The sequence below is a fragment of the Haliaeetus leucocephalus genome, unplaced genomic scaffold (genome assembly GCF_000737465.1).
Source record: "Haliaeetus leucocephalus isolate CR32 unplaced genomic scaffold, Haliaeetus_leucocephalus-4.0 Scaffold751, whole genome shotgun sequence".
Classification (NCBI taxonomy): Eukaryota; Metazoa; Chordata; class Aves; order Accipitriformes; family Accipitridae; genus Haliaeetus; species Haliaeetus leucocephalus.
Genome location: NW_010973187.1, coordinates 13,517,505 through 13,752,691, shown reverse-complemented (window position 1 = coordinate 13,752,691; position 235,187 = coordinate 13,517,505). Strand labels below are relative to the sequence as shown.

At 44.2% G+C, this 235,187-nt stretch overlaps 1 protein-coding gene across 1 annotated transcript; it reads left to right on the top strand.

The window, feature by feature from the left end:
- The first annotated feature begins 80,739 nt into the window (after positions 1–80,739).
- Positions 80,740–227,051, top strand: CAMK1D (calcium/calmodulin-dependent protein kinase ID). The gene is made up of 11 exons (XM_010581108.1): positions 80,740–80,819; positions 97,560–97,691; positions 139,195–139,269; positions 181,933–182,071; positions 186,484–186,610; positions 195,725–195,800; positions 205,786–205,898; positions 207,632–207,710; positions 218,246–218,333; positions 218,857–218,995; positions 226,636–227,051. Exons 1-11 carry the CDS (start codon positions 80,740–80,742, stop codon positions 226,680–226,682), a joined length of 1,095 nt encoding a protein of 364 aa, XP_010579410.1. The 3' UTR covers positions 226,683–227,051.
- Positions 227,052–235,187: the final 8,136 nt, after the last annotated feature.

Below are 235,187 nucleotides of genomic sequence, written 5' to 3'. Positions count from 1 at the left end.
GTGCTGGTCCTCGCCCCGCTCATCCATCGGAGCAAGAAGTCGGGGCGATCTGGAAACACGGAGGAAAATAGAACTGTGGGGCAGTTCTGCACCCTCCCCCACCCCCCCCCAAAAAGAGGAAAAAAAAAGAGAAAAAAGAGAAAAGGGAAAAAAAAGAGGGGGGAGTCTTTTAAAATATTCATAGAATGAGGAGACGGGGAAAGGCTTTTTCTTGATAGTGCAACTGTAAATAAATGCGGTCTGACTTGCACGCTTTCCCCTAAAGCCGAAGGCTGCGTCTATTCGTGGACAGACGAGCAGAAATAATCGGAGTGGATTGGATGTGTTTTAGCTACGATGCTTAACTGTTGTTGGGGTTTATTTCTGTTATTTATAGTGGCGGGGCATAAAGATTAGTAAAACGTTAGAGGTTTTTTTTTTTTTCAGAAGGCTGAGAATAAACATGCGCAGATGGTGCAAGGGAGCGGGGTGCAGGCTGATGCTTTTTTGGCTGCGCAGAGAGTTTTATTTTTGTTAAAACAAATTTTCACTTATAGGGTATTGTAGAGGTAAAGAGCCGGGAGTGCTGAAGGAAGTCAGCACAGGGGCTGCTGTATGTACGTACGTTGTAATTAAAGTTCGGCTGTATTGGGAGTGCTCTTCGTTGCTCTGTCCCCCCTGCTTTAATTGCAACTTTAAGCATGTCTCCAAATGAAGCGTCGTTAATCCCAAGTAGTGCTTTTCATACTTTGCGTGCCACTTCCAAAATACAGTTGAACAAGTTTTGACTGTGATATTTCAGTTTCTTTCTGCTTCCAAGGGAGGGCTCTCTATAAACAGAGTATTTCTGGTTCACGGGCTCACTGATTTCCTATAAAGCAAACTGCGAGTAAGAATCAGGCCGGTCATTTAATATGGAGGTGGGTCACGCAACTCCGTTGTGATGAGCAGATAGCATAGCCCTCAGAAAAACACTGACTTAGCAAATCAAATTAATGTCTGTCCAGGTCTTTGAAGAAGCAAAGTGCAGCGTAAGAGCTAAGTGTTACGAAGTATTCTCGCCACCTTCATGGAGTTTTTGCTGTCAGAATTTCATGCCGGGAGAGACGTGTCCCTGCTTGTCACCTTAGGCGTGCAGTTCCCTTCCTGAGCGAAGAGGTGTTGGGGAAGAAAGTCTTAATGTGAAGAAGAGATTCCTTAGAGCAGCAGGACAGTTTGCTGTGGTTTCCATTATACAGCTCTCTGTGACATTCCTGGTTGTTGTGTATGAAGCCATCTGCGAGGGTTATTTGTGCCACTGAAGAGGTCCAGAAAGAATTAATGTCGTGGCCTTGATCTGTATCCCACTGAAATTAATGGGAGCAGGTGCAGGTCCTAAGGAAGGTAAAGTTGGTCAGAGTTAATAGGTATGCATATTAGTATGGCTGTTGCAAATTAAATTCATTAAATATGGCAAATTAGTGTCTCAAACTGTTAACCATTGCCTTAGCCTCACAGTTTGGTTAGCGAGTCCTTTCTGATGAGAATGGAAGCTGTGGAGTTTTTAACCTTGACTTAACAGTCAATCTAGAAAGTTTTAGAAAATTACAGTAACTGCATTACAAACCCGGGCCTGTATAAAGAAAATAGAGCTGTTTTCTTTTCCAGACATAGCCATATTAATTATGAATGTATGTGCATTTAGCAGCCTACACATCGGTTGCCTTCTGGTTGTGCATTCCTTAGTTTCAGAGAGGAGGCTGATAATTAGAAGATTTGAATCCGAGTTTGGGTTCTGTGCTTGGCCGCCCCCCGGCACAGCACCTGCAGTTCCTACCAGCTCTGGTGTGACTTGCCAGGGTGTGAAACTTCTAAAAAATTTAGGCCATCACTGTGCAAATCATTAAAGTATTTGTTCCATTCCCACTGAAGTCAATGAAGCTCACTGACTGGAGCAGCAGATAGACAGGGTGCAGGAGTCCAAATCATGGGACATATTCTTAGTTATTGATAGGAAAGTACCTAAAAAGGAATTAGGCGAAAGTCTAAATACCTTTAAAGCATTTGGGCCAAAGTGTTTTCCTCTGGCCTTATTTAGGAGCAGGGATAAAATCTGCTTTGATCCCTCCTGCGCTGTAATGCTGAACCATGTTGGACATCCATCGGTTGATCTCGCCATCTAATCGATTTTTCTCTAGCATGGATGGGCTTGGAGTAAAAAACTTGGCATGTCAGATGAGATGCACTGGATTAGTGTAGTAGCTGTATTTTGCATTTCTCTGTCACCTTCTGTTTCAGGATGCCAAAGTGCTAAAAGCACTTTTAACAGAAAGCAGCCCTTTTTCATGCAGCAGTCTTAACTGCCTGTGGTAAAATTGGTTAGAGAAAGAAAAGCACTAAACCCCCAAATCAGAGAAGAAAGTGAAAGAGAAACTTTAAAAACATATTTTATTTCAAGTGCATTGATTTGTGAATGTTAAATCTATGTGTATACTCTATTAATGATTTGTTCTCTGAAAGGAGTCTTTCATCTGAATAAAAGCTTTTCAGCAGATCTTTAACATGGGAGAGTTGAAATTGCTGGAATTATTAAAAAGATCCTAACTCGGTTAATCATTATATCATTTGGGCTTCAAGGAATCTCTAATGAGTACCCAGCTCTCTCTTCCAGAGCTGGAATTAATTATTTACATGCCCCTGTAAATCATGTCCAGCTACACTGATACTGAAATAGGCATCCTGAACTGGACGTCATCTCCAGATGTATGAAAGTAGCTTTTTCCACCCAAAGAATTGTTTCCTTTAGTAGGTGAGGTCTGTGTTGTTTGCTCTGCTCTGTGCTGTTGGGCAATAGTGTTTTCCTGAAGAAGTTACCAGCAATGCAGTGGCTGGCTCAGAAGGTACCCAAACCTGCATTTACCCTGTTCTGTAGTTACGCAGTCCCTAAGCGTGCGCAATCTTAGTTTACGGCTGCAACCTCTAGGGTACCAGAGCATCAGCAAAATATTTTAGTAATATTAATCAAGAAAATATAATATATTATAAATAAAATAGAAAGATATAAAATATATTTTATATATTATTACATATAAAATATATATAACGGTTCTGATCCATTCTTGGGCTGCTTGAGTTTAGCGGTGCTGGTCCATGTTGGACTGCAGTAACACGGCAGTGAACCACGCTCTGTATGTGCATGTTCAGTGGGTGCCTCTTCTTGAAACCGTTCACTGCTGAGCCATTGGAAGTGAAATTACAGATCCTGAAAAAGTAGCTAGGAAGAAATACACAAAGTAGATCAAGGATAAAATACAATCATAGCAGCAGGCCAGATCCTCAGCTGATGGAATTTAGAGTCCCTGCCAAGTCAAGACAGGTAGGCTTGAGGAAAGTAGGGGATCTGACCAACGGCTTGTCTTTTTAAATTTCCACAAATTCACCTATTGTAGCTCTACTCAGTTCGCTGGCCTGCCTGGAGAGGGGGATTTCTGCCCCAGCCCTTGAGAGATGTGAAGTTTTACAATAGCGGGAGTTCTGATAAGAACATGAATGATCACTGAAATATCATTTTTTATCCATACTTAAATGATATTATGTCTAAGGCATTTTAAAACTCAGATTTTGACATTCCAAGAAGTAATAAGATACACCATGTCATACACCAGCCAAAGAGGAAATCCTCCAATCATTTGGTCTGCCTAAGCGGATCAGCCCTGCATTTCTAAGGTATCTGTCATTAGGCCTTACTGACATTAGAGTTATGATGAAGTTATAATATTTAGAAAGGCTCAAGCTTTGTAACTATGGAAATATTGGTGCTGTCCTTAAAAATGATGCAGTAGATTCCTTAAAGCTTAGTAACGATAACACAGGGCGTTGCGTGGATATAGGCATAACATCGTAAGAGCCAGGTGGGAAGACAAATACACTTCAATGGTGTGTCCAGTACTTTCCTAAAATACAGTATAGAGAAAACTTATAGGCGGTTCTGTTTTTATCAGGGGCTCTACTGTAGTTTTTGGTTCATCTGTCCCCTGTGTCTCTTCCATACTCTTACGCCATTTGAAGGGCTCCTGGCACTCTTCATGACGCTTCTACGCACCCATACGTGCTGGTTCATGCTGCGAAATGAAGTGACTCCACGTCCTGCTCTCACATCTACTTTCTTTCTCACACATACACACAGACGTTGTCACAAACCCCTACGTGCTCTCTCCTGTGTTTTTGTCCTCTCGCGTCCTTCATGGTATCTTCTCCTGCATGCCATCTCACGCTGACGCTCAGGCTTTTTATGAGCTGGTCCACCTCATGCTCACAATCTGTTCTTGGTTGCTCAGACCTTCATGGGGGACAAGGCTAATGGAGGTGACGTGCCTCAGGCCAGGCACTCAGCCTCGACTTCCACCAGCAAGAAGACGCTGGTGGGAAGGACAGGTCCTGCCAGAGGTGTCCCATGCATTTGAGTTGCCATGTAGGGAAGAGGTGCTGGGAGGTACCAGTAGGCTCAAGATCTGTTTGTCTCTGGCCAAAGATCCTCCCTTCTCATCAGCTGGGTGCCAAAAGCACTTGTGTTGGATTCAACGCAACAAATCATCACTGTTTAGCCAATTAACTTGAGGCATCCTGCAAGTTACTCAATTGTTTTTCCCTTCTGATTTTGGAAATTCTTAAGACTTAAAGAAACATGTTGATATTTCTGCTTCCTCTGGCTCCATACCCCCTGTGAATATTGAAGAGTTTGTCTGATTTTCATGTTTCTGCTGACATTACCAGCAATTTCTGCCTCTCTCTTACGACACCCCAGTGAGGCAGCAGTGGCTCTGTTAGACTGTTTCATCTTTTTCTCAGTTCAGTATTTTCCTTTTTTGAAAATTACATTAAAGAAACATTTCACATTTAAAAAATATCTTCAAGGGAGAAAAATACAGTGTCCCAAAGGGCTGAAGTTAAGGCACGTGTTTTCAGGGGGAAGGTTGATGAACCACTGGGGCAAACTATGAAGGCAAGTGGTTCCCATCTCCTCTGGGATGATTTGCTGGAAGAAATCCTTTTGCCATCTGAAAGCTCTCAGGCTTCATGCAAGAGTCACCAGGAAAGAGCCTCTTGTCCATGTTTACAGAGGAGGATGTTTCATGGTCATTTCTGACCTTAATATCTGTAACTCTGGGAAGCTTCCCAATCAAAACCACATGGGGTTAGGGATAATTCGTGCTAAGAGGTGCATGATACCTACAGCCCCTCTCCAGCATCTCTGGGAGGAGGAGTGAAAGCTGGGGTCCAGGTATTAAAGTTTAACTTAATGCTGTGAAACAGCTCACGTGTTTTAGTTTGTGCACTTTATATAGGGCAAGCAGAAAAATACTATTAAGGCTCCTTTAAGGTGACACATTTGTTTTAAACTAAGCAATCCTGTTTGCTATCATGTGGTGGAGTTTACTATCCCGTGTGTTCTTGGAGGCTTAAAAATAATGAGTCCCTACTATTTGCAATGTGAATTGTAGTATCTTGTAATGTAGATTGTTGGTCTCCCTTGAACAGTTAGAGAAAATAACAGGTTTGAGCATTCAGCTGGAATTGAAATGGGGAAAACAGAAAAGCAAGATGGCCAATGGATTTAAAGGCTGGTGGAGAGATCTGGGAAAAAAAATCTGCAGCCATTGGCGAGAAGGAATTTTTGACAGCTCTCCAAGCATGGTTCATGGGTGTCTTTTGGACAGTGCTTGTTTGGGGCAACAGTGTAGCATAAAGGTCAGTTTTCTTTCATTCTCTAAAAATAAGATTCCAAAATACTTAATAATCAAAGGCTTTCAGGTAAATACATCGTTTTGGAGACACCCAGTTCGCTGCATTGTCAGCTTACGTATGTGCTCTTGCTTCCTTCATGAGCCTTATTTTCTACTAGTTTTGATGCCTTACCTCTTTTTGTCCCGCCTTGTCTCTTTTTCCATGGCTATTCTCTTTCACGTACATCCTTCTACTGTCTGAGCTCCCTGCTGCCGGAGGATACCTGCTCGCCTGCATGCCTGTGCAACCAAGAAGTGTGCTTGACCAGCAAGGTGACAGTAAGATGTTGGGGTAGGGTTGGAATAGGCTATTTGGGCTTTTTTCCCCCTATTTTTTGCACAGGGCTTAGGAAAATGTGATCCTTGCCTAGGCCAAAACTCAATATTACTACTCAGGACCTCAGTATAACTCCTACCGAGTCCACAACTGCTCTTTGTGTGAGCTGAGGACAAAGCACGCATAAACATATTGGTATTTTTTGTCAGGCGCAGAGGTGGCTGACACCCCAAAGCTCACAACAAGCAAAACTCAGAAGGTCTGGAGACCTGGTGGGGGGGTGGTGGATGGAGCTGAACCCAACTTTTTGGAGTCCTATAGTAATCCTTTAACCAAAAGTCTATTCTTCCCATCACAGCCACAACACAGTGGGTGTGAGAGCCTTCTTCGCCGCCGCTCCCGCCATCTGGAGCAGCCTGTCTGCTTCCTTCACCCTCCATCTGCTTTCACATAGGAGCTGAAATATCTCTTCATGTATTTTTTCCTTCCTTTTGTCTCTTTTTCTCTCTTCCTTGGTGACTGACCTCAATTATTTTTGTTGCCCTTCACACGCAATTTTCCTGACTATGTGCAGGATATTGGTTGGAGTTATTTAATCCTTTCAAGCATCCAAGGATACAATTAATATTGAATAAAGTTGTATTGTTTTGGTTTGCTTGACAGTAACAAGCATTTATAATAGGATTCTGAATTTATTGCCAGTAATGGTGTTCACTTAACCAGTGAGTCACAGTTTATATTCATGATTACTTAACAGGACCTAATTTTCTAGTCATTTTAGGTAGCATGAGAGCAAGTTGGAACTGAACAGGTACTGTTAGTAAACAGGTAATGAGTGAAAGGAGGGATAAAAAGTTCCTTGGGGCAATGATCTGTCATTTTCGTTGGAATTCAAACCACCTCACATTTCAGTGCTTTTCTGTAAATAATAATTAACAACAATAACAATAATTTGCAAACATGCATGTGTGATTGGGCTGCTCTTGAATGACAAATGGCTTAGGAGTCTATAATTTCTAGAAAAGAGAAATATTCTCTGTTCCTTAAAACCTTTCTATCAAATCTTAACACTGATATGTTTTTTTGTTATCTGACTTGGCAGTTCCTATAATGTTCCTCTGAATGTTGTGCCAATCATTTTTAAAAAAGAAAACTATAAATAACAGATTGTTAATAAACTTTTCAAGGCCTTTCACTGGTGTTTTCATGTTGAAAGCTGTGTATTGAGTTTTATGCCAGAATTACTCACCAAACAGATTGTATGAGGTTAAATTAAAATAATACTCTCTAGCAGAATTTTTTGGCTGAGTTAAGAAGCTTTTTTTTTTTTTTTTAACACTGGATGTGCTAAGAAAAAGCTACTGGGAAACTCTCTTTTGGATCTGATCTGTGTGTAGAACAGCAGAGCACAGGGCTGGAGATCCTCTGTAACAATAGATCACTGATTTTGCTTGCTCTTTTCCTGGGCAATATCATATGTCACATTTAAAACATCAACAGTTTTGGACAAGTGGACTACATAACCATGAAGATAGTTCTTAATATACCTTTTTCAAGACTCAAAAGGGGAAGAAGCGCTTGAGAGAAAACATGCTAGCTTAGATGTTTTGAGGATTTATTTTGATTTTTGTTTTGATTTTGTTATACTCCCAACTGGAGATAAAGTAAACGGTTTCAGTCTACTTACAGTTTCCAGGAGAAATGAAAGGGAGGTGCTTTTAATGATGCAAATGAACACGAGCATTTACCATCAGCAGCAACAGGGTGCAGCAGCACCGTGGCATCTCTCCCCTAGACCCTTTGCCTTTGCCCTTTTTCTGCTCGCCGTGGATTCTTCTCGTTGTCCTGCTCTTAGTACTCTCCCTAATCTAGGTTGAGTATTTGAAGGTATGTTCTTTCAAGCCTGAGCACCCAAAATTTGGGAATTACATCCTAGGAGCTCCAGAGGAAGGGTTCCTCAGACGTGGCAGGTGTCTGCCTTAAGACAGTACCACCCAGTGCTGCAGAGTCGTTCTGTAACGTTGGCATGTTTTAGCTGAGCAGCGTGTTTAAAACCTGCCTGCTGACCTGATGGCACGTGCACTTGAGAAACGTGGCCGCCCTTCTCCCACCAGCTCTGTTACTGGTCGCAGAAATGGTTGGGCTTTTGAGGGTAGTACGAAATAAAACAGCATAGCTGCTCGTGCTTAAATGTTAAGATTTGCAAAGTCCAAAAAGCTGGTGTGTATTTGAGGATTGGACACTAGCAAGTGAAATATGAAGGGTCTAAAATATTTGGCGGTTTTATTACTATGCCTTTTATTGGCCTCAAATGAGATCAGGCACTGTTGAGCTAGGAATATTACAAACACCAGAGTAAAAGACTGTTCGTACCTAGAAGAACTTCTAATCTAAATAAATAAGAAAAATTGCTAACTCTGTTTCTTAAAGATGAGAAAGTGTGTCACTTGTAAACGCAGAGCTGAGCCTGAATCTTAACTCCAGCCTTATGCAGTGGACCGTCCTGCCGCTTTTAATAGCGGGCACTGTGTCAGCACCAATGTCTTCAAAATGTATTTATTTATATGTGATTCACCCAGGGTCATCACATATAATTAGTTTTTACTAGTTAAGGTTTGAAGATGCAAAGTGCTGTCTGTATGCTGTTGGTAACAGCGTGGGCGCTTTATTGCTGTGTTATTTCACAGATGCTCAGAGGAATCGAGGTCTTCCCAGAGCTATAAAAAGCTGGAGCAGACCAGGTGGTTCTTGGGGCAATTTGGGATCGCTCCCAGCGGGATCCCATCCTCCCATCCCAGCTTAAATAATTCAAGGGACCAGGCTTCAACCAGGCTTCAGCTTTCCAACCAAACTCCTTAGCTGTGACCCTGCCGTCCCCCCTGTGATGGGCAAGGGCTGAAATGAGAGAAGCTGTTGGATGAAAAACTGTGGAAAAACCAAAATGACGTAGAAAAACCCAAACAACATAGAAGGGAGCTGGGTGGGGAGAGAAGAGCACTTAGAGGATTTGCAGCCACGTGGAAAACTCCTCTGGGGAAGGCACAGGTTGCTAATCAAATTCAGCCGTAGTTGAGAGAGACTGCCGGAGCATGCCTGAATAATCCTTCACTGTTATATTGAGTTGGCTTGGAGATTTCCTCCCACTGCTCACTCCTGTCTTCTCCTGCCTCTCAGCATAAGTAAGTCAGTACAATATGCCCAGCCATGAAGCCTGCAGCGTTTTGGAAATTTCAGGCACAGCAGAGTGCTTGGTGTGCGCCGTCAACGGCAGAAGATACTGTGAACATATTAAACTTGTTTTGTGCTCCCTACCCTGTTTTCTTGCAGAGTACCTGAAGAAATTCAAAGGCTTTGTCTTTTACTTCGGGACATTTTGTAGCTGGGGCCTGAGATATCTTAAAGACTATCTAAAGCTCTGGGATCATCGTCAGCCTCACACCTCTGCATTAATGGGATTTCTTGCCATAGGGGTGTAATTAATTTGTTCAAGAGACGCAACGTTTTTTGAGGGGAAAATCTGACACTGTCGAGCTGCTCCATGGGCTGATGATGATCATCATAAAAACACCACCTCCTTCTCTAAGTCCAAGCCACAGTGTTTTGAGACACCTTCTCTAGCATAATTACATAGCAACCTGAATATTGCAAAGCAAACAAGCTCTCCTTCCTGACGTGAAATGCTCCCAAACTTAAAAAAAACTCAACCACAAACAACACGAAAACCCCTACTACAAGACTTCTGCACCTGTGTGCCCTTCTTTAGGGAGAGAAGGGGGAGCCAAACAACATGTGGCTTGTTAGCCAAGTTGCTTGATGCACCACGAGAAGATGCTTAGATAAAAACATTTACGGAGCAGAATAATGGTGTGACTCCTGTTGGCCGAATGACCCAGGCATTGGGGCACAAGAGGAATAACTTAGAAGTGAAATGTCTCATGTCACAGATTTGACTTATGGCTTATGCTTTTTAGGAAACAGGAGGCTATATATTTAGACGTTGGGGGAAAACGTACCAAGAAATCAGCTGAAAAAAACAGGGTTCTCAAAAGCACATAGGCACAGGACATACAGGTACTGCAGGCTGCAGGGAGGCTTCTGCTCTTGGGTACGTTAAGGTGTATCTGGAGTAATTTCACTGACTAATATTCCTGGCCATAGCCATGTAATTTATGCCACGGACATAAGTCCTATGCTCTTAAGAGAGAGACCCTGAAAAAAAATCTCACAGAGCTTTGTAGGGAAATCCATTGAATGAGTTGCTCAGATGAATCTTGTATTTTTAGTGGAAAGAAAATAAAGTGTTTCTAGGATTCCTGAGTGACAGCTGAGATGATTTGTGTCCAGAAAGCAAATGTATGCCCTTCTGGCACTGCTGAAAGAGAACGTAACGAGTACTAAAGGCTGAGAGCATGCTCGTTCTGCAGGTGAGTGGAGCTGCGCTGGGGGAAAGCCAAAAGGGAGAGGTCTGGGGCAAAGCAGAGCAAGGGGATTCAGCTACAGGTAAAAATGCCAAGCAAGACTTGTCTAAATGTGCTTTTAGCTTAATTGACTCTAGAGACAGCTAGGTCCCCCTGCTTGTTCATGAGATATACAGCTGCAAAAATTCATAGACATGGGTCCTTTGGACAGGATAGCTTGTACAATGCACCAGGCAACACTTAACCATTTTCAATCAAGGGCTGCTAAAATGACCGGCAGTTTCAGTGCCACTGTTTGCTCTGGAGATGGTGTGATGCTGTGTGATGATCTTTGTCTTGCATTACCATGTGGTTATGGGGAAGGTGTAGGAACCCTTTATATACATGTAAGTAGATATAGTGTCTATGTGCATATATACATATATATAAAATGTATATATACCCACACATTAAAAATACTATTTATATAGTGATATATAGTGATATATAGTGATATATAGTGCTGGTTTCTAGCCACACAACGTGTTATTTGGCTTCATTAATAAATGCGTAGAGAATGACCTGTGCCATTTGGTAAAAACTGTTTAAGAGCATTGTGAACATTGTTAATTTATTCTGTAGTTTGAATTTCTCTTCATATTTGGGTTACATTTAGGTGAAGGCAGGAGAGTCATGCCTGCTTAAATTATGTAAGCTTCATTATCCCTAATAAAGAGTCTAACCCAAAATTCATTATGAGGATATCCCCAGTGATGAGGAGGTATTTGTCCTTGGATGCAAACTGGCTTTAGCTGATTTTTAAATGCCTTTGTCTATGCAGTGACTTTTTGACAGATGTTTTTCTGATGCCTCGTTGTGTCCTTCCATGTACTGAGATAAGACTTGGGTCCATCCAAGGGCTCCGTTGTTTCTACTCTTGTTCACCAGCCAGTTGCTTTCATGGATGGAAGGGGGATAGTAGCTTTTTCCCAACCTGTCATCTTTAACAGGGATGACTTTGGTAGTGCTCCACAGCTGCTGAAATAAGTGGTATTTGACATTGCTCATTTTGTGACCAGAGACCATGGAAAGCTCTCAGACGCAGTCTTGGCCCTGTGATGCCCCAGTTCCCCCACGGCCGTCTAACTCCATTTCTGAGACACTTCTGGTAGGTCCTGTTAAATATCAGAAGGAAAATACTCACTTTGCCTAAGATTTAAACAGGAACTGCGTGGTGGCCCCTCATTCAATTAGCTAATGGGTGTGAACCCAGTGAAATAAGAAGTAAGAGCATGATGGTCCTTCCCTCTCCTCTTCTCCTCCATTTACACATTATCTCTGCTACACTGAATCACCGCGTTCCATCTCCTGCCTAAATCCCGCACAAACCCCCTGGTGGGGTGCAGTGCCGTAGTCACATCTTGCCGGTGTGCACAGCTGGGAAGCACAGCTGGAAGACAGCAAAGCATTTCCCTTTGGGTCAGTTAAGGGCTTTGTTTGTTTAGACAAAGCACCCTTCACACGGGGAAATGAAAGGTGATGCGAGTCTGTTAGAGCTTTTTAGGTGCAAACTTGACCACAGCAAAAGTGGAGGGTGAATTAACTAATTAACGTTGAGCTTGATGTTAGGAGGTCAGTCTCAGATAGCCTGTGAGGGACTCCCCTGCGTAGATGGGGTGGTTGGAGTATCTTCACTGACCACATTTAACTCCAGTCTGCACCCCTGCCTGCAGGGTGATGGCAACTGCTTGTTGCCCTCTGCTGCTGTACGGTTATGGCTTGCAAAGTCGTGTCGATTAAAAACCCACCCTGCTAATGTCTTTGTGGTGGTGGGTACATTAGTTTCTGTAATCAATTCCTTTTTCTGCTATTATTTAAGCAATACCCCATGGGAGGTAACAGTGGCTTAGATATTCTGGTATTTTAACACTAAGGCAAAATACGGAAGATAGGGAGATTGGTAGTAAAAATATGAAAAAAAAACAGTTTTGGCTTCAGGAGGTGCCTGTACGATGTCTTCCTAGAGGTCTCCTCGTGTGTTGGCTTCACACTCTGAATAGATCTTCCTGAAGTCAGAGGGTAACACACAAAAGCACACCAGGCCTGTTTCTCTTCTGATTTTCTCTTAAATCATTTGTAGCAGCGCAAAGTGACTGTGAAATTCTGCCTTTGATGTGCACAGCTTGGAGGTTTTCCTCTGGGAGTCAAGAAAAGCCTATACTACTCAGCAGCTCACTGGAATAGCAGCATTTTATGCTCCTTATGCTCAGGTTTCAAACATCAATATAAAGTTACAAGGCTGTGGAGGAACAGGTTGCAATTCCAGGACAGAAGAGGAAGGGGCTGAGCACGTCCCACAGGGCGGTTCGCATCTTCTGCCAGCCCAGTTGTTTGCAGGGATGTGTTGTGAATTGATTTAATGAAATGATACAGGTTAAAAATAGCCCTCTAAAAAGGGGGTGGGGGAAGGGGAGAAATACAAAGTGCAAGAAGTGTTATTTCTTTTCATTCCATAGATGCTATAAATCAGCAGGGAAGTCAGTTGCGTTTTTTTTTCCTTCTGTCTTGCATCGTTAAAAAATCATCAGCCACTCCACTAAAATGTTTTGCAAAAGCCACTACGCCAGGGACAATTTCTGACTGAGAACAATAAAAAATTCGTAGATACCAGGTTGGATTCATGTGTCAGCAGTTACTGAATTCAACTTAAGAGCTGTAAATGGAACCAATCATCATTTCTTAATGAGATATATGAGAACAAGGAATCACAATGCTTGAATAATCTGTCACATCTCTATCAATGCTGCTTAAGCAATTATTCAGTTTGTTCAATGGTTTGACAAGGTAACATGACAAAATCAATTTACAAAGCAAATTAAATATAAATATGCAGTGCTTTTTTCCCAGGAATGTAATTCTTAAAGCTTTATGTTTTTTATCCTTACGAACCCTACCCAGTCACCTGTTTTCAGTGGTACTGCTTGGATGAAGTCCTACGTGGCCCACAGTGACATTATTCACCAGATCATTTGTCATTTATCCATCTCTGGTCTAATGAGACTGTCGTCTGGGCCTTGGTAAAAATGAATGATGCATTGCTCTGATATACAGTGTAAGCATGTTTTTCACTTAGTGCTAAGGCTCTGTTTTCTCCAGAGTTCTTAAGGAAGCCTGGCCCTCAGCCCTTATTAACACTTAATGTAAATCTTTCTGAATATTTTATTCATTTGGCAGCGAATGTAGGAGAAACTTGGTATGAGTTCCCTAGGAGCTAAATAACAAGCATTGTACATGGAGGAGGTATGATCATCTATTTTAATACCACACCTTTCATCATATTGCAGCAGACTGACTGGGACTGTTTGTAGCGACAGGTATCAGCAAACCACCGATAACAACAAGTTACAGGGACCGTTGCAGTGGACACTAAATGCCATCTTCAGCAGCAGGTGTTCACTGGTCTTACCCTTTTCTTCCATAAAGGAGTCCCCATACTTCGAATGTGCTCAAGTAGCATGGTGTAATGAAGCTGTGGCACAGAAGAGATTATTTTTCCCCCCTATGAAATGTTTGCACCTCTCATCTTCTCCATGGGAAACTCAAGGATGTAAGATTTTTGTTCCCTGTACAAACAAATCTGGGATTCCCTCAGTCCGTTTGTGTTTTATATAGTCTACAAGATGCTATTGGTGTGCCTGGCTGCATATCTCATTATGCCTCTAACGTTGTATGTCGCCTCTCAACGGAGCTGTCGTAAACAGCTTTTACGGAATTGTGAGCATTTTTCTTTTTATTTCAGACAAGGTGACAGGGTTCCCAGCAGCCTTTTAAACATACCAGAGGATTGTGCCATGGAAGAGAATAGTATTTCTTAACTTATCATTGCCATATGACTCCCATTACTATAATTTCTGAGCAAATCACAGTCCTTACAAAATCTGTGATAGTGAAAACTCGTATGCTTATATTTTTGCTACATTTATGCATGACATATGGACTTCCAGTATCTGGTTACTCAGTTTCTGCTCAACATCTTGTATTTTCTGGGGACTGTTGAAGAATCTGAATACCTACGGTATTTCCTTATCTATTATTGGTGTTGCTGCAGCCTTTATCTTGTGGTTTGCTGGCTAACTGTCAAATACTCGTGGCTTCATTAAGAAACAGATGTACAAGTCTACACTTTGTTTTTGTCGCTGCACTTTTGACATATTGTAAATGTCCTTAATTGATTTTGTTCAGGATAATACCATCTGCTGGCATCTGTTTCTTCTGTGGCTTTTGCTGAATACTTGTGTGTATCATGGTCTATAAGGACAAATTACAGAGTTTCAGCAAGGTATTATGTCAATTTTTTTTCTGAAATAAATGAGAGCAGAGTTTGAACATTGGATGACCTTCTATCTAAATAATTTAATATCTAGATTAATACAGTTTATTCCAAAAAGCGTGTTTCAGGCAAGAGGCAGGCCCTGTGTCCATGTTAGTCTCTCTTAATTTATTGTTGGTGTGTCTGCAAATGTATCAGAGCTGCCATACTGGGAGAAAAGCAGCCTTTGGGTTTATATTTGGCTGTCCTTGGTCACGGAGGGATGCAGAATAAACTTTTATATCTGCCTGAAGCCTTGACATGAAACTCTGTCTAACAAACAGTCAAGATAAGTCATCTTTAAACATCACTTACTGTATCTGTAAGGTTGATGGGCTTCTTGTCAGCTTTTAACATAGCCAAGCGTGTTCTGATATGAAGCTTTTGGTAGCAAAAGCAGCACTGGATGAGATATCTGCTGAGGATGCAAGTAGGAAAATATGTGCTGTTTCTTGAGAGTCCAGAACAAAATCCTCCTTTTTGTGTAGCCCAGTGTCGTGTTGGGTTTAGCTCTCCATCCTCAGCTCAGTCCTTTTTATTAGATGGCATTTATGGTAGATTTTACTGCAGTTGCCATGTCTGTGTCTGAACTGTGAAATGCAATAGAAATTCCATTTCCTGGCACTCTTGGTCTCTGGTCATGACAAGTGCAGGCAAGTGTCAAAAAGTATCTAGGTCAGGATTTATCTGTAGTGGCCTAACTCTGCTCCCAGTAAAAATAGTGAGAGGTGGCCTTTGATGTCAATGAGACAGCATTAAACCAATTTTGAGATGCTTATGAAGCCTTTACCTCTCTCTGCACCGCTCACATGCGGCGGCAACAGGGAGGAGAAGTGGGGTCGTGCAGGGAAATGCGAGTCCTCCAAATACCATTGAAGGCAGGGAGATGGGCGTACTTAGTATTTTAATAGAAATGGGTCATTGGTCTGAAATACCTGGTGTCCCAGCCGGCACGGATTGTCCCTGAGCTGGAGTGGTCTTTGTGGTACTTCATATGGGGAGGATTCAGTAGAAGACTTAAATACAGAGACTCTTCCTAGCCATGCATGTGTATTAGAGCTCACATGAAGGTGATTGCAAAAGCACAGGTTCTCCTTTTACTTTGCCAACCAGTTTCTTTGGCCCAGTGTCCTTGCTGTTGCTGTTCTCCCACTACTGATATCCCCAGTCTTGGTACCCCTGTATCGGTACCCGCTCAGGAGTCGGACTTTGTAAAGTCATGAGCTTTGGAGATGAAGTAGACTAGTGGTAGAGGCATTTATTGGGTGGAAGAGCACTAGATAACGATTGGGGAGACTTGGGTTTTGTTTTTGACTGTGCCACTGGCTTTTTTTATGACCTTGGAAAAGTTGCAGCACCTCGCTGGCCTGGTTTCCCCATCTGTCAAACAGTCACCGACCTACTTTGTAACTCACTTTGAGATCTAACTAATCAAAGCTTGCTATGCGAGATGTTCAAAATGTACTATGTAAGGTGTTGTTTTCGTCATGGTAATATGGGAAGAATCTCCCCTGTTTTATCTAAGTATGTTGGGAACTCAGCTGCAATGCTTGTGTTTTGCAGATGATGCTTTGTGTGGGACATGCTTCTGCAAGAACCTGCTCCCTTTCCTAAAAATACCACTGACTCCAAAAAGAGGTGGACAGCCCCACCTCAAAAACACTAGAAAGGGGATAAGGGAGTAAACTCAACTGAAATACATTTTGTTTTCTGAAACTGTTGTTATCTTTCCATGTGCTGGGAATCCCAGCAGGGCAGAAGGACCTTCCAGAAATGTCTCTGAGCTCTCAACTCCAGCCAGCTGATGGGTTTTCCAGTATTGGTTTGCCAGTGGATGGACATTAGGGAGACAACTGGAAGGAACTGTAAAGCTGTGAGGCAGTTTTCCGCTCCTGTGCAATCCAGGTTATAAGTGGGTGTCAGAAAATAACAGCGGTTTTAGCATCATGCTGCCAACAGAGTGGGATTTGCAGAGCAGTGGATAAGGATTTGTGCTGCCCTGAAGAGCCCCCTGGTGATAAGACAATGTGGTCTTGCCTCAAAGATACATCCGTAGCATTAGTGATGTGTTAGTAATCTCTTAAGTATAATTTTTTAATGTCTAACTATGTTCATGCCTCTTGAAAATCAGTTAACTGAAGTCAGTGTGGCGAGGAGCTACGGTGACCCTGAAGTGATAAGCTTTTTGAAACACCTTCAAAAAACAATTAAAGTAATTGGAGGAATGTCTTCATTTCCATGTCTTCATGGTGAAAAAAGTGGTATCTGTGAGATGCAACAGGAGTAGAGTTGTGTTCCCAGTCACTGCAGTGTTGCTGTTTTAAAAAGCCATTTTGTAGGCAGAGTGCATTCAGTTTTTTCCTCTGATTCTGGAAAAAAAGTAAAGTTAGCGCATAAATTGGAAAGCAGGCTTTCATTTAAGCTCCATGATTTAGATCTGGTGAAGGCTGCTGCTTTAGAGCATTTGGCATTCATCAGAAAAATCTCCAAGTCTAAACAGTTTTATTATGCAAAGTTATATAGTTGGAAGGTAAAAACACTCTGTCTTTTTCCACTTTGAAGAACAGTGCCAGCTGATGGATGTCCTGTCAGATTTCTCATAAGCTTGCAGGAAAGGTGAATAGCTGTAGGTCTCACTCTTCAACCTATGGCTGCTATAAATGAGGAGTCCTGGGGGAAAAGGATGCTTAGCCGGGCCGCGGGTAGGAGAGCAAGCACGCTCAAGAAACCATGTGGTTATTCTCAAATAATGTGTTGCGCAAAACGAGAGTTAGCAAAGCATTGACATCTTCATGAATTAGGGTCCCAATATTTGGATCTTTCCATTCAGATTTTATTAGCACAGCTTTATACTTCTTACAAGACACTTCCACCACTCCACTAACAAAGTGTACAATGACTGCACTTTTACATGAGTGTAGAGATTTTCCTGAAGTGAATTTTCCTTAGTGATTTAGGGAAAATAACAGTTCAATAAAACATTTATTAAAGCTTCACCCTGTTTAGTGCATGATTAATTTGCTTATGCATACTGCTATGTGTGGTTATTCCCAAGCACATGCTAAAGTTGTGTTAGAGATGTGAAGTCAAAGTGACTTCAGCAGGAGCTGAAATATTAAGCACTTAATTGCTTTTTTGTTAGGTATGAACTGCAGAAAGGTGACCAAGAACAGTCCTCCTGAGTGATTGTCCTCTCTATTTCTGTACATTTCTACATAATGCAAGGGACCAGGTTTGCAATCCCACCCAGAGTTCACCGCAGCAGCCCTAAAAGCCCATGGGTTTTTTGGGTGAGAGACCTCTCTAGCCACTCCAGCTGAGTAGGATGGGAGCTGCGGGTCAGACCTCAGCCTTGCCGGGACACTGATGCCGACAGGGAATCACCACTGGTTTGCCCAAACGGGGCAGCCTGAGCCATGGGGACGGTGTTGCAGAAGCCGCCGCAGCGGGTGGGGATGCCTGGCCCTGGGTGTCCTGCACCACCCAGCGCTGGGAGCCGCAACAACCATGAATCAGAGCCCTGTTAAGCCATTTTGTAAGACATCACTGCAGAAGTATCTTGGCAGGGTGAGAAGGAAAAAACTATTTAGCTTAGCATGCTGTTGATGCACCATAAATGTTTTTCTCAATTCCATAAAAACTGCGATAAGGAAACACCAGCCTTCGTGCAATGCCCTTTAAAATGCAGTAAGAAAACTCAGTATATTGATAGGTTCCTATTTAATCAAGCAGTCCTTTAAAAATAAAATAAACCCTGAATGCTCAGAAAAATAACTTTCCTCCATCACAGGCAAAGGAAATGTGTTGGTTTTTTATTTTTGGATAGCTTTAGCTTTTCTGGGAAAAGGACTGTAACAGAAAGAATAACCCAAGGCAATAAATTGAGCCTTGAACAAAAACAATTTCTTGCATGTAATTGGTTTTATTCTCATCTGAGGCTGTGCTTTAGGTGGACTGTATAAAACTTGGCGGTCTTTCAAAATCTTGAGAAAATACAAGAAAGGACACATTATCTCTTCACCTTCTGCGTTGCAGGATCTGCAGAGATTGTGAGAGGTACTGCTTTTTCAGACAAATTTGCTGTTTCCCAGGAATTACTGGTTTTTTTAAAGGCAGTAAAGAGCCTGGTGGGATTCACTGCACCTGCAAGGATTGCGTGCATTTGCCTAAATTTAGGCATTCGGTGTCATTTGGGATGTCCCAGGATATCTGAAACAGCCACATGAAGCTGGCAGGGGTGACACTGGATGTGCTGGAGATGGGCACCCTGCGGGAGCTGAAAGTTGGGTGGAATAGCAGACAGGGTCTTAAATGGCATTAAATGGCATATAGGTACAGTGTATACCTACAGGCAGCTCAGTAGTGTCCCAGGACACTGACATTTAGGTCCTGAGATGAATGGAAGAGCAGAGTCCTGCGTGACTGAGGGGACTGGTGGAAACACCTCCTCATCTGAAACCAGTCCAAGGTTGACATAGACCAAGAGTCGTTGCATCAGGGTGGGGGAGCTGATCTACTGGTTTGAGGCGGACTGAGCTGGGCGAACGCTGTTCATGATATAAACACTGCCGTGAGGGTTTTTTCCTGCCGGTTCATGGTTTTAGAGGTGAGAGTAAACATTTAATAGCTCTGGTGCTCAGTTCCAGTTCATTAATTCATCTGAAATTAGGCCAAATTTACCTCTAACTGGGCCACCTTGATCAACAGCTAACTTGAAAATGTAGGTATGTGACTTGTCTGTATTCACCCATGAGAAAACTGGTTGTGTTTCATGTTTCTGATCTTGCAGCACGTTGCTGGGACTATTGCTAGGCAATTAAATTCATCGCAGTTTAGCTTGTGCAGGATTGGGTCCCAGGGATGGGATGGGTATAGCAGCTTTTTCATTCTCAATTGGATCCAGTCGTTTTACTGCATGTAAATCTTCCATTAAATAACACGGGCAAAAGTCAAAATTATTTTGATTGGGTCTAATTTTATGCTCTTCACTTTTTTTTGCTTCACTTGCCAGATTTCCAATTATCTCTGGAAACTTAAGATGACCTTTTTCAGTCCACCAAGGGTGGCAGTAGCACTGTTCTTTCTCCCTGGATTTGGCACAAATAAGACATTCCTTTAATGTTGGTCATTTACAAATAAGCTCTTGCAAGGAAAAAGTAAAACCACATGCATCCCCACTTGTACCACTTGGGCTGTTTTCCTGAAAAACCTCTGTTGTGAGAATTTCATACTGGGTTTGTAGCCCAGCGGGGAACCTGTGTGATCCACCACTTCTGCTCTGCAAAAGCAGCATCCACAGTAATTAAACATTAACTCTACCTATGCTTGAAAATAGCTGTCATCATTACTCTTTGCAGTTGTGAGATTATTTTTGTGTGTGTGCATACTGATTTTAAGCTTTTAAAGCACACGCTTACTCTTTATCTCAGTTGGTATTTACACTGAAAGGTGATTTGGATCCTGCGATTTCATGTCAATGTGGCCAATCTGCTTGAAATTACTTCTGGGTCATTATGCAGAAAAACAGGAATTTTTTGCTCCTGGTTTTAGCCGGTGATGGAAGAGCCTGTTTTCTGCCTTCACATGGTAAAATCGGCAAGAGCGGAGACTCAGCCAGCTGAGCACAGCTTCGGCCAGGTGTTTCTTTAGGGAAATGTGGGTTATTGGCGGAGGTGCAGGCGGGTAGGAAATGGAAACTCCAGCTCTGTAGCGGGGCTTTCTTCAGCCCCATTTTCTCTGATCCATCCTCCAGCTGGCAAAATCTCCCTCCCTCTGTGGTGAGGGGATGGTCAAGCACGGGAGCGATGGCTGGTTTTGGTCGCCTGGTGCCCCGTTGGCTTTGAAGTTGTGTTACTGCTGTCCCTCTCTTGCATGAAGCCTTGCTGCACTGGTATTATGGTGCCTGGGGTTTGTGGATGGTTGGGGGCCACAGGGCGAGAGCACACAAGAACTGGAAAAACAAAGTAGGAGACTGGGGGAAATATGAGTCATAGCTGGATGTGCTGAGTTTAAGTTGCTTCTTAGGTGGCTTTAAAGGAAAATCACAGCACAAAATGGTTTTGTGGCCTGAGGAAAAAAAAAAAGGAAAAATAAAAAAAAAGGGGGGGGGAAAAAAAAGGAAAAAAAGAAAAAAAGGAAAAAAAAGGCAAAAAGAAGTTTGATCATTCTTGGATTACAGAAAAGTGAGAAGCACTGATCAGCATCCTCATTTCCAGGGCTGTGTGAGCTCTGACCATGTCATTAGATGGTTTCCAGTTCAGGGCTGGCTGATGTCCAGCTGGCGGCGAGCGTGGCCGAAAGATTTCCCGTCTGTCTACGAAACACCGCGTAGATGCACCGCACGCCAGTTGAGCACAAACTCCTTGCTTTACAGCACAGCCTGCTCTTCGAAGGAGAAAAAAAAAAATAATCCCGAAAGACTAGAGGAAAAGCTCTGCCAAAACACAGCGTTTGAACCCTGTAGCAGAGGTTGTGGTTGTGGACCCATGGGTCCTTCTCTCCATAGCCCAAGCTTGGCCCCCCCCGAGGCATTTTTGGGGAAAGTTTAATTCCCATAACATGGGGCTGGGGGGCAGGGACAGCTCAGACACAGGCGTCTTTTAAGCAGTAGCAGCTGAAACAAAGAAATGAAGTTATTTTCCAGATTCAGCAGCAACCGCTGAGCACTTTCCATACCTTCTGCTCCCCTGTCTGAGTAGGAAGATTTCCTTCAAGTCTGGGAAACTTGTGTAGTGCAAGTGTCAGGCTGCGTACCCTGGAGAATTTGTGATGATTAAGTCCAAAGAAGAGGCTGTTGGTGGCGTGAAGCTGCTGAAGGCTTCTGTAATGCTTAACGAGACAGATGTGAAGAGATGAACTGTTTTTGCAGGCATGATGGCATTAGAGGCTGCAAAATCCAGCCTGCTCCTGATTCCCCTGACGTTAGTGAGCAACATGGGAAGACAATGGGATCTACGGGTATCTCCTGTGCGGCAGTCTTTAAAAAATACCGAGTAATTTTCACCATCCATCAGTGCTTGCCTCTTGCCATATTTTGTATTTCTTTCCTGGGCCGAGACCAATTGTATGAGGTTCAATGAGGCCAAGTGCCGGGTCCTGCACTTGGGTCGCAACAATCCCATGCAACGCTACAGGTTTGGGGAAGAGTGGCTGGAAAGCTGCCCAATGGAAAAGGACCTGGGGCTGTTGGTTGACAGCCAGCTGAATATGAGCCAGCAGTGTGCCCAGGTGGCCAAGAAGGCCAACGGCATCCTGGCCTGTATCAGAACTAGTGTGGCCAGCAGGACCAGGGCAGTGGTCATCCCCCGTACTCGGCACTGGTGAGACTGCACCTCGAGTCCTGTGTTCAGTTTTGGGCCCCTCACTACAGGAAAGACATGGAGGTGCTGGAGTGTGTCCAGAGAAGGGCAACGAAGTGGTGAGGGGTCTGGAGAGCAAGTCCTGTGAGGAGCAGCTGAGGGAATGGGGGTATCTTAGCCTGGAGAAGAGGAGGCTCAAGGGAGACCTTATCACTCTCTAGAACTGAAAGGGGGTTGTAGTGAGGTGAGGGTTGGTCTCTTCTCCCAAGTAACAAGTGATAGGATGAGAAGAAATGGCCTCAAGTTGCACCAGGGGAGGTTTAGATTGGATATTAGGAAAAACTTCTTACTTGACAGGGTTATCAAGCCCTGGAACAGGCTGCCCAGGGAAGTGTTTGAGTCACCATCCCTGGAGATATTTAAAAGACGTGTAGATGCGGCGCTTAGGGACATGGTTTAGTGGTGGACTTGGCAGTGCTAGGTTTGTGGTTGGGCTCGATCTGAAATGACTTTCCCAACCTAAACGATTCTATGGTCCTATGTTTCTATGATTCCTGCACGGGCGTGCTGAGCTGTCGCGGGTCGGGGGCCGGCGCTTCGGTGGTGATTTGCTGTGCGTCTCCCCTTGACCGGCAGGCAGCCCTCGGGAGGGCGATCGCCTCGCTCAGCTGCACGAGAGCCAGAAACATGCTGGTTTTCTGAGGTTTTGATTTTTAACCTGACCGGCAACAGCAGGGATTGAATTATCTTCTCGGGGAGAAGGCGGCTTCGTGCACCAGCCGCGGCGCTGCGAGCAGCTGTGACTGCCTGACCCCGAGACAACTTAGCTCCGGTGCCTCTGCTGAGAAGTCAGATCTGGTTCATCTGGATCTGGTTGTAGGCTCAGTTTAATTCATCTTTTCTTCAAAGCAGATTAAATTGATTGCTTTGCAAAAAAAAAAAAAAAAAAAAAAAAATTAAAATTCCCCTTTGCATTTTTTTTTTTGGTAGCCAGCTGGTCAAAAAGAGAAATTAGGTGGATTCAGATGGTTTTTACTTTTAAATCTTTATTCAAAAAACTCCAGTCTATCGGGTATGAATGAAGAGGCTGTAGCATAGACTGTCCCCTTTTTTTAATGATCCTAGCATGACATGTCCTGCAAAAGGAGAAGCAATAATGGAAATAAAAATTTGCTTTGCAACCCAGTAAATGAAGAGGGATGACTACAGCTCAGAACCACTCCATCCTCTCCATGGAAGGCCCTAAACAGACCAAATATAATGAGTTAAATTTCCATTTGGGACGTGTGTGCGTGCACTCTGTCTGCTGTGCTGAGAATATCCTCTGCACCTGGGATGTGACGGATTTACTACACTTGTCTGGAGTCAGGGTTTCACGTGCTGGATGAAATTGTACATTTATTTTTTTTAATGGATGCATGTGAGCTGCATGTGTGGAGTTCATACTGACCAGCACTTCTGAGATTCTGGATGTCCTGAAAGTCCTGCACAAATTACCAGCTCTCTTTTCTTGCACCTAGACAAAATTTCCAGACAGAAAAGAAGATCTTTGTGGGGAAACTCAGGGTGGAAATAACCTAAACCTGGAGTGGTGATCAGTGAATTTGGGCAGGGTGAATATTTTTGTTAAGTTTTGGCCTGGGTAAAAATTGGTTTTGAGGTGCATTATTTTATCTCGTTTGTTAAATCTTTTTTTGTAAACCTTCATACGTGCTGCAAAATTAGAATGTTGTTTTGAAAAGGGAGAATTTGGGGTTTTTTTTGAAAAAACAGTGATTTTTTCCCCCAACTGAAACTAGTTCTGATGGCCTCTAAGCTGTATGGTCTAATGAATGTAATAGTCATTTTTTTTACCCTGCAACTGTTCTGAATTTTTTTTCCGTCTGATAACTGAAGATAAAGAACAGAATAGTCCTTTTTTCAAACTGCTTTGAAATCCACATTAAAAAGTCCTGGGCAAGTGCTGTCTGCTGTTGTTCACTGCAAGGAGGGATTCTGCAGGAGACCTCCTTGCTATGAAAACTTGATGGCAATTTATGTTAAGTTTCCATTTCCAGGTAACTTGCAAAGGGTTGATAGACGATTAGGAGATCTTTTGAATAATAAATAAAATAGCCAGGTGGAAATTATGTCAACATCGCGCTAGCAGCAGCCAGCTGTAACCACCTGTAATCCATTCTATAGATGCATGCATTACCATTAGTAATATGCATTGGCCAAGCAGCAGTGGGAATATGGACATGCTACGGGGGGTGATCTCCCACCACGAGAAGCTGGCAAAGACCAGTTTTCCCTGCATGGCCGCTTGATCTCTTGCAGCATATGTGAGTGTAGCAGAGTGGATTCTCTGTCCTCTGCGATTTGTGCCACCCTCAGCTAACAGGAATGGCCCAGGGAGTTACCAGGTGTTTCCATATTGACAGGGATATACATGGCTAGGCATAAAGGGATGAATTTATTCTCTTGTCTATACCTAGAGGGTCTACACCCGTGCTACGCAGGGGTAAGGTCGAAATCCAGACTGCAGGTTATGGCTGACCACCTCCTTTTGCGGCAGCGCTGGTGCCCCATCTCCCTGTCGAGCACCCATCGAGCCACATCTGCTCTCCGTGCGAATCCTCTGTTACAGCCTGAGAGGAGGCATCACGGAGCCGTCGGACAGGGCTGCCTTCACGGTTCCCTTCTGAAGGCTGGGCCGGGCTGGCTTTTTGGTGGAAGATGAAGCAAAGAGTCGCGAAGGACTTTGGGGTGCTGCAGAGAGCTTTTATTCCCCATTTGGTGATGTTTCCTTCACACAGCGCACCCAGGCTTTGCACAAGCATCCCCCGAGCAAGCACATAGCTCTTCCCCCAAGCACTGAGACCTCCGACGTGAGGGTTAATCCTTCCCTGCCAGAGGTCAGCAGCAGCTGGTTGTACTTGGGACCCTCCGGGGTACCCGAATGCAAACCTCCCCTGGGAAGAAAACACGCCTGGGAGTCAGCCTGAGGCTTATGAGAGCTAAAGATAAAAGAGCAAAAGTTCACAGTGGAAAAAGGACTTCTTGCATGACTAAGGGCTGTCTGCTGCCCATAGTTTCCTACCGTGATAACTGGAGGGTGGGCTAATCCGGGGCAGAGATGGAGGAGGACACGAGGGGGAACGCAGGAACCGGAGCCGGGACATGACATCATTGTGTTTTCTTTCCTTGTGTTGCTTAGAGCATGTGGCTATGTTTATCTGAAAACCTCATCACAGCCTATGTAATTTGAGCTCAGTTTTAGGGATTTAGCATGTTTTGGAAGCCACATATTAAGAATACAATTTATCCATGTAATGTTTTCCTGTTTTTGTGGGACACAGACAAAAGTGTGAGTGCGGGAGCTTTATGTTGAGGAAATAATTCAAATTAGTATAACTATCTGTAAATCTGGGTGGAAAGTCCTTTTTGTCAGCAATGCAAAAGTACCAGCTAAAAGGGTTCACCCTGGCACTTTTTAAGTTCCAGACCCGCATGGGTTCCAAGGAATTTTAGTCTCCTGTTTGATTTGGAAGGGATTTTATAAGCCTAAAAGCCTGTGCTTGCTATTTGGGGTGCACATTGGTGTCTCAGCTGCTCCCCGTGCCGGAGTGTGGCTGCATTTCAGATTGGGTAGAAATGACCGAGGAGATGGTAATGGGGTGTTGAGTTTAGAGTTGGCTACGAAACATTTGTGAGGAGCGGTGTGAGCTGTGTGCCACTGGGCTTGCTGCTGCATGAGGGACAAATTCCGCTCTCGGTTGCACAGGCATAACTTTGGCTAGTTTCTGAAACATGAGCATCTAATCTCACTGCGGCTTATTGACTTTAATGGAGTTTATTCTTTTAATTTTTACAGCGGTGTAAGTGAAAGCAGAATTTGGCCAGAAGCCACGATAGTGCTGCATTGGCAAACAGAGTGAGTGAAATGTGCAGAAGCAAACCCATCGCAGGGTGGTTTCAAGTTTTGCAATACCCAAAAACACAGTTACGGGTCCAGGTTTCTCGTTCTCCAGGATCACTAGAAGGGAGCCATCCCTCCCCAGTGCGGACTCAGCCTGCAGGACCATGTGTAGAAATGAAGAGTCTGGGGCCTTATTCCCAATTTCATACCAACTCTTTCTCTGTCCTGAGCTATGCACATTGAGTTGATAAGATAGGCTGCATTGTCAAGCGCTTCTTGACGAGACACATGCTTATTCTATCGAGGGTGATAAAGACCAAACGAGAAGGAATGGGCAAAGCCGTCGTTCCTGTGCAGAAAGGCAGCGTGTGACCGCTGGCTCGTGGTGACACGTTCTGACTCCAGCAGCGGAGGCAGCCGCCTGGGCTTTCCGAAGAGCGGTAGCTGTGGTCTTTGGCAAGAAAAGATTTTCTCCCTCATGCCATCCTCCTAAATGTCCCCTTTTTAACGCAGATCAAAGAGGTTAAAAGATGTGATGAAGCATGAAGCTGTGCTTGTAGCTGTAACGGGAAGGAAGTTGTCTATGTATGCATGAGCAAGTGAGAGGGGAGGGGAAGGTGAGGACCTGACCATGCACATAATTTCCTAGCTATTTCTGTTGCTATTTCTGTATTAATTCCATCGCCACTGCAGTCTCAGTAGCATTGTCTCTCCCCTTTCCTTGTTCCTGGCAGCGGCCTCCACCACGTGCTGTGGAGGGAGGCACAGAAAGCAGACGTGTGGGGTGTGATCCCTCCCCACCATACCTTACTGCAGGTCCTTTCTGATTTCTTATGCTTCAAAGACTGGCTTAAGCCCTTAATGTGACCTTTAATATGCATTCAAAAGATGTTCAATCATTAGCTGTAACTCCGCTTAGTCTTGTTATCTGTATAAATGCCCAGTAGTATCATACAGTACTATCAAGTTGGACATGTATTTAATTAGCTCATGCTTTATATTTGATCTGCTGGGTTTTAATCCAGCAGATGCTGTTAGCTGAGCAGCGTTTTTGACTTGGATGTGGTCTCCCTCTCTTACTGCAAATACAGTGTGCTTATACTCATTGACCATATTGTAAACCATGCATACACGTACAACGTGGATGTGCTTTTTGGGTGCACGGCATGCAGAGAACAAGGGGAGGCACCTGTAAGAGTGGGCCTTGGCTGCTCTCTGGGCTTTGTTTAACTGGTAGTCTTGCACTTGGAAGAGATTTCCTTTATTTGGCAGTCTCTGCTCTTTCGTACTGTTCCAATTTGTTTTCAACACAGCCTGAATGCAACTGAATGGCCTCTTTTATTTCTATGTAAAAAAAATGTTTGGTTTACATGCCTCCTGAGGATTAGGCAGTGAATTAAAAGCAAGTGGTTTTAGAGAATCGCAAATAATGCTTTAACCTCCCTCCCTACTGAAACCAATGAATGACTCTCTAAATAAACAGATTTTCCCCTGTATACGTTGGGCTGGAACAAGACGAGAGTCTTTCCCCAAGCTGCCCCCCTCCAGATGTGGCTGGACCCTGGTGGCACGTGAGAGTTATTATGTGTTCACCAGCGGCAGAGTTCATCCTCCCTAGTGATGGGGAGCTGCCGAATTACTTCACGCACGGGTCGCCTGGTCATCTGGGTAGGTTTTATCTTAAGTTGCATAAAGAGTTTAGAACAAGACTGTTCCTCTGTGGCTCCTTGACTATTTTTAGCTAATCTCTGTGACTTCCCTACAGCTCTGTTCCCCCTAATGCAGCTTATACTAATAGGCAGAGACAGTCACTGGGGACGTTAATGACTTGTCTGTTGAGGTCTGTCACTTGCTGGCGACTTATGGAGTCAGGTTGTTGTGTTTCTCCCCAGAGCGCTTCAAGATCCTTTATCTGAGCCTCTCTCTCTCTTGTCTCACTGGGATTGCTATAGAGATTTTAGTTGCAGGTGCACTCCTGAAACATGGAGTGTTCTGCATGGTTTGATAAAGTTGTTTCTTTACCTCCTCACACGTGCTTTGTAGAGCCACTTGTTGAGCAGAATTTAAAAAACTGGCTCCTCTGATATCCAAGGACTCTGTTAGGAGAGAACCAAGCATGTCTTGTATCGTGAGGGTTTAAGTCCGTATGGATTATATGATGGGTGACAAAAATATTGTGAGGAGAGGTGGTGACAGTTTGGATGATGTAAGTCTTGTAGTTCCTGTGTTACTGCATTTCTCTTAAAGGGTCTGTCAACAATGCCCAGACTTTTGGACAATTTCCCTTCAGTCAGGTTTTCCTTTTACATTAGCCATCGCAACATGCTGTTTGGGAGAGCCTCTTGGGAAGAGCTCAGGGATGCTGAACTCAGTCACTCTTAAACACGCTGGATTTTCTGAATGAATAATGCTGATTTTTTTTTTTTTAATGAAGAAGTCATGGGTGCCTGTCAGAGAGGTTTCCTTCATGTTAGGAGGAACTCAGGCACCTGGCGGATGCAGCACAAAATTGTCATGGGTGAGCAGACGACTACCTAGAGTCTCTGTTTTCGGTCTCTGTTGCCACAGTAACTTGTGGTCCTGCTGCCCGCTTAACACTGCTTAATTTGATTGCAAAGACCAGGCCTTCAAAGGGAGACTGTGCTTATGGGTTGAAACTGGGAGACCGTTGACGAGAGCTTCCCCTACCATGCGACTCAGTGAGCAGACAGTCAGCCTGTGGTCTGTAACTATGCCATATTTGACAACTTTATAAACCTATGGCAAAGCCAGGTTTCTGCCCTCCGGCTATGATACCCAGATTAAGTGGTTCACCTTTTCTGTATATTCTACGTAGTCTGTTCAAGTTGTAGTTGGATGTATCCTAGTAGTTAATTTCTGTCATGTGAGGCCCATTTTTCCTCTCCTCCTGGAAAGACAGTAGAAAACCAAGTTGAACTGATATAGAATTGATAAAAATCGAGTACAGAGCTATTGTCTTATACTGCATTTGGTGGCTGTAGATATTCAGAAAATGTAGAATAATATACCCACTCTAAATTGTCTTCCTTCTTGGATAAGTATGTTAAGTAGCAATAACCATTTTAAATCTGCCTGACTTTTAGGGAAATTTGAATATGAATCCAGAAAGTGGCTTTGAATTAGACAGTATAGCTCTTCTGTTGGGTCTAAATGTGAATCCAGATCTAAGCCTTGGGACTTTAGTCCTGTGTCTAACCATAATGGTTGCTAAATAGATGAAAGAACATAATAATAGAAGAAATAACTGCATGAGAAACCCAGATTGTTGCAACTACAGGGCCAGTAAGGTGAAAAGGGGATGTTGGTATGGCGTTTTGCCTTGCTGCAGGAGCCTTCAGGAGAGCAGGATGCTCTGCTGGTGTGGGGGGACCTCACCTCTCAGGTGTCACCTCCCCTCCACGTGAGCGTCTTCTTGTACCAACAATGTTCCAATAGCAGAGGGGATCTCCCGGGGCTGGAAGAAGCAAGTGGTGGCAGTGGTAGATGCTGCTATCAGATGTGGAGGGAACTGGGTTTGACACACCTGAGAAGATTGCCATGGGGATGTGCCTGTGGGGCACAAGGGTGGGTATCATGGGTGTCGAGGTGAGTTCCTGCTGGATGCAGGGGAGGAGGAGATAGTGTGTGCTGGTCCTGGGGAGACGGGGGAGCGTGGGAGGGATGTTCTGCAGGATACATTCAGGTTGCTACATGGGAAACCGAAGTCCAGGATCTCCATGGTAGTACTGTCTGAGATAGTGCCAATGCCACAGGTGGGTTTGGAGAGGTGGGCAAAGATCTACAGTCTTAGTGCCTGGATGAGATGGTGCAGAGAATCAGAGGTATTCTTTGGGCCTTCAGGAACTGGAGGACTTCTGGGGACAGAAAGAAGCTGTAGATGGGCCATATCTTTGTCAAAACAGAGTAAGATTTGGAGCAAGGCTGCTGACACTGAAAAATAAAAGGGTCATAGAAGAGCATTCAAACTGGGAGCTGGAAGAAGGTGCAGAGAAGTGCCTGGCTGGGGACTGGTGCAACCTGTGAGCTGGATGTGGTTGATGCTCAGTGCACATTCGGAAAGTCCAGGAGGGCTGCACAGAGCAAATTAACATTAGAGTTAATGGGAAAGGCAGATCAGACTGCCTGCAAAAGCAGTTGAGTGACATGTACAGTATTATGTGCTGGAGTGAAGACAGAACATACAAGTGCTCATACCCAAGTGCTGGAAGCCTGAAAAAATAAGTTAGGGGAACCAGAACGCTTGGTGTCAATTGAGAACCATGGTATAGCAGGTACCCCAGGGACCTGGTGGAAAGGAGATAATTGGAGGGATGCAGTGTTGCCAAGCTACCAGCTTTATAGGAGTGCTGGAGTAGGATGTATAGGCGGAGGAGTGACAGTGCAAGCGAAGGATAATGCAAAGTGCAGCAGCATAGACGTGTAACAGGAAAAGAGAAGCACTATAGTATTCTCGTGGGTGGAAATCCTGACTCTAATAATAAGTGTAGTATTAGGATTGTACTACTGACACACTCCCCCTCCCCTCCAACCAGGAAATATTAAGTGAGATTAAAGAAGCTGCAAATTTAGGACAGGTGTTAATAGCAGGAGATTTCAACTATCCGTACATAGACTGGGTCAATGCCTCATCAGGATGAGATGTAGCGAGAAAGTTTTGGGTGGAGTAAATAGTTACTTCCTAGAACAGTTAATCCTAGATCCTGTAAGAAAAGATGCTATTCTGGATTTGCCCTGGCGTGGTGCGCAGGACCTGGTCCAAGAGGCATTAGCAGGAGAGCTCACTGGTATTGAGTACAATACAATTAGATTTAACATTGCAACAGGAAAAAGCAGGGCACATAAATTCCGTATGTGGATGTTTGGTTTCAAGAGAGGGACAAGGTAAATATGAGGGAGACTTTAAAAGGAGCAGTTCAAAAAAGCAAGAAACCTGCTTGCAGCCTGGAGGCTGTTAATAATAGTGTATTAGAAGCTAAGATAAAATGTGTGCTGCAATTCGAAAAGAAAAAAATTGTCCCCAAATTCCCTGCACACTCAGTAGGAAAGTTAAACAGCATATAACAGGAGATGGTTGGCCTCTGAGAAATGGAAAGCTTGCTCAAATTAAAGGAATGGGAAAGGCTGTAAAATATTGCAGGTCAAGTGTAAACAGAAAATTGAGTTCGCAGATGAAGCCAGGCTCCTTTGGGTAGTCAGACGCCACAGGGATGGTGAGGAACTGCAGAAAGACCTCATAAAAATGGCTGAGTGTCAAAAAGGGGGCACACGAGCTTCAGTGTAGATAAATGTAAGGTAATCCATCAAGGGAAGATTAAACCATGCCTTCATGATGCTGAACTCAGGAACTGGGAGTTACAGCTTGGGGGAGAGATCTTGGAGTCCCGGTTGGCAGTCGTTTGGAATTGCCTGCTCCATGTGCAGTGACATCCAAAAAAGCAAACCAACCCCTGCACATGGTCAGGGAGGGTGCCAAGTACAAGATGTAGGTGTCATATTGCCGCTGTAGGAAGCCTTGGTGTACCCGTGCTGGGGCAATGCTGTGTGCAGTTCAGGATGGAGGTAGAGAAGGTCCAGAGAAGAGCAGCTAAAATGACTAAAGGGATGGAGCAGCTCCTTATGAGGAGAGACTGCATGGGCTGGGTCTTCAGCCATAAAGCAAAGGGAGAGGGCAGGTAGGGGGTATGTTGAAAGTAGCAGGTGGTTGGATTAATATCCAGCGATTTTAATCCAACTGAAAAGGACGTATCCAGTTGAAAGTAAGAAAGAAAAGAAAGTGATACAGCTGAAAGAAGGTATTTTTTGTACTTGGCAGGTAGTGAGCTTCTGGAGTATGTTGCCTCAGGGGGTGGTGAACCTGCTAATATCAGATAGTTCAAAAGGGAATTCATTGACAACAGGTCTATGATCCAAGGAGTACAGGGATATTCCTGGAAATGTCCCTTAACCAAAAAATATGGGTACTACAAGAGTAAGAGTGGAAGAGACTGAAGGTAGAGGCCAGGCTCACCTGCTCTCCCTGAAGAGCACCTCTGCTGGGGACAGTCCTGGGCTGGATGAACCACTGATCTCACCCAATATGACATTTTTTTATTTTCCTAATGTGAAACCCTCACCTTGATGGCGTTTCTGGATCTGTGTGCTATCTTCTGCTCTGATAATTTCTGAAGCTGTATCATTCCAAGCGAAGGGCATCTTTTAAGAATGCAGAAATCTACTGATTATAAAGGAAAACAGTCAAAAGGGGTACATGGGGAGGTGCACGAAGCTTCTGTAATCTGTGACTAGCCAGCAGCCAGTCTTTATCTGAAAATCAAACTACTAGATGATGGCAGCTGTTGAGGCCTTGCAGCATAATTTGCCTTCGCATCAGCTTTACTTTACACAACGCTCCCATGCAAATTAAAATATTGCTGCTCTTATTTCCCTAAAGGACAGAAAGGAAATGACGATGGAGGTGGTTGGAGAAATGCTGTGAAAAGAGCCCTATTTATTGATATGAGAAGGACAGAGCATCTAGGATAGTGTGGAGGTAAATGCAACGCCCCAGGTACAGTGGATATAGTGTGTGGAAAGGGTAGAGTGAGAAAGAAGTTCATGGGGAGGGACTCACAGAGCCCTGGTGTGGGGCTGATGGGAGGAAAGCAAGAGGTACGTATGATGGGGGTAATGCTACAACATTTGTAGAAGCCAGTATGGTGTCCATTTAGGTCCATTTACTCCCACACTAGACTATAGTGCATACATACTGTATATGTGGTTATGTAGTAAAGGGGCATTAACTGATTCCTTAATAAATCAGGATTTTGGTACCATGCTGACTTGGTGCTCTAGAGACTCCTAAAACAAACTGTTTTGATGCTCAGTCAAATCTGAAAAGCAAACATATGAATCTTGCCTAATGCCAAAGCCATTAGAAATCCACCCACCCCAAAACTAATTTTAATACAGATAGGAAAGCAATTTACTGATGAGAAAGCTCTTAATAGAGAGTGCTAATAGCGAACAGCAAGGAGAGGATCATGGGCTCTGGTGCAGTTTAGCAACCATGCTGGGAAGCGAAAGGTGACCAGTGTTATGAAGGGTTGTCCACAGTGGCTAGGGTGGGGATAGCATTTCAGGATGACCAAGACCAAGCTATGGAAGAGACCCCTTTGCTTTGTGGCTGTGGAGATGGTGGATGGCCTCAGTGTTGCTTGTCACGTAGAGCAGGAGAGTAGCAGCACTCCCGGCCATTGCTGGTGTGATGCTAGGGTCAGTTTGGAGGTCCTTGGCCAACCAGTGCAAGGGAGAAAGAGTAGGTGTGGGCATGGGTGCATTTTTATCAGTGTTGCAAAGTTCTGAAATGCCTTTCCAGGCAAGAAGCATCTCATTTCCCACTTGTCTGTCCCTGGCCTGGATCAGAGGACTTGGAGCCCACCAGGCCAAGCAGCTGGGGATGGAAAGCCTCCAGGAAACTCAGCATTTTCCCTTGGCTTCCCCTGTTGTTTTTACTTTCCTCCTCTCAGTTTGCAGCCATTTGTATTGGCAACCCTCACTCCCTGCGAGGGCTGAGGTGCTGAGGTTGGGAATATCCTTAGAGCCTGCAGGAGTCCAAATTTGATGCTCCCATCTCCATTGAGGAGGCAAGAAGCCTCCTAACTCCCTGTAACCTGCGTGGTGTGGCTGACGTCAAGCTCCAGGTCTGTGGTATCTGGCTGCCTGTAGACCTTTGTCAGCTGTCTGGTTTTCAGTGGAAGCCCTCCTGTAAGAGTCAGCTCGCTTATAATGAACTAATGAGTCATGCAAGTGTGGAATTTCTTTCTGCTTTACCTTAGGATGGGGTTGTCGCATAAGCAGACTCCACAACTTTGGCCCGATGAGACCCTGGTTTGCTCTGGCATCAGTTCTTCTCCCACGGGGACCTTCATTTTTGTGTGCTTTCCTGAGCTGCCCTGAGAAATGCACACAAAAATACAGCTCCCATGGGAGCAGAGAGGATTCCCTGTCTGCTGCTGCTGGCTCCCGCATGGCCGTGCCCGGACCCATCTTCTCCACACACCACAGGGCAGCGATGCTCCGTTGTAGCTTGCCCCCACGTAGCCTCTGTGGGTCAATCTGTGTGTTGTGGGTGGATGAACCCTGTGGTGGGTGCCTCTCATCCCATGATGGAAATAACACCAGGGCCCTGCTCTCAAGAACGTGTCATGGTGTCTCTATTGCTGGAAACAGCTGTATGAATGAGAGTTTGAAGAGCACAGCGTGCATCAAATCTAGGACCCGTGTTCGGCTCCGGTAGGGAGGGGGAGGCTGGTTTGCTTTTCACCGTGGGGATGGGGTCCTCTACTCACCCCAGGAGCCATTCCTGTGCAAATCTTCCCATGTCTGCAGAGGTCACCCCACCGTGCCTCCGTGGAGAGCTGCAGGCTCTGTCTCAAAAGCAGGGGATGCAGCGAATGATGTAAGCCCCCATCTTCTAACCATGTCCTAACCACGGAGAAGGATTATCATCCTCCAGAAAGCAATGTGTCACAGTATCTACTTATATAGAGCCTTCCACCTGTGGATGCTCCTTACTCATCTAACTTCACTTTTGGAGCCGGTTCTGTCATTACTTCTCAGGGCCAGGTTTTGGCTGACTTGGAAGTTGGTAATGGCTCCACCATGTATTCAGCTGGACACACTGAGAAAAGGCCTCGTGGGACTGAAGATTTCATCTGAGCTAGGAGCACCAACAGGAATCCATAGGACTTGTACTCTGAAATCCTGTGGGGAATACAGCAAATCTCAGTTTCTTTATGCCTTGGTACCCAGACTGTAAAATGAAATGGTACCTCTGGCCCAGGCGCAGTGGGTAGGGATAGAGTGGCAGGGACTGTTTAATTAATTGGTAGTCGCTTAAGACTACAGAGGAACCACATGTAGCGACACCGAGTTGGAAACATGATTGTAGGACCTGGAATTGAATCTGATGGCTACACCAGTCCCAGACTATCTACAGGACTTGCTTTGTCCAGCATGTAAATTCAGCCCAGTGTACTGGAGGCAGATGTTTAACACTGCCCTGCTTATCTCTGGGTTGTGACAGGAGATGAAAAACTTCATCTCCCAATGGAAGAACAAGGAAAGTTTAATTAGGCAAATGATAATGACCCACACTTGGTTTCCCCAAGACAGGAGAGGCTGGTGCCAGCCAGCGTACCCCTTCCATTCCCCGTGGAGCTGAGCGGATTTACACAAAGCCAGAAGCTTGAAACGGGCATTCAGTAGAGGAAGCGTTACATAGGATCTTGGAAGAAAAGTATTTTCTGCCCTTTTTAGAAAAAGAAACTCAACGGTGCTGTTTTGTGCAACCCAAGTTGTGCCATACCAAGCCTGAGCTTTGCTCAGCCCTGGGGCTTGTGGTGGGAGATAGGCACACAGAAAAGTCCTGGAGTCTCCATCACTCACTGTGTGGCTTTGCTGAGCGTTTCCCCTGCTGAACTGCAACCACAGGTCTGGCAGACCTTCACCTGAACGGTGGTTGATAAGCTTAGGTCCCCAAGGATGGATGTATTTCATAAACGAGAAGACAGCGGTATCTCCAAAGGCAGGAGGATCTCCAGGGATCCCTCTGTCCATCCCTATAAGGTGGGTTTAAATTCCCCCTCCAGCTTGGCCTTGGCCCCCCCAGATAGATTTCTTTGCCGAACCTATTAAAAGCCAGATTAAGATCTCTTGCAGAGGTCATTTAGCAAACAGCGAGACAAATTGGCCGTTCTCTAAGGAATACTTGTTTTCCTCTCAATCCTCAAAACAATCTGGAGAATGTGTTTGGAGTCAGCCCGTTTCTGAACTTAACCCTCTCGTCCCCAGCAACAGTAGTCGGTGCGCTGCCCTCGTGCCTGGGATGGGGTGAGCTGGACCCCAGCCCTGAATTCCCGAGCTGAGTTGATTTTCTGGAGCACATAGAAGGGTTTGTGTTGTGTGTGGGGGGTATGCCGTGACGAGAGGGTGACTAAACCCGACGAGTGTGCGCTTACGTAAACTTGCATCAGCCTGTACGTTGTGTGTAAAGCACAGGGATGACTCAAAGGCAGGAGCTGCAGCGGCACGTAAAGTCTGCTGGCTGTCGGTGATCGACAGCCCGGGGCAAAGCTGCCGGATCGGCCTTGGGTCTCGTTGGGTGTTCCCATCGTCTGCCGTGGATGCTGGGGGGTGCCGGCTTCTCCCGCATGGAGGCATTAGGGAGCAGGGGGGTTTAGTACTGATCCTCTGGGGCTGCAAACAAGTCAACCAGGGAGTCAGCATTAGGTGGAAATCCAGTATTGTATATGTGGGCTGTTGAAATGCAAAACAGCTGATAGGAAGGTGAGTCCTGTATCTCTGTGGTGGTGAGTCCGACACTAGCCATAGGAGGTGAGATCATGTTTAGATGTGGACTGCAAGCAGAACTCAGCTGCGAACCCTGTTGAACTTAGAATGCAGCCCAAAAGCCTAGACCAAAACACTTTGGACCACTGAGAAAGATGTTGCTGGTAAGACTACTCTCTATCAAAAAAAAAAAAAAAAAAGAAAAAGAAAAGAAGAGGATTTTTTATTTGGGACTCAGTGCATGCTTTATGGCAATCCTCAATATTCAGACTCATGGCTTCAAAATTGCAAGATGTAAAAAAAAAATTAAATTTTTAATACTCAAATTAACTTTCTAGGTTATGGAACTTGGAATTCTGTGCTTTACATTTTTTGCAGTGGAGATCAGATGCTTATTTGAAAAAAAGAAAAGAAAGCAGCACCCCTTCCCACTTTCCCCCACCCCATTCAGAAAGCCTCGCTGGATGGCTGGCTCTGGGAGCCAGGACATTCAGAAAAGGACTGGGAATCACAGGAGCGGGCAGTGCTGGTGCTGCCTCAAATCCCCTGGTAATAAACACACCGACTAAAACCAGATGGTAAAAGTGCATTTTTATAATGTTTTATGTGGACTAATGATTTCGATAAACATTTTTCTCATTTGTATATGTTCGGGGCAGCATTTGCACGATGTCTAAGAAAACTCACTGAGCTTTCTCTGGCTTTCTAGGTGGCTGCGCTCGAAGGTTCAGTTTGTTTGATCTGCCTCAATCCCTTCTAATTTTTGTCATTTGTATTATCCACAAGACTGCAGTGAGACAGTGGTTGCTGATCCCTGAGGGGTCTGGTTTTCCCTTCATCTGTCTGTAACTCCTTTCATAATAATAATAAGAGTTATTTGTACATACGGAGGGGATTAATTAATGACCTGCGATGCAGAATCCACCGGGGCAGGGCTCTCCAGTGACTACCATTATGTGATGTGCTGCGGGGATTTCTCGAGTGCTTTGGAGACGTGCCTTCATTAAGTTTCAGTGTGTGGTAAAAACAAGTATCACTGCCCTCGTTTCAAGATGGGAAAACTGAATCGTTCCCCGTTTGGTGGGTAAATAACGTGAGGTGCTGCAAAGTAAAGCAATTTATTGTACCTACAGTCAGGGTGCTGTGGTTCAGGTAGTCACCTTTCCTCAGCTGTGTGCTCTTGTAGGGGCCATGGGTGTCCTCTTAACGGGGGGGGGCAATTGCTGGGAAATGAGCTTAGCCTGAGAGGAGAGGTGATTACGCTGACATAGGTGAGGTTACGTGCGCACACGTTTCCCGTGACTTTGCTTATGAGGTTATTTGTAACACGCGTGTTTCTAAGCCTCCGGTGTGGGATGCGGGAACTGGGCTGGTGGCACGCTCAGGTCCATGAGGTTAGGGCTCAAGCCCATGCACATGGCCGTGCTTTCCCAAAACTGTCAGGAAATGATAGGAGCAGTTACCGAGGGAGAGCATGGCAGCATGAAGGCTTTGCTAAGCCCTCATTACGTCAAGGCGTTCTCCCACTTATTGTGCAGTGTCTGTGCTGGTATTTATACCTATGGTCACCACATTGCACGCCCCGGCTTCCCATCAGCCCGACGTAAAGCCCTCGTGCCAGGGCTTACTCTGAGGGTGCTATATAGCATCTGGGAATGACTCATGCAACTGCTGTATAGCACATCTACTCCTGGCCAGATGTAAAATTAAACACACGCTTTTAGTGTTATCTTGACCTAGACTAATGTTGCTATTTTGGGGTTTTATGTCAGAGGCACAAAAATCCTGGAAATCACTGATGGAAAAGACCTATGAGATCATCCCTTCCACCCACAGGATTGTTCCCTGCAAAATATTCTCCATCGTTTTGTCCAAAGCAGTCAAAATTTGCTCAAGTGAGGAGGATCCTACTGCTTCCCCAGGGGGACTCTTACATCTTCCAGTGTGCCAGGGAGGACTCATTCATCCCCCATCCACAGTCCAAAGTTAATTTTACTCACTTTAAACCTGCCTGTCCAGTTCAAATCCCCAAGACTGTTCCTGCTCTTCCTGCTGTTCATACCCAGCACAGCACAAGAACGAGGTGACACCCTGTGAGTTGAGCGCTGGCTGCTCAGCTGTAATGGGATGAGTTTGCAATCAGCCCTCAAATAATTGTCCAGGGGCTCCCTGGCTGTATCGCTGTCACAAGGGTGCTGTAGGATAGCAAGCTTCATATCCCAGGGCTGCATCTCCTCCTTCCCTCTGAGGCACAAACCTCCCACAGGGCATTTTTTATTTCGTTGAAATATCTCACTTGCTGCTTCATGGGACGTACAAACCCAGACTGATAGCCCAGTTGTGTTTCCTATCAGAGAAAAAGGCAAAATTCCCACTGAATGGGAGCCGGCTGCAGTAAGTGGGTAGTAGCTACCTGATGGACAAGAGCTGGATCAGACCATCTCAAGGTGTCCATGTGCTCAGGCTCCTGGGCAGGGGTGCTGGGGACACCAACCCTTTCATCAAACCTTGTCATGTCTGAGATGCTGCAAGCCATTAACAGCCTCTGCTAACAAGTACTGTCAGATCATCGAGAGGTCTGTTTGTAACATGAAATGCAATTGCAAGAAAAAAAAAAAAGTCCCCACATAACAGATTTTATAGATACGTTGGAAAAGAAAATAATCTCTGTCTGCAGGGTGGGGACTTTGTGTGCCAGCTCCCTGCTTCAGCCCGGCTGTATGCCCCATCTCTCCCTCGTGTCCCCCCGGGAGTGGAAATGGAAACCTGCGCTGAGCTCTGGCAGTACAAGTGGATACCAGTGAAAGTTTCTTGCCAGTACTTAGCAGGAGCCAGCTCTTGCTTCACTGCAGCAGTTAAAAACGTCAGTGCACTGAGCCTGTACAGCCCTCCTGGCACCGACTGAATAGGTATTTGTGGTTTGGGTTTTTTTGCACAGGGGTCATTTTCTTCCTGGGCTTCTGAGCACTCGTCTGTGAGACATGAAATTGCCTGACCCCAAAGCTCATCCCTGGGTTGGTGAGATCCATAAGCTTGCAGTGAACAATATTTTCCTCCTTTATACATGGAGGAGTCTTCAGACTGCAATCGCTCAGCAGCCAGCAATTTTCAGCTGTCTTTCCTTTATGTTTTCAGTGGGATTTGAACATCTTTGGAAAGTGTAAATTTACAGCCAGGCATCACAAAATGAGGCCTCGCTCTGTGATCTTCTTTGGGCAAGCTTTATGTAGACACCACAGTTGCCGTGTCTGAGGAGCTACGACGGTTAACGGGATGCTCTGCGGGACCCATCCAAGATGCCCGGGATGGCTCCAGGCTGCGCACAAGGGATGTGCCAGGTTGTTCAGTGCCGTAGCCTGTGTGCAGACCGAGGGGATCTTTTGCCTGCTAGCAGATCCTAGGTAAACTGAAATCCCGGAGCTTTGTGCGGGGCTGGTGCAGCCCCTCTCAACCCTTACAGGATGCTGATGGACAAGTGCTAGGAGGAAGGAGAAGGTCCTCATGTCCGTGGACAAGTCTGGGGCGAAGAGGTTTAGAGTAAAAAGTGTCTTTCAGAAAACCAGCTCTTGCTCCTCCTCTGGATCCAGTATTTTAACTGAAATCTGCTTGTCCTACCTGCAATCCCCAGGACTTAGCTCTACCTTCCTCCCATACAGCTGCCTCCTACTAGCAATATTCCCCCATCTCACTCCCATTAATCTTCCCATATTCATCTGACTTTCTCTTGTCTTATTTCTTTTGCTCTGTTTGCATTTATTTGCTGTGCATGTTCTTCAGGCCAGTGGCTGTCTCTGTAAAGCATGTAGTGAACGTCCAGTAGAATTTCATGGTGTAGTTTTTTTCAGAGTACGCAAAAAATGGCAATTCCAACCCTATAGGCTGCTTTTACAAGTTGTTCCCCATTTGACTCGAACCAACTTTTAAAAATAAAATTAATTCCTGTAACAAAAGAATATAAACCTCAGTTCTCATCAGAGTTTGGCTCTATAATAACTGGAAAATATGGGAAAAATATGCAAAAATTCTGTCCTTCTCCATATCAAGAAAAAACAGTTGGAGCTTATTGGGTTATTTTTCGTCATTGCCAGGCTCTATGGTGCCTACATCCATTTCTTACCACCCACAAAAGCTGCTTTCAGAGTAACCAGGCTGAGTCATTAGTGTCCTTAGCCGCAAATTTTGCTCTTTGAGCTTCAAGCTGCTTCTTTGCGTAGCGCATTTGTGCCGATTCACTGAAGCGTGGATCGTTTGTTTTATCGATACCTCTATGGGACAAAAGACCGAGTCAAAGGGAGCCTGGGGTTGGGGTATCGAACCTTTTGTCTCTTAAATCATTGCAGCGTGCCCTGGGCTGGCAGGGGACAGCAGCCGTCCCAAGCTGATGGCCTTTTGTGCAACAACGATTTGGAGGTCACAACTGTGCTCGTAGCAGTCAGACGTTTGTGCTGCAAAAAACTCACCGCCGGAGCTGTTAGCGGAAGGCCATATGGAAGATGCTTTCCTGCTGCCAGCCATGCAGTAGGTCAGCACGGGGCCTTGCTTTCCAGGCTAGAAGCAGCATGCATCTGTGGGAAAAATGGGGCTGGTTCTCTCTCCTGTGCCCGGCGGACAGGCTCGCTGCCTGTAGTACCGTGCAGACAGTCTTTTGCAATGGCATTATAAATTCTGGACCAATTATTCTTGCTTCACTCATGCAAAATTCAGAGAAATCGACTGTCAGAGCAAAGCTCTTCCTCATTTCCTGCCTTGCATTCATTTCCAACTAACAGTGAAACCACGAAATCTCTTGAGTTTTATTATAAAATTACTAAACAACCAAGAGGCTGAGCCCTTGCCTTAAGTGGAAGCCTCAGTGCAGCCTCAGCTCCAAAGCCGCTCTCCACTTTTGCAATTATCCATTTACAGTAAATGAGAGAATATGATATAATGGACTCACAGATATATTGCTGTTAATTATTGTCGGTACTGTAGAGTCAGCTGATATTTTGCTCTCTTGTTGGAGGTGCTCTACAACAGTGCAAACCAGAGTGCTTACAGCTTGAACAAGGTCAGCTGATTACCTGGGGAAGACCTTGATGTTCTCCCAAGGCCATTAATTACATCCATTTGAGTATAACGGAGGAATGAGTCAACCACAAACCCACCGAAGCCCGAGGACAACAGGCTGTTCATTATGCACAGCTCTTCACTGGGGTGCATGCACCAGAATTCCTCCTTTTATTCGCTTTCTGAGTTTCCATGAGCTGCTTTCTATCAGCAAAAGTCCCTTTTGGCATAACATAACTGTACTGAAAGAGAACCAAATCCTCTTGTTGTGAGTCTGGACTGCAAATGCAGGGTTTGCTTTGGAGGCTGACCAGGAACATTTCTTGTCTGCACAGACAATTTCCCCTTGCTAAGGGTTTCACACTTTTGGGAATGCTGATGCCCCTGGGGGCTCTGGTGCTGTGGAGACAACGCCAGCATTTGTGGGGACGCAAAGGGAGCAGGGTCTTGATTGTAAACCATCGCTTCAAGCCCTGATAATTCGCAGGCTTTAAGGACTTGTCCATGCCACAGACCCAAGTGTTGCAGAACTACCAGTCTCACCAGTGCCCCAGACTGGTTGGCTTATGGCCCCCAGAAGGGTTTGCAAGGTCGGGCACCCACACAAGGTGACGTAGCTAAACTGCATCTGGAGCAAACTAATTTGGGGTACCTTTGTGTCCTGCTTGGCTGGATCCCACGCCAGCCCTGGCTCAGACCTTCCTCAGGTCTTCTGCAGAACAGGTCGTATCCTGTAGCTCACTTGAGCAAAAGCAGTCAAAATTTGGCCTTTAACCTCAGAGCAGGTGGGTGTTTTTTCACAGCAGTGATGTGGCTGAGGCATTGGGGTAAGGAAGGATTGGTTGACCCCGGGGATTTGTAGTAGCAAATAAAAAATAAACCTGTGCAGTTCTTTACCATTTGAGCTAAACAGCTAAGATCTCCGAACAGCATTCCCATATCCCGTTGTCTGAGCGCACATAAGGGCCATAAGACATGATCTCAGCAGTGGATTGCTTTGCTGTACAATCCCTCCTTGCTGTTTCACAACCTGGTCTTTGTTGTACAGACTCTGTAATAGAAGCATTTGTTTGCAGAAGCAAGAAACTGCTGTCTCTCTGCCACATACTTCTAATGAATAGGGGAATGAGAGGTATAATCTGATTGTTTAATGGAAAAAAATAGAGTATAAGTGTAGGCAGAAGAGATGGTCAGCCACAGAGAAAAGGGATCATTTGCAGTGTGATGCTTTGTATAAATGAAATACTCAGATAGTTCCTGCGAACCAGCAGCATATATGGATGATTAATAACAATAACATGCCAGTTCCAGTTGGCAGGAGATGCTCTTCAGCGTTGGCACATAAGTGCCGAGAGCTGAGCAATCGCGAATTTTGCGTATTGTGTGGGTACAAAATCAAGATGTGGTTCTGCAGCTCCAGCATGTGAAAGAGGCACAAGGGTTATCAGAACGAAACCCATCTTCTTTCTTTTGGCTACATTGTTTAAAGGGGATAGACTTTATTAAGGTTGAAGGCATTGATTAGGTGCTAGAAGGTGTTAGCTTTATTGCTGTTTCTCGCAATGATTCCTTGCATTCCCGTGTCCTAAAAATATGACTGTTCGTTGCCTCTATTTCCATGCCAATAAAATGTGGATCACAACATCACTTATCTCACAGGAGTATTATGAGCTTGAATGAATTAATATTTCTGAAGCACTCTGATAGTAGGTGCAAAATCTTTTCATAAGAGCTCATGATTCCAGCTAGAAAACAGTTTTGTGCTGTGAATGCTGAGGTTAGGCAGGTGTGAAGCCAATTTAGCATCCAAATGCTCTGGGCCTTGATGCAACACCAGATAATCTGTGAATTCAGGTCCTTGATGCTGAGTGGTTAATCAGGATCAGACTCTGCCACGCGCTTGCTGAAACCAATAGGACTATGTGCATAGTAATACAATGCTGATCAAAAATCATGGTAGATGCACGTTCTGTGAATGATTTTTTATGCACTTCCTAGATGTCTTGAAAGACACAACTAATTCTTCAGGCTTTATCAACAGGAACTTTTTTTTCTGGGAGAATCTCTTATTTGCTGATTGGAAGCTTTTTACCCCCCAAAAAATAGCAATCGCGTCATGAGTTGTGGATGTGGAATTCATCACAGTGTTAGCACTGCAGCAAAAGCTATTTTGCTGTTTGAAAGTTGGAGTTCTTCACAAGGCCCACGTGTTTATGATGACTAATTTCCCACTCTTATCTAACAGTTACTTAATCTAAGAGTTCCCAGTGGGATAAATGGAACAGGAATGAGGGCGATGGTTTGCAGCTGTCAAGGTGAAAAGAGAGAAAATACCTACATATTGCACTAGGCGGGCTCTTAAAAAATGTACTAGCTTTGCCAGGAAAGATAAGGGTCTCTCTAGCTGCAAAGTTTCCGTGAAAGATACTGTAAATGCTGCAAAAAAACGGAAAAATAGTCATCCAGACTGTGTCTTGGGAATGGTCCCCAGTCTGTGCCACTGCTACTTCATGCCACTGGTACTCACAGTCTTACTGACACAGGCATAGCTCGTCAGCCTCAGTTCCCTCTGAAGAACAACGGTAAAAGCGCATCCCTGTATCCTTTGGGATGCTTTGGTGCTGGGCTGGTGGCAGTCATGAAGATGTGCACAGAAACACTGGGGTTATGTGACTGTGGATATTCAGGGATCTAAGGCAACAAGTGCGTTTCTGGATATTGCTCTTTTCCCCTAAACCCATTGCATCCCACTTGGGAAGAGCAGGGAACCAGAGTATAAATGCAACCTACTTGTACAATAACTCTGATTGCAGCTCTGAGGGGTGTGAAGCTGCAAAAGGGAATGTTACAGCTCCCTAATCGGACAGTTTTGTGTTAGCTCTGGCCCTACTATGGTGGTCTGGGAACCTCTAGAGACTTAAGATTAGATTCATCTGCCCAAGCATGGGCAGATTCCTATGTGAGACCTTGGGTTCCCTTTGGGGAGGGTCAGAGGCAACAAGTCCCTCATGGGTCCAATTTTCCACCCTAACAGGGGCAGTTGGGATGGGTCAGGTAGGTGCCTTTTTCTCTGTTGAATAATACAACGTGAGCTCAGGGGACGAGGTGTGCCATAGGTTTGCACACAGTTGATGTGTCTTGCAGCTGCCATGGGGTCAACACGCTCAGGGCTCATTATCTTGAGGGCATGATGGTTGTCCTTAAAACCCAGTGCTCAACTACTGCTTAATCCCATGGACACTCAAGCTTCTCTTGGTGGATATAAATGAATTACCCCAAGTTCTGCTGTCAGCTAATGAGTTGCCCTCACTCCAGCTGAATCCTCAGGGGTTCCTGAATTAACTTTTAAATTAAGCAGAGGAGTAGGGTGTGATATTGTGCCTATCATTGATCATGTTAGGTGCTGTCTTTCCTTCACTCCTAGCTCTTTAAAATGGATTGGGATTGTAAAACCTATGTTCCTGGAGCGAGGCACATCGATAACCGGTGTTTGTGTGGGTATGTAGGGCTAAATGTGGGTTTCTCATTAAACAAAGTTGAAAATCTTAGCTCAAGAGTCACAGTCAAAGTGTGGCAGCCTCAAGAATAGCATTTGAATCTGCAAAGACCCAGCATGAGCTACAAGACTGCTTGGTGTTACACTGTGTCTCTGGATGTACTTTTATAGAATACCTCACGCTGAAAATTTAATTAATCAGAGAAGGGTTATCACATTTCCAGGCTGACTGAATTATTTTTTAGTGAAAAAATGTGTGTTTAAAAGTCTAAATGCTTCTGTTACAATGACTAATTATCTCCAGAAAATTGAAAGCACACAAGAAATTATCAAGAAAGTACATTTAGACATCATCTGTCTTCCTAAAAACACTTGTCTGGATGTATTAAGAAGAATATTATTGCAGCATAGATGTTGGCCATTTGGAATATATTTTTCTGCCTCCTCTTTAAGTGCATTCTCGCTACAGTTTTTTTTGATACAGTGTCTGAATGGATTAAAGATTTATTGAATTTTTTAACTGGAATGATTCTCTGGAGAAGATCGATTTCCTTGCTGCCTCAGATTCAGTTTAATTTTTGTGTTACTTATGAAATAATGAGAAATATACATCAAAGTAATGGGGAGAAGCAATGGCACGGAGCACTGGCAGCATGTCACAACGCGTGGGTCAACAAGGAGTCTCACCTCTTGTATTTATGAACTGTGACGGTATCGCAGGGATCGCAGCTTGCAGAAGCGAACTGATTGCCAAAGCCAGAACTAGTGGAGCATACACCCAGCCACTTATAAATCTGTGTACTCTTATTCTTTATTAACTGAGGATCAGGGTTTATTAACTATATAGGACTTGATGATGACATACCTTGTAAAAAAGAAAGAAGCATATGGTGAAACTCAATAGCTTTACATTAGGCAAAATGTAGATGGGACTTTTACAATCCAGCATGGGTTTAGAAAAGTAACATTTACCGCTGCTCAGAGCATCCTTAGGTTTTTAAATGGGAATTTAGCAATGGATTAGCCCTGTGTCAGTCATTTCCAACAGACTGAAAATTACAGAAAGGAAATAAAGAGCATCCGGTTGTTCTTTCTTAGGAAACGATGCAAAACCAAGACAAGAAATGGACCAAAGGAATCCCAGGCAAAGAAAAAAAGATCAATTATGTAGATTACACAGGATGCACAGAGAAATCAGCAAACATGTATTTGATGACCACTTTCCTGGCTGACACAAGGCAGAGCTAACACTGTAAACACTACTTCCTGAGAAAGAACCAAATCTTTGTAGCAGAGAGCAATAGAAGTTTACACCATCGCTGGACCAGCGTGGAAGAGAGAGCAAGGGGATAGAAACAAGTGCTTGAGAATAGCACGTTTTTAAGCCAGCCTTACTCTAGGAGCCAGTGTGCCATTGAACTAAATCCTCTAAGCTTTGTAAAACTTCTGTCCACTAAAATCTTTGGCTCATTATGCAGGGCTCCATCTCACGGGCTGAATTAAATCCATTTATAGTAGCTTTGGAGGAGATCTGGATTGGGTGGAATGCCTTTAGCAAGCAAACTGAATGTTAATAACCAGCCCAATGAAGCCTGTCCAAACAGTTAGCCAAAGAAAAAAACAGCAAAATGAAAAATAAAGTACCTATTCCTCCTGCCTTTGCACGTGCAAGAAGTCCTAGGTTCAGCCCTGCATCGATCCTTATATATGCTCTCAGAGTCAAGGACCTGAGTCACATGTCTGAGTATAGCAAGACCAAGTGAAATTTATTCTAAGAATGAAAATTATCTTTTGTTTTCTAAACATTTCCAAGACTAAGAAAAGAACTTTTGTTGCCCTGGTATAACTTTCGAGCCAGGTACTCCCCTAGTGTTCTCAGTGCCTCCATCCAGCATGTTCAGATATGCTTATATATAAAAAAATGGAGAGAAGGGAAAAGAAATCACTGTTCAGACACATTAATGGTCACACATAAAAGAGTAAGTGGATGTTGTGAATTATTCTCACATTTTTTTTCTAATCGTTAAGAAAGTCTGCACTGATGCCAGTAATAAATAAAACCCAACTGAGCACATTTTGGAATTACTGTGGAGCTTTTCATCAACAGAAGAAGCCTAGCCCTGCTACTGTAATTACATGATGCATAACACGGTTGTCTTACCCTTCTTTCTCCTTATATGAACAACGACGACTCTGTCACGCTCACTGTATTAAAACAACTAATATCTCCAAATAATTACTTGGTGCTAATCATGCTCTTAAAAAATATTTATTCCAAATAATGGCATCTCTTTATCATCGGTGCTGCAAATGAAGATGCATTAGTTTCTGGAGAGCAGCACCATCAACTTTCATCATGTCCTCCCAACATAGCGAGTCCTGACATCCCTAATGCGCTGCGTGAACTTTCATTGAAAGCCTAAACAGGCTTTAAAGAGATGCTGCAGCTGTTCTGAATTGCAGTGAGTGAAGAGGGCTCCACAGCCACTGGTTACTCTCTTCAAAACCTTCCTTTCTGAGCAGAGGAGATCTTTTATCTGATTGTGTATTTACAGTTGCCTGGCACACAGTCACTGTTTCTTGGTGTTAGTTTTCAACATTCACCGCCCAAACGTAGACCCTAGAGAAGGGGCAGAAAAATGATTCACTTCGATAGCTGGTAGATCGAAGGTTGCAGGAAAGAACAAAAGGCTTTTGGGGGAAGATTTGCCCAGACTGGTCCTTGTTTAAGATGTCTAGTGCTGTGTTTGGTTTAGGATAAAAAAAATGGTGCAGCTTCTGGCTTGTGACCAGAAGTTGCTATGTTACCATAGTTTAGCAACTCACCAATATCAGCTATATGGTGGCTTCAGGATTTATCTGGCTGGTTTCAGTTCCCATTTTGGGAGGAGAAGTGAGCACGCACAGCTGGTTACTGCAGCTCAGCCATGTCTCCCCAGGCAGTAAGTCCCTCACTTCTGGGTGTACATCTGTGCCCTAGGATTGCCATAGGGAAAACACCCATTTTGGGCTCCCCAAACATCTGTGTCCCCCTAAAACATTGATTAACTCAGAGACCACTAAGGTGGTGTGGGACTGGAGCACATGGTGCACCAGGAGACGTTGAGAAGACTGGTTTTGTTCAGCCTGGAGAAGAGATGACTCAAGGAAGACCTTTTTGCTGTCTATAAGCACCTAATGGGAGGGTGGAGAGAAGATGGGGCTTGACTCTCCTCAGAGGTGTGTGGTGACAGGACTAGAGGCAACAGGCACAAGTTGCGACATGGGAAATTCCAGTTAGATGGAGGAAAAACTTTTTTACCGTGAATGTGATAAAATGCTGGTGGGGGTTGCCCAGAGTGTCTGGGGGATCTCCACCTTGGCAATGTTCAAAATTTGGCTGGACATGGCCCTGAGCTGCATGATCTAGTTGGATGGGCTTTGCGTGGTGGGGTAGACTAGAGACCTCTAGGTGTTCCTCCCGACTAAAACTACTCCGTGATTAGTAACAAATCCCACTGAAGACTCAAAACCCAGGAGGTGAATAAACTATTATCTCTTGTCGGTTCCCTCACCTTGTGTGGTGGGGCTGGGCTCGTGATGTGGACAGTGCTGTCTAGGTTAGGGTAGATGTGGGTGTCTCGGAGGCAGATGGGAGCCGCAGATGGGGTGAGGAACGAGTGACTCACAACCTGGCACCATACCTGCTACGGGGCAGGACCTTCGGGTCAGAGGCTGGATGGGCTGGGAAGAGGTCGATGAGCCCTACTGTGAGCTGAGGGGGACACTGACTCCACTGAAGCCACAGATGATGGGTTTTTATCGGCTATTCAACCAGCCCAGACCTGGCATTTTTTGCTTCCTTGGAAACTTCACGTAGCCGAAGGATGCTGTGCTTTCTGGCTTCTTTTGATCACCGCTTCTCGAACCCCAGCCCTCGAGCTGGCCTCCAGCTGCCACCCTGCACACCAGCATGCTGCTTAATGTCACAGCGTTTTAATGACACCCCACCAGTGGAGCCACACGGGCTTTCCGGCCCCCACCGCCGAGCCTGACAGGACCTGTCAGCTGCTTCCCCAACACTCCTGCCCGTTTCAGCCGCTCCCAGGCTCCTGCCTCTTATGGATGTGGTTCGGTGCAGAGACCTCAGAGCTTGGCATGGAGAGACATGAGCTAAATTTACCCCATTTTTTTTAGTAAGTTCAGAGCTTTCTATACCAAAGGTGAAACTTCTCTCCTTGCTGGAAGTGCCACCTTCTGTGTCCTGCGATGGGCTTGTGAAAATGTGCCCAGGAAAGCAATACTGGAGGCAAAATGGGGGAGGCTCTCAATGAAGCCTGGAGCATCTCTTTGGAGTCAGCGTGTTGCTCATTTGCTCTCAGACTAAAGAAAGAACCTGTGGTTAAAACGGCACTGAAGTAAGCAGATGGTTTCTGGACAGGCTCTTAAAGACCTTCAAAAGCAGCTAAGCATTAGGGAATTTTCACATTTTGGAAATGCGATCAGTTCATTTGGGTGCTTAACCATCCACTCACCCTCAGCTAAGTGCTCCAAAATGTTCAGCATGTATGCTCTTGTCTACTTGCTTTCTGTCTACTTTTATTATCTCCTTTTGCTGCTTCATAGCAGGTGTGAAGAGATATACAGCTAGTGTTTTCAAAAGCAAAAGTACTTACCATGATACTTTATTTCTGGAGTTTTGAAGCTAGCTTTATTTTAAAATCTCAAAACACAATGTGGGCACAAAACAGTTAAACCTCAAAAAAATTTATTTGGGATCAGAAAGACATGTAGCTTTAGATCGAGGTCGTGCATTTACTTACCATCAAGATCAGTGGGGAAAATGGTGGGCAAAAAAAATATTTTTAAATTTTTCCTCCCTTTCCATTGCACCTGTATTTTTTGCCTCTCCCTTTTGAATCCCAAACCCAGTCTTACCTTGCTCTCCCAAAGCGTATGTGTCCTGTCCTCCCGCCTGGGCTGTCCTGTGCTTGTGGTGGCTGCCTGGCCTCACATCAGCATAGTGAAGCTCCAGCACAGCAAGGAGCAGAGTGTCCTGACTTTGGGCAGATTTCTTCCTATCCCCAGGGGAAGTTTTTTCACATTTCCCAACTAATTCTCTGGAGCCCTGAAGAGGAGCACCCATTGCTCCTATTGAGAGGAAAAAAAAATCAATATTCAGCTTACTAGTAAAAATGCTACTCAGCAAAACAGCCCTGATTTGAAGTCATCTGTCAAGAAGCTATTGGTTTTCACCTAACCCTCATTTCTTCAAAGATGCTTTCCTCCACTTACCGGACCCACTTGTTCTTCAGACAGGTCAGCTGAAAATGTGCTGGGTCTCCCCAAAATGCAAGAGCTTTTTCCGGGCCTGACAGTGGGCAGTTCATTATCCTTCCCAAAAACAAAAGGGCAGGGGGGTTATTTGAGCTGTATAGCACCGAAGGGAGCGGAGGCTGTGGGCATTAAGTAGAAGTTGTAAGAGCAATTTGGGCGAGAGATGGGGCTGGCTAGCAAAGATCTGGTACAAAACCACTCAGGCTTTCTGTTAGACATTAAAGATTCCCAATTTTATGAACTTTGCTGGAGTCATGCTAGCAAAGTGAAATGCATTTCCCGGCATAACCCAGGAGATTTCAGTTTAATGGCTGCAGCAGATCTCTGCCTGCAGAGTTGAACATTGGAGCCTGGGACTGGAGCTGGGCACAGCAAGTGTCTGTCTTTTAGAGGTTTTCTGCTCTCTTAAAGGCTACCTGGAAAAGAAGACAAATGCTGGTTGTACTTCACTATTGCTATAACAGGAGGATAAAGAAGGAAAGTGGAGGAGAAGGAGCCAAAAGCAGAGGGGAGTAGGATCAGGGAATAGGGTGGTGTTAATCGTTCTCCTTCATGTCTGGGATGGAGTGACCCCATTGCCCATAAATCTCAGGGTGCCACAGCATTCTAGTAATAAACTCTGTCTCAGGCAGTAAGACAAATGGATTTGAGGAATGCTTTAACACTTCCTTGGCTTCAGACCAATGTTTCACGTAGTTCTGTATTTTCCAGTGTTTCACTGATGGGGCTGGAGGATGTGGCTTCTGGGTAGGCTAAGGCCAAATCCCCATCTGCCCTGAGTTAATGAGTGACATGGGATAGGAAGGGTTGGCAGGGAGAGGTGGACTGGAGCCAATTTCTCCTGTTGTTGATTTTGAAGTGGTGGGAGGGTAGTGTGGGCGCTTGGCAGAAGTTGGATTTAAGTAACATGGCCTGTGATGTGACTCTAGTTGACTAGCCAAGATCATCCTCCTAAGACTGTTATCTGGAGGGATTGGTAGCCAGTATAACACCAGCTAGACCAGGTGGCACTTGGCCCTGGGCAAGCATTTTCCAAGGTCTTCACCTTGGATTCACCCTATGGCTTCAATCAACCTCAGACAGATAGATGGCAAACAGGAACGCTGAACAGGTAGGAGACATATGGAGCATGGCTGAAGACCCCATCAGTCACCCATAAACTTGCTTGTGTGGCACCATGATGGTTGATCACAGTCTTCACGCCCCAACAGTGCCATATCCATACTCATTTGGGGTGAAATGGGATCGTTCCTGCGCAGCATGAAGGTTGGTTGGCCTCGGCTGTTATTCAGAAGATTTTGCTGTTTATGTGCTTGTTGTTGGTGATAATCCTGGCACTGTGGAAGGCACAGGGAGATGTAGGGTTTGCCAGTAGTATTCTACATTGCTGTGCTTTGAATAGGGAGGAAAACTACCAGACACATAATTAATTCCTAATATTACGCTATGAAGCTTTTTGCTGCTTGCCGCCCTGTGGATGTAATTAGTCATGGGATCTCTTTTTTGGATGTAATTACACCATTAAGCATACTTTCACTTCAACCGCAAAAATGCATGGTTGGACTCCATAATTACACCACTTAATGATATTACATAATTCTACGTAAGAGTATAGGAAGCAAACAATGTATGGCTCAGACTCCCTCTGACTCGCTGCTGCTTTGATCTTCAAAACGGCCTCTGGGAGTGCAAACTCCGCGTCCTGCGACTGGGTGAGTCAAGCTTGGAGAAGCCTTTTTCTGCCCAAAAGCACTTCCACTGAGTGTGGTAAGGCCACTCGTGTTCATAACTAATTGAAGGATCAGGGCTTAAGTCACTGGATGTGACGTTTTCAAGTTTGTGGAGGTTGTTAGTGGTTTGGTGACTCGTCATAGCCCAGTAGCTGTTGGGGTTGGTGTCCCCAAAGAAGGGAGGACTTCAGGGTCAGCCTGGTGAGGGACCAGAAATGTAAATAGACAGTGTGGAGGGGGAGACCAGGAGTATAACTGCAATGTGAGAGCATGGCCTTGGCAGGTTGGTGGACCTTTTCATGGGGACTGGACTGGCTGGAGACAAGTGCCTGTCCTTGGCTGTCCTTGACCCTGTAACTACAGGTCTTGAAGTGGGTGGCACATCAGTTTAGAAGGGATGGCAACCTCCAAGCATGTCTAAAAGATGTTTCCTGCATGGCCTCAGTGCCCTACTCATTAGACGGTGTCACCCACCCATAGATGGCACCATCCCTGGTGGCCCCAGCGAGAGCACCAAGGATGGATGAGGGAGATGTGCCCACAACAGGAGCTGGGTGCCATCAGTAAATAGTGGTGGCTGCTGCTCACCCAACGAAGAGTGCTTCCCCAGCGTTGCTCGTCTGGCTTAGGGACGTGGAGCGATAAGGTTGGGATACAGCCTGTTCAGTGTGGCTTTCACCCATAGCCATCTCCTCCTGGACTAAAATCTCTTTGCTTGCATTTTCAATGTTTTATAGTTTTGCAATTTGTTTTTACTGCTTGCTTGAAAAAACAAAGAAAGCGAAATTGTGTTTATTGTGTTTTTTTAGTTGAAAGAATGAAATGATGAGTCCAGTCTTAAAAATCCAAAACAATCAAAACCAAACAACACAAGCTTGGGAGCTGCACAAGTGGCTCACTTCCTCTGGGTTTCTAAATAAGTACACATCCATGAGACATGTTTTTGTTCCCATTTCTTCTATACACAACATTGCGGAAGCTTTAAGTAAAATCTATCCCTAAATAGGCACCCCTGGGACGTGCAGCTGCCAAAACAAAAATCAGGCAACAAAACTGGGCTCGTGTCCTGCAAACAATTTATCCTGTTATCCTTCTTCTTTCTCTTTAATCCCCTCCATTTAGTTTTCTTGACACTTTTTTTAAGCAATAATGTGCCTGGCTAGTGTTTCATACTCACTCTTTAGGAGACTGCAGTCACGTCTGTACCAGATCAGGGTTTCTGGGAACGCCTGGGTGAGCTGCCCCATGCCCTGCTCTGGGTAAATGCTCCAGCTGTAGGGATGGCTGGAGGGTTGGACCTCCATGGGACTGTCAGCCAAGGTGTAAGTTAGTTTTGTGTTTGCTGGTGGCTTATCCTGGTTCTCTCTCACAATTACTCTGATACCTTTTGGGGAAATGGTGTAATGAAGGATGTATTTGGGCTCGTACGATTAAATTGCATATAGTTTTGTGAAAAAGCAAAGCTGGAAGTAAAACTTTGCAATGACAGCATCAACATACTGCATTTCCAGTATCTGTCTGCGTGGTTACTAGAAGGACAGTTGAGGAACTTCTAAATTAGTCAACTCCATCTCCTTGTAAAACCACATGATTCCCTTTTCTAAGTTACAATACTCTGCATTTAGGCATCATGTAATCATCTGCCCTTCTCACACATGAGCAAAATAAATGTCTGCTTATACAGGATCACCCTTTTTATTTGAAAGAAAACTTTATCTACTGCTACTATTTAAAGGCCTACATAACTTGTCTGTAACGGGCTATAGATGTCTTAAAAGCATAAGAATACTCTTATTCACCTTTCAAGAAAATATACTTTGTAGAAATGCTTGAATTTAAAGCAGATGTTTTCTGAAGCCTATTGCTTTCTTTATCTTGTCATGGAAAGGGTTACACTGCAGGCCTCACATCTCAGAAAGCAACACATGGTAATGGACTTTTTATAGGCTGAGGAGACACTAATTCTGAATTTAGGGCCAATCTAATATTATTCATTATAATGTTTTCTCCATCTGCATTTTTATTGTTGGTTCGGTAACCTCTCTGTTCTCTATTTGATTCTCTGAAATTGCCCGCAGAATAGTAGTTTGTTAAAGACCAGAGCTCCAAGTCTGGCAGCAGTCAAGGAGTTTGGAGACAGGAGCTGATCTCTGCCATCAAATAAAGCATAGACAAGAAGTTTCTTCTGTTCGGAGGAGAAGATGAAGGGCACAGAAGAGGCTGTGCTACCCCAGCTGGTGCCCTCTGAAGTACTGGTGTGGCAACTGGAACCCATCTTGGTGCAGCTCCACTTCAGTTGCTGAAAAAAAATAGTCTGATGGTTCTTTCCTGCTCCCTGGCAGCAGTGCCAGGACGGAGGTGTGTAGTTCATGGTTGTGTACTTGGTTGTGCTTATGGTGAACTGAGAGTCACGTGCGCTCAGTAGTGTCAGAGGTGGAAAACGTAGTACAAAACATGCTACTTACTCTCTGCTGTAGACGATGGCTGCGGGCTGGGAGCTTCTGTCAAAATTCACAATGGAAAATCATTTAGCAGCTTTAGGAGTCCTCTTTGCATGATTTTCACTGAAAAAGTACCTAATTTTGTGTGCACTAGCAATACTGACTGGCAGGTTTCCAACTTAGCAATGTGAGCCTGTGAACATTTTGCCTCTGCTTCTGCTCTTTGCGCTGGCTTCCCATTGAATACACCATCCAGTTCATGCCCTGTGTCTGCTGCAAAAAGTCTTTTCTGGAGTCATGACCATTGCATATAGGATTTTCCCAGGATGTGTATTAAAAGCATGGAATTTGTTGCTGCAATTTATCAGATCTCATCTCTTTCCAAATTAAATGAAAAACTTCATGCTTTGGCTTGGCTCTCTTTGGCAATGTCATCATGCTGCCATAGAAGTGTATACAAAGCTGGGCAAAGAAGCAGGTCTGGAAGCAATAAACCTCCTTCATACCCTGCAGTCTGGAGGGGAAGAAGGTGACTGCTGTTTGCCAGAGGGATCATGAGATGAATTCTGTTCTGTGTGTTTGTATGTACCAAAAGTGCGTGGATGAGCATCGCGTATGACAATCTATGGAAACATCAACAGTAGCTGTTCTGCTCTGTTGGAGATATATGGCCACAAACCCAAAAGAACAGCACTTTACTGTGGCACTAGTGAAGTTGTGAATGTGTGGCACAATTCTGGGGTGTCTAAACTCTCAGCTTGCAAATATTTTGCAAAACTGAGAATAGTGATAGTAGGTGGTGTTAAAAAATCTAGATTTTCTCCTGTAATAGCATATATGCAGGTTCCTCTCTAAAACACCAAAGCCCCTCGGTGGAACCACTGGTTATGTAAAATAAAGCAAAAGGAAACTTTAAGCAGGTCTCAGAGCAAGAAGCATTAGTGATATTTAGAACTTTTTTCTTGCAGTAATTTGCATCCATGTTGGCTTTTCTTGAGAATTGGGTTCCCCTCTCTAGTGTCCTAGATACCATTTGTAGATGAGTGTGCAGATGTGAGCCAAGGGCATGGCATGTAGCCCATAGTTTCAGCATGGACAATTATGTCTCTCAGTTATTAAACTGGATACTGATCTAAGCATAGCTTATTTTCCAATAGATGAAAAAAACTTAAGTGCGATCTCTTCCACGTGAGTTACCTTTACAGTATCTCTTTCCACCCTTCCCCCCCTCTCTGCTTATAAATGTGTAATTTCCTGAAAAAATTTCCCCTACACATTTATTTTTAGGCTTGTGTTTGTTTACCAGAATCTGTCTGAAGCCTGGCTAGATAGCAATTCAATATCCATTCATTGATTTCCTAGCTCTCATTAGCTTAAATACTTACTCAAAGCAGAGGGTAAGGAGGTCTTCATCTTTTATTTTAAGAGCATTTGGTTTTAAGATGGCCTTTTGTGATCTGTTATATCTGAATCAATTTAAAAAGGGACCATTTATATTATCATACTTTTTAATGTTTACTTTTTGGCGTGAGCATCTGGTTGTTTCTGTTTTATAGTACTTTGAAACGGAAACTAAGTTAGATACAGAAATTAATGAGCTCACTGATCATTTGCCAAAGAAAACATGACATAGAAGATCCATGTAACAAATTAACCCCAACATTTCCCTGAGAAATGCCCTTTCCTTTATCAGAAATAACAGAAGTGGAACAACCTAATGATTAAGCTTATTATTTTGTTTTTGAGGAGGTCACTGTGCTTTTTGGAAGGCAGCATGATCTAAGGCATCATTAGTAAACCCTGAATGCTGTTCCCAGAATTGATCTTAAATGTCCTCTATTAAGTTATTTCAGTTTTCTAAGCCTCTGGTTGGCATCTATTGCATCTAAAACTCATCTTTTTGTTATAAAATGCTTTGAGACTCATAGGAAAGTGCTCTAGAAGAGCCCAAATGAGAACATTTGTGTTGGTAGCATGACTTGAGCCATGCTTCAGCGTTTTGTCTCTTCTCAGGCAGGGAACACATTCCCTATACGGTCCATATAGCTAAGCAATACATTTTATCCTGATCGGTTGTCATAGCATACTAGCATCTGGCTTTTCTTACTGCCAAGGCAAGATTTCAGGGACAAAGTCAATTAGCAATACATTTCTCTAGAGGCAGAGACCACTCCTATGTAGAAAGGTCCAAGAACAAGAATTGGACACCGAAAGTGGAGAAAATAAGTAGTACTAGAAAGGCTTGTTTCTTTTTTTCTTTTTTTAAAGTTGGCTGTTATTTAAATTTGAGACAGAAATGAGGAAAACTTTGAAGGAAAGAAATTAGAAAGAGGATATAAAAGTGTTGCAGTCACCACTTTGCATGGTTTTAACACAGACCTTTCTAATTGTCTTAAACTTTGCAATGAAGAAAAAGCATTTTTCATGGGGGCACACCCAGACAGCAAAAGTGTCTTGATCTGCTCTGTAATTTCAGTGGGTCTGACTGAAAGCCCAGTGGTCAGCAAACACGGTTCATTTCCCAACTCCAATCAGCTGGCTAAAAGAAAATGCTTTCTCTGGGGGGTACACAAATAAATGATTACACAGTTATAGAAAGTATTTGTTATTATTATACAGTTAAATAAATTATTAAAGTTTTGCAAACTTAGCTTCACAGGACAGATTTAAAATCATGTCTCCACCTCCAGTTTGCAAGAGACCCAGCGGAATTACCGAGGCCGGGGCAGACGGTGCCTTGTGGTTACCCTCCATTTGCCCACCTATAGCTCTTGGTGGTGCAAATGCAATACTTATTGATGCCTAGACAAATGCTTTTAGAAGTGGACTCTGAGTGTAAATCTAGGGGCATGTGCACATACTATCAGTATATTTGATCTTCGGGTCCCAAAATGCAAATATCTTTACTGCTAGAGCTCCCGGCTCTCTGTCCTTCCCTCCTCTCCCCTTCTGCTCTGCCCGTTTCTGTCTGGAAATGATTGGAAAGGGGTTGCTTCGTGTCTCCCAGCCTGGGCATTACATGGGGTGGTACGCAGAGCCTCAGTGACTGTTGGGCTATAAAAAGCATCTTAAATATCCTGTGAGTTACACCTTGTAGCGAGGCCAAAGCTTTAATATGGACCTAATGGTAGATCAGGAGGCATCTTTGGATCGAGGCTTGCAGTGTAGCTATCTTGTTGGTGTTCAGTCCAAAAGAAGTGTGTTTTCTGTAAAGAAGTATAAAAGATTGCCCTCAGACCCGAGGCTCAGGTTGTCGTCATTCAAGGTGCTACGTCAGCGTATTGGGGAGCTTGTACGGCAGCTGTCCTCCCTGACATTTGTTTGCTGCAAAGTACAAAGGAAAGGAAAGGTGAGCAGATTGTGAAGGTACTTCTGCAGAAAGAGTATACATTATTTTTTGGTATTATGAAAATTACAAAGGTCAGGCTGCAAGTGAGAATAATTTATCACAAAAATTCTGCAGTAAACAGCTAGCCAGAATACATAAAATTTCACTGGAGGAAGATTTATTGAAGCAGCATGTTTTTTACTGGGAGAATATAATTGCAAATAAATGCAGTACTCTATAAAATATTAGAAGGGCAGCATGGCATGCTTCCAGCTTTCAGTGCTGAAGTCTGATGAACAAATATTTGAACAGGGAAGGGGGAGGGAAGGGAGAAGAAAAGATCCATAGCATTTGCATGGGCAGATGATTTTCAGCTTGCAGTTGTTATGTTTCAGTGGGGAATTGGTAGTGTCAGTTGTTTAGAAAATACTGTTGACACAGAAATGTGGGACTTTAAAGAGTAAAACTTGAGTTCTTATCGTACCAGCTCATCCTGTGATGCTGTCAGTCATCAGCAGCTGAGCAGAGCTTTGCTGAGGATATTGTTTGCTTTGTTTTTATTTTTCATCCTGGAATCCTACTTTATTTATCTTTATGTCTTTCTTCAGCTTCATAGTAAGAAACAGTCATTGAATAGCAAAAGCAAATGGAGAAGCCGGGTGTCCCAGCCTCCTCTCCACCGCTCCATGTCCCAGCAGCTGCCACATATTATAATTATTCATTTCTTTCTGTAGCTCTTGTGGTACTTCATGAAACACCTGAGCAGGGACTGCCTCTGGGCTGGCAGATGGGTTATTTAGGCTCCTGGCCCTGCTAGGCTGATTCTCATGTAAATCTTTCCTTCAAAGGAGCTGCTTGTGTGAATGGCAGTTATTGATGTGAGGAAAGGCAAAGTCCGCCCATAAATAATGAGTCAAGTATAATGCAGCAAGAACAAATCTATTTATGTATTTTGCATGAGATAGTCACTGGATTCAAGTCAAACCGAACAAAAAAGATAATCTGTGGATCAGGGACTGGGACCAGCATTGATTCCTCCCAAGTTGCCAGGTAGGCTTTGTCTCCAATGCTCAGCATCTGAGTTTTCAGAAGAGGGATGAAGAATTCTGCTGCCATAGCACTGCCTTCGTGGTGATTAGGAAGCTCCCCAGAGAGGTTTGGGTGTGAATCCCTCAAGCTGGGGGAATTGGTCTTCCACTGGTGGTGTGAGTGGTCTGGTGGCATTCACTCGCCTGCTGCTGACATCTTGGTTACTTGTCGAAGTCTAAGCAGATTGTGTTTATGTGGTCAATGGGGAAAGGGAGGTACCCGCTGTGGTTAATTCCTCAGTCCTTCCTTAAAATAGGAAGGACTTTTTCCATGGCATAGACTAGGTGCCCAACTTTAGACATCTGCCCTTGAGAACTGAATCCCAACCTCCATATTAGTATCAAGGGTAAAATGGGTAGGAAGGGACCTCAGGAGGTCTCTCATCCAACCTCCTGCTCAAACGAGGATCAATTCTGAGATCAGACCAGCTTGCTCAAGCCTTGATCCTGTAAGGTCTTAACAGCTGGAGACTGCCCAGCCTCTCTGGGCAGCCTGCTTCATCTGAACCTGTACTTCATCTGAGTATTTCCAATGGTCTGCAGCCCCTCATAAGACTTATCTTGAGGCCACCTCTTATGTGAATCCCACAGATTTATATGCACAGGTCAGGGGACTCGGTTTTGGTGGTGGCTCCTCTGGGCATGCCCAGTGGCAGAACCAAGGTGACATAGTTTTTGCCAGGATGTGTAGGTTCACGTGGCGTTTCAGGTGGTAAAAGAGGTTAGACTGTGTTTCTTGGATCTCTGCTACTCTGCTGCTTAGTCATCACTGTTCTGTTTGGTTTGCACTTTAAGCATTAAAGTTCAGGAAGTGTTTTGGGGTGAACGGAGATTTTTAAGTGCAGCATGGACTGCTTCGAGAGAGTGTATTTTTTCATGCTGATGCCAGAAGAATTGGGTCTTGTCCAGGGAAGTGTTCCAGAAAAGAGTCCTTTTGGGTTCTTTTAAAAAGTGATTTCAGTGCTTGGTAAGAATCACCTCTAAAGGCCTCTTCTCATGCATATTCTGTGTGTGCAGCTTCACTGCGAAGTGTCAACGAGTGCAAACTTTAGAGCTCTCCCTTCCTCCTTTAGGAATTATCTGTACAGGAAGAAAAAAGGAAAGAAATAACGAATTTTAGTTCACAGAGAACTCATCAGGAAACTTAAAAGCAAGAGTTTGGGCAAAGAAATACTCTTTGGATTCTTTCTGTTCACTGCTTGACTTCTGAGATTTTAAGGTTCAGGATTTCAAAGCTTTTTCCATATTCAATTGAGTAATTGAGAATTTCTGCTTTCTTTCCTTCCTTTCTGAAGCAACAGCGCAGCAGGATGGTGTGAAGAAAAATCCGTCTCTCCTGAGCCTTAACCTAAGCCCCAGTCCTGCTATTTCATAATGATGAGACATCCCTCATAGCCTCATTTGCAGCTTCTACAGAGGGCAAAACCTACCCCTGAGTATTAGCAGTTGTAAACTGTCCACTTGCATCTATCTGTTCCTTCTGTGTCTCCCAGTAAGATATTATAATTTAGGAGTGATGTGGGAGGCTACGGGTGTTATTCTTGAGATTGACTTGCTCCTGTGGTGGCATTTTGATCTTGTTGCCCAGAGAAAGCTCCATGGCTGCAGAGATTTATTGCTGTGCCAAATCTCGGCTGGATGTAGAGTAATCTGCAGCAGTCCCAGCTTTACCTTCTTCAAGGAGAGAGAACAAAGGAGAGATGCTGCTTGGCCTGGGATTGTTCAAGGAACCACTTTGAACCTGCAAATCTTCTTTGAGAAATAAGCTTTGGAGTTGACTGTGTGGGAGGTGAGTCTGGAGTAGCCAAAAAGCCCCACATAACAAAGCAGTGCGTGTATCAGGACAGAGAGCAGAGCAATTGCTGGAGGTTTTGGTACTATGCAGAGGACCTGGTTCATCTCCAATGAAGATCTCTTGCCATCTACCTGTCCATTAGGCCACAGATGGGGCCATCCACAAGGGCTGAAGTGGTAACAGGCTAAATGTATCTACGGTGGTTTTGTATGCTTTTGAAATGACTTAAATTATCTTCCATATATACATTTTATATCATTGCTTTGCTGTTAATGAGTATTTTGAAATACAGCATGCTATTATACAAGTCTATAAATCCATGTATCTATATAGTCTATATATATATAATCTGGTACTGGAAAATATAAGACAATGTTAGCTGTTGGAGTGTACTGTCACACCAGATTGTCTTCCCTTTCTTGCCCTGTATGTTTTATTTCACTGGCCTTGCAATGGGGAGTGCCTGGGCTCTGGGAGCATGGCTGTTCCTGGCTGAGACAGCTGAGACCTGACCAGGACCTAGGGGTGCCCTGTGCTCTGGGTCCCAATTTCGGCTGTTCTTTGAAAGTCCCATATCTCCAGGTGCATTTGGAGGTGTTGCCCGATAGCTGGGACCTGGAAAAATGTTTGGCTTCAGACCTAAACTTTCTGTGTCTCCAGTTGTGCCTCTTAAGTCTGCATTTGGTGAATGAAGTTCCGTGGAGTGTCCTCTGGTTCAGCTACTGACACATTTTGAGCCTGATTTTGAGCTTCCACTATCTTTGGAGACAGGCTTGTGCTTTCTGGAAGGAGTAGTCAGGAGCAGAGATGGATCTGCAGTACTCAACTACCAGACACCCATCATCAGAGCCATCGCAAGCTCTCCTCGCAGGCCACCCTTCAGTCACAGGGGTAGGATCAGGGCTAGTTTGGATGGTCCTGAACTGGCTTTGTAGCGACTAGCTTGGTCCCACTTGTGCTGTAGGTGAGGCAGACCAGGTCTGATCACCGGGTTTGCAAGCCCTCCTGTAACCTGGCTCCTCACAAAGCCCGTATCTACCTCGCTAAAGTGCTGCAGACGTGCCGCTTTTTGCAGTAATTGCCTCAAAGCAAGACTCAGTTCCCCTTTGGCTTACCTGAATGTCTGCATTGGGTCTGAATAGCTGCCGTCGTGTGGAGTCCATGGAAAAGCTTCTCTTTTGACCGTCACATCCTCTGCTGGATGCAGCTCTGAAGTTACCCTGGGTGTTTTCACTGTGTGGCTTAGTGGCGTGTGAGGGTTTTGCTTGGGACCGTGCTTTTGGCTCCAACCGAACTTCCTTCCTCAGGGGGAGGATTGAAGACACCAGCCCATGCGTGCACCTTTATATGAGGGTTGTTGGAATTTTGTTTCAGGTCTGAGATAGCGCAGTGATGGGAAATGATGCCTTTGAAGGGGAAGACTGACGGGAGCTAAAAACGCCACTAAAACCACAGCGAGCGCTTTGCCACGGCAGGCAGATACGAGAGCCCCAAATGGAAGGTGGGGATCAACAGCCCTGAGATGCGGCTTTCAAGAAGGAAGCAAAGCCCCAGCCTGCCCTAGCCACAAGTTTTTGTGATAAATGGCCGGCAGTGGTCTCGGTGTACTTTTAATAGCAAGTCTTGTCTCCTTTGCATGGATGTAGCAAGCCCGGGGATGTCTGGAATTGCTGCAGTTTGGCTGTGTGATAATAAGGAGCAGCTCTGCCCTCGGGAGCCCTGTGCTCCGGCATTTCTCTGCGCTGAGCTTTTGGTCCCCCTTGAACCGACGCGTTTGCAGAGGTGGGTGTCACCGAAGTGGCATTTTCTGCAAAGAGCAGGAGGCTGCAAGCTGCTGTCTAATAACCGCAGCTGTATCAAACCTGCACGGCCACGCACAATAAAACGGGAGCTCGTTTTTGCCTGCCGTGGGGTGCTGACGGGACTTGGGTGCACTGCTCTCGGAGCAGCCACCCCCCCAGGGTCAAGGAGCGGAGCCCGTGCCCGTGTCCCAGCGTGGCTCCCAGTGGGAAATCTACTTACTTGGGCTTGTGCAGCGGCAAGAATTTAGCACTATGTGTTTCTCCAGAGTTTGGTTTCTTATCGGGCTTGGTGTAGCATCCCGGGTGGAAAATGATGTGGGGAGGCCGCTGGGGACTAGCAGTGGCAGCCAGTGTGTCGGGCCACATGAGGGGAAGAAGTGTCATGCAAAGAGGGAGAAATGGGCATTTGTGACTGTGATAAGCAAAAATAGTGCAGTCCCAGGGGAGAAGCTGTTCAGCAACCTTTAGGGAAACCAGACTTCTTTGGCAAGCAGAAGCATTGTAGGAAGGTGAAGACAAATTTATCTGTGAATCTGGTGATTTTATTGGGGTTATATGAAGGATAATTTTCTCCCTGTGGCATAAGCCCTTTAGGATGGAAAATTCTTTCAACTGCTTGGTACTAAGAACAGTGAATGTTTTCTAAACCTCAGTTTTTAGCTGGGTTTTTGTTAGAAATGAAAACTAATACAAATTTTTCTCAGAAAAGTTTGTTAAAAGTCTAGTGAGTTTTTCTTCTCTATATATAGTCAAAATGTTTAGAATAAAAAATGTTATCAAGAACTATCCATTTTTTCATATAAAGGTTTGTGAAAGGTACTCCTAAGCCTGCTTCAATGCTGTTCTGCAATAACCTATCCATTTACTTCAGAAGCTTCACTGATTAATTTCATAGTTACACTCATTTCCCTTCTTGGCTAGCCCCATATTTAATTATTTTTAATAACATATTATTCAATATCTTATTATTACTCTTCATCTTTCCAGGGATGACAGAAGCAGAGAAATTTGTGCTGGGCATTTTGACGTACATGATGGAAACATAGTAGATATAGATATTTTTCTTCAAGAATATTACTGCTTACATATGTCTGTGTGTATTGCTTGCAAATTTAACTCAAATTAAAGTAGTGCATGGAGAGCCACATGAAATGAAAGCCGATTGCTGTAAATACCTGTGAAGGGAGAATCTGTGTCCCAAAGAGCTTTCAGCGCCAGACCAAGGGTAAACTGCTGAGGTCCTGCCAACAACCTGTAACCTAATGGAATTTGGAGCCAGGTCTCCTGAGTTCAGTCTTCCAACCACAAGACCATCCTTCACTTCCCAACATGGTGATTTAAAACTTTAGGCCAGTTTTTCCTAAGTAAGTGCTGAGCATCCAGCAGTTCCCAATAAGAAGAGGCACTGCACGGTCATTCATTTTTTAAAAGGGACAAAAAAACGGTCCATGCTGAATATAACCTTCCTGGTGCTATTGTGATCATTTCCAGCAGACTTTCTTAGCTACAAGTCAGTGGGTTTTTGTTAATGAAGTACATCTCTCTGTTGTACTTATATCCCCTTAGAATCTGCTTTTTCTTTTACAAGCTCATCTCTGATATTGTGCCTTGGGGCTATATCCTGCAGACAGGCTCAGACAGTGCTCCCCTCCAAATCATATCACATAATGACTTGTGAATGAAAGATATTTCAGATCAAGGAAAACAGGAAAGTTCAGTGCAAAAAAAAAATAATAGCACAGCTCTTACTCAATTCTTTTCATTCCCTGAACTCCAAGGGATTTTGGAAGGCAACTGTTCATTTATGCATATTCTGCAGATGGGGAAACACCCAGAAGGTCCAGAATCTCTCAGCAAAACAAGAGTGAATCAGAACTAGGTTGTGGGTCTCAAATCTCCTGGTCAGTCTCTTACCATGCCATTTTCCAAAATTATTATTATCTAACAGAAGTTTACATGGTTATTTTTGGTGGGATTTTTTTTCCTGAGTGAACACTATACATTTTGATCATTTAGTTTTCCCAGTGAGTTTACCAAAGAGATGTGTTGGAAGATGGGACTTTTTTTAACCAGGGCAACTAGACAAATATCTGTCATTGAGAGGATGTTATTGGTGGAGTGTCAGAGGTAGGGAGAATATTTTACACCTTGGGACAGAGTGAAGTATCAGTGTCCCACAGCATACTTCAGCCCAAACACGTGTCCCAAGTATATCAAACGGTTGTGCGAAACTGATAAGGCCTGAAAGTTGGCCAGGAAAGCTATTTCATACTACGGATATTGCATAAGGACACATTGGCTTCTTATTTATTTACATGAGGATGTATATAAAATCTGAATTCTGTTCTCTGGTCCGTGGTTGTTTAAAGGAACTAAGAGAAAGAGGGTGTAAGGCATCCTTTTTTTTTTCTTTTGTACTCATTTATCTGCAGAAGAGAAGGCATTGCCCCGTGTGTCCCTTGTATCTGGTTTGCTCGGTATTTCTGGGGGCTTGGCTGCATGCAGCCCTGAGTGCTTTGCTAATTCTGACAGAGCACAATCTGTTTAAGATAACGAGTTAAAGAAGCTGGATGTTCATACTTGCACTTGTTTGCTGTGTAGGACTGTAGAAAATAAAAAGGGTCGTCAGCTGCCAGGTTAACTTTGGGTTCTCTTGCTTCTCCATGGCCAAGACATGCTTACTGATACACAGACTGTGTACCTGCAGATGCTGCTTTCAAAACAGGTCTTAACTTTTTTCCAGGCTCTAGATCATTGCTTATCTCCTTGTAAACCCTGTTCAGTCCCATACAAGCTAGTGCTTGGTAGGAAGGCAAGGAAAAGGAGACACCTTTGTGTCAGCTTCTGCAGCCATTCTTCATGTTTTTGTCATGTTTGTATCATTGGTAACTGAGAAACATTGGTGTCTTCCTCAGCCATGAATAGTCACTGATTGACGGGGTTTCTCCTCATTTGTGCTTCTGTTTGTCCATGTGTGTGAAAGGAAGACCAGGATTAAATTGACCACCTGAATTTTCTGAGGCAATTGGTAGTATTGGGTGATTCCAGTTTGGGGCACCGAGGTCTTTAATGGGGCCTTACTTGGGAGGACGGATGGTTGGGGCTGTGGTGGCTCAGGGCTTTGTGCTTATCTCATGTAGCAAGTGAGCATTCAGAATTGTGCTGTTATCTTTCTTCCTGTTTTTATCTTCCCTCCACCAACTTTCACTATTGCATGCTTTGAAATAGTTGTTCTTACACCATCCAAAGAAAAGAGAGAAAAATAAAAATAAAACCTGACCTCTACTATCCTTAAGACATTTTGCAGCTTCTGAAACTGGCTGATCACTGCCAGGGGTCACAACATGCCTGATGGAGAGAGGAAGGAAGTGAAGTTAATAACATAATAGGTAAAAACTCATTTTCGTGCTCAACAGATGATTTACAGGAGTCATGGCCCTGGAGAGTCTGACATACCCACTCAGCTCATCAGAAAGTTATGGTAAATTGGAAAAAATAGTGTTAGTAACATGGTGAACATGGTCTAAGGCTTGCAGTGGGACTTCAGATTTTCCTTCCAGATTTTTCAGTACATGGCATTGTACAAGCTAACTCAAATTAATTTCAAAAGCAGACCGATGCAGAATCTGATGCAAAAATTGGTGTTATGGCAGGGTTGGAGGGAGTTCTGTGAGTATGGTTTGCTTTGCTATTAGTCCGTTTACTAATCTTGAGTAAAATGATCAAATTTGGGTTTATGTTGATTTGGCAGCATCTACCCAGCAATGAAAATTGGTCGAACAGCTAAAACAACTCGAGATAGGCAGACCAGGGCATCTTTTCTATGTAATCAAACCACGTGTTATGAGGAATTTGACCCAGGAGAGTTTATTTTACGTCTGTCTTTGGTAGGCTCCTGAGGTTGCATTCTCTGAGCTGGGAGTTGTGTGGAAGTGTCACAGGGAATGATAGCTTGCTTCAAAATTAATTATGGTGAGATAAGGGTTGTGAAATAGAGCTGTTCCTCTTGGAGCTGTCAGCGCCTCCCTCATGCTTGTTTGATGGTCGTGTTGCTTTTTGTGGATGCCAGCGGCATCCCCCGTTATTAAAGCCACTTTGTGATTTGTACCATCTACACAAGGTATAGAGAAATCTTGGTCTACTTGATGACATTGAGATCCGGTATTTCTGTGCCATACTGTGAGTATTTTCTCCATTTGCACTTTTGTTAGAAATGGTTGAGGTCTGATATGTTCTGAATATTATCTGTGAATTTCTCTGAACGAGGACTGAGAAGACCTCACGAGTTTGTGGCTTCCATAGGATAAATCCAGCCAGGATCTCACAAATCGACAAAAAATGGTCACCCAATAGGTCTTGCTGACTTAGTCTTTCTGAAGGAGTGTGTTGGAAAAGTTGTTTAACTGAAGTGACTCCTTGATTGCTCCCACATAAGCAGCTGGTTTCGAATTAGTTACTAAAAGTAATGGGGTGGTGGGAAGAACAATACTTCAATCTGACAGATTTGGAAGTTACGTGATTTTAATGGTTTGAAGAGTGTCACCTATTAACAGTTATTGAATAGCTTACAGAGATAATGTGGTGAGAAAGCTAGAGGCTAAAAAGGTGAAATTGGTGTCTATAATTATTTTTATTGTGCAGCCCCATCACCTCAGGCGTGAACCTATTTTCCTTCCTCATGGGGCTCACTGTCCCTGCAGTATTTGGGATTTAATGTAGGCTCTGGTAGTAATATGGGATGTTTGGTCTGTCTGTGCCATCAGTTAAACTAAATAATATTTGCCTTCTTTTGCAAAGCGCATTGAGATATAAGAAGAAAAAAATCTGAGAGAAAATCAAAGTACTATCAATTATAGTTGTTTTATTTAGTGTTTTATTGATTTAATGCCACCTTATTGTTAGCTTCAAAGATTCCCAGGGTGAGTTCCTAGAAATTCAGTATCTTCAAGAGGAAGAAAATTCACAGAGGACTAAGTGGTAGAAAAAGAAAAGAGACTCTGAGATTGGATCTTATTAGAGGAGATGATAGAAAAGAGTCTTATACATCTTTCAAAGTGTAAATCATACTTAGGGTACACATCTGAAGCTAATGCAATTAGGCACAATGTGAGATTAATATACTTGTTTCAAATTATCTTATAATCAACCCTTAATGAAAGCACTTGGTCCAAAACCAGATAAATGCTAAAGATGAGTGATGAGAAGGAGAAAGTGCTTGAAGTGAGTGAAGTAATAATAGTCTCCATTTCTACTTGACTCCAGATGAGACAGTCTTCATTGGGTGTCCCATTTTACAGATGGAAGAACTGAGGCAAGGGTGAAAGAGATTTTGCTTTTCATCTGTATCCGCACTGGTGTCTGCATAGGATGAGCATGACTTGGGCTCTTTTCTAGGGTTTAGAAGAGAGGAGGTGCCGAGGTATGAATCATGCAACCATCCCTCACCAACTGTTGGTATCATGTATATTGTCAAATGGGTGAAGAACAACGCTATTTGATGACAGCCTTTAGGTTTATCCTTTTGAGATTCAGATGTGATTGAGTTTCACTTATTAAAGTAAACATAATTTTGACAAATCTAGGCAGTTGCAACTCTGCTGTGAGATAAGATGCATTAAAATTTTCATTGTTACCAAATGCAGGAGATGTGAGTATGACTGAATTTTACAAACACTAGTCCCACTGTTATATATGCATGTATCAATATATGTGTGTACACACACACATTTGCAAAAAAACAATAAATTTGCAAAATGCCTTTCTGCTCTTGTGGCCAAGCAACAGCCTCATTTTCTGACATTTCAAGTTACATTAAGAGAACACTGGCTTCTGAAATTAGACTTCCATGGATTTTGCCACAAGAAATCTTTCTCACTAGGAGTATTGGTCTCACTGTCCTTTAAAAAATGTTTTTTTGAAAGTAAATGTCCTGTGCAAATATTTCTCTATTTTGCTGATTTGATGAGCCATTAATTCAGTGACCTGCTGAAATCATCTTATTATAGTGATGGCTTTAGGGTTTTTCTGGACTGTCAGTTGATAGTTTGATTGCACTGATTCTGTATGCAGGATCGGAGAACAACAGAATCAATTTTATTCCAAATCTGGCTGCTTCTAGTAGCTTTTTTTCAATTTTAAGATTGTGTAATACTGGAGGTAAAGATAGACTGCATAAATTGGTCTTCAGCTCGGCCAAATACTTAGACACATTGTTTTCCCTTTGACTTTAATATATGGCTTTGAAATGGTCTAAATTCCTGGTCTCCTTGGCTGTCTTGTTGTAGGACATCAATATACATTTAGTATTGTGTGACTAGAGAAGTTCTCACCATGTCACAGTTGTTAACCAAGTTTGTTTCAGGATGGGAATGTCCACAGGGCAAAGCTACCACCTCCAGGAGGACAAGTTGCCATCTCTGTCCGAGGTGTCTGCAGAGGGACTAAGTATTAAGCAGGCAGAGAAAACTGACTTTTACGGTTGCCAAAAGGGGTTTGAGACTCACCCCAGGGGCGGCAGAAAGCTGTTGCTGCCTCTCACCACTGCTGTGACGGGCTCACAGACCTTGTCCGAGTACTTGATCTAGTCCTGAGACCTTGTCAGTCTTAAGGCAGGAAGAAATAAGAGCAGGGATGGGAGGATGATGTTAACTGTGCCTTTGTGCCCTGTTTGGAGGGTCTAGCATACAAGACCTATGTGGGTAGATTGGAAATGATTCCAGTAAAGAATTCAAAAATATGCTTTAATAGTTAATTGAGCTCTTTGTTCATCTAACCGAAGGCTAGACCTGGAGGGCTTGCTGTGAGTTTTTCAGAGGCATGCAAGGAATAATAGAGGAGTGTTCGGTCCATCAGATACGTCTCCAAGACAATTTCTTGTGATGCTGAAGTTAGACATATCCAGAAGCAAAATACAGATTTTGACATGGTCATTCATCACTCGACACAAAATAAATAAATTATGTGTTGGATCAGACATGCCCAGTGTGAGATTAATTCAAGGAGGAGGTCTGATGTCCAGCTGTACAGACTATCTTCATGGTCTTTATACCTATGTTCATTAATGAATGTTTAGCTCTACTGAGATGGTCCTGCATGTTGGAAGATCAAGTGTTTTGTGATTTTTCTTTCTGGCTTTCTGGTTTATAGCCTGTTCATTCACCTAGATGGTGTTCCCGAGAGTGAGTCCCCCTTTCTGGGTGGGTTTGCCCCATCTGGGGTTCCTCGCCTGCAGCTCCTTTCTTCTTCCTTCATTCTGACCCTTGCAAATGCACTCATGCTCATGTTTCTTCCTTTCTAATCACCTCGATACAGGTGAATTCTGGACCTTATGGTATCTTTCATATGAAGGATGGGCTTTTGTTATTCTGGAGAAATCATCCATGTGATTTTTCACTAGGATGGAAAAACTCAAATACAGCTATCTCTTCTTTAAATAACTGTTTATGAAATGAGGTGCATGGAAAACAGCAGGGTTGATTGATAACTTCAATTCCTTGTCTGTTGCTTTTGGGCTTTTCATACATATTGCTTGCTTATTTAGTGGTTACTTCCTAGTTGGTCCAGTCAGCCTGAGGGTCTGGCAATTTAATTCTTGAAATCCTGTTCCTATAGCACATGTGCATCACCATGTTGCGGAAGCCTTGCAAACATGGAATGTTTGCCTGTCTCTTTTCTTCAGCCTGTCACTTAGAGTCACTGCCTTTCTCGTCAGTTTTGTTCCCATAAACGAGAATGTATCTCGAGGTACACCGTGTGCACTCTCACATATGGATTTGGCTTTTGGATGTCATGGGCATCCTAAAATCAAAGCAGACATGGCCTGCAGAGAACACCTGTAGTTCCTTATTCTGCTCCTATTTGATGTTATTTCTAATTCTGGTTAATTATTTAATCTGTCTATTTGAATCAAGGCAAATGGGTTTAGGAAGCTGTGCTAGCTGCTGTAATTTTTCGGAGATGTAAAAGGAAGCAGTAGTTTCCATCTGCCAACTGAACAAACCAATGTGATTCTTCTAATCTTTTGACATTTACCGAGAAGTAACTAATTATATCGCTCAGTACAAATTAATATTACATCATCACGTTTATCCATCTGTATTTCAGAGAAATGCATCTTTACAGAAAGAAGGGAATAATGTAATTAAGAATAACCAAGTACACTGACGTGAATTTGCCTTTGGTTGAACGCTTCTTGCTTGAGGTTTAATGAAACTTGCTTAGTCTAAAAATGGCTTATAAAATTAACTGGGGCCAAATTCATCCCTCGGCTGTACGGCTAATTGATCCGGCAGGTTAGACTTCAGCGTATAGCTGCTAGCACATGGGCTTGTACCTACCAGTGAGCTTCAGATGGAGTCCTGTAGAGTAAAAGACACTCCTGAAATCATCAGTTTATGATTTTTTCTGAAACAAATATTGCAGCTCTCCCCATCCATCCAGAGTGGGGCAAATAGACCTAAATGCCAATGCTCAAACTTGATCACAGCCCCTTCAGCAGAACACAGAACTGGAGGCTGTCAGACAATTTGGCTGAGAACTAATTGTGCTCGTTGAATGAGTGATTCCCAGAACTGGGTTTTCCTCTGTCTCTCTGTGATGTGCTCATCTTTCAGATATGCATCACTATGGGAAAAGTTCATGTTTCTGCAGCTGCAAATGGCTGGTAGCCTAGCTAGGGTAGACAGCCCCAGGTTGCTGGATGATGCTGTGCGAAGTCTTCATCAGCATCCCGGGGCTTGCCCCGCTGAGCGGTGCAGGCAGGGGGACCTCGGGAGAGTTGCAGTGGCTCCACGCTCAGATCTGGGTCTAAGTGATTGCCAGCCCTGCAGGAGGACCCATATTTTTGAGAATACTAGCCAGCATTAACTCCCTTTTCCATATGGGTTTGCTTTTTTTGCTTCCAAAGTGCAAGCTCTGTGGCGAGGAAGGATGGGTCAGCAGCTGAACAAGGCTAATCTTCTTTAGCACCAGCCCTGGACAAGGACGTGCCCTGTACCTGGCCTGGGTTTGCAGCCGCTGTGGTCTTGGTGTGCATGTTCACAGCTGGGGCTGCTCCTAAGAAGGGTGGGGAGTGAGACTTTGTTTCTGTATTTCAGGGAGATTCTCCAAGGGGAGAAATGCAAACATCTGAAAAGAAGGAAATACTGTTCACTCGTAAATACAGCAAAGAGAATCAGCCTCGTCTAAATGCTGCCTGAAGTCCTCTGCACTGCCAGTGGCTCAGGCGGTGCCTATTTCATATGCATTTATTTATTGTTATTGTTTTCTGTTATTATGTGCTGCGTTATTTCTGCTGCCATAGCACCTAGAAAACATGGCTCTTTCTCCTCCAGAGTAAATGCATTAAAGCAGATGCGATTTATACCCCAAGTGTGATGAGGCAGGACCACGCACCAGCTGCCATCACCTGGATGAGCAGCATTTGTGCCATCTCTTTGCAGCCTTAGCATACACTGAGGGCCTTCTCTGCTCAGATGGGGCCACCATTTAAGATGGACCAGGAAGCATGTAAAAAGTCACATATATTATCTCAGCTTCTAGTGTATGTGCCTTTTTCCTTTTATAGAGTTTTCTTGGAATTGGAGGCTTTTTTCTAGTTGTGAACATCAATTATCCCACCAGCTTCAGTTAGCAGCTTTGATTTAGACCTATGAGCCTGTTCTCATAACTAATCAAAGCTTTTAATAACACTAGCTATAGTGACGCCTTTGTAACTTTGCTAAAAATTACCTAACACCTGACAAGAGTTTTGTTGTATTAACTTGAATAGTGACAGGATTTATCCAGTCAGTAGCCAGCCATTCTCTAAAGAATCATTTTACTTTGGATGCCTACCTGTTTTTCAAATGCCTAATGTTTCCATGTTTTCCTCTGTCACTTGTGAGTAACTTTATTGCACGTTCTGCACTACAGAAAAATCAAATTGGAGGTCTTTATCATACAGTGCTTGCAATTAAAATGAAAGGACCAGACATAATGAGAGCTGGCAACAGTCTGTGGAGGGTTATGTAGAGAGACAGCACAAGAAGAGACAGATATTCGTTCTTGAGAGAGGATTTTTTTACAAATAGTACAATTTGTGTTATGCCAAAGTCTGAATTAGGAGCATGTAGCTGCAACTAGTGATGGGATCAAGTGGGCCAAGTGCATATTAACATGTATATTAACAAGACATATGAACGAGGTGAACGTCTTGGTCCTTCAAATTCAATAGATGTTTTGTCCCTGACTTCAGTGCAGTCTTTATTTACTCTACTACTTTTAAGGAGAGGATGATTTTGTCCGTGCCAGTCTAGTCCGTGCGGCCAGGAGGATAGGTGTGTATTCTGGGGCTCTTCTGGAAGGCTGCTACCTCCTGATTTAGAGAGGCAAACATCTCCCATGCCCAGCGATTGCATCGCATTCATTCCGGGGATTAATTGCCTTAATTCAGTAACAATCACATCTGGAGTTTACTCTGTGAACCACCCCTTGGGAGAAATAACCTCACTGTATCTTCCTCCTTGTCATCATACTGTTGAGATTTTAAACGTCTCATGGAGGGACTGTGTGTTTGTACGAGCCCTGAAGTGCCTGAGCTCTGGGTTTGGTTGAGCCCTCCAAGTATGATCGTACAGTGATTAATCCCCACTGCAGGTGTGTTGTCATGCCATGACGTGCACCGAGCTTCACAGGAGAGCCTTGGGGAGCTGTGTCTGCTGCTTGCGGAGGTGAACACAGCAAAGCCAGCGTCAGGTTTTCACTGATGATTTCAGTGAGTTTCCAATTCACTTTTTGTCTCAATTTGAAATGAAAATTTTTAAGAAGATAAATTTTTTTTTTTGCCTTTTTTCCTCTGAACCCCCTACTATTCATAGGTAAAACAAGATCTTGAAAGTTTTCTTCCATTTCTGAATACTCCCCAAAACATGCGGCATGTACCGCTGCCCAGGGAAGCACAGCCCTCAACCCACACCTGCTGGAAAACGTAAGGGGCTTTAAGACCCAGTCTGGCCCAAAGTTTCTCAAATCAGGGTAAACTGAGCCTGGGTGAAGGATTTTTTGTTTGCTTCGAATGTTCTCTCCTGCATCAGTTTTGCAGCAGACATGAAGAAATTAATTCCTGTCCTGTGTGCTTGAAATTTTAGCCCTGCTTACACAGCCAGGGTCATGTTTGGCACAAGCAGTAATTGGATGTCTTCATGGGCACTGCCCAAGATACACCACGGAGCTCTTCTGGAATAAACTGCAGTGCAATGTATATTTAATACCTTTACCTTTCAGTTAGGTATTGAAAACAATATGTCAAGTTGAAAGGCAAATAAAAAACTTTGTGTAAATATGCCCTAGAGGTAGGTTGATTGAACTGTATATTTTTTTTTATTCCTGGTGTCTTGTGAGAAAAGTCTTTGTTGGAGAGTTGATGCACTGCTAGATTTTATAACAAGGTTCCAACAGAAATTGTAACGCAGAAGTAAGTGTGGACTGGGGTTTTCTTTTTGGTTTATTTCAGTTCAGCTCAGGTTCTGTCTTTTAACTACACACTTTCTTATAAGAGTTTTATATAAAGGTTCCTGACCAATTCACGTTAGCTTTTAGGAATCTCTCTCTGCTAATGCCCAGCATCTTTCTTACTGTTGTCACCAGTGGGTTAAGTGTTGGTGGCAAACTCCCACCTTCTTCCACAGACCCTGAATTTCAGTACGCTCTTCAAATATTGATTATGGATTGGATACCAGCACTGTGGTTTTGCTCATTTTATACCACTAGAATTGCTGAGAAATTATGGCTGTACATGCAATATTAGATTTTGCCTATTTTTGCAGATGGTCTCCCATCAACCAGGGAGATGTTGTGCCCCCTGAGTGAAAAGGGAAAGAAAAGGAAACAGATCGTGAGCTGTTGACGTTTTGTACTTACATGTTGATTATAAGGAGCTGCAGCATAAAAGAAATTCAGATGCTAAATCTAACACTGTAGACAAGTCAAGTCTCAGAGTTAAAAAAAATGTCATCCAGTCTTACCAGAATCACAAAAATCTCCCTAAAAATAGCAACATTATGTAAAAATTTGGTTCTTGGTTTTGAGCCTTTAGGGTGTACTTGAGCCATGCAATCAAACTGTTCCCTGTAACCCTGAAGGCTAACAGATACCAAAATAAAACAAAATAAAAATGAAAACTGAGCCACAGCATTACTCATGTCTTTATAAGCTCAGACCTTACAAAAAAAGCCCACAAATACCCAAAGACTGAGGACAGGCTTACGATACTTGGCAATATCATTACTGTGAGTACAGGAAAAGCAGAGAGTGAAGCTGTCTAGAAATTGATGGTGAACTTCGGTTGTCTGGACTGAAATGTGCAAAAAGAAAACCAAGAGCATTATTAATGATAAGAAAATGAGTCTCTTACAAATTCTTTCTTTTTTTTTCTTTAAATATATAGTTTAAGGTGCCATTTGGAACTTAGGATAGAAAACTTATTTTATTTTTGAAGATATATTCTTTCCAACTTGACAGTGCCCTTTTCAATAATTCAATGAGATCGGTGAGCAGAAAAAAGGAGCTGGAGTGAGTCAACTTTGCAGCTCTGCGATGAGTGAGTGGCACTGCAGCCTCAACATGGATAATAGAAGGGAGAACGGAAGAGCGGGGAAGAGAGCCTGAAAATGAATAAACTTACTGAAACATTCCTTAGTGACAGACCTACGCAGCAAAGAGACATATTATCTCTCTTTCTCCTTTTGCATGAGGAAATTATGCCTTGAAAATAGCCAGAAAAAATTTCATCATGTAGAGTGTTATATTTGCCTCTTGGATTTACTTTAATATTTCTTTGGCCAATTTTCCTGTGGGAAACACAGACACCAAACTTCATTTGACCTATGTTCTACTTGGGTTTTTTTCTGTTCTACAAGTGTCCTTTCTGCTTTCTTCTTCAGAAAATAAGGGAAGGAAGAGCAGCACGTGACCTCAGTTGTTGGTATGAAATATGACAGGGTAAGCAATGGTACTAAAACAAGAAAGTCCCCCTTTTCTCCTTCTAGGCACCAAAAAAGCTCACATTTTCATGCAAACCATATATTTTAGGATTATCTCTAATTGGGATGTACTGGACTGCGAGGTTTTAACCACAGACTCTTAGAATTCACTAAATTGATCAAAGGGGAGGTTTTCACCAGCAAATCCGTGTCTCCTGGGCCCATCTCTAATTGCACACAGAAAGAGGGTGGAAAAAATAAGCTGCTTCTCTCCTCTTGCCCAGCATGGATCAGTGTGGGAACTTGAACTCAGGTCCCCAGCAGCTGACAGAAGTAGGAACTTTGCCCCGAATCGTCGGTTTGTGAAAAACCCTTTGGTTCGCTGTCGTGTCCCGCTCCGGGGCAGGTTTATAGGGCTGTCAGATATTGGCTGATCCCATAAGTCCTGCCAAGGTGGAAGTATTTTTGGTTAATGCCAGAGCTTTTCATTCTAAGTATTTAATAGCTCTCCTGCTGATGTTACATATCAGAGCTGGGGACTGCAACTGGCTTCCCTGATCATGAAGTGACATAAATGAGAAAACTGCTTTTATGTGACAGAGAGTGTGTTTCTCTGGCTTACTGTGTGGTGGTGGACACGCTTTCCAGTGAGCACATTAGCATTGCTTGCACACAAACAGAACCTGGAAGGACTTGAAACGAGAGACTCAGCCAAGGCAATGGTTTGCCACGCAAGTGATTGCACTGCTGAAATCCGCCTGCCAGTTTGGGATTCAGCGTTTCATTTCGAGGAAGGCCCTCGCACGCTTCGCACCCAGTGCTGACTCTAGGATACGGCAATATGGGCAGGAGGCACATGGGGGCTAAAGTCATCTAGAGTGATGAACCCATGGAAGCAGAAATTTGGAGTAATGTCTCCGAATGAGTTCAGATTTTCCCTTCACCTCTCACTGAGGTCAGTGATTTGTTAAAAAGGGTGGCTGGAACAGAGCATGCTGGCACTATCGGAGATGTGAAATGAATTTTTCTTTTTCTGAGAATAATCGCAGGTGTTTTCTTTAAAGCAGGACGGAGAAGCACAGTGTCAAGAGTGTTGCTGGCAGCGTGCTCATGGGGATGAAGGGCTATAGCGTGTCCCACCCTATTTCCCCTGCCATAACTTAAAGCATTACATCAGCAGGGATTAGAACAAGCCAAGGGATTTCAAAGGATAGAAAGACCCATCCTGAAGGAATAAGCCAATATTTAAGTAATGAGGGTGAGTACAAAGCATTGCCAGGGCCAGGGCACTCTGTTACAGCCCTATAGCAATGCTCTTACGCCTTCCTCTGAGAGTGGATGTAAACCAGTGTCACAGGCATCGCACAGCACTTGCTGGACTAGATCTACCTTCTCAATGGATATCTTGTATAGTGGGCATCAGAAAATCTGTTGAGAGGGAGAAGAGGGAGATCATCAGCTGGTGTGAAGCTGACCAGATCCATTAACATCAATGGCATGCAGCTGGTGCCAGCTGAGGCACTTGCTCATATGGCTTTTCTCTGCAGAGCTGCAGTGGGTTGCTTGGCTGAGAGCTGGCAGGGGATGGAAATAGCCATCATGTCGTGTGTGAGACAGGGTCTTGCCTATGTGCAGTGGGTCACTGCACGGGTGGGCACACAACGGTCCCACTGTACCCTTGTACCCAGGATGCCCCTGAATTGCTGATCCTGGGAGGTCAGGAGAGTGAATCAGGTGAAGGATCTCTCCATATTTTCTCTCTTTCTTATGCTTTTTACGCAAATGTTTGTTACAAGCCAGGGGGACGTTTTGCTAGACTGCCCTTCGGTCTGACCCAGCGTGGTGCATCTTCTCTTCTTCCACGCAGGCAGGTTGTTAAGCAGGTCTGTAATTTCCACGGTAGATGGACAAAAGGGAAGACACTGAACTTGCTTTGTCTGTCTTGCTCTGCTTCATTTAACGTCTCTGGCTGTGTGTGTAAGCGGCGCAGTGCTCCCCTTGCAGGGCGAATGCACATCGAGGTGGTCTCCATTAGCGCAGGGTACGGGCAAGAGGGCAAACCCTTTGCAGAGTAACTCCTTGTGTGTAGCATTTAGAGATAAACTTGAAAAACGAAGGGCTTGAAATCCGCAGAGTATTAGTTTCCTGATGATTGCGTTTGTGCAGCTAAATGATTAGAAATGCAGGCTGAGATTTTTCTGGCTGACAAGCGGTGACATCTCATGGGGCTGGTTCCAAGCCTGGCTGTGGTCGCCTGGTGCGTGGCGTGGGATCAGGAGCCCTGTGCTAGGCACGCAGAGCTGGGCCGCCAGCCACCGGCATATTTGATGGGATGCTATTGAGAATTAGACAGCAGGGAAGTTCAAACGTGGGGTTGTTTGTTAATGCCCGCTTGGAGCAGAGGTTCTTGTGTCCATCCCTGGTTTGTAGCTTGGAAGCCCTTGCTGAAATGTGGGTGGGTCCGTGCGGATAGCGTGGGGTGCACCAGCATGACTGTGTGGAAGTGAAAGGATGTCCATGCTGCGGTAATACCCATAGTGTTGGGGCCATAGAGAAAATGTTGGTACCTCAAGCAATCTGCCTCTTTTTTCGTCAGTACTTTTCCCATTCTTCCCCACATTGCTTGCAGGGTTGACATGGGATGAGTATTGTCAAACCAGGAAAAGACGACTCCCTGATCCAGCTGTGGCTGCAACCAGTGCTGCGATTTTTGCCTGCAGCAGATCAGGATGGCTGACGGGCAGCTCTTGTTGATTTGTGTCTATCGCCTGAACCCAGGATGCTCCACGCAGCTCCACCTTCCCCATTTCCCTGACCGGTGCTCTGGGCGCCTGACCTCTTTTCACATTTTATGGCAACTGGGATCAGCTGTATAAAAGGACAAGATAGTTTGAAAGCAGCAGCTTTGGCAATTCAGAGCTTGGTACGAGCTGATTTTTCCTCCCGCAAAACAAAATTTTTTCTAGTTCAGAACTAGCTCAGATATCTCTGCAGTTGCTCTGCTGGTGATATACAAGAGGGACAGAATTCAGCCCACTCTTGCTTAGTTGGACTGACTATGCGAAGAGAATGGGGGGAAAAATGAACAAATCCTGATTTTTTTTTTTATTCCTCCCCCCACCCTGGAGGTGTTTTACAGAATGCAAAGAATGAGCAGGTTCATGGAATAAGGAGGTGCTTTTACAGATGCTTTTCTAAAGAGCTACACTTGAAGTGTTTTGTTTAGATTTTTAAATGTCAAGTCAGTCCTACTGGTTAATTGAGATTTAAATATTAAATAGGTTCCCAAACAGGCACAGACGGTGCAATGTCCTGTCCGATATTAAACCTGCTACTCAGCTACCTATACCCTTCCATTTAAATGGCCCAAAATCAAGCACATGTAAAATTTGGAAGGGTTGCATTAAAGGATTGCCTGCATTCCCTCATCCTCTCTGTTAAGTACTTAATTATTTTTGTTACCTTCTTAGCTATTGGTAAGTGGGAACTGCTCTGTGTCTGATCTGAGTAATTTTTCATTATATTGTGCTTCCAAATTGACATTTATAAATTAAACAGCAGTGTACCATCCCAGAGAGAGCACCATTGTGGTACAATTAGAAATGTAATTGCACGGAGTCACCTGGGAGGCAGCTGGGATGGGGAAGGCATCGCAGATATTAGAGACAGGGATGACACAGGTAACACCGATGTGCAGAAAACTCGCCCAGACAATCCCATTAGGATCGCACTCACCAGTTTGCTCTGGGGAGGGAGGGTGGAAAAGGCATTGGGGAGCCGAGTGCAGGGCCTGCTTTTGTTGAACTTGAACGAGATTTTTTCTCTTTGACTTCACCCCGAGCAACATATCGATTCTTAATGTAGAAATCTTAGATGCCTTATGCTAGGTATGGAGAAAACACTGGAAAGAGCAATTAATTTCTCTCCTCCTGCATGCTGAGACCTATTACTTGGGCAAGTCCTCAGAGGGGACAGGTTTTTGGGTCCCTGAAGACCCACACTTCGACCTCGTCCCCTCCCAGGTGGGACGCTCTCCCAGATACCGTCGCAAAGGACTGAGCTTTCTGGGTTGAATTGAGTCAGATCCGAGCTTGGAGAACTTGGCAGGGGAAACCGTATGCTCCCTAAGCTCACCGGAGTTGTGTTTACTTCTGCTTTTGTCACCCAGGTTGGCTTGCAGCCTCCTTTCAGATGTGATTATCATCCTAATTGGCCCTAATGAGAACTACACATGCAGAGGAAAGGGGATAATGTGTGTTCCTCCCCACAGTCTTGTTCTATTTCCAAATTCCAAGTAACAGGAAAAAAGGATGTCTCTTCATATATATATATATATATATACTCTGCATCGCTGTTGCTCTCATCATAACCTTCAGCCCCTGAATGTGTTTCAGATGGGATTTTTTAGCTTCTTTAGGCACGTGAGGCTGAAAAAAATAATTATGGGGGATATTGGGGGTTATTTTTCCCTTCCTGAATCGGAGTGAAGAGTAAACAGGCAACTCTGGAGGCATAAAGCTTCCTGCTGGTGACTGCTCCAGGTCTCTCCCTGGTGCTGCCAGCGCTCATCAGCCCTGCCCTGGGAAAGGCAAACTCCCGTGTGAAGCCACCCGGGTGTTTGCGGCTCCCCGGCAGCCCTGCTGTTGCAAGGGACTGCTCTCCATCCGCGCTCGTGGGTTTTGCAGCGTGTGACTGGGTCGAATCTATCCAATTTGTTTCTCGCTGGGTAAACACTGCTGGGTAACGTGCCAGGGGCTGCTGACACTGGCTGCGTTTGAACGAGTGACCTTCTGGGGAAAGGGGCCCTCAGCGGTTTTATGATTAACATTTTAATGGCGTGCTATCAGGGAACTTTTTTTTTTTTCCCAGGAACAAATACCCGGAAAAACGCACGTCTTAACTGCTTCTCCGGTTGGAGTTGTCACTGCACATTTGTTAGGTGTGCTGGAGGCTGTCCAGGCTCGGGTGAGGAAGAAGAGGTTTCCCTGAAGCTTGCTGAGGTCCTCCCTTATTGCTGGGAAGGGAAAAAACTGCTTGCGTGATTATACCTCCTGTGCTTTCTGCTTAACTAGATAAATGACACTCTGGACCACTTATTAGTTCAGGCTGTTGCGATTTACTGGATGATGCGTGGAGGGATGCCTGTAGTTTATTGGGGCTGCATCCTATTTTGGGGCTGGGATTGACAGGGCGATGCACAGCCTGGGTGTTGCTTGAGCTGTCAGAACAGACCTTGAGCTGCCTTGCTAAGCTGGGGGGAAATTAGGTGCCATCCTTCATATTTACATGCCATCTTGGGAGCAGGGGTCTGCTCTGGGCATAGGTGACATGTGGAGCAGCAGCCAGAGACCATCCCTGGCCCCACCACTTACCCTGGGTGTGTGCCGAGACTGAGAAGCGTGAAAATGGACGTGGTGGAGCTCATCCTGGGGGACAGGAGTGGACCTCCAAAAGGTAGCAGATACCTCCCTAAACCACCTTCTAGGTAACAGCAGGAGCAGCAAATGGGTAGCTTTCTAAGGGTTCCTGCCCCTCCTCAGGGCAGCGAAATTCAGTCTGGCTTATATTGCCAAGAAGCTTTGGATTGACTCTGTCCTTAGCTGATGTGACTCAGCGTACCATAAATCAGTATAGCTCCATCAGCGCAGTACCTCAGGTAAGTACCAGGAAAGGACCTGGCCCACAGATAACACAGAAATGATATAGAAAGCTGGGGATGAATAATTTCAGAATATAAATGTAGTCACAGTAGTAGTAATAATAATAATATTTTCCCTAGTGAGAGAAAAATAGACCTTTCATGGTTGTTGTGCCTGGAGCTATTAAATATGGATGAGACAGATGAAATGCTGCTTCTCCTATTACACAGAAATGAATAAACAGTAATTCTCAATCACTATATGCATCTCAGGCTTAAAAAATCCACAAAAACAAGTTAAATATGAACACCTGCTAACATTCGTGTATGATAAATGCTACTCTGAGGCTTTTGTCAACAAAGAGAAAAGATTTGCTTCCTTATAAAGACTCTGATGGCAGTGCAACCACAGTGTATTTACACTGCTGAAGTTAGGAAAATAGGTTCACTGTCAAACATGGGGGTCCAATAAACAAGTTTACTAAACTGTCAGACTCACTGGGTTGACGATACTGCTGGTTTACTGCAGATTTAGTAGCGTGTGACGTAGAAAGCAAGAAACACTTCTGAAATTTTAAATTGTCGTGGCAAGGTGGGAGGGAATGATGCCAGCTTTTAGTAATCTCTTTTCCAGGAAAGAACTAAGCTTTAGCCCTTATCGTGGATGATATGCATGTGGGGACAGCAGTCTGTGATACTGGAGGAGGGGGTGGTTAAAGCAAAACGTCTAGGATGAAAACAGGCTGTGTCTGCAGTGTGATCTGGCAGCACATGAAGACGGTGTTCCAGTTCAGTAATGGGTGTTAGACTGGGAGGACTGCTTTACGCCCTCCCTGTCCTAATTCCCACATATTTCATACGTGTGATGGCACTGCCTCATCCCATAAGGATGTTGTAAGGATAAATGTATGAGAAATTTTGAGGGTTTGGGCTATTCTAGCTCAAGCGATGCGAAAGAAATTGTTACATGCCATTTAAGATGTTAGAACTAAGTCTTGGGATGTAAGCTTTAGTTTAATTAGCAGTAGCTACCTTCTAATCCTGCAAGAAAGAGACTGTTATCTGCAGTGGCAATAAAGGGCCTATCATAAGATTCACTTAAAGCAAGAATAAAGGAGGACAGGGATTATATTTATTCCAGAGAGATCAGTCCAAGAAGATTACAAAGGCTGTTTTCTCCATGGGTATGTGATGCACCTTTCAAAGCTGTGTTTTCCCTGGACATCTCGTGATAATTCTCTGCTGGTTTAATTCCTGTGAAGTCAGAGGTTGTCTTTACTACTAGATGTCCTGGCTGGGTTACTTAGGTGAAAATACTCTTGGAATTAGACAGTATTTTACATGCACTTCTCCTTGCTTTTTGCCATGGGTTAACCCTAAAGAAGTTCCCGTTTGTCTCAGTGATGGGCTTAACTCTCCATGCATTTTGCGTGCCCATTTTTTCCCATGAGCTGCTGTCGGCTGCTGCTGGCTCCACCACATTAACTGACCGTAAGAACCGCTGTACTGGGTCAGACCAAAAATGCAGTTCATCCAGTGCCCCATCCCTGCAGCTGATGCCAGATGCCTGGGGAGGAAAGTATAGGTCAGCATTTAACAGTAAAGTAATTATTGTAATGCTGTGAGTACTCCCCTAGCCTTCAGTGAGATGTGTGCAGGCATTTTTTGAGACACAAATGGGGTCTTTAGTGGTCTGGGATGAATTTTATCAGCAGTATTTTTCCAGTTGTTTCCTGAATCCTTGTTAATATCCATTGTGTCCTATGGAAAGAAGCTGCATGAAGTGTTTTGAAGTGGGTCCTTGCTACCCTCATGTGCTGTCACCTCACCCTTGTGTTGGAAGGGACAGCGATCACCTTCCCTGCTCCACTCGGAGCTTTATTCTGACCCCTCAGTTGTCCCTTCCAGGCTGAAAAGTCCCAATTGATTCAGTAATTCCTCATAATGGGGCTGTTTCACAGTTTTGATCATCCCTGTTGCCCTCCGTGGTTCTGCCATGTCCTGCAGGCAAGGGAGAAGGATCTCAACAGCACAAAGCAGTCAGGGTGTGGCAAACGGCTTGCTTAGTAATCCCTAACACTGGATATTAAATGGATTTACTATTTATTCCTTGCTGTTTTCTGTCTTTTAACCAGTTCTTTATCCATGCAAGAAGCTTCTCCTATCCCCTAATGGCTCATCTGCTCAGAGATCCTGTGTTGAGGCACCCCGCTGAAATCTAAGTAAACTACATCAACAGGGTTTTCTCATCTGCACACATGTTGACCCTTCCAGAGTACTCCAGTACATTTATGAGGCCTGGCTTTCCTTCTCAAAAGCCATATTAGCTTTTCCTCAATCTGTCATATTCTTCCAGGTGTTCAGTAATTCTGTGTTTTGCCAGAGGGATATTCTTCATTATAGTTTTTACTGACCTGCTGATGTCAGATTTACTAATCTGGAGTTCCCTGTAATTCCTGAATTGTTCCTTTGAATCCTTTTTTAAAAATCGTGTCACGTAAGCTGCCTTCTAATTTTTGGGTACCCACAAAATTTTAAGGGAGAGACTTTAGCCCATGTTTAGAGCTCCAGTAGTTTCATGCCGAAGTTCCCCTAGAATGGTTGGGTCAGTCCAGCCCAGCCCTTCTACCAACTTTGTAAATAAGGTTTCCAGTGTAAGAACCTCCCTGAACCTCTCTGCAGTAGGCATGAGTGCCAAAAAAGTAATTTTTTTTGCTATAGCCGTGTGGGTTTATTCATGCTGCTTCTCTACTTGATTGCTTCCTGGTCCATCAGCTATCTGGCACACTTCTGGCTTCTGATATGTGCAAAATAGCCTTTATTGAATTTCCTGCCTGGTGCAACCTGTTCTTCAGATGCTTTTTCCTGCCTTTTGAAGTTTTTATATTTTACCCACTTGAACTTAAGATCCATTTTTGTTTCCTCATTTGAACACACAACTTCTGATTTTGAGGATGCTGTCTTACTTCTCACAGTTTCTCTTGCCCAGCTGCTTGCCCTGCCAGACTTCTCTGTTTCTAGAGTTTCTTTGGATGGGGTATATATTTGTTCTGAGTTTCAAGCACTGATGTTTTTAAACAGTCCTTATGCCTTCTGCAAGTTTTAACTTTCCTGGTTCTGTCTCCTAGGACCTTCTCACTTCTTGTTTAACAAGTTTCCTCCTTTTTATAATTCTTCTTTCAAAATTAAACATGACACTGACAACTTAGCATAGTATAAGAGGTTACACCTCCTTTCCTAAGAATTTTGGTTTTGTGTCATGTGTATCCTACTACAGGTCAAGAGTTTCTTGCCATAGAAAGTGAAGGGGAATCCAGTTCTTGTGGACTCATTTTCCTGATCATTTCTAGCACCACTCTCTAGTCCTGGTTTAAAAACCATTCAGTATATTTGTGATTAAAACCCATTATGTGACATGGGAAAGCAGTTGGTTACTTAGCATATTTAAAATGAGTTTTACTAGAGTTATGGAAAGAAATTATCGAGCAGCAAATGTAAAATAAACAAACAAAAACTGCTTTCTCATATAATTTGTACTCAGTGGAGCTGAATTCTACAGGAGACTGTGAAATTCAAAGTCTAAATGGGTTGAAGAAAATGGATTCTACAGATTAGTAGAGGATAGGTGGCTAAGACATGATGGGTCAATGCAACTGCCACTTGAATAGAGATCCCTTTTCTGGATCACTGACTGTTGGAGGCCAGGGAGATAAACGGGGTGGGGGGAAGTCTTGTGCTGCATAAGCTCCATTTCTTACACTCTTTCTTTAAATAACTGTTAATCGCTGTTACTAAAGAAAGGACCCCGGGCTGGGGAGACCCTGTTGCTTAACCCTGTTGAGCATTTTTTGCCTTCTTCATGTCCTCCTTCAACCAGGTAGAAAGGATACGTTTCACGAGCAAGCCATGTGAGTTTACATTTCAGGATCCTCAAGTATCCATTCCCTTGGAGTGAGTTCTCATTCACTTAGAAATGGAAATATTTTAATGGGGAAAGGACTTTGTTTCAAAGAGAGCATAAACTTTCTAATCAAAAAAGGCTCTTGCTCATAGCAGAAGGCAAAACTTTTTTGCAAGGAAGTATCATGCTTTTTCTGCTATTCCAACAGTTTCACATCCATCTTTTTGACCTGTCATGTTTTAAAGGACTCAAAGCTTATTTCTTCATAGTGAACCTCCCCATCTGATTATGGTGGGGAGACACTGTCTCATTTTGATCTATTCCTGAAATGACCCCAGGGATTGTCTTGTGCGCTTGCTGTCAGGATTAAGTGTCCAACCCTTCCTCCCCTCCAAGCCTTTTCAATGACAATAAACAGAAGCTCCCCAGGAGGCCAAATTTCTGGAATCTTTCTAGCTTTTTTTTTTTCTTTAATCAACTTTTAACCTGTTTTGAATACTCTGCAGCCCATCTCTTCTGTGGGCTGGTGTACCAACCACAGAACATCTGTACCACACGCAACTTGTAGCAGTTTTTACCAGCTGGACCAGGCTCAGCTTAGTTCCTCAACTCTCTGCCGGTGGCCTGCTGCTTGCAGTATTTCTGGGAATTGTCTCTCAGATAACCTTCACAGTGCATTGGAAGAGAGATTCCTGCAATCCTGCCCGTTCCTTGTCACTCTGCCAGTGTTCTCGTGCAATCCTTCTGGGGGACTTTGATCTTCCGCGGTGCATGTCACCTGGGAGGATAATATGATGCTTCCTTTTTATTCATGTTTGAAATTATGCAACAGATTCCAAAGAAACACAGAAATTATTGCTGTCAGGTTTGAAGAGCTGTGTTCCCTTCTCCCCACCCTCATCCAGCTCATCGAGCATGTTGCGGTACTGCTCAGACCTGCCGTCCAAGGTCTGGGCTGGGTTATCGGGACCCGCATAAAGGCGGAGAAGCGCGGTGGTGGCAATTGTCAATGTGTGTGTAGCGTGTCAACCTGAGATGGAAATGAGTTCTGAGAAATTTCATTTTTAAAAATAGGTAGGGCGTATGGCAGTCATCTCCTAGGAAACTCGTCATTGTGTTATGAGACTATAATGTGCTATGATTACATTTCAGATAAAGGGTATCAGTGTCGCTGTCAGATCGTTTCTGCTGAAGTTTTCCAACACAGAAGGTCATCCCTATGCAGCAGTTGACGTTGGTTGGTGTTTGTGAGCTGGTTGGGGCACTGAGGTGATTTCTCCTGTGCTGTTGCTCACCGGAGAATGGAAGGTGAAGACTCAGGCACAAGTAGCCCGGCACCGGCATGTGTCTGTACTATGTGCTGAAGCTGCGGGCAGTTGGAGTCTATCACTGTTCTGCTGAGTCAGGTGAAGTTCAGTAGCAGCAGCTTGCCTACGCAGATCTGGAGGTCTTCAGTCTTCATCTCCTTACCAGCAGGGTTGGTAAATAGATTGGTGATTGTCTTCTACGAAGACTAAACCAGTCGCTATTAAACCAGACATTTTTTTTTAAAGCCTTTTTGTGGATGATATGACAGAGATATCAATGCCTGTCTCACTGCCGATGGCTTCCATCGACCAGTCCCAACTCTTTGGGTGGGGAGGTCTGTCCTCCTTTCAGATGAAACGCAGGAAACACCAGCACCTTTTCTCTGCTGTGATTCTCTAATGGGCTCAGCTGCTTTGGTGCAGGTCTGCCATGCTGGAGGGACTCCTTCCCTCACGATGCTCTCTTCTACCATCACATGGACAAGGCAGCAGAAGGCAAGGATGGCTCCCATCCTCAGGGGACGGGATTGCTGCATGTGTCACTGTCCTGCTCTGCTGTTAAAAGCATGGGATAAATCCAGAGGGCCTCTTTTGCCAGGCCTCGTATGCTCCCTCCTTCATCCGGGTCAATGCTTAGGCTGGACATGGTTCGGATGGAAGCTGGTGCAGCTTCTGGTTCCTTACATCTCCTGGGGAATTTCCTTTTGGCCAATCCCAGTATAACTCTGTGACATCAAAAAATGTTCCTTCAGAGCACTGTAGAGGCTCATGACAATAAGTTTATGGGGGGAAAGTTGTGCTGGTGCTGCATCTATTTTGTGAGTAACACCAGTAGTCTCAACACAGCACCTTAAACACGGAGCTACGGAGAAATTCCTCATCAACAGAAGCTGAAAGGAAAACGCTTTTTGCCCTGAGATTTGAGTGAGAATGACTGAGGCTTGCACACGTGGAAAGTGTGTGGCAATTCTTTTTGCAGAAGTATCTGTGAGTTTCAGAAGTGCCTGGTAACTTCTGTATGCAGTTACACTGAAATAATCTTTGCCAAAATGTTTATTTTCAAGCTTGCCGGTTACTAGGCAAACCAGTTTGCTAAGATTTCTTAGTGTACCTAAGCTCAGACATGAAACTGCATGTGGATACATGAGTGAAGAGGCTGGGGAGCAGGAAAGCAAATACTCTTCTAGTGTTTTAAGAGGTGGCCATTGGAAGTAAGGCTGCAGATGGAGCTCTGGATATCCTGCAGTGTCTTTTCCTATCAGAGCTCAGTTCTGAGCTACAAAACAATTTGTATTCCATTATACTGAATTGTGTGTCTCTATCTTTCTTTTTTTTTTTTTAATTCTAAGCTACGACTTGGAGTGGGCGAGGATACAAAATACACATAATTTTTATTCCAAATATTTAAAACAGATATGCAGGACTGGCTGGCTGGCTAACAACAGGATGAGAACAAGCCAATTAGAGTTTCATAGTGGCACAGAAGGGCTCTTACACAATGGGAATTGTTCAGCTGTGCTTGTTACAGCTCTGAACCCTGTGGCCTCCTCTTTTGGTGGCTGCTCATCATGTTCATGGGGAGTGCTTCCTGACTGGGGCTGTAGATTGGGTCTAAAAGATTAAACTAGAAAAGGCAGATCCTAGGAGATGTGCCTTGGTTTCATGGTCTGATTTAACTCATCTAAGTTTGTCCTTACAATAGGCAGGAACTGTGCTGTGATCATGGGCATAGAAGACTTACAAGTCCTAATCCTACTTTTGTTTTGAATATGTTGTTATTCTGCATACTGAGGTCCTATGAGTTGGGGAGGAGATTTGTCTGCCTTAGCCTTCAAAGTGTCCACACTGTGGACATCTCCATCTCTCCCCCTAGGCTCCCTTTGCTCTCAATGAAGATCAAGAGATGCGTTTAGGGTGCGATTCATCTGACCAGTGTTGGATAGTTACCCCAGTACTGCTGTACTGGTTATCTCTTGGCTGTAACAGGAGCCTTGGGGGAATAGCTTAGATGTCAACAATACCCATGTAGATGTGTTCTGAGGACTTTCATTCTGGGTGGTCAGACTCTGGTTTCTCTTGAAGCAAGACCAGATCCTAAGGCTGGAAGTCATCTAACATAATTGCAGCTGCCTGACGGGCATCTCGGTATTAATGTCTGGGCGTCTCAGATGATCTCTGTGACCAGAGTCAGGCAGCAAATGGAGCAGGGGATTTTGGGTTGACAGGGTTTAAGGATTCCTACAGAGTCATAGCGTGCTGCCCTCAGTGTATTTTTGGATGGGATGTAATCATCTGTTGGAGATGCTTCTCTGAGTACAAAAGGAGTGTGCACTTTTAGATTATGCAAAGTGCCCAGCTTTTAAAAAATTAAGGTTAAATAACTTTTAAGATCCATGTGGTTCCTGTTCCTCAGGTCCCTCATCTGTAGAATGGGCCATACAGTTCATGAGACAGGGTTGGTGTTTGAAAATCACAGGTCAAGTAGTACAATTGTTTGCTTATGATCACTGAGGAAGACCACCAGAACTGATACTTTGGCTTTGTTTTGTAAAGAGATAAATGCCACTGGAAGGAATGAGGTGCTGTGCAGACTTTTGCAACTTGTATTTGTGAAGGTCCAGACACCTTTAGGCAAAAGTGCTGACTAAAGGGGAATTTCCCATGGTTTAGACACAACTGCAAAGTTATTTGATCTTTAGGTAGTTGCTAGTTTCATTTTAACTAAAGATCTTCCCTGTAGAAGGAACATAGGAATTGTTGCAAGCAAAACTATAGTGTCTGCACTACCTTTGCTTTGCTTTGAAAGATGCAATGTTGTCTAGTTGTTCCTTAATTGATCCAGCCTCTTGGAGAGTGCCATGGTGTGCCAGATCTTTTCTTAAGTTGCCATGTGGAGGAAGAAGAAACGTGCTTCTTCAAATTGGTACAATCTGCTTTATATGGACACATAAGATCTCCAGCAATCAGATGTGTTGTAATAGACCCTGCATATATCAGTGTCAGAACAGGGAAACTCATTGAAAAAAATTATGGAGATCACTTATGCCTCAAGAAAGGTTTGAGGTCATTATTAGAAGAAGAAAGGTTATTACCTTTTGAGGATGCTGCCATCAGATAAACCCTGGAATACAATGAGCTCCTTTTGTCTTGTAAGATAAAAGTGGAAGAAAGGTAGTTAAATATTCACTTTGGAAAGAAAGTGATCATCAGTCGAGAAAATAAACTGCTTAGCAGCTCATTTGTGAAGTGTATAATGGAAGGAAGAGCTCAATACAGAAAGCTGTATGTTTTGCTCTTGATTCTGGATAGCTTTTCTGTGATTGCCACGGAGGATGTAATGTAAATGTAATAGGCCTTTAAAGACAATACTTCCCTTTCTAATAGGGGTCAGGATTAATCAGAAAGGAGAAAACAGTTCAGGAAAGAAGAGGACTGTAATAATGAACATGACTGGGGATCTGCGCCGGGCTAGTTTCCCTTTTTAGCATCCATGCATCACTGTCTCAGAACAGACTGCATAGCATCCTATTAAATTAGCATACACCAGGCAGCTAAAACAAATTAGTTCATCTCAGAAACGGAAGAGATTCTGCAGAAACTTTTCCTTTTTGGCTTAATTTCTGTGCTTTATGTGGTTTATTCATCTGTGAACCTCAGTTTTATGACACTGAAGCCCGTATGCCTCGCCCTGCTCTGCACGTAATGGCTTTTCTTGCCTGGGAGTCTCCTTGGCCGTGTGTTTCGGTGCCTTCACCCTGCTGGTGTATGAGTTGGAGTGCCCCAAGCACTGCGGGATTTCCCATCTGCATGGCTGGAAGCCATCCGAGCAGCGCTCTGCTCTTCTGCCTGCGTTGTAACACAGGTCTCAAACTTGGTGTTTCCCTCCTGGCCCTCAAAATGGGAGCTGAGCTGGCTCGGTGGTGGTGGTGGGCAGGGAGAAGTGCTCGGGGCGCAAGGGAGCCATGCTGATGCCTCACAACATCATGTTTGAAGGAAGGGAAGGGAGTTTCTCGGTGACAAGGGGTCCTGGTGGTGTGTACTATGCCCTGCTGTGAACTTGAAATTCATCCTGGAGTGAAGAAGTGATTCCAACTACAGAATGGTTTAAATGGTTTCCAGCGATTTTTTTTCCTTGGGTGAAAATGATTGTTGCCCACTAAAGAGGTGGTTGTGTTCTGGTGAAGGTGGTCCAGGGGAAGAGGCAGGGGTGTGAAGGAAACCACCTTGACTATATTGTCATAATTTCATGCTTTATAATGCACAACTTTAAATTGGTGTTTTCTGGCTTCACAGAAGTCTCTCTCCTCTAAGTAGCTTTCCTTTAAGTAGCTGACATGGGTTTTCAGTCTTAATTCTAGGTTTTTGTTTGTGTGGGTTTTGGTTTTTTTTTTTCCTGAGAGTATAAAATATTGAGTAGCTAAAAGAAGAAATGATAAGCCTCAAATTGGCATTAAAATTCTTGCAGCTGACTTTGGTGACAAAAACTGTCAAAACACTAAGCTGTTGTTGTAATTGTAGATAATAGTATCCCCAAAAATGGAAGTTAAATCCAAACAAATTCAAACACTTTTGGTGACTACAGAAGATGAAAGCTTTGTGCTGCTCATTCTATTGCAGCAAGTCGCCCTGTAATGGTGGGAGAAAACCAAACTGGTTTATAAGGAGGGGAAAGAAGAAGCTCTACCTGCAGTATGATATTGTCAGGTGTCTCTGTTACGGTTGTGGCTGTAAGTCCCAGCAGAGATCTGTGTATTGATGGGGTTCCTCTCTCCCAGAAATTATGTTAGATGGGGAGCAACAAGGTGGCTGGAGAGATGAAGTCTGGAGCTGGGGATGTGCTGCCCATCCCTGGGCGTCGTGACTCCTGGGCTCCTCTTGTGCTGTGGGGAAGCGGCTGCTCGTCAGAAGACCCCAATGGTCTCAATGTACCTTCTAGCTTGGATGAAATGCTGAGGGTATTGGCAGGGGGAAATGGCTCAGGGCACAGAGAAACATGTCAGTGGTCCAGATAGGAGCTCCTTGCTACAGGAACTGCCAGCAAAGAGTGTCTTTGCCCCTTGCCATTGTTGTTTGAGTGTCCGTCAGGCTATAGCGACACTATTTTGGCACAGTTGGAAGTGTCGTTCATCATCTGTAATGGGTAAGAGCAGCCCCAGCCCCAGGGATCGGGCATCTCTGTGGGGATGGGGGACATTACTGCAGGTCAGGATCAGGATCACCCCTGGGAAGGGGAACCAGGGTCAGACACAGCCCAGGACAGGGCCATGTCTGGTGTTACAGCAGACACTCACCAGGCCCCAAGGCAGAAAACAGCATTTTCAGTTGTGGCTGGGTGGCTTAGTAGAAGTTAAATGAGTAGTGAGGCTAAAAATACTGGTGTTGATACAGCAATCCTGGTTGTTCTGCCCTTGCTCAGGCGGAGGAAGCATTGCCATAGAAGGGGCTGCAGGGCTGGGACTGTGTGTTTGATGAATGAAAACAGCGAGAAAAAGCATTTGTCCTCCAAAGAATAGATGGCTGCAACTGGATTAGGAAGTGTGTTTCTTTCCCCGTGAATTTCTGTTCAGCTCTTGGGAATGTGTAGGGATATTTGACTTCTGTACCACATGTAACCGTCCCCAAAGCCTTCTCCTTTGCCTGTGACTGGGTAAAAACACCCTCTGCACTTTAGCGTTGTTAACGTTGCATTCATATGTCACTGAGCTATGGCAAATTTCATTGTAAATTCATTTTCACACAGACTTCAGGACATTCAGGGACATGACTTTGGAGTGAAAAACTTTATTTCCAGCCTTAGTTTGGGTTTATGTTGGGATGGGTCTGGAATTTGGGAGAGTGAGCACGTGCGTGCAGAAATGACTGAGGAGAAAATTTAATAAAAAGAAAAAGAACGTGACTTGTGCAGAAAAATGGCTTAGTAGAAAAATATTTTGCAGAACCAGAATCTCCCTGGTATGTGCTGGCTACATAGAGCTCTACCTCATCCCACAGTTAACTCATTGAGGTCCATGCGAAAAGCTGTGAAAATGCCAAAGATTTTTTTTCTTACATACTTGCCTTTGCAGTTCAAACTCACATTTCTTTGGGGAGTCAAGGAGCAGAATTGGTGTGTGGTTGCCAAAGCCACGCTACAGAAATGACCTTCTTTGATTTGGTTGGTCTCACTTTGATTCAGTCAGTCTCCCATCTCAGGGTGATCTTCACTGTGAACATGGTATATTTTTCAAATGATGAGTGTTCGCTTTTTTTCCCCCCCCCATGGTTTGGCTGGGGCAAAGTACACACAGAAAGCCAACTGTATCATAATTAAGATCATTAGCTATACATAGCCCGAAGATGTGAAATCTGTTTCCTGACTATGTCTGTTGATTTAGTATGACAGAGCACCTGCTAATGCAGCGGAAAACTGCTCAACATGGAGGTCTCTGCAAATGGAAAAATTAACTTTTATCCCTCCATCAATTCTTTGTCTTCATTTTGTCAGTATTTTCGTGACAGCAATTTTTTCAATGAATGAGAACAGATTTGCTGTCACAGTGTATGTTGTTCATTGTATTTCAGAAATTAAGTGTTCCTATTAAATCATAGTTCAAACAGATGAAGGAAAAAGTTATTTGTCCTTTATTTTTCTTTGATCTGCAAGATAGCCTAGCCTTGCAGCTATTGTTTTCTAATAGAAAATCCAGTCTGTTTGGGTACGAATGCCATTCATATTCCAATGTTAACCTTGAAATCCTAATCTTCAAGTCTAGATTAAAGAAAATAGCTGGATGAGAAATAATTCAAATGAATTAAAACTATAAAAGATTAGCATCTCATAGGATGCTGCTTGGTCCAGACATGTGCAAAGGGGTGAGGAGTCAGATCATCTCAACCACCCTCTAGAATTCGCCATTATCTCAATGTCACTCATCAAGTCATTTAACCTCTCTTTTTTTCTCTTACGTTGTTCTTAATTCATATAAAAATTATCTAGATCATAAAATTATTCCATGCCTTAATTAGAAGTTAGAAAGAGTCAGTCCTCTAGGGTAAAAGATAACATGGTCAAAACTTTCAAAAATAGGTTGTTGCAACACACGTATTTCAGCAGCTAAAGTTGGTTTAATTTTACAGCAGTTTCTTGCTTACCCATTTCCACTGCTGCCCTACTTCCTCAAAACCGTGATGCTTTTTTTATTTGTTTGCTATAATTTCCAGGCAGGATGAGGAAATCTCCTGAAGGGTTTTGAAGCCCCTCTTCAGAGAGGCGAAGGCTGGATCCCCAAGCATGTTGGAAAGGTTGGAGTTGCCCCTTTCCCAGCTGAAGGGACTGGGACATCCCAACCATTGCAGACACTGTTAAAACCATAACTTTTAATCAGTTAACCTCTTCTCCCTATTTTTTTTTTTAAATCTGTATCAGAGTGCAAAAATACTTTTTGGATTGTATTTTCAGGGGTGGGGAGGAGAATAAAACCCACTCAAATTTTTTCACAAACACCTTCCTCAGTATTTTACAGAATAAAAAATATCCTTGTTTATGTGTGTCCTTCGCAGAAATTGTGTTTTTCCATGCATGAAATTGCAGATAAAGCCTCATAATTCAGAATACTATATTGACCAAGAAGTTTCTGAATCTCTTTCTGGCTTGGTGCAATGACCATAGAGATACTGGCATATGGGTTGCAAATGAGAGGTCTTGGGAACACCATGTCATTACAGAGATTGTGCAGTACCTCCTAGGAGAGGTGGGGTTTTAATCCAGAGCCCTGTCTGAGCTGCAGACATGTAGCATTCTGGTTGTTCAACATCTCCTGTATTGTTTTTTTTTTTCCTTTTTTTATCATGTGACACTTCTTGATGATGCTTAATGGAAGCCATGTCCTTTTCACAAAAAGTCCTGCCACTTTGATGGTGTAAAATGCAACATTTTCCAAACCCAAACATCATAATAGACCTTTGTGTACAATTAATTTTTAACCCTCAGTAAAGAATCGTAATAAATTCTTAGAGATAAATTTCTTCTTTCATCAATGTCTTGGTTTTAAAGGCCACATTAATTATTTTGGGGAAAAAAATCTTCTTTAGCAAGCCTGCCAAGTCGGTAGTTCTGGAGAACTTTTTTGAGGGGGCAGAGAATTTGCTGTAGGTTATATTGCTGTTAGCAAGAAAACAAGCAGCCTTGTCTTTCTGACTTTCTCTCTGGTATTTGTCTTTTCATGCATGAGTCAAGAGGGGTTTAGTGGGGGCTGGACTGGATCGTTAAGGGTAGATAAATTCAACTGTGTGTTTGAAATGATGATAATTGCTTGCCCATCTATTCACTATTATTTCTGATTCTCCGCCGACTCCAGCAGACCCCAGGAGTGTCTTTGCTGCCTTTTCCTTGCTGATGCTCCCTGCTACCCTTTCTTTCTTCTTGCCCTATACCATTCATTCCTCTCAGTCTGTGTTTAACTCTTTGATCCTTATCTGTAGCTGCTCCCTCCCTTCTCTTTCCTTCCAGCACTTCTCTTTTTTTTTGTCCCTTGACTTGTTGCTTTCCTCCCCAGCCCCCTTGCCCTGTGAACACAGGAGCATATATAATGCACAGGACAGCGTAGGCTGCCTTGCGTCTCCCTCCTGCCTTCCCAGCAGATCCACCCCAGTGCTCCCCCCTCGTTGCCCGGGGGCTCTTCCCAGCACCAGCAATTTCATGCCATGGCCTCATATAAAACTCAGTGTAAAAAAAAAAAAAAATAGGCGCTCTGTCAGTGCTCAGGGTTGACAAGTGAGCGAATGCTTTAGCTGAGGTTCAGCTTATTTCATGCTTTAATGAGAAAGGTCATTAAGGAGATATGGAATTGGGTTTTATGAGTATCTCGGAGCTCCCCCCAAAATTTCATTTCAATTCACAGAGGCTGTTTCCAACCATTGAACCCCATGGCTGTCCTGGTAAGTGGAGAAAGAAATCCAGAAAATGGTGAAGCCAACTGAAATAGAGGCGTTTCCCAAAGCTGGCTTTATGGTGTAGAGGGATATAAAGGGATTTCCTTTATTTTGCTGTCTGAGAACAGCAATGAAATCCAGATTGGGATGGGAGCTCTCTGTGTTTTTATAATATCGTAAACACTGGGAAACCTATGTGATCAGTAAACGACCGGTATGAATATGCTGCTTTTAACAGCATTTAACTGAAGGCAAAAAGCTTGTTCAAGACACAGCCGGAGTGAAGTGCGGTGTTGAAAGCTTAAGCAGATGGGGCTTAAGGGGTTCATGAAATGTAGCTGGGAGCAGTCCTGTGAGTTTCTGAGCTCCCTGGTCTGCAACCAAAGCTGATAAGCACTGAGAGGTCTTGGGGCTTTCCAGTAAAAGGATTTTATTGGAGTTCTGGTCTGGCTGTCCCAAGCATGAGGTTCAGGATGAAAACCCTATTTGGTGAATCGAATGACTAGGACTGTTGATAATAGGAAAGCAAAGAATAGGTCTTTAAAAACACTTTGGGTGGCTCGATTGCGCAAGCCATTAGGATCAGTTGTGTGGACTCTTAAGTTGCAGCCTGTGATGCTCTGACATGCCGTGGGAGATTATACACAAAGCAGAAAACAGTGAATTGTTCCTGTACTTAGAGTGGCGTAAATGTGGTCAGAGTCTGTCCTTTTTGGGAAAAATGAGACAAAACATTCTTGGTTCAGAGGGTCACTGCCACATGTAGACAAGCTGTCAAACATCTGCTGTAACAGTTTGCAAAAGTCTCTTTTCATCCGTTCCTAAACTTCCCGTCGCTATTTCCCTATCGCTGCTGGCTACAAAAGCATTCCTGGGTAAACAGGCACTTTCTTTCCAAAGCAGCAGCCTCTTCCTTTTGTTTATCCGCTTATCCACAGGTTTAATGATTCACTCGGTCATTTTGCAACTCGGGAACCGTTGGTGAGGTCACAGCTGCTTGGTTGTGTCATCAAAGTGCGTGACTTCAAAAGGAAGAGCCTGGCCAGGAAAGGAAAGGCTTCTGTTTATCCGCAAACATCTAGATAAGCAGCAGTTGTGTGGAATGAAAGTCAGAGAAAGTTGGTGGTAGCCAAATGAAGTTGTGGTCAAACATTAATGTTTTAAGAGCAGACTGGAGCACGGTTGGGTTTGCTCAGCCTGCTCCTGAGCTCTTTTCATGGAGAGCTATGTAGAAGAGCAGAATATCTACTGATGGGGGGGGGGGAATGAAAGAAAGTGTCCTGCCTGTTTTTATTTTGTATAAATAAAATATGATCCTTCAGCTGGTGGATCTTCCAGCTGTGATCCGGTTAGACAAGTCCTTGGCTCTGATGTCTGTCGGACAAAGCAGGTGCTTCAGGAGGAGGTTTTGGTGAATAGGAGCAAAGATTTGCTGTTCCTCATCAGGCCAATGCTGTCTTGCCCAGTACCTCACTGCTAAACCAGTAACGAGCCCTGGAACATGAGAGTGGCCCCAATATGCCAGAGCAAAGGTCTGTTCAGGCCAGCGTTGTCTGTCTGAATGTTGCTCAAATACTCAGAAAACTGTGTGAGAACAGAAAAAAAGTTTATGTAGCACGGACTGTAACATTTTCCTGGCTTCTCCCCAGTAAGGTCCAGATGCTTTGGAGGAAGTGATGAGAGTGCAAGAAATAATACGCTGTTGTGGAATAACCTAATGAAGGAGAGGCACTGCCCACTCTTGGCAATTAGTGACTGGCTGCTGTGATGAAGTTTCTTTATTTGTGTAATCCTCTCTGGGGTAACTGTAGGGAGGCTGCCGTTAAGGCTGACGTTTGGACTTGTGATTTAATCCGATTCTTTGGCTTTAGCGATTACACACAGAGCGGTTTGTGTTGTGGAACAACTCGGTGTACATAGAGAAATTCTGACGCCGCTTCCCTGTCTGAGTCAGGGTTGAGCCAACGGTGAGGAGATGCTCTGGGCTGCCAGGGAGGACCAAAGTGAAGGCCCTGACCTCTTGTGGTCACTGAGGAACTGGGAGCACTCTTGGCACTGGTGCGGCACTTAGTCCTAGGGACTTTGTGCTGCTGTGTGATTTAAACCTCCAAAAACCTCGGGAAGGGGAGAAGTACGTTGTCCATCAAATCCGCAGCCGGACTATGTGGTCCATGCCCCGGTGTGCAGAAATAGTACTTTTTGATTTTCGAGCTTTGCTCATACCTCTGCTGGACTATGGTTCTTTATTAAAATTGTTATATTTGGTAAGCCTTTAACGTTTTGCCTGAGTGTGAATGTCTGCATATGCTTGTAAAGGCAAAGAAAGATGCTCGTAATGCCATTGCTGTGATTAGCAAGAGCAGCTTTCAAAAGGCACCAGAAGAACTATATTCAGTGGTTATGTTTCAGTTAACAGCTTCCAAAGAAAAGGCACCAGTTAAAACCAGGGTTTTTCTTTTCTTCTTTCAGGGGTGCATTCTCCGAAGTTGTTTTGGCTGAAGAGAGAGCGAGTGGGAAACTCTTTGCGGTCAAGTGCATTCCCAAGAAGGCACTGAAGGGAAAGGAAAGCAGCATAGAGAATGAAATTGCAGTCCTGAGAAAGTAAGTATCAGACCTTCATTTCTGCTTCTTCACTTCAGTTAGACTCTTGCATTTAAGGAGCAGGAACAGTGATTGACAAGCGTGACTGACAGGTTGTTCAGCCCATCACAGACAGACAACATCACCTGAGTTTAAATGATGCTGAAAATGTTTTGAGAAATGCTCTGGTTTTCTTTTGTGTTAATACAGCCAGATGACTGCAAAGTGGGAAAGAAGAGGAGCTAGGCTGGAGTAAAGCCTATGATGCCATAAAAAGACCTTATCCACTAATAACATCAGCAGTAGGGTCACTGGCTTTGAGGAGAGCAAGAGCAGGGTTATAATTTCCAAGTGCTTAAAACAGTCTGTATACTAATTGCTCTAAAACTGTGGCATGCTATTAATTGTCGTAGGAGATGGTGGTAACTTGTACCATGGAGAAGTACCTCTGCCACTTCTGGAAGTGATTTTCCAGGGCAACTTCTATTTTATCAGGGTTGTCCATGGTGTGTATTTTTCCTCACCATGGCGGGAATACAAGGATAAGAAAAAGTCAGCTCACAACTGCTGTGAATTCAGTGTAGTCATTAGAGACTTGATTCTTACCTCTTCCTTGTCTTATGCCCTGGAGGTGGGATTCAGAGACACTTGGGGCTGAACTCGTCACCCTTGACTGACTTTCTAGGAAATGGAAAGAGATTGGTCACTTTAGGATTCATCCATGTAACTTGTTTTAAACTTCTAAAAGTACCTTCTCATTGAATTAAAAGTAGTACAATTATATAGAAGTCTACATTGGGCTAAGGCACTCTGATTCCTACTCCACTGCTGTGCCTAGTGGGACTTCTTGCCGCAGCTCTTGGTCATGTAGAAGCTGATGGTTGATCATCTGGGCACCATGTGACAAAACTGACCTTAAATCTTTAAAACTAACTAGATGCTTCTAAACTAAATGCTCAGACAGCCTAAGCCAAAGGAGCAGGTTCAAGGGCAAACTCAGCCATCTCAGTAAGCAGAGGGGATCCTTTTCAGTGGAGGGCCATAAGTGGGGCTCCAAACAGCTACAAGCATTTGTTGCCGTTGCCTTCCCATTGCTGGACCCGTATCAGGTCAGTACAATGTAAAGCCAGTGATAAACGCAGCGTGTTGTCTTGCTGTGTAGTGTTATTGAGAACCTGTCATAAAGCTCAACCGTTGCCGTCTCCATAACCAGGTAATAATGGCCAACAACTGGCAGCTTTGAAACAGTCTTTGTCTATATGGGTTTGTCTGCTGATACTCGTGTGTGGGTATAAGAGCAGCAATACTGGCGTGCAGTAAGGATTGCCTTGCATCAGCCTTGAACCTAAGCTATTAGAGCAGAGAAATCATTTAGGTTATTTCTTGCTTCTGTGTTGTGAAATGCTTCTGTTCCCTGCAAACAATTTCCTGAGAAACCAGGAGGCAGCACCCAGGCCGTGCTATTCCAGCTGCAAGGGCAGGAGAGTGAGTGGGCAGAAAATTCCTTAATTTCATACAATTAGATCTACTCGGTCTCTTGTCCTATGCACATTAGGACCTTAAGAGAGATTTTTCCTTTTTTATCTCCTGATGTCTTCTACTTAGCTGTTGCCGATACAAACTTTGCATGTCATTGTATCTATTCTGAAAATAGACATCTTTGCTAGCAGACACAGTATTGAATTTGTATGTGCCACCAAGGAAACGCTTAGAAAATAACAAACTGGATCTGCCTACAGTTGAGGAGAGGGGATATCAACCTGTTTCCCTGTTCAATGAATTCTCTGCTTCAAAAGCTGTCAGTAAAAAGAGATTTGAGATGGGTGGAGTGGATCCTGAGCAGCTGTTGCTAAGCTCCAAAGGTATCTCAGTGTCCTTGCTTTTGTTTCTGGTAGCTTAATACTGAGTGGGGATGGCTAGTTTGTGTGTTGTCTAATTAGTGGGTAGGATGCCGGGGCCCTGGGCTGCCCTGCATGGCTGTGAGGTGCCGCAGCCTTAACGTGCCGTGTACCGAACTGCCACTTCTGAAGGGGATGTGACCAGAGGATGCCTGGCAGGAGGAATTGGTCCCTGTTCCCTGAGAGGAAGGTGTAGAGCCGCAGAGGACGGATGCAAAGCAAATATAAGTACGCACGTGTGTTGATCCTGGTCTCCCTTTCTGGTTTTGCATTATGCCTTTGGGGGTGCTTAAATTCCGACGGGATACAAGTCCCAGAGGATGCTCTGCCTAGCTGAAATGCAAGCAAACTCTCTGTGATCCTTTAGAGAAAGATCTCTTGTCTGACAGGGGACTTTCTCCTCCTATATTCAATCACTAGATTTTTGTCTTCCTCCTGATGAGGTATTTGCTTTCTGGCAGACGTCTGCTGAGTGCTGTGAAACGCAACTCTTCTTGAGTTCCCCTGGTTGTACGTCAAATGGGGATCTACGGGGAATCCTGAATATACTCCCTGCAGCCTCTGCCAGCTCTCACGTGAACTGTTCATGCCCCTGTGTGTGGTGAGCAGGTTTTTAGGGACAGTCAGAGATTGTGCTGGCCGTGTCCAGGACTGGTACACACAAGTATCACATATACTTTGTACCCTCAGGCTGCCCTGGTGGAGGTTTGTCCCAGTGGCAGTCCTGCCAAATCATCTGGATCTGGCAGAATCAATATGGAAAAGGGTTTGAATTATGTCATGTGTTGAAGTCACATTTTAAATAGCGTTTTTTAAATTCAGGATTAAATATCTGTGCATGGAGTACTATAGGAAGTAGAACCTGGTGATGAGAGCATGAATCCAATGACCAAAACCCTTGGGTCCCCTCTCACCTCTGCTGCTGACTTCCCATGTGACCTTCTGTCACAATATTTATTTATTATCTGTCTCAGTATTTATTGTCTGTGCAATAGCCTTTATTCAGAACGCTTTCAAATCAAAAGCTTTACCTGCAGTTCATTTTGCGGTCCTTTCTCGTGTCAGCAGACCCAAGAGGGTGGGTGGAAGAAAGGAGGTTTCTGGGCTGGGCTTTTAGCATGAAACTATTGCAGCGTCCCGTCAGTCCTTCTGTGTGTCTCAGCTAAAAAGCTGTTGGAAGTATTAATCAAATGTTCTGTGTTGGGGAAGGTCAGCGGTCCCCATGTGAAGTACATGGAAGGTAGGAGATTTTATCTCTCTGTCTGCGGGCTTGGACGCTCTTGCTGCCAAAACAAAATGACACATTTTAGAAGCGATGTTCTGCTAACAGAGGAGCGAGCTGCCAGCCAACTGATCTGCATGTTTGTGTGAGTGCCAGAGTGAATCATGCATACTCCATCATTTTATTTTTCCAGCCATGGCCAACAAATCTGTTCTTAAAAAAGAAAAAAGGCGGAAGAGCCGTTAAGTCAATATTTACGCCTAGCAACCTTAACAGGGTTCTTCCAATATGGACTCTTTTGTGTCCCGTGGAAATCCATGGCAACATTCCCCGAAAACTCGGATGGGTGGGGACGGAGTGGGAAGGAGCTCGCTGTCGAGTGCAGTGCTGGGAAAGACTAAGTCTGCAGTTAATCCAGGAGCCTAAGCCTGACAAAGTGTTTAAGCATGTGCCTAATTTTAGATGGTTATTTGTTCCAGTGAAATTGGTGAGTAGGTTGAGCTCACTTTGCTGAGCTCAGGCCTAAAGGGATGCTTCAGAGCAGGGTGAAATTCTGATAGGCACCTGTGTTCGGTACTGCATCAGGAGGGGGGTTTTCTTAATGGCTTTGATTAGTGCCCAGATGATGCACTGGTGCACAAGGATTGCTGTTTCTTCTAATTGTGTGCTGACTGCCTGTAGCTGGACACAGGGCAAAGTCTTAGAATCACAGAATGGTTTGGGTTGGAAGAGGCCTTAAAGACCATCTAGTTCCCCCCCCCCTGCCATGGGCAGGGACACCTTCCACCAGACCAGGTTGCTCAAAGCCCCGTCCAACCTGGCCTTGAACACTGCCAGGGATGGGGCATCCACAGCTTCTCTGGGCAACCTGTGCCAGTGCCTCAGCACCCTCACAGTGAAGAACTTCTGCCTTACATCTAATCTAAATCTCCCCTCTTTCAGTTTAAAGCCATTGCCTCTTGTCCTGTTACCACATGCTCGTGTAAAAAGTCCCTCTCTGGCTTTCCTGTAGCCCCCCTTTAGGTACTGGCAGGCTGCTATAAGGTTTCCCCAGTGCCTTCTCTTCTCCAGGCTGAATGACCCCAACTCTCTCAGCCTGTCCTCATAGGAGAGGTGCTCCAGCCCCCTGATCATCTTCATGTCCCTCCTCTGGACCCGCTCCAACAGGTCCATGTCCTTCTTATGTTGGGGGCCCCAGAGCTGGACGCAGTACTGCAGGTGGGGTCTCATAAGAGCAGAGCAGAGGGGCAGAATCCCCTCCCTCAACCTGCTGGCCACGCTTCTTTTGATGCAGCCCAGGGTACAGTTGGCTTTCTGGGCTGCAAGCACATCTCATCTCATCACAAAATCAGGTGAGAAGCTGACCTGCATAATTTTTAGGCTTTAAACTTTATTTCTTTTGCAGAAACATGCTATGGTTTAGAATCTGTTTGAGGAAGAAAACTGGATCTCTAGGACAGGACTATCACAGCTCTAGTAACTAACTGGCTGTGGAGAACGACAGCACATGGTCGCCTTCATGTGACACAAACTTTTCCTGACCTGAGATGTAGGGTATTTCATAACCTGCTCTGAAAGCAACCGTTTTCTGGTTTTGAGCACAAAGGTAAATGCAATCCTTTCCACTGTCTGCTGTAGAACAGAGGAAATTTCTTCCACTTATGGTAATTATGCAGGTGTGAACATGCTGAAAGATGAGTCGTCTGTCAGACGGGTTCCTGAAGGCAGTAGGTGGTGCGAAGAGTTGGACTGCAGAAAAGCACCAGCCTGAGGTTCTAGTTAAACAGAAAAAACCCCAACCTTGTAAGAGTCAGAGAGAGAAAAATGTCTGATTTGTTTTCTTTTTTTTCTTGGCTACACCACTATTTATCACAAGAAACTTTCTAGCTGCCTGGGTAATACCTGCACAATCATACAGATTCAGCGCTGAGTCAGAGCAAAGCAAGGGGAGGAACAATAAACTGTGTGTAGCCCTGCACCCAGGTGTATTGATTACTTATTTGTGCACATTACTGCTATTAAGTGTCTTGTTAAGCAAATACTGTTTAGCTAGCAAATCATACTCTGCTTTAGCTAGTTTCTGCTGAACAGGGATTTTAAAAATCATTTCTAAACTATTTAGGTATCTCCTACTCTCACCCCCTCCTCTTTACTCCTCTGGGAGAGGCACCGTTAAATTCCTTATTACAAATCAGAGCCATGCCTGATTGCGGACTGAAGCCATTTTTCCTGTTAAACAACGCGATCGAACTGTTTCTAGCAGGTCAGCTAAAATTCTGCCGGTGCTTTCCATTCCCATTTCCTCGGAAGACGGAGAGGGATGACTGGTTGTTCAGACAGTGATTCATGCCCAGGCGGCTGCCTTGCTCCTTATATGCCTGCACCTACAGCCAGGAGTTGCTGCTATAATAAGGAGCAAGGAGAGGTGGGGGGAGGCATCCTTCTGCAAAGTTGGGGAGGTCAGGGCTGTACCCATCTCAAAACTAAACAGAAAACAGCAATGAAAAGTTTTCCTAAAGTGGGTGAAAGTGTGCATGTTCCTGCTCTCCCGTAAATCAGATGATGGTCAAAGGGGCCCCTTGCTCCATCCCAGGAGGTAGCACCATTCCTGACATTGAAGAGGATACCCTTGATAACAAATGTGGAAAATCACCCCTTCTGAAGATTTACAGGAAGACTAAAAGGGTAATTTAAAAAATGGTACCTTTTTGCTCCTTTTCAGTAGCCCACTGACAAACTCCCCCTAAAACCTCTCTGTCCCAGATTCTTGTCTCTGTAAGGACTCATCCCTTGGGGGCTAACCCGATAGCCTCTAAGAAGATTAATCCAAATTTAGTTTTGAAACCCATTAGTTACCTGTTACTAAACTCTTCTCTGCAATTTAACTTGGAATCAAAGGCTACATTAATTCTGAATAAAATTGGCTATGCAGAAGTTTGATGTGCCCCAACATAAATTTGGACATTTAATTAATTCAGATGAACATTCCTGAGTGACTTTGTGGGACAGACCCATCTATTCAAGCCATGGCTGTCTCTGGGTCAAAAAACCAGCCCTTGCTGGCCTGAATGGTCCCATACTCAGTTTTCCCAGTCTGAAGGCTCTGCTGGTGCCCACTAATACTCTCCTATGGTAATTATTTTTCTGTGCAAGGTCATGCAGCTGGAGTACAGGGACAGCTGAATTGAAGAGGAGATACTCTGATCCTGTGTTGATAAGTGCTAACGTAAAAGTGATGGTAATTAGATCATGTAGCTGATGTACAAAAAGCTGTGGGCTTGGGGTTTAAGGGGTTAATGACTAATTACCTCTTTACACCCCAGCATTAAGAGCTCTTTTTCCTGTAAAGAAATGAGTGGGATGGTTAGGAAAGGAAAAAAATTAAAAAAGCACTCCGTGTCTCTGTCTGTCAGGTAACATTATTTCTCTGAAGCTTTGCTTACCCTACAGACAAAACAGGCTTGCGGCTTTTTTTTTTCCCCTTCTGTAAATAATGGTGAGAAGATAGGCTGCCTCAGCAAGAATTGAAGAGACAGCTGGTTGTTATATTAAGTAATCACTTTCAGAGAAAGCTTTTATGTAGATTTACTTGTTAAAACCTGGCTTGCTCATGCCATTGCAGTTGCACTGGGGTGACAGAAGGCTGACTCTGCCCTCCCCGCACGACCGTGCTCCAAGCCTTGCCAACTGCAAAATCCAGGGCACCCCAAAAGCTGGCTCCCCAGCGGGGTCCCGCAGCCCCAAGGGTGGCTCGGGGTGCCTGGGCGCGCGGCTACCAGTTAGGGGGTGATACTCAGTGGTACCAGGAATGGCGTTGATGTCAGTAGTGGAAGAGTAGGGCCCTTCCAAGAATATATCTGTTGGCATCCCGCATGGATACACTTCGTCATTGCCCCTATGGATCTGCTGGGCTGACCTGGGTGCCCGGTGCGACCTTGGTGCCTTTGGAGCCACCCTCGCTGCTGGGCACTACCGCAGGCAGGAGGCAGGTTAGGGATGGGAAGGAGCCAGGAGCTACAAAACCCTTCAGGGTAGGGGGACAGTTGGGCATGCCTGGAGGCTGACATCAGCTTTAGACCATGAGATCATCTCCTGAATCGAGGAGATGCAGACTAGATGAATTGCCCTTCTCAGGTTTCAGGCAAAAGTGAATCTGACCCTGCATATGTGGGTATGGCACAGGACAGCTCTGCCTTGGCTCTAGCAGTTGACTTCTTGTTAAGCAAATTATTTTGCCGCAAAGAATTCATGCGGGTGAAAAAAATGTGAAACCCGAAACAAAGCTGACACCGTTTTTGATCACTGAGATGCTAGAAACTTTGCAGGGGAAGACTTTGCAGCCAGGACTGCCTGGATTGTGTTTCATGCTAGATTAGATGTAAGCAGATGTAGGGAAGCAGATCAAGGCGTCTTAAAAATCCTAAAATACATTAAATGAGAGAGAAAAATCCCCTCTGAAATAAGTAAACACAAACAAAATCCTTTGTATCTTCTCTGGTCTTATACAGTTTCATTTACATGCAGTGTGTTCTGTAATAGCTTTAGTGATGGTATGCGGCATTTCTGTGTTTCCGTCTGCCTTCGCGCTGCGCATATGCAGACAGTTGTGTTCCTTCAAGTAGGTTATAGTGTGATAAGTCATTTCGCTGTAATTACTGGGTGACAATGCAGCTGTCCTCTCTTCTGGGCAGCAATGGTTTACCAAAACTCCTTTCCGTAACTGTTGTTCTTCAAGGTCACCCCATACCCTGACTCGACTCAAAAAATGGCATATCCATGCTGGGAGGAGAACGCAGGTTAGAGGGGATGAAAGCACATCCTCACTCAGAGCTCCAGCTTGGAAAATAATTCGATGTGTTGTGGAAGAAACAGCTGCTTTCTGAAATAGTTGCTCTAAGATGCTTTCAAATTAGCAGAATGGGTTTTTCAGCCTTGGCTGGAGTCTGCTTCTGTGCCAGATGTGTGTTTTATGTGGACCCCATCCTGTGCATAGCTGGAATAACAAAGCTGGGGTCCTTTCAGAGCTCCTAGCTAAAGAACAAGAATATATACTCTATTTTCCAGTATTTATTACTCATGAAGATGGTTACAATTGTGTTTCATTGGCACAAGTATCTGATTATATGCGCCGTTGTCTGTTACCTAAAATGAAAGAATTGTTAAGATGCATAAAGACTCTTTAATAAGATCTAACAGTTTGATACGTGACTCAGCTTTATATCTGGATGCATAAGGTCTGTCTTTGTTACACCCACGTGTTTAAAGCTGAGAGTTACCTAATTTGCAAGCACATGCCTTTGTTTTGGGATTACGGAGCTCACAGAAGCTAAAGTGGGTTAGTTTTTGCATGGGAGGACATGCAGCTGCGAGACTATCCCAAACCACAGTAGATGTGAGCAGTTACAGGTTGCAATGGCTCTTTCAAAGCAGTGCTACAACATAGTGTGTAGAAGATGCAGCGTTTTGTGGGTGGTGCAGTAGTAGTACGGAAAGCATTTTCACAAGTGCTTGCAGCCCAGACCTTCAAGGATGTGTTGGTGCCGAAAAGCTGCTGAAGATGTAGTCCTAAGTGGCTTCGTTAGGCAAAATACTTCCTTTTCTGTTTGTGTTTTTTTTTTTTTCTCACAAATAAGGTAATAGGTAATCTGGAATATTTTGTCCAAAACTAAGGTTTTTTTCCATTAAAGTCCTTTCTTCATTTGGAAAAAGTATAAAAGGCTGCTTAAAGGTTTCATGGCATTAGGAAAGTGAAGATGTCCTTGTCAAAATATCAACATATTGTATTTTGCCTGTCTTCTCTAACTTAATCTTGAAATATTAACTGGAGAAATTAAGTGTTTTGTATTAAGCTGTTGTGATGCACTGTTGGGAGCCAGTTAGTTTTTAACACAAGACGACCACATTTTGATGATGGGCAAGTTATTTACATGCACAGTCCAAGCACCTCAGTGGATATTCCTTTATCTTACTTTCATGCTATTAAAATCCATTGCATTAACTCATAAAACACTGGAGTATCTGAGTGGTGAATTAGAATTATAATTTGTGAAGCACTGCATAAAGGAAAACGAGTAAATGCAAGGTAGGGTTCATCTGGCCAGCTGGAAGCATCCTCAAGGTACGCAGCTGCATCCGAGCTCAAATCTGACTTGCTGTGGAAATCATCAAATATACATTTCTAAGTGGATCAGAATGTACAGGGAGGAAAAACAAGTATTCCAAAAATGTCAGTTCAAGAAGGTAGAAACAGAAATCTTATCTGAAATGTCAGTTTTCATGAGCACTCCTTGTCCAAAGCAGTTGCTTGCTCTTAGCTGCATGCTAAAATGCTTTATGAATACAAGTTGCTGTATTTTTGGCCTCTGTTATATGACATTAGACCAGTAATGTTATCAGTGGGCAAGTTTTTGTGATGTGTGACTCCAGCGTGAATTTAAAACAGCTCCGTTGGCAACTTCTACCTCCTGTTTTCATTTATAGAAGATGAATCACAATTACATTTTGTGTCTCATTAAGGTCATGATTCTAGGTGTCTTGAACCAGAGGGGGGCTGGCTCTGACCATAATAAAATGGAAAAATATTTGCACTCCATCCCACTTTCAACTGCGCCAGCTTAAACCTAACAGCAACGTCTGTGTCTGGAATATATCCAATATATCCTGAACTGACAGCTGCATAAATTAATTGGTATTTGGCCAACTAAGTCTGCAGTTGTCATCTGTAATACCTATTGATTCACTCTGATAATGCTTACTCATACAACACTTTGTTTGTGTTCAGTAGAAGGTTTGAAGAAAAAGTTAAAAAAAAAGTTAAATCTGTCGGTATGGACTTTGTCTTTTAACAAAGACAGACATACAAGATGCTCATTTAGTCTGTGGTCTGCCCTAGTGCTCAGTTTGACCAAGGAAATGGTGATGATAATTTTGTTCCAAATTAAGCATTGATTTCTTTTTTTTTAAATCAGAAATTCTAATTTTTTAATATTGCCTTATGTTCATAAGTCATTGGCTTAATCAGAATAGATTGTTTTTATTCTGAATTAAAAGTGGCCATACTAGGGGATTGTGCTTCTGCAACTATAGGACTTTAAACCTATTAATAAAATCAGTTTTCAAAGTAAAGCCTAATACCATGTTTCTATGTGTCTGGCTATCAGAGACATCTGGCTATATTGCCCAGTTCTGAAATCTCTGTAAGTGCAGAAACCTGTGGTTTAGTTTTAATATTGACAATTTGTATTAGTAAGTGGACTATGAAATCATTTCCCTAAGGATATGTGAAAGCTAGATTTTACTTTGCCAGATATTTTATCAAATTAAAATTATGGAACATTATATTAAACAGGAATGCCATTACCTCCTTTACTTCCCCGTTAATTTTTTTATCAGGGAGAGTAGACATGGGTGAATTCAAGCTTTCTTAGAGACAGTACACTCTTTTTTGAAGGCATTGAAAAATATAAATAGCAGAATTGATTTCTTTTTCTTAAAAGTTTGTTCAATAACTTTGAGAAGGGATATTAGCAGGAAGCTTTAGCAAATAATCTAATATCTATTATAGCTCTATACTGAATCCAAAACAACTGACAAATGCATAGCAGTGAAGTGTGCCAGATACGTTTTTGCACACCAGCACTGGCTCCTTCTGAGATGAGTCCAAAATTTCTATATATAATCTGTTTGGTTCCCACCAAATAGAATAACAGCCTGCTTCAAATATCTTCATACCTTTGTGATTGATATCTCTTGTCTTGACTGACACGCCAGGGATTAAACTGGGACCTTTTTGGACTTACACATATATATCTTTACAGCTTCAGCTAAGCAGCCATTCCCTGCAGGCAACTGGAACAGATTCAGACGTCGGTGGACTGGGCACCGAGTGCAACAGTTAACTCATGCCAAAATACTTGTTTGAAAAACACACATCAGTGTGGGGTTGTTTTTCAGCTGTTTAAGACTTTTTTTTCCCCTCCACCAAAAGCAGAAGAGTCCATGTGCAGCAGCAGTAGTTGGTGTAATACATTTTGTCAAGAAGCATCTCTCCAGAGCAAAGCAATCTGGTCACTCCCATGTCTGCTCTAAGCTTGGTAATTAGAACAGAAAAAAGTGGCTGTTCACAACTTTGCTCTTAAAAGGGATAATAGGGGATTTCTAACTGAAACCAAAGAGGAAAGGGCTTTTGCATTATTTTTTAAATGCTCCCTTATGTGAGTCACAACAAGTATGTGGATATGGCAGGATCCACAAAGATGTAGCTTTTATTGGCATTTATATAGGAATGCCAGTTCTTCCCTTTCTATGTTACTGTAATAGCGATGGCTGTCTGCTTTTATATTTACTACAAGTGGGTTGGTGGGAGGGAAGTTGAAAACTTTGGTGAAGTTTGAAACTTTTCCTTCTGTGTTTTTTGGGCACGTGAGAAAATTGCCGTTGAGTGGAGCTGCTGCTTGTCCCGCAGTGTTTATGTCTTGAAGGCATCGTCCTTGCCATTTATGGTGTACAAAACACGCATCCAAGCCATGTGGCATCAGCATGGGTAAACCAGCGCTCGTCGTTAACAAATAGACATGGGTAATATGATCTAATGCTATTCTGGTCAATAGGAAAATTCAAAGTCGTTGAACTTGGTTACATGACTCTTCGAGGCTCCCTTGAGAATCTCAGCCCAAAGTAAAAGTGGAAAGAAAGCCTAAGCTGAGGTCGCCCATGAGGGTTACAGGACTTTGTCTTGTGCAGTCATGTAATGTGGTCTCAGGGCTTTATACATAGCAGGCGTGCTGCACAGCCTCCTTTCCTGGTTTCCAGTGCCTCCTGAATTGCTGTATCCAAAAAAAAAGGGCCATAGCCCATGTGTGTAGCTCTACTCTTCCAAAGGTAGTTACTCCATCTCCATGCCCTCGTAACTCAGGCACAGCTAAACCAACACGGGATCCTGGCTTTCCTGTAGGGACACTCTCTGCCGTCTCTGGATGATGGGTGGGAACAGTGGGTGTTTCATGGTGTTACTGGTGATTTAGGCTGCCCTGGCTGAGGCCAGACTTTCACCCTGCCGAGGGGGAATCTGCCAGGGACTGGCCATGTCTCCTCTTCTCCCTCAATATAGCCCTTGTAGGAACAAGGGAATCCAAAAGGCCACTTCTGTGAGAGGATGGGGAACATAGTCTGCATCTTACAAAGTGGGGGTTTCTCCTGCTGGGTTTGCTGCTGGGATTAAGTTGGTTTTCCTTCTAGAAACTGAAAGACCAGGCACAGAGTTCACCACCAAATTTCACCCCAAAAGGATGGGGTTGGCATGGAGACATTTTCTCCCCTCTTGGCTCTGATTTACTATTAGGGCCTTGAATTAGTGACTTTGTTTAAAATTCCTTCTTTCATTAGAAGCATATGTTTCTGATTTTCTTTCTTATGATGACATAGTTTGCACTCTTACCCGAGAGCTGTTTTCTTAATAGGACCAACTATATTTGGAATCACTCTGAATTGCTCTTGAAATGGAAGATTGATGTCAGTATTTCTGGTAATTTTTCACTGTTTTTCTTTCCCTGTCGTTGAGTATTAAATAACTTCAAGTTGGGAACACCCATACCACTTTATTTTAACATAATTTGATTTGTTTTATTTTAGTGCTGTATATGCTCCTAGGGTAGCTGATATAGGTAAACATATTAGCAGGATGATTTGTGGAGGATTTAGTAAATAACAGAAAGGGTATGTCAGTGAGTGCAGAGGGTTGTGCTTTGCATCAATTTACACACAGGGAAATCTTCTAAGCTTTAGACACCTGCTCCTGTGTTGACTGTCACATCCATGTCTCAGGTAGACTCGAGTGGCATTTTTAAAAGCCTCCGCACAGGAGAGGTATCTGGATCTGATTGAAATCCCCTGTCCAGGAGACATTAGAAGACCTCATGGGTTTTGTTAGTCAGCTATATAATTTCCTGTGTCATGATTATGCTTACAGCATCCATGTGGGAGATGACTGCTTTCTGCTCTTAGGGGCTGGTCATATGTAGTGCATCACTGTCCTTCCAGACCTTCTCTGTCTTGGACTGCAAACCAAGAAATGTCAGTCCTATCACCCAGGACCCAGTTGCTGGGTCTGCCTTCGTTAGCACTTCGATCCCTCTCAGCATCAGCCCCAGCTTTCTGCTCACCTGAAGGCAGCAGGTTAGAAGTAATGCATACCCTGGAGCATCTCAAAATACAGGGTTTACACTCTCTTTAGTACAGATTGCATTTTTAATCCAATTTACATGTCAGGACATGTAAATGGTATGTGGCACCTAAGGGTAAACTGAAAAATAATGGTAGCAAATTCAGCTTAGTTAACAGCACTCACAGGTGCTTTAGTCAGCACGTGGCCATACGCATCTCAGAAGCCTCCCTGTGTTGGGTCTTCTTCACCCAATGGAGCAGTTTATCTCTAGTAGGCAAGGTGAAGGGAGTCTCTTCAGCGCGAGGGTAGCTAGCCTGCCCTCCATCATGCCTCTCCCATCCTTTCGAGAGAGACAGGTCTGGTGTGAGAGGGAGCACTCAACTCAATATGATGCTGGTCTTGGTCTTGCACCATCTTGGAAACTTCTTTAAGACTCTCTTGTAAAAAAACAATACACATTTTTCAAGAAAAAAACCAGGACTCGAACTGTCCAGAAGTCTGGGCTCATTTTGGACTAGACTTTGGGTTTAGGCAAGCCCTCTCTTTAAACTCTGTGTTTAATTCTGGAAGGAGAAAGTCACTCACCTGATCTGACCTTCTGCATCAAGTGGGCTGTGTTATTTCATCTGTTTATGCTATGTGGATCTTGATAACTGGATTTGACTAATGCTTAGTGGTTAGAAAGGTAGCCAGGCTTTGTGGGAGTCTCCTGCTTATTCACTAGAACTGCAAAAGCATCCCCTATACTCCTTCCAAAAAAATACTCTGTTATTCCCATTTGTCTGGGAATTTGTCTGGGTTTAACTTCTACTTACTTGTGGGTGTGTTTCTCGATGTATTAAAAAATCTGGTGTTTCTTTCATTTTCTGCCTATATAGGGACTTGTTTTGTGTAATCTGTCTGTTTTTACTAAGCAGAATTGAGTAAGGTTCTTCTTTATAGACACCCTTTGGCACTTGGACAATCATTTGGTCATTCCTCATGTGTACTCTATAGCTAGAAGTGTTTTCATGGTACATAGTGATTTATGGGGGGGGAGCATGGCGGGAGAAAAAAAAAAATGCATTTTCAGAGTGGAGTAATCCTGAAAAGAGTATGTGATTTGGTAATAATCCTGGTGATAATCCAGATTTTATCTTCATTTATTAAGTAATTGCCCTTGTGACGTTTGGTTAACTGAGAGGTAGGAAGAGCTCATTTTAGGAGTACACTGACGCCGTGGGGGTGAGACACGGCAGGGACCCATAGCCAAGGACATGAAATCTCTGGAAATAGGGCAAAAGGAGGGGTTTTGGTGGGGAAATCAGCTCCCTGACTGCTGTGGGTGATTTGTTTCTTGTTTTTAGGAAAATGAAAGAGCATAAGCCCAAGAGCTTATTCTGGAAATGGCTTTATAATAATGGTTTTCAGCCATTGGAATAGGCAGGTACTTTAATTTTTTCCAGTGGCAGGGCCAGCTCCTGCACAGCTATTTAATTTGAAACTCATGGATGATGGATTTACTTTTTTAGTTATCCTTTACAGACCCTTTGAACCCCACAGATCCCCAAGGGTCTGCACTCTCCAGGATGGAAACTACCCCTCTGAAGCACGGAGGAATGAAAAGAAACTAAGAAAACCCACAGGAGAAAGCAGAAGCTGACTGTGGCAGGTTAAAACTAATACAGGGGAGCCATGCTGGATGCCTCCAGTAGCAGTACAGTTGTGAAGGAGTTAGTATTGGATACGGTTTTCAGGAAATCCCTGTATATTAACTTTTTTTTTTTTCCTAGTAAGTACTTGAGCTCACAGCATTTTTAATCGGCTTCGCAGGAATCTCAGTCAGTCCTTGCCCATTCCTGTGCTGTGGCCACTCTACGAGGGAGAGGATGGCGTTAAGGGATGTTGGTGTCACTGAGAGTGTTGGTGTCTGTGGTTTTGTTCTTGGTCTTGGCCACCGTTTCCCTTCTCCAACGTGGAGGAACAAGCTCAGAAAAGAGGATAATTCTGAGCCTGTTCAAGACTAAACTTTTCATTTGAGGGTTCTAAAAGAGCATCTCTTCCCCGAACCTCCTCCTGCAGCCACATGTGCCCCAGGGTTTGTTCGGTGGTAGCAGAGTCCCGCTGAAATAACATTTTTGAAGCAAAATCATAACCGTTGCTGAGTTATATAAATATCACTACTTGGCACTGTTATACAGAGCCAAAAGTATTGCTGGGAGAAAGCAGTTAATTAAAAACTGCTTTGCAGTGCTATGCTTTTCCTTGTATTAAAAATAAAGCAGAGCATCGTGAGCAGTTGGTCTTGCTGTTTACAAAACAGTTTTCCCCACACTTTCTCCTCTTTACTTTTGATAATGTTGAGGAATGATACTGCTGATCAACAAAGGTGCTGAGAGTCTGCTATGGTGGGACCAGAAGCTTTTCCATAGCTCTGCCAATAGGACTTATTTGTCCTATAGCACAGAAAAAATGCTTCTCACTTGGGATCATTACACTTGTAGTAATCCACCCTTCCCTAGGAGGCATAACACACGCACATTACTCTAAATAGAAACTATTTAGAGTGTCATATTTAAACATGACACATGGCCACATGGATGCTTTTATGATTGAGTAATCCAGGAGAAAGGGGGAACAGAGGAGGTATGGGAACAAGACGAAAAGATTCAAGAAAAAATTTTCACCAACTTGGATGCTGAAAGAGGTTTCCAAACAGTTAATTCCTGCTGCATTTTTTGTGCTCCTCACTTAAAACAGAAAAAAACCTGAAGGTGTTCTCAAATGCTAGGAATGTGAATGAGAACTGTGAACCCCTTCGCAAACTTGCAGCTTGTTTGAGTTCGCCTTTAGTATTTCATAGATAGTGGAATTTTACAGGTAAGCTCTAAAAGCTATAAAAAGCCAAGTGAAATTATGTGCCAGATCATTCTTGCACTCGAGGAAGTGGTTTCCAAATGCCATCAGAGGTGCATCCCTACAGTTGAGACTCAAGGCCAGATGCTGGCCATAGTCATGGCTGGAAAAAGATTTGAAAATACATGGACAAGGGCTCTAACCTTGCCAGTGTTTATTGCCTGAGTCCAAACAAAATCAAACAGGGATCAATAAGTACTCAGGGCTGCAGAGGAATGGGCGTTCAGGCGCTCGTACCACGGGCTAACCCAGGTCCATTTTGCCCAACGTGTGTGACGCAGGTATGGCAATCTGCTGCTTGAACCAGCGCTTCCCCCTCCTCTTTGTTCTGCGGCGAGATGCCCACGAGGATTTGTGTCGATCTGAGAAAGCTAGTTTTGTGTGTAAGTTGTCTCGTACAGAGCACAGTGTGTACCATGTATTACAAAATAAATTTCTCTGTAAACGATGCTGACCTTTACCATGGTGCAGTCTGCTTGAAAAGAATGCCCTGAGGAGACATACTCCACCGAGTAGACAACACTGTGATTTCTGTAATTTGCGTGTGGTATTTCTGACTGAGGAAAGGCTAAGCCATTTCAGTGCTGTCATTCCCCACCAGATACCTTAACACCTTCTTGTCCAGGCTCTGGCTGGTAATTCTGCTCTAAGCCAAATTATTTCGGTAGGGATGGATGTGTAGAGCGTAGTTGTCCCACGAAGAACTCCACTATTTTTGCTCTTTCTTTTGGTTGGAGTTAATGGGGTTCCTCACAAAACTGACTTCTCTGCTATGAGCAGAAAGGCCCAATGCAAGCTGTGATGTGACGTGCACTGTGGTATGGACCATGTTATAAACCCATTTGTGTGTGCATCTCTTAGCCGCAAAGGAATATCTTTAACCATCATGGTTCATAGCTGTCTCTCATCATGGTATTTTGGCACTGTGTTTGCAACACTGCAAACAATGAAGTACAAAAAAATCCTTCTCTGCCTGTGAAGAGGTGGAAGCGTTTTCTGAAGGTCTGTGGGAAAACCGTTCGTGAAGAAACAGGTCTTTCAGCAGATCTGATGGTGGCAAGGACATGGGTATTGGTTGAAATCATTTGGATTGTGGTGGTGCTTGAGGGCCCATCCTGGACTAAAATCCTTTAAGAGTAATTCCTGTAGAAAAACAAAACATTACTTTGCCTGGACACGTACTGTGTCCCCTCCTGCTCTCCTTCAAGAAGTTCTTCCAGAATGTTGGGTCAGCCTTTGAGATGTCTTTTCTCCTTCCCCCTTGGACCTGTTAAACCTGTTGTGTCTGAGTTCCATTGCTGAAATAACCAAGTCTGGTAGAAAGGTGGATCTTCCTTGGGATAACATAAGCTTAACTTAGTGTAAGAGATTTTTAGATTAGTACTAAAACCTGTTCTTGGATGCCCTGCAGAGCAGGGGACCAGCACAGGATGAAATACTGTGGTGTGATGCAGCACACGGATGTTTGATCGACCCATGGTGAGAAAGAAACTAGGCAGTGAGCCCAGTTTCTTTGTGAACTCTTTGGTCAGAGACAGGCAAGGTAAATATCCTCAGCAAGAGTCAAGATGGTGATCAAGTCTTTTTGCTTCCTTTCTGGAAACTGGAAACGGTCCCACCTCGCTCAAGACATCATTGCAGTAGGATGCTTGCCCTCAAATGGTTAAGTGCTGATTCTTGTCTGAGGTATTTCCCTCTTCTGGGGAATGTGTTAAGCACTAAATGATGCATGAGCCCCGCTGGAGGGAAGTGTTACAGTCTTTATGAAACTGTACACAGACTATTTATTTTTCACTGATGATTTTATTTTGGTAGCCAGGTGTGGTTCCAGGCTAACTTGACATGCTAAGCAGGTCCTGAAGCAAAGCAGTAATTTGCGTTCCTCTAAACAAACACATCCTCTAATTACTGTTTTAAAGGTGATCTCACATAGGAAGAAGCAATAGCAAATAATTATATAGGGTGGGACACTTGTCAAACTGGCACTGGAGTGAACAAAATATCTTGAAGTTGTAACGACTTGTCTTTATACTTGGCATGCTGCTTTGCTTGCCCCAGATTTAGTAAGATCTTAAGTGTGATATTTCCCAGGAGAGATTGTTATCTTAGGGATCAGTCTGTCCAAATTGCAAAAAAGGTCTTTTTCTCATAAGTTGGCCTCTGCTTTATGTTTTTTGCTTTTCTTCTTTGCTTTTTCCCATGCATATTTTAACAGGTGAGCGCTTGTAATGTCAGCTGGGGAATGAACGGGGTTCTCCTTTGGTAAAGACGCAAGATGCTATAGCTTAAGTTAGGAGAGTGGGTCTCTGCAGGAAGGGTTGTCATAGGCTCTTAACAACCACACATGGGGTACAGAGGGGGATCCAGAACACGCAGTCATCAAAGAGTTGTATCTTGAGGAATGCGCAATCAAGACAAGCCAAAATCTCTTAGTAATTAAGATTGCAGTCAACTTTCATTATGAAGCCCAACTTTTGATCCTCTCTTCTCCCCCTGGTCATGGCTTGCAAAGTTTAATTGGCCTCAAAGATGACATATTTATTTTGAAATAGGCTGTTTCGATTTATGCAGAGTGAAAAGGAAATTAATCTAATTTGGGTTTAGTGAGAGACCACTAGACGAGTTGGCATTTGTTGAACACGTCTGTGTGTTTTTCTGAAGTTGCCATCCCCTAACTTTACCGTGCCACCAGCAGCAATGCTGGGTGATTTATGGGCCCTGGGCAACGTCATTCTCTGTTCTCCTCCATGAGGGATAATAATGACAGGAGCTTCAATTTCAACTTACTTTTTTCTTCCATGCGTTGCCTAGCAGAGTTAGAAGATCTCCCATACAGTATGTTGGAGCTGATGGCTGTATAATTACTCTACATTATTTATTAAGTGTCTCTAAGAATTCCCCAAATGCTCTTTATGCTTTCACTTTTTAAAAAACCCCTGAAATTATTTAATAAAAAATCAGTTACATTATTAAATGAAATTGCCTTCTAGTTATCTAGGTTGAGGTTGTTTCCCTCTTATTTGTATGAACCATTTCTGTCATTTCTGTTACGCATTTTGTGTATTATAAAGCCCTCTTCCTCAGACTCTGAGAGGAAACAATGTGCCTGGAAAAAGCAGCCTGTTAGAAAACATCCCAGCATTCAAGATCTCTGCAGTCCATGTTAGTAACAGAGAAAGAATAAAGATTTCATCAAAAGTCCCTGTCATGTGATTGCCATTCCACGTTTCAACAAAACACATGTAATATTGCCACTGACTGCAGCCACAACATGTCATGGCAATGTGTCCGGGAATGGGCCACATGTACCGACACTTGAGATACCGACCCAGACAGGTACTCAGCAAAGAGCACAGGGATATAAAGAACAGAGGAGGGGAAAAAAGACTTTTTTTATCTCTACTGCACTGTATGGATCAGCACAGTTCACCACCAGAAACCTGTTTAAATTTCAGAAAACAAACACTTGTTTAAACAATTTCCTTCCATTAGAATTCAGTCAGAGGCTTCTTTGTTCAGACTCTTCCGAGTTGGTTATTTATTCTTCATCCAAAAATATTTTAGTTTCATCAGAGTGAACTGTAGCACGCGTTAGCTAGCAATAACTTGAGTTTGCACAGTAAAACACTGAGGCCTCTGTAATGGCAGTAAACGGTGACTTTAACAAATGCACATTTCCTTTTCTAAGTGGGATTGCTTGTGTTATGGCAAGAATTATATGCAGACTGAGGGATGTAGCTGTTGTTTGTATGAATATCATGCACAGCTGAGTTTACATATTTGATATGATCCTGTCTGACTCCAAGGAGATAAATGAAATTAAGTTCTCAGAAGGGAAGTAATTAGACCATGAAACAATGGCAAAGATAAGGCACTATGGGAGAAAATGTCCTTGAATAAACAGGGAGTGGAGGGAGCTTTTCGTGCAGAAATACAGGTTTCTTTAGCTCTCAATAGATTAGCAAAGCTAAGACTTCTCAAAATTAAAATAAGAACCAAAGAGTCTGCTACAGATCTGACAATCCTGGCTTTGGGAAGAGAAGGGACAGATTGGTTGGGGAACAGTGTTGTCGAGAAATCTCTGTCAGAGGGAGATGCTGGAAGGAAGGTCTTCAAGGTGGGTTAGGTCCAGGCTTCAGCCTTTTCTCTTGCTTGCCACAGACCTTTTGGGAAATAAATAGTGAGGTTGTTTCCAACAATCAGTGGCCACAGAAAAAAACCTGAGAGGTGCCAAAAGTAGAGGGACCATCTGTGTGAAGGTGCCAGGAAAACAAAGACTCTGCACACTAAAGTCGTGGGGCAAGAGGCCAACAGCCTTCAACCCGGAGAGAGGTGGGAGAAGTGAAAGAAGTGCTTGGCAAAGTGTGCTGGCTGTTGACATGAATTTATTTCTTCTAAAACTGAGCAAATTCCCAGCCCTGAAACCTGCCTTTGTACTGACTGAGACAACAGATTTTTTATTGTTTCGCCTGACCTTTAGTTAAACAAATAATAAATGCTACCACAAGGAAATACTGGCTCACCTTTCTTTCAAATTATCTAATAGCATAACTTGTTTGTTTGGAGAATCAGGCTCTAAATCTCTTCCTAGTTACATTAGTTTTACATTTGTTTAATATTTTTTACTTCAACAAGGTGGTTTCTGAATTAAAATCTAACTGGATGTAATCAGCTATTAGCATGAGCAGCTTGCAAACAGTGCCAGTGGGATGCTGAAGGTTTTTTATGTGGATCAGCCAGAGCATCTGGAGACTCACGATTGTGAGAAGCAATGGCATACTTTCTGTACAAATGCCTGAAAGTAGCTGTTGTACCATCTTAGGTTCACGTGAGCCATGGATCCCTAAAGAGATGGATATTGCTTGGTTTTCCATTGGATGAAAGACGGCATCACGGTTGGCACTATGCATGGGAGGGATCCTCTTTATCAGTGTATTTAATCATACTGAAGCCTTAGAAGTTATTTAAGTTAAAAATATGTCTTAGTCTTAAAAAATGAACTGATACTTGTTGTGGACAGGACAATACTGTAAATGTGTAACAGTCCCCATTTCAAGGGCAATCACCTGGAAATCATGGGTCTCTGCATTAGAAATCCATAAGTATTTGACTAAAAAAATCAGGCTGTGGGTGAGATTTCTCAAAATCTTTGGGAGTGGCTGGTTGTGCCGAGGGACTGAGAAACAGGCACTTCTGCATCAATTCTGGACCATGATTTGAAGCTCAGTAAAGAAAATGGCCTCTTGATTTCAGCTGCTGGCCTCACTCCCTGCTATGGATGGACACTTCATCCACAACACCACTTAGCCTGTTTATAAAATGGTGAAAAGTGAATCCTGTTGGAAATGGAGGATTAATGTAGTCAAGGGGCTGCAGTGAGCAGAGAGAGTGTACACACATCTGTCCTCTTGTTTTATGCTGCAAACCATCACCACGACGTCTGAGTAATGCATCAGCTAGATTAGGTCTAGATTAGTTTGCCAGGTCTCTGGCAAACTTAATGGAGGTGTTACCTTGCTTTTGGGGTTATAAAATACAGTTGACACACATGCCAGTTTGATGTTTGGCAGCTAATTTTAGATTTCGATGTTTGAAAGTTCTTTTTAATATTTTTTGTGGGTGACCTGGGTAAGCAAGAAAGCAAGATGTTTTAGTCTTGGAAGAGGTTAGCAGCATTTGCTAGAGTGTCATGTTCTAGTTTTTTCTAACCACCTTTAGAAACACTTTTCAGAGCTAATATCCCCAGCAGACACATACACAGTAAACTCTGGAACTAGGAAGCGTTTTACGCAGTGGGTGGATTCATCCTGGGAGGCAGCTGACAGAGTTATTTTCAGAAGGCAAACTCCTTCCTTGGGGTTTCTGCAAGGGAGAGGAAGTTTTCAAAAGGAGCTGTGCTCACAGTCTGCTGAGTCAGCATATCCTCGGGCTGCTCTGCCTAGGCCCTGTTCCCAGCTGGCCTATCCCTCTCGATGGGTGCTGAGAGAGGTGTCAGTTCATTTCCAGGCCTGCAGTCCCGTCCCTTAGTGAATTTTTCCACTTTCAAGGCGCCATTTCTACTTTAATCAACTGAAAGTTGAGTTCCTTTGGACCATTAGACATCTGCGTTCTTCCTCCCAGGAGGACTGTTACTCTGGCAAAAAAAGAGATGGAGGTTGTTTATCTGCAGAGCTCTTTGGCCAAGTCCCACCTTCAAACTGTAGCATTGTTATTTGGAAGGAAAAGGAAACCCCGAGAGCCAGGGTAGGATACAGATTGCCTTAATGTGGTCCAAGGCCTGCGGAAATGATCCGCAGAGAGAGCTAGGAGCCTGGGAGCAGCCCTCCAGAAAGTCAAAATGTTGCACGGAGATTTGCCTAGAAGTAGGCAAAGGCAGTGCCTGAGCTCCTGTCCTTCTCTGGAGCTCGGAGACCTACCTCCAGGCAGTACCTTAGCAGCCTCTGTTCATCCTGGAGCCAGACCCTACAGCCCTTTCTGGAGGTGGGTATCTAGCTGAGAGGGGCTTACTGCTTGTGGTTGTGCGCTCCCTGCCTGGTGGGGATGCATGGCCAGGTGATGAGACACCTGACAATTCAGAAGTCCCATCTCCTGGGTGGCTTTGCCACTTGCTACCAGGCTAAGGAACCTCCTGGGTTTAGGTGTTTTCATAGAATCATAGAACAGTTTGGGCTGGAAGAGACCTTAAAGACCATCTAGTTCCAACCTTGCTGCCATGGGCAGGGACACCTTCCACCAGACCAGGTTGCTCAAAGCCCCATCCAACCTGGCCTTGAACACTTCCAGGGATGGGGCATCCACAGCTTCTCTGGGCAACCTGTGCCAGTGCCTCACCACCCTCACAGTAAAGAACTTCCTTGCATCTAATCTAAATCTTCCCTCTTTCAGTTTAAAAACATTACCCCTCATCCTAGCACTACATGGGCCTGTTAAAGTGTCCCTCCCCATCTCTCCTGTAGGCCCCCTTTAGGTGCTGGAAGGCCTCTGTAAGGTCTCCCCGGAGCTTTCTCTTCTCCAGGCTGAACAACCCCAACTCTCTCAGCCTGTCCTCATAGGAGAGGTGCTCCAGCCCTCTGATCATCTTCGTGGCCCTCCTCTGGACCCACTCGAGCAGGTCCATGTATTCCTTATGTTGGGGGCCCCAGAGCTGAACACAGTACTGCAGGTGGGATCTCACAAGAGCAGAGTAGAGGGGCAGAATCCCCTCCCTCGACCTGCTGGCCATGCTTCTTTTGATGCAGCCCAGGGTACAGTTGGCTTTCTGGGCTGCAAACACGCCTTGCCAGGTCATGTTTCATTTTTCATCCACTAATACCCCGAAGTACTTCTCCACAAGGCTGCTCTCAATCCACTCATCACCCAGACTGCCTTTGTGCTTGGGATTCCCCTGACCCACGTTCAAGACCTTGCACTTGGCCTTGTTGAACTTCATGAGGTTTGCACAGTCCCACCTATCAAGCCTGTCAGGGTCCCTCTGGATGGCATCCCTTCCCTTCTGTGTGTCAACCACAGCACACAGCTTGGCGTCATCGGCAAACTTGCTGAGGGTGCACTCAATCCCACTGTCCATGTCGCCAACAAAGATGTTAAACAGCACCGGTCCCAATACCAACTGCTGAGGAATGCCACTCATCACTGGTCTCCACTCAGACATTGAGCCATTGGCCGCAACTCTTTGAGTGCGACCATCCAGCCAATTCCTTACCCACCGAGTGGTCCGTCCATCAAATCTGTGTCTCTCCAATTTAGAGACAAGGATGTCGTGCAGGACAGTGTCAAACGCTTTGCACAAGTCCAGGTAGATGATGTCTGTTGCTCTTCCCTTATCCACCAATGCTGTAACTCCTTTGTAGAAGGCCACCAAATTTGTCAGGCACAATTTACCTTAGTGGAGCCATGTTAGCCGTCACCAATCACCTCCTTATTTTCCATGTGCCCTAGCAGAGCTTCCAGGAGGATCTGCTCCATGATCTTGCCAGGCACAGAGGTGAGACTGACTGTCCTGTAGTTCCCTGGGTATTCCTTTTTTCCCTTTTTAAAAACGGGGGTTATGTTTCCCCTTTCCCAGTCAGTGGGAACTTCCCCAGGCTGCCATGACTTCTCAAATATGATGGCTAGTGGCTTAGCCGCTTCATTCACCAGTTCCCTCGGGACCCACAGATGCATCTCATCAGGTCCCATGAACTTGTGCACCTCCAGGTTCCTTAGCTGGTCTCAAACCTGATCTTCTTCTACAGTGGGTGGTTCTTCGTTCTCCCATTCTGCCATCGGCTTCTGTGACTTGGGTGGTGTGGCTGGAGCGCTTGCTGGTGAAGGCTGAGGCAAAAAAGTCATTGAGTACCTCAGCTTTCTTCATATCCCCAGGTCTCCTGTTTCCTTTCAGAGAGGGCCTGCATTTTGTCTAGTCTTCCTTTTACCACCAACATACCTATAGAAGCTTTTCTTGTTGCCCTTGACGTCCCTGGCCAGATTTAGTTCTATCAGGGTTTTGGCTTTCCTACCCTGATCCCTGGCTGCTCAGACGATTTCTCTGTATTCCTCCCAGGCTACCTGTCCTTGCTTCCACCCTCTGTAGGCTTCCTTTTTGTGTTTGAGTTTGAGGAGCTCCTTGTTAATCCATGCAGGCCTCCTGGCATTTTTGCCTGCCTTCCTCTTTGTTGGGATGCATCGCTCCTGAGCTTGGAGGAGGTGAGCCTTGAATATTAACCAGCTTTCTTGGGCCCCTCTTCCCTCCAGGGCTTTATCCCATGGTGCTCTACCAAGCAGATCACTGAAGAAGCCAAAGTCTGCTCTCCTCAAGTCCAGGGTAGCGAGCTTGCTGTGTGCCCTCCTTGCTGCCCTAATTCCACCCCTTCCTAATGAAAGCGGCACCGGGAGTGCAGGATTCAAGGGTCAGAAGGAGACCATGCCATAGTGTGATCACCTAGTTGGGACCTGAAGCAGGGAGATCTTTGTTCTGCTCTGCTCCATGGCTGTCCTCTGCCTTATAGGCATTGGATTAGCAGCAGAAAGATTCCTCATAGCTGTTCAAACGTGGTGCAAAAAGAGTTCATGCCACATGGGAACATGTGGTATGAGAGACAGATGCAGGCAGATGAGAGAGCACAAGGAATCAGGAAGATCATTAGAGTCATAGCATGGTTTGTGTTGGAAGGGACCTTTTAGATCATCTAGTCCACCCTCCCTGCCATGGGCAGGGACATACAAGACTCACCAATACATCTCGTCATCTTTAGGAAAGGCTTTTAGGAGCCTAGAAGAGTTGAGAGGAGGGCTTTGGTGATGGTCACCCCAAAGATAAGGAGCAGCTCCAAAATGTGTGGGCATCCAGTGCCTGTAACAGGCAGCACAAAGGTACTCGGCTGAAAATCTAGTTCTTTTCTTGATGAGCATCACCACCTTGTTAGAGGTGAGAAATGAGTATTCAGTGCGATAGGTAAGATGGGGATAGGCTAAGAAGGTCCTTAAAGATGGAGATGAATGTGTTATGTTTCAGGGAATAGATAGCGTAAAACCAATAGATAGTGCATAGATGCGCACAGTTGAAAACATGGACTAGGAAATGTGCTTTGCTGCAGTATGAGTGAATGAAATAGGCCAGAGAGGAGGAGATTGCAGTAACTGAAAAGTGCACATTTGGGACTCTTCCCTTCCCTTTCTCTTACTCCTGATTGCTCCCCTGAGCAGGGTCTCACAGACAGCACAAATGGAAGCACAAGCCTTTGGAACATGTATGTCACCCGTTGTCATTACACAGCATGGCTGGCACAAATAGCAGCTGCAGAGATGACTTGTATATGCGAGACAGCCTGCCACGGAGAAGAAAAGAGCTTTCCACCTTCAGGTGGGCTTCTGACAAAGAGTAAATGGATGGGGAGGAGGCAGGTGAAACCAGAGGAGAAAATAAGACATAAAAACAAAAGCAAAAATGCAAACAAAACAGGAGGCGCTGAGTAACAATTAGACTACTGCAAGATTAACGGTAAGTGTTTTAACCATTCATGCTGAGTGATTAAGTGCTGTGAGATTTGACGACTGATTATCTACTCAGAAGTGTATTTATGCTTGTCAAAAGCAAAATGACACGTTAGAAACAGAGCCTCACCTTCCCCACCTCTATCTGGTGTTTGTAAAGCATAATTCAACAGTCTGTATTAATCAAAATTGTAACAGTGAATTGTGTCTGAATTAAGTACACACATGAGTGATGCAATACCAATTAATTGCTCAGCAGATTTTGTACATGAGATTATGACTATGTGACTTTACCGGTATTATAGACCTGATTTCAGGTCACTGAAACCTGTCTACCCCTTGGGGAGTCTGCTTCTCCCTTGCCTTGTACGTTATGGTGTCATCACAACCAGCTCAGGGGTACCACACCAGCATGGTGTGGACCAGCTCAGGTGTGAAAAAGGACACAAGGTTTGGTCATCCTGTCATCTAACTTTAGATATCTACAGGTATATGTCCTTAGAGTAAGAACTGCCATTCTTCTGCCCATTCAAACCGACTGGTTCCACTCGGTTCTATCCTTCAGAACGATATATAAGGTGACAGATATTCCTTGGTGTCTGGTGTCTCTGGAGGTTTCTGGCTGGTTTCTTGACAGTAAGTTCGTGCCTCTTGATGCTCCTATTAGTTGGCGTGAAGTCACACAATGAAGCCCAAACATATTTTGGAAATGTGGATTCATGATTTTTTTTCCCCTAAATAGTTCCAAAGTATTTTTCGTAATGTTTGCTGGTAGCTTGTGCCAGCCTGAAGTCTGAGCATGTTTCCATGCTAACTCTTTGAAATCCTCATAACCTCTTCAACAAATTCCATTGGCTTTGCGAGCTTTCGTTTTTGCTCCTAGCTCAAAGGTGGATTCTTTTAAAGTGTGAGAACAGTGTTTCCAGTCACACTTCAGAGATATGTGAGTGGGGAGAAATGTACTTTTTTCCGTATGCTTGGTTTGAAGGTAATGATTTCATAATGGAAAATGGTTGAAGTTAGGAAGTTAATGGAAACTCAGAGCTGAAGCATTAACTCAGCAGGTAGCTTCCTCTCTCTTATGGTCCTATTGAGAACGCGCAAATGTCCTCCTGACTGGAGGAAATAATTATAAGCATCAAATATGTTGTTATTTTAAAATCCCACCAGAACACAGAGTAGCATGGTAATGCAGTAATATACAAGTTGAAGTATAACTAGGTAGATATAGCAGTAAAACAGGGTAAAAGACTAGAACGGGATGCCTGTCAGGATGCAACTCCGATGCAATTTGGAGTTAAACTTCAAGGGGCATTGCGCAGGACAGTGTGAAACATGAGGAGACACATAATTGATATGGACCTGTGCAATTCTAGGTTTTAAGCTTAGGCACAAATTAGGAATTGTATAGGAACATCTGTGCCTGTATTTGTGTTGCATTTGGAATTGAGATGTTCTGCAAATTTTGTTCCAAATCCAGCTCTTGAGAGATCACCAGATCGCAGATGATAAGACCCGTGAGAATGTGTACATTCATCTGGAAGTGAACTTCTAACCTCTTAAGTTTGTGATGCTAATCACATCACCGATTACTTTCCCAGCAGTTTTTACTTGTTGTGCTCAGCATTTATGAAGCGCTAATATACTTGCAATTTGTGACAAGACATTGAATTTATTGATGCCGCATAAAGCTGAGATAATGATAAAAAAGAGGTAGGTTTGATGACTGTTTCATGATGTGTCATAAATGAATGCATTGTTCCAGTTAAGCAGACAATAGGCAGGAGTGAATGCTATAAAATCACACCCCTTGCTTTGTAGCTCCTTTTTTCATGTGGGAGAAGCCAAGCATTGAGTAGCCTCAGAGGCTGAGCCGGAGAACACCTTCTTCCCAAACACATGCTCCACCCAGGTCAAAACTGATGCACCCCTTGTGAAGCAAGATTTGTTGTATTAGGGGTCCTCTAGCATCATCCTGACAAGCTCTATTGGCAGATGTGCTTTAAAACGGATACAGCTTAAATGTATTAATTCAGTATTATTTGCAGTGAGCAACACAGCTTTTAGCACAGCAGAGGAGAGGGTGATGTTACCAGAATGCCCTGTGTCCATCTGCATTTAGTACCATTTATTTTAGACTTCATCTAATAGCTACCTTTCATTCTAAATACCTTGAATTAATTAGATGTATTGCTTAGGAAAAAATGAGTCACTGTGTGTGACTTGTATGTGTGACTTGGCTGCATAAAATATTAGAAATCTATATCACAGTAGTTTGTAAGTCAGTTGGTTAGAAAACATTCTCTTGAATGCCATGAAACAACCCACTTTTTCATACTGATTTCTTCTTAGCTGAGTGAACAAAACCAAGGAATTGACAAAGATAAATCTGCTGTCATTGTCCTTTGAAATACTTTTATAAACTTTTATTTTCAAAGTATTTTCATTCCCATTTTTGCTTCATCGTGACATGCAAAAAGTCAATGGGCTGTGGTAAAACCTAGAATAATGGAAAAATAACCCACATGCCATTGCGATATTGCTCTTTAGCCCTACTGTTCCTACAGTTAGACATGCAGTTATTTTACATGAAGGATTTGCTGTCTTTTAACATTAATTACTGCTTATGACATTAATATTCTGCTTGTTACTGTCTGAAGTATTGGCAGTGTTAACCTCCATGCTCTGGAGCAGGACAGTGCCGCAGTGACATATTTAAAAAACATAAATTCCATCTGCAGTGGTTATTAGGGGTTTAAAACTATGGAAAGATTCCAGTCTTCCGGCCCATTAGTGCCTATATCACCTTTAGAAATCATTTAGAGATATATTTTTAACATATTTAGCTATCTGAAGATACCCGGGAGGATGTTTGAAAGTGCTTTGCTGCTTAGTTACTGTAGGAAGTTACTTGCATCATAAGGCACCTAATAATCTTTAGAAGTCTGGTCCTTGGCTACTAAGTGGGTGTTTTTAAAAAATTATACTTCCACGCCATGGGAAAAGAGGGAACTGCAATTTAGAGTACTCTTTACTGGGCAAGTGGCTGCAAGTGTAGACCTGGCTTCTGGTTTAATCTCCTCTGTTACCTTCCCAAAGGCACTCTGGGGACATTTGTGAATCCAGGTTTCTCTCTCCTAAAAATAGAAACCTATACATAGGGTCCCTGTGCTCCACAGTAATACAAGTAGCAGGAATAAATGAACTGCAACACTATTTAATTTTTAATTAGGCCCCCTTTATCATATCCTTTGTAAAACTGGGGAGATTAACTTTCTCAAACTTATTCTCACCTGGTTAAAAACCAATTAGCTGTTATACACAGGCCAAATGTATCCTTATTAGTAAGAATTCCTGCTAATTATATTGTTCTGGTTAAGTGACTTTTCTGCCACTTGGTGTGTCAAGTTCAGGTCTACTTTGGACTCTACAGAGATGCTGCCAAGCTTTGAATCCAGCCAAGTGAGAACCCCAGCAGTCTTGCCTGATTAAAGATTTCGAGATTAGACCCAGCTGAATTATGCCACAATTAGTTCTGCCCATTGCTGGGAGTTTTCTTTCTCTCCCAGCCCTTTGCTTCTTTCCTGAAGACCACGTGCGAAGCAAGCCCAATAGCAGTGGAAGTATTTTTGTCTCCAGTATCTGGGAAGATTGAAAATAAAACAAGCTTGAACATCAATAGCCTTCACTTAAGCTTTAAAATGGCAGGTTCAGTTACGGAGGACTGAAGCTGTATTTTCCTCTGTCATTACTAGCCGTGCAGAGGAGTGGCTCCAGGACATTCAGTAGTCTCACTCCTTTCGCACAGGTGTCAGGAGAAGGGAATCTGCCTTTGAATTTGGCTTTCTCTACGCTGCGATTGAGGACAGTAACTCATAATGAACACGGAGAGGTGCGGCTGTCCTCCGAGATCAATCCCCCGCTGTGCAGAGCTTTCCCACTTACTCTCTTATGGTATAGGGTGTATATGACTCACCCGAGGGCTATTGGCACTTCCCACAGGCAACTGGGGGAGCAGTCTTCTGTGTAGGAGTGTCCTAATACAGTCATGATGAAACGTGGAAACCTGCCTAGCCTCTTACTTATCCTTCTGTCTTTCTCAATAAATAAAATAAATTGGCTGGATGGGAAGGAGGGGGTTTTCTGGCAGGTTGCTGCTGCTGAGTTTGTCATGCGGCTCGTCCCTGCAGACCAAGTGTTTGAGTCAGGCTGCCGCCGAGGTGACAGCTAAGGATTGCCCAGGAGCCCCGAGGGAGCTGTGCTCCAGCATCCTCATCTGCGGGGCTTCACTGGTCCCTGGGCACGTGGCCCTGGGGCCAGCCAGGTGGGCTGCAGGCAGGCACAGCTGGTGCACAGTGGTCCTAATGCCACAAACACATCGAGACTTGATCAAGACTCAAAACCACGCATGCTAGGAGAAGCGAAGTGATTATTATCGTACCCCCTGCGCCCATAGGATCGATCTCTCCCACCACTTTTGGTGAGCATTTGCTGTTCCTCGCTGTAGGAGACAACTGCAGCTGGGAAAATCTGACGCTGTTGGCCTCTAACATGGCACCGAGGAAGTGTAGTGGGCTTTAATTATCACGTGCACACTCAAGCTGATGGGACTAAATCAAGGCTTGTGATTTTCTATGCTGCCCAGCAACAATATGCGGTAGCCCAATCTGCAGAGCTGAGTATGTGAAGGACTCATCAACTTCATTGGGGGGCAAAAAGTTTATGCTCAGGATGGCATTTGTGTTTAGTTGCCCATTTGCTTTTCCACTTCTCTTGTGGAGAAAATGCAGTTTTGAGGCATAAACCTCTTTGTAGATGACTGTAGAGCATAGCCCTGCTTCATGCTGTGAGCCAAAGTGTCCTTTTGGTTACATTGCTGTTCTCTGAGTACGTAAACGATCCCCATCTTTGTACTGTCACTTGTCCTTATCATGGGCAGCATGGGTCCACCTCATCCATAGCTAGGGTAACCCAATAGCTAAAGATCCTGTACAAGCCACAGCTGGGAGTCCCAGCTTGGTCACATCTCCTGGGCGATAGCTATGTTTATTTCCCATATGGTGGAATGAAATAGTTTTGTTACATCTTTCAGTCCTGTGCTTGTCCAAACAGCCAGTTATCCGTGTTTTTGTGTAACTTAGCTATACAGGTGTGTGGGTGGTATAACATTCACCCTTCATTAGTATGCATTCAAACCAATGTAGGAGATAATGGTAGACAACAACATCCCTGTGTCTGTGTCAAATGGGTATTTCACGGATGGCAGAGCTTTCTTTTCAGAAGTGTGGTATCTGCTGCCAGGTTTCAGATATAACTGAATGTATGTGTACATACTGCACTCATCTGAGAACTAGGAGGCTACAAAAAGAGCATTATACCAGTTATTAATCTCTTCATTCACGGTAAACTAATAAGAGCTGCTCATTTTGTGGGGCAAGGTACAGGGATAGTGTAGCAGCCAGATCACCCTTCCAAGAGTGTTGGTATTGCTCTTTAGGGAAATGTTTTTCAAGGGTTTTGCAAATAGAGCCTCCTTTTTTGTTCATCTGTCATTGCATGAAACCCCTTTAGAGCAACCCACCTCAGGTGCTCACCACCTTTAACTGCACGTAGCTCCTCACGTCTCCCAGGCAAGGGAGTGGGAATCAGCTATAATTACTGGCTGCACATGTAAATCCACACTCCTCCACACTGGAAAAACAGGGCTGCTGCCAACAACTAAAAGATGGTTCACTGTTTTTGGCTGAGATAAATCCTTGCAGCCACTACTTTTATCTTTTTCACCTTTAATGATTAATTAATCATTAATATTTGTTTTGATGTGTTTCAAATTAAACAGTCTGGAGGTTTTTGCTCAAGCTTTGCAAGGCTTTTTGAACGCTGCCAGTTGGGATCCACTACTTGGAAACTGGTTCTGATGGCTTGGTCTGCTTCTTGTGGAAATCAGGGATACTCCTGAAATCAGGGATGGCACTGACAGGGGGATATTCCTGTTGCCTTGAGGGCTGCAGGTCCTACTGTAGGAATCCAAGCATTTCAGAAGGCTATTTGGTCCTAGTCTTCCTGCTGGAGCTGTGAGTTATTGTAATAGAAGACCCAGAACTTGAATTCCTTTTTCTTTAAAGGATACTGAGCAGCCTTGACATGAAAATGCTTGAGACAAGCGGACACAAGCTCAGCACCTAACTCCTGGTGTGCAGTCTAGGGATCCCTCATTTTTATTCTCAAAGTGCCTATATTAATTCGTTACATTTGTGGGGGATTATAAAGTTCCACCGGTGCCTAGCAAAAACCCATGCATCTGTGCTGGAGATCTTCAGTCATTGTCTGAGCTCTGTTGTGACCTGGTTACAAGGCAGAACAGAGCATAACCTCAGCCTGTGTCCTGGGGAAGCAACGAGGCTGTGGGCTCACTTTTATGGACCCAGCAGTACGCCCGGAACAACAGCTGGAGTTAGCTATTTTTTCAGTAATGGTGAGGATGCTGCATCCAGCATCCCTTTTGCCCCATGCCTGATGGCTAGAAAGTACCTCCAGGAGGAAAATACATGTGCTCTGGGCCTGAGGAGGTTCATACATCTCTCTACCCTTCCCAGGAGGGAACCAAGCTATTTTTTAAGATGAGCAAACGGTCCCCTCTTCTTCAAGCTGCATTGCTGTGCAGAGTGGTGCAGGAAGGCATGCAACCACACAGACTGCTAAGGTCTCTGGCAGTGAAGGGGCCAGACCAGTTTCTGCTCATAGGATCTGGAGAAATTAGAAATGAAGAGAAGGATTATACTGCTAGGGAGTATAACACAAGGTAGGGCGTGGATCAGAAATTGCGAGGTGTACGTGGGTAGGTTTTGTCACAACCAGTTAGTGTTACAGCTGCTTAACTACGCAGCTCAGGTTTCCAGCTGCGAAATGTCTCCAACTTGACATTATCACCGTGAAATCTCATGAGAATATTTTATGAACGTGGTATGTAAGGCTGGCATTTGCAATAGAAGACATGCAGTGCTGGGCAAGAAAGGCCATTGAAATTGTTGGAACGATATCTGGGTCTTCCCCCTTGAGTAACCGGAGATCACAGAGGTGATGGGTAGGATCTGAAAGATGAAATGGAGAGAAGTCAAGTTGTATAAGCATGAGACAAGGTCTCCTGACACCTCCCCATCCTTTCTCCTCCGTGTGGTGGGTTATACACCCACGTAAGCCCCAGAGGAGGCAGCTGCATTGATAGCAGAATCACTCAGCAATGTGCTAGGACAGCAGCAGAGGACAAATCCCATCCTGGCTCATTTCTTTGCCTAGAGAAAATTACATGCCAAATTGAAGTGTTAAGTCCTGAAATAACTAAACTGGCAAAAAAATGTTAATTTTAAAATCGTCACCATCTTCTAAGGCTAATAGAAGCGGGTCTTTTGGTGGGCATCTGTCTCTCTCCCGAATTTTGGCTGCCCCTGCTTCCTTTGAATGCCTGCTCTGAGCCACTTGCTACCAGCACTGGGGCTTTTTATCACAGTCTCCTCTTCAGTCACAGCTGAGGGAAGGTGTATGAAATGATTCATTCCTCCACATTTGCCTCTGTGTCCCATCTTCTAGGACATCCAGGGTCTTTCTCTTCTAGCCGGTTTTTCAAAGCAGGCAGGACTGTATGACGATGTTTCCTACCCGCTCCAATTAACCTGACAGGAGTATAGAGATCTTAAAGATATTAGTAAAGACGCTAATTTCCTTCATGTGTGTGAGCAGTCTGTGGTTTGGAGACCACATGTGACCCCAAAGTTCAACTCCTTGGCCTTCCAGCCACAGAGATTTAGCTAATCTGGCCAGGCAATCAACATATGGGCACTGAACCATCTGGCTTTGAGCTGGAATTAGCTCTCCCTTACCCAGTCGTTAGATCTGGCCAGGCAATCAACATATGGGCACTGAACCATCTGGTTTTGAGCTGGAATTAGCTCTCCCTTGCCCAGTCGTTAGATCAAGCAAGGTGTGATGGGCAACGTGGGTGGGAACAAAAGGTATCGCGGTGGTAGGAGGTCAGGGGTCAAAAACACCGTCTGGCCATGAGACATAGCACCGTTTCTATCTTTCTGCTCATAAATACGCGTTCTCTTTCATTTTTAATGCAAGGGAATATTCAATACTGAATCCAGTAAACCTCCTCCAGCTCTTTGCAATAAGCAAATTATGGATATAACTTCAAAAAAACCCCAGCAATCTAAATGCAGTAAGAGAGAAAAAGCAGATGTTTTGGCTTTGTAATCTCTATAGATCCACCTTTGCTGAGAACAACTGACATCTGCCTGGTTTTGTCCACATCTCTGCTCAGTGTCTAGTTGAGGTTTCGCTAACTTTCACATTATTTGCATGTGTGTTTGTGAGTGAGAGAGAGCGAGACTGCTGATCTGAGGTGGTGGAGACCAAAGCTCTTTCTGTAGCCACAGAAGCTGTCACCACTGCAGTACCACGTAACTTGTTGGCTGCGGCGCGGAGGAACGGTGCATGGGATATGAAGTAGTAGAAATTAATCTCAGTGCCATTGAACTTTCCACCTTTCTTCTAAAGCTGTCTCCAAAGATGTCCATTTCAGGGGAGGGTGGTTGACGTGGTGACATGAATCTGGTAGTCTTTTATTTACCATGGGCTGCCGAACCCTCAGATGATACTAATCCAAGGGTACTATCCCCATGTTGGCACGGGCATTTTTAAATGTATGATCTTCCAACCTGGAACTTGACTATTGTGTGCAAAAGAAAATAAAATCAACCAATCTCCTTTTTTCCTCTCTGCAAACTTTACTGCAAGCAGCCCCAACCTATGCAGTTCCTGCTTGCTTCTTGTGAACTGCCTGGGGCCACCTCTCATGGCTGCTCGGAGTCATCGTACAGTGCTGTAGTAGACTATTTGCTGACTATGCAATGGTGGTATAAAAGACATTCCTGTTGAGTGGCCTGAAATCATCAAGGAGACAAAAGGTTTCAGTCTGAGACATAAAATCCCACAAAATAGTTTGTGCCCTGTTTGAGGGGGAAAGGTCTGCTATAAAGTCACCTTTTACAAAATACAAGATATCAGAGAGTTGATGGATGAGAAAGAATGGATAAATACCAACCGTGCAAAAAAAAAAAGCTTACATTTCTTCTTTTCACACCAGAAAGTCCATGTGGGAGGGAAACCTGGACGATGGGAAAAGTGTCATGCTGAACTCTGCTCACGCAAATTATCAGTGAAGCTATATGGGGAACATCCATCTGTAAAATACCTGTCCTGGAGGATGTTTGGGGGCTACGGGATAAGAAAGGGAGGGGGTAGAGTTAGAGATGTGGTACCTCACATCATTCATGTCTGGTTGATTTTCAAAGGTCCAAATTATAAGAGGCCTTGCATCAAGGTAAGGCACTGCAAGTCCCATGGACAGCATCAGTATTTGAAAGTTTTTCCAGACCAGGAGCCATGGGCAGAGCTCTGCTGCAGTCAGCCAGGCATTTCCAGGACAGCCATGGGTTTCTTTCCCTCTACCAACCCTTGCCACCTTGTTTACCCTGTTCACCTCTTAGCAGACTTGTCATCTTTTCTCCCTGGGAGCAGGCTGCTTTGTTCCCATGAGTTCTCACATCATTACGGAGCCATCCTGAAGATTTTTTGGTAGTTTTCTTTCATGTGGAAAGCAATCTGATATGGTCACTCTGTGTGAATATGTGTGAGACTATTCTAATATCTGTTGAAATTATTGACTTGTTTCAACTGCATAAGACAGCTGAGCAGAGGTAAGTTTCTAGTGTCCTCCAGACCAGAAGCTGTGATTTAAACAATTCCCTTGGCCAACTAGTAAATTCATCAAGCCCAGTAACCCCCATGCTGCTGGCAAAACCTCTGCAGGGTATATGTTGAAATAATGGAACATTTATTCTCAAAGACATTTGGTTACTCAAAGCTACAAATCCTTAAAGGCTCGGGCTTTGTTAGTTCTGGCTTTCACAAAATTATTTATGCTTTCTTGTGGCATTTAACCATGACATGTGCTGTTCATGAAGGTGCAGCATTAAATGTCATGTCTTGCAAATTTAACACTCTGACTCAGAAAGAGTTGTTACGGAGGGAACCTGCCCTACTTAAATGGCTCTCATGTTTGCCCAAGGTTTTTGTACAGTGTTCTTCTAACGGATCTGCGTTTTCAGTGTTAGATATGATAGATGTTAATATAAGTGATTCAATCATAGTTTACAGCATGCCTTTGCAGCTGGGGTATTTCACATGCTCTCCTGGCAGCTCGGCAGCTAAAGCAACAGCAAAATCTGATTCCTCTGCTTTTATCTGTGCAGAGTGCTACCCCTCTAATTAATGATCCGTGGCAATATGTAATGAGTTTACTTTCCGCTCTTTGGCCTCTGGGATGGTCAGAAGCTGGCAGAGATGTACAGGAAGCTCAGTCATTAAAGGATTTAGTTTCCCTTATTGTACATCAACTTCTGTATTTTAATCCTTTGCTTCTTAAAAGCAATCTCCAGCCAAAGCCCATGGAATATATTGGTGGCAGTTTGTTTTTTGGTTTTGGTTGGGTTTTTTTTTGGGGGGGGGGTGAATGTTGAAGTGAGTTTTGCCCATTAGGGCTAGTTTTGGACCTATGGGGCTTGTGCCCTTCTGGTGACAGCAAGTAGGACGTGGCGGCCCTGTGCCGGCCAGTGGCGTGCGTGGATTTTAGCATCGCTGGAGTGCCATGCCATGTACTCATCACTACTCCGACGCTGCAGCACACCCAGTTTGGCCTGATGGACACTGTCGTGCAGGGCCAAATGCCACTCCTGGTCAAGTCAGGTCTTGTTTCGGGGATGGGTTTGAGCTCCTTCAGAGGCAGATGTTTCTGTGTTTCAGCAGCACTGAATGCTGTAGCAGTCAGGGAAAAATGACAATTCCCCTATCAACGCTCTTGTGCAACAACTCCACAGCAAGCAAAGGGGAGCAGCCTGTGCTTGGGGCTCTGCAGCAGATCAAACGCTCTCCCGTCAGCCCTTGTTTGCACAGCTGCTGCGCTCGGAAAAGTCACCCAAAGCCATCGGTTGCCCAGTTCAGTTTGCTGCTCTAAGTCTTGGCTAGCGATTTGCTCATATGTTAAAATATTGCGCAGGTGCGACGTTGCCTCCGTTCATTTGTGTTGTTGACACCTTTGTAACAGCACATGGGCAGAATCACAGACCTGAAAGGCTGGAGGGGAAACTTGATAATTTGCATGGTTGCATTGAGCCTTGTAGCTCGTGTCTGCCTGTGGCACGGCATTCAAGCCAGTACTGCTCTGAAAATGGTGAATCCATCCTTTCTTTTCTGAGTTTCTTACCAGGATTAGTTACTCTTCATGGTCTTCCGTATGCTTAAATTTGCCTGTTTCTCACTTCTAGATTTATTTTCCTCTTTGTCCCCTGGATTGCAGCACCTCATGGGCCTTGTAGGGTGAAGAGTCCTGAGTGAATTGGTTAAAGCATTAGCCTCCCTTTATTTGTATTTTTATTTCTAGACATCTTCTTTCTATCAAATGGCCTCAGAATATTCCTGAAAATGAACAAAGCAACAGCGGCCGGAGGTGGCACCTGCCTGTCGTGTCACAGATGGGGGGATTTGCAGGGACACATCAGGGTGTTGGAGATGCGAGCAGTACCTGAGGTTTGCCAGGAAGGAGGGAGAGCATTAGGGAAAACAGCAAGCGTGATGAAGGAGAGGTTAAAAGGGTGGTAAGGCAGATTTCCTCAGCTGGGTCTTCCCTTGTTCATAACAATTTCTGTAATCTGATCTAATATGCTTTAACCAAGCCCATGTTTTGATGTTCGCTTTGGGGGCTTTTTTTCTTTATTCGGAAACAATTAATGGGAACTGCTGTCACCCCAGTCCATGTCCCGTCTGCTATAGCCAGAATGTTGCGCCATCACGTACTGCAACAATATTGATGCGTTGCTTTGCGCTGAGTTAATCCAGGGCAGTGTGGGAACCACAGTTTGGGAAGGGGGGAGGCCGGAGAGGGAGGACAGAGGGAAGAAAAAGGCTGTGGAGAAGTGGGGTTAGGATCCTCTCACCGAGATGGGAAGGAGAAGGGATTGGAATAATATGGCCCATTGGTTAAGATAATACTCTGGGGTTGGGGGATCTGGTTTCTTGGCCCCCTCTGCTGCCTCCTCTCATGTGATTACAGAAGCACTTCTAACTTTTCTGCACGCTGCTTCCCCTTTTGCAAAATGAGAGCAGCACCTTTTAAAAAAATAAATCCTGGCAGGTCTTGAGATCAGATGGTCCGGTGAGTATTTCTGCTAAGCGAGATCGCCGGTGGGGCTGCGTGGAGGCTTTTGGAGGCTTAGCAGAATGAATCCTCTGAACCTTTGAGATTCACTTGGCGCTTCTAGAGGGGGATAAAAGAGGAGTTAATTAAGTCATTCCCAAATCCCTCCTGATCCATGACCATCAAGTAGCTGCCGTTGCACAGTGCTTTCCTCAACTCTCCATGTACCCGAGCATCCGTGCATGCCAAAAGTGTCTGGCTGTTACCAGCACGTCTGGCACCGCTGACCTGCTCGCAGGGGAGTGGGACAAACTTGTCCCAATCCCCGTTGGCCCTTCTGGTATCGACAAAATGCTGTGACGATACCGTAACTGATTTCCCGATTAGTAAGGAACAGTATTCAGCCCTGAAGGGTTAATTATTGTGTATCAGGGCTATAGGCGATTGCTCGCCCATGCTTTATAGTAAGGAGCGTGCTAATTTCTAATTTCTGCAGAGGAGCGGGTGGCTGCTGCTGGCTGCAGTGACCTCTGCTGGGAAGCCCACGGCTGCTCTGGTCCAGCTTCAGCAACACAACCTGCAACTTGATCTAAACCGCAGGTTTCTCTCCAAGTGATTTCCATCGATTTTTATTATTTTTTTTTTAAATTTTGAATTCCATTTTCCTTTAAATAGCTTGTCATTTGGGAGTCCATCTGAGTAGAGAAATGCTGTGCGGGACAAGCTGCTTCATTTGCAGGTGTGCGATGTGCACTTTACCAGGAATATTATGCACTGCGTAACTGCATGATTAAGGCTGCACTGGTCTTGCAGAGGCTGAGAGAAAGTGGAAAAAAGTGCCTCCTTCCCATCTAAGCAAGCCCCTCAAGTGCAGCAGCCGCCAGCGGTTGGGGTGGCTGGTGTGCACAGGCGTCACTTCCCAAAGGGACGACATCTTCCGAATACCCTCATCCCTATGGAAGTGGCTCCCTTTGTACTTTGCGGATGATTCAGCTTCTGCCGCCGCCTTCCAGATTACACTTTAATTTTGCTGTCTCCCTGAATCCCACGTGCTCACGTCCTGCATCTGATTTCAAAGAGGGGCAGATTGGCCCGATGCAGAGGACCCCACAGTAGTAGGACTAAACCCTTTCTGCCCCCTTCACTTTAGAACTGAGCAAGTTCATCTGCCTGCAGAGAGCCCAGCGGCACGGTGCCCATTTGCTTTGCAAATCAGAAAGGGGAGAGGGTCTTGCAGCAACCCTCAGCGTGCAGCGTTGCATGTCTGATGAGCTCTTTGCTGGCTTCTGCCTCCCTGGCTGCTCATCTTCGTGGGTAACCCACCCGTTTTAGCCACGTGTGTGACAGTTAGATGTTGCTGGCAGCTGTCTCAGAGAGGGTTAGGTTGGTTTGGAGAACCTCTGAGGTTCTTAAAAATAGAAATGCAAAGCATTAATATGTGCATGGTAAAAAACGTACTGCAGACTAAATTGGAGGCTTTAAACAGATAACACTATGGTGGATTATTTGTTTTAAAACTGCCTTGACCACGAAGGTAGGAGGTACACAAATGATCATGTGAATGTGCATGTGCATAAAGGAAAATGGAAAATACATATAATAATTTTCATTAAAAGTGACTAATTGCTTGAACTGTCATTTGTAGTGTACCTTCAGCTCAATTAAACAAGGCAAAACCACCCTTGTCCTAACTGTAACCCTTAAGGGACCAAGCACTAGACTTGCACAACAAAATAAATGCTTCCAAACATGTGCTGTGCAAAGCCAAGGGGCTGGTGTATTGGTTTCCTGTTGTCAATATTAAGTACTTGATTTGTGATGCAGTCTACCTGGAAATTTTGCTAAAATATCATGGGATTTTCCAGATACTTACGTAGAGCGAGGAGCCTACTCATGTATTTGTTGCTCTGACATGCTGCAGTGCATTATATTTGAGTTTGTTAAATTTCCTGTGTGTGAAGGTCCTTATATGAATGCAGCTTTTGATGATTGATTATGGGCGTAAATTCAGGTCAATCATAATCTTTCCAGTGAATTCAAAAGAAACTGGATTAGTCTGCGTTCTTACAGGAAAGATCCTGCCGGGTGCAGGGGACCTTCTGCTCTCAGCACCTCCACACAGACGTTAGGGCACTTGGGACCACTGAGGATGAGGTTCTGACACGTGATTAAGCATCTTAATTAAGCTACTTGAACCTTGAAACATGTAGAGAGTTTTGCATTTGATGACAAAGCACTTTTACTTTCTTTCTGAATGTGTCCATCTGTTTTAAGAGTGGTCTCTGCTTATCATTTCCCAGCTTTCTCTTGCTCTTAAAATGATTGTCTGCAATTGGTGTAATTAATATTCTGCCCCTGGAGTTGTACTGGTAGTCTCTTCAGGGTTTGCACAGGTTAAATGTATCCTTTGGAAATTATTTGTAAGCATTTAAGGAGCAAACCCAGAGGGGCATTGCTCTAGTAGTTAATTAGATGTACGCTTGTAGAGATGATTTTTCTCTTTAAAGCTAGCATTTTTGACAAGAGGCTTAGTGGGCATGATCATTGGGAATGGTGAGGATGTAGAAAACCCATGAAGACGCTTGGAGCCGTTGCACAGAAAGCGCACGGTGCTTAATAACGCTGCGGGGAAATTTGGGCGTCCAGACCAGGTGTAACATCGAAGCAGGGCGAATTTGGTGGGAAGGAGCATGGGGCTGTCGTACGGCTGCTGCCTACCTGTGCTAGCTTCTGTGCGGGGGCTAATCCTTGCCTTCTCCCTGCCAGCCCACAGCCTGCCTCCATCGCTCCCTCGCACCCTGCTTTGCTGCTGTCCCGAGACTTCAACCTCCAACCAACCATCTTCATTCATCTGACACGGGAACTGTAAACCTCTAATGCCCCACATACCTAACCCTTAAACATTTTGGCTTCAGAGAGGATTGAAGGAATTTTCTGTGAGTCATAACAGTATCCTGGGCTGTGAAGCACTCCTGACTGTTTACTTTGGTCAAAATTGTATTTTATGATGTTGAATAAAGCACTGACAAGTAGTGTCTAACTAAAAATAGCTTTATGTTTTGCAGCCACTTAAAAAAAATAAAAATCACTATTTCATCTTATTTTATCTTGTGGTTTTTCAGGATCAAGCATGAAAATATAGTTGCCCTGGAAGACATCTATGAGAGTCCAAACCATTTATATCTGGTCATGCAATTGTAAGTACTGAACTAATGAAGTCTTTGTGTCAAAATTGCCAGCTCTTCTTGTTCTGGTTTTGTTCTTTAACACAAAAGATCGGATACTTGAGAGGTGTTTGTCTTGTGTGCTACAGTCTGCAAAATCCCCAGCAGGTGGTTAAAAATGATTCTTCAGGTGTGGTGGGCTGGGTTGTTGTGAAATCGGGAACTAAGGTGTTTTGTGAATAGTCTCACCCAAATCAAACCAGAGTGAAGAGATGTTAAAGGGATCAGAACTGGCTCCGTACATATGGAGTTGCCACTGTTTAGTTCTCTGTGACTCAACAGATACCTGCTCTGTACTGAGCAAGAGGTGACCCGAGATGCCACCACGTGCATGGATACACGGGTGCTGGATTTGCAAGAAAGCATCATCCTTGTCTCAGCGGAAGCGGTAGCTCATACTGTTGTTCCTTGACACGTCTCTCTCACCAGAGCCCCTCTTCTTCCCCTTTTCCCCCCTCAGAGCCTGAGAAGATCAGGATCCCATCAGGTACATGGTACACTGTGACCTGGTCGCATCCACCTGGCAAGGAGGAGGGAAGTGACAGGCAGATGCTCATACTGCTCCCCCCCCCCCTTTCTGAAATCAATTAAAAAACATGATTTGAAGGTAAAATTTCCTCTTACCAGCTCTAGTCTCTCTCTTCTCAATTATGAGGTCACCTCAAACAAGAACACAGCAGACAGACAGGGCGGAGGGATAAATCACAGCTGGGAAGAGCCAGATGTGCCATAGAGAAACCTGGAGCATCTGATAGGGGCAGCTCTGGGGTGAAATACCCCATGGGAAACCCTTGGGGACTATGCCGGTCTCTTGTCTGTTGGTAACATCCAGGCATGGAGATGTCGTTAGAAGCTGTTCTGATGGCGGTGTGGGAAGAATAGTGCCCTGTACATTTTTAATCTGTTTTTGTAGCCCTACATTTCAGCGCAGAGTGCTGCAAGAGGACTTGCACAGGAACACTAATGTCGTACCAATTCCAACAAACCAGCTGGGTTGTGGGAAGTACTAATTTTGTGATCAGTTCATTTACAAATCCTTATTTTTGTTTAATCTCTTTAGAAAAAAATTAATCAATATTACTTCTTCTTATTGTTAGCTTGTTTAATGTAGCGTAACCCTCACTTTTCTAAATTTCTTACATCCAGATCACTGAGTTATCTGAAATGTAGATCTGTAAGCATAGGTGACACTGAATATATATTAGTATAAATTTCTACTCGCTCACAATTCAACACTTGCTAGGAATTATCCTTTCTGTTACCGCTGTATTTGTAAACCCAGCCAACTAATTTTCCAGGGGCCAAGCATTTAGCTATTCCAGAGGGACACAGCATCACTGATGCCCACCGGAGTGGGATGCCCGGCTGAAGTCAGCAGCCGGGAATCCATCCGCAGTGTTCGGGGTGGCAGCTCTGAGCACTCCCCAGCCCCGAGGAAGAGCTGTGCCTTGTGTTACGAGGTAGACCGAGACACCCTGCGTACAAAGGCATTGAACTGAATCTGCAAGGCAGTGGGATTGATGCTTTTTATCATTCCTCTTAAGAAAAAGCAGGAAAAAAATCCTCCAAAACTACAGGGTTGTTTTATTTGAATATGGGCACACACTTGAATGCAATCAAGTGACAGCACTGTAACAAACACCCACTCACACAGAGAGCCCGTGTGACAAACCTCGTGTGTGTGCATGCTCTTAATCTGCCTCAGCTATGGGGTACAGCACGTTAGCTTAAGCTTATTTTATTAAAGTCATTTGATGTTGTGCCAAGCTGTTGCTCTTAGCGCTCCTTGCTGCTGTGAATCAGACAAGGCCATGTTGTCCTCTGCTCTGCACAGAGTATTTCCAGGGAATAACCTTTCTGTGCTTTCTTGGAAAAGAGTTGTGTTATCCCAAGGTGGAGAGGACAAGATGGTCAGGTACTCCCCCTCATTGCTGCCGATGTTGCATTAAGGATGGTGCAACCTCCGCGCTGCCTCTGAATTTCCATCAATAATTGGGATTGGGATCAATTGGCACCAACAGTTGGGCAGCAACTCTGCGAAGTCCAGAAGACTCAAAATCAATTCCGCATGCCTCCTCTCCTGGTTTCCGTCTGGGAGAAGGCATGTACAGATAATCTCTTGTTTCCAAGGTAACTCCAACTTGTTGATACAATAGCTGTGAACCATTGCACGGCATGAGGTATCTATTTGTTTACATCTCTGCCCTATTTATTATTAGATTCCTTGTGGGTTTTTTAGCTTCTCATTTTTCTGTTTTTCTCCCAAACAAGGCAACAGTTGCCTACACTTAAAACTGGGATTTGATGTGAAGTGGAAGGGGTTCTGATCAAGCAGCTTTCAGGAAGCAGCATTTAGATTAAAAAAAGGGGGGGGGAGGGTAAAATTAGGGCCACTCCAAGATCAGTATCATAGGCACAACAAATCTCAAATCCATATGCCCTTCTCCCTGGCTCATTGCTTGCTAAGTGGGCACTAACTAATGTTTCCCAAGGGAGAGTTTTTTGTTGCCTGGATGGCATTTTCATTACCAGCCTTTAAAGCACTTCTTGCAATGTTGAGGAAAATCCACATTATAGCCCCTGAGCACCTCGCAGCACCTCTGTGGCAGAAGGCTTTTGGAGGTAGACCGAGCTTCTCTGTTTATGTTTGCTCTCTGGTACATCTACTTTTATTTGAAAGCCATGCTTGTTAGCAGGCCAGCTTGAAAGATAAATATTGCACCTCATTTATTCTGTCAAAGATATGGGCAAGCACAGGTGTCAATGTCTGTGCTGGAGTTGGCAGGGAGGGAGGTGAAGAGGTGGCTGTCCGTGTCTACTTGACACTTAATTTATTCCTGCCGGTCCCTCTGGGAGCTCTTCCCAGGGTTACATAGCTGTTGGTGAATCTGTCCTGTGTGTTCCCTGGCACATTCATGGGGAAATCTAATCTCTGGCTTTGGTTTCACCACCTTGTTTTCACATACATTGTATACAAGCCATCGTAAAACTGTTCAAACTGGCACAGTCCTCTTAGTGCAAGGCAGACCAGAAGTCCAGCTTGGAGATCCCCAGATTTGACAACTCGGAATTTCACCTGCTGTTTCAAAGAATTAACCTGTTCCGTAGAAATGGCTGGGCCATTTTTTCTTTATTTATTTTCCCCAAATACAGGATATTCAAACTCAGCGACTCTAAGTTTGGCAACGTTATGGACAACTCCGTGCTGTCTTTTGCTCCAAGCAGTATTGCTCAGCTTTGGTATGAGGCGGAATTACCGGTGCAGCTGCAAAGCAGAATACAGATGTAGGATAATCACTGACTCTCCTATGATGATTCTGCTAAAATTCTGCAGGCACTCTAGAAAAGTATTGTAGAGCATTTAGATTTTGTCATATTTCCATTAGGATGATGTGCTTTCAAACCAAGAAAACACCTGCCCCTTTCCAAACTTGGATTTCCTATAGTACTGTTAGGACCTACACAGACAACGAAGACAAACACCAAAATACTCTGAAAGTTTCATTCCTTCTGGATGCTGGGTGAAATTTCCCCAGAGGATATTGTAGAAGACGGGCAAATAAAGTGCTTTCGGAAATAGTTTTTTTGAATTATGTCTCTGTATGACAGTAAGCGTTGTTAATGAGCATTTACAGGATTTTTGGTTGCTATTGGTGCCACTTGGTAAGAATTACCCTACTGTATCTTCTAAGCTATCTGCCTTGCTTCACTTTATCAGTATAAGGAAATATCCTGATAACCTATTGTGGTTAGCATTGTCAGATACTAATATTTCATTGGCATAATTGGCCTCTTTGAGTATTGGTGATTCATTATCTGCATGCTGGAAAATCATACATAAATATGGATTTACATGAACACATCTTTTCCATCTGAGTGTTACGGGATCTTCTGCAAATGCTGTTTCTGAACGTGCTACCTGGGCAGGTTGGAGCAGAATTCCAAAGCTCGACTCTAATTTCATCCGTATTGTTCGCCTGCATCCAAGTTTGGTTTCCCGCAGATTTGTGTACACCCTGCGCTAGTCAAAGCCACAGGAGCTGGAGCTGTTGCCTCTCCAAAAGGGTATGGGGCCACGTTAAAAACAGATGAAGACGTTAATTTCCTTGTTCTTCTTTATTCATCCGTATTTGCTTAAAATATGTAGGAACTTAATATTTTTGCTATCTATCTCTACTCTTCTGTCAAAGTTGGTTGAAGTTCACCCAGTGGGGAAGAAGTTTCTAAGGGCTGGCAAACTGGGATGGAGAGACATTGCCTCACCACCTTTGGAAAACAGGCTAAAAATAGGTCTAAAAGGCACCTCCAGAACTGACGGAATTAATCTGCCTGTCCCAGGGCAGTATATGCTGCCTGTACTGGCCGATCAGCCTTAGCAGATATTTTTCTAACCTGTTGTTAAAAATCACCAGTTGCATGCTCCCCAGGGAATCAACACCATTGCTTAACGTCCTTATGGGTCCAGAGCATTTCCTAATAACTGAGTCTTCCAGGCTGCAGTTTTAACCTGCTATGCTGGAAGTCTTATTTCTGTAATTCCTCCTGAAGGTAACGAGACTGTTCAAATGGGGAAAGGTTACAGGAGCAGGCCCTGGAAAGCTACGTAAATAATGATTGAACTTGAACACCCACCTCTGAGTTTCTCTGGACTTTTTTTCACAACGAAGAATAGTGCCAAATCCAGAGGAATTCCTATTAATACCAGGATCTAGTTAAAGAAAGTGAAAACCCTACTGCCAGTCTGGTATAGCTTTCCACCTCTTTGGGGGGGCTGTTCTCCTGAAGCGTGGGTCTGATCCTCTTGGTAGGAGGGCTGCTTTACCCGGCTCCTGTCAGCTTGTGCTTCTGATTCTCCAAGGAAACCAGAGTATCTCCCCTGCATGAGGTCCTTTGAGGCTTTGATGTCTCTGCTGAGAACAAGCTTTTAGGGTGAGCAGCCCGGTTCAGCCAACCCTGAAATGCTTCCTTCTACCTTTGCAAAAAAACCCAGCCCAAACTGTGCCTAAACCCCTGACCTTGGGGTTTTTCCAGCTTGGCATCTTAACTCTGCTGAATTATTCAGATGATTTCTATCACAGAAAAGCCAAGATGACGAGGGCTCTTTCCTGCCAGGTGCAAGTCGCGCACCGAGGAGAACCCTGCCCAGAAGTTTGCAGGCTGAGGGTCCCAGTGTCCCATTCCTGCCGTTTATCAGCTCTCCCCCACCGCACGGAAGCTCCTCACAACCCTCTAATGGCTTGGGATGCAGCTCAAACAGGCAGGTACCTACCTGCAGTGAAATCTGCAGAAGTTTTTATTACGACTGAAACTACGCTGCTTGTGATTTAGCCTTTCACCTGTATGTTTTGCAAATAAGTAAGCGGAGCGCTAAGCCGTGATTAAGTGCTGAATTCCCTTTGTTTCCCGAAAGCCCAATGCCTGAGCGCACTCCGAGAGCAGCCGAGCATGGACAGGGTGTGCAAGTGACATTTCAATGAAAATATTCAGCCTCTGAGAAAAACAACAGACAATGGAGGAAAGTGCCGTGTTTGCCAGGTTCCTGAAGGAGTCTAGCAAGGATGCACTGTGTTACAAAACAGCGATACACACGCCAAACCTCTATCGCATCAGGATGCTAATTAAAGCAAAACATGGATCTGGCGCACCGCATTCTTTAGGTGAGGTTTATTCCCATACTCGGGTTTTTTGTGCTTGTAAAGCATTATGCAAAAGAGAGAAGGAAGCATCTCTGCATTCACAATGGGATTTATATGAATGATAAAAGCAAGCTGGATTCTTTAGCAGCAGCAAATACTTGTGTCCAAGCATCTGAGAGAAGCCCCTCAGCATCACCTTTTTCTGCGGATGGTATGTTTATTAACATTATTAGTAAGAACAGTAATAGTAACAGAATAAACACCACCAGTAATGAAGAACCCTGGAGTTGATGACCGTGGGCCAGAGAATTCCGTTTGTTTCGTGGTACAGGATGGGAGATCAGCTGTACACCCACAGACTCTGCTCTTCGTTATTTCCAATACTCCTGGCTTGGATGAGGTGTCTCAAAAGGGCCAGCCCAAGTTAGTGTCTGGCACCCATTGAAAATACACTGGGTCTATGTCAAAAGCCTTGGATCCCATGCTTCCTCCACCTCCTCGCACTGCACAGGAATAAGATGTGTGGTAGCTGGATGGATCTCATGGGGTTAATTGGCTAGGACACTTAATGGATGGGCCAAGGAAAGACCTGTTCCTAATTCCTGGTCAAGCAAATATACATGAATTTTGTATTAATCAGTTGCTGGATAAATTGTTCACTTGGTTTTATTTTGGTTTGGGGTTTTTTTTGAGCAAATGCTACTTAAGAACTATGACAGTGGGAAGGCTGGTGCACATCTGGGCATGCCAGGAAGGAGCCTGCGAGGTGCCAAGGGAGCTTTGCTTGGACTTTGGCGCAGCTGAGCAGGGACTTAGGGGCTCTAGTTAGGCAAGACTTCATTTCCTCACAGCTTGTGGAGTGAAAAATCAGTGCTTTGGGCAAAGCAACCTTGAGTCTGCAGTGGAACAAGAAATGGCACTAACTACACCCTGTGGTTGAAAACAGTCTTTTGCTGTTCTTCTGTGGACAAGAGTTTTTCGAACTGGGGGGAGGGTGCTATAGCAGGCACAGCTCTCCAGGGATGGATCCAGCTGGTGAACGTGGAAAGTGAAGTGGGACAGCAGCAACAAGGTTGAGCATGTGTGACACGACTGGGAGCGTCAGACCATGATCGTGGGAGAAGTGCTCAGGAAAATGAATCCTGGGCCCATCACAGCCCCCAGTGTGGACATATTGCAGACGTGGGCCCAAACTGCAGAGCTGGGATGTTAAAATTTTAAAATTGCTCTTATTATTTGGGCACGTGCAATACAGGTTTTGGTTCCAGCCTGTTTCTAGTGCTTAATGCAGTCAGAGCATGGCCTACCAGTATAGCTCAAAAAAAAAGATTTTAAAAAATCATGCTTTATCAAAGTCTTTGAAGGCATATTGACTGAACAACACAGGCCACCCTGTTAAAAAAGGCTGAAGGAGTTAATCTCACTGTACCTCAGTATTTTCCCACTAGAGCTTTGCAAGCTGTTGACCACAAAATAAACTGACCCCTGGCATCACGCCCCTGGGAACTGGGTAGCAGCTATTAATCCAGCATCAATTTCACATCTTTTTCTTTGGGGAAAAAGATTACCTTACCTTACCTTACATTATTACATCAGTTGGGTTACGCTGGTGAGTGTTTGATACAAAGGAGTACCTCCTCTTTTCCAGTGGCTGAGAGGTTATAAGCAGACTAGGAGAGGTTAATGTCGGGGTGGAGATCACAGCATGGGCAGATTTGTTGGTAACAGATTAATAGACCATGGATTGATCACCAAGATGATTTTTAGACACCTGTAATTGTGTGGATTGTGTATGATCCTGAAAGTCTGAACGGGCTCATTGGATGGTTCTAGCTGCCCTCAGCACTTTGGGTTTTCTTCTTTTTTCTGGCTATGGCAGGACTTTTGGTAGCTCCTACTCCCCGTGTCCTCTCCAAACACAGCACCATCTCCTGAGAACAGCACTGAACAGCAGCCCTGTTGCTTCCTTGTGCTGTTTTATGTGTAAGGGCTTCAGCTGTGGCTAGGAGCAGGCTTTTTAGAGTCCATGGGCATCAGTCCAGCCTTCCTACAGCAACACAGGAATGGCAAGGATCTTCTTCATCTTGGGGACCATAAAAGACTTTCTCGTGATGATTTCCAAAACCACTTATAGGCAGTCACCTTCAGCAGGTGTAGATGACTGTCAACATCCTTGCCCCAAAGCCTGCATTCGTTATCAGTAGCTTACTCTTGAAGTGTCCCAGTATGGACTCATTAGCAAGGCAACACTGAGGGGGGGTTTCAATCAAAGTGCAATGCTACATCTGATGGAGAGTGATATTTTTTTTTCCCTGTAGCCTTGGGAATATAGAGATAATGGAGAAACATTTCCACATTTTCATTGAAGAGACAGCATTACCATGTTGTTTGCTTTTACAGAAATGTGAACAGTTGAGATGAGAATAGATTTTTTTTCTTTAAGATATCTATTGTTGCGAAGCTGCTGTTGTCAATAAGGAAAACGAGGTTTGGCCAAAATTCCAAATAAAACTTGTTCTAAGATATTATTCTTTAAAGTTACAGAAAGATTTGAAGGTCTCATAAATGAGGCAAGCATATCTGATTATTTTCCTATTCTGGTGAGTACAGTAAACAAGTACTTTCTGAAGGTTATTTGATGCAATGGCCGTTCCCCAGCCAGGGCTGGTACCAAATCCTTAGGGTAAGAGTACGTGCCTTGATTGTTTTTTTACAGCAATAAATTTTGGCAGCCTCTACTTGAGTTTCTTCCTTGAGCCCACCAGCAGTTCCCTTGCTAATTCCCCAATTAGGGCTCCCTGTTGCAGCTGGGTACAAGGGCATATATGCCTGTATTATATAGCTTGGTCTGGTGTAGGCAATTTGTGGGGCAGCAATGTATATCTACCAGTAATCCTGTATAATATCACTGCTTCCCTGAGAGCAGCAGTGAGTCCTTTCTTTCCGAACAACAGGCAGGTGGCTATTTACAGCCCTAGCAATTTTCTCTCCATTTTGTTGGCTTTGGATAACCATCTCCTTCCTTTCATGCCTTGCCCAGAAGTTTCATTGCTGGTTACTTGATGTTCGTGTAGTCACTGAATGAGTCTTTTACATTTAGTTCTGCATCTCTCAGTATCTGGTAATTTACGCTGTGGTGCACTGAAATCAATTAAATAGCTGGTGTTTAATTCAGGAGGAAGGGGCTTTGCAGCAAGGCAGATAATAAATGTTAAATCCATATATGCCACAGTATGAGAATTCATTATGATACGGTAGGATCCCTCTCAGGCATGATGTGGAGGCATTCTGATTAAATGGTTACACTCATTTAAACAGAAAAGGACTTTCATAACAACTTGGAAAGCTTCGAAGTGAAATAACACAGCATTGAAGCAAGATGCAAAATGAACATTGATGTTCACAAGTCCGTTCTTTTAGATGGTGAAACCATTAGTAAAAGCTGGTTTTCCCTCTTGAGTTTTCTTCTGGAGGAAAGTTGTACAGACTGTGGTGAAGGGGACAGTAACAGGCTCACAAGTGTTACATGTCAGCGTGTACCAGAAGACAGTTAATGAATTTGTGGCAAAAAAATAGGCTCAATTTCCCAAGTATGCTCGTATCTCAGCTCCAACCTCTGTTCTAGGTACTGCAGTCAGGTAGATTACTCTGGTCAAGAGTCTGTAAGCGACTCCAGAGTCAGTGTTGGGCTAACTTGCAGTTATATTTGTATTGTATTATCCGGATGCTCTGTGTACAACTTCTAGAAGAACCCATTAAGCAAGGTGTTGATGAAGCATTATTGTCCCATTCACATTCATGCTGAAAGAAAAGATCTCTTGCTTTGCATTTTGTCTGGTACTTGCCCCCAAAACTCTACATAGGGCATATTTTTAAAGCCAGGGAGATTCATATAGTTTTCTATGGCTGAGCTGGGGGTCAGGGCCCTAAACAGGATTGTGTAAAACCTAGAATTTTTAATGGAAATAGAGGTTGCTGTTTGAAATCCTGTTTTGACTTCCTTTTGTAGTGCTGTGGTTACCTCTTCTTACAGAAACTATTTTCAGAGGACTGCAGAAGTTCTTGCCATAGTTTTCTGCTTTAAACATTCTCCCTGGAAAATTATTCAATGGAAAATAAATGTGGAGGGTTTTGTTTTTTTCTTTTTTTTCTGAAACAGTGGTTAGGTCTGCTGTAGCCAAACTTTTACTTTTTTAAGCATTTTATAGAAAAAGAAAATACTGCTGCTGGTGAAGCCTTTCTTTGATGCATTTATAGAACATGTGCTCATTTTATTCTGATTCATGCCATGTGGTTATATCTTAGCCTGTAAAGGCCATTTTTTTCCCTTAAATTGGAGGAAAAGTGTGTTCAGAGACCCAAATACTTATGTCGTGCTTTCCCTTCTTCTCCAAGACAAAATTCCCATTTGGAGTTGTGTGTTCCTGGCTTAGCTATAAAAGAATTTCTCTATTAGAGTACTGAAGATGGTTTGGAGGAGTTTGGTGTTTATTCTGTCTGATTATTCTGTTGGTTAGTAGCATTTAACCACGCTGTAATTCTATTTTCTTCATCCCTAATTGATGATACTCTAAGGAGCACTGACATCCTTGGATGAGACATAGTGGAGCCTTTAAATGTCCGTATGTCCCTGAGGAAAGAAGATACCCCTCTCCAAAATGCATTGTAATGAAAAAGAAGTCAGAAATACAATTTGAAATCCACTGAAAGAGAGCTGAGATTTTAAGACCTACGTAAGCATACAAAGAGGCAGCATTACTAAAAACTGGGGTTGGTGTTCTTAATATTAAAAGCCAGTTAGAAAAATAAAATCCATGCAAATATTTATCTCTGCCTTAGGGTTTTTGCCATTGAAACTCTGCTGTGAGTCTCTTACAGCTCCAGAAAAGGGGTTATTCCTTTAGGAGCAAACAGAGCCAAGCATCCATCCTGCCATCATTATGAAGCTCCTTCTCATGACACTAGTGTTAGATATACTCAGTCCTAAAGTTCATGGTCACCCTGTTGCATACCGTTACCCAGTGCCACTGGACAGAAGTGTAAACATAATTAAATGACACTGAGCAGAGAAGAGGGAAATTGCCTTGCTCTGACTGCTCACCAGGCTTATCTGCGGGAATATTTATCTCACTGCAGCCCAGGGTCTTTTCCATCGATTAATGCTTGTTTCCCTGTAAGCATGGGGCTGAAAGTGCTTCTGACGTTTTGCTTCTTGGGGCTGGAAACTCTCTGCCAGAAGCTTTTAAATCTGTTCTTTTCAGACAGTTTTGCAGCTGGATTTGCTATATAGAGGTTTTGCTTCACATTGGTGCTGTCTTGCCTAGCTTGAAGGGTGGCGAGGGAAATGTAGGTTAGCTTTCTGTCACTGAAGACTGGGTCATACTTTACACCAGATGAAATCTATTTTGAAAAGCAAATTTCCTGGGGAAAGGCATTTTATCTTGCATCCTCTTCCCCCAGGAGCTTAACGTGATTGTAGTTGGAGTCCCTTTCCTCGCTATTGAGATGTGGCCACTCTCAGGGGAGTCACAGCAGCTCCTAGAAACAGCATATGGGACCATTTGGGGGAGAGAGCATTCCTCTGCTGTGTATGGGCATTCACTTCATAACAGTGGGAGTGAGGAGAGCTGCCTGCAGGCAGGAGCAGGCAGGACTGCTGCCGGCGGCACTTCCCACTGAGCTGGAGAGAGGTGCTTTTGAACAGTCTCTCCTTTAATCCTGGCTCCACCTGAGCTGAATTAACTCAGGAAATTTGCTCATGCATTCATGGCTGCGTATGCTCAAAAGTTTAGTGCAAAAAGGCAACTGTTTGCACAGCAGCACAGGCAAAAAACAAAGGGGGAGGAAAAGAAAAAAAAAACCAAAAACCTGACGTAGCTGCTGTCTGTGCATTTAGCTGAAGGTCTAGAGCTGCTGTCTGGCCTGAATACCCTTTTCCTTGGAGTATGCTGTTAAATGTGACCAGGTGATAGTCACCTGTGTCTGAGCTTCTTTTCTGACCGCATGTCTGCTCTCAGCCCGCTCCACTTGCGTGTATCTTCATCCGAGGTGTTCTGCCTGCACAAGGTGTTTCGCTACAGGTTTCCCTTGTCACACAGGTGGATGCACCGCTCTCCAAAACTGCAGCAGCATAATGTGCCAGAGACATCCTAGAGGGGACTGTACTTGATATGCATCTCATATTCTGCTATAGGTCACCTAACGCCAGTCTGTACGTTACAACCCCTCGGATGCTGGTGGGAGGCACGGGTATATTTTATTGCTCGGTTGCTTTTCCTGGTGTGTGACAGCCTCTGGCAAGGCAAATGACATAACGGTGTGCCTTTAACATCATGAAGGACCACTGCAGATACCCATCGGCTGTTAATGAGTCAGGAAGGATTGTCTGGCTCCAAATTTCGGTACGCTGCTGTGTGCGCTGCCGGCACAGCCCCCGGAGCAGGGGCTCCCGCTGCCACCGCAGGGACAGCGGCAGAGGAGACAGCTCACGGCTTGGAAGAGGAGGAGGGAGAAGCAGAAGCTGAGCCATATGGTAGGAAAAGTAGAAGCAGACACAGTAGCTCAGTGGTAGGTGCTCATTAGACTGCCTCTGATGTGCTGGGAAGACTGAATGTATTCCGCTAGAGGAACTGCAATGTTCTTCTGTAAGCTAAAAAATGTAGCAGTGCAGAGTGGGTAAGGGACAGGTGTCTTTATCTATGGAAAAATATTCTGGCCTGTTTATCAGCAATGTGTAACAGGAACCAGAGGCTGAGGCTCTCCAGAGTCTTGCAAGGATGTTTTTTGTGGTTAGAGCACACAGGTTGGAAAATCTTGAGCTCTTGTCTTACTCTGCCATTGATTTACATTGTGGTCTCAGATCATTTTGTCTTGTAATTTCTGTGCCCACAGAAAAGGAATACTTTCCTAATTAATTCTGGGTAAGATTAATTGGTTTGGGGTGTTGTTTTTTTCTTCAAGTCAATGCTACTCTTCAGGCAGTAAGTTGTTAAAAAAAATAAGAGTACTGGAAATCTGGCCTCTGGCATTGTCCATCAAGGAACACTGTGGTCTATCTGGGAATGAGTAAAAGCGAATTGGCTTGTTTGCTGGGACGTATTGACTATTTTGAAAAACATATTCAGGTATGCCTTGATCCCTTCTGGTGTTTCCCTCGGTACCCCATGTTGTACAGTATCTGTGCAGTGGCTTTATCCCTCCATCCCATCCACCTCTGTGCAGTAACCTATAGAGAACATAACCCAGGCTGCCTCGTGACCCTCATCACTGCATGGATTTATTTAACCTTTTGGCACAGATATGTGGAAGTCTAAAGCAGCAGAAGTATGACATCCAAAGTTAAAAATCCACTTACGTAGAGCCAGGATTTCACCTACTGTGCACAGATGTGGATGCAGCAAAATGCAACATACCAGCTATGGAGGGGAACAAAAAGAGGCATCAATTAAAACCTTGGTAAGGGAGAGCTATAAAACAGCAGTTTAAACCCAGGCTGGATAGAAACTGAAAGCAGTATCCAGAATTTGAATATCCATTTCTTTATGCTTCGGATAGATGGAAATGGTTATTGCAAATAAGGGGATGAAGGAGTGCTGCGTGCCTCGATCTCCACGGGGTCGAGGTGGGGTGGGTGATTCAAAAATCCTCGGCGTGACCAGGTTCCTTCCAGGTCAGAAAGAAAGGCATGCTGGGTCTTTCTCTTGTTCACATGCAAAGAAGTGAGCTCAAAGCGATGGATGCCCCAGGACACATTGCAGTAACGAGTAAGATAACTAGTAATCAGCTCTACGTTTGAAATACTTATTGGCCTCAATAACAAACACCCAAAAGGGCCTTTGGAGGACTCTTGGGGGCATGAGAGCCTTAGACTTGATATATAAGCCTTCAAACCCACCGACCCTGCTGGGAAGGTTGTGTGGGTGTGCTCGGGCATCTTCTTCCCACTCTAGGGAGGTGGATATGAATGACTTTTTTGACTACATCTATACCAGTAAATACAAAAAGTCTGTATCGGTGCTACCCACTGGGCTATGTCCAGGCACTGGCCAGGAGGATGGCTGGCTAAAGGTGGACCAGCCTGGGCAGCGTGCCGGCAGCCCTGACAACATGGGCGATTGTGGGGCAGTGCCCTGTTGCGGTTCAGGGACAGGCAGGGCACTGCCTCCGTGCCTCTTCTCCTCCTTTGGGAAGTGGAAATAACAGCCCTTTCTGCCATGTGTGAATGCTGTGAGGATAAATGTGTTAAACCGTATGAAGTTTTGAGACAATAATATCAGTTTAGGCATGTAAGTGCCTCAGACAAATATATTGTGCAAACACCAAGTGATTTAAAGTACAACTTTTGGCACAGTGATGTTGCTTAAAGGCTAGTTTAGTTCGATTTCAAAGGGTTTCTTAAAATAACTAGTCTGAATCCTGCTCCCTCTCTGCAAAAATATGGAAATTGTCACCAAAAAAAAAATTAAAAAAGAAAAGCAAAGCAGCTAAAAGATTTCTCCTGGTTTGACTTTCTAGATTTTAGAACATGGACTTTCTAGATTTTAGAACATGGATCTTCTAGATTTCAGAACATGGATGAACATCAGTTCATCCATTAAGCGTTGTTGGTCTGGTACTGGTACCGCTCGCTGTCCATCACCCTGCAGCACAAATCACTGCAGCAAGACCTTCTTCATGGAACACTTTTTTCAGAATTTTCTGACTCAATTCAAACTTCAGCCTGTCTACAGTCTCACCACTGGCATGAACACAACAGTTTTAGAAGTACTTTGCAGAATTATATTCTGCAACTTAATTCCCACCTGGGGATGTCAGTCCTTATTTCGCCACAGGTACCTCTGCATGGTGATTAGGTCTCTCCCAAATACAGGACAAGGAGAAGAAGAAATGGGAGAGGGAACCTGAAGTGCCAGCAGGGGAATTAACTCTATGGCAGGAGAATTGACTCTGTCTTCAAGACACTCTCGTGTACCCTCAGTCATGCGTACACCACGTCATGTGGCTGTTAAGGCAAAATTTACTTTCTGGCTGTTTACTTAATCTATAGCCTCTTGGTAGTAAATTATATTCATGGCCTCCGGGTCCTGGTCCTGTTGAATAGTTATTTGCAAGGCAAAGGAAATACGTACTGTTTTTCTTCTGTTTGGACTTTGAATGCATAAAATAGTCTTTTTTTTCAGTCTGAACATACAAGTGCCCTTGAGAATGTGAATATCAACACGGCTTTCAGAAAACATATATTCTTTCTAATGCATTACTTCTCATGTAATGACCCATTTTAGAGAATCCAGCATTATTTATGTCTTTCAGAGAAATTCCTAAAACAAAAGGTATCCTACCTTCCTTCATATTGAATTCTCACTCAGTAGATAGCATCATATTCCAGTGCAACTCTGTCTTGTACAATTAAGCTGTGAAGCCTTTGCCTTGTAAAACTCATTGGTACAAAGAGATGGAAATCAAACACAATTGCTTGTAAGGTTTTACATCTGGCGGTATGTTCAGAATTTCTTTTGAAAATTCTAAAACTTTATTTTCTGATAAATCATTGAATCACAGAAGGGTTTGGGTCAAAAGGGACCTTTTAAAGATCATCTAGTCCACCCCCTGCCACCATTGGGCAGGTATGTATTTCCCTAGACCAGGTTGCTCAAAGCCCCATCCAACCTGGCCTTGAACACTGCCAGGGATGGGGCAACCACAGCTTCTCTGGGCAACCTGTGCCAGTGCCTCCCCACCCTCACAGCGAAGAACTTCTTCCTTCTATCTAGTCTAAATCTACCCTCTTTCAGTTTAAAATTGTTGCCCCTTGTCCTGTCACTACAGGCCCTGGTAAAAAGTCTCTCTCCATCTTTCTTATAAGCCCTCTTTATATCTTGAAAGGCCTCAATAAGTTGTCCCTGGAGCCTTCTCTTCTCCAGACTGAACAACCCCACCTCTCTCAGCCTGTCCTCATAGCAGAGGTGCTCCAGCCCTCTGATCATCTTCGTGGCCTCCTCTGGACCCGCTCCAACAGGTCCATGTCTTTCCTGTACTGAAGACCCCAGAGCTGGACGCAGTACTGCAGGGGGGGGGTCTCACCAGAGGGGAGTAGAGGGGCAGAATCATCTCCCTCGACCTGCTGGTCACGATTCTTTTGATGCAACCGAGGACACGGTTGGTTTTCTGGGCTGTGAGCGTACATTGCCGGCTCATGTCCAGCTTTTCATCCAGCAGTAACCCCCAAGTCCTTCTGTGTTGGTGAGCAACAGGTCCAGTAACACTCCACTGGTTGAACTATCACCTGGATTAAAAAATTATCCTCAATGCACTCTAAAGGTCTCCTAGACTGCTTACAGCTTTCTGCTGCTTTTGCAGCAGATGTCAGAGTGGTTGAAGTCCCCCAGCAGGATCAGAGCCTGTGACTGTGGTGCATCCTGTAGTTGAAGTAAGGTCGCTTCCTCAACATCCTCCTCTTGGTCGCGCAGTCTGTAGTAAACACCAGCCATGAGGTTTCCTTTTTTGGCTTGGCCTGTTCATCACTGGTTTTCAAAGACAGATCTGTGCAATCACTTCATTTTTATTTTTTTTTATATATGAGGGCAACGCCACTTCCCCTCCTTCCTTGCCTATCTATATAGATAAATAATGGATGACAAAATCTGTAATAGAAATGTCCTATTTTAGATACAAAGAACCAAAGTTTAACCAGCACCAGCAGCTAAATTTGACATAATGAGACTTGTCCAAAGCTCCTTCACTGGTTATTTCCTTTACTGGATCAAAGCCTTTGCACCCTGGCTGGGCCATAGGATCTGCCTCTTCTTGGAGTTCCTCTGACATACATGACATATGCAAGATTTCCATTTTAAGCCCAGTCTCTTAATTACTTGTCCGGGTGTGCGGTGGGGACTTTGCCTTGGCTCCCACAGAGTCAATGTGATGGTGTCAGGCCACGCAGGGCATCCAGCCAGGCTTCTGCAAATGAATCATCTGAAGGACTGTTTTTGAAAGATTGAGCTCTTGCATTTGATTCACTCTCCTTGGCGAGCTGAAAATAGTGTGTATTGTTCTCATAATCCTTAGCAACTTGAAAACTGCCATAAATTGAATACTTTTTAATCTTTACCTACAGCAAGAAAATAAGCTAATTCAGTTATTCCTGCAGTTACTTAGCTAATGCTAATTAACTGAGATTTTAATGGCTTTCTTTTTTTCAGCAGTTTTCTAAACATTTCACTGTTTCAATGAGTCCTTTACAACTCTGAGGCATAGTGAATAGACTTGTTTCTACTGTGTGCCTTAAGTCAAAGCAACATGTAAAAATATAACTGTCCAGGAAAAAAAGACCCACTCCCATGATCTGATTAATCATGGATTAACAAGATTTGTAATACCCTGGATATGTTTTTTTGGGGGGGAAATTGTTTATATTTGTGTCATAGGACAAAAATAAATTAAGGTGATGCTGAGAAGTGGTACTGCACATTGGTGGTACCACACATTGGTGGAGTTGTAGGGTACATACAGGACAGAGACTACAGACCTACCAGACTTAACAGTTATGGCCAAGACTGATCCCGAGGACTGTGAATTCCAGCTTTGGCTATTCTGAGTACTATTTTGAGCTGCACTTGCTTTATTTCCCCTGAAATCTGCTCCTTCTTGGTTGGGTTACAAGCAATTTGGTAAATGACTTACGTGTGGTCTGATAGATTGGTTGAAAGCCCTAGGTAGATAACTTCGGTCTGATACTAACTGCTTAAAGGTTTAAAGGCTGTAGTACATCTAGGAAGATCATCTCTCAAATGACCAGCACAAGTGGCCGCACATGTTGTGCGATGCAGAGGAAGGACCATGTATGTGCCTGCATAATGGCAGATTTTGCCCTCACAAACTAGGGAATGGTTGTTCTACATGGCCATTCTGTGGCTATGATGATCCAGTGCTTACCACCAATTTGAGGAGGGGTTACAGTTGTATCTTGAAACCCTACTGACCCAGTCATTTCTGCCCTGATCTGGCTGCTGGTCTCAACTGTATTGAGCAAAGGCTTGCCTCTTGTATCAAAAGTGCATTAAGCAATGGACTGATGAAAATTAACAACCATTAAACCATCTGGGACCATTAGATAATCTCATTCCACATTCAATAAGGAATTGCCTCCTCCTTTTACTGTACAAACCAAATGCCTCAAAGAGATCTTCAAGGACTGTGTGGAGGGACTGGAAGCCAGACAGACAACAAACGAGACTAGTGGGATAAGGATGGGGGCGAGCAGCACTGACCTGCTTTCCGTGCCCAGCCGAGGAGTAGGTATTGGCTCTGACACTCCCTGGGGCTTTCTCAACACCGTGGAGTGCAGACACCGTGTGTCCATGCTCATGTCTAGGGGCACAACATGCTGTTGCTGAATTTAGCTAGAATTTTTCTGCTAACTTTGATAGGATCAGTCCCATAGGTGAAAGATTAGGTTTTGTCTCTGGATAAGGCTGTAATAACTCAAAAGATTTCAGCACTGCGTGGGATGGTAGAGTGCTTGTGATAAGCTAGGGAAGTAAAAAATACTTTGGCAAACAAAATTCCCAGATAAAATGTCTAGAGAAAGGGTGGGAATGGACCAAACCTGATGTTCACAGCAAAGAATTCTTCCCAGTCCTGGCTGGATTTGGTATGCTAAATAAAGACGTAAGGGGCTTGGTCATGACCCCTGGGCTAAGTGTCTAGGACAGATTTGCACCTACCCTGCTTATGATAAGTCTGCTTTACGTCTCAGGTGCATCTGCACCACAGAGCATTTGTCCCTTCGTCTCCTTGAGGCCCCAGATGGTGCCATGATGGCCATCACACATGATCAATGTGCCGCTTGGCTTTTCTCAGTTCAGGTGTCTCACAGGACATGAAGGACCATGTTTTATAGCATGACACTGAGGGTGTGAACTGCATGACCTGCTGACCAGTGTGGGAAGCTGGGAGGTGTTGGAGAGAGATCCCGTTTTAGCGATCCAAAACAGAGCCAGGGTGTGAGCTAGGAGGGGATCCATGGACCTCAGGTATTCAGGGCTTCAGTGCTTAAGCTCCTTTCCTGGCCTTCATTGAGTTGGCATTTGTAGATGTGCCCTACATCTCCCTCCCAGCAGAAGGAGACCCCAAATCCTGAAATTGAATCTGCGTGGTCAGATCCTCAAGCAAACCCACACCCTCCTTGAGACGACCAGCATGTCTCCCATCCCAGCCAATTTTAGGATTGGGGAGGGGGGGTCTTAGGGCTGGTCTTGGTGTCTCTGGTCCTGGAGGCTGGGCTGGTTGCTACCGTACCGGGGCAGAGAGGCCGTTGCCGATCCCAAGTTAAGCGTAGCAGCTGGTGGGTAGGAGTCGGCGCTAAGGCAGCATCTTGTGCTTCCCTGGCAGTGTGAAGAGCTGCTCGGCGGTGAGGGAGGGGAGGAGGGAGTATGTTGGGAGGAAGCTGTCACGGATCTGCCTCTCGTTGCTGCTCACAGTCCTACGCTGGCTGAGTCAGAGCTGGCGGGAAAGGCAAGACACGCGGGTGGGCTCTGGGAGAAGTCCACGCTCAAAAACAGGTTTGTGAGGAAGAGACAACCGACGGGAGCCCTGGTCTAAGGGCTGCAAACCCGAAGGGCTGTGCCTGGTGTTACAGAGTGGGCGAGGGGGAGGAAGACTATGCTGGAAGGCTGTGGTGGGCAGGTGTTGGTGTGCTGTCTCACACCCCCAGGACCCATGAGTTTGTCAGCATGGCTCCGTTGGGAGGCTCAGCCTTCAGCATGGACCAAGCCACTGCATTGGAGCTGGTGAGAGCAAGTGAGCAAGAGGGTGCAACCTCCACCACAGCATCCAGCAAGTTTCCCTTCCTTACTGCCCTACAGCCCTCGCATCGTGGGCTCACCAGCACTCACACGGCCATCCCAGCACATGCAAACACTCTTTTCATCAATAACACTTTTTAAAAGTTCTCCAGGAGCTACTTAAAATGTTCCATGTCATTCTCGGTTCAGATGTGCAAAGACAAACAGGGTGAGCTTTGAAATCAAGCTTATGTTCAGCAATAATCCAGAGAAGTATTAGCGAAGACTTCAGAGTTAAATTATCCAAGATAGGATGTCAAGCCATTGAATTTCAGTTTAGCAGCATGCCAAAATACCTCAAGAAGTCTCTTATGATGTATTTCATTGTTTCTTATAATTTGAGTAGTAGGAAAGTGATTAAAAATAAGACTGCATCCTTCTGTTTCTCTTTGATTCACTGTCTAAAAATTCAAGATGTTTAAAAAGGTATTTAAACTCATGCATTTAGGCTTCTGCAGTCATTTATTTTACTGTGCAGTTTGAAAGTCATTAAGTTAAGCAATTAAGGTCTAAGCAAAATTGTCACACACAAAAAAGGTTATTTCCATGTGTTACTTACAGCATCCCTTTCAAGCTGATTTCCCAGAGAGAAACGTGGGTCTTTCTGTTCCTTCCCCACAACTTTCCTAATAATTTTTGAAACATTGGATAATTTGAGATGTATCTGATGGAGGAGTGGAGTTCTTGGATGTAAGTGGATCCCTGTGAGTTTTGTGATGGTATCTCCCTGATAAAGAGAAAGCCTACAAGTGCCTTCAACAGAGGGAAATACATATTCTTGTGAGTTTTGAGAGCGGTAGCATGTGCCCCATAAACAGCTCAGTGTTTCCCAGTGGCTGAAACAGAGAGGTGTTTCCTTTTCTAAGTATAGACTGGTTATTTTGAGGGCTTGACAGGGGAATGTAGAGTTTCATGCATCACCCACGATGTTTGAAAAAGCATTAGGATATTGAGACTATCTGTGACAAGAAGTACAGAAATGATTTAAGAGGCTGGCAGAAATGCCTGGGAAGAGTTTAAAAGAGCTCAAGAGGTTAGTTTGACCAAGCGATGATTAATACGGGATCTGTTATGCACAGTATCTGGTGGATGCAGACTGCTAGGGGAGAGAAACTGGCTGCTGTTGGAAAACTGTGACAGACCTTTTCTGATTACTAACTTGGACTGCAGGTGTTAAAAAAGCCAGGAGATCAGTTTCTGCAGCTCTGTTAACCTGCAACAGCAAGTACAGCTCTGTAAACCCTTCTCTTTCTGGAGAAGAAACATCAGCAAGCGCGCAGTCTAGGATAAACTATGCTCTGGAAGGACGTTTAGGTTAATAGCTTACGTGTGCATGTGGGACGTTGCTCAAAACCACTGAAGCCACTCTGAGTTTTTCCATATGCTTGGTGAGCTGTGATTCAGGCTCTTGCTGAGGTGGGGAGAAGGATGTATCCATTTTTTCAGGGAAAAGCAAATACCGTCTGCAGAAACTTCTGTTCAGCAAGAAATTCCAAAGAAAACTTTGGAGCTCATCTCTCCTGTGACATTAAGTTATGGTAATTTTAACATATTCTTTTGAATTTTAAAAGAGAGTTACATGTGCTCCGTAAACAGCTCAGCATTTCCCGGTGGCAGAGAAGAGAGGTGTTTGTGATTTTGGTACTAGCGATGGGGTTTCCATACACCCTCAGAAGGAGGAGAAGGAGATCCTGACGGAGTTTATGTTATAGCAGCAGTGGTGATTCCAGCGGTAGCTCACAGAGGAAGGGCAGGAGAATTTGGGAAGAGTCCCACCGGGTGCAAGACCTTAGGAAACAGCCACCCGCCCAAAGGACACTGAAGCTGAGGTTTCCATGGTGTTACTGGTGTTGAGACATTTACCTCAGAGCAGGGAGCGATGGTGTAAAAGTAAGAAAAGAATGAAAGAAAAGGAAATTTTTATGATGAGTGTGAGGACACACTTTCCTAACAGTTGAAGTTATCCTCTGAATGAAGTGTGAACAGATCTGTCACTCAAAGCTGAGCAGGACAGAGAAGTGGGGAGCAATCCTGCAACTTCAGAGGAAACAAGGTCGATGGACAAAACGATGCAAGAGTTTTTCTTCCCACTTCTGGCTTCTGCAGTTTGAAATTGCCTCTAATGCCAAGAAAACTAGAACAGAAACTGGCCAATATTGCAGATGCATGGGGTACGATCACGTGTGATCAGTAATGGGCCATATAATGAATTTCCTCCTGAAATTTTGCAGAGTACATTTTGTATTTTAGTGATGGAAAGCTGGACTCAGGTTGATTCTTCTCTGAAGAGCAAGAATTTTCTGAGTAACATTTATCTTCAGGTTTTACCACATTTTATAAATGGATTTCTTCTGTTTTCTTTTCCCAAATAGGAAAAATCACTCTGTAAAAGAAAATCGTTTCAAGATCTACTCTGAATATAGAAACTACTTTTGTGCAAACCTGAATATAAACTTAAGAGAAGATACAAACTAAAAAAACCTCTTGAGATTATTACATCAATCTCAAAGTTAATAAGCTGGAAAAGAATGCATTTTAGATTTTATATTAACTTCCTTCAAACTGAGAACCATTTTTCCTTGCACTTCAGTTTCCATCCCATTAATTTATTAATAATTAAACACCTGAAAAATAAAAGATCTGTTATTTCTCATGTAACATCAATCTATAGATTTCTAATTAACCAGCCTTAAAGCACTGAGAAGCAGTTCCTCCAGCAACTGTTGCTACTACCAGCAAATTTTAGTGGCAGAGTTTAACGGTTTTTAAAATAGAGTTTAACTCTTTAAAATAGAGTTTAACTGTTGTTCTGTGCCAGAACAGAGACCAGAGGCCAACTGAGATTTTTTGTAGCACAAGGGCTACATCTAAGGTGCGAGCCTGGGAGCCTCTCCCAGCATCCTGGGCCCAGGTGTGTGCTCCAGGTGGATCCCGGTTTGTGGGGAGATGCATCCCATCCTCTGCTGGTTGGAAAACCTAGGAGCATGGATGGGGAAGAATGCGTCTGTGCTCCCAGCCTGGCTACGGGGGATGCCACGGTGCTCTGTGCTGGGAGCTTAGCAATGGCACGGATACATTGCTCCAGCCTTGGAGACCTCACAAGCCCTGGAGCTCATAGATGAGACAAACCGCGGAAGGCAACGTGAAAGCATTTGGAGGGGAAAAAAGTGCTTTAGGGCACAGAAGTAGCCCGTCGTGGTGTCAAAAAAGAAACACACAATTTTCAAAACCGAGTTTTGCCTGTTTCCAGGTTGAAGCTGTCTTACCAGCTACTCTCCAACACTTCAGAAATCTCCTGTGGTTTGCTGGCAGAGAAGTCGTTAAAAATGTATTTCATCGCATGATCCTGCAAACACTTTCTGATGTAACTTTGCCACCATAAATAATCCCCTACACAGGGAATTGAGAATCAAGTTCTCAAATTATAGCTCCTGATGCACCAAGTGCCTCTGACTAAAGAGATCTCAGTCCATGGAAAATATCCCTAGAAACTCTTTCCAGATCAATCAATATGCTCTTTCAGAGTAATTAAAAAAAAAAAATTTCCTGGCTAATAACTGAAAGGACAGCTGCATATATAGGGTGAAGCTGCAAAAGCTCTTTGGCGATCTCAAATTCTGCCTGCTAGAGTGGTACTGAGGCTCCTCCTGTGGGGATCACGGAGAAATACAAATGCTGAAAATACTGGAAGCGAGTAGAAAAAGTGGCTGAGGAGCAGGAGGAGGAACACCAACCGACCAGTGAAGGATGAAAGTCTTAGCAATGAATCACACGGTGTCCCTGCCAAAAGTAGAAAACAAAACGAGTATCTGTCCTCCCCTTGCTCCAAAGCTTCAGAAATTGCTGGTTTCTTTCTAGCTTTTCTTGCCTGCGCTTTTTTGTTGGAAGCGGTGGCACCGATTCAGGCTGAAACCAGGGTCCTATGGGTTTGGGGTTTTTTTCAGAGAAACCCAGGCAGGTTAATGATGGTGTTTGAGCTCTAGGAAAGCCGTAACAACCCAGGGTTCAGGCTTCGCTGCCTTCCAGAGAGCAGCACAGCATTGCTTTGCTGAGGCTCAGGTGTAACTCCTGTCACCTTTTTTGGGAATGACACCTACTCTGTGTTTCTGGAGAGGACATACTGCCTTGTCACCATCTTTCCCCACTCTGAGTTAACACCTCTTCACAGTCCAAGGGGAGGTTTGCACAGTTACCAATGAGACCTATGCAATGAAGCTCTGCAAAATTGGCTTTTCTCGGTACAGTTGAAAAAGCCAAGAACGTGGATTCGTTCATCAGATAAACCCAGTAATACCAGTGGTGACCCTGCTCCAGATTGGGATTTATCATGAGAGTAGATTTATCATGGGAGTGGAATTACACATCCAATCTGGCCCTGCCTGAACTTCTGTTTAGGAGGTTCAGATCTGGGAATAAAACTTGCAGAGGCACGTCTGTGCAGGGATGGAGAGATAAGGGCACATCTATGCAGGAATAGAGAGATAAGGGCCGAATGCCAAGAGGGACTTGGGCATCCAAAATTACATTTAGCTGGAATATAAATGTTGACATCAAAGTTGTCATAATGAAGACTTTCACTCAGCTGCCACCATCCCTGAGGGTGGGAAGAGCTTCCTAAATTGCCTGTTGTTATTTGCTCCAGTCTCTGAACGCTAATGAGCAACTCGGCACTAACCTAATTAGCCAAATTATCAAGTCCTTCCTCTGCTGAGCCCCGGAGGAGCTCGGTTTGGCAGCCAGACTGCGGCACACTTAACACGCACCAACACAGTTAGGTCCAACAGTAAATGGAGAGGCAGCTTCTGCTTGTTTGAGACCTCTGCCCCAGGAGATGGTGACGTCCACCCTTTCCATAGCAGCTTCCAGGGTGGGTACCCTTCCAGAAACTGGTGATGGGGCTTTGATTCCTTCCTGGAAAAAATGGCAGGGGAATGCCTGAACGAGCGGTAATGCTTAGTTTCAGTATCTGCATTTTTTCTTTAATTTTTCTTTTTGCTTTCTGAATTTCTAAAGCCACAGATATATTTCTCTTTCAAAACGTATGAAGTCATGGGGGAAAATGGTGAAGCTTTCTAAGAAACAAAACACTGATTCCATAGAAATGCAACATAAACTTACTTAATACTTTTATTTTTCCATCATAGGGGAGATTTTTGTGAAACTTTATGCCATTTTATTCTAAACTTGTAGAAAAGATACAAAAGATCAGACAGCAAATGCATCATTCGTACTTTGTGGATGGCTCACATTTACAAAGCAATGGCAAAATCTTGTCTGAAATTCCATATACTTAAATTTTACTTTCACACATCTTACGATGCTTAATTTCTCTGCATTTATGCTCTGGGCCAGCCAATTTAGCTCAGCATCAGAGGAAGTCAAGAGCCCAAGAGACGAATTTTAATTAGAAGGCAATCAAACCACCAGATGGCTCTCTGATGTCTTAAATCTCCACTTGGGTGAAATAAATTGACTTTTCACAAAAACAGTGCTAGAGTAAATTTTAAACAATGCCCCAAAGCTGAAACATAAAGTAGTTTTGCATAGTTGTGAGAATAATTTGTAGACTCTGAGGCATTCATCGGAGTGTTTTATTAGTTTAATAAAAAGCATTAATGTCTGAATCCCCGGTTGCTTTCGCACTATGCCCCATGATCTGTTCTCAGTATGGCTTTTGTTTAAAAATATCTTTAATGTTTGGGTTTAGTTGTACCAAATTACAGAAAATAAACAAAAAAATGAATTCATTCTTCCCAATTCTCAGTTTCAGTGTTGTGTCCGTTATGAGAGCAGTGGCAATTTGGGGTCGGACCCCCCCGCAGTGCTGGCGGAGGTGGGATGGATATTTCCCAGGTGGGGTGATGAGGGCAGGGGGACAAGGTGACCTCCCAAAATCAGTGAGCTAGGAGCAGAGGTGAAGCATGGTACAGAAGCAGGGTTGTGAGATAAAATCTGAGCATCATCAGTACCCTAAAGCAGGAGAGGCCAGGAGGAGGAAGCTTTCATCAGACTGAAAGGGGAGAGCAGCACGGCAGAGAGGAGACCTGGGAAGTCTGTAATACCTGGCTCACTGTATTGGGACCCGCTGAAAGCACGCGTGTGTATTTTTTCTAGGTGGTTGCAGTCATCTTTCCTTGCAGCTGGGGTCCTTTGCAGAGTATCTGTGGGATCACATCTTTATCCCATGTCCCATCTGTTGCTTGAGGACCTTCAGGCCAAATTCAAAGCCCATTTCTAGTCAGGGGAGAAAATGCCCGTTGACTGCAGTGATTCAGACCTCAGCATCTCACTGCTTTTTTCAGTATGAATATTGAGATTTGCCATCTCGCCTTGGTTTGTGGCTCGTGTGCCAGCGTGGACCAGGTGCCAGCAGAACTGCATCCTCCTGCACCAGAGCTGCTGCCCTGCAGGGTTTACATCTGCTGCTGCAGGAGGGAATATCCTAAACCACGGCCAACTGTTTGGCAGTGGGTTCAGCTGCCATATCTAGTTTGGCAGCTCACTCTGAGTTTCTAAATGATCTACATTTTTGTGCCTATAAATAACAGCGGCAGCAAAAATCGTGACTATTGTTGTGCCGTCTGTCTCTGGAGCAAGCCCAGTCTTGTGATCTAACTGCTCCAAGGAGCTGCTGCTTTTTTGCATGCTCTCCATATATTGCAGTTCAACCTGATCTCCTGCCTGTGCTGCTGGGGGATCCTGGTGTCAGGGCGACCAAGAGGGATGCTGCAGAAAGCTGTGGGTCCCAGGGGGGTCCTACACTGCAGCTGCAACGCCATTGCCCCCTCAACATCGCTGGGCCAGGTTTGTGGCGGTGTCTGCCTCATCTGTATGGGACATGCACGCCACAGTCGTGCGATGGACACATCAGCCTGTCAGAGACCCACCACCTGGAATCCCTCGTACTAGAGCTGGGAGGTCTGTTCTTGCAAGCCGAGGTGTTTTGAAATGTGTTTATTATTCTACAGAAAAATTGTCAGTCCATCATATTGTCAATACCTGCTTGAATCCGGAGACACTGCTGGGTGCAGGATGTGTTACTTAATTAACTTGTTCTTTCTGCTGGGTGACCATGTCCTTAAGGAAGCTGAACCATGGAAAAAAATTGTAATAATGCATCTTGGGTTTGCATCTTCAAACAGGGCTTTGGTCAGCTCCGAAAGTCAAGTTTAGCTAGTTCTGTGTCTGAGCTTTCAGCCTCGGGAGCGCTGGGAAATCGGGCATTGCCTTGCAGGAGGGTTGGGCGCTTCCAGCCTCAGCGTTCAGGTGGCGACAATGAACATGGGCACTTCAGGTAGGACATTGCAGCATAACAACAACAATTATAAAAAAAAAATCTCAAAATCATAAATATATCAGCTCCATTTTCCCAATAAACAGTTTATTTTAACTGAGTATTATACAGAGGTGCTTTTAACATACTGAAATAGCACTTTAACAAAAAGCACTTTAACAAGGGGGGTTCAGCCTGGTGCTTAATAGCTACAAGGGGGGGAAACATTTGGCATTTCTGTTTTCCTAACCTCCTGAGAACACACCAGCAAGATTCCTCTTAATTGAACCCTTAAACTTTTAATGCAGTCCCTGGACTGATATGCATTTGCCATATGTTTTACTTAGCTGTTAAATGGTTGACTAAGGCCTTTACTTGGCCTGTTAAACCGAATTGATGACATTTTAATATTGCACAGGGAATACCACAGCCAAATAGAAAACAGACGTCTGTGGTGCTGAGATGGGTCAATCCTGGTGCTGGGCAGAGGAGCCGGTCGAGGGAGCTGAGTTCTTGCAACCGGAGCAACATAAATAACACAGCAAGAGCAGGAGAGCGTTTTCAGCAGTGGCTTTGGATGTTCGTACCTGGTTATAACTCATGATTTAAGGGCTGTCTAAAAGCACTTCATAAATCATCAGCGTGAAATCTGTTTTCCATGCTGGTCTGTAACAAATGGCTAAAGTGAATGTCTTCTTCCACTGCATAAATACACCTGGTTTGCCTGCCAGAGAGGTGGATGCGCTCTTTCTCTGCAAGACCAAACTTGGCTTGGTGATTTTTCAGTTAGTTATGGAAGACATGGGCTAAGATTACCATCTGCTAAAAGCATGTCAGGATGAACGTATTTCTTAAAGGGATGAATCTGGCTCCCTACAAAGGTTAAGGGAACAACTGATAGTAATTTTAATGGACCCCGTTACTGCTCTGTGACATTAGCATCAATAAGGCAGTCACAGTGCTGAGTAAGTGTTATGGCACTGAGGGAGCCTTGAGTTATTTTCTGAGCAGTGGAACATTTTCAGAAGGAAGTATGGAAAACACCCTGTGGTTTAGGGCACTTTCCAAGAGTTGGAGCTATTGACTTGAATCCCCCTCTCCTCCCTTCCAGCTGGAGCGGGGAGTGGTGTTTGTGCCCCACGTCCTGGGAGCTTTGCTGCTTGCAGTTGGCTGAGTGGCGAGTCTTGACTTGTTGGCAGCAGCAGTACCTGGGTTATCCGAACCACGTGTTTGATCGTAGATGCCTAATTCCACCCCCCAAGGGACCTAAGTCCCATTTTAGATTCATCCTTTAGTGACTTGTCCAAGGTTGCAGAGGAAATCGGTGGCAGAGCACAAGTTAAATGCAGCTCCCCTGAACTGAAGCTCTTGCCTTGGCCATGCTTTCATGTTTCCCGCATGTCTCACACCTCCCTGCCCACTGGCACGAGGGTCCTGGGGAGAATTATGGGGTTGTGTGGTAGCACTCATATTGTGAGTGTCAGAGTAATTACTGCAGTAATCTTCATTTCTTTGCCGTGTCTGGTGTTAGTGAAACTTTGCTTGGTATGCAGGCAACCAAAGATTGCCTGATCAGCAGAGAGATCAGACCATCTAGCTGTGGATATTTACCTTCTTAGCACTTTTCTTTGGTCTCTTCCTTCGGACCAGCATAATAACAGTTTACTGACTTGAATGCATTGGCTTAGGGAGACTGAGTGCCTCCCTGGCAGTGCCTGGACTAAGGGCACTGAGGTTTAATACTGTTTCCTCTATTTTCAATCTCAGAATCGCTCTCATGCAGATAACCAGTTGCACAGATAATTTTGCCCTAATACTTGTGCATCAGTGTGCGGGCTCCATGGTGCTGGGAGGCAACTGCTTAACAAAAGCAGGGATCCTACAAAAGCTCTGTACTGGACAGTGATGGGAATAGCTACTATAGATAAGTTTCCTATAGGTATGGTCTGTGCCAGAATAAAAGCCACTTCTATACAAATTGCATCACTACCTTGCCATGTCCTTCTTCATAATCTTAGGGTGATTGCTGGTTGCACTGGCTGTGGGCTTGCTTCCTTGTCAAGCCCCAAATTAACTCTGTTTGGGTAAAATCCTCCACTGCTGTAATCAGTACACCACCACTGGCATGTCTGGGTCTGTCCCGCTTGGTATTTGCCCATCGCTTGTCAGATGCTATTGCCAAATGCAGGACGCTCGGGATCACTGTGCAGGGCTTGAGCCCTGCAGCCAAAGTCTGTATTTCATTTTTGTCCATGAGTTTTTGCAATGTGCTTTGACTACCATATTAGCAAAAAACCCTAAGTGTCCGGCTGTTTTCTAATCTCCCTGTGTTCTTAGTGTATAAATCACACAGCCCAGGAGAACAGTGAGCGTTATATTTGCTAGATTATTGTTTGGGTTTGATCTAATCATAAGGTTTTGTTTGCAACAGAGGAGGAGCTTTTGATTTTAATTTTCACGTAACTGTGTTTATAACATATGCAACAGATGCTAAGGAGCCAGGATTGGGACTTAGGAGTATCCCTATAAAACGTGAAAGGAAGATCAAATACTTATTTTTTTAAGTCACAGCTGAATCCATGAAATTATGAGGTCATGTTTTTTTGTCAGCAGGAATGCCCAGGATCTTATCAGATCCTATACTGGCCAAATTAAGTAGCCAGCAATTAAACGGTAATGCCAAGGATTCTCTATGGGATGTACTGGGCTGTTACGGTGGCAGTTCAGACCAGCTCAGCGTTGCCCCCACCAGCACAACCCTTTGCATCCCCCAGAAGTGGGATAAGGTCCCAAACCACGTGTGCTGTCTTATACCTCATCCGTGGCCAGCGTGCCTGGCAGAAAGCACGGTCTTGGGGTCATCTCCTGCCGTGGGCCTCCCGGAGAGCAGCAAGGCTGAGCTGCGAGGAGCAGTTCCATGGCTGTAATCTGAAGCTGGTGCATTTTTACAGCTTGTATTTTTGCTGTTGCTTGGGGCTTGCTCATGAAGGGGATTTTATAGGGCAGTTTAAGCATGAAATGTGAAACATGGGGGAATTATATCCTTTATGGTCCCCAGGAGGTAGAGCTCAAGGAATAGCTGTGCACAGTGCGTGGCAAATAGTAGGAGGCACCAAGTTTTCTTTGAGGCTTCGGGATAGTCCTCTCGGATGCTTTGGAGGCTGGGGGGGCTTGAGGGAACTGAGGACCACGTACCCACTCTGCTTTAGGGTGGTGCTTCCCAGGAGCTGCCTTTGGGGTGCCGCTCCTGGGAGGGGGATTTTTATGGGGCTGTTGTGCGGGACGGAGAGGAGCATCACTGTGCCCTGCCCCGACACCACTGCCGTCCACACACTGATGGTCTGGCGCTAAGAAGGTGACCCGGGTGTTTGCTGTGAGTTAGAGAAGAGTCTTTGAACTGTGCTGTATTGGGCTTTTGGTGCTGGATGTAGCTCCCACAGATTCCTGCATCTGAGACAATCTGGTTCAGCTTTTCTTCGTTTTTCCAGCTAACTTTGATTATCTGTTGTATCAATCGTGGTTTTGCTTTTTTCAAACATCAGCTTTTACAGTTTGTCACTAATTCACCTATTAAAACTTATTATGGAAATAGATACAGCCATGGTAACACAAACTCCTAAAATATTCAGCATGAACTATAAGGGTTTGCTTGTTGGCATTGATTTGCTCTTCTCCCTTGAAAATAAAATTACTGTGGAGCTACTTGTGTTGATTAACGGAGAATTAGCTGAAGACTTTCATTTTCTGTGTCAAGACAACTATGTAAAGTGTTAGAATAGACGGCAGCCTTGGAACAATAATGTATAAGCGGATATTTAAAATCTCTCCCAAGGCCATGGGACAGTCCCAGTAAAAAGCAGAATGCCTGGCAGTCAGCCAGCCTGGTTTGTTAAGACACAGGAGCAAATAGCTACCTTTAAAAATAACAGATACATAAAATCTTCCCTCTTTTGCTGGAGTCCTCATTATTAGCATGAACATGTGTCTGTTTTCATCTGCTTGATTAGATTCTTGGAAGTTGTCTCTGTGATGAATTGATGATTTCCATTAGAAACATCTCAATGGCCTGGACTGAATCAGCCACCAGTAAGGCAATAATTGAAGAATCGTTAAAATAAGCCCTGGGGCACATTTGGTTTATGTAGGACATTCTGGAAACTTTCTCTTTTGTATACTATGCTTCTACTATATCTTTTAACAAATACTTTCCCTCCAGGAATGGTGCTTTTTTTCTTTCAAAAGGCAGTAAATTCAGCTATTGCACAGAATAAAACCAATAAATCTGTGGCTGTGGCACCTGGTTTTAGTGCCGGGCAGCCAACATGCAACGAGCAAGCACAGGGTGTTGGCAGGATCATCCTTTCTGCCTTCTCCATGCCCAGCTGGTGTCACTCATGGTTTCCCAGCATTTTTGGAGGCTCTCCTTTCTGCTTGCCAGTTTTGCCTAGGTGCTTCATTGGTTGCTTGGTGGCACCTCGTTCCTCCCGTCTCTCGCGGGGATGCTGTGGACAGCATCTCCTTGAGGAGCTCATCCCACGGTAGCTGAGGAGCAGAAATCACATGAGCCTTGGTGCTCCACATGCCCGACTTCTGGGGTTTTTGCAGAATATCAGGAATTAGGACCAGATGCCTTTGGGGTTTTTTTTTTTTTTTTTTAAGAAACTGCCCCTTTTGTACATCATAAATCTTCCCTCAAGGCCGTGAGAGAATATCTGTGCTGCCCACCCTCCAGCCAAACCACAATAAATCAGCCGGTCCTCCCAGTCCCTGCCGTGCCTTATCTGTGCAAAGGGCGCAGCTTGGAAATTAGCTGTTGCAAATGGCAGAAGGCAGCTGGCGATCTGCAAATAAACACAGAGCTTTAGTTGCGAGCGCTGTTCCTGGCCTGTCAGCAATGCACGGGCAGCATCATGAATCACATCCACTCACACGCTTCATGCACGGAGCTGGCAAAGAATGGGTAACGTGAAAAGTTGCAGTTAATAAGGTAGGTGAGAGGAAAGTCTCAGGTGGGACATAGCGAGGTGTGCTCAGCATCGTGGATTGCAGTGGGGTTCAGACCAGCATGTTTGCTGTGAACTGCTTTTAACAGCTTTGATCTGCGTTATGCCGCGTATCCTCACTCACCGTGGCCTGAGTCCGCTGTCCCTCTTTAGAGGTGTCTGGGCAAGAGATTAATCAACTTGCGTACAGTCCTGAGGTTTCCAAATTCAATACCTGTTCCTCCTGGTTCCTTCAATGACATTACAGGTTCCCTTGCAGCTCCAGTTGGAACTGAATTTACTGGCTAAAGATATAATATTGCTGTAAACAGTTACATAGGTTTTATTTAGCTGAGACTGCATCTGAGCTGTAAGAATTCAGTTTGATGTCTCTCTACACCACTCAAAATTGGAGAAATTCACTCTCTGCTGTGGAAAACGGGGATATCTTGATTGAACAGTGGTGAGATAAACATCATGAGATGTAGTAGACTGAACAAATGGTGTTCAGAAGAGAGTGGTAATTGGAAACTCTATATTCTGTTTAGATTATATTTGATTTGATATTGAAATACAGATACTTAGTACTGGTCCATATCCTGTCCAGGAATGACCAGATCATTATTGATGCAGATGTAAGTGAAGCTACTTAACATGGTAATTTAAGTTTCCAAACGGAGAACTGGAAATAAGCATCGCTGTATATGCACTCAGCTTCTAGTTAGCTCTTCACAGAGGCTGTGAAAGCAGCTGTTGAATATCTTTTTTTTCTTTTTTTTTTGAGAGAAATATCATGTAGAAGCAGGAAAAATGAAGTTACCAAAACCTAAAGAGTAAGGTTGCTTTAATATACCTAAAAAGTCTGCAGTCAGTGTTGAAAGGAATCCAATGACAGGACATCAGAAATTATCCCTGGAAAAAACCGCAATGTAATTAGTCAGTGTGTGTAATTAACTGCTGGACAAAGCAGACAAGGGATTAGTGGTATCTTCTAAGTCAAGCCTGGCTACACTGCTAAATGGTAGCCTTTTGTCCAGCCAGGAGCTATAGATCTGAGGCAAAAATTGTACAGTCTTTGTTTTGTCTGGGGTCAGATTAGATTATCATAATGGCTTTAAAATCTATGAATCTGTCATATTTGATTTTAAGTGAATGAATCAAAAGACTCCCTTAATGTAGGTATGCACATTCAGACCAGAGTTGAGGGAATAATTCAATAATTGATTTGATGAGCACAAACATAGGAACATGACCACCGTTTTATTGGGTCATACCAAAGATTCATCTGTTCCAGGATTGCTCCTCAGATGACAAAGGCTTTTGTCTTAAATCCACCACCTGCTAATTCTATTAGGTTCCCCATTTCTCATCTGTGGTGTGAAATAATTCTTTATATTTCCGTTTTCCATGCTTTATCGTTTTCAGGATTTTGTAGAGTGCTATCGTATCACTTCTGTCATCTCTTTTCTTTGTAAATGGGATCTCTCTCTTCATGGAGAAGTTCTCTGGTCCTGCTTGCTTTTCTTCTCTGCACTTTCCCAAGTTTCATTATACTTTTGGCCAAAGCATCTTCAGGACTCTTTTCCATAAAGGTCATCAAGGTGGGATTTGTCCAAATGAACCCAGAAATGGACATTTCTGTTCCTCACACCCTGAAGTGTGCGCTTAGCAGCATCACACCCTCGAAATGCCTCCTTCCTTGCCTTGGCCGAAGGAGATGAGGGTGGTAGGTCTCATACAGGTGCTTATTCTGTAAACTTGCATGATTGGGTGAGATGAACTGTGTCAAAAATGTTGAAGGTGTGAGTGTTCCGTGGGTGTTTAGGGGGACAGATTATTTTCTCCTTCGCACTCAGTTTTCTCCCGAACCTTCTGCTTGCTTTTTCATGGCCACAGAGCATTTCAGGGAACTGTCCTTGATAACTCCATCATTTATTTCCTGATTTTTATAGATACTGTATATCCTAAAATTGTGCATGTACCATAAAAATGGGTTTTCCCTTGTATTTATTTTAGTTACAGATTTCTTAAATACTTCATTATAAGCAACTAGAATTTTGTGGTTTTCCTTATCAGTTCTCTGCAAGTTTCTTCACACTTTCTCAAAAGTTGAAAAGCACATTAATGACTTTTAAAATGTACATATAGTTGTTGTAACTGTTTGATAAAACAAGATATCTATATCATTTAGAGTTAAGTTTAATATTTAGGTCCCAATGTACTGTTTCTGCCAACTGCTTGGCAAATTGATTTTTGCAACAGCATATCTTGACCAGTTGACTGCATTTCTTTTTTTGGTTCAAAATAAATTTTCCTTGGTTGTGTTTGCCCAGGACAGAGGGACAACTCAAAGTTGTACAACCTACAGAAAAACTAAAAAAAAAAAAAAAAAAAAAAAGTTGAATTTATGTGAGATACAGGTGATATAAGGAGTTCCAGAGCTTTTTCTGCACTGAGGCAAGTATTACTCAATATTATCTCAACATCGGCTATGTTCATGATGAGAAAGCATGTGGAAATCAGACTCAGAAAAAGGAATATATACACAAAAGCAAATTTCTATTAAGTTTTATTCACAGAAAAGCTGGGCTGTTTAAGGTCCAGCTGAGAGTGACTTTACTATACTTTTCTGTGGTCCTTTTTGATATTTAGGACAATTCTTAGTGCTGCATTCATCTTATATTTCATAATTGTTTACTATACATTGCGTAATTTATGGTATCTGTTTTCAGTTACATCAATTGTCATTATTTTTAGGTCTGTTCTTCCTAGTTAATGCTGGCAGGACATTGAGGTTGGTTTCCATTGGAAAACAAGTCAAAAGGAAAACAAACCCAACCTATTAGTGCTGAAACATGACCTACTTTTAAATTGCTGTCAGGTGAGGAATCTCCTCCAGATTTTAACTATCCGCTTATTTTATGGAGAGCTGGAGGAATATGACAGCAATTAAGAAATACATTGTTCCAGCCCTCAGATACTGGAAAATGTATTTTGTGTGGTGGATTGTCTACAGAGCTCTACTTTTCTCTTTTTTCGAAGCAAAGTGAGAAAGGTTGAGGCAACAAATTCACAAATGAATAAATATATATATATACACACACACATATACAATGAGCAAGAGTGATTGGGCTGATTTACTGACATCTCACATAAAGAAATGAAAAAATCAGGGAGTAATTGCTTCTTTAAAACTAAACTTTTGAGTTGTTTAATGCATACTGTGCATATTTTAATGATATCGTATGTATTTTATATACATTGTATGTATTTAATCCGTTGTGTGTATGGATTCACACGTGGTGACATCAAACCATTAACTGACACGGTGGGCACAGGTGAAAGTCACCACTGCTGAGCTTCAGCTTTGCCTTTTCATTTAATGCAAAGCCATGAATTAAAACAGGCTGAATAGCCAAGATATATGTCATAGAATCATAGAATGGTTTGGGTTGGAAGGGACCTTTAAAGGCCATCTAGTCCACCCCCCCCTGCCATGAGCAGGGACACCTTCAACTCGATCAGGTTGCTCAGAGCCCCATCCAACCTGACCTTGAATGTTTCCAGGGATGGGGCATCAACCACCTCTCTGGGCAACCTGTGCCAGTGTTTCACCACCCTCCACAGGTCTTTTTTAAAATGGCATGGCGCAGACTTGAGTGTGATCAAGCTGCTAATACTAGATGATTCCTTGGCTCCTGTGGAAGTGCCAAACTATAAGAGCTCAGGAGAGTGCCCATGCCCATCATGGTGTTTGTAGACCTCAGCAGAGCACTAGAGATGTGAAAGTTTGCTACAGTATTCCTTAGGATTTGATAGCGTGGTGGGGTTAACAGTGCAGATACGTACCTCATAAATAGTGATGGCAGCGCTGAGGGAGTGTTGCTGGAGCTGGCAGGTCCTAGGTCTCCTCCACACACCGCTGCCTGGGGGGACAAGCGTAGATGGAGGCAAGTGGGTTTCTGACATTTGAAGGGCTGCCATAAGCTGTCAGTCTGTAAGGTTTAGTCACAAGACACTTAAAAACCTGAGGTCCTTTGTCATTTGGTTGCTATTAGTGCTGTCACACTTTTTACAGCTGATGGAACCAGGGGAAATTTTGAATACAACGTTGAATATTTGAATACAGAATAAAATTTTGAATACAACAAGACAGCATCAACCTTGAAAAATCATGGACCTCAAAAGAGCTCTGCAGTAGGGATTCTGTGAAGGAAAATGTTGTCTCCAAAGATTGTAACTGCCAAACTACATTACATCCCTGAGCTGAGCTTTCCAGAGACTTAACAGCCTTGTCCCAGTGGAAACAGAAGTCTGTTCTCCAAAGCACAGCCTCACTACAGCAGCTCAGCAAATGTCATATGAAACTTTTAATGCAGGGGAAAAAACTGGTTTAGTTTGCTCAGTTTGGTTCTGAGAGATGGCCACACCATTTTTGCTCAAACTTTTCCGAAACAACCCCTCAGGGTGGGGGGCAGCCCTCTGGTGCAGCCACCGTCACAGTGGTGATGAAGGACTGAGGAACCATCAGCTCCAGAGAATAAATCCCACAGCAATATTGCATTGAACAGAACTATCAAAGGAGAGGGTGCTAACACCCATCCATCCCTCTCTACCATGTGCACGCACCTGTATTCTAGAAAAATAAGCCAAAATTAATCTTGTGTCCTTTCTATGGTGGCCTTGGAGCATATATTTATGTTACCATCAGATTTTAAGGTGGGTGATTTAAAGCTACAATAACAAGGAAAGTCCTTGCCTTGTTCAAGCTGTATATTTTAAGATGCGCAGCAAATGAGAAAGCTGGTGCAGTTTTCTGAGATGTATACTGAATAAGGCAACTCTCTGTAGGACATACAGTATTTCTATAGCAATATCTGTCCCTGCCTGATTAACACCTTAGATTATTGGTATAAGGAGAACTTTGATCACATACTTGCATTTTCTAGAGGTCAGACTGAATAATCATAATGTTTCTTTCTGGGTCTAAAATCTACTAATCTGTTTACTCATTTTCTTTTTATGTGTTATGTCGTTTGAACAATGAGATGAGGGGAGCCAATTTCTCTTCCCTTTCAAACAGCGAGCTGGCCAGGTTTGCTTTCTGGTTCTCATGCATTTTCACAATGCAGAGGAAGTTTAAAGCCAAACAGAAAAGTCCTCCATTAAAAACAAAATAAATTTTAAAAATGGAAATATTTATATTAATAAGAATTCCTTCATTAGAGAGAAGTAATAGTCAAAGCCAGAACTTCCCAGGAATGGTCCCTTCAGTCTTTCTTATCTCACCTCACACTTCCAGCTTCATGCCCCGGCGGCTGAGTTATGTGCTTTTTTTGATTTATATTGTAGGAAACTGCGAATGTGTAACTTCTGATCAGTAAGCTGTTCACAGTTGTAGGGTAATGCTCATATTTTCAACTTATTTTTCACATTGGCCTGGGATGCCTCCTGCTCCAAGCTTCGGAAATCAGCCCTCTTTTCATTAGGCATCCCTAAGCTGCAGGTTTAAACAGTATTAGTGAGTCCCTAGGGACGTCTCTGCCTTTCTGCCCTGGTTCTTCTCACCCAACGTGGTGGTGCTTTGATGACTTGTCCAATGCAGGCTGGATCATGACTTGAACCGCAGTGAAGCATCGGGTGAACTTCACGTGCTTCTGGAGGGAAAAGCTGACAAGCTCTGAATAGGTCTGATGAGATTCTTTGTGTAAATCCACCACTGATGTGTTCATCAATAAAACTTTGGATAAAAAGCAATTACACTGTCAAGCAGTAAACAATCCAGAGCAATTCCAGCCTGTACTCCAAAAGAGACAGAAAAGAAAAATATCAATGTTTTGCCAAATGACAAAGAAGTCAAAGTGATATTTCAAAGGGTGTTATTTCTCAAGCTCCTAAAACAAGCAGAAAGGTTCCTACACTTACTAACAGTGAGGGATGCAGGGGTGAATAAATGAAAGGATATATCTATACACACAGATGGTACCAGCAAGAGAAAGAAAGGATAACATGAATACGTTAATATCAGTATATGACTAGCATCTTTTTAATTCCAGCATTTATTTGTTCTTTTATTCATGTATTTATTTACCTGAAGGCTAACATATGTAGGGGTGTCTGCCGCCAGGCAGCCCTGCTGCGGTGGTGGTCTGGCAGGTACTTGGCAGAGTGACCTGCAACGCGCGGGTGCAGGTTTCACACTGCTGGCAAAAACATCAGAAATCCGGAGAGATTGGCTCTTGGTTCATGTTTATGAGTTTAGGAGCCTTAAATTACGAGGGAGTTTTTGTCTGGTGCTCATCTTTAATTAAAGCGTTTCTTTGAAACTGTGCACGCTCTGCTTCCCTGACGGTACTGCCAGGGAATCGGTTGCTTCAGAAGAAGGTCGACCACGTCCTTCTCCTTACCTGCAGCAGCGGCTGTTTTCTTTTTGTTTTGTCACTTTGGCTCTTTCTTGATGGTGAAATGGGTTAACATAAAGTAAAGGTGTAATACCAATGCTGAAATGTGTCCTCATCTGTCCCAAGTTACATCTGTAAATTAGAAATTGCAAAAATATAGAAACTGTGTAGTGACATGGACTGACACCAACCTCGAACAGAGCCTTAATAATGATTAGGACACTGTTAGAGTGACCTCTCCTTTGCCTCTAATGAGGATTGCGAGGTCTTTCAGGGTCCTTTTTTACTGTCTGTGCAGCGTGTTCACCTGAAAGGAGGTTGTAGTGAGCGGGGGGGGTCGGTCTCTTCTCCCAAGTAACAAGCGATAGGACCAGAGGAAATGGCCTGAAGTTGCACCAGTGGAGGTTTAGATTGGATATTAGGAAAAATTTCTTCACCGAAAGGGTTGTGAAGCCCTGGAACAGGCTGCCCAGAGAAGTGGTTGAGTCACCATCCCTGGAGTATTTAGAAGACGTGTAGATGTGGTGCTTAGGGACATGGTTTAGTGGTGGACTTGGCAGTGCTAGGTTAAGGGTTGGACTTGATGATCTTAAGGGTCTTTTTCAACCCAAATGATTCTATGATTCTTAGTGGGGTAGGTCTTGTGGAAAAGGACATTGCTGTATGTCCTGGCTGTTTAATTGCATCAAGGAGAGTTTCTGTCTATTTCCTGCAATGAGAAAATGGAAATAATATTTATTCTGGCCTTCCTCATGTTGATAGTCAGTGAAATGTACCAAAGGCACATAGGATCAGGTGAAGGATGTAGTAGAAGTGGAAAGTATTCATATTTATGGCTGGGCTTGGGTTTTTTTTCATTCTAAACAAAATCAATCTTCTGGGCATTGTTTTGAAATTTTTTCCTGTGTTCCTGAAGCCAGGCAGAGCATATGCTGGGGTGTCCATGTGTGATGTGGAGACCCGCTCAGCTCCTTCTTCAAGTGCTGGGCTGGCCCTGTGCTGCTTGATGAACCAGGGGAGAGCCACTGTTTGGTGGCTGGGCAAGGACCAAGGGATGGAGCTGCATAAGATGCAGCTGCGGCCACTTTGCTGATTTTTGCCCCGCAGTGAGTCCCCAGACAGGGCTAATGCTACTCTGGATCACAGGGAGACACTTGAGCTGTTCCCAGGGTTAAAGGCTTTTCAAGTAACTGCACTTGGCTGCTCCTCCTTTGATTTTTTTCTTTGCTGGGAACCAAAATTGAAATCAGCAGGGGGAAAAGGTTCCTTGTGTTGTTGTTTGGGACGGTGTGTCCAGCTCCATGAGCCAGTGCCAGCTGCAAGACAGGAGCAGTCCTCTTCCACTAATGAGAAATCCCTCCTACCCTCTCTTTCTGGTCAGAAAATTTTGTCTTAAATTTCTTTAAGACAAAGACCTAATTCTACTCCTGCTGCCTGCAGTTTCAACTCTGCCTCCTGTGCACTGCTCAAAATTGCCACGGAGAGGGCAAAGCCGGTGCTGCCATTACAAAAGAAAAAAATAAATCCAAGAATAATAAAGACTGGAACAAACAAATTGCAGCAGTGCTTTGTGAGTGCCCAGGTCTGTTCAGAGCAGGATGCCAAGTGCCATCTCAGCAGGGTAGAGGGGGTTGGGATCAAGACCAGCTTTAGACAAACAGTCCACATCTCCACCATGAGTTGAGAGTTCAAATGCTCTCCCACAGCTGCCCTGGCTGGTTTGCTCCTGGAACAGCCCTGACTTATGTCAGTCCTTGGGCACCATACAGCGAGCAGCATTCCCAATGACATTACGGTTGGGTTAACCCTATTTTGGAGGAGAAAAGCCATACGGACATAAGCTCCATATGGAGAGTAGCCATAGCATTGGGTGCTGAGTTGCAGAGCACCCCAGGAGGTGAATCCCAGCCATGACTCTTGCCCACAGCAGGAAGAATCTATAGATGAATGCAAACATGTAATGCAAATTCCACGTACCGTAACGTGGAGTCACCACATGAATAAATAGGAGCACGGGTCCCTCAACTCTCTGCATGTACCTGGGATGCTGTTGACACTCTGAATAAGCAAGTGGCTGCGAACTTACCGGCTGTTCCTCCTGAGTCCTTGGATTAAGGTCTGGTTTGCAATGCATCATTTAAGAGGTTGCAAATATTTTCCGTGTGTTGAAATAAAATTATAAACAGATTGAGCCTGGGTACAGTAGATCCACCGGACTAAATTTGACTAAGAAAAGCTTTTGATTAAAGAATGAGCTTAAGGGGGATGGAGAGTGAGCTGGCATGGAGGGAAATTTTGTCATTTTAATGAAAAAATTTTTGTGGAAGTATACTCTCTGCAAACATCGAAGGAGAGAGTCCCTGTGCAGGAAAGCAGGTGATGTAAATCAGTATCTGCTAAAGCAGTCCATCTCTTGAATATAACAAAAGTAACCATATGAAACTGCAAAACAGCACGCACTGCATTTTCATGGGGAAATGTGCTGTATTCAGTCATATTAATTACTGCGTGGGCTCAATTTTCAGTGCAATCAATCCACGGGAAACAAAAGGTCTGCAGGGGAAATACAAAAAGACAGTCAGCTAATAGGAGCCAGATTCAATAAAACTGTGTCTGCCTTCAGTGAACGCCGAGGCGGAGGTGTGTCCATTCTCCCTTGGCAAGGCACGCAATGGGTCGGGCAAAGGGTGTAGGGCTGAGAGGAGCTTGGACCAACGCCCCATGTATATATACATATGTGTATACATATATATATATGAGAAATAAAACTCCTATTGTGAGAAACTAGGAAAGAAAGAGTTTTAATTCAAGTTTTTCTGTGCAGTGTTCAGGGTGTCATCTCAGCGCAGGTTGTTGTGAGATGGCACTTCTGCCGGTGCAGCCTCTACCTGCCCTGCCTCCTTCCCCGCTGTGCCGTGAGCCACGGGCTCTCCAATTCTCCAGTTCTTTCCCTTGCCCCACCATCAGCCTGGCACTGCTGCTCCAGCCTCTCTCTGCCAGCAGCAACCAGTAAGCCCCAGGGCTGCTGGTGCTGCCGGGGGTCTCCTGGGTGGACTTCTGACCCTGGGTGAACTTCACCTTTACTGCAGAGTTTCAGTTTAAGGCCAATATTTTAGCAAGCTATTTGATTTGTTTGCCTAGCACTTACTAGGAGCCTTATCTGTTGGTTTTTTTTTTTTCTTCCAAGGTTGCTTTTCATTTTCAAAGTTGAATGTGTTCATTTTTAGCGGTAGCCTTCTCTTCCATTCAGGGTCCAAACTTCCCTAGAAAGTGACTTCATGGCATTATTCAAGCAGATTATTGCTTGGAGTGGCTGAATTACCTAGTGTTCATATAATGGCAAGCTCCCAGTCCATATGTATTTAATGACTGTAATCATTCATTATTTTCCCTTTATTAGGTTTGTTTTTAAAGAAAGTTTTACTGTGCTATTTATGATATGCTAAGTGGTGCAACTTGCTGAAAAAACATATCGCATACATTTTATTTTTTAATAGGTTTTGCTTGTTAAAACGGAAATCTTTTATTACCCTAGTTGGGCAGTTTTTTGCTGACAGTTTTATTATTTCAATTACTCAGACATTTCTTTCCTCTTTTGTTTCCCCAGATACTCCTCCAGGGAGTTTTAATGTGTCCATTCTTTATTTAAGATTGGGTTCAGAAAGTGTTATTTCTAGCAGGGCAGAGGAAAAGTGTAATATAGCAGACATTAAATAGTGGGATGTCAAGGTTTTATTTTCTTTCCTCTTTGAGTTGTGGAATCCTATTCCCATCTGTGTCATCTGGTGATTAATAGTGCTGATAATCTGCGCTCCCTCATCAATAACTGTCTGCTACCAGTGCCAGGCAGAGGCCGTGCTCTGCCTAAAGAGTTCGTGGCTGCTGATAAATGAACATACACGTATGGGTAAAGGGGGGAACCTCTGAGAGCATTTAAAATCGCCAGAGACCCAGAGTCCTTTAATGAACTAATGCTCTGTGGGTACTGGCAGTAACTACTGTATGCATTTCACTCACCGGTGGGGCAAGGAGAATGGGACCATTCCTCCAGGGCAAAACCTTGGTTGGTGGAGTGAAATGTGCCCCCCAAGGGCTCATAGTAGTAGGGAGCCTTACAACCTCAGTGGGACAGCACCAGCGGGAAGGGCAGACCGAATTCGCCTATACAAAGGTCACCAGGGTGTGACAGCGTGGAAACCGGTGTCTGCTCCCCTGGCCCTTGCTGGGTACAGTTGTGATTTCCCTCTGCAAGTTCTAGTGCATCTTGGACCACTCTATGATGTGTGATGGATTTTATTTCCCGTTATAGTATGACCAGTCCTTGGACTGTGAGAAAACCAACACCAAAAGCTTGTTGGGACAGTGGGAGAGCCCCCAGAGCTCCAGACGGATATGTGCTTGGACTGCCTGTGGCTAGTGCATGGCCTTGACCATCCTTTAGAGAGGTAGAAAACACACTACAAAGCATGTCCTCACACTTCTGCGTCCCATCATGTTTTCCAGAGTGTCTGGGGGAGAGCTTTTCGACCGGATTGTTGAGAAAGGGTTCTACACCGAGAAGGATGCCAGCACCCTGATCCGGCAGGTCCTGGATGCCGTCTACTACCTGCACCGAATGGGCATCGTGCACAGGGACCTCAAGGTACGACCGCGGCGTGACTCGGTCCTCTGGGCAGCGGTAATGAAGGTTGGATAATTATGTGAGTCTAACGCATGTAGGTCCAGCCTCCACTGGGACTGGCTGTTTCAGTAAGGTTTTACTATAAGAGAGATGCTCTGAACGCTCCATATCCTCCCATCATAATTGGTTTTAATGAGGACTTTGCAATCAATGCTGTTACAGTGGGAGTTTTGCCCATATGATGTGGGGAAAAAGTCATTCATTAAGACCTGAAATGTTACATTAAGGCAGGAAACTCATCTCAGCTGGGATGTAAGTGTTTACTGCTGTAAAAGTATCTTGCAGATTTGCAGTGCTATATTTACTTTTATTTAATAATAATTAGTAACAATAAATAGTGTGGGAAAGTTGTATGATTTCCTATCATGCTATTTGGACCAGTGTTTTTGGAGACACTGTTAAAAGCAACAATTCTTCTAAGGAACATCATGTGCCAATGTGATTTTTAGATAATATTCCTTTTAGCTGTACCGTGTTATCACATCAAAAACTCTCAGCTTTTCTAGCAAAAAAACCCCAAAACATTATTTCTGTATTTTTTCCTTCCGATATCTTAAACTGTCGTTAAGGTAAGCAGAAAGCCTTGGATTTCATAACACACAGCTAAACCTCCCCATCTTTAGTATTTTAAATAATAAATTAGCAGAAGACATTGGAAAAAGATACAAATGTCAAAAGAAAACTCTGGGTTCGGTTCCTGAGCTAGTTAATTCTACCAAACTTACTGCCAGAAACAAAGAATTCAGTGAATGAAATAACACCTCTGGTTGTGTTTTGGAGGGATGCTCCAAACAGGGGTTTCCCTGGATGCTGATGCTGTGGCCTTGAATTGTCCCTATGTGAAAAGAGTGGAATTTGGCTAAACGAGTCATATTATTTAAAGGCTTAATGAACATTATTGGAGTCAAGAGCTGCAGAGAAGTTTGGCATTTTTTTCTTTTTTTTTTTTACTTCTTAAATACAACTTTTTATTAAATGTATTTTTAAATTAATCGTATTTTTAATACAGTCTAATATTAAACTGCATGTTTGTGATTTTTGGCTGTCTCCTCACAGCGAAGGTTGTAGTGCCGGCAATGTGACCTCGCTGTTACGCCTTAAGATGGATGAAAAATTGTGGTGATGAGAGATGCTCTTTATTTGCCTTTTATCTCCTCCAAAATCAGTGCTGATGTGAAGTGCTGAGTGGTGTAAAATAATAAATGACAGGCTTGTTCCCAAAATACGATGCAGCGGGGCCATAATAGAGCCCATTACCGGTGTAACCACCAGCACCACAGCTCTCCAAGGTGGAGCATTGCCCAAGACCAGCAGACGTTGCCTTGTTTTGTGGCAGCCTCAATGCAGCCATTTCCTTCTGCTCCTCTTTGCCCCAGATGTGAATCTTGTAGCTGTGTGTGGCCCGTTCCCATAGGACTGCAAGTTTTCCACACCTTACTGCTGCAAGGGACTTGCCTCAGTCCTGTACACCTCTACCAGAAGTGAGCATCCTGTGATCTTCACTTCATAGATAGACTAGAGTAATAGAAAGTAGAAATATATTTTTTAAAATATTGCTTTGGTACATTTTTAAGGCAAAACCTTCAATCCCCCAAAGGAAAATATACCCTGATGTCCGCAAATAATATTTCCTCCTCAGTATTGTGCAGTTTAGTCCTAACAGTCCCAAATAATGGGTTTTCTGTAAGGAGGGACTGGTCAGGCTTCCATCTCCTACAGTCTTCATGTGTTGCCCTCAGTTCCCATTCATTTCCTGCTTTTATGCTGAAGTACATAGAAATATTCTTGTATTTATTGGAGTTCCACCGCATTTCAGTACGGAAGTGGTGTTTAGCATTTTAACATGACCAGCTTTCTCCCAAGTTCAATTTATAGGAAATAACTTCACACTTCTTCCTGCAGCCAGAGGTTTTGGAGGGAGGTCAATCCTCTTAATTCAGATATTTGATTGTACAAGCTCTTAATATTCCTGTCTTTATAATTTAAAGGAAGGCTGTAGCTCTCACTTTAAAACAGATTAATCTTATTTAGAAGTTCCTATAATAAAATATGATATCTGGTAATTGGGAAGTGGATTCATCTACAAATTACTTTCAGAGTTTATCTAAGGACGTGCTGAATTTAGATCAAACTAACCTTCTCCGGTGGTATTTTGGGGCAAAGATTAGCTCTTTTTCTCTTTCTTTTCTTTGCAAGTCTTTGTCAGTACCATATCAGTTGTTAAAATGACTCATAAAATATGGTATATGAGGAACACCTGCTGTGAATTTCTGTTAGCACAAACATACCATGATGGCAAAAATAGGGCTATAATAAGGCTTTTTATGATCTCAAAATATCAAGATAAGTGCAAGTTTCAAATTGTGATCCCCCAAAATGAAACTCTGGGAAAGAATCCACTCTACAAAAATACAACCCTTGAAAACATCTATAACAATTATTTATTGTAATTATGTGTTATTCAGATACCAAAATAGTACTTGCTGTAGTTGGGAAAAGCAGATCTGGGCTCCGAGTCTCTAATCGAAGTAACACAGCAGCAGATAACAAGAGATGGCAGCAGATGACGTCCATAGAAGTCCGGGATGTACAAAAGGACTGAAGGGCTTGGGCTGCTCTACTTGGTACAGAGCCACCTCATTAATGCTTTTTGAATTAACCAGCTTGAAGAACCAGAGTTCTTTTAGACGGGTTTTAAACAAGTTTAAGTTTTAAATGGGTGGGTTTCTTGGCCTTACTAAATAGGAGTAAGTGGGAGCCTGAGGTGAGTTAGCAGAAATCGTTAGGAAATAATTGTCTTTCCCTTAATACCAGCTCTACCAACCCCTCAGCAGATCAGAAGTGCACTAGTAAAAATCAAGAGTAACTCCAAACCAAGGGCAGACCGTGGCATATAACTGTCTCACGTGGTGCCTGAAAACAGTGTCAGCATTGTTATGGCCAGTTAATGCACTGGACTTACAAGGTATCGTGAGAAAGAAGCATAAATGGTACGACTTCATAATTATTTTTACAAACAGGATTATTTCCCTTTTTGCCTCAGTCCCAGCTGGCTCACAGCTGTGGATGCAGCTTATAGATCTTCTCATGGCCATTGTGTCCTATGGATAAAGCCATCACTGCGTGGCTTCATGAGTGGGCTGGGGAGCCAGAAAGTGCTTCAACCTCCGCTTGAAGCTGAACGGCAACCTCAGAGTAGGGTGAAGGCGACGTCAGTCCCCGGCGCTTCTTCGTCCCATCTTTCCCCAGAGCAGGAGGTTATGGTGATGGAAGGTGGGAAGACAGATGCTGGTGCTGCTGCACTGCAATTGCTCCTCCTTACAAATCCAAGCTTGGACGCGTCCCAAAGAGTTTGATGATGCTGTGTGGCCACAACGGCTTCTCGTCATTTCTTGGAGCGCGCAGCGGGCTGATAGACAAAACGTGTTGCATGCGGGTGGGCATTTGTACCAGCTTCTGGGCAAAAGTCTACACCAGGGCTATGTTGAAATGTTGGGTATCCGTCACTTTTACAGATGAAGACCCCGAGGTCCGGGTGGTGCAATGGCACCCCGTTACCACCAAGCTGTCAGAGCGCCAGCAGATGCTGGACCTTTTTGCAAGCCCAAATATTAAGAAGGGGAAGAAGTGTGCTCTCACAGCACCTAGCAAGAGCTTTGCTGTATAGCAGCGTTCATTCAAAACATATGGATGGAGGACTATGCTGTAGCAGATGGAGGTTGTTTGGGCTCTCCAACCCAGCTGACATTGGTATAAAGTCACAGGGCTTTGTGGAGTGATTCTTGTTTTCTCTCAGCATAAACAAGTTGCTGCGCTTAGTGCTGTAGCATTTTTTCCTAATCAGCTCTAGCTAAAACATCCTTGCTGCAAGTCTGTTAACTGTAAAGGCATTTCCTCTCTCCTAACAGTTTATTTCCAGTGGAGAAGATACAAAAATTCTTTAATACCTACTGTTGTCCTTTTTCCTTTTTTGAATGCTGTATAAAAAAATATTCATTACACTACCTGTATTTACCATATTTACCTGCCTTCAAATGAATCCTTCCATTTTATCACTCTGAAGTGAAAATGTGTCAGACACATCTCACAAGTAAAAGACGAGCCTTAGTTCTTATTTGAGGTGCCAAAGGAGCAGTTTGTTATCCCAGGAAATTTGCTCAAAGCTCAAGGTGTCAGCTTCTTCCATTAGTTGCCATACAGGAGTCTGGAGAGGATCTCCATATAGGTTGTAAGAGCAACTCTTTAGGATTTAGGGGAACCAGATTACATTAGTGTATGATCTAACTAAGGATTGTATTAAATGCAGTGCATCAGCCAACAGATGTTACTGGACTTACACATTCAAAACCCATTTTGCTTGTTCCCCTTTCTAGCCCGAGAACCTGCTTTACTACAGCCAGGATGAAGAGTCAAAAATCATGATCAGTGACTTTGGATTGTCAAAGATGGAGGGTAAAGGAGATGTGATGTCCACAGCCTGCGGGACCCCTGGCTATGTCGGTAAGAGGCTTGGTTATACTGTCCATCCACTCTTCCCAGCTGCAATACAGGCAGATAGTGAAAAGGGAATAATACTTGTTCCCAGTGCCACTGCATAGTGCACAGGAGATTTTACAGATGTTCCTTAGAAACAGGGATTTCAGAAGCTGCTGGTGCTCTGCCTTGTATGCTCTTCTCCTTTGGGTCCTCATCCTGCAATCCAGCTCAGGGTTTGTGGGATTCACTTTCATAATTTTAGTCCTTTGCACAATGAGTTTTCTCAAAGACACTAATTAGCTAAATTAGGAGCACGTGAAGAATATCCTCAAATGCATCGATTCTGCAAGCACCTATAAAGCCAAGAAGCTTTACTTAATGTAACATATTATTTTAATCATAAAGGATAGCATTTGCGAGATTCCCCTGAGAGAAGACAGTAAAATGAAAGAGCTACGTTTATTCAGGCATGTTCAGTCACCCTCTGTTACAGCCATGTTAAGTTACTGACTCCTAGATGTCAGTAAGCAAAAGCTCTTTAGATCCTCAGGCCTTCCTGGACGGTATCAAACTGTTTCCTATCATTATTCTTTGGTCTTCTGTCCATTCAGTAGTGATTGTACCAGGCTATTGATTAGCAGTGTGTTTACCAGCATCCTTTTAAAAAAGTTAAAGTAACTGAATGTGAGGATTATATGGCAGGTGATGACAGGGTCTGTTTGAGGAAACACTATTTAAAAGGCTTACTTCATGCATGAGGTGGATCCAGAAAGCCTGTGCTTCCTACAATACCTACCTAGCCAGCTGAGATGGTAAAATTAATCTCTGGGGTATCCATGAAATACATGAAACTAAAATGACAGTGGCTTCCCCAGGGATAAATTTGTCTCAGATCTTTCCAGCAGGAAAGACTTGATGTCTTCCAGCAGTCAGAGGCTCCTTTTGCTTCACAGCTGCCACCTCACCTGTTTTCATAGCTCTGATGATACCGTGGTGTGAGAGCTCAAACAGGTTATGCGGTTATGACACAGTGATCCAGATTTATCCCAGGAATACCTTTTTCTGGGCATTTATCTTCACGCTGCACAGACATACTCTATCCTGATAACATCAGGAAAAGGAATAGGTTTCTCTGGTTTCCCATTGTGAAGCCATCAGCCCATCTTTTTTTTATTTTAAGACGTATGAGTCAGGATGCACTCTGTACAGCCTGAATAGCTGTCTTCTGTAATCAGTCACACCAGGCTGGAAATCTTCTTCTGAAGCACTAGCAGGAATTGAGCTGAGATGGCAATTTTCATAATTTTTGCTGTCAGCTTTTCTGTCCTTAATTAACATGTTTTATTTTGTTCCGAAATGGGCACTGACTAGAATAAGTCTGTGAGACACAGGGAAGCTCAGATGATGTTTGCCGAAGCGCTGATGGAATAGAGGGAGTGGGACTCTGCTTGGGCACTGAGTGATCTCATATGGCCTCTCAGCATAAGAAAACTTGCTATTTTGGAGAGGAAGCTCTCAGAGCATGTGACACAAATTGTAGTGCTTTCAGAGATGTTTGAGAGCTCTCATTACTCATGGTCTGCGCGCTGATAGCTACACAAGTGCCTCCAGGCCTGTTGTTACCTTACTGAACGCAGGATTTACTCATCACAGTTCAAGAGGTCACGGCCTCTTATTTCTCAAGTGCTGACAGGAGTTTTTTCTCCTCTCTCACAATGAAAACCTCTTCAAATATTTGTTGTATTTCTTTTTTGCACAGGAGACAGCTCCTCTTTAGTGCTGCTTTTTTTTTTCTTTTTAATATAATTGGTTGCCCAGACAACATTTTCCAAGCACAGAAAATTTTTGTTGTCAGTCACTGTGGTGATACCCACAAATGGGCCTCCGTGAGCGTTATACCTGATGATGTGGCTTCTGCATATGTGGTCTGCAATTTGTCCACATCTGAAAGCTTTCGTGCCTTCCAGCGTCACTCCAATTTGCAGCACCTGCCTAATGCCCTCAAATAAATGTAAGAGTCCTTCCTCCTAATGGCACAACATGAATATGTGTCCTCATCTGGACTGGGGCAGACACATGCCACAGGGATCCATCACTTGCAATACACTTCCCAGTGCTTTTCTTTAAAGATATGTAGAACACCTCATTTTCTAAGATTTTATGAGGAATTAATTATTTTTGTCAGTTTAACCACTTTGCTTTTAAATTAATGGAAAAAAATTAGGCATATATCACATGTCAAAGGCACCCAGGGCTCTGTTGAGAAGTCATTAGCATCTGTCACAATTTATACTTCATCTCCAGAAATGGATCTAGTTGGATCCCTCTATGCAAAGTGCTGGATAAGCTTCTCACTTGGTAGCAGACCTGATCTTAACTCATGTCTGCTGCCCAAGTATTTGCAAGTGTGCAAGCCCCCCTGTCATTTCTATCTAATTTCCCTGATTAGAATATACTTTCAACTCTTTGTGTTTTCTTAGTTTCATCTCCAAAGAATGGTGGCACCCGAGACACTAAATTCCTGTTTATGTGGTTCAGAAATTCATTGAATAAGGGAGGGTGTAATTACACTTAAACTTCTTAAAAATATCAGTTTTCTTTCTGAAAATCAAAGTATTGCTTATCAAATTAGAGTATATCTAAAACGTTCATAACAAGTAGTGCATTAGCACATTAGCTTTTAAGGCTCTGCCTTACAGATAAAATCACTGTCAACCATTCAGAGATCTTATCCCTTCAGGAGTTTTGTCAGAGGTTTTGGTCCTATAGTGAAAAGATGACAGGATAATTTAACCCAGTTAGCTGAGCCACTTTTGTAAAGATGCAAATCTAAATGTTTACTTACTGAAGAGGAGGTCTGATAATACTACCTCTTCTAATGAAAAGGTCTTCCATTTTCTCATCTGCTTACTGCTCTTATCTCTCCATTTGTTACGGAAGGAGTCTAGGCGATGAGCTGGGACTAGATGCCCAACTTTTAGATAGCACCTAAATTGGGTAAAATGAGGCAGCTTGTGTGGCTCATTTCATTGCAAATTAGGCGTGTGGACTGACTTGCATGGATCGCACCCCATCGTCTAAACTGGAGAAGTGGTGTTTTCAAAATCCTGAATTATCTGAGTGATTGTGGGCAAGATCTGCATAAGCCATTAGTGATTTATCATTTTAAAGCATATATTCAGGCTGCTCAGCTTGAGACCATTTATAAGAACTTGATTTTGATGAAGGAGGTGTTCAAAACTGCCTGAAAATGAGTCATCCTTGAGGTGCGTCAAGTTGGGCACTCACCAGGAGGTGACTCCAGTCACTCAGCAAATTCCTCTAAAGAGATTCTGGCTGTTTGAGAATTAGGTCTCACTGACTGACTTTCCATGAGAGCTGGTCTCTCAAAAGCTTTGGTTACTTCTGCAGGTAGGACTTAGACTTGCAAGACACTTAGGAGCATTGAAAAGTTTGGAAAAAATGTTAGAAAGCCTGTCTCGGGAAATCTGATCTCCTTTTGCAGAAATGCTGAATTATGAACTGTATTTGTGGCTGGCTAATATCTTAATCCTACTGATATTTAAAATTCTTGCTCTGAGTCCCAACCCAACTTCAAGTAAAATTTTCTTGTATTTCCCTGTTGTAGGTATTGGGCTGGACCCTGGATATGTGGTTAGTCCCCGTACACCCCACCTCACCTACTGGTTTTGTTTTCTGTAGTGCTTTTATGAAAGGTCATTTCACAACTTTCAGCTTGGTCAGAAATCCAGTAGTAATTTCAGATCGTATCAAAGCCATGCGTTTCTCTTAGCCCTGCGCAAGGCCAAAGCATTTAAGTAAGCAACAGATTTCCATCTTGAATTTTGACTTACTCAGTATCCTTTGAGTCAAAGGTTTGAAAATATTCAATAAGCCTCTGGAATATCCTTATTAGCAAAAAGCAACCCCAGGAGTTGTTTAGGTGGTAACATGAATAATAAAGTAAAAATAAAGCATGGGCACTGCTCTCACCAGGGTTTGCTCAGGCATAAGCTCATGACAGTTCAGCTCTGTTGCTGTATCCTGAAATGGAGTTTGCTTGTGTGTGGTTGTAGCTGCATTGTGTTCCATGAGAGCTATCTAAATCTGACTCAGCAACATGAAACAGGGACAGCAGGAGCACAAGCAGCCAGCAACACTGCACCGAAATCCTGCTGTCCTTCAGAAACAGCCCCAAAATTCAAAATCTTGGCCGATCAGGACAAGATGAACACTGGAGGACTGTGTGAAAGAGGGAAAGAAGTTATTTTCATCCCAGGAGTCAGTGGAAGAGGGACTCTGGTCTTGTGGTGAAGCTGCTTCATATGCCTCCTAGCCTGTTTGCACCATGAGGAAGACACTTTGAATGGCAGCAGAGCAGCTCACACTGCTCTTGCACCGTCTTTGCCCTCAGGAGAGGGACTGGGTTGGTCCTTCGTGCATCCAACCATCTTCTCAATGGTGCAGGGTTGTTCCTCTCTGTCCATCTTTTTGAGGTGGTACCTTCAAGAGGCCTAAGCAAAGGGGCTGGCACCATCTCCCTTTGGTGTCCCTTACAAACTCTGCCTGTTTCTCACCTTCCCTCTCGGATTTCATGGCCATGTGGTACCTGTGCAGCCCATTCATGTTTCCCCTTCTTTACTTGTAGGACTTGCCTACGTGATGGAAACTGGCACTAAAATAGTTACCAGCTGAACTACTAGTCCTGGCTTGCACCAGGCCCATTTGCTTGGCCAGCTGAGCTATGTCCCTGCCCAATATAAGCAGGTCCCTGGTCATTTTAACCCTATTTACATCTTTCTATTCCTCCCACATTTTCAGCAGCCTGCTGATTTGTCACTCCTATGGGGATCTTCAAAACCACCACCCTTTGTTCAAATGCCTCATTCCTTCTGGCATGCAGCTTGTGGGAAGCCATATAAACCACAGAAAATAGAATTAGACCGAGTTCTTGTGGGACAGAAAAATCTGCTGGGAGTAGTACCATCATGGGAGTGAAGGAGAATCATTTTTAAGTATGAGGCTGGTATGAAGAACAGGCACCCTCATGACCTGTGCAGTTTGTTCAACAGGCTTAAAGTATCAGAGCAATCGCCATCATTTGAGCTCTTTGCAAGAACGTGGATTGCTGTTTTTGGCATCCAGCAGCTGCATTTTTAGGGAGCTTATTAGCATAGCTGTGCTCACTGGAGGTAATGGCATAATGCTCTGAAAGGTTTCCAAACATTCCTGTTCTGTTCCTGTTCTTAAAAACCTCCATTTGAAACAACTCTTAATTTTTTCTCTTATTAAAAGCAAAACATAACTAAATAAAAAAAACCCCTTAACTGTAAAACAGCAGCTCAACTGGCCTGGGAAGCACGTCTTCATGTACCTGCAGGTGGGATGAGGTCCTGGGACCATTACCCAACATTTTACCTGCCACATGTTGCTGGTAGCAATGCTGATTTAGCCTGAAACAGTTCCTGGATGTGGAGAAAGGGTCCAGGTTTGCTTCATCGACTTTCCTGTCTCTGGATGACTGTTGTGTAGCATTTGAGCTCACAGTGATTCCCTGGGGAGGTGCGATACTGGAAGCCTTTGCTCAGCTGGCATTTCCCCAGCGCCAGAAATGGGAGCTTTGACTTTCCCCATCTCCTTACTGCTGTTTTGTCTCCTCAGCTGTCTGTGTTGATCCTTTAAGGCCGTCAGCTCTTGGATTTTTTTCATTGCGTCTCCTGCTTTTGCCTCTTGGCACTGATCTACCGTCATTTCTGAGAGCTCCTCTGACTTGTTTTTCAGCTCATTAAGTATTTCCGTCTTTTCCATATATCAGAGACAGATGATGCTTAGCTATGTTCTCCTGTTCCTGTTGCATGTCTGCTCTTTGGAACAAAAATCAAAAGCAGCCATTTGGCCTTCAAATAATTATTTAAACCTCCTGCCTTTCTTCATTAAAGTTTACCAAAGAGAAGGTAATAGCCTCACGTTTGCTTTGGGCTTGATCCCATGGTGTTCTTACCTGCTTCACAGCCACCATCCGCAGCAGCAACTGACTGTTATCAGTGCCCTTCACTCCTTTAAAATGAAGAGAAATACCCCAGCACAGCTTTGATGTTTTAAGAGGGAGAATCTTTATATAGTTCACATCCCCTCGTCTCAGATTTGTTTTTTGTTATGTTAATGTGGTATATCTGTATAATGTCAGGAGCTCACTAGGATCTGTGGTGCTCAGGAGCCATTTGCATAATATTTTCTGTGGAGGTTATAAGATGTATAATGTTTACCAATCTTGAAAATGAGGCAAACAGGAGCAGACAGTCAGATATGTGAATAAAATATTGGGAATTTGGGAGAGTTGGAAGAGTCTAATCGCCTAAAGACAGGGGAAAATTAACTCCCTTTTTCTGCATATTTTGTCACAAAATTCAGTCACAAGGCATGGAACAAAAAAGAAAGCTGACTCTCACAAACCCTATTTCATAGAATGAAAGAATCACAGAATGGTTTGGGTTGGGAGGGACCTTAAAGACCATCTAGTTCCACCCCCCCTGCCATGGGCAGGGACACCTTCCACCAGACCAGGTTGCTCAAAGCCCCATCCAACCTGGCCTTGAACACTGCCAGGGATGGGGCATCCACAGCTTCTCTGGGCAACCTGTGCCAGTGCCTCACCACCCTCACAGTGAAAAACTTCCTTACATCTAATCTAAATCTGCCCTCTTTCGGTTTAAAAACATTACCCCTCATCCTATCACTACATTCCCTTGTAAAAAGTCCCTCTCCAGCTTTCCTGTAGTCCCCCTTTAGGTACTGGCAGGCTGCTATAAGGGGTCCCCAGAGCCTTCTCTTCTCCAGGCTGAACAACCCCAACTCTCTCAGCCTGTCCTCAGAGGAGAGGTGCTCCAGCCCTCTCTCTGATCATCTTCATGTCCACTTGATGCACATTTTGAAAAAAGGTTCTTTTTAGAGGAAAACTTGGAGGCAAGTTTTGGTGAATCAGGAAGAAAAGAGTCAGATTGAGGGACACAAGAGCTGTCTGAGAAGGTTGTCTTGAGCAACTTTGAGAAACAACTGTTTTATAGAAGATAAACGTAAATTTGCCAGACTGTCCCAGCTTGCCAGGCTATCTGGGAGGCAGTGGCAGACCAAATAGGATGGCTTTCCAGTGCTCTATTCTTTTATCCCAAGTTTGTCTTCAAATTCACCCCCACCAGACTGACCAGCACCAAGCTGACACACAGACCCTGACCCAGCCATTGAAAAAGGAGTAGTATTTTGGACACCAGCTATAGATGCCTTTTACATTTCCACAGCTCTGTCCCCTATTGTAGTAAGAACATTTTAACCTTGATAGACTACAACAGTGTGCCCATGTCCTGGAAGGAGTCAGGGGCTTCTCAGAATTGGGGTGCGGGTTTCTGTGAAGCACCTAGGGCCAGGGTAGGAGCTGTTCATGTAGGTATGGTGGAAAGAAACCTCCTTTGGCACATAGTGGATAGGTGTTGGAGTATTCACACATTACAACAGTGTATTAGGATTAACAATATATGAACAGAACCATCTTTTTAATTTCTTATACATGCAGTGGTCCCAGTTTGATGGATGACTTGAAGACTGGGGTAATATTTACCCTGTGCTACAGATTAGGGCATATCCCAATCTTCAAGAGTCTTTATAATCTGGCGACCAGCTATATTTTTACCCACATTCCCCTGGATTTTCTTCCTTTTTACAATGTGTCCCCAGTGTGACTTGACCCTTTCCATCATTCTGCTGCTTGTGGAAATGCAATCTGGATGCCGTCATCTGCCTCATGCACTGTCTTCCTTTCAATCCCTTCTATAAGGTCTCATGCCCAAGCACCAGAAAGTCTTTTCTGTTTCTCATTATTGCTTCCTGTTCCCTTCCTTGCTGGCAGTTTTGACCTTAGTTTTGTTGACTTGTCTAGCTTAAGAAGATAACTCTTTGAAGAGTCCTTACCAGTACACCAAAGCAGTTGTAGCAACTAAACGTGAAGCTCAAGTGTCAATACATTTATTTGCTTCACAATTTTTTTTGCGTTTCTTCAAGTAACTAACTGCTTTGATGTTGGTAAGACTCCTGTCAGAGGAAGGTGTAACCCTAAAGAAATATTGTTGCTGGGACTTGCCCCTTCATGGGTTTTTTGCAGCATTTGAACTCCAAAGTACTCAGAGGAAATACTGTGCTTTTTAAAACGCGGTGTGGCAAGTCTGCTTTAGGAATGCCACGATCAGTGATTTCTTGCATTACTGTGGACATTTTGCTTTGAGAAAAGCAAAAGCTTCTTTACATGAAAAAGATTAAAGTCACAGGGTTTTAAAATTTAGGTTTAAGCATTTGCATTGAAAGGTCCTAACAGGCAAAACTTAATACTCCAGGCTCCCAAACAAAAAAAAGTACTTTTTAAACTTTCACTGGTGTTAAGATAGGAAAGCAGACCCATGAAGAGTTTCAATAGATGCCCAGGCTCTCACTTCTAGCAAAATTCAGACCATGGTGGCTATAGAGGCAGAAGGATCAGTTGCTTTGTCCATGTGTCCCATTCCTGCTACTTTTCGTTTCTCCCTCTGAGGAGTCTGCGTTCTCAGAGGCAGAAGGACAAATGTCTCCCTGTGACTCCAACATCCAGCAGGCTTTGGAAGGCAGCAGCTGAGAGGTGTGGGGACAGCTCTCCTTCCTCTCCTGCAGATGTACCTTATCACCTCCCTGACACGCTGCGCTTTCTGAGTTGCCTCTTGCAGCCCCCGGGTTGGCAGCGTGATGTGGTGGAGCCGTGAGGCTGTCAGGGTGAACGTGCATCTCAGCACCGGTGCAAAGCTCGGCCTCGTTTTCCTCCAAGTCTCCTGAAGTTCCTCTGACAGGGAGGTGATACCCCTCTGCCTCTTATGCATTTTTCTGTGCTTGGTTTTGTTTTCTGTCCTTGGAGTCAGAAAAAGGGGCATTTGCTCCACTTTAGGAGTCATCCTTCTTTGTGAGAATATGAGCTTCAAAAACATCAGGATATTTGCAAATGCAAGGGCTGTATGTGAAGGGCAACACAAGGTCTGAGAGAAATTCAAGTTTCAGGGTCCTACCTCTTGACACATTCAAATGTTTGGTCTTGTAACATGTGCTTGTTTGGCGTTTTATTTTCAGCTCCTGAAGTGCTGGCCCAGAAACCCTACAGCAAAGCCGTGGACTGCTGGTCCATCGGGGTCATTGCGTATATCCTGTGAGTATCTGTTGGGTTTTCAATCCAGGCAGCTTGGGGACCTGCAACATGCTCTCCCACCATATAGTTACCCACTTAGTCTGGGCCAAAAAATTAGTCTCTGATACTTGTGACCCAGGATAACATGAACCCTGGACACCTCCTAGTTGCACAAAGGCTGAAATTTGGGCAGAAGTGGTAGGAATGAACCCGGACCCCTTAAAAGCCCAAATCTTTGCTCCCACCTGAACTACAGTGTGTGCAATAGTATGGATTTGTCCAGGCTGTGACGTTACTGAAGTTATTACATCCCCTGCTCAGATTAGCTTTGACAAGAAACAAATCTGGCCATGTCCACAGAGCACAGCATCATGCCCACAGGCGTATCCTGAAGGGCCACCTCTCTCAAGGCACCACTTTATTGGCTTTTTCTTCCCTGGGGAGGGCACAGAGGGAGATAAGCAGGGAAGAACTTTTCATGTCCTGTAGTGAATTATTCTCATTAAAATGTAATACAAAGTATTGAGATTTTTACTAAAAATGAGGGATCATTTTCCTTAACACATCCAACCATCAGGTCCCATAGGAGAGGATGAGCTGATTTGTGCCCTGTCAGTTCTGTCACTCTTCTATCAAGCCATTAACCCTCTGCATTCTTGGCTGAGATTTGCTCCTCTAATGGGGCTAATTGCTGCTCAAAGGAGTGGGGATTGGTTACCTGAGAAAGCTACAGGACCAGGACTTCTGTGCATTCTCCGAAGTGGCAGATAGATCTCAGAACTCATATGTTTATAAAGATGTAGTGCCTGTCCTCATTCAGTACCTGCCACCCTTCTTCAAAAAGGCTTAGTGGGATAATTTAGATTGGAGGGAACCTCAGGGAGTCCTGTCCTTGAGGTCAGACTAGGTTGCCTAGCGCTTTATCCATTTGGGTCTTGAAATCCTCCAAAGACGGAGACTGCACAAGGTCTGTGGGCAACCTGTTCCACTGCTTGACTGTCCTCATGGGGAAAAGGTTTTCCCTTATATTCAGACTTGTCTCCATGAAAGGGGCAGCCAGTACTCCAGATGTGGGTGCACCTTCAGTGCTTGAACTGTGGAAGTAGGTAAGCCACCTCTTGCACAGCGACAACACTTGGAAGGATTGGGAAGGTGTCCTGGCTACTGTGGTCGCAGGGATACCCTGGTGCCAGGGGTCATTAGTGCTGTCCAGAGAAGGGCATCCGTAACATTTCTGGCACCATTGTCTGAATCCAGCTCTGTGTGCATGAGTATATGAAATCACTGCTAATATTTGGATTGAGAAGGAAATGCAGAATTCGTTGTCCGTGAACCTGTAGGAAGACTCCCTCTAGCTTAGGGGCCTGTCTTGATGGGGTAGTCTGTGCTCAGGGCTCGGATCTGTGAGTCCATGCATGTCTTTCAAATAACAATTGTATAGGTTGCATCTGCACAGCCTAGCAGGCTTTGAAGCAGGAGCTATTTGTGTGGGTCTTCGAGAGGAGGTCAGGCTTTCGCCATGGGCTGTCTCAGGGTGACCACACAGAGCACAACAAGCCTGTTCCTTTTGTGCAAGAGAGCACAGAGCTGCTGTGTAGCTGTTGACTGCCACAGAAACAAATGTCTTTTCATGCCAGTGTTACCAGTGCTTTCTCTTTTTTTTTATTTTCCCTTTTACACAACTGTCACAGTTATACAAGACTGAAGGAAAAAGCAGCTCCAATGAGGCACAGCATTAAAGCATTCCTACTTTGTTCCCTTTCTCCTTATGCAAACATTTCATGGCTTGTCAACACGAATAACTTTTTGATGGTGTAGTAGAACTATTTTTGCCAGGACAAACCTCACTGCTGTATTATCCACTCTGTGCAGTGTTCATTCTTTACATTCTCATTTAGTCTTGAGCAGAAGTTATATGTTACCCAAAATAGCTTTTTCATATTAAGATAGTATAGGAAGGTTTTATTTATTTGCATGTATGTTTATTTATTTGAAAACAAAGCCTTGCCTAAAAACGTTAACTTTATAACTGGCTTTCCAATCTGCATGAATATTTGAAAACCTGTTGACTACAAAACTTTGCAGGGGGATGGATTTATCTTGGAGCAACCATCAATAGCAAGATGCAAAAAACTTTTGCATAACAAAGCAAAAATCAGCAGTGCTGATTCTGACTTTGTGGCAAAGCCCAGCGGGACATGCTACAGCAGTGAGGAAGACAGCAGACATGCCAAAATACCTCAGAGGCTGCTTCACACATCATTCCCTAGTGCACTTTTAGTTGAGGATGATGTGTGCTGACCCAAACTTACCATTTTCCACAAGCAAACCTGAGCATGGAAGGCCTAGAGGTTGGGTTTTTTGATGTTTTCGGCCCTTGCCAGCCATGGCAGGACAGTCAGGTAGAGTCTTTTCTGTTGCTTTTGTTGTACTTTGCCGAGTACCAGCTTCAGAGAGTGGGAAGGAGGAGGATGCAATTGGAAGACAGCAGTACGCTGCCTCACTTCCAGCTCGACCGCTGGCTAGGTTCAGTTTATTGTCAAATATCCACCATGAAAATATGTGTCCATCTGGCAGCCCACAGGAGGGCTGTGAACTGTTGCATCCTTGTTGCCTAGAGAGAAACTTGGCTCTGCTTTCCTCCAAGTTTTCAGTCCCATTCAACCATGGCTCATGCACCAAAGGTCTTTTTCGCTGGCAGACCTGTTGTTATTTCACTTGTTGCTTTTTTGTGTCTTGCTGAGGATTACGGGTGAGTAATGTGTCCTCCATACCCAGTTTATGAACACATCTTCAGTATGTTGAAGGTTACAATCTCATCCATAGTCCTTCTCCCTTCCTAAGCAAGGCTGCTCTTTCTGCAAGGTTCAGCTCAGTTGTTTCCTGCTCTGTTTTCACAATCAGCACGTGCTGGGCTTGTCAAACAAGGCATACACACTCCTCGAATCTAAATTCCCCATTTGCTGTATGGGGAATTCCCAGCCCTGAAGGCTTAAATCAGTTTAGTAAGACTGAGTCCCTATGAATTCCCATTTGCAGGACAAGGAAACCTTTTCAGGGTTTCTGTGCTTCATGTAATAAGGACTTGATTTGTATTACATACAGTCAAAATGAATGGCAATAATGCGTTGCCGTAGGAGCGCGGTAATGTGTTTGCCAGACTGTTACTGCTTGGGTGGGATTGGGTCTGAGGTCAAACCACCTCCTTGAATATTTCTGCATGTGAATGTGAACTACATCCTTCAGCTCCTGTAACAGTCAGCAGCACCCCAGGGCTCTCTTTGGTTACCCTAACGTAGGTGCTTGGTGCTGTTTCAGGCACGTACAGCATCCCGCCTGGTCGCAAGCTGCGGCTGCAGGACGGTCCAGCCCCCCGTAGCCCCCCGGCGTACCTGCCAGCTGGGGACAGGGGTCCTGTGCACTTGACAGCTTCTCCAGTGGCACTGGGCTCTGCGTGTGGGCACCTCAACCCACCTGGGTCAATGCAAGCAGTCATTTCACCGGGATGTGCCGTTCAGTTGCCTAAACTTCTGTGTTTAGTGCCACGCTGGGGTGTCTGGGACAGCCACGTGGATTTGGCACGCGTAACGCGCTGCAGAGACCTTCCTTCTGGAGTGGCAGATGGAGGCCAAGCGGGAGACCACGGACTGTGCCGAATAGCACCAGATGCCCATGCTGAGGCTGCGGGATCACACCCTGCTCTGAACTCAGACCCCTGCCTTCACAGTATGGATTCATCTGCTTTATGGTACATTTGCATCACTCTCCAGTCTCCGTTGACTCCATCTCTATGGACTGCAACGGGAGCTTAGAAACCCAGCCCACATCTCCTGTGTCCTAATCTTGAACTGGATCTCATCCTTGCTTCCAGGAATAGCCAGAAACTGCGAATATGGCCTCGCAAGAAAGTGGATGTCAGGGGTACAGTAGAGACAGAGAGGAAGAGGGGTCCTTCCCTAACCTGGAAGGAGGTAGCCCTGCTGCGGTGTCTGATACCACCAGTGATGGGCACAGCTTTAACACCGAGGTTTGCTGTCTCAGCACTGCCCCACCACCCGAGGTCGCAGAGCCAGCACGCTCACAGTGCAGCGTGGCGCTGAGATGCCGCAAGCACCAGCAGCATAGGCGCCCTGGTGCGATGCTGGTAGTTAATCCTGCCCTGAGCAGGAGTTATTAATTCCAATATACCACCACACTCATCTGGATATGCCATTTCCAGCTCCACAGTCAGCACAATTGGAGCTACTTGCACGTGCCCAAACCAGTCGGAGACGTATTTATGCACAGGGCAATCCAAGCACATTGTCCTGCATCACCTCCCCACCTCTCCCATGAATCCTCACAGCCACTCTGAATGGGCTGTTGTCATTTAAGAAGATGGAAACTCGGGAATCCAACACAGAAGCCAGGCATAAATTAAAGATGCTTTGAGCTATTATTACTGCAAGTGGTTTGAGTGCCTCCAGACACAAGCTCTTTCTCACATGAGAGCCTTCAGTTTATGACACTGGAAGAACAAACTGTTTCGGTGGCACTGACGCTGTAGACAAATATTTGTTTCTGTGATATGCAAGGTGAAGGATGTCTTAGGAAAAATACCTTTGTTTCAGCGCCAGTCTCTAATGCTTCTCGTTAATGACAGCCAGACTGCAGAGGCTGCACCAGCGGAGTTTTTATCAAAACCTGTTTTGCATGAGAAGTCATTATTCACACGAACTAATTTTAGCAGCCTGAAATTTCCTGTTATTCCAGTTGCAATATTTCTCAATTTGAAACACCCTCTCTGTTGAGCTCGGCTTTCTACTTATCACAAGGTAGTTTTGATAATGTGTTCAGCTTGAAAATATAGAGCATAAGAAGAGCAAGAGACTTCACTGTCTGGGTCACATGAGGGGTTACAAAAGCTTGGGGAGATAAAATACTGATCGCATGCATACCTGATATAGAGAAGAGTGAGTTAATTTATGCAAAAAATAGGAAATCATATTCCAAAGCTGGAAAAGGACCTGGGGCCACAGAATGCTCTGCCTCAGCCCCTGGTTAGTCATAGTCAACACCTCCTGTCTCTTCTGCACTAGGCTGAACACATTTTGCCCTGAATTTTCTTCTGATTCTGTTCACTGGTAGGACAAGAATTACTGGTTTGTTATTGCTATTTATAAACAATGAGTATCTGGAGATAGGTCTTGGATCATACTTTCACAATTTGCTGCTGAGTTGCTTTTGATTTTCAAGTAGATGTGCATGAATCATTGATGATGTTTGTATGGAAGGATTAACCAGGGATGGTACAAAGTATATTATGCCAGAAGAAGTTTCCACCATCATCCTGGAGTCACACATTGGGAAAAGCTGGTCAGTTATCTCACCTGCTCAGCATCACACACAAGGCTAAGCAAGAAAGTGAGGAATAACTTACTTGTTCAGTACTGGCAGGAGAATTAGTGGTGCAAAAATGTACATGGGCATGTTGGATTGCTCAGGATAACTCAATTAAAAACTGGGAAGACAACCCCGAATGATTGCTCCTCATTGCTTGCTTCTTAATTTATTTTTTATTCCCCATGCTAATATGTCCTTGTCCACAGTTTCATGAGGGCACCAGTGGCAGCCAGTATGAGGGTCCGTTCCCAAAATAAGATGTAATACATGCATTTATCTGTATAAATAGCACTTGGACAACTTCCCATACATCTCAGGTCTTTGAGCACTTACTGAACTCTTTGCTCTAATCTCACTATAAAATTGTTTGTAAAACTAACCCCAGTGCCTCTTGTGTTACAGGCTGTACACTCACTATGCAAATGGGTTATTTAGCCTTTAATATCACCCCCGATATGTAATGAGAGCTTGCAGGGGTTTGTTTTCTCTGCCTGGTGAGGAGAAGATGTTCCCGGTATTCCTCTTGTGCTCTCCTGATGGCTTCTAGAAATGACTTCTGGCAATATCTTTCTTTTGTATATCCACCTGTGTTTTTCTCATCTGCATCCCATTCTTTTCAAGGCAAGACTGGGAACAGGAGGTTAAGGGAATATCTGTTGCTGATGTGATAAGGTTGCTGAATAATTCTGAAAAGCTTTTATTTGGTGAAACTGCAAGAAAATGATGACAACTAACAGCTGCCTGAAGCTCCCCCAGGACAGTGCAGGATTTTTTCACATTGAAAACAGAGGGGTTATTTTTATATTTCTGCATATCTAAAGAAAAGCAGCAGAACCTCTGATAGTGAGGTCAATTTTTTCACACAGAAATGTCCCAGCAGATGGAAATGAAGTCGGTGGGATTTTGATTTTGTAAGAATTAAAGAAAAACTTATTATGGACTTTGGAAGGTGGCCCAGTTGCTGGAAGTCCAGCAAGATTTCCTCCAGCCATAAATTGCATGATAGCCTAACATACTGGGGCTTTCCCATCCCTTACTGCAAAGCCAGTAACGTTAAAACATTAAAGTAAGTAACATTAAAACTTCTATGTCTTCCTAAACTCTGATTTTAAGGGAAAGGACAGCAAGACTGCCTATATTTTGGCTCCAACCCCTCCCTGTGCCAGGATGCCCTGGTGTTCCCCTCCCACATGCCACCTCCTCCGTCCTAAGGAGCGTGCTCCCTTCCCACATGCTTTCTGGTGTAGGTCCTCAATGTTTTGCCTCCTGGAGGAGCATCCTTGGGTCCCCCAATGCAGGAGGTTCATCCCCATCCCTGGCCGAGCCAGGACCAGCCCTTGCCCTGCACTCAGCCCGCTCTTAGGCAGGGGGCTGATTTGGAGGGATGTCCCTGCCCGTAACCTGTAATAGTGGCTAACACTTCTCAAGCTCTCACTAGCAAGGGAAAAGCTGTGCCAAAAGAGGCTGTTTTCTGCCCTGTGCCCAGCTCCCAGCAGTCCCAGTATCCTCCTGCATGACGTTGGCTCTGCTCCCAGCCCTCCCAGCATCAGCCCTCGCAGCACCCACCCCTGTGATGGGCTTCAGTGACCTCCCAGACACAGCAGTAGATACCCCAGACCCGTATAAATACCAAAGCCATGCAGAGGAGCAGGGGAAGAGCTGGATGTGTGTAGGAAAGGGATCGAAAGGCTCTGGAGAGGCTGGGGCTCTTGCTGGGGTTGATGTCTCTCTGCTCCCCCCTTTGCAGGGTTATAGCCCTCCAGCTCCCTGCTGCTCAGCAGTTTGCTCTTACCTTTTTGCCACAAGCATGTATAAATCACAGCAGCCCTAACTTGTGCTCTTGTACCTTTGCCAAGGTAATTAGTACAGTGCACATTTTAAGAGAGTTATTTCTCTCTCTGGAGCAGCCTGCCAGCACCTCGGCATGCACAGCGCTGTCTGCTTGCCCTAAAATGTTTTATCAGAGCAGTTTGGTTTTGTTTAAGGAAAGTGCTGAGGAAGGCAAGAAATTAATGAAGGGCTGTCAGGCTTCTTATATGGAGTCCAATGTGTTCCCCAGGGAAGGGGGACAGAGCAATGGCTCCAAGTGCCTTTGGAGGAGCAGTTTTCCTCCAGCCTGGATATCTCTACCCCAGTGGCCATCCTAACAGTTGCAGTGCTGGCGCTGTCAACTCCAGACTTTCCAAACCCCTCAGTAAAGCGCCCAAAATCTTGAGAGTTGTGACAAAAGAGGAGAAAGGTGAAAATCAGTTTGTGTGCATCCCCCCACAAGACTGTGGGATGTAAGCGCTGATATTTTTTACATTAAAGCAAGTTATATAAATGTTCTTCATAGATACGTGTAAAGCTGGATCCTGGTTGTGGATCCAGTTCCTGCATTCAGTTACCAGATGTTTTTCCTCCATCATCTAGGTGCATAGTGGCTTTGGGGGATTTGCTTGAATGCACCATTTTTAATGACCCTTCTCATACACCGCTTCCACCACTGGGTTTCACGTAGGAGTTGATGCATTGAGCCCCATACACAAGCGCGTGCCCCTTAAGTATGCAGTCCTGCTCCGAACATAAATGCTGGTCTGGCATGAGGTTATCGTACTTGGTTTTGATAATGGCAGTCATCCAGTGGGACACAAATGAGGACTGGCTCACGTGCTTTGCAAGATAAAGAGAGAGATTTCTGCTTCAGTTGAGCCACGGTGGATTCATTATAATGCTGCAAATTTCAGTAGAGTTCTTCCAGGTCAATATGGATCTGACGCAGATCAACATCTCACCCAGCATTTTGATTATTTATCATCAAGCACACTGGCTCTTCAGAGCTAACAAAACATTGCTCCTTTCACCCTCAAGTGTTGAGTTGGTTCAAATAACCTTCAGGGCAGCCGGCTGGCTTTGGGTTATAAATAACTTGAGTATTTCATTTCTTACAGTTTCTCCCCCCCCCGCCATTCTGCTGTTGCTACAGTGTAGTGTTTCAGCTAGATCTTTAGTCTGTTTAAAATGGCTGCCTATCTCCAATTAAATGCTTTACTGAGGTTGATTGACTCAGGGTTTAAGAAAAACTGTAGGATCATTTCAATATCAGCAAAGTATGTGAAAGAATAGTTTACACCGTAGACTAGAGATAAGAGGAAAAAATTGGGACATCTCTATACAGACACGCTAGAGACAGGAAGGCCTGTTTAACTGTGAGCAGGATGGATTTCCTAAAACCTTGGACCAGCCTCAGAGGTAAATCTGACACTCTGCAACACTGGTATTAAAACCTGAGGAAGGGCTATCTTTGCCAGCATGTCTGCGCAGAGGCACAAACTACTGCATGCAGCACCGGCTGGTTATGAGGGATCTCTGACACACGAATTTTGTCACTGCATTTGCTTAATGCAGTGCCAGATGTGGTCTCTCCCATGCCCAGCATCTGCAGGGCTGGAGGAGCCCTGCCTCAGCAGAATGACTATCCTGCTGTCTGCAGCACTGGGAAGGTGCAGCCTGAGTGTTTTAGCTCAAACTGGGCAAATAACGTTCAATGTCCTGCTTGTCCTGGGGCTAGGTTTTCTGCGAAGTCTGATTATAAATGCTGAAAACCAGGACAGAACTGTTGTTAGCCTTAGGCAAGGTAGGCAATTTGATGTGGGCAGGAAAATTACTTGCAGAAGTGAGAGAGGGAGAGGTTCTCTGTGTGTCTCCGTAATAGCGGCAGGTCCATGTGCAGCCCGGGCAGGCTTTGCTGCAGAGGTAGAGTGACTCCCAGACATCGTCCTCGTTGTGCCTGGGGATGCAGAGCCTGCAGATGCGTCCTGCCCTCTGCCTGATAGCTCTGTGGGGCTCCTTGTCCTGCTTTCCACCAGCTCTTCCTCCCTGTTGCACTGGAGAAGAGGTCCGTGCAAGTGGCCGGTGGCTCCCAGTTGTACAACAAACCTTCCTATACGGTCTCTTGCACGATGTGGAGACCACAGGTTGTGCTCAAAGCCCGTCCTGATGCCATGCAGGTGGCTGGGTAGGTGTCATAACCTCTTGTGTGTCCCCAGTTCCCAAGGCTCTGCTGTGTGTGCATGTCTGCAAGAGCCACTGCACTGCTTCTCCGCCAGCCGGGAGAGAATAAAGCCAGTATAAGTAAATGGCTTGTGTAAGGTATTGGGTGAGAACAGTCCAGAAGAACAATCAGAGCAGTGAAGCCAGTATGGAGAAGACTCCTGGATGGGGAATGGTTGTGCTGAGGGATGAGGTGGAGTGGTGCTCTGTGGATGTGGGGTATAGCTCATGAAAGCTCCTCTTACCACATGTGTAGGAGAGGCTAGAAGAGCTCCTGGCTGTATAATAAAACAATTCCTCTGGCTAAACAGCCAAAAGCATGCAGAAGGAGGCCAGGATATCTGCAGGAGTCAGTGTAGGATCAACAGCACCAGGTTTCCATGTAGAATTCCTCTTTGTCTGGGATGGTGCCAATCTTCAGAAGCAGGTTTACACATCCCTGAACAAACTTCTGTCATGGTAGGGCTTTTCTGCTTGAAAACTTACTGGGGAAAGTCTGAAACAAGAGTCTCTCCTTCTCCCTCCTTCTTTCTCAACTTCTTGGCAGAGGCAGGTCCGAGGGTCACATCTCTCTTTTCTTGTTCTCCATTAGGCTCTGTGGGTATCCCCCTTTCTATGATGAAAATGACTCCAAACTCTTTGAGCAGATCCTTAAGGCGGAGTATGAGTTTGACTCTCCATATTGGGATGACATCTCCGAGTCTGGTAAGAAAGATGTATGCATGCCTGTTGCAGATATCCTCCTCTGGGTGTGAGAATGCACCCTGCATCATATGCAGATCTCTTTTTAACTGAAAACCATTGGGAACATGCATTTCTTTCAGCTCAAATAGTTGTGGGAGTTTATTTCTGCAGGAGAGCAAGTTAAGTACCATTTTGTCCAGCCACACAAAAAGCACTAAAACGTAGCTGGAACAGAAGATGAAGATAGCAGAAGACTATCCCAAGAAGACAAAACAGTTTAATTTCTCCATGATATCCAAATAAAAAGTGGATGGTTTATGTGTTATTAATAATAAGGTGGCAAACCAGTTTGACTCTGTTACTGACACTGCACTGCGGGTCTGAAGCAAGTCTGCAGTGTATACAGCAAAGAACCCAAGAACCATTAATTAATGGCTTCCAAATGATGCAGGTGAGCAGATTCAGAAACTGGGAGTACTGTCCGTGTGGTCAGATGCAGATAGCTGCCCATATGCTTCACCCAGTTTCCACCCAGTGCAGAAGACATATAACCCATAGTGCCTGCCTGTCCCTGCTCTAGTCAATGCCTAAAGGCGTCTGGCTCCAGCGTGGCTCATGGTCTGCCAGCGTCAGTGTCTATAGGTGACAGCAGGGGCATGTCAGCATTGCACCCTGCGTGTACCACTGATGTGCTGTGTAGTCCCCAAAAGGTCACACAAGCTCAGTGTCTGCACTGTCCAACCTGGGGGGAATGTCTGCCATTTCGTGCAGGAAAAGAAATGAATCCTAGGCATATTTTATCATACAAAAATATCCCGAGAAATGCAGTTTTGTGATTCATTAGTACTACTGATTAAAGCAGGGGAAATATAAAAATAAGTGTTTTATTTTAAAGATGATTATATATCCTGTTATCTCTGCATAGAACAACATTTCATGCTGCTTACATCTGTGGTCCAGATATCATTGTGATGGATTGCTTAAAAATATATGTGATGAGAAATTTTTTTAAGCCCATAAGGGTTTTTGGAGAAAATATGAAGGTCTGCTGGCAGACCCCTTTGCATTATGGGGGAAAGTCCATGACCTAAATCAAATCAGCACAAAGATTTTCCTGCCATATTTGGCTTTGCTGTGGCTCCTTCACCTACTGTCTCCTGAAACTACTGGATGCATGCCATGCTGTGATCTCCCTTCCTTCCATTATAGTGTCGATCAAAAACACACTACCTCATGCTCAAGGGAGTCCATTTTCCTCGTTAACTTGTTTTTAAATACACAATGTATCCTCACAGCTGCCCATGTGTGTGATTGCTTGGAGTGAGCAATGAGAAGCTCCTCTTCCCGTGGCATCTGACCTCCTCCTTGCCTTTCCCACCCAGTCTACCAGCATCTCCAACAGATGTGGCCACATTCAGACCACTAAGATGGTCAGAGCCACTTAACTGACCAGGGAGCCAGGAGCTGGCAGGCTTGTACTCTGCTGACTCTGAATTTTATCCATCCCACTCCTAAATATACCTGCAGGAGTAGATGCCTTGAGCTTTTATCTGCCTTACTAAATAGTTTAGATTTGCTCCTAAGTCACTTTGGTTATATCTATACTAATAAATGACAAATGACCCAAGGCCATTTTCTCATGCTGTGGCCAGATGGCACTTGGTAGCCTCATCAATGGTGTTGGCTGATCATCCGGCAGCAGAACTGGGCATCAACGCTATTGCTTTAAATTAGTCTCTCTTGTTTTTTTACAGCTAAAGACTTCATTCGGAATTTGATGGAGAAGGACCCTAATAAAAGATACACCTGTGAGCAAGCAGCACGGCACCCTTGGTAAGCAACAGTCACTGCTGTGTGAAACCCTCGGTACAGAGAGCATTGTTTTACATTCATGGGTGGGAGTGGTTTTTCTGTCATGTAGTATTCTAACCCCTACTAAATAACTGTGCTTTTATTCTTACAACCCCCGCCTTTGTCCTCCAAATTTTCCTGGAAAACCATGATGGACTTTAATCTCATGCACCAACCTGTTGAGTATCTGTCTAAGGATTCAGTGAAACACTGAATTATGTATGTTGACTGTAGTGCAGCAGTGGGATATGCCAAAATGATTGAACCCAGAAATCATATTTTGGGGCAAAGTGTCGAATTCTGCTGGTGTGCAGAAAGCTGGGTATCAACTTGCTCATGAGGTCCTTGCCAAAGTAATATCAGAGCACTTAAGAGCATCCCATGAAGTAGGAACTCCTCATCTGTGCTTCACAGATGATAGTCCAACTCCGGCTTGCAGTAAGGAGCTGGTTTCACATGCTGTTTATCCTCTCTTGTTGAATGGAAGAGATAGGAAACCTTCGAGAGGGATAAGCCGAGTCTGAATTGGCTATAGCAATGCTATCTCTCTGCAGTGACTACAGAAAAGTACCTGATCTGACTGTATTTGTAATTTAGACCTCTGTTAAGTGCTTTAAATTAGATGATGCCTTTGCACATGGATGACTTCACCAACATTACCCAAGGGTTATGTAGCTGAAACAAGAGTGGCTCATGTACTTTTGACCAACCCTGAGTGACTGAGCATCACTACTAGCTGCACCCACAAATGGGCTCTGGATGCAAGTCTTTTAGGGCAGGGATCATTATATATGAAGCGAGCTATTACTTTGGTTATTATAATAGCTGCAACAAAAAGGAGTCAATGACATGGCATTTTGACCCCAGGTGTGCATTAGGCTGTGTTTTTATGCTCTCACAATTACCACAAATACCATTTCCTTTTGCAGTTTCTGGAGCACTGGCTGGATAAGAGCGTTAGGCTGTGCCTTTGCGAGGGAACAGAAAGTTTTCCTTAGTGTCCATAGCCCCTCAGAAAAGCAGCTGGGCCAGTGTCATAACTAGCTCTAAAGCTTGATGCACCACGAAACTGTCCTGGTGATGCAATTTGAGCCCAGGGATCAGCCTTGAGTAGTTGAGTATAAAACTCACGGTAAGAAAAGCACGGGCATAGAAGTTGTCGGTGAGTTTTAAGGTAGCACTGCTTTCTGTTGGGATTTGGAGACATTCGTTCAGAGGATGGAGCCTGCATCCCCCTGAGACTGGGGAGCTTTATCAGCGGGGCTCTGGTCATCTCTGCTTCCTCAGCAGACGTGGGTTTTGGACACACTCCTCAACCTTTCCAGCTATGAAGGGACAGAACTTGATACCCAGCTTAAAATCATATTACATTTCAAAGCAGAGTAAAACTTGACGGCTGTAGCTCTAGAACAAATACTTAAGTTTGGTTTCAAGGGGTTTATGCTTCTCTCTCTGACACTCACTGGTTTATCTCATCTCATTGCTGCTTTCAGTCCTGGGACTAGATGGAAGGTAAATCCTTTCAAAGATTTTTACCATTCTGGCTTGCTGACAAATTACCCCCATCGTTAATTAACAATTTGGCACTTGTGAAGACATTCAGTAAATTATGACTCCACAAGTGGTAGAAATACAGCGAAATGGCACCGATTTCTTCATAGTGGGAATGATGTACCAATGTCTGAGTGCAGATTGTCTCTGTGATTACAAATTAGGCTGAAGATAAGATTGAGGCTCAGCCTTTACAGTTAAAAAGTTTTAGGAAAGGCTTGGGATGCAGCAGGCAATGTAAATCATTGAGAAAAGCAAGGTTCTTGCTTTTCATCCCCCGTGCCAATGACAATGAGAAACACTTTACAGATGGTTTTTAGCTGCATCAGTGGCTGGCATCAATACAAGTGAGAGATGAGGAGAAGTCAAGACCTGGGCCTGCCCTTTTTCCAAGGTCCCATCAACAACTGCATTGTCTGTGTGACAAAAAGGAAATTTGGGAAATGAAATCCAACTTTCGTGAGAAGAAAGAAAACTTCAACATTTCTAAATGATACTGACCTGAGCCTCAGGAAATTAAACAAGTTACAAAAGTCAGTATTAGAAATACAGAATAAACAATGGGAATGCAACTCCCAGCAGAGAATGAGGTGACCATTTGTATAACTCAGAGGCAGATTTTCCAAAGCCTTACATCCAAGATACACAAAATGAAAGCATCCAGCTCTTGGCCCCGCTGCATCTGTGTTGGTTGCTGGAGTGCAACAAAGAAACGTGGCACTTGTAACACATACAGCTTCTGGGCCCTCCTGAAGGAATAAAATGATAAAAGTTTTCATTCCCTTTTTTTTTTTTTCTTTTTTTTTCTTTTGCATGTCATGGCCAGGAGCCAACGGAAACTCGCAGGCTGCTCCGTAATTTTTGATATTTTCTACAGAATCCAATCTTCCCTTTAAAAACAACCCCCCAAAAAGGGCTTTCTCCCATTTCTGTGGCAGGAGTCTTCTCCTGCCAGGCTGACTTTGCAAGGCAGTGGTTCATTTGCAGGGCTACCTCCCAGCCATGTAAAGCACGGCGCAGGGTCAGCCTTTGAAATGTCAGACATGCAAATGGCACTAGAGTAGGGAGGCTTAAAATATTCACCATGTTTCCCCCCCACATCCCAAATCCACCTCCCTTCAACACAGAGACAGTATGTGCCAGTGGATTGCAGAAGGACAGTCGTACAGTGAAAGCAAACATGGAGGTTTCCAAAGATGGGGCTTCAGATCTGCCTCTGTCGTCCCTGGTGTGGTCTTGAGCAAAACTTGATGTCTCATTCCCTCTTGCTCTGAAAAGCTTTCTGTAACATAAATGTTGCAGTTATAGACCTCTCCGGAGAGTGGTGCAGTGATTTTTTGGAGGGTTTGGATCCTGTAGTGATAAATGCCTTTTTGGATAATCAAGGCTACTTACCCAGATATTATCTGCTATTTCAGGGTTAGTGATAGGATCTCCTTTTGCCAAGCCATTTCTCAAGAAGCATTTTCCACCCAGATAGCTTACGCCAGGAAATGATGAGGTTTTTACTGCTTCTTTTCTCATTCTAGCCATTATATCTGTTGCAATGGCATCCTCCCCTCCCCTTTGAAGGAGGGGAGGGCCTTTTCAGTGGAGGAGGAGGAGGAGAACTCTGTGCTTTCTCTCAATGGTCAGCTGTGTCCTTCTCTCAGTGTGGGTGTATTTAAGTTTCCAACAAGTTCAGGCTCAAGTTCCTCTCGCGCACGCTTGCACTCAGTGTTGCAGCAGTCAGAGATAAGCGTGGGCATGTTCAGCCAACAGAGAGAGGGTACCACGTCTTTTATAATGGGGGCATCCCATACCACCTTTTCACATGAGCAGGTATTTCTCAGCATACATCCCAATTAGCAACATCACCTTCCATAGTGCCTACATAGCATTGTCTTCTCTGCACATGATCAAGAGTAATGAGGTACGTAACACTACTGGCTCAGTGGGAAGAGATGGTCAGAGCAGACTTCAAGTGGTCCCATAAATGATACACTCTTGCAGAGTGCTTACACTTCAGGTAGCCCTTAATGGCATCTCATAAAAGGTATATTTTTGTCTGCACAACTGGTTCTGTAGAGCAATGTCACTGGAGAAGCATCTTTGAACCCTAGAGTTCGCATGAAGTGAAACCCTGACTCCACTGCGGTTAATGGGAGTTTTGCCACTGACTTCAGTGAGAGTTGGGGTTTGTCTCCTTGTCTCACCAGTACCAAGTCACTGGTGCTGTGCAAATGGTAGATAATTAATATATACGATGAAGTGACTCCACGTAGTGACATTTTCCAGCATTCCATTTTTCTTCCTTCTGTGAAATCTGCCCCTGCAGTATCAGATCTTTGGGATCAGCCACAAATTAGGAAGATATGTATCAAATCATGAGTACTTAACACATACTTTATAATCTGATTGTGATAAAAATAGTTAACTGTGCATGAGATGGCTACCTGGCCATGAGATTTTTTTGTTTCAAAGTATAACATTTGTGAAGAACAAACTGATTCCAAAATATACCTCTTATTTTAGTTACCATGTTTTTATTAAAAACTTCCAAATAAGGCTTGCAAGAACTGGATCTTGCAAGATATTATATTTGTGCCTTTAAGGTTAGTCATCTCTTTGAGTTTCGGGAAACTGCTCTAGAATAGCCAGCTATTCACATGATCAAATGTTTGTACAGGATCAGACCCTAAAAAAAGTAAATACTTCTTCCCAATGGCCCACTTTTCTGTGCTGTATCTGCTCCCCACATGCCTGCATTTACGTGATGTTTTGCTATTTATAATCAAATGGCCTTGGCAGGGGGACAGTATGTTAAACTCAGAGTTGGCAGAAAAGGAGGCTAATAATTGCAGTGAAGTATGGTAGCTGAAACAGTACAATATGTAAAACTTGTTGGTATAATAATTACACCCTAGCCTGTACAATCTGTCCATTTATACAGATTTCTCCTGCTTAATATACAGCCGACTTATGCTTTCCATTGGAAAGGTTATTTGTTTTATAGCTTATCTTTCGCTGAGGTTTGTGCTGTTTATGGTGTGTTGCAAAGGTGCAATGTTCTGCTTAGTTGTTCCACTGTGACTTTTTGAAAAGGACGTGGAAAATGAAAGTAACAAGAGTGGGATAATTTTGCTGCAGCTTGATACATTTTAATGTTTCCCTAGCTCGTATTAATGACAGCAATTAAGTTTATTAAATATATTGCCACGTCAGAACCCACATCCTGTTTAGGGCAGTTGCTCAGGCTGCAGCGATTAAGGGTGAGCAGCAGAAACTTAAGGACCTGTTTTTTCTGGCTATAGGATCACACTGCGCTCCCCGTCAGGTCAAGCTGGGTCCTGCAGCCCCAAATTCAGCCCCCAGGCTCAGGTCAGAGGGAAAGAAAACAGTCCTCAGAGGGTGAGGAAAAGGTCCAACAATTAGGAAGCTAGTACAGGAATTGGAAGGTGTGCCGTGAATTTTTTTGCTCTGTCACGCATTACCCAAGTGACCTTAAATGGGATTTAGAGCTGTGTGCTGAAGCTGGTTATGGCATCGAAGGCAACCTGGGACATCTAAATTAGAGAGTGATGTATGTATCGCCTCCATGTATAGACTGTATAGGGGAGGAGGAGGTGATAGCACCTAAATTAGACACCTGTGTCTGCGGGTACGAGTGTGGCCCTCACCCTTCCCCACTGTTTGTGTAGAGGGAGAGCGGATAGTTGGGATGTGCCGACGTCCATTCCCGCCTACGCCGAAGAATCGCGAAGCTTTGGCAAGGATTGAGCCTCTGCAAATTGTGACCATGACCCTGAGTGTTTATTATGTGCCAGAGAGCACAAGCCAGATAATAATTTCCACCCAGGGAAAGGACATGGTTTACAAAGAGCTCAGTTCTCAGACAATGTTGTTTGAAGTGTGAAAAGAGCTCCCTGAAGGGAACTGCTGATGTTTACAACATTAAATCAAACTCTTATCGAGTTCGTCCCTGCACTCTATTTATTTTGGAGCATCACTGATACAGTATGTGCGTGTGTATATTTATATGCATGCTTGTGTGTACGTGTGTGTATATACGTGTGTGTGTGTATGTATAGAAGAGTTATGATCCTTCAGCATTATCCATTACAGCTAACTCCATGTTTCCTGCCATCATACTCCAGAGTATTTCCAAGCACTGTTTGGCCAGCGCAGCGTTTGAGTTGGCTGCCTTCAGTATGAAGATTCAGAAAATAATGGTAGATGAAAGACTCTGCCTGCCGTCGTGGGCAGGAAGGATGCGAGAGACATATGCTTGCAGTATGCTAACAAAGAACCATTCAAAAGGAAATTTTCTGGGTTTGTCTTTGTTGGAGGTTCCTCTCGAAGCTTAGAAGTGGTACGGCCAGATAAATTGCTGTGATAGCTTTGAACCCAGTTAGAGAGCTAAAATAAATTAGATACTATGAAATAATATGTGATCATTAGATTAGGTTCCTCTCATGTGCAGGGCTAGATTTGTTATGGTTATTCATGAGAAATACCCTTCTTTGCTTCAGTGGAAGTATTTGTGATGGACAGTTGTCAGATTGTGGCCCTTGCTATCCAATTCTGTGTGTTGAGATGCTTACATATTTACAAGTGCATGTAAGACCACCTTCAACACAAAGTTCCTGAACCATTGTTAGGATGTAGCTGCTTTCAGGTGTTGCAAAACGGGGATCCCAAGAGAAAAGCCAGGTTCCAGTTGGGCTAATCAGTCCTTGTTTGGTTCTGGGTGATGCTCAGCATGATAACAGATCATGCATTATTCTGATTTGTTTAATTTTGGTTTTGTATGCGTGTGTGGTAGGTAGAAGTAATACCTTTTACTGGGCCAACTGGTATAGTTGGTAAAAACAAGCTTCAGTGCTGACACAGTTAACTTCAAAGTTAACTGCAAAGCCAAGAACTGTTGCTCAGGGTTTGACTAGATATGCATCAGTTTGATCATCTCTGAAACAGAAGATGGCTGTTTCTCAGGGAAAATGGAGCTGATTCCTATAGAAGCGTATGTTGTGCAGGGGAGGGAACAAGGAAGGCGCTAAGGTATTTTTGTCCTAAAAGGATAAGCAAGATGGTTTATGGCCTGTGGACTTGGTGAGTGAGGGAAAGGTGGAAGGGTGATTATAGTGTGCTCTGAAACCAGTATCTCTATTAAATTTCATGCATTATCTTCTCATCATGGGAACTAAAGTTCATGATTAAATACATTCAGTATAGATGTGATGATGCTTATCACCTCGGGGTAGGTTTGTGTGCCCAAAAGCTTATCTCATTTTTCAAACTCTACCAGCTGATCATATAAAAGATATGACTTCTACCTGCTCACCTCCACCGCTCTTGCCTGTATCCTTAAACCACCACATCTCCAGCAAAACACCAACAGCGAATGGATGTTAACATTTCTTTTGTTTTCCTAGAAGTAAAACTATACTATAAACACTCTAACACCGTGACTATTTTATAAAAGTTTCGAGATCCTCCAAGTGCAAAATACAGTATAAAAGCACAGTCCTCATGTTACAGCATTGCACCGTTAACAGGATAGCTCTTCAGAGACAGCTTGGAGAACGATCCCACACTCGGCTTTGGCAGCCGGGCTTGCGTTTTGAGCCACGCTGTTCAGCATACCAGCACGTGTTTGAGCGGATCCTGCTATGCTAAATTAGCCCCAGCACTGCTGTTACTTTGCTCTGATTAAAAACTACCATCTGCAAGGTGCTAATGCTCCTGAAGAGACCTTAGCTGTAGGATGGTCCCCACCGCTGTAGCTTCTGAGAGCTTCACAGGATGTCTGTCCATCCCCTTGTGAATTAAACAAGTACTATTCTGCCTATTTGGGAAACACCCAAATACCAAAACTTTTTTCTGAAATTATGAGTATTGCATAGTGAACATAGAGTTAGTGGTGGTAGAAGACAGTTTGTGAACTATTGGAACCAGCAGTTTCTTATTGAAACCACCAGCATTTCAGAAAATGATCCCTAAACTCAAAAAAATTGTATTGCCTGTATTTGAGCTACACGCCCAATGAAAAGTTTCATATAGCAAAAATGCATTTGCAAGTCCTTGTGGAGACTGGCAGGAAAGATCTTCTGGAAGAGCTGGCAAGGGTATCGTACCCCAAGAACTTGTTCTGTCCATGTTTCCAGAATAAAATTTGACAAACGGGAAACATGATCTGTGCTTATACAGCTTGTTAACAAACTTGTTCATAAAGCAAAATGCTTCATTAGATTTGGAGGAAAAATGATCTTTGCAAATTTTCTCTTCGCAGCTTGGTCTTTTTGATCAGTTACTGAATGGATACTTTGGCTTGTAGCTGTCCACTTATTAAGTGTTGGGCTTAGTTTTCTTCTGCAGATCTGTAGTAGGACGGTCAGAGCTCCCAGCTGGTGTTTGTTGAGGGCACCTCCCTTCACCGAGGAGGTGTTCTTGGACAGAGCAGAGTGCTCGTGACATTTTGGAGTAACTCTGACTAGCAGTTTGCATTCCCACCGGGAAACTCTGCTAGGGCCCGTCTGCACCGAAAGGCTGAGCGGTGTGCGAGGAGAGTGGACACAAATCTGCACACACTTGTGCACCTGAGCCAGCGAGCTGTGCGGGGCAGGCAATACAGCTAGAGTCTTCTCAGGGTTCTGGTCAGCTCGTCATAGAAGTGACCTGGAGACAGTCAGGGACACTCTGTGTCATGTCATTTGGGTCATGTTAGGTGTGGCTGTGGTAAAGCTGTAGGAGCTGCTTCACATGATGATTTCATGCTAGAGAAATACAGAAAGTGCACTGTTCTGGTGGGTGCAAGATCAGCTGGGCTTTGTATCCATCGGGGAGTATATACTGCAGGGGTTCCATCAGGGTCTGTGCTGGGCCTGGCAATATTGCCTGTGAGGGTCAGAGGGTGGAACAGTGAACATGATGCTTTACCTAGATACTGCCTCACCAAGCTTTTAGCCACCTGGCCCCAGTGGGAAATCCAGACCAACTGGCCTCCCTGTCAGTGGGAGAGGTGATCAGAAGGAATCCTCTTCAGAGGAAGATCTGAAGATCTTCCAGTCCTCAGTCAAACACCTCCCTTTCTCCATCAACAGCATAGGGACCCAAGAGAGGGTGCCAGGTGCCATTTGGGAGCCACGCTTTGCTCATGGTACAAGTTCTTCTGTCTACTTGAGATAGAGGTTATGTGGCGGTGGTGGTCAGAGAAGTGCCCTTCCCAGTTGGAGGTAGGCTACCCTGAATGGGAACCCTGCCCATGACCCCACTCTTGAATAACTCAATATAGATCAGCTCAGTTGCAACAGGATGGGGTTGGTGGCTCTCCACTCTTGGGAGATGGGGGGTTAGTCCCTCACCTTCCTCCCAGGAGTAAGTAGTTCATCTCATCTCTCTGACATGCTGGGTGAGTGTTGCCAGCAAGAAGGAGGGGAGCAATTTGGAGAAGACTGGTCCCAGAAAGCTCTTCTTAGATCTGCCATTGACACAAAGGTAGAAAAAGCTGCATGTCCTTTGAAGAACAGGGTCGCAGTTTGGAATGATCTGGGCAAAATGAAAGGAATGTCTTCAATTCATGGCACACACAAATGGAAACAGAAGGCTGGGGTATGTAAGCAGAGCTTCATCTTTTAGGAGACACAAAGCAATGCTGCCATTCTGCTGCCTTAGTTGGAAAACAGCGAACAGTTTGGGTACTGCCCTCTCAGGAAAACATGGACTAGTTGGAGAAAGTCCAGAGAAGCTCACTAGATCAGAGGATTAGAAAATATGAGTTATGAAGAAACAGTGAAAGAATCAGTTTGTTTAGTCTAGAGAAGAGAAGACGGAGAGAAGACATGATAACAGTCTTCAAATACGTGAAAGAATGCTTCAAAGACAAAGGGAATAAACAATTTTCCGTGCCTTCTGGGAGATAGTGAGGCACTGGAATAGGTTGCCTGAGGAGTCTCCATCTTTTGGAGATCTTTAAGGACTGGTTAGCGAAATATCTGTCAAATTTATTTTGACAGAGCTGGGGCAGGGGAGAAGGACTAGATGACCGCTGAGTCCCCCAGACCCTTAGATTATTTTATTGGAGGTCCCCAGACTGAGAAGCTCTGTGCCTGATAGATTATTCAATTTATTACAATTTTCTGTTGCTAATGGACATTGGTTTTCTACACTGTGGCTGAAAAATTGATTTCTGAAAACATCACATACAATATAGGAAGCAGTCTTTGCTTCCTGGCATCACCTACATTAGATAGCACTAATTACCCCAGCACATGGCCCAACATCAGTTCCCTGTGGTGCCTACTCTTCCAACAGAGCTCATGCCTTGAGGAGTTAAAGGAATCAATAAAATTCCCTTGAAATAATTGTGTTTAGTGGATATTTTAATGTGGTTTTATCTGTTAAAGAAACTGCACAAGATCAGTCAAGTTTTTAGGTTGAACATTGTTCAGCTTAATCTAAGCAGCCTGTGCTGCTTTAGTGAGTGTCCATGTATCTGCTTTACTGTAAATCTACATTAATCATGATGAATGGCTATGTATGTTGCAGGGTGGCAGGAAAATCCCTAGTGCAAACAGAAGTCAGACAGGTTGGAGTGGCTCTGGAAGCTGCTGCATGGCTGAGGCTAAAAGTAGTCTCAGCCTGTTGATGTTAAATCTCTAGATGTACAGAAAAAAAAAGGTACAATGTTTTCATCTAGGGCTGTAATGGTGACAGAAAGCAGCCGCGCACCAACAAAATAAGGTCGTACTTCTTTGTAGCTGCCAGACTTACAAGTCTTATCTACGCTTGCTTTTATTGCCCCAGATTTTCCACCACTGCTGCCAGCAGAGACAGCGGTGGGAAGTTTGAGCCCTCGTGTGAATGAAATCATTGTCACTGCAGGAGCAATCACACCTTGGACCAGCCTTCTCTGTTGAGGAGAAGAAGAAAGATTGTTCAAGGAGAGCAAAAGATCTCTTACAATTTGTCTTGTCTGTCCGTTTCAGGATCGCTGGTGATACAGCACTCAACAAAAACATCCACGAGTCGGTCAGCGCTCAGATACGGAAGAACTTTGCAAAAAGCAAATGGAGAGTAAGTGACCTGTCCTCAGGGATGACACTTAGACACATAACTCTGCTAATGCGGCAGCCATATGACCACCCTTTCAGTGTCTTAGTGCTTTTGTGGCCCAGAATTTTGGTCAAAATAGTTGGTCCAGGCTTAGGTTACATGGCCCTGCAGGACCTTTTATAGAGGATGCTACTAGCCAGGTATATAAACGTAATGAGAGGTGGGGCTGGAGCTGCTCATAGCTAAAGCACCCATGGTTATATGTGGAGTTTTGGTCAGCAGCGCAGGGGGACATGAAGCAGTCCTTGTAGGCTGCTGCATCCCAGCTGAGCGCTAGAAGGAACAACGGAGAGCAGGACCAGGGCAGAAATGCGTATGGTTCGATATTCCTGTTTCTAGCTTAGAAACTAGAAATTGGGAAAAGTTTGAAAGATGATGGACTCACTCACTTCTGACAACTCTGAGCAGCCAGGAGAGGAGCAGAAATAACCCTTCCGCCTCCAATTTTTATTCTTTCTTTCTTTCTTGTTTTTTTTCGCTCCAGCAAGCGTTTAACGCCACAGCAGTCGTGCGACACATGAGACGGTTACACCTCGGCAGCAGCCTGGACAGTGCGAGCGCCAGCGTGTCGAGCACCCTCAGCCTCGCCGCGCCGCTTCCCGACGCAGCCACACGGAAAGATTGTGAGTAGCTGACATCCTGGGAAAGCTCCCACCGTGGCAGCTAAGCAAATTTCCGGGATCCCCATTTTCTCCTTGACCTCCCCAGGCTGCAGTCCTTGCTGCCAGTAGGTTCGGCTTTGTGCAAGCAGGTGTTTAAAATAAGGACTGAAAAGGGACCGAGGCCTTCGTTTTTAGCTGGCCAAAAAAATAACGATTTAATTGGAAAAGTTTATGCACTGAAAAAAATGATGGTTTAGCTCAATGCATTTTTGAGAGAAAAACACTGTTTCTTGTGGAGAAAAAGGACTTTCACTTGGAAAAAAGATCCAGACACCGACAGCAAAAAAGTTTTGTATTTGGTTGAAAACTGAAAAAGTTTACTCAAACTGTTTATGTTTGAGTTTCCAGTATTATGATAAGACATTTTTCTGTAAAAATTGGCTTACTTTCCGTTTCCATTTTCCTTGGAGGAGACTGATCCTGCCAGTCTGACCCAGCTTCCCTCTTCCTGGGCCAAATTAAGCTCCTATACGAAGAGGCTCATTTGTCTGAGCCAGACTCAGGCTCTGTGCACCACAATGGGACTTGGCCCACTGCCTTGTTTGTTATATGCTATAACTGAGATTTGCAAGCTGCCTGATGGAGTCAGATGCTTGGGGTATATATTTTTTTCTGAATGCCAGGGAAGGAGACATGGCAGCAAATGGATCATTTGGAAGACAGAAGTGCGTCCTTTGCAATGAATCTCTGTTCTGAGCATTTCTTTTATTTCCTTCCATCCATCTGTAGAGATTCTTATATCATGAAATGGAGGGATGTGGACTTTACAATTAGAGGATATTATTTTAAGGTGCAGCACCAAAAAGGAACTCTAATAGCTTACAGAACTGCAAGTCAGTGCTTACTTCACGGGGGACTGAAGTGGTCATTTCTAGGCTATACCCCACACTATTCTGGAACTGAAAGCACCTAATATTCAGGATGGATTTTGGATGGCACTGCTATCTGCCTCTGCCACCCCTGCCTGCCAACCTCTGCTCCTTGACAAGGACATGCCACCAGCCACAGTCCCCATGGCTCTGTATGGAAGCTGTGGTTTCTCTTGCTGTCACGGGCACGGTTTCTCCCATGCCTGGGGCGGGATCTGCCTTCTGGGCGCTGCGTGAGATGTTTTTCCCAGCCTGTGCTGTGGCTGAGCCAGAGGAAAGCCCCTTCCTTCTGCATCCTGGGCCTGATGGGGTTTCACGCCCACTGCCCAGTTTGCAATGCCCAGTGCCAAATCCTACAGCTGCTGCCAAAAAAGCATCACAGTGCTACTGGCACACATCTGGCACCTGCAAAGGCACCTGCAGCGCTGACATGCCACAAAACACTTCTGACCATGCACTGGCAATGCAGCGATGTAGAAGACCCATTACAGGGGAGAAACGTGCCTTTATTTTGGTTCCTGCTGCAGTATGGCTAAGCGGGACCCCAGTTAGGTCTAGAGCATCTGACGGCATGCTTTGCTGTTAAACTGGTAGGTGATTAATCTCCATCCATGCATTTGATTAATCTCAAATGGTGTTAATTAATAGCATTGAGTTGTCTGAATAGTAATGGAAAAACACGTGTGAACAAGAAGGGTGGGAAGAGAACAAAGTCTGTTTAACCGCTACAGAATCCAGCAAGTCCCTGTATATAATCCGACCACATTTTGCAGTGGTGGAGAAGTCAGCCAGGATACAAAGGATAAAACCAGATGTGTTAAGATAGGTCAATTTTTTTCATGTCAGAAATATGAGGCAGAAAAGTATCGAAAGATTCCAAGAATCCCAGGTTACATCCAGCTTGGTAGACAACACAGAAGAGCTTCCCTTCCTCAAAGAAATTAATTAAAGAGTTAGGAGATGCTGGAGCTCCAGAGAACCAGCGAGGAGAGCCAGCAGCAAATATAAGGAGTGACATTAAGAGGGAGCTGACATATCAAATGCACTCCACCCAATACCTCCTGTTGGGAAAAAGGAAACCTCTGAGGTCTCTGTCCTGCCTCTTTCTTTCTCAGTGGTTTTCTCTGGGGACAGATTTCTTGCACGAGGAAGATCCCATGCAGCAAGTTACATGAAACAGCTGTACCACCATTACAAAATATAATACTGCCTAGTGCTATTAATAGACATTTAATGAGCTCTCCAAATAGTTTCAAATGCAGCAATTTCACATCATTGAAGACAATTAAATACAGCTTTTGCCTGAGAGTAGGGTATGTCAGGCTGCATCCTAATTCTGTTCTCTGTATTAGGGCAGAGCAGAGATGATGCATTAGGCTGGATTATGCTACCTGTCAGGAAAGTCTAAGTAAGTGAATCAGTTGGGATTTCTCAAGTGTATTGGCCTGAATCTCAGTCTATGCCTGGTTTATTCTGTTTAGACATGATTGGACTGCCTAGATCAATTACAGGACCTCGATCTCTGTATTTTTAATGTAATAGATAAACTGCAGCGTGAAGCCAAGGTGTCAAATGTCGATACTGCTGGGAAACGGGATGTGGCCAAGTGTAGGTACAGCATAGTCATCCCTGAGGTTGAAACGCCACCTTGAAGCATGGAAAAGTAGTTAAAAGTTGTAACAAGCATCAAAAAGATCTGAGTAGTCAAGGGGCCTTATCAAAATCCAGTCTGAGAATATATTGATATAGATTTCATCCATCCTTTATTCACCAGGCTGGAAAGATGAACTGTATTTCTAATTATACTGAGCCTGCACCTTGTCAGAGCAAGGTGACCATGCTGGGTCCCCATTCGGCAGTTTTCCTCACACCAGAGCTACCTTTGCACATCAGTGCCTTCAAGGCTGCCAAACTGCATGGAGAGCTGCGTGTGCCGGCAAAAAATCTAAGGATCTCCCCTGTGGGGTCTCAACAGCTGCTGGGAGAGGGGTAGTTCATCCGTAGAAAGCTCTGGCAAGAATTTATTTTATTTCTCTTCATTAATGCTTTCCATAGGAACTGCTGATGTTGCGCTGGAATAGCAAAAGCTTGAATCTGTCGTTCAAAACCCAGCCTACTTTGAGTTTTCAGGGGTTATGCTTTGGAGAGTTTTGTTTTTTAAAGCTGCGGTGGAGGGTTCACTGGAAGTGGGCACTTTCTATAAACATTTTAATTTAGCTAAACCCCCTTTTTTTTCCTAAAAAATATCTGTCAGAAGTCTTTGATTAGTTCAGAAGGAACTACCTGGGTAAATTTTGAGTCCTCAACCTATGTCAATCTACATCTCTTAGCTGGAAGTCCTGGAGACGTACTGGCAAAACCTGGAGCGACATAAGCTGTCGCTAGAATGATGTCCAAGTCACACAAATTTACATTCCCTCTAGGTTTATGGGAACTCTGCAACGAATTTGACCCACTGTACTTTTTTATCAGCAGCTTTGCAGGATGAAAAGAGATTCTTTTAATCCAGGTGCACAGCCTGTTCGTTTAGCTAGATGGCCATGATGAGAAGTTTAATCATCTTTAACTTGCTCATGAGGAAAATTATTCTGAGCAAGTACAATGCTGGAGGGATTTTTGAATCCCACAACTCTTTGTCTTCAGCTCCAGAAGTGTGGAATCGGTCTGGTCGAACACGTACCAAAGGTGGACATTTATTCATTGCGACACGCGTATGCAACTGCTGGTGGTGTCAGTAGGCGAACAGCTGTGGTCCAGGAGGGCAGAAGATGCCCCGTGGAGGTACCCAGCCAACCCACCGCTGTGGGAAGAGCAGGAGCACCGTCTCCAGCTGCGGTCCCCTCCGCTCTGTAGCATGCTACGAAAGAAACTCAGCTTTGCCCACATTCTCGCCTCCAAAAATAACATTTCTAACTCTGTTTCTGGCTTTCCTTTTAGGTATGTCTCCATCCACTCTCTGTAGTTTTGTTTCATCTGCTTCTTCAGGCGTTTCTGCGGTAGGAGGGGACCGGAGACCCAGACCCACCACAGTGACCACAGTGCACACAGGGAGCAAGTGAGAGCCGGGGCGGCGAGAAGCGGGCAGGCGGCTGGGCTGGCAGGTTGCCTCTGCGTGATCCCACCCTGCGGTGCACGCTCAGCGAAGGACTAGAAGAAAGAAGATTTTTTATGGCCATATTTTATACTGCAATTCTGAAATGTTTCATTTATCACAAACTGCAATGACTCCAGGGGGAACGGATCTAACAGTCTCTGGTGCTGTACATATATATACATATATATAAATATATATATATATATGTGAGTCTAGCAATGTTCTAACTAATGAACACTCATTCTTTTCCCCAGTGATTTACTCTTTTCTCGGTGTAGGTAACAGTATATGTTGTATTTTTTTTCCATTAACTACGAACATCTCAACTGGATTATTTAAATAGAGATACTTTTCTGAGCATTATTTTTTTTTCTTTTAAAAAGTACTTCCAGTAATGTCCCTCCTTCCAGTTTGCTGGGGGATAGGCTATTTCTGTAGGTAGGAATTGACGTTAACTTTGCAACATGGGAGGATTTCAATGGCATGCCATTTCTTGCTCCTCAAATTGGACTGCAAGTCTGTCGGGCTTTAGTGGAGTTGTTACTGCTCAGATTAAGAAAATGCTGCTTTCCCTCCCCTCCTCCTCCTCGAAAGCCACGGCGAGAGTTTAATTCCCACCAGCTAGGAGTCTGCTCATCCTTGGCCTCATTCCTGTAGTGCTGGGGATCTGCAGCACCCTTGTTTCAGAGGAGAGGCAGATACACGGTGCTGGTCAGGAGCCGACCAGAGCTGAGCAAATGAAATGACAGAGCACCGTCTCATCCTGCAGCTCCTATCTCCTTTGAGTCACTGTGTGTTACGAGCAGAGTGAAAGAAAAGGAAGATGTGGCGCCCGGAGTCGTAGTCATCCTCTGCCACTGACTCGCTGTGCTGCCCTTGGGCAAGACATTTAACTCACCAGCCTCCTCCTAGCCTGGCCTCTGGCGTGGGGCACATCTAGCCCGAGGGCTCCAAGCCAGAGGTGCTGAGCACCTGCAGCTCCTCGGGGCTTTGCCTGGCATTGCTGGTGCTCAGCACCTCCCAGAGTGGCCAAAACTGAGTACGGAAAACTGAATAGAAAAGCTTGGACCTTAATCTTTGCATGCCTGGGTTTTACCCCTGGGGAGAGCGGTGATGCTTGCACCCCTCTGTGAAGCACTGGCAGGTTCTTGGGTGAAAAAGCGCAGGATCTGGTGTAGTGTTGCTCCATCATGCTCTGGCCAAGGAGCACTGAGCTGGGAAAGCAGGACCTTACCAAAAGGCAGGGGCACATGCAGGGGCAGTGGTGGCACTGCCTCCCCCTCCTCCCCAGAAGGAAAGCATATACAAAAGCAAGCTCAATTTCCCCATTTTTTTCATTACTAAATACATGCACTTCCCAGGATCTGTGTGCTGATGCATCGTTTAGGAACAGCCGCCATGACTGTTGTGCATTAAAGCAGCTTGAAACAGCGGAGAGCAAATCTGCCCAGATTTGCCGAGGGGCTCTGGGTTACTTCTATGCCATCCCCAGCTGTGATTTTCCTTCGAGGAGGAGAGAAAGGAGGCAGGTGACAGAGGCAGGCACCTTTCCCTGGCCGCTGTGAGCCTCTCGCACCCCAGATAGGTCCATCCCCTGCCAGAGGCACAAGCCATTCCCCGCAGCGTGCTCTATTGCCACGCTTGCCTCATTTATCCTGCACAAGAAATTGTGAAAGCCAGTCACAGACACAGCTGAATGTATCAGGCAATAGTGACTGTGCTGGGAAAAGCCATAAGATACGTATTTTTCATTGAGACTTCAAAATCCTGCTTCAGCTTCGGTCAGTTAGCTTCAACCAGCAAAGCTGGGATTTCATCCATCGTAGTTGGAGTGGTAAAAGCTGGAAAAGCAGGTGGCAGTGGGCGCTGACTCTGTTTGAAATAGCCACTCCTTTGGTGGCACTTAAAGCTGTTGCCCCAGATAGATCTCTAGTATCCTCAGTATTAAGCTGCTCCCCATTTTCAGAGGGCTGTGGCACATCTGAGTGAGTCCCTGGTACCCCCCACCGTGTTGCAACTGGCATGGATGCTCACGCAGAAAGGCTTCACCTTCTCATTTTAGGAAAGATGACAGATATTGGTGTCTTAGGGCTTGGTAGCCAGACTCCATATAATTTCCCCGGTGAGGACTTCTGACCAAGATTCAGGCGGACTGAAGGGCAAGGGATCTCCTTGCTGCAAGTCACAGTCCTGTCCCCATACCCTGCCCATTGCCACCGTATACTCCTGCCCCATTGACAAAGAGTGGGAAGAGCTTTATCAGCATTTACCCTTTGAGCTCTTTATGTCTTGTTGCAAAAGTATCCGAAAATGAATACAATACAATTTAAACTCATTCTAAGGCCACTTTATTTTGCCAGCATGAGTAAGGAAGCTTTACTTTAGGAGACACTCCTAGCCCAAGAAATTCAAGTTATGTTGAATCTCCATGATTTCATAAACCCAGCTGGCTCTATTCTGCTCCACTTTCAGGGATGTAAATAGGGAGTCTCCCGGTCTGGCATCAGTGGAGTTCCCCACGTTTACACACGTGCAATCAAAAGCAGGATTTGGTTAGGCAATATTTTTCTTTGTATAGTTGTTTCAAAGATTAGGGCTCAAGCATTCCCTCTTTGCCTTCTCTTCTGAAACCTGAGGTCTGGTTTGAACCTGATGTAGTTGCTGAGGCTGCTAATCAAAATACAGTGTCCAAATGTATCTTGCAGAAAAAAAAGAAAAGCAAATGGATTTACATCTACAAAACAAAGAGCAGTGATGGGAGCAAAGGCAGACATGCTGTCCTGCAGATGGCGGGGGGGTCCCATATGCTGGCTGCCCCTTGTTACTGGATGCTTTCTGTGTTTTTTGTTGGGAGGGGTATTCTTTCTTTCCACACTTGGAATTAGGGTGATATGTTTTCCTTCCTGCAAGTAATATTCTGCCTTAGTTGTGTAATTTATCGTCATTCTCTTTGGCTTGCTATCAACTGCTGGGATCCTAAGACAAGAAACAGAAGCACTTAAAAGCAAAATTGTTTCCTTCTGCTACAATTTTGGGTGGTGGGAAGCTCTTCTTTTGTATCAGTGAAACACAGCTGGCGACCTGACCGGGGTTCACCAAATGCTTAGAGATCTCTCCTGTTGTTGAGTCCTGAAGTATCTCTTGGTTAAAACTTCTCAGTTTAAATCTGGGCAAATCTGTTAACTGAGATAACTTAGCAGCACCCAGGCCAGATTTATGGAGGGGGCTGGAGCCGTTTGCCCCTCAGCAGCACAGCCTGCTACGGCAAACACTCCAGCATCGCTTGCCGGGGATGCTCCAGTGCCATTGTGTGTCCTTCCCCTGCCCCAATCCACCTCTGCTCAGCCACCCTCACAGACGAATGCAAAACCAGGAGTAAATAATGTGTGCATGTGGGGAAAGGGTTAGTAGCCCCAAAATACAAGATTAAAAAAAAATCTCCAACTGGTCTTGCCATGAAGGAGCAGGTAGAAAAGTCCCTCTGTGCTCTTTCCCAATGGGCTGTCCTAATAAACAATGTGGACTTCAGCCTGGTCTTACCTGTTACCCTTTTCTGCTTTACTTTACTGGCACCAATGTGTTTTTCCTTTGTAACCTGTTTTCCTCAGCTCCTTCCCCTTCTTTTTCCTTACTTGCAGCTTTGATTGTTGATTTTTACCTCCAGAGTCACAGAGACCATCTCTGATGCCAACAGCAGTGCTCTTGATGAGAAAAAAAAAAAAAAATCTAGAAAACCTCCAGCTGGCCCCTTAGCCTGCAGAAGAAGTTGTGAGGACAGGCTGCCCATGAACTCTGCAAGCTGAAAGTCAGTATTGCAGTGGCAGGGGCTTCCACTGGTGATTTTGCATGTGACTTCATTCCCAGTGCATCCTAACTTTCTGCTGGATCACCTCTTCTGCAGCACAAAATGGATATTGGCCCCGCGGCATGACTAATGGGGAAGTAGGAGTATGGGGAAAACCTGGTAGTGATGCTTTTCTGAGACTGTGTTACTCTACTGGTGACTTCTCTTCTGTTCTGGTTGCTATTGTACAGGTGCCATTAGAGTAGTGGGTGCAGAAAAAAAAGTAGGATTTTACCTATGCCTTGTGTGTCTGTTATGGTTGTGGTGCTGAAATAAAACCAAGCAATGATAGAGGTTCGTTCCTGATATGAATCAAACCGCAAAAAGGGGTGTCAGCCCACTGGTAGACGTCTCCATGTAGTTCTGCAGTAGGCATTAGTTAGGGGTTTCCGCGGTGCATGTGTCCTGCATACCTCCGTGGCTATTGACAGAATTTTTTCTATAACCAGTTCTCCTCCTTCTGGGCCCCTGCCCAGCCCTGAGGGACTTCAGAGCTTGTCCAAAGCTTTTCCTAGCCCTGGGAGCCAACGCAGCCCCTGATCGCTGGCTTTTCTCCCCAAACCCTCTGCAAACCAGAGCACGGACCTCCAAGATGCCCAAGAAACACAGTGGTAGCTGGCTCCAAGTCTGCCCCTTCCTTAAGTGTGACCCTATTTTTAGTGGATCAAGCCCCCAGGGAAAGCCAGATAGCTTTCAGCCATTGGCGAGCAGGGACAATATTGTCCTTTGATGTGAACTTGGCATTAACTAGATCAGATATAGGGAAACCTGTGCTGTTATTTCCCCCTGTGATAACAGCTCCAGCCCTGAGCAGTGCTGGGTGAGCACTGCATAAAAACACCAGACTGACTTTGCCAACAAGTTAATGAAGACTGTAGCCTTTGCTTTTGCTCTTTCCAAAGAGTCAGGGGATTCATCTACTGGCAAAATAACAGTTTCTAGACTGAGCCCTGAGGTACAGAAGTATCTTCCTTTCAGCATATGGAAATTTTTATTTAATGGGATAACTTATGTTCTTGCTCCCATGCATATTTATCCATCTGAATTGGTGTCTGAATGCATCCCAGAAATTATTCACAGGAAGGGAGTTTTGCCTTCATTATCATGCTTATTTGCACCAGAAACTTGATGCTAAGAGTTACACTCATTCAAGCAAAAAGCAGAAACACACACGGAGACTACAGTATCCAAGGAAAACAGCATGAAAACCAAGCGCGGAGGATGAGTTGGCAAATCACTGTGAGCAATGGCTGAGTGAGGAAATGGCAACCTGCTCACAAACATTGCACAAACGGAGTTTCCCCTGGTAAATCAGTCATTCCATATTTCTTGCCCAGCAGCCAGTTTTACACAATCCCTTTCGTTTTTCCCTGCATCCCTGCCGCTGGGTCCTGCCTTCCCATCCTGTCTGCTGGGGTGGTCCGGTCTCCGTGACACGCATGTGTGCTTGTGTGTGTGCATGTGTGTGTGTGTGTTGTGGCCCCAGGAATCACAGATCCCACCGGTGGGAGATGAGGAGTTGGTTCAGGTTTTTTGGTCCGACTTTGTACGGTTGGGTCAAAGTGTGTAAATAGTGTTTGTAATGGAGGATAAAGGCTTTTTAGCCCGGACTGGTTTTCAAGACCCCTTCCCCACCACGAACCGTGCCACTGATCTGTCCAGGTAGCTATTTTTTTCCTCTTCTTCATAAATGATAAAGTCAGAAGAGCGGCTCTTACATTTTTTTCCATACTCCAGAGTGAAATCAGGGCATGTACGCTCGCAAGCATTGTGAAAAAACACTGCTGAACTAATGATGACATCAAATGTCCAATAAATGCATGATACTGCACTGCATGTATTAAACTGCTGTTCACTGTTTCTGTATTTCCCAAGCCTTTTCTTTAAGTACATTCAACCCAACCTTTTCTTCGAGGGGATTACTTCTATGTTTTGCTTTTAAATGACTCAATGTATCTGTAACTTGAAATTCATCGTTAAGTTTGAGTAAATGCAAAAGCTGATGTTTTGTAAACAAGATACTGCAAAGCCTGGTAATGTATTTTGTCTTTCTGTTGAATGCTCTGCAGCATGTACAGGAAGAGTCACCATCCAGAGCAGCTTGAAACTATGCAGCAGTCATGTACACACATCTAGAAACAGGGAGTCGGGGAGGGGAGGGTCCCTTTTTTGATACAATGCTTAAAAATTTGATCCACATCAAAAATTCCTTCCCTGAGTTGCTAACGCTCAGGACTACCAAGAAGCATGTTGGTGTGTCTCTTTGCTTTTTCTTTCTTTTCGTTTGGTTCGTGTTTCTTAGTCAAGACTTAGACTGGTTTGCTCAATACTTAGTATTTTTCTCTTCCTGCAAGATATTTCTTTCTTACCTGTTGCAGAATGAACTGCATTTTGGGGACCAAGATGCTGTGATTATTTGCCTGCACAAAATAGGGCAGAGAGCTGAGCTAATTACCCAATCCTTTCCAAACCATCACCACCCAAATATTAGCATTTAATCTTTGAACCTCCATGTAGTACCACCATTTATCCATGGAAGTTTGGTGTGGTACTTTTCCTTCTTCCACATGGAAATCATGCCCTTGCCTTCTCTTCCCTTAATCATTGGCCCATTTTCATATGTGCTGGTGTTTCTAAGTCAGGGTACAGGGTGGCCACATGGTACTTGTTGTATCTCTGGCCCAATCTGCTTGTCAGCATCAGCAGGGCATTGGTCCCACCTCCAGAGTGGTTGCTGTGTTAGTGTGGAAGATGCTCAAATTCTCAATATTCACAGCAGAGCCATCTGAAAGGGCTGGGAAATTGCTCTGGGTTCCTGGCAAAGGCATGCCAAGCAGCGGGGCCAGAGAGAAAGCACCATGCCGATGGCGTAGGGAGCAAATATCAGTCCTTGGAAATTATGCAAGGGGTTGCTCCATGTGAAAGCACCAAGAATTCATGAGCCCACTTTCAAGGCTGGTGTCCAGCCAGAATGCTGTGCCATTGCTGAACCACTACATGGCAGCATAAAAAAAAGTCATCATTAATAATGGTTGTAAATCAGCCCGAGTTCAGATTGCTGAGGCAGCACGTGGTGCAAGGCTCCATGAGAAGGTGGACGTGTGCCGTGATTCCCAGGGAGTGGGAGCTCCTAGAGGAGCGCTCAGGGTAGCTCAGAGTTTTTCCATCTCTCATCTGCATCCACTGAGCCCAGCATGGCATCCCGCACGCTGCGTCTTACTAGATAAGCTGTAGCATGACCTCCAAAGTGAAGAGCGTGGAAGGTTGTAGCTCAGTGGGAGATACGGTGTGACTCATGTTTCTGGTCAACGCAACATCAGCATCCAGTTGTACATTGGCCTCTAGTTGAGAAACAGCATTTTGGTCGGTTTGGGCCTTTTTTTAGATAGATATTTGATTTAGGTCAGCAAACAATGAAAAAAAGCCCAGTCTGCCCAGACCAGTGACTCCCCAAATATCCCCAACTGCAAAACATCTCTCGGGTGACTTTTAAGGAAAATGCAAGCATGTTTTCTACAAAGGCTTAAATCTTAATCAAGGAATGTCAGTGTGCCTAATATTGCAGGTCTTGTGATTGATACAAGTTCATAACAGCATCCATGTCCAAACAGAAGGGAGAATGTGTATTTACTCCATGCATGTATTAAGACATCGCAAAAGTTTTATCTGCATAATGAGTTTGCAATACTGCAAATTGTTAATGGGGCTACGTCGCAAGTGGTTCTCTGCCTTGACAATCATGTATACATATCGAGATTTCTATCATAATGACAATTTGAAGGGATGACTAATTGTTTTCCTCCAATAAATCCAATTAAATCACCCTGATGTGAAGTCTAATGGTTTTGAGTTCATGAGTCTCCACCCCTGTGCAAGAAAGGGAGTGAATCATTTCTATGGCTACTCCGCTGCTCCTTTGTGTTTTATGCAACAATGTCCCTTTATGTCCCAAAGGACAGTGAGATTATTTCCTCCCCAATTTACTCCATGGGGAAATGAATAAAAAAGGTGATTTGTCCTTCAGGTGTTTTCTAAAGCTGCTGCTGGAAGCGATGCTGAATGTCAACGTACAGAGACATGGCTGTCTCCTGGGGGTTGAGAATATCTGTGTGGGGCTGGGTAAAGGAGATGCAGTTGTTGGAGAGCACTGCACCTTTGAGCTGGTCCTAGTGACTCACACAGCTTGTGGGAATCATGAAAGGAGACAGGATTTTTGCTAGTGTTTCTGAGCCCCTTTGCAGTCAGCAGTGGGCTCCAAAGACTGTTGTGTGTGCTCCAATCATTGGCTTGCTTTTCCTCCAGACCATGTTCCCAGTGTGTGTTATGACTTGCTTTTTTATTTCCCTCTCTTAGTCTTAATTTTCCCCACATTTATTTCTGCTTTTCTGGCTTTTGCTCACTGGCACACAAGAATTCCTTCCCCTTTAAAAATAGCTGGCAAAATCACTATGCCCAAACAAGCATTGTTGGGCACCCAGCATGGGAATGGGCTCCTGCTTGAGGTCAAAACCGGGTGGTTTTAGACATCTGGTTCAGCAGCAGAGCTGAAATGAACAGCAGTGATAATGGCCAGCTCATAGCAATATAGAGAGAAAGGCAAATTACTTAAATAGCTTTTATATTGTGAATGAAGAAACAACAACCAGAACCAATCTGATTACTCTTTGAAAGCTGTGGTAGGTACCTGTGGTCACAGAACTAGGATTAGATGCTGGGCTGTACTGGGAGACATGAGATGACCTCCCATTTGTGCTCTGGAAAAGCACATCCATGGGAAGGTACATCTTTGGAAAAGTACATCCAAGTACAAAAACGCTAGCAGGGAGTGGGTTGGAGGGGGACTGTAACACTGAGGCACAGACACATGGTTTGCAGTGTGAGGAGGAGCAGTAGATCCTGTAGAAAGACTCCACAGCCTTCCCATATGACACAAGCCTGAACAATGACCATCGCTTCCTATTCAGCACCACACTCTCACCTGTGTAATACAGCTCTCCTGGTTTGGCTCAAATTCTGCAGATTTAGGGTAGTTGAAGGCCTGTCCCACATTTCACCATGAAATCAAAATCTCAGCCAGGAAAACCTTCACATCTTGGGTTTAAAATCAGGGGTTCCTCTGTAGGCTCAGTGGTCACCCAGTGTGCAGTAAGCTTTTCCTAGCTCCCAGTGAGACAGGGCAGATCACCACAGGACCATTGAAATCCTGATGCTGTAAGATGGGCTTTTGATGTCATGTCAATATTTACTTGATCCTTGTGCATGTTCTTTACTGTTATGGGCTCAGCAACAAATTCTTGGCTATTTGAAACAAATGAGATAAAATGTCAGTACAGAGAAGCCAAAGGGACAAGACCAAGATGGGGCTGTAGAAAATATTATGCTTGCAACCTTGCCAAGATCCACAGCCATGTTTGCACTGGAGAGAAGGAGACCATCCTTACTTTGAAGGCTTCAGACTGTTGGTATGCACTAAGGGTCTAGCTTATGCCATACATCGGCCTTTCTTCATGCTCTACCAAGCCCATTTCTCAGCTCCTTTGGTCTTCAGCACCATCCTTCAGCAGAACCAGGGTTCCAGTGGGCACCACTAGCCTATGGGCAGCTCTTCTTTCGCAGCCAAGAGGAGTTTTGCATTAGTGATACCTGTTGAAGCAGAGCATGTGCAGGTGCCCAACTTCGAAGACCATCCAACCCGACCAGGGATAGACCCCACATGGTTCAGGGGCCCCACTGCCAGGTGATGCTGAAGAGGAGACATTCTGCACAGGGCTTTCAGCTACAGCACTTGTTTCCTTGCAGTGTAGACAGTCCTACCCTTTCTCTGGTTATGCCTACACTGAATTTCATCCTTAAGGCCAAGCCTACCTCCCAGCTTGCCTGTGCGTCCACAAAAGTGTATTTTCACATATGGGCTTGTGAGGATCCCTTTGGTTACTCTGAGAGAACATGGGCCAGCACTGCCCAGAGCAATCCCAGGACACTGTAAGCTGCCGTAGGGACAAGGGAACATGCTGTTCCCATCATATTACGCTTCCTCCCAGCTCTGGACATCCCTGAGGGAGAAGGTCCATCTTCATCGCTGTGGGTATGTGCCTTGTCCAGCACATCTGAGTCCTTGTTTTGGTGGGGCCTCTCAACAATGCTGAATTACTGTGATGATAACCATTTTTTATAGCTGTGGGGGTGGGGAAGAAGGACCATCTGGATCAGCACTGCAAGTATTCAATTGAGTATTTCCAGATTGTTTGGCGTTTGGGCTTTCTGGATTACACTGGGATAAATTCCTGACTTCCAAACTCTGTTTGCTTACCCTGAATTCAAGTTTCTTTTCTTTTTTCATCTTTGGGTTTTTTCTTTTTATAATCGCAATATTCTGATAAAGTTATGGTTAATTAATGGTTCGTTTACCTTCTTCATGAAAGAGTTTTGTTTAGGGAAATTAATAATAATAATAATAATAGAGCTGAGAGGCAATTTGTTGTTCCCATTGAACTCACAAGCTTTGTGCTTTCTTTGGCGCCATATAGGCTCTTGTATGTTTTTCATTTTCTTTCTTTAGGGCAGAAGCAAGAGCTGTATTCACATCTCTGCCTCAGCTTGCAGTCTAGCAGTGACCAGAAACGCATAATAAATCTCAAACAAATACTTATTTTTGTTGGAGGCCAGCTGGGCAGGTACCCTCCATACTGAAGAGTCACATATCTCGTTTATAACTGAGCTACTTCAAGTCTGCATTTGCTCAAAGTAGCATCTGAAATGTAATTTTCCCTCCCAGTCTCTAATCCACCGCAGCTCAGCATAGCACCTAAGTGGATCAGATCCCTGATCTACCACAGGGGAAATCTGTGCCACCGAAGTTATAATCGTGGTGAACCCATACTGACCTTCAGTGAGAGCTGATGGATAAACTCCTGTTCTCAACAGATAGAACACAGGTACATGATGGACACACTGGAGTTGTAATATATTGGTTTGGGTTTGTGTGGTGGGGGGTTGGTAGTGGGGTAGGGGCCGCAGGGCCAGCTCCTGTGAGAAGCTGCTGGAAGCTTCCCCGGCTGGGAGCCGGAGCCGGCTGCAGCCTGTGGAAGGGACTCACGCTGGAGAAGTTCTGGAGGACTGTCTCCTGTGGGAGGGACCCCACGGTGGAGCAGGGGAAGAGAGAGGAGTCCTGCCCCTGAGGAGGAAGGAGCGGCAGAGACAACGTGTGATGAACTGACCCCAAACCCCATTCCCCGTCCCCCTGCGCTGCCGGGGAGGAGGAGGGAGAGAAAACCTGGGGTGAAGCTGTGCCTGGGAAGAAGGGAGGGGTGGGGGGAAGGTGTTCTAAGGTTTGGTTTTCCTTCTCATTATCCTTGTTTTGACTGGATTGGTAGTAAATTCAACTGATTTTGTTTTCCCCAATTTGAGTCAGTTTTTTGCCCATGACCATAATTGGTGAGTGATCCCTCCCTGTCCTTGTCTCGACCCATGAGCTTTTCTTTATATTTTCTCCTCCCCATCCCATCGGGGCCAGGGGGAAGGAGCAAGCGAGCAGCTTCATGGTGCTTTGTTACCAGCTGGGCTTAAACCACAACATATATGTAGTACAATACAATACAATGCAATTAATTATTATTTTATATTATACCATATTATACTATATTATATTATTATAACGTCTCTGCCAAACCAAAGCAGAGGGAAAATGTGGCATAAACTGAAGGTTTGGGATTAGGCTACTATGCCTTTTTAGTACTGAAATGATAGGATTTTATCATGTATTTCAAGTGTGGAATGAAGAGGACAAGCTGTCAGGTACATTCTGGTCACAACATCTAGAGAGGGAATTCAGCTATGATCAGTCTAGGGATGAATTCTTAAGAAAATTTTTAACTTCACTGTGATGGGTTGACCCTGGCTGGACGCCAGGTGCCCACCAAAGCCGTTCTATCACTCCCGCATCCTCAGCTGGACAGGGGAGAGAAAAATATAACAAAAAGCTTGCGGGTCGAGATAAGGACAGGAGAGATCATTCACTAATTACCATCACGGGCAAAACAGACTCAGCTTAGGGAAAATTAGCTCACTTTTTATTACAAATCAGCCAGAGTAAGGTAAATGAGAAATAAAACGAAATCTCAGAACACCTTCCCTCCACCCCTCCCTTCTTCCCGGGCACAACTTCACTCCCGGATTTCTCCCCCAAGCCCCGCCAGCGGCACAAGGGGGACAGGGATGGGGTTTACGGTCATCACAAGTTATTTTCTGCCGCTTCACCTCCTCAGGGGGAGGGCTCATCACACTCTTCCCCTGCTCCAACGTGGGGTCCCACCCACGGGAGACAGTCCTCCACGAACTTTCTCCCAC

Excerpts from the sequence above, each read along its gene's own strand:
- CAMK1D (XM_010581108.1), top strand. The coding sequence starts at position 80,740 with ATGGACGTGGTGGAGCTCATCCTGGGGGACAGGAGTGGACCTCCAAAA. Across the intron at positions 186,611-195,724 it reads CGGGACCCCTGGCTATGTCG|CTCCTGAAGTGCTGGCCCAG; the intron begins GTAAGAGGCTTG and ends TTTTATTTTCAG. Across the intron at positions 207,711-218,245 it reads CAAGCAGCACGGCACCCTTG|GATCGCTGGTGATACAGCAC; the intron begins GTAAGCAACAGT and ends TGTCCGTTTCAG.